The sequence below is a fragment of the Vombatus ursinus genome, unplaced genomic scaffold (assembly GCF_900497805.2).
Source record: "Vombatus ursinus unplaced genomic scaffold, bare-nosed wombat genome assembly UNPS02014848.1, whole genome shotgun sequence".
Lineage (NCBI taxonomy): Eukaryota > Metazoa > Chordata > Mammalia > Diprotodontia > Vombatidae > Vombatus > Vombatus ursinus.
Genome location: NW_020954626.1, coordinates 7259440 through 7486877, shown reverse-complemented (window position 1 = coordinate 7486877; position 227438 = coordinate 7259440). Strand labels below are relative to the sequence as shown.

Below are 227438 nucleotides of genomic sequence, written 5' to 3'. Positions count from 1 at the left end.
ATAGATAGATAGATAGATAGATAGATAGATAGATAGATAGATAGATACGGAGGATACATGTGTCTTTCTGAATCCTAACATCATCAAGGAACACAAAGGGAGTCTAATTAGACAAGGCCTGAGAGTGGCTCATAACAGAGCCACTTGATGTCTTGATGATCTTTAGAGTTGAATGGCAAGAGAGGAGTACACAAAAGGGAAAGGAAGATTAGAAAAAAAAATTATCTCACAGAATCAGGGTGCTCAGGTAGAAATCTGTGCAAACAAGGAATAGGAAGTGGAAGGAGTGGCTGAAGCTTGAAGCTCACCATCTGAACTGGTCAAAGGAAGGAAGAGAATACACACAAATTAGTAAATAAGAGGGGGAATTAAGAGGAGGATAGATTAGATGAGAGCTTAGTCCTAAGCAGGGTGTACAAAAATATATGTAGCTCTTTTAGAGATGGCAAAGAATGGAAATCTGAAGGCGTGCCCATCAATTGGAAAAATGGCTGATCAAGTTATGGTATATAAATGTGATGATTTGAGTACTGTTGTGTTATAAGAAATAATGAAGGAGGTAGTTTCATAGAAACCTAAGAAGACTTCAGTAACAGATGGGAGAGTCAAGTGAGCAGAACCAGGGGAACAGTTTATAAATGAGGACGCTATGGTAGACAAGCAACTTTGTAATCATTAGGAATCCTGATCAGTGCAATGGCCAGCCATGGATTCAAGAGGACTGATGAAGAAAAACAGTTCCCACCTCCTGATAAAGACATGAAGAGCTCAGTATGCAGAATGAGACATTTTTTTTTTCACATGGGTAATATAGACATTGGTTTTGCTTGACTATACATATTTATAACAGCTTTTTTTTCTTTTGTTTTCAATTAATGGGGGGGTAGGGAGAAAAGGTAGTTGTTTGCTGATTAAAAATATGTAATTTTTAATGTAAAAAATAAAATTAAATGGAATAGAATTTAATATTTAAAGCTGCAGTTATTTGTAAAGCACCAGAAATACAATATAGAGGACTGAAGATGATGTTGGAAAGAGAAAATGGAAATAACAAAGCAATCTAAAAAATGGTTGTTAAATTAACTGAGTTAAGTGTAATACAAGATTGAGATCCTCCATTGTAAAAATTCAAGACCAGTACTTAATATCGAAGTGAAAAATCTATAGAGGCTGTGTAGCTGAAGCTGGATTAACCTCTAATCAGTGATCATTCTTGACATCTTTTTTTCCAAAGGTGGTGTACATCATACATTGTATTGTGTGATATCTTCACATTTATCAGTGGTCCAGAGAAATTCAAAGCTGAAGCTAGAATATACAGCCAGGCTTGATGCATGGATTGCAGTGAGCAACCTCTCTCCCCACCCCTGTGGTTCTAATGGGCTGTTATAGCTGCCCCTCAGTTCTTCCAGTTCAGACCCTGGATACACTTCTCTGGGCTTCTGAACCTCTGTGTGAGGGAAGAGAAGAATTAAGGTAAGTTTTAGGAGGTCAGGAAGATTTCCTTACCTGTCTACTAGATCTGGGCCACTGGTTTCTAATAGCTAGTATATTTTATGCTGATTCCTAATAGCCAGGTGCATTTTGTTTAATATTGAAGGAAGACTCAACAAGTTATGGTTTTTTTTGAGAGCAAGTACATATTTCGTTTGGCTCCTATTGATATTGATCATCTACAATAATAATGCAAGTAATATAGCAGTCTGAGGAGGAGCATAGAGACCTACCACAACAATACCTACCATAATAAAGAATGCCTTTATCCTTCTTTCCTTTTATCCCTCACCTGAAGGTGAAATCTGCGGGTTCTACAGATGACATACTTCCATAGTTTATGAAGTCAAAATAATTAATTTCTTTTTAACTCCAGGACTGTCACTGGTACCAGATCTGTCTGTGTCTTAGGCAGTCTGCAAACCAATTCAATATACATAACTTCCCTCTTGTTTGCCGTAAAACATATTTTCCATTGATTTAGTCTAGTTCAGTTTTCATATAGATGAGAATTTCCTTAAGTACCATCTCCTCTCTCTTTTCAAATACTTGCAACAATTGGAGAGAGCAGAGATCATAGTTTTATTTTTGACTTGACCACTTATCCTTCCCAAACAAACAAATCATGAGATGCAGCTGCAACTCATAAGACCTCATTAGCATCTCTGCTGTCTTTGGTAGAAGAGCTAATGGTTAAATGCCTAGAGCTGGTCTTAGTGACCAATCACTGACTCAGCTTTGTCAGTCCAGAGTGGTTCAATAGTTGTCATCGCCCTACCATTTGCAGCTTTTTTCAAGACTTGATAGCTGTAAGTACTGGTTTTACCTCTGAGAGAGAGCCCTCCTGGATTGTTTAAAAATGGTCCCAATCTACTGGGCATTGTACTTGAACCTTAAGTAATTTGGCTATTAGGATTCAAATATATTTATATATATATATATACATATATATACATACATACATATATATATATATATATATATTTAGGTCATCTAGGTGGTGCAGTGGATAGAGTGCTGGTTCTGGAGTCAGAAAGATTCATCTTCTTGTTCAAATCTGGCCTCAGTCACTTACTAGCTGTGTGACCCAGGTCAAGTCACTTAACCCTGTTTGTCTTAGTTTCATCATCTGTAAAGTGAACTAGAGAAGGAAATGCCAAACCATTCCAGTATCTTTGCCAAGAAAACCCCAAATGATCACAGAGAGTCAGGACATGACTGAAAAATGACAATAACAACAAAATGTATATTGCAGTCATGTCATAGCTTTTAATTCATGTCCCTCTTCCTCCTTAACCCCCCCCTTTCCCACTAAACCTTCCAATGAAACTAAACATCAATAAAGTACAGCTCTACATGTGATGGTAATCATAGACCAAGTTTGAGCATCAAGTTTGTAACCCACAAATAAGTGTCTTCCCTAAATTTAATTAGATTAAACTCTGTTCAAGCCCTCCATATATTTATATTAATTTTAATATTTTTCTCTACTTATTACACTATAGAAATTGTCTACACAATACTGCCTTTAAAACAAGCAAAGCAAACGTTATGTACTTAATTCAGGAGTATAATTCTTTGGATCAGACTTGTAAGCATCCATTGTCTAATGTATCTGTCTTAGTGCTCTTGTAGCATTCTTTTAACAACTTACTCTAATGCTATTCATATACAAAGTTTATGATTAGAAACACTGACTTTTATATCTCATTCTCCTTAATTTGGAGTCACTACCCTCCCAGGCTTGTGTGTACTTAGCTCAGTGAGCTTTTTAGCATACCAAGCTTTACTTATCTCTCCATTGGCTATGACTATGCCTTCACTCATAAGACTCTTTATGACAGGCTTTTTTACTCAGTCAGCAGTTTTGTAGCATTCTTGCTTTCTCTCTTTTCAGATTCCAAGCACTCCTTCTTCACAAGAGAGAAGAATGAGATGTGATTATGACTATTAACTAAGATGCTTAAAAACCTAGATTACATTCAATCCCTCCAATTTTTATAGGCTTGTCTTCCACTTCATTTTTTCCTAAAGAGTTGCTCTTTGATTCTGTAATATTTAACTTAAATCAACTTATGTCCTCCCTACCAACTAATTTCTTTGTACATTGCCAAAAAGTTTACATATTTTATCCTTTACCATTAAACAGAGCATTTTGAAGGAGGAATTACATGTTTCTGTATACATCTTACTCATCAAGTTTCTAAAAGAAAATAAAAAGCTGGGAATTCATGATAATCATATCAACTCCCTAAAGCAGGGGTGGGGAACTTGTGGCCTTGAGGCCACATGTGACCCTCTAGGTCCTCAAGTGTGGCCCTTTGACTGAATCCAAACTCCACTTCAGTCAGAGGGCCACATTTGAGAACCTAAAGGGCCACATGTGGCCTTGAGGCCACAGGTTCCCCACCTTCACACCTAAAGTATTTCCAACCCCCCCCTCCAACAGGTGTTAGATAATTTTATCCTAACTGATATCTAGCAGGTAATACAATACAGCCTTCTTTAAAACAACCACAGCAAACATTAGACACTTAATTCAAGAGTGTGATTCTTTAGGTCACAGTCTTCAGTCATCCAGTGCTTTGCGCTGCGAATCTTACAGGATCGTTATCTCCACATTTTAGAAAAATTACAGTACCAGGCAACCACCACAGAAAAACAGTCTCTCAATACTAGAGAATCAAGTAAAAAACTACTTGAAATAATAAACAACTTTAGCAAAGTTGCACATAAATCATCAGCATTTCTATATATTAACCAACAAAGCCCAACAGCAACAGATAGAAAGAGAAATTCCATTCAAACTTACTGTAGACATTATAAAATATTTAGGAGTCTACCTCCTGAAATAAACCCAGGAACTCTATGAACACAATTACAAAACACTTTTCACACAAATCAAGTCAGATCTAAATAATTGGAAAAACATCAGTTGCTAATGGGTAGATCGAGCTAATACAATAAAAATGACAATTCTACCTAAGCTAATTTGCTTGTTCAGTGCCATACCAATCAAACTACCAAAAGATTATTTTATAGAGTTAGAAAAAATAATAACAAGATTCATTTGGAAGAACAAAAGGTCCAGAATATCAAGGGAACTAATGAAAAGAAATGCAGGGGAAGGTGGCCTAGCCATTCCAGATCTTAAATTGTATTATAAAGCAGCAATCATCAAAGCTGCTTGGTACTGGCTAAGAAATAGAGTGGTGAATCCGTGGAATAGGTTAAGTATGCAAGACACAGTAGTCAATGACTGTAGTAATCTATTATTTGATAAACCCAAAGACCCCAGCTTCTAGGATAAGAACCCAATCTTTGAAAAAAACTGCTTGGAAAGCTAGAGAAGAGTATGGCAAACACTAGGCATTGATCAAAATCTCATACTATATACCAAAATAAAGTTAAAATGGGTTTGTAATTTAAATATAAAGGCTGATACTGTAAGCAGACTGGGAGAGCAAAGAATAATTTACCTATCAGATTTATGGAGAACAGAAGAATTCATGACCAAACAGGAGATAAAAAGCAAAATGGATAACTTTGATTACATTAGATTGAAAAGTTTTTGCACAAACAAAGCCAATGCAACTAAAATTAGAAGGAAGGTAGAAAATTTGGAAAGAATTTTTACAACCAGTCTCTCTGATAAGGGCCTCATTTCTAAAATATATTGAGAATTAAGTCAAATTTATAAAGATACAAGTCATTCCCCAATTGATAAATGGTGAAAGGATATGAACAGGCAGTTCTCAGATGAAGAAATTAAAGCCATCTATAGTCATATGAAAAAATGCTCTCAATCACTATTGATTAGAGAAATGTAAATCAAAACAACTCTGAGGTACTCAGATTGACCAAGATGACAAAACAGGAAAATGATAAATGTTGGAGAAGATGTGGGGAAATTGAAACATTAATGCATTGTTGGTGGAGTTGTGAAATGATCCAACCATTTTGGAGAGTAATTTGGAACTATGCCCAAAGGGCTATAAAAATGTGCATACCTTTTGACCCAACAATAGCACTTTTAGGGCTATATCCCAAAGAGATCGTACAAATGGGAAAAGGACCCACGTGTACAAAAATATTTATAGCAGCCCTTTTTGTGGTGGCAAAAAATTGGAAATTGAGAGGATGCCCATCAATTGGGGAATGGTTGAACAAGTTGTGGTATATGAATGTAATGGAATACTATTGTGCTATAAGAAATGATGAACAGGCTGACTTCAGAAAAACCTGGAAAGACTTGTATGGTCTGATGCTGAGTAAAGTGAACAGAACCAAGAGAACTTTGTTCACAATAACAGCCCCGTTGTATGATGACTAATATTGATAAACTTAACCCTTCCCAGAATACAAGGCTCTAAGACATCTCCAAAGCCTTGTGATGGAAAATGCTATCCACATTCAAAGAAAGAACTGTGGAGTTTGAATGCAGATCGAAGCATACTATTTGCTATTTTGTTTCCTCTTTCTGGTGGTTCCTCCTATTGGTTCTGATTCTTACTTACAACATCACTAATGTGAAAATATGTTTAATAGGAATGTGTATGTATAGCCTGTATCAGATTGTGTGCCGTCTTGGGGAGGATGGTGGAGAGGAAGGGAGAAGGAAGGTTTTTAAACTCAAAAGCATATGGAAGTGATTGTTGATAAATCACAATAAATAAATAAAAAACAAAACAGTCTCTCGAGTCTTTACTGTCTTCTCTTCCTTCTCTATCCAATCCTTTGGAGAACAGTTATGAGATGTATTAATTGTCAACATAAAGAAGACAAAACTCCTTTTTGGGAAAGTCTCCACTTTTCCTGCCCTTTTGTAACCCTTTCCATGGCTCTGGTTTCTTTACAAATTGTACCAGAAAATGTATCACAGAACAAAGCATTGTGAATTTGAACACAAAATTCAATTGATTCCATTATACTTGGAATACAGGAAACTTGTGACAGAGAGGCACATATATGCAACTATTCCTGTACCTAAGCAGAGTTTTTTTCACCTTCTGGACATGGTGTTCGTGTGACCTTGGATTTGATTTGAAGAGCAAAGCCATATGTAAAACTTCCTTATCTAAATTCTTGATGAACCTAGAACCATTAACCCTGACCTTTTGTTAACCTTTTTGTCAGCTCTGTTTGTAGAAACTTCTTCCCTAACAAAACAAAACAAACAACAACAACAACAACAAAACAACCCACCTTTTTGATAAAGAATGATTCCTTCATAGAAAAGCTCCATTAGGTAGTAAAGGTGATTTGAGAGGCTGTCAGAGTCCCTACATAAACAGGACAAATCACTACCTATCAGCATGCTGGAATTTAGTAAATATGGCCATTCAAACCAGGAATGTGTCACTCCATTCAGACCAGGTTATTCTGTAATATGGCTGCAAACAAGGGGAGCATGCTCTCCCCTCCCCCCATCCCCCTTTTAAACTACATCAAGGCCTCCATGATATTTCTGTGAGGTATTCAGAATGACACCAGATTCTCTGCATTCCTTCTGATAGGGGAAGAGTTCAGTGATAGATACAGAGAACAGTTTCTGAGCTTGAGCAAATGACATCTCGACCCGAAGTTCATCTGATGAGTATAGCAAATGGGTATTCTCTCAGTAGATCTTTGTCACTTAAGACATTTCAGAGTCATAGCGTTTTGTCCTGGCATCAGCTTGGGCAATATCCACGTCTAAACCATTCTGGTTGAATATTTGTTGAATTGAATTAAACTTGTCCTAGAGAAAGCCAGGAATCTTGTTACTGTTTTTTATCAGGAGTAATATGGCAGACATTTGCCATAGGAAGATTATTTTGGAAGCTGTGTAAAGGATGGATTGGAAGATGGAGAATCAGGAAGGGAGTATCATTTAGGAGGCTATTAAACTATAATAGTCTAGGTGAGAGATGATGTGGATATGTGAGATGTGAGAGATGAGTGGTAGCAGTGTGAGACAAAAGAAGGGGACAAGTACTAGAGATGTAGAAGTAGAATTAGCAAAATTTAATAGCAAATTGGAAATAGTCAAGGATGACTCTGAAGTTTCTAGTCTGGTGGACTTCTAGGAACGTGATGACATTAGCAAAAATAAGGAAGTTTTGAGGAGGCCTACACTTTAGAGAAGACAGAAATATGAATTGAGGCCTGTTTTCTGAAGCACTTAATGAACAGGATGCTGGCTTTTGAATCTGAGAAATCTGGGTTCAGATTCTACTTTCAAAACGTACCAGCTGTGGAACCATGTGCAAGTAATTTAATTTCACTGAGACTCCATTTACTTACCTGTGAAATGGGAATGATAATACTTGCACTACCTGCCAGTCAGCCAGTCTGTAAACATTTATTAAGCACATACTGTTTGCTAGGCACTGTGCTAAGTGCCAATTAACCTCATACAAGATTGTAGTGAAACTCAAATAAGCTAAGATAAATAAAATATTTTGCAAATTTTCAAGCGTTACTTAAGTGTTTATTCTTATTTGGACATATTGAGTTTGACATGCAATGAAATACCCAGGTGGAGATACGTAACAAGAATTTGGAGTTTGAGTCTGGAGTTCAAAAATGTAGACTTGGGAAGGAGTCGTCTACATAGTGATGATACTTGAACCCGTGGGAGGAAATGCAATAGAGCAGACAAGAGAAAAGTAGATTCCAGTATTAAACTTTAGGAAATACTCATACAAATGAATCTTGAATTATAAAGCATTACCTACTACCCTTCCAATCTAATATTTAGTTACATCCTTCTATTGTCATAAGTCAGGACCCTGTTCTATGCCCTCATCTCTATCTCTGTCTCTGTCTCTGTCTCTCTCTCTCTCTCTCTCTCCCTGCCTCTCTATCTGTATGTCTCTCTCTCTGTCTCCTCACTGACTTCATCAGTTTGCATATGATAACTATCTCTATACCGATAACCTCTAGATCTATAGAGTTCTAGTTTTCTTTCCTGAAGTCCAGCCCAGCATCACCAACTTGGTTATTTAAAATTGAATTTTCCATTGGCACTTCAAACTCAGCATACCTAGAACAGAACTCATTATCTTTCCCTTGAAACTCTCTACTTTTTGCAATTTTTCTATTTCTGTTGAAGGTACCACCAGTCATTCCATTAACCCAGATTTGCAACCTCAGAGTCATCTCTTGTTTTCCATTACTCACTATATCTAAACAGTTGCAAATATAGTAACCTTTGGGATAAGAATTCATTATTTGGTAACAATTGACAAATCTTTTCAACCTCCATGATATCTTTTTCTTTCTCTTCTCTCTTTTTATATAGTCACCACCCTAATTCAAGCCTTCATCATAACTAGCAAGGACTATTACAATGGCTTCCTAATTGTTCTTTTTGCCTTAAGTCTCTCTCCCTTCTCCAGTCCATCCTCCACAGAGCTTCCAAAGTGATTTTCCAAAATACATTCTAACAACGTTATTCTCCTGTTTAGTAAACTCCACTGGCTCCCTCTTGCCTTTAAAATCAAGTATAAACTTTTCTGTTGAGTTATTTAAAGCCCTTCCCAATCTCATTTCAACCTATCTTTTGAGCTTATTCCCCTTCCTGGACTCTGCCATCTAAACTGACCTTGTTTCTGTTTCTCACACAGAACACTCTTATCTCCCCGCTCTGTGCCTTTGTACCAGTTCTTCTCCATACTCGAGTTGTATTCTCTCCTTTCCTCCACCTCTTAGAATCTTTAATTTCCTTCACAAATCTCAGGCCAAATGCCCCCTAGACGAAACTTTTTTTATTAGTGCCTTTCCCCTTTACACCATCTGCCAATTTTTTTAACCATATATATGTTTTACACATACTTGTTACACATACATGTCTCCCCGATAGAATGTAAGTTTCTTGAAAGCCAGGATTGTTTCATTTTTGCCTTTGTATCCTCTGTGCCAAAGAAGTAGTAGTCACTCTTGGTAAAGCTGTGAATTCTGAAAAACGGTTTGGAACAATGGCCTAAAAGTTACTCAGCTGTGCATACCCTCTGCCCCAGTAATATCCCTACTAGTCCTATACCCAAAAAGGTCAAAGAAGGAAGACATATAGGTGCAAAAATATTTATAGCAGCTCTTTTTGTAGCGGCAAAGAACTGGAAGCTAATGGAATGCTCGTCAGTTGAGGAATGGCTGAACAAATTATGGTATATGAATTATAATGGTATATTATTGTACTATAAGAAATAATGAGAGGGATGGTTTCTGAGAACCCTAGGGAGACTTGTATGAACTGATTCAGAGCCAGTCGAACAACTTGTAAAATAATAATCATATTTTAAAGACAAACTTTAAACGATTTAAGAACTTTAATCACTACATACTTCCAGAGGATCATTGAAGAAGCATGCTACACAGCTCCTGACAGAGAGGTGATATATTCAGGATGGAGAATGAGACATATATTTTTATACATAGACAATGCAGGAATTTCTTTTCCTTGATTGTGTATTTATTATGGGAGTGTAGTTTTTCTTTTTCATTTTTTTTAATTAGTGGGGGAGGAGAGAAGAGAGACAATGATGGTTAAAAATTAAAATAAAAGTTTAAAAAATGCCTACTATATAAATAGCATTGTGTTAAATGCTGGAGACACAACTTCAAATTAAAAGAGTGGTTTACAAATACTGTAGTTAAAGGGAAATTAAAGTAGAGGAAAGAAGACACAACTGGGAGGCTGGAGGCAAGAGAAGATAGAGAAAACCAGAAGGCAAGAAGAAGCATTTGAATTGAACCTCAAAAGGAGACAAAGCTTTTGAGAAGTAAAAGTGAAGTAGAGTGGGAAGTGACTTGTGAAAATCCATGGGGGCCAGAGATAGAATATTGAGTTCAAGGGACAGCTAGTATACTGGTTTGACTTACTTATGTAGAATTCACAAAGGGGGATATTATAAAATAAGGCGAGAAAGGTAGGTGGGAGCCAAATTGTGGGGTACATTAAATTCCTGGAAGGGGTAAACTGGTCAGACCTGTGTCTTAGGGAGCGTATTTGAGCAGCAATGTGGAGCATGAATTAGAAGGGGGAGAGACTAGCAGCTGGAAGGAAGCTATTACAATAGTTCCAACGAGTTGATAAGGGCCTGAACTATAGTGATAACTATGTGAATAGAGAGAAAACAGGTAGATGGAAGAGATGTTTTGAAGATAAAATTGAGGATACCAGGCACCTGATTGAGAGTCAAAGGTGACTTCAAAGTTATGAACCTGGGTGACTGGTGCCCTCATCAGAGCCTAATAGGGAAGATTGGAGGGGAGAGGTGAGTTTAGTGGGAAAAGTAAATTCTGTTTTAATTAAATTGCATGTGAAGTGCCTACAGAGTGTTCACGTAGTCAGTAAGGAGCTGAGGAAGCATGACAATTTTAGAAGAGAGATTGGAGTAATAGAAAGTCCACAGGCATTTACTAAGTTTCTGTTGTATACCAGTCACTGTGTTAAATGCTGAGGAAGCAAAAAAAAAAAAAAAAAAAAGACAAAAAACAACCCAAACTTCTAGAGTCAGGGGTGTGGAACCTGAGGCCTCAAGGTCATATGTGGCCCTCTGGGTCCTGAAATGTAGCCCTTTGACTGAATCCAAACTTCATAGAACAAATTCCCTTAATAAAAGGATTTGTTCTGTAAAACTTACATTCAATCAAAAGGTTACACCCAAGGCCACATGTGGCCTCAAGGCCGTAGGTTCCCCATCCCTGTTCTAGACTGACAGATGTATATAAATTTGGGAATCATCTGCATACATATGATACGGGAACTCATGTTAGTTATCCAATTTGTATTCACAAGAGACTTCCCAAAATAGAACTCTAGAACACTCATGCTAATGAGGCAAAAAATAGATAATGTTTCAGCAAAAGAGTATGAGGAGGAGCAACCAAAGGAGTAGGAGAACCAAGAAAGAGCAAGAGTATAGAGGCCAAAGGAGGAAACTGTATCTAGTCAGTTAACAATCATTGATTAAGTACCTACTGTGTGCCAGGTACTGCACTAAGCATTGGGGATACAAAGAAAGGTAAGGAACTTCTGGTGTAATAGAGGAGACAACATTCAAACAACTATGTACATACGGGATATATAGGATAAATTGGAAATAATCAATACAGGGAAGCCACTAGCATTAAGGCAGAATCAGGGAAGCCTTCTTGTAGAAAATGAGATTTTAACTGGAACTTGAAGGAAGCCAGGCAAGTCAGGAAGCAGAGATGAGGAGGGAGAGCTTTCCAGGCACAAGAGACGGCCAGTAAGTGAAAATGCTTGGAGTCTGGCTATGGATAAAGTATCACTGGACTGCAGAAGAGTAAGGTGCTAAGGGAAATTCCCTGATGCCTGTAGAAAAATAGGAGGGGGTGAAGTGGTGAGAGTTTTTGAGTGCTAAACAGAGGACTTCATATATGATTGTTGAGGAAATAGGGAGCCACTGGAGTTTATTGAATGGGGGTGTGTGACATGGTCAGATCTGTGCTTTAGGAAGAATAAATTGACAGCTGAATGGAAGGCAGACTGGAGTGAGGAGAGACTCGAGGCAGAGAGACCAAAGAGAAGACTATTGCAGTAAGTCCAGGTGTGAGGTGATGAGAATCTGGAGAAGGGTGCTGGCCATGTCAGATGAGAGAGAAAGGGGCATATAGGAGAGAGGTTAGAAAGGTGAAACTGACAGATGTTGGCAACAGACCGGATGTGAACAGTGAGAGGAAATGAGAAACTGAGGAGGACACCTAATTGTGAGCCTAGGTGACTGGGAGGATGGTGGTGCCCTTGACAATATTAAGAAAGTTCAGAAGGGGGAAGGGTTTGGGGGAAGAAATGAGTTCCATTTTTGACATGTTGAGTCTAAGATGTCTATCCAGTTTGAGATGTCTGTTAGGCAGTTGGAGATGCAAGTGGAGGAGTTAGGAGAGAGCTTACAGCTAGATAAATACATCTGAGAATCAACTTGGAGATGATAATTGAATCTATGGGAGCTGTTGAGATCACCAAATGAAAGAGTATAGAAGAAGAGGGCTTAGGATAGAATAGCAGGCATGACTTGAAAGAAGATTCAGCAAAGGAAACTGAGAAGGAATTGTCAGGAAGAAGGAGAACCAGGAAAGAGTAGTATCTTGGAAACCTAGAGAGAAGAAGGTGGTCTACAGAGTCAGAAGCTGCAGAGAGATTTAAAAAAAAAAAAAAAAAGAGGACTGAAGGCCATTAGAGATATGGGACAGTAGTTAATAGGGATTGATGGATCCAGTGAGGACTTTTGAGGATGGGGGATACAGGTATGTTTGTAGGGAGTAGGAAAGCAAACAGTAGACAAGTAGAGACTAAATATAAGTGAGAAGGTGGAGATGATAGAAGAATTAATTTTCTGGAGAAGATGGCATGGAATGGGATCACTTTTGCATGTGTAGTGATTAAACTTCAGGAAAAGGACCTCTTCATGTGAGATAGCAGTGAAAGAGGATACTGGCAGAAGATATCTGGGTCATGACAGGAGATGAGGAAGAGAAAGAGGAGAGGGAGCTATAATTATGAGCTGCTATTATTATTATGAATAGGCACCTTATGCTCTATCCCTTAAAATCTTATAATCAGAGAAAGATGACAACTACTCTAGTATAATAGAAACAAGAGACTGGAGTCCTAACCTGGACCTTCCTTCTGCTCAGGGCATTACCTGGGATAAGTTATTTGACATTTATGGACTTAAGTGATTATTGCTTCCAGTTCCAAGTGATAGAACCTTCGACGTAGTTCTAATTCTTAAAATTCTTCAATTATAAGGTTTAGTTTTTAGGAACCCTGCTCAGCCTGGATTATGCATGGCATCCTCTTGGTCCTCCCTACAGAGATTCATAAAACACTTAGCTTCCCAAGAGTACCATCATGTTGGCCTTAGAATGCCTTTTCTTAGTTTATTCTTCCTAGTTGACTATCTACCATAAAAACTAATAGCAGCAGTCTTTTTATCTTTATACCAAGTTATTTGACATTAAATATTGTTTCTCCAGAGAATATAAATGTCCCTGGCAGCTATTTTAAGTTGCTCCTCACTTGTAAAACCTAGATCTCTTCTAAAGTCAATTGGACTTGGATGGTAGAATAATAATGCTAATTAATATTATAAAAATGCTAGTTAATAATAGCTAGCCATTTATATGGTGCTTTAAGCATTTTACAAATGTTATTTCAGAAGACTTCAGTTTGAATCTAGACTATTCTGCTTACCATCTGTCACTTGACCTCTCTGAGCCTCAAGTCTCATCTGTAAAATAAAGAGTTGGGCTGGATCTTCTTTAAGATCACTTTAAGCTTTGTATCTTATGATCTTGAGATTTTATATCCCCTGTTCAGTCTTCATGGGTGGGACTGGAAAAAAAAAAACAAACCAAAGGTCTTACATGGACATTTTTAATATAGCCCATATATGGGGTTGCTGGCCCTTTCCAACAGGTCATGTTAAATTCGGACACCCAGAGTAGAGTGCCTTCTAGAACAAACAGCCTTCTAATAGTATGATCAGCCTAAAAATACTTGTATCCAGTAATAGGAATGATAATTTTTAGAGAAAAAAACTGGCAAGTGATTGGAGTTTCTTCCTTGCTAAAAGAAGTTTAACCAAATCCATAAACATTTCTTTTTGAGCATAGCACTGCTCAAGTTTAATTTTGTTGATATTTCTAGGGATGGGTCTCATTGCAAAAGTAATGAGTAATAAAATATTACCAAAATGTAATATTCAGTGAAGAATATTCACTACAAGCCTACTACATGCAGACGACCATTCTAGCCACTGTACAAATAAAATGAAATCTGTATCCTTTCCATAAGGAGCTTATAGTCTAGTTCAGAAGGCTATATCCCTAGATGTGAAACAACCAAAGAATGCATTTGCAAACTCTATACCAAAATTAATCAATCAAGTATTTATTGTATACCTACTGTGTTTTCGGCATTGCCTTGGATTCTGGAGTTCCAAATACAAAAAATAAAATAGTCTTTGTTCAACAAAGAGGGTTTATGTTCTATTGGAGAAGACAAGTCCATGTATAAATATATACAGCATAAGTATAAGTGGAATAAATATAAATTTATACAAAATAGTTTTAAAAAGCTAGTTGGGGATAAAGGGCACCAGTAAAGAGAAAACAGAATTATATGGATGGTGTCTATTGTGGAAGGTTTCCCAGGCTTGAGATTTGAGCTATCTTTGAAAAAGTAAAAGATGCTGATGGGAATGGTGGAGGGGAAAGGGAATTTTTTTTAAGAGGGAAATATTCCGTATTAAATAGAGGCTCACAGTAGGGATTGAGAAAGTTGTATAAAATTCATCAAATTATAAATTTGATTTGAGTGGAGGGTTTGTGTGAGAAATCAAGAGACGACACAGGACATCCATCTAGAGGATCTTGAATGTTAGGTCGCAGTTGAGTTCAATAAATAGTTTTTAAGTACCTACTAAGTTACTAAGTACCTACTTAAATACAAGGCTGTATTCTAGGCCCTGGGAATACAAGGGAAAAATGGAATCTAGTCTCTGATCTTGCATTCTGGCAGTTTGCAGTTAATATGATAGACACTAGAAGCCACTCACTGTTTTTTAATGAGAGCTTTATAAAAGTTGGGTTTGAAAAATAGCCTTCTACAAGCCATGTGAACAGATTGAAAAATTTGAAAAGCTGAGCTAGTCTTGTACCTCTAGAAGGCAACCCATAAAATCAGAGTGAAACGGGATTTCACAGGCCATCTATCCAACCCATGCATGAACAAGAATCCCTTCTATGACTTTTCTCTACTGAGGAGTAGCCCACTGCATCCCAAGTCTACACATTAAACTTTTTGATAGATCCCTACCCTGGAAAGTATAGTAAGTGCTGAATTGTTGGGAACAGACACACAGGATCCTAAAATTAAGACAAGAAGTATCCTTCCGGTCATCTAAGCTAACCTTTCATTTTACAGATGGGAAAACTGAGACCTAGAGAGGTTAAGTAACTTCCACAAGGTTATATAAAATAGGTGGCAGTCATAGGATTTGAATTCAGACCTTCTAACTTCAAATCCACGATTCTGTCCACTGTTCCATCTCTAATTGCTAGGGATTTTTTTCCCTTACATCAGACATAAATCTGTCTTTTTGCAGATCTATCCATTGTTCCTAATTCTGTTTGCTAAGGTAAATTAAATGTACCTAACCTCTTTCTCACATGATAGCCTTTCAAATACTTGAAAACAGATATCATGTTCTACTCTCCAGGCTAAACATCCCCAGTTCCTTTAACCCAACCCTCATATAACATGTTCTTGAAAAGGTTAACATGGCAAAGTTGGTAGAATACAAGAGTTGAAGTTAAGAAGACCTAGCTAGGTTCAAATCTTACCTTTGAAACTAGTTTTATGACAAGGGGGAAGATACTGAGAGCCTCAGTTTCCCCAGTAGTAGAATGGAGATAATAATACTTGTACTTAGCTTTACTGGGTTGTTACGGATATGTGTAATGTACTTTGCAACTCTCAAAGTACTATATAAATAAGTTATTCATTTTTTTAATAATGAATACCTTCATTATCCTGGTAACCCTATGAATACTCTTCAGCTTATCAGTGGCCTCCCTAAAATGTGCTCTTCAGAATTATACTTAGTATTCCTGATATTGTATATCCAGGGTGGCTTACCGTGGAATTATCACCTTCCTTCTCTTGGATACTGATCTTCTTTTAATGTAGCTTAAAAGTACATTGGGTTTTTAGGTTGTCATGTCACAATGTTGATTGATGTTAATCTGGCGTTCTCACTTTTTGAAAAAATTATCCAGGCATAGCTGTCACAAGTAAGAATTATAAATGCCCTTGGAGAGGAAGATGAATATCCAATAGACAAAAATAGGGAAAGTGTTGTTAGGATTTGGTAATGTACTTTTGAAAGGATTACAAGAAAAGCAAAAGGCTTAAGAAACAATGCAGTTGTTTAGGGGATATGTACAACTAATTATCTCAATGGATAGCTTGCTAGATTTGGAGTCAGTAAGATCTAAGTTCAAATCCAGCCTCAGGCAAGCTTACTAGCTCAGTGACTCTGGGCAAGGCTTCTAACTCTGTAAACCTCAGTTTTCTTATCTATAATAATAATAGCACCTACTTCCAGGGATGTTGTGAGGATAAAATGAGATAATATTTATCAAGAGCTTTGTAAACCTTAAAGCACTATATAAATTCTAACTATTATTATCTGTGATTGTAGTATAATCAGAAAATTACGAACGGTAACTGCTTTTTAATTTTTGAAAGTAGATGCAAAGAGTGTAGTTTCAACATATTTGTTAACTTTGAGATATTGATATAACATTCAAATGGAAATCTTAGAGTCAAGTTAAGTGAGTAATGGGGCATAGTCACATATGTATACTACACTTTAGTGAAGTATATTTCCCTTGACTAGAGTCTGTAAAAGAGAAGACAGTGGATTAAGAGACTCTAAAAAAGGAAATTTTTACAATAACAATTACAAATTATCCCAGTGATGAGGAAATGGGCAGAGTATCAGGAAATAAGTGTAGCTACCCCAGGTTTTCTCCACTGAGGTTGGATTTTAAAACAATATGTTTAAAAGATGGAAAAAAGGTCACATAAGAACAAAGGCAAAAAATGTCATTGGACTGCAAACTCATCAAAGCAAAAAAAGAACTGAGGCTTTTGAAAAATACTATAGACAATTTAAAAGGGCTTATTAACTCTAGAGAAACAGAAAAGGAATCACCCCACTACCCTTCCTCACCTGCATCCAGTTTTCTACCTATTTTCTTTATTATAATAACTGCAATGAAATCAATGCTACCCTTACAGGAGGAAAAGATATGTAAATGGGATCCTCTTTTGTTCTGTTCACTATCTCTGTGATTTTCCAGACCAAAAAACCCTTCCCAAGACTCTCTTCCTCTCTATGTGTTTCTCTCCCCCCCCCCACTTTCCTTAAAATATTAGCTTCTGGAGAGTAGTGAAACCACTTGCTTTTGTATGTGTATTCCTAGTGCTTAGCATGTGATAAATGGTTCATCAATACTTTTTCATTCATTCAAAACATAACTACTCCTCATTTTATTTCCATAGTCTGAGAAAAATCTACAAACCAAAAAGGGTAAAACAAACACTAATCAAGAAAGTGTTAAAGGTGCCAAGTTAGTAAGAAAACAATTGGCTTCTTTATGTGAGTTCTAGTCTTTTGGGCTAAAGAATTATATCCCAAAGTGCTGACAGAACATATAGAGACATAATCACTGAGACTGTCAGCATTCTTTAAGGAATTATGGATTATGGGAGAAGTGCCAAAGATTGAAGATTGACTAGAAACTGACCAGTAAGATGGTCTGGCAAACTTCTAGAATAAGTTATTAAACAGATCATTTGTGAACATCTAGAAAGTGAAACTGTGATCACTAGGATATGATATAGGTTAATTTTTAAAAAGTCTTGGCAAACTAACCTTTTTTTCCCCTTTTCTCATAATGTTATTGGATTGATCATTTAGATTGTAAGCTCGTTAGATTTTAAGCTCCTTGAGGGCAGGAACTGTCCTTTGCTTCTTTTTGTATCCCCAGTGCTTAGCCCAGTGGCTGGTATATAGTAGGCACTTAATGAATATTTATTAAATTGATTGATTGAGTAAATGCAGTTACCTGGATTTCAGCAAGTTTACTTGTCAGCCTTTTCTGTAGTTAGAGCAATGGTGGAAAGATGTGGGCTTGATGGGAGTATAACTAGGGGGAATTCATAACTGGTTCAATAATAGGAAAATTGTGGTTCTGTGGAAATAGCATTGTATACAACTTTCTCAATAGCACTGTAATTAGAGGACTTGGGTTCAAATCTTGTCTCTGTCATTTACTACCTGTGTGGTAAATTACTTCTCATTTTCTATATCTTGAAAATGGGGTGAGGAGAGGAATTAGATGTTCTCTTAAGATTGCTTCCGGGTCTAAATGTATGGTCCTGAGAACTGAAGATTGTTAATTAATAGCAACTTGTCGAGCTGAAAGGACAGTTCTGATTGTGACCTTATGCTGTACAACAGTTGTATCAGTGTTTTGAATGATAGAAACTATACTTAATCAGATGTGCATATGGTATACTGCTGGCAATTATTCCAACAGAATCAGGATCCAGAAATTTCTTCATGGGATGGAACAGTGGACCCAAGCTAAGATAATAACATTCTGTAGGGATAGAGGTAAAGTTAAACTTAGGTTTAGGCTCAGGTATCAGTAAAGAAGTGTCAGGTGTTGTTACAGCATTTATTGGGAGGAGAAGGGTAAGGTTTTAGTTGACTACAAGCTTAATGTGAGTTAATAATGAGGGGCAAATGCCAAAGCAACTTCAATTTAGATTGAATTAAGAGATTAAATTAAAGTATCTAGAACTAGGAGGTAGTGATTCTATGAGCTGATTGGACCACACCTGGAGTATTATGACCAGTGCTAAGTACCATATTTTTAGATGACTATTTATTAACTGGAGCATGCCCAGAAGAGGATGATCAGTATAGTAGAAGGAGTTAGTTAAACCATATCATTTGAAAAGTAATTGAAGAGTTAGAGATATTTAGCCTGTAGAAGAGATGTAGGGGGAACGCGATATAGCTGTCTTTGTTTTAAGGGCTGTCATGGGGAGAAAATTTTGTCTTATCCCATGCATCTTCAGAAAACAAACCAAGATTAGTAGGTAGAAGTTAGATGGAGGCAGATTTTGATCAAGTAATCAAAGATTATTCCAAATACTTAAAGCAAACTAAAACTGGAATGGGCTGCTATATGAGGTGGTTAATTTTCTGTTAAAGAAAAGCAGAAGTTGGATGATCTGTCAGGAATGTTGAACGGAGTATCACTAGAATGTAGAAAATCAGACCAAGGAACCCATCAGAACCCTTCTAATGCCCTGTGGATAACTAAAACTATAGTACTGATAAAGGATGAGTAGTCAGGAATGGAAATGTTTTGAGAATCAAAAGCAGCAATAGTTTAAAACCTCTGGGTGGATGTATTCTTCAGGAGAATTAGTTCAGTCTTTGACATATTTTTCTATCTTGAATACCTCATTAATTGGATGTGCTTTTTTTATGGAGGTATAAGAGGTGGTATAATCTCAAGGATTAGTGGACTGGCCTTGGTGTCAGGAAGACCTGAGTTCAAATCCTTCCTCTGTCACACTATCTGTATGATCATAGGCAGATTCTTTAACCTTTCAATTAGTGCGTGTTTCCTCATCTATAGAATGAGGGGCTTGGACTTGATTGCTAAAACTATAAACTACAGGTGAGTGGCTGATAAGCATCAGGGAAAGGAATTTCCTCTGTAGAAGTTCCTTACATTGACAAAAACCGTTTTGGACACCTTCTGTCCTCCAACAACAACAACAAAATCCTACAACCATGAACTCCATTAAATTATTCAAATTCATTAATTGTATTATAATTGAATATTGCCAAGAGTGGGTTACCATATTTTTTAATATTTGATTGTTCTTATTTTATTGTCACTTATTAGCTAGAATTTGAACTGTAATTGATGCTGTTTGATAATATTATGAACTAGGGAAGGTCCAAATAATGAGGGCAAAAGAAGTGTCTTAAAAGAAGAATGCTATTTAATTAATTTTCAGTCAAGGTAGTTTAACTGTAGACTGTTGGGAAGCAATAGCAAATAACCTATCAGATTGCCATGTGTAGGATAGCTCTAAGGCCAACTGCAAGTCTTAAGCAGGCGCCATAAATAGTCATTACAGCTGTGAATTTAAGAACACTCTTTAAATCTTCGTAGAGTCAAAATAATTGTTGGTCTCCCTTAATCTTTTCAGCTATCACAGGTATCATACAGCCTTGAAAATGTTATCTAACAGAATTTTAAAGTTAGAAGGGACATTAGTCTAAAAGATTTACTTCAACCCTCCTCATTTTACATATGAAATGTGTCCAGGTTCATACAACTACTTAGTGGCAGAATCAAGACTCCAATCTCAGGCTCCTATCTCCCAATCCAGTGCTTTTTTTTCCCACTACACCATACACATGGCCTCTTTTTGAATACAATGAAAAATAAATTATAGGAAATAGTGTTGTCTAAAGCTTTGATCTATCATAGTATTTATTCTGGTAACAGAAGCAGTAATAACAAAGTTTCTGCTTGATTTGACCTTTTCTACAATTACTCAGTGAAGCAATTTAGTTTTGCTATTGAACAAATAAAGAGAAAAGAAAGAGAAAAGAAAAACTCCAAGGCGTTTTTTGTTTGGAGTAATTTCAGTTGCTAATTGTTTTAGGGGATTGGTTAGCTTGTTTAGAAATGTATTGTTTTTTAAAAATATTTTCCTCTTTAATCCTTTGTAACTAGCAAGAAGTTGAGAAGTTTACAGACCTAGAGAAACTCTACCTCTACCTTCAGCTGCCTTCTGGTCTCAGCAATGGAGAGAAAAGGTATATATATTTTCTTGGTCTCTGACATTAGTGAAAAAAGCATACAGACAGTCCTCCATTTTTGCCATAATATATTTCTGAAAACTGTCTCAGAAAATACTTGGGGATAAAGATCATTTTTAACAATTTTTCCTTTAGTAAAAACCAGTAGTCTTCTCCATCAAATGGTGTTTGTACATAGGTAAAGCTGAATGCTTACTTTGACTTTATTAAAAAGATAATATACTGCACATTTGGTCATTTTTGAAAATTAGAAACCACAAATAAACAGATTACTGTGATAAGGAATGAAATATAGAAGGATTTTTTTTTTTAGGTTGCTCATTGAAATGAGAAGTTGCAGAATACAAATACTATCATAGGTTCATGATAAATTCCATGTTCTTTCTGATTTTCTGTTTGGGACCTACTCCCTAAATACTTTAATGGATTTATGGTCTTGCCGATGTCCTTCAGTCAGCTAGATTATCCATGTCTTCAGAGTGCTGGGTAACTCTCATTCATTCTCCCCCAATGTAACATATTAATATGTTGTCTTATTTTATCTTTCAAAGTTTTGGCCAGAAAATTTTGGAGGGAGTGTGCTAGCAACTGCTGTGGTAATTTGCCAAAAATTATGTTTTAGGATCAGAAATAAAAAGGGTTTTCTACTGCTTTTGTTTGGACTCAGAAATCTTGGTTGCAGCCATAGCCAGTCTGCTTCTAACATTCAGATTCAGGCTGTATCTTCATCTGACCCTACTGTAACTACGAATCATTAGATTAGCCTCATCAAGGTAGTGCCATTGCTAAGATTCTTGCTATTATCTAAGTCTGGTTGTGGAGTCTGTAGCTGGTCTATTCTGTGCCTTTTTCAGAAATCTAGAAATGGAGGCAAAAGGCTCTTAAAAATACTATGCTATGAAAGTGGAAATTGGATAGGAATGGAGAAATTGTGCTATGAGCCCAGGTGATTTTAGCAGGTAAAGCATATAGATATTGTGGCATAGGTGACAAAGTTGGTCCTTGTGCAGCTCACAGATGAGTGGGACAAAACCGGATTAAAATGTAATTGGAAAATGTTTAACAAAATAAATAAAAATACAGTACAACACAGATAATGTTTATTTATGGATTTCTAACTATTCGAGTTTGATACCACTGCTGTGTAACATATCCAATTTTCACCCAAGTATAGTCTTACCAGGATACCTGGACCAAAATAGATGTTTCCTTTCATGAAAGACACTTGTTCATCAAAGGAGTTAAGAACATTCAGGATAAGAAAGGGCTAATTGTCTCTCTGCCTCTTCATTCAAGTCCTCTCATGCTTTACTTTGGTGTATAGATGACTCTGGGTTCTTGAAGATTATGCCAGCTTCCCAGGTTGGAAAGTTTTTGAGACTAGATCTAATGAAAGGCTTTATGTTTTTTATTCAACTAACAGCCTAGCCAAGATGTAGAAGTATACCAGTTTAGATGGAAGATGATGATATTTTCTGCCACCACACTCTTAAAAGTATCCACTGAGTCTTAAGTTCCATATGTGTTGGTAAATGAAGTACCCACAGCAACAGAGTTACAAATCCTTAGAGTACAGATCCTCGAAGTACCACTATGGTCAAATTTCTGACCTTTACAATTGTTGTTCTGGAAAAGGTCGCCTTTCAAGAGAAGCTGAATATCCCTTCAACTTGGGATACTAGAAATAAGGCAGCTGTGATCAAAGGGGCCCAGGAATGTAAGGCTTCCCATCACTCAAATTCCAAATCTCTTCAAGGTCAACAGAATTCCTAGCCATCGTAGGCCCTATATCTGAAGAGACTTAGCCTTTTGCTTCTATTAATATGTGTCATTTTCTAGGAATGAGGGCAAACAGATCTTAAAGAAATCTAAATATCCTAAGGCATAAAGGAATTTTCTAAAATGATATTCTATTTCAGACCTAATTTCTAATGAAGAAAGGAGATTGGTTTATGACATCCTGAAGTTAACATATTTTATTCATATAAACCTGAGCATTCATATTACATCACATCTCCAACTTCTAAAGGAAGTGTAATCTAGAGGAAAGGTTGTAAGATAACAAGCAGGGAGATCTGGGTTCCAGTATTTATTCCTATACTAGATAAGTATGTAACCTTGAGCGAATGACTTTAGTCTGTCTGCCTTAATTTTCTCATCTATAATATGAGAATATTACTATTTGCCCAACCAGTATCATAGGAATATAGGAATTTGTTAAGATGATAATGAGAAAGTACTTTAAAAAGCACAATGCTGTACCTACAAATATAGCATAATATTCAGAATAGAAGACTAGCACTTCCTCTAGATCTCTCCTTGTCAGACTAAATAAGACTTTTATGAAATCCCTTTGTTATGGTCTTACTTATTTATCATGTTCTGCGTTGTTTTTACCTGCCTAGATTGTTGCCTCATCATAATCAAGTTATGAGATCTTACTGCTACCACCTTCAACCTGGTATTTTCAGCACCCCACCTACCTTTCCATGCCCTTACCCAGCTTCTTTCAGTACTCAGAAAACACTTTGCCTAGCTAGTTCTTACCCCAAAATGGAATCTTTTGTGAGAAAGCTTAATCTCAAAGGAAATAATGAACTTCCTCTATACCACTGGAGTCTTACCCTTCTTGTGAAAGATAATTCTGAAGAAGCAACACCATTCTGTGCTCCACAGATCCTTAGAGGAATTCATACACATCAGTCTGTCAGTGTACTTGATGACTGACTTCACAGGAATAGAGGTGGCTCTATGGCAGACTTGCCATGGTAAATTGGGAGATATACTATATTCTAGGAACATATATTTAAGCTGTGACAGAGAGCTTACTGAAAATCATAAATCCACCAGTTGCTGCTGACTTTTGGGTACAAGTTATATAGTTAGAAGATGTATGGAATGCATCTATGGAGACTTCAAGTTCTGGGTAGGATACTGAAAGAAGTAGGAGCACAGGTAGTGTTTTCATGTCTTCTTTCCATTGATGGTGGTAACTTTGAAAGAGAAAAGAAAACCTAAGAAGTTGATGTTGTCAAAGAGAAGAGTTTAATTTTCTGGGCTATGGTCTGTGATTCCCATAATGATGAGATTCTGGAAAGGACTTGATAGCTTAGGAAGAATGTATTTGATAAATTTGCCAGCCTGAGCAAAAGGGCTTTACATTTAATTTTTGAGGAGAGAGGGGCAAAAGCCCAGATAAAACAGTAAAGGCAAATATGAAGACCAACATATATTAAAGAAACAACATAGTAAAAGTGATGCCAGTAATTATCAGGTGAAAAGGAACAAGAGCCTTGTCAGGAATGAAATTTTATGACCTCATGTCTATTCTTTCATTGCACAATAATAAAGTAGGTGACAGACTTGGATTTATCTCTGCTCAAAATTGTTTCTGACCAAATGAAACAGAACCCTGTGTTTCTGTGCTGAACTTGCTGCTTATCTGTGTTGAACGTTGTCCTTCTGGCTTCGGCCTCGTATTACAAAATTTCAGAATTTCAGAGTTAGAAGGGAGTCTCAATGATTAGCTAGTCCAACTTATACTTGAGCAAGAAGCCCTTCAGCAGCATAGATGACATGCGGACATCTAGCACTCTTCTAGGGCAGCATTTCCACCTTTAAACAGTGCTAGTTGTTAGGGAGTTACTTCTTTATCAAGCCCATTGGAGTTTGTGAGAAAAAGCCTAATCTTTCTTATACAAGACAGCTTTTCAAATAAATTTGAAGATACCTGTCATATCCCCTAAGCCTTCTTTTGGCCAAACGTTCTTACTTCCTGCCTCCAGTTATCATGTGGCATGACCTTGTGTCCTTTCATGGTTCTGGTTGCCTTTCTCTAGGTATTCCAGTTTATTGGTGTCCTTCCTAAAATATAGTGTCCGACACAGAGCACGTTACTTTAGATATTATCTCACCAGACAGAGAACAACACAACTGCTATGTCCTTACTCTTGGGAATTGTGTTTCTCTCAGTACAGCCTAACATCATATTAACTTTCCTGAATGAATGAATTAATGAATGAGCATTAAGTGCTTACTTTGTGTGAAGCCCTATGTTAAGTGCTAGGGATACAAATAGAAAAGTACAACAGTCCTGGGCTTTTGAGGAGCTTGTACTCGTATGGGGGAGACAGCAGATGTAAATCAGATCAAAGGTTTCATATTCCATAGGGTAGAGTGGCAATTCATTTTCTTTAATATCATTTCTGCTGATAAGATCATATCAGTTTATGATGTTGAACAATTTGACAGTGCCATGGAATCTGGTGGCAAGAACTGTTTTTTTCTGAGTCTTGAGTAGCTGCTGAGGAGACAGGAAGGACTACAGCACCCTTAGAAGCAGTTGCCAAGTTTCTTTTCTATAGGGTTTATTTCTCTGGATGCTAGCTGTCCTATCGCATATTGAACTCGAAGTTCACCAAAACCCCCAGATTCTTTTTCTTACAAACTGCCGTATGACCACTCCTCCCCAGTTTTGTCCCTATGAAGTTGATATTTTGAATCTAGATTCTATGTGAGTCACTTATTTAATGTGGCCATTTAAAAAGCTAACAGAATCTTGAGCTGCATTAATAAGAAGTATAATTCTTCATGGGACTTCTTTATGGAACTCTACTTGTCACAAATCATTCTGGAGTATTGTATTCAGTTCCAAATGCTACATTTTAAGAGGGATATAGAACTCAGAGTGGGTCCAGAGTGTGGTGACTCAAATGTGGAGGCTGAAAACCATGTCAGATGGATAAAAATTAAAAGGAATATTTAGCCTATGAAAGAGTAGACTAAGGAGAGAGATATGATAGTCATTTAAATGACTATCTTGTGATTTAAAAAATTTAAGTGGTTATATGTCATTTCAGAGAATTTAACTGAGACCAGTGGGTAGAAAATATAAGCAGGTTTTAATTTAATATAAAGAACGTTTTAACAGCTATAGGGCACTAAAACAGGTTGCTTTGTGAAGTAATTTATTTGCCTGGTTAGTTTTATTATCTACGAAAATTTCAGTACAATGCTACTACTGATTTCAGGCATTATGGCATTCTGAGTTGATGTTATTCAGTCTTATCAGATTAAACTGGGATTATGAAGTCCTAAAACATTGATCAGTTGGAAACTCACACAGAGAAGGATGATGAGTTTGGTAAAGGACATTTAGACTGGGAGAAGAAAAGAAGACTGAAGGAGAACATGATGATTACTATCTTCAGATATTTTAAGGTTATCATGTAGAAGAAAGATTAGACTTATATTGTTTAGCTCCAGAAGACACAGATACTATATATTGGTAGAAATAATAAAGGTAAATTTCTAAGCAAAATAAGGAAAAGCTTACTGACAATTAGGGGCTATCCACTGTCTCAAAGAAGCAATGAGTTCATCATCTCTACAAGTCTTCAAGAAAAAAACTGATGACAGAAAAAATTCTTTTTTTCCAAATGAACATTTGGGTGTAGGGTTGAACTGGATAATTTCTGAAGTCCCTTGCAACCCTTAATTTTCAAAACTAATATTAGCCATTATTAATTATAAGTCATCTTTGCATTTTCTCCCTCACTGCCTTTCTTTTTTTCTATCTTATATACTATACGCTTATTGCAATATTCTTTCATATTCCTATTCTTTAGCAGTCCACTTTTTCTTTTCAAATATTTCTTCAGTTCATTTTATCTGCAATAGTTTTCAGTGGTGATAGTGTTTCACTTTGTTCTGGGGTAATGTGAAAGAAAATACAATTCATTTAAGATCAAGTATTATGGTTTACTTAGTGTTTTTTTTTAATTAATTGAATAAGAAGTTTTCCTTATATAGAACTCAAAATGATAGCTCCAAGTTAATGTTATTTTATTGTATTGCTTCTGCCCATTTCATAACATTTTTAAGGAAATTACTATGTAACAAAGATCTACTTAATGTTGAATTTTGCTCCCTATCATATATTATATTTTCAGCTAGATTTCTAGTGCAGTTACTCTATGTTGTATATTTTTCTAAGTGCTAGGAAACTAAAAACTAATTGAGTTCTTTTTGTCAGTTTATCAAAAATTTGACAGTTTAGCAAATTCAGGCAAAACAGATTGTCACCAAAACTTCCAGTTGCTTATTTTTTACTGAATCATATGTGTGTACTGTCTGTTCTGCATCTCTTGGCCAGTTTAGGGAAGCACTGGTACGAATTTTTAATTGAAAAAAATAAACATAATCTTTGGAGAACATTTGGCCCTGACTATTAGAGGTAGAAAAGAGAGGTGGAAATGGTGGAGTACTGTTAGTTCAATTGAAGAATCCTTCCTTGCTACATGTTATTAGGAATTGACCAATTATCATAAGTTTGTTTTTTTCTCATTTTCAGGCTGTCCTGTAGAAGAAAGTTTAGGTTTGTCTAAAAAAGTCACAAAGTAAGGCACTATTTCAGCTAAAATATATCTTTGTTTTGTGACCAGTGATCAGAGTTCCGTGTCATCAAGCCGTGCCCAGCAAATGCATGCCTTTTCCTGGATTCGAAATACATTGGAGGAACATCCTGAGACTTCACTACCTAAGCAGGAAGTCTATGATGAATATAAGTAAGTACTATATGCAGGTGTCGGGTCTTCTGATACATAAAGGGATTTGAGTATGATACAGTTCTCACATACTATTATCTGCTTCATTATCAGTGAATACCAAGCTGAAGTCTTTAAAATCATGAATGGTATGGATGAATATGGACTTATTCAGCAATTCACAGAATTTGAGGGCACCCTTTGAAGCTTTAAAGAGAAAAATTTGGGACAAATAAATGGAAGTGCACAGCAGGTAGTAAACTTGAGGAACCTAGTTACTGGCAAAAAAAAAATCTTCAAAAAAGGTTTGGATAAAGTAATAAATGACAGATTTGTAATAGATTATGAAGGGAAACTAGTTTGGGTTTTGGGTTTTTTTGTTTGTTTGTTTTTTGGTGGAGGGAGAGGTACATTCCTAATGATCTGAAGCTACTATCACAGAGAACAACTTTGCTTTCCTATAGCACATCGCTTTGTGCTACTGTAGCATAACTGGACCTTTTATAGCACTTCATTACGAATTTCTTCCTTGTGCTCAATCCTGTAATAGGCACTAAAGGTAATGACTCTTGAGATTTTTAAGTTCACAAACTTATTTAGGATCCCTACAAATCTTTATAAACTTCTTTCAAACAAGTGGAAATTTTACCAAACAGGAAGGTAGCAGAGATGATCATAAGAAAGGAAATAGAGAATACAGTTCTAGAAAGAAGCAAGTTAGGAAACCTGTGATAGTATAGATGAGGTGGGCAGTATATGACAGAAACTAGGAAAAGAGGAAACCAGTGCCACTACTGTTGATGTAGTTTGGGGAGAGTAGTTATATAGTTCCATAAATAATTAGCAAATTTTAATTAAATGCTTGCTGTGTGTAAGTTGCTTTAGTTAATACAAATAACTGTTGTATCTGTGATCCTGCCAATTCCCCCAGATATATAACCTAGATATCCTACATGTCCCCACCTGATTTAAAGGAACAAGGAACCTAAGAGAAGTTATTTAACATATTGGTGTGGGTTGTAACAGAATCATAGAATTTGTGTTTGGGAGGGACTTTCACGATTAACTCATCCAGTTCATATTGCATAAGAGGAAACTGAGTCCTTCAGAGAATAATTAACCTGGCCATCTTTACACTGGTGGTAGCAGAGGTAGTATTAGAACCTAGTCTTCTTATTTAACCCCAAATACTTTACCCTACACTACCTTTCAAGGGACTTTAGGGGCTTCTGCAGAAGTTCCTTAATTTCTTTTAATATCATGAAAATCATTAATTTTAACTTTATCAGTGATTTAAATGAAAATGGATCCTTGTTAAAAATTATTGACATAAAACTTGAGTGGCATAGCTCATATTGTCATAAGATAGAGATGAGTTAGAGAAATGATTAGAAACAAAGTCCAACGTGCACTAGTGAAGAACAGTTCACTTAATGTAGAAAAACAAACTTCAAATAAAGGCTAAGTGATTTATGAAATATTAAAATGTATGCATCAAAGTGGACATGTATTAATGACTCTTGCTAAGAAAAAACATGCTGTTGCGTTGCTGATGTAGAAATATGGCAGGTACGTCTCTAGTCAAGTCCTACCCCAATGCTTCATTGTGTTGTAGAGGTGACCCTAAGGTTCTTAAAGGCTATGCCAATGGAGTATAAGTTTTAGTTAGTTCCACCAATACAGAAAGGTTTTGACTACCGACTAAATACCTCATCTGGGGATCAGCATAGCACTTTGGAGAGATGCACAACACCAAGGTTTGCTGCCAAGTGAGGCATTTCTACCACTACCACAATTCAAAAAGCAGTCTGGCAAGGCACAATTTCAGTCTGCATAAGTGGAGAAGATTTCCACATTAGTGAAATTGTAGCTTTTTGCTATTTTGAAATGATAGCACATAGATATACTGCCTAGTTTGGGCCTATACAACTTGACTAATGTGAAAGTTTTGGAAGATTACGGTGGATAGATAGAAAGACATAAAAGTGTTAGAAAATAGACTGAAAAAACTGCCTGATAAAAAAAGTTTTCATCTATCTAAGTGGGATAGTATAGTGACAAAGTTTTCAAATTCCACTTGAAAAATATCAGGAGGTTTAAATCACAGCAAAAAGGATTTAGTTTAAATATACAAAAAAACTTCTTGACAATAAGGTATGTTCCTTATGGAGGTTTGAGTTTTTACATTAGATGATTTCTAAAGTTAATTTTTAAAATTGAAGCTTGTATTAATTAAGATTAACACAGATTTTAATTAAAAAACAGACTTCTTCCTATTAAAATGATAATGGAATCTTCTGAAGCTCAAAATCAGCCTTCCCACAATTCACTGAGTAGAAGCAATTTTTGTGTTAATATCCTTTTGAAGCTGTTCATGTTGTTAGAATGAAAACTCCTTGAGAGTGGATATGGTTTCATTCTTTCTATTTGTATCTCCAACACCTAGTATGGTGCCTGGTGCTTAGTAGGCACTTAATCAATGCAGATTGATTGATAAGAGTTGTCAAGTTATTTTGTCAATTGAGAGAGCTAAAACGAAAGAAATCATAGCTATTACTGATCTCCCTTTGAAAAATAATGTAACAGAAACAACCTCCTTCACTTAACTTTATTTTGGCTAACCTTTTGATATTGTCTTTAGCTGTTTTATTATCTTTAATCAATACATTTATTTCACTAGATGTTATATATAATTAAGATGTTTAGTTTTAAATTTTGTGAATCCTAAAATATGAGCTATGTATTTTAAAGTTCATACATCAATTGCAAGAAATTGCTGCACCCCCCAAGTGGCCCACTACCCCCTGCCTGATATTTGTTGTATACTTTCTACCTCTTCAGACAATCTTGTATTTACTTATTTGGTTATTTGTTTGTCATCTTCGTGTATAATCTTTAAGGGCAGAGACTGTTTTCCTGTTTTTTGGGTGTCCATCAGTGCCTTGCACGTAGCAAGTAGTCATTAAATAAATGCTTGTTAAATTGTAATCAAATCATCTTTAAACATCTATGAGTATATTTCCAAACTTTACTAAAGAAATATCTGTGATCTTCAAATATGAACCAATAGGGAAAGCTAATAGAATGAACCAATCCTAAATCTCTGATGTATGTAAATGCTCAGCAAAAAATTAAAGACAGTAACTATTATTTCTCTTGTTATCACACAAGAAAGAAGTATACAAATGATTTGTAGATGAATTTCTTGTTAAATAATTAATTTCTTGATTTAGCAACCCAAAAAATCAGTTTAACTGCCAGTCTGTGAAATTACAAATGCTCAATGGAAAACTGTTATATTTACTTATTGAAAATTTAATTATATTATGACTACATGATACTCATTCACTCATGCATTTCTTTTTCTATAATCATTTTATTTGTTGATAATTTCTTAATTGCTCAAAGGAATAAGAAATGTTTGAGTCTTTTCATGTGTATGTGTAACTTCCACTAACATCCTTATTCTCACTTATCAACCAAGTCAGGTATCTGTATATTTCTCAAGGTAAAATAAATCCTGAGAAGTTTAATGATATAATTAATCATATTAATATACTCTTTCTTTACTTAGGAAGATTAAGATATCAAATGTATAATGAGTGATTGATAGATAAATGTTATTTAGAACTATATAAACATCAGAATGATGTCCAGTATTTATTTGCAATAACTGCTGTATGTAGAAATAGAATGTTTAAATATGTGAGCATCTGCAAGGTGTTCTGCCTCAATTTTAAGACATAATTTCTGTAATTAGAAATATACATTGCAACCAGAAATCAGTTTTTATTCACAAATGATAGGTAAATATAAGGAACGTAGCATTTAGATGTAATTGCAACATGTCTCTGAGAGTTTTCTTTTAATACGAAAATTCACATTTATATTATCAATAATATGATAAAATATATTCTTTGCATTGTTAACTAAAAGCTGCTGTGCATTCTCCAAAGGTACAGTGGGAGAGATCACAGGATTATAGGTTTAGAGTGGGAAGGGACTTGAGGTCATCTTGTCCAACCTTTCACTTTACAGATAAGGAAACTAAGGTTGCTAGAGATTAAAAGACTTCTTTCCTCACAGAGGTGGAAAAAGGATTTCAGTTCAGGTCCTTTGACCCTGAAGTCACTGTTCTTTGCATAGTACCATGCTGCATTTCATGCCAGGTGTTGGCATATGATGTGTTTCTTTTCACCCCTTTTTGCTCAAAAGCTAAAGCCTTCGATGTTATTTTATGAGGTAGATTAGTATGTCATTTTCTGGTGGCACATTTTAGTCACATTCTCTCATGGTCTGTCTCCTAGTTTTGTCCTGCCTTCTAAAGGACAAATAGCTTCCTCCTATAGTAACTTTTTTTCTTCCCCTCTTCCCCACCAAACACATAATTAAATAATTTTGACTGGAAGGAATAAATCTAATGCCTTTTTCTATATTTCTTTTATGTAAAGACTCCAGAAATGCATATAATCTAGTATCCTATAGCAGACATGACCTGACCTAGGAAGGAAAATTTCTTTTTCCCCTTTCTCTATACATATTCTTCTGTATCCATCCTTTCATTGCCTCAGAGGAAAGGAGAGTAGGTTCATGGAGTTTGAGAGCCAAAGGGTCCCTAGAGATATTATAGATCAATTCCCTCCCTTTTTACAGATGAGGAAACAGGCCTGCAATTTTAATAACCAAGGTCTTAGTCAGTTGGATCTAGAACCCAAAATTCTTGATTCCTTGTCCAGTATTTTTTTCCCATTGTGCTATAAGATATAGCACATAAATATGCCCATGCAGCCTACAACTTGCTTTCCAAATGTCAGTATACCTCTAGTCTTTTCATGGTCAAACTGTGAGTGGTTATTGTGTATCTACTTCCTTACCACATATTCCTCAATCCAGTGCAGTGTTCAATTTCTATTTTTACCACTTTTCCAAGTTACCTAAGGGAACCAGATATTAGTCACATACCACACTCATTCCTGTGAAATACCAGCAGATACAAGTGAATGTGTTTCCTACATGTCTCACTTTACCACTGTCTCCATATTTTCCAGGACATACCTGGGACATATATCCTTCCTGGATAAATTTAGCACTTGGTTCTAAGTTTTTCTTTCCACTTCAGTCCTTACAGCCCGTGATGATGATCCATCCAACTCATTGCCCTCATAGTCTTCTCCTTCTGCTCTTTCCACAGTTCCTTTTCCACTCCACTGAATACGATACTCACTCCAGATCATCACAACAGTACTGTGGTCTTCATGATCACTTAGGACCCTAATAATCCTGAGATATTAGACTCACTGCTTCCTCTCTCTGACTGCAGTCTTCTTATCGGTTACGTCATGCGATGTTCTCTGTAGTTGTTAAACACATTTTCCGTTCTCACTGGGGGCCCACAACCACACTGTCCTTCCTATTCCCTACCTCTTCTTTTGTGCCTTAAATAATTTGTGAAGTGCAGCATTGATTACTGGGGCCCTTACGTGCATTAATGTGGAAATATAATGCCCATTATAAAGTGAATTATCTTTAGTAGGGTGAAATGAACCAGGTTAAGAAATTTTTAGGTTTAGTTTAAAAACTAGATCATGAAACATATCCTTTAAAAAAGCAAATGATCTAATTTTAAGAATAACAGTATGTTATACTGTGAACATATTGTTTCTCACTCTGAATATACTGCATAAATATAAGGTAACACTGAGTTAGGTGTTGTGACACCATTTCTTGTTCAATCCACATGCAATCTAAGTTGTAAAGCATGAAAATAAAAGATCTCTAGGTATCCTGAAATGACCCTGTGCTTTATAGCACTGCTTTAAAAATGATAGTAAGTGATTAAATTGAGTTAGCTGAATTAGGCTTTTTTTTTTTTGAAATACAAAATGAGGATTTAGCAGAAGTTTCAGGGGAACATTTTGGTTCAGTAATAAAGAAGAACATTCCTTAAATTGGCTACGTGGGGAAGCAATGTATTCCATGACCTTGCACTGGTTCAATCAAAGGCTTAATGACCATATACCTTATATTGGAAGAATTTTGGAGCTGGAAGAGACCTCAGAGATCATCTGGTCATAGAATCATAGAATGTTGGAGCTTGAAGGCACCTTACAGATTATGGAGTTGAAGCTTTTTATTTTACAGATGAGCAGACTGAGGTCGATGGATGTTAACAAACTAAGCTGTGGCCACATACCTAACTAGTGGCGCAGCTAAAATTAGAACTTAATGCCCAGAGGGTTGATTGGGCTTTTTGGAAGGAACTTTTTATTATCAGATGGGAACTTAGAGGATCTTGAAAGCTACTTTTAGCTTCTTAAGATTCTGTAAAATGCACAGGCAATGAAAATCTTTGTGATTTTTTCAAAATAAAGATCCTTTTGTTATCTCTTTTTACCTAGTTTGTTTATACTGGATATATATAAAATGCTGTATGCTTTGCTTATTAATGTAGGATGTTGAGTCATAATTGTTGTTTTCTTCTTGGCATTGTCTACTCTTTGACCTTGTTGTTCAGTTATTTTCAGTCGTGTCTGACGCTTTGTGACCTCATTTGGGGTTTTCTTGGCTGAGATACTGGAGTGGTTTGTCATTTCCTTCTTCAGCTATTTTACAGATGAGGAAACTGAGGCAAACAGGATTAAGAGACACCCAGGATGACACAGATAGTGTCTGAGGCCCAATTTGAACTCATGAAGATGAGTCTTCCTGACTCCAGGCCTGGCACTCTGTGCCACCTAGCTTAATTACTTGGTGTCTTTACATACTTAAAAAATGGCATGTTAATATCTTCTTCCTAGAAAATACTTTCCTTCAAAATATAAAACCATTGTCTTTATCAAAATAATAATGGCATTTGGTAGTCTATAACTTATTTTTCTAGTGGGAGCCAAAGTAAAAAATAACAGAATTCTGCCCTTCATAGAGTTTTGTTTTTTTATTTTTTGAGACTGGCTCTCCATATTTCATCTAGATTGGAAGTGCAAGGGCAATTCCTCGGCATTGTCTCTCTTTGATCAGCATGGAAGCTTTCACCTGCTATGTTTTTGTCCTGCACCAATTCTCCTGTCGGGCAATCTAGTGACCTCCTTACTCCTGGTGACTCATCATGTGACTTAGTATGGACATCTGATCAATTTATCCCATTGCCTCTCCTAATTTGTAAGCTCAAAAGATCTATTAGACTCTCTAGTAGGTGGGATTATAGGCATCTGCCACCATGTCAAGCTGTAGTTTTCTAAAATCACTAGGTTTCATGAGTTCTTCCTTACTGAGAAAATTTGAATCTACCTTGCTCACATCTAACTTTCCTCCTTTTGCTTCCCATATAACTATATTAAGAAACTAGAAATGTATTACCTGAAGAAAATTATAGTTGATATATTACCACAGAGTCTTACCAAATCCAGAGAATGAAAAGAAGAGAGCAAGTATTTTAAACTTCTTATTGGGATAATTGCCTGGTCTTTTTTTTTGCCTTGATTTCCTTGAAGCCTCCTTTTGTTTTCCTCAGTTCAGATAACTTTTATCTTGTATTTGTTTCTTTGAGTCTAGTGTAATTTTATTTACATTTGCTTCTAAATTTCTTTGGCATAGTTCTTATGTGCTATTCCCTTTTTCTTTTTAACTAGTTCGTATTTTCTTTCTGGGTTATTTAAACCATAAAGGTGATTAATGACATTGGCAACTGAATTTGTAGTGATTTGATGCAATTTGCTTTGGTCAGCACGCTGAATGAACAGTGTTAAATCATACAGTCATATTTTCTGCATATGTATTGGAGAAGAGACATTTGGAGTGAAAATGGAAAGCTCTGCAACAACACTACTTTTCACCAAATTCTTTAGGTTTCATGAGTAATGTTTGAAAGCCATATTTTAACCCTGTGGAGATAATCAGCTGCCTACCCAAAGATGACTTAGTGTTGTAGGTAGTAATAATAAATAAAATCAAAGTCATTTAAAAGTGGAGATAATTTACTTTTACTAATCAGTTTAGCTCTTTAAAGAAAAAAAAAAGATAAGAATGGTATTCAAGGCAACTCCATGCTATATAGTACTAAGTTATGGTGTTATTTAAACCACCCCTCCCTCTTTTGCAGAAGCTATTGCGACAATCTTGGTTACCATCCATTAAGTGCTGCTGACTTTGGAAAGATCATGAAAAACGTCTTTCCAAATATGAAGGCACGCCGCCTGGGCACAAGAGGCAAATCAAAATATCCTTTACTAGAACAGTTTTCAGTAATCTCTTCAACACTTGCTTACAGAACATCTGTTGTTGTAGTTCAATCACTAACTAAATTTAGAAACAAAATTAAATCAACAAATGTGAACAACTAAAAAAAAGTAAATTTTGTTTTTCTAGCTATCATCAGACTTCAAGAGGAACAGCTTTAAAAAAAAGATTAGTTCATCTGTGTATCAGGATAGTGAGATAGCTTTGCCTGACTTCTTAACACTGTATTTATATTACTTAGTGGTCTGATCTCATGTTCTTAGAAGTAAATATATTTGAGATACTTCATAGTTCAATAAGTAATCTAGCATATTAACAAAATGAAAGAGAAATGCTGATCTTTATACTCTTATCCTCTTGTTCCTTCATAGCTTTAGAAACTTAAAGCATCTTGCTACAAAAACATAAATGCTGTAGCAAAATGTGCTACTAACTGAAAGACTGGCATCAAAAAATGTTCAGCCTGGCAGTTAAAACATACACTGATAAAAAGTAAAAGTCAAGTCAGAAGAAAACCTTACCTTGTAATGCGGAATAAAATGTGTAAAGAAGGAAAAACAAATATAAGTAAAACTTGGGGAAACATTAAAAATGTATGATAAGGTTTCTGAAGGAGGTGTTGTACCATTTGGAAAATACATAGCTAAGTCTTTGATGACATAATAACAAGAAAATTAGCTAATATGGGACAAATGGGAAGAAAGGAAAAATGAGATTGCTCATGTGCTATTTTTAAAAATCAGTCCAGTTTTTTATTAACCATTTATTGTTTTCTGGACCTATTAAGGATTTCACCTCCTGGGCTCCTGAACATAATCAAGTGTGCTCAGATGTGTCTTTATCGTCATAAAGATGAGAATTTTATGTGTTCTGGTGGAAGAAGCATCAGGGGAGAGAGAAGGTTAGAGGCCTTGTGACACTCTAAAGGGATGTTTTGGCTAACTGCCCCAGCAAGAGTTTTCCCTTCTTTGTGCCAGGTTTCCATTTGGCTATTCCTCCCTTGCTGACCAGTTTCTCTGAATTAGCACAACTTCACAGGGCAGTTTATCCATAAATTTATAGCTAGTGACAGTTGTTTAGCTTCATTTCAGATGAGTAAAATTTTACCATGTCCATTTCAGTTTAAGAGGATTCACATTATACTGAAAATTTGATTTTATTAATGGTTTTAGTAAAGTAGACATTACTTTGTACTGAATAATGTTTTGATTTCTACATGATTACCTGGAAAATATTGAAAGTAATCCATTTTTGTTGAAGAGTATTTTAGCACTTAACTCTTTATTACATATTGCTACAGTGGACTAAGGAAAAAAGCTTTTGTTCATATGCCAACACTGCCCAACCTTGACTTTCATAAAAGTGGAGATGGGGTAAGACATCTGTTTTGTTTACTTTTTGACTTTTTACTAGAAATGGACAATTTAACATCAGCATTGACTCATGTAGTGTGGTCAGATTTAAGCAAAAATAGCACCAAAAATTGCCTTTAAGAAACTAAAATAAACACTCCACAGAGACAAAATGCACCATAGCCTATAACAAATTATTTGTAATTAACAGTAAAATAGAACATGATAGTTTTAGTGGTTTTAGAAAATATTAGCAGAGTATGTAAATGTTTTCACAAACCCCTTTTCATAATTTATAACCTCAGTCATATTATTTCTGATGCTTGTGACCATGTTCTTACCATTTTCATGGCTATAGTAATCAGCTAATTTCATTCTTTTTATACAGTAATCTTAGGTTTTGATTTATTGCTTATATATTGAGGATGCATGTTCTCTAAATGTACTTGAATAGAATTTTTCTTTGAGCTTTCTGAAAGTTAACTTTTCCTTTTTCCTTTGATTAGTTGGAAGGAGCCGAACCTTCCGGGCAACTCCAAACTGTTGATGAGGAAGTTATCTCTGCTGCCTGCCGCCTTGTGTGTGAGTGGGCCCAGAAAGTATTAAGCCAGCCATTTGATTCAGTCTTGGAATTAGCTCGCTTCCTTGTAAAAAGTCACTACATAGGCACCAAATCGATGGCAGCTCTAACTGTAATGGCAGCAGCACCAGCAGGTACTAAATTAACTACTGTTAGAAAGCTAAAACTAACCCAGGGGTCTTGACTAGCTGTTATATTTATAATAGCTGTTATATTTAGAATTGATATAAAGAAGGTTTTAGCCAGAAGGGGCTGGCTCATCTCCTTAGTGTTAAGATAATTTGATGAGAGCTCTTTTGTCATGATTAACCAATGTATTCAAGAAGTTTGGTAAGCCTCAAAAATGGATAGTGGGATAAAATGTAGCTCTTAGTATGCAAAGCTATCTCTGTGTATGTGTGCTGCTGTGCTGCTTTATGAAAAAATTTAAGGTTAACCTGATAGAACTTTTATTAATTCCTATTATCATTGCTATTTAAAAATTTAAAGAATTTTTTTCAAATAAATTTCTCCCTAAGAAAGTATTGTTGTTAATTACAATGACTTTCACTTTCCTTGAGAGAGGAACCTTTTATTTTCAATAGGATACAAACACATATGATGTGACAGGCACGATGAGACTGATTTTTAAACTTACTAATACCAGAATTTTTGCATTCAAAAATTTCCTCTTTAAGTCTGTTGAGGAGGCTATACACTACTCTAAAAATACAAAGTATTTTTGGAGTTTTTGGAGTTGCCTTCAGAGCTGTTTTGCAAGCCATATGATAAAATTAGTGTAATTACTTTATAATCACACCTTATTTTAATCTAAGAACTATGTTAGCCAGTTTGAGCATTCACTTTATTAGACTTGTTTCTGACTTTTAGCCAGTTTAAAAAAATGCACCCTTAGCAGATGAAAATCACCACTTTTGAAGATAATCAGAAAAATGTGTGGTGAGCATAAAGGCAATTTCAGATATGTTATGAACAATGACAGCATCATTGCAATGATTGTATAGCCTCCCAGTGTCATTATTTTGAAATGGACTGCACCCATTTACATATCTAAATTCTGGTGTGTTTATTTTAACCCATTACTTTATAGTTTATACTTTGCATACTAATGGAAGGTAGCTTCCATTTTTTAACCAGTTTATTGTTGGAAATAAAAAAAATACACTTTACATGAAAAGTTTATTAACATACAAGCTAAGTCCATCCTAATTCTATAGAATATTATTATGAAATTATATCTCAAATGGAAATGTAGACTTAAGAAATACCTCATATATTTCTGGTGGCTTATCTAGTCTCTAATGAATTCTGAATCACTTTCTCTGTCAAAATACATCTACCAAAAATTTTAAATGTCTCTGTTCTGTTCTTATTGCTCTTATTTTAAGATTATTTTAGGACCCATATTTTTGCAAGGTCTTCTTTGTTTATAATTTGAGTCCTTTCTCTGCATTTCAACTGTATAACATGAATCTGAATTAGAACTAATACACATGCATGTGCAAACACATGCAAAATACATTCTTTAAAGGGCTCAGCTTCGGAGGCTCTTACGTTATAGTTACTGAAAACAATTTTGTCTACTTGATTTTTAGAATTATCTTTGTGAGGGCTAGTAACTGTATATGTGAGAGATGGATAGATACACAGATGCATGTACATATACATATGCACATTATATATACATATATACACACATGAAATGTGATGACACAGTAATTATAGGGTTTTTTTTTTTCCCCAACAAAATTTAATTAAAAGACAGTGTGATTGAGAAGATAGTGAGCTAGCTAGCTTCAGAGTCAGGAAGACATGGTTTTGGGTCTCACTCTGACATCTCCTGGCCATGTGACTCAGGGTATTTGCTTTCACTTCATCACCTCTTTGGGTACTTGAGGTGCTCTGAGCAGCAGAGAAGATGTTGCTCTGCATTGTTAGAGGACCTTCCAAACCATCAGTCCCTCCATTGATGAAATCATGGGCTCAGTCAAACATAAAACAAAAGATGAAAATTACAATTGACACCTATTGTCTCCAGAGCCTATGAATATTCTCAGAGGTGGCAGCACTCTTTTTGTCTTTTGAGTGTAGATTTGATTTGAGGAAATTTTCCACTGCCTTCTGTTTGACCTGTGCAAGTGGCTTAAACTCTGGGCCACAGCTTCCTCATCTCTAATTGGACAAGCCGACCCATAAAACTTCTTTTAGTTCTTACCTTCTATAAGTTGGTCATTTAGATCTCAGAGCACAATTTTCCCCATGGGACCAGTATTGTACATGGAGATTAAGTTCTCATACCTTCCCACAAAAGCCTGTTTAATAATTTTTTTAACGTAAAATATGGCACCAGTAGTGATAATATAAAATCTAACCACTGTTTGTAACAATGTATTATGAGGAAATCCATTCAGAAATATAGCTTGTGAAACCAGAAATACATTTCTGTTTTTTTCTTCTTATCCCTGTTCAACCTGCCAGTCACTGTGAGTAGGGCTTTCCCCAGTTGCAAGCCTCTAGTGGTATTTCCTGTGGCCTAGGGCAGGAGTGCCAAGTAAGTAGGGATTAAAGAGAATAAGGTCAAAGGTTTCAGATTTTAAAGGAACAAGGAGTTAAATAGAGTAGGGGGAGGAATAAAGATCTAGTACAGGGGCAGCAAGGAATGGAGATAAAAGGTCTGGGCAGGAGTTGTAGCAGAAAGGGGGCTTTCTCTTTTTTTCTCCTTTATGGTACACTAATTGTCTTTGGACGGGGGATGGTGGGTAATATTTAAAATTGGGGCATGGGAATATGAGTAGTATGAGGAGCAGTTTGTAAAAGGGATATTCCTGAAACCCCCTTTATGTAAGGAACTTAAATAATTTGGACATATCTAAATTAGGAACCTGTAACTAAAGGTCAGCCTCATTTCTGTTGAATAGGGTAGTAATATTGTTTTGGTTCAAAATGAGGAGTGAGTATAATGGGATGAAACTGATTTTCATGTGGTTCTCAAGCCACAAAGTAGATGTTACAAACATTTTTGATTGTTGTTAGAATAAATGTATAACCTCTCTAGGAGAAATTCATTGAAACTTTATGGCCATGCTTAATAGTTCTAAAACACATTTCTCGTGGTCTTTCTTAGCTCTACATGTCATAGTATCTTTTACACATGCCATTTTAATCAAGGAATTTCCTTTATGTGTTGAAATATGTACAAATGTATCCAAGGTGTGTGTCTGTGTGTGTGTGTGTGTGTGTATTTCTTTCCTATTCCCATTCTCCCAAATAAACAATTTTTTAAAAGATTAAGTCAAATTTCCTGCCAAAAAATGCTAGTCTCATTCAGATAGGAATAAGAATTCAAATGATTTATTAACCCCTACAACTTTATTACCTCTCACCTTTAGTTTTTCTTGAAATGAAGTGATTTCAGCTTTATGCTGATACTGTAGCCATATTCCAAATTTCAAATCAACATTTTAAGACAGTATCTTTAAAAATATGTTAACTAATGTAGTTTATAATGAACTATTTCTCTTCCCTGTCTTTTCATTCTGTCCTCCTTCCAGCATTTTTCTTATTATTGCTGAATGAAAAAGACCTTTGTTCATTCACTGACACTTTTTAAACCTGCTTTCACACCTGATGATCCCTGATCTATCATGTGGAGATTCTCTGCTTTGCTTCTTGTTTCGATCTATTCACCATTCATATACAGCCCTCTGTGCTCTGCAACAGTAGTAGTAACAGGCCTAGAAATATTTTTAAGGGACATGTGACAGGATATGTACCATAGACTCAAAGGCACATTTTCATAAAATTGCTTTATTTTTTTCCTTAATAGTATTTGATTTTTTCCAATTATATTTTTTATAAATTTATAAAATTTCATAAAATTGCATTTTTATAAGTTTTAAGTTCCAAATTTTTCTCCTTCCCTCTCTCCCACCCATCTTCCCCAAGACGACAAGCAATCTGATATAGGTTATATGTTTGCAATAGTGCTAAGCATAAAATTGCTTTATTTTTAAAGAGAAGATTGTTAGCAAGCATTTTATTGAGTACAATTTGCATACTTCGTTTTCCTTATGTTAGAATGTGTTTATTGGAGAAATGGATTGAATTTTCTTTCTTGTAAAACATTCTTCATCACTTCTTGTCCCCACTTGCTTCGAAGAAAACACTTGGTAGAATCTGAAGCCCCACAGAAAGATGAGCCACCACTGTGGCTATCGAAGGCCGCTTGACTGCTGCCTGCTGATGGGCTTGTAGAACACGGGCAGTAGAGTTTGTCCCTCTGCTTCTAACAGTTCTGAATGTGACTGTTCTTCCTTGAAAAGATGTCATTTCTTTCAGAGAAAGTTTGACTTGAGTGAAAGATATTTTGTTGTTTTGATATTGAACTTTGACACAAATCCTATATGTCCTTTAAATTGGAAGTATAAGAATTGCTGAAGGGAATAATTCTAGATATGATGCTTTGGTTGTAACACTGCTCTGCACACATTAGGGACTTTATTTGTTGAGTTGCTTTATTTACCTTTTGTTGAGTTGCAGATTACAGATTTCTCAGGCTGCAGCAGTTATCAGAGTAAAGGAGGTTTCATTTAGTTTCTACTTTTTTATTTTTTTATTTTCAGGAATTAAAGGAATCACCCAGCCCTCTGCTTTTATACCCACTGCTGAAAGCAATTCCTTTCAGCCTCAAGTAAAGACTCTGCCATCTCCTGTTGATGCAAAGCAGCAGTTGCAGCGGAAAATTCAAAAGAAACAACAGGAACAGAAACTACAATCTCCTTTGCCAGGAGAGTCTCCGGGAAAGAAACTAGAAGGAGTTACAACCAATGGAGTAACTAGTATTTCTAATGGAAATCCTCCAATCCTTTCTCCACAGCCTATTGGTATTGTGGTGGCAGCTGTTCCCAGTCCTATTCCGGTAACGTTATCAAGCCACTTTTTAACCCTTTCAGTAAAATGTTTCCAGAAAATACAAAATTTAAATAAACAACATAGAATCATACTTCCTATAACTGGCAAGTTAGCATACTCTATCAGTAATATTATCTTCAGTAGTTTTCTCATTTTACTTATTCAATATTTTAATTATTTTGTCAATTGATAATGCATTATAATACCATATAATATAGCTAATCTTTGGGCCTTTCCTCCCCACCCCCCTTAACTACATTTATGATTTCATCAGTATAGTATCCTCCCTATGAAGAACTTTTTCTCCCATTGCAGTTCATCACTCTCTCTACAGTGTTAAGTCTTACAAAGTACTGAAGCATTGAGAGGCTAAGTGACTTGCCCACTGTCATGTTGCCAATAGATACAAGACGTTAGATTTGAACCCAGGTCTTCCTGACTCTGTGATCCATTCTCTGTCCACTCTACCAGGCTGCTTCTTATTGCCACGTTATACAGTACAAAATCAACTGCTTTTGTATTCTCTTTTGTAAAAATATAAGATGATTTCTAAAAGAATAAATGTTAAAATTTCCAGTGAGATATCCTACTAAATAGTTGTTGCATTTAGTAGTTTATAATTTTATTTGAACAATCTGGATTGGTTATTTTTGGTTAGAGTGTGACCACGGTGAAAGATTTGATAATCATGAAGGCCACAGTTTTTGCATTGGAAAAAAAAGTTCCATTCAAAGCCACAAACATCATAGTTAGAGCCAGTCTTTAAAAACGCATGATGTTATAGCAAATGTGTGCAGTTTTTTTTTCCTTATGCTTATTTGTTAGGAAAAAAAAGTATGTTGTTAGTTTAGAAGAGAGGCAGGTGAGAAAATGTAGCTCTCAACATAGTAAAATAGTATGGTGTTATAGGTGGAGTACTAGAGATAAAGTTAGTAAAACCTGGGTCCAAATTCTGCTATTGATTCTTATTAAGCTGTGGGACTGCAGTCAAATCACTTCATCTGAGTCTCAGATTCTTCATCTATAAAATGTGGATATTTAGGCAGTACCTATCTCACAGGCTTGTCGTGAAGATTAAATAGTATAATTGTGTAAAGTGCTTTGTTTACCTTAAAATGCTATAGAAATGTAAGCTATTATTATTATTACTATTATTATTATTATTATAGTGATTAACCAGTTACCATTCATCAATTAAAGTTCTTGTCCTTTTGAGAGTGAGATATAATATCATCTTCTGATGCATAGGAAATATATCAGTCTATTTGAATGTATACATTAAGTCAAATGTATGCATTCAATTCTGGACCTGACTCATTGTCCATTGGCAATATCTGTCAGAATTATATACATTGATAGACAAGACTTTAGGTTGACCATCTAACTGCAAATTATAATCTAGACAATAGATATTCTATACACATTCTGTGTGTATAATTGGGGCAACCTCTCTCAAGTGATTATGGGTATTATGTAGGAGGCTTTGCAGCATTCCATGGTTTGATGACATCAGCACAATGTTGTATGTGGACAGTACCATTTGGTGGACCTCCCCATCTCTAAAGAATCCTTCTTCACCTTGGATTATGTGCAGAATCTTCTTCATAACAATGGAGGGCACCTTGACCAAGTGTATGTTTTCCCTCTCTTATTTTTCTTGATGTGAATGATCACAAGGTGAAAGAAGGTTACCTTTGTTCTATCTTTACCATAATGTTGTACAGTTTTGATATGGACAGAAGATGCTTTGGCAGTGTTTTGCTTTTATTAATCAAATGTTCTTTTATCATCAACAAACAGTAAGTTCAGTAGGATCTTATATTTCCAATGGTTTTCAGTCAGTTTTATGACGGTAAAATATTTATTATCTCATGTGCAATATTGCTTGTCAGTGCCTGTCTGTTCTCTTCCAGTGCCCTCGTGAAGCATACCCTCGATGTGTGTGTAGATTATTCTTAGGAGTTTTTGTATGGATAGGAAAAGTAGGCGGGTGCTCTAGTAATAACTGTTATTTTCTTTGTTGCCTTTTTTGGGGGGGGGTGGTTCAACTAAGTTCAAGATTTTTTTTTCCATACCTTTGGTCTCTTCCCCTCCTTCAGATCCCTGGAGAATTGATTTCTCAATGCCTTTTAGCACTAGTTTCCTTCCAATATGCCTGGTCTTGTCCACATGCTTTTTCATCTTTATTTTCTTAAATGTTATTTCAACTTCCTTTAGAAACCTGTCAGGGACTGTGATGTTACAGTCCAGATGTAATGGTTCTATTGTCTTTGATGATTTTTTTTTAAAGTTCTTTGTAAAAATCTTTGTAGATTTTTTACATATTTCATGTGTACACATATAATTGTGGAATAACTCTCTTGAATAATGAAACATTAACTATCCATTAAAATATAACACATTTCTGATTCAGAGATATTTTGTGGTGCTCACCATATCTTCCCCTTTTCAATTCATTTCTCAATGAAAATATTTATGCCAGGCATGCAATACCTAGGTAGGCTACAAGTCTTTGGCCTCTTTCATTACTATTTCATTATTCTTGAACTGTATTTTTGAGCACATTTTAAGTCTTGCTTTTCATCCACTTTTGCAGTAGGGTCACTGAGTAGCAAAATATATATTGATTTAACTTGGAGGATCTTATTGAGTACTTTATAGAATTCTCTACCTGCTCATCTTATGCAGCAAATGTCAGTGCATAAGCTGCAGTCAGTTTCACAGTGGTCTTCTTGAAGTTATTCATCATGAAAAATAAGAATTGACCAGATGTCCTATGAAATGAAATTTATTACCTTTGAACTCATTTGAAAACTGTTTTTGTCAACTCATTTATTTGCCTCTTCAAGGAGCTTTCCATTTAGCTATAACCTCCTTTTTGTCTTCTGGTTTTGCTTGTAGGGGAATGAAGATTGCTAAGATTCACTTACAAAGTGAAAAGGAAAAAGATCTTACATTTAGAATACCAGCAACTAAGTTAATGTTTATAGTCTAAAAACTGGTTTTTAGCACTTTCTTCCCTTTCCCCCCATTTTTTTCCACCTATACTGAAGAAAGGAGAACTCATACTGTTTTTTTCATTATTTTATGTGTGGCAATAGTCAAATAATTCATTACTAAGTAGCCAGCCCATTGGCAATAAACTTTTCCACACTTAGGTTGGCTGTTTCCTGGAAAGCAGACATAGTAAGTTCTGGAAAATTATTAACTTTTCAGCTATACAAATTCTCTTCAGAAATCCATTTGGATAACTTCATAAGTATCCATTTAAAGTAAGCAACCGTTTTGAACTCTTTAACACTTTTATATTGCGCAGTATAATATCAGTCACAAAATTTCATTGTTTGAAAGGTACCCGAAAGGCCATCTAGTTCAAATTGTACTTGACCAACAATCCCTTAGACATCCTACCCAAGAAAAGACCATCCATCCTCTGCTTGAAAACTTCTGATTAGAAGAAACTCACTATCTTCCAAGGCAGACCCATTCCACTTTTCAATGGCTCTGATTGTTAAGAAGTTTTCCCTTTTGTAAAGTCTGAGTCTCCTTCTTAATAGCTTCCACCCTTCGTTCTCAGTTCTACTCTCAGAGCAAAGTAAGTATAATCCCTTTTCCATATGACAGCCCTTCATATACTTAGACATGCCTATCCCATTCCCAGTGTCATTATCTCTGTGCTAAACATACGGATATTTTGATCTCAATTATTCCATGTTCTCTGTTAGAAGGATACTTTGTAATCTTACAAAAAATAAAGATAAAAAAAACTTCCCTTCATGTTCATAATAGGATGGTAGAGACAGGACCAGCAAGTATCTATATGGAGTACAGAAACAATAGAAATATATTCATATATAGATGAGCATAAGATTACAGAGATTTGAATGGAAAGGGATCAGCTAGTTCAAATCCCTTATTTTATATATGAAGAAATGGGTTCAGAGAAGGTCTCTTGCTTAAGATTATACAGGTAGGAAGTAGCAGTCAAAGTTATATACCTTAGCCAAGAAATTTCTGAAAGGCATTCCATTCTAGTATGGATATAATTTCTTTTATTATTAGAACTGAACAATTTGTCAAACATACTTAGACTCAAAGTGACATACAATGTATAAGTTCTAGTCCTGGTTCTACCACTTCTAGTTGTAAGATTTGGGCAAGTCACTTGAGCTTTCTGAGGTTCAATTTTCTCATTTCTGAAAGGGATGATATTTCCTACTTCAAAATATTTTTCTAAAAGCACTTTGAAAACTAAAGTGCTATGTGAACACTGGGATTATGATAAGTTCCAAAAAGACTTAGCTGCAACGCAGACTCACCTAAGTTGTAATTTCATACCACAGACATCCTCTCCTGACCCTCACAAGCCCGCCTGCCAAAAACCTGATGGAACTTCAGTATATCTTAAACCCAATTTTTGTGATTGCCTTAAAATCACTAATTCAGCAAACTTTTTTTTAATCTATATGTATCTAGAACTCTATTGGATTCTTCTTTTATAAAGCATCTCTATCCTTTCACCCCCAACCAAGTGTCTGACAGTACTCTACACAAAATGGGAATACAGTATTTGCCAAAACATTGTTATCATGTCAACTTCCAAGTTGTAATGATCGAAAGCCAGAAATCAGGTTAAAAGTAGAAAAGATCATACCTGTGATGTACAAATCACCTAAAGAATGAATTGTGAATGCCCAGTATCAGGTAGATAGAAACAGCATGTGATTTATTAACCTGTCTTAAGCACATGGCATTTTACCTGATATACTTCCTTCCTTCAATATTTCAAAAGATCTGTGATTTCGGCATATAACTAAAGCAAAATACAATCCCTCCATTCTTAGTAAATGGTTTCATGTTGTTTTTGGCCAAAAGAGTTTGTGATCATATGGCCAGTCCTCTGGTGAAGAGGCTTTTTTTCTCTTTGATCTATGGAATCCATTTTCATGGAAGCTAATAATTTTGAAGCATTTCCTGCTTAGTTGGACCCACCAGCACTTCATCTTCACACCATGATGTAGCTTATGAGTGGAACTCTGGGGCAATAATTGAGAATCATAATTAAAATTTAATTTATATATTTCATGAAACTTTAGAACTTACCTTAATATTCTTGATTGGCACGAACGGTGTTGCATTAATTACATGGAACAGAACCAAATCCAGTAAATCTCGTAACATTATCCTATAGCTCCACATGTTGTGAATTACCCTTTCTGTCCTAAACACTTTAATCTGATTTTGTTTTCCTCCTTCCAATAGGTACCAAGAACTAGACAGTTGGTGACTTCTCCAAGTCCAATGGGTTCTTCGGATGGCAAAGTCCTTCCCCTCAATGTACAGGTGGTCACCCAGCACATGCAGTCTGTGAAACAGGCACCAAAGACTCCTCAGAATGTTCCAGCCAGTCCTGGTGGTGATCGTTCTGCTCGGCACCGGTACCCTCAGATCTTACCCAAGCCAGCTAACACCAGTGCACTCACCATCCGCTCCCCAACTACTGTCCTCTTTACAAGCAGTCCTATCAAAACTGTTGTACCAGCTCCACATATGAGTTCTCTAAATGTGGTAAAAATGACAGCAATATCACTCACACCCAGCAACAGTAGTGCCCCTCTTAAACATTCTCCCTCTATGAACAGTGCAACTGGAACAATAGAAGAATCTAGGGCTATTCCCCATATCAAAAATGGTTCTGTTGTTTCACTTCAGTCTCCTGGATCCAAGACTAATGCTGTGGGAACTTCCTCTGTAGAAATAAAAATGGAACCAGAGATATTATTAGATGAAAGTTCTATACAGTGCCAAGAGAACTCCGATGTGTCTAAAGCTGCTAAAGTGACCCCGCGTGGATCTTTGGGGCAGAGAAGTAATTCAGAGGGCACAGGACTGAAACCCTCAAATGAAGGTGTAATTGAAACAAAAGCAACTAAGGCCTGTGACCAGAGGACCAAATGTAAAAGTCGCTACAGTGAAACGCCACCAGTCACTTCAGGCAATAATCACAGCACTCTCACTCTCTCAGTTGCCACTCAGAACTTACCCTTCACCAGCACCAATTCACCCTCTAACGGTAACTCCACTAATAAAGACACAAAATTATTCACTAAAAGTCCAAGGAAGAGACTGTCTTCTACATTACAAGAGTCCCAGGTGCCTCCTGTAAAGAAGCCCCTTGTGGAACAGCTCTCTGCAGGTAACATGGACGCTCAGAAGGGAAGCAGCAGTGCTAAGAAAGATCAGAAAGCTCTCCCTGCAGTAAAAACAGAGAGCTCAGCAGCTGATGCTCAGGTTCCTAGCAAGGTAACTATAAATGTGGCAAATCAGTCCTTAAATTCTAATGTTGTAAATGCCAGTGATTCAGCTTTAGAACAGCCAATGACATCATCATCTCCAGATATAAAAGTTAAATTAGAAGAAAATGTGTTTCTTTTAGAAAATGACTCAAAAGCAGACAGCAGCTTTAATTCCGATGCCTGGCAGCAGCAGATCACTCAGGAGTCTGAATTTTCATCTGCTGGCTGTGAACCACAGCAAATCAGTGTTATGAATATTACTGGTCACTCTGACATTAATGACTTAGAGAAGTCTGTTTGGGAACCATTGCACTTAGAAGGAATGCAGCAGGAAACCTACAGCCAGCAGCTGCACAGCCAGATGCAAGAATCTTCTCTGAGTCAAATACAAGCACAGTCTTCAAATCAGTTACCTCTACAGTCTGACCTAAAGGAATTTGAGCCCACTGTTTCCCAGACAAATGAAAACTATTTTCCATTTGATGACGAACTTACACAGGACAGTATTGTGGAAGAGCTAGTGCTCATGGAACAACAAATGTCAATGAACAATTCACATTCTTATGGTAGCTGTTTAGGAATGACACTTCAGAGTCAAGCAGTAGCTGCAGGAACTCCATTATCTTCTCACCCCAACAATACACACTTCTACCATTCAATCCATAGCAATGGCACTCCAATTCACACACCTACACCAACTCCAACCCCCACCCCAACACCAACTCCAACACCAACTCCAACTTCTGAAATGATTGCTAGTTCTCAGAGTTTATCAAGAGAAAGCCCCTGCTCTAGATTAGCCCAGACTACCCCAGTAGATAGTGCTTTGGGAAGTAGTAGGCACACACCTATTGGTACTCCTCACTCTAACTGCAGTAGCAGTGTCCCTCCTAGTCCTGTTGAATGCAGGAACCCTTTTGCATTTACCCCAATAAGCTCCAGCATGGCGTACCATGATGCAAGCATTGTCTCAAGTAGTCCTGTGAAACCAATGCAAAGACCTATGGCTACTCACCCTGATAAAACTAAACTTGAATGGATGAATAATGGGTATAGTGGTGTCAGTAATTCGTCAGTTTCAAGCCATGGTATTCTCCCAAGCTATCAGGAACTAGTGGAAGATCGTTTCAGGAAACCTCATGCTTTTGCTGTGCCTGGCCAGTCATATCAGTCTCAGTCCAGGCATCATGACACTCATTTTGGTCGATTGACTCCTGTCTCACCCGTACAGCATCAGGGCACTGTTGTAAATAATACGAACAAGCAAGAAGGCTTTGCAGTCCCTGCTCCCCTTGATAACAAAGGGAATAATTCTTCCCTCAACAATAGCTTGAGATGCCGGAGTGTGAGTCCTGCAGTCCACCGCCAACGTAACCTTAGTGGAAGCACCCTCTATCCAGTTTCTAATATACCACGATCTAATTTGACTCCCTTTGGAAGCCCAGTAACTCCAGAAGTCCATAATGTTTTCACAAATGTACACACAGACACTAGTGCCAACAATATAGCTCAAAGAAGTCAGTCAGTCCCATTGACTGTTATGATGCAGACAGCCTTCCCCACTCTTCAGAAACAAGCAAACAGTAAAAAAATAACCAATGTTTTGTTGAATAAACTTGATTCTGACAATGATGATGCAGTAAGAGGTTTGGGAATAAACAACCTGCCCTCCAATTACACAGCAAGGATGAATCTCACTCAGATATTGGAAACTTCCACTGCTTTTCCTAGTGCCAATCCACAGAATATGATCAATTCCAGCACTTCAGTTTATGAATTCCAGACACCAACTTACCTCACAAAAAATAACAGCACGGATCAGATTAATTTTTCTCCTGGAGATAACCAAGCACAATCAGAAATTGGAGAGCAGCAGTTAGATTTCAGTAGCACTGTTAAAGACCTGTTGGGTGGGGACAACCTGCAGGCCAATCCGCAGCTGGTGGGTCAGGTAGCATCAGATCTCAGTAATGTTGCATCTGATTTCTCTAGCGATATCAGATTGTCTTCTGAACTCTCAGGCAGCATCAATGATTTGAACACTTTAGACACAAATCTGCTGTTTGATCCAGGTCGCCAGCAGGGACAAGATGATGACGCTACACTGGAGGAATTAAAGAACGATCCATTATTTCAGCAAATCTGCAGTGAATCCATGAGCGCCATGACTTCATCAGGTTTTGAGTGGATGGAAAGCAAGGACCATCCCACTGTTGAAATGCTGGGTTAAATTGTGTTTTATAATATGTAGCACACTGTATCTAATGACAGATGTATTGTATTTGTCTTAATGGAAGTGCCTCCCGCAGCAGAAACACTTGCTATTTATTAATTGTGACATTTTGAAAGGGTTTGCTGCATTAAGTGGTTCATTCTTCACTAGGGAATAGATGAGACTTGCTTCTGTTCTAAATAAGTTTCTGAAGACAATGGGTCTATCCATAAACCAGTATTAGGATTTAAATTTTATGATGTTCCCCATTTAATCACATTTTTTTTTTATTAGTCGACAGTTAACCAGCTTTCACAACAGTGGTCCAGATGATTATTTTTTAAAATCTGTTTTATTCCATTAGTTGATCTGCACAGAATCCCATTGGTTTTAGGCATAAGGTTGTTTTTGTTTTTGTTTTCCCTTTTGGCACTTTTAGATAAGAAATCACAGCTGTGATGAACTATAGATAAGGCCATTCTTAAACTAAGGATAGTATTCAGATAATAACAAGTGTGTAGTCTTGAAGCATAGGGCTATGGTATAGTGAGAAATTTCTGTAGGGCTTTCTCTTGCTTCAATAGCATTTACACCTAAAATGAAGGGCTTAAATAGGAGAAAATAATGAAAATTTTAATACTAGTTTAAGGAAAGAAAGCTGCACTAAATTTTTTTTAAAGAAATAAACCTAGTGTTAGCCATTTATATTTGTGACCTCATGTTTAGTCTTTTAAGTATCATTTTAAAATGTTGTTTTTTTTTTTTTCAACATGAAACAAATAATTCTGGGCACTGAAACTTTTAAGCACGTTTCACATGTTTCATGTTTTATTGATAATTTAGGATAGGGAAGTGGAAATAAAAATAATTGTTTTTAAATAGAATGGCTACATGAAAATATTAAAATGTTATTATTTGAGATTTATTTTTAAACCCTTATCATATGTTCTGGTAATCAGGAAGGAATTTTTTTCCCTCCTCTCAATTTAGTCAGCCAATACTTTTTGATCCTCCTGAATACAAAAATGCAGTTTGATCATGAGAATCTTCTGAAAAACACACAGGCAAGCAGGAGAAATAGAAAAAAAAAAACTGGACTGAAAATGGTTACCATCTAAGGCCTGACTTCACAAATCCTTTATTCTCTTGTAAAAGTGCTGATATAAGTAATACTTAACAAAAGAAGAAATTTTTATTACTCGGTTGCTTATTTATTGTAGCAACCAAAACTGCAAGAGAAACACTCAGGATTTATTTTAAAATTGCTTTTTCTGCATGCCTCCTGTTTTGTTTTAATGAATGTTTATAAATTTCACATCAGTATATGCAATCTGCTATCCATTTAAGAGTTCAGTTTTTTAAGTGAACTTTTCAAGTTTATTGCAAAATTGATTAAGACATTACTATTAAGTTTTTAAAGTGACATTAAAACCATTTTAAATACAAATGCAATGTTTTAACTAAACTTTCCTTTAACTTAATTAGTAAGCCAGTCAGAATATTACAATCAATGAATATTTAAAAAATGCGATAAAGAGTTTAATTTAAAAAGGGTTCATTGTTCAGTAAAACTGCAAGGTAGGGGGATCAATACATTTCAATAAATGGTGCTAGGGTTGGCTCAGAGCTTGTATATTGTACTAGTTATTGGCATTTGTGTGTGTTTGCTGTTATGATTTAAAAATTGGTTAGATACCTGTTCTTAATGCTAGTTATTTCTTTACTGTACATTGAGACACAGCACTACTGCACACCAAAGTATGCGATACCCAAAGGAAAACTATGTGATTTCTCTAACAAATGATGGGAGCCTTTCTGTGTGAGAAATTTGGAAGAGGAGAATTTGAGGCCATTCTGATCCCTTGTTTACATTATTAGCTTCCTACTAACAAAACAAAATAATGGAAATGTTTTTTGATAAAATATTAAGACTAGTGAATTTTTACCCCCTGTACAGTATTGCAGCAAACACTTTAAATTTGGTTGATTAGTCCAGCAAACTTTTCTGGGGTTCATATATTGCACTAAATTTCTGTTGAACCTGTGGTAGGCACATCTCTTAGGATAAATGCAACCAATACAGTCCACAGATAACTTTTTAAATGTGTTTCATTATGAAAAGACAAATGTCATCAAAGTGACAGATAAAATTGTCTTATGTAGCAATGTGCATTGATCTCAATGAGATATTTCTATTTCTTATTCTCTTAAATGAGAATATTACAGCAGGAAAAAATTAAGTTTAGTTTGCTTCACCATGTTAATACATGATCACAAAGCGTGCATGAGTGTTATTGACTTATCTTGTACAGTACTAGGTATATTCCTGTAACCACTTTTTTTTGGCTATATTGAAACTGGTTCAGTGTTAACCAGGTAAGCATAGTTATTCACAAGTTATTTCCTCTTTTATGTTGACTAATTCTGCTTAGTTATTGTTGAATATGTTCTTTTCTCGGATTATTTTCATTGTTCCCGTGTTTAAAATATTTTGCATCATTTTATCATGATAATACTTCATGAAATAAGTAATTTTGCATATAATTGCAATAAGCACTGACTTTTGAACTGAAAAGAAGGAAAGTGTTTTTTGTGCAGTGCATCTGAGGTTCATATAACAGTCTTGTACTATACTGTGCTTTACTGCACCATAAGGAAAAAAAAAATCCCTGTTCCACATTTTCATTTAGTGCAAAAAGTCAGATTTCCCCCAGTGTTTTGTTGTCTGTTGTACCTGCTGAAACTACAGTAGTTGACTATTGCAGTAGCATTTCAGTTCTCTTTTTTTATTGGAAGTGCTCAAGAATTGTTTTTTAAATGTTTTCAAAAACAATAAAAACATTTTATATTAAGATAACTGAATTTTGAAAGTTATTTACAGGCTGTCTGTTAACATAGACATGTAAATCTTTTTTTTTTTTTCATTCTGGCATTTAACTCCTTTCTCTTCAACAAAAGGTTAAAAATCTACTCAGAGAACACATAGAGGGTAAAACCACAAGTCAACTATTTACTGCATGTTTAACTTGAGGCAAATCGTGTGCCTTCTTTGAGATTCAATTTCTTCATCTTTAACATAAGGGAATCAGATGAGAGGAACTCTGAGGTCACTTCTAATTATAAATCTATGATCCTGTGTTACATAGTTCATTTTTTCAATTGTGTATTAGACCTAATCCAGCTATTCCTTTCTGTTATTGTTAAAAAATTTGTATCCCTCAAAACTTTGTTGAGCACTGACTTATAACTTGTACCTCAAATTGGTTGCCAGTAGAGAAGTTTAACTCATTAACTATATGAAATTCTATATAGCTATTTGAGATTGAAGCAAATTCAACAGGTAGACTTCGTTTTTTGTGTAGGTGAGAATCCTGGAAAATGCACTCTTAAGTCAAATCTGGTTTTCCCACAGAAACAGTAACAGGTAACCAAGTATCTGACGTCCAGTTTTTAATTTTTTTACATAAAACATTTCCATATTATTCATTTTGTACAAGAAGACTCCAACTGGGGCTGCAAGGTGGCGCAGTGGATAGAGCATCAGCCCTGAAGTTAGGAGGACCTGAGTTCAAATCTGGCCTCAAACCAACTCTTGACACTTAATAGCCGTGTGACCCTGGGCAAGTCACTTAACCCCAATTGCCTTTAAAAAAAAAAAGACTCCAACAAAAAAAAGTGAAAAAATAATTGCTTCAGTTTGTATTCAGAAAACATCAGTTCTTTATCGGGAGGCAGATAGCATGTTTCATCATGAGTCCTTTGGGATTGTCTTGGGTTATTTTATGGCTAAAAATAGCTAAGTTGTTCACAAGTCTTCATCTTACAATATTACTGTTGCTGTGTACAACATTCTCCTGGTTCTGCTCACTTCACTGTGCATCAATTCGTGTAAGTCTTTCCAGGTTTTTCTGAAATCATCCTGCTTGTCATTTCTTACAGCACAATAATGTTCCATCACAATCATATTCCACAGCTTGTTCAACCATTTCCTAATTGATGAACTTCCCCTCAGTTTCCAGTTTCTTTGCCACCACAAAAAGAGTTGCTATAAATATTTTGATACAAATAGGTCCTTTTCCCTTTTTTGGGATATCTTTGGGATATAGACTTGGCAGTGGTATTGCTGGAGCAAAGGGTATGCATGGTTTTATAGCCCATTGGGCATAGTTTCAAATTGCTCTCCAGAATAGTTGGATCAACTCACAATTCTACCCACAATGCCTTAGTGTACTGGTTTTCCCACATGCCCTCCGTTTATCATTTTCCTTTTTTGTCACATTAGCCAATCTGATAGGTGTGAGTTACCTCAGAGTTGTTTTAATTTGTATTCCTCTAATCAATAGTGATTCAGAGTGTTTTTTTCATGATTATAGATAGCTTTGATTTCTTTGTCTGAAAACTGCCTGTTTTGTATCCTTAGTGATGTCCAGCTTTTTAAAGAAAAGAGATTCCATATTTAATTGTAGCTTTCCCTCTGGGGCTAACCCTTCCCTTTACTCATACTTGTAGGTTGCATTCTTAAGGGATGACTCCCTAGCTTTCTCTTTTCTTAACTGCCAGAGATGGCTCCTAGACTACAGAGCTTCTCCTATCTTCATTGACTCCAGAGCTAGCAAGCTTACTTTTTAAAGGTCATCAATAACATGGATGATCCTTCAGCCAGCCAATGGCTAGCCACTCTATAATTCCATCAGGTTTGATTTAGCAACTTTATACATCCTAAAGAAGCAAAGAGGAATAAGCATTTATTTATACTTCCTGTATGCCTCCTTTACATAATCCATTATAAAGGTTATATTTTTATAATGTGAGGGTCTTTAGGGGACTCCAAAACCCTCATGTGCCATCTAATGTGAATGTAAAAGCCCTATAATGACTTTAAGCCAAGATGGGTCTTACAGGTCTACTTTAGCAAAACTTCATATCCTAGCAAAGTGCCAAAGCCTCCCCAGAGCAAAAATTAGGAGTATATTTCTGCCTGGTAGTATGTTACTGGAATATACTGGGAAAGGAAACTTTGTGTAGTATAAAATAAATTTTCATTAAAATCCGTGCACATTTTTAGTAATAAAATTATTCACAATGGCCCCGTTACTTAAAGAAAGAAGACAAAAATCAATATAATTTATTTTTCTTAATATGTCTCATTGGCCTTCACTTTCATTTTCTCTATTAAGGAATAGTAAGTATTGTTGAGAGAACCAAGGAATAAGAATGTTGAAGCTAGAAAGACCCCCTTCATTTTACAGATGAGAACACCAGCCAGGGAAGTTAGTGATGTGCTTAGATGTGATTAGATAGATAACAAGTGGCACAGTCAAGACTTGAAACCAGGTGGTCTAGGAAGAACAGAGTAAGAATTCTTAGAGAATTTAAGTGAGTTAAGTCTTCAAATGCCACCCCCCCAAAAAAGTATGAAGTGATACAGAGTGAAGTGAACAGAATCATAACAATTTATACAGTATACAGTAACTACATTATAAAAACAACTCTGAAAGACTTAAGAACTCTGTGCTACCCAACTCTTGCCATGTTTCTGTAATTTGTTTATGATGTAACTTTTTATATTTAGGTTATATACCCATTTGGAGCTTATCTTTTCATAAGCTATTAAGTGTTGGTCTAAATTTAATTACTTTAATACTGCTGTCCAATTTTTCCTGCAGTTTTTGCAAATATTGAGTCTTGTCAGTGATAGTCCCGGGAATTTTAATTTAGGGGTTCCTGTTAGTAGATTCTATTTTAACATTGCTTTTTTTTATGACTGGGCAGTTTCTCTAATGATTTCTTGAAATATGATATGTAGGTTCTTTTTAGTGTATATTTCAAATCTATGATTCTTTAGTTATCTCTCCTTGATCTGTTTTCCAGGTCACTTTTTATTTGCATTTTCCTCCATTTTTTTTCATTCTTTTGACTTTTTTGGGGGGGGGGTTATCTCTTGGGTTAATTAATTTCTATTTGTTCCATTCTGAGAGGTTGTTCTTTAGGGTGAGGTTTTGTACTTCTTCTATTAAGCTATTGACTCCTTTTTTCCACTTCCCTATAGCTTTCGTTTCTTTTATATCTTTTTTTGAACTTTTGCATCATTTCTTTGAAGCATTCTAACTATTCCTGTGAGAATTTTTTTTTCTTTGATGTCTTAATATAAGTGTTTTGGAGTCAGACTTTTCTGGATTTGTGCCTTGGTCATCTCTGGCATCATAAAATCCTTTATTTTTGTTGTTGCTCATTTATTTTTGTTGCTGAGGACTCAGGAGTAGACATTTCCCCTACTCTGGGGACCAAATCAAATTGAAAACATTTACTTTCCCCTGGTTGCAGTCCATCTCCAGGCCTTTCCTTCACAAAGGACACCAAGGTTCTCCTCTTGTGATCAACCTTAGTTGAAACTCTTTCCTTTAAATGAGAGAGAAGGAGAGGCCTTTTCTTTCTTTAATCCTCAACTAAATCTACAGATGCACTTTGGTATGAGACCTAGTTGAGACTTTTTCCTTGATGCGGAGAACAATTAAGGTCCCTCTCTTCACCAACCTTTTTTTTTTTTTAATTAACTGTCAGCTTATGCAGCCCCCCCCCCTCCAAACTGTGGTGTTTTGTGGTGGTTTTTTTTTTTTTTTGGTGCATAGTTTTTGTTTCGTTTTGAATTTTTTTTAACCTTAGGGAGGCAGTTAAGGAGCTTTTTTTTTAATCTTTTAAATCAATTGTCAGCCTCTTTATACTGAGGTATTTTTGGTTTTTTTTCTTCAGCCCTGAACTCTGTCAGTTTCACTTCAAGTCCCTCAATAGATTTCCTCCTGCTGATGCAGTTAAGGCCTTTAGTCTTTCACTTTCATTTTTACTTTCCTCCTGAAGGAAGATTTCTTACCACTGAGGTCCGAAACCCTTTGCCTTCTCTTCTAAGTGGACCTGAGTCATATTTACTTTTTGTCTAAGAGGTGAATTGTTTAATGATCAGATTGTTTAATGGTATGATAGAATTGACCCTTATAGTTTCCTTGTCTCTTCCTTTCACTCTAAAATATTTGTTGAAACTAAGGTCCTCTAGTTTACTGCAATCTTTGCCTCATCTTAAGAATTCATCTGTTTCAATGATAACAGATTTGTGAATTGGAACATATTTTATGTTCGCTAGTTGGGATCCATCCTCAAATAATATGTTATTTACATATACAATGAGAATTTCCCAGATGGTGGCAAGATCTTACTTAAGGTAACAAATTATTATCCTTTACAATAGAAAAAAATTTTTAAACCCAATAAATTAATTTGCTAATAGCTATTGCCTTTTTTATAGTTGCTGGGTATTCACTGATCCCAATTTCTAAATATTAACCCTAAATTGCACTTTGTGATTGAGATCATTGTCTTATATCTAGAGAATCTAGATCTGAAATATCATTTCTTTCCCAGTTTTATAGTGTGACCCTGCAGTTTGTTAATATCTAGAAATATGTAAATCTGTTTGCCAGCCATAGCAGATGGCCAATCCTTACTGCTGAGAACAGAAATTTAACTGATTTGACAGTAGCCTTATGGTCATTTTGGTGGAAAGCCAAATATTTGCATTGAGCCAAACTTTTGATAAATCATTATTGTATTGTTGGTCTGCAAGGAAAAATAGTCTTCATAATCAGAGTACTTGACATCAGTGTACAGCCTTTCTAGCATGGCTTGAACTGGCTACGTTGCAGTGATTGAGGGAAAGGAAGCAAGAGTAAAGACCCCGGGTGTTGTATTTTTTTTAAACCCTTTTTAAAGAAAAATACTTCTCTAGAAGAAAACACCCTCTGGTCCTTTTTTTGGAAGGGGGGAAGGTGATTGATGGTTTTTAATATTTGCTTATTTATACCATGAAGCATGGTTACATAAATCATTACTTTTGTCAAAGTGACTTCTTATGAGATGAATAAAAGAATTTATTAAAATTGAATTTTAATATTGGTTTAAGTGAAATACTGGACATTTGTACCTCCAAGACAGTTTGAAAAGAAAATTAATTCTTTTAGTTTCTTTAGAGCAGGGACTATATAAAAACACTATTTTTTTAAAATTGTAAACTCTGCTGAAGGATAGTAATGTCCAATATAGCACCTAATACATTGTATACATATAAATAAATTCATTCATCACATAAGTAGTCACTGTGGCAACAATAACAATTAATGGCATTATGATTTACTTTTGCCCTTCTCTATATCCCTACATCCTAGCCTAGTACTGTGCTTGGTACATAATAGGCATCAAATAAATGTTTCTTGACTTGATTTAGCATGACATTATATCAGATTTTTCTTTTTTACAGAATTCACTTTAAAGAGCTGTGTTTTGTGGCTCACTCTTTCCAGGCACCCCTCTAAGACTGTAAATTTCAGAATAATTGTTTACTCATTAGTTGTTTTCCTCATTGTGAGTTCCTCATGACAATAAATTACAGGTCCACTCCCCCCCCCAAAGTTAGAAAAACTATATGATACTAAAGTATATATTCATTTTATGACCTGTCCTTTTTGATTATGCAACCACCCTAAGAGCATTTTAATTATTACAAAAGAAAATACTCCTTACTTGTTCCCTAAAATGTCTATTCAAATACTAGTTTTGACTGTTACTGAACTATCCCAATTTGCTATCTTAAAAAAAGTAAGTATAGTGTTCTCCCACTTTCTTTATTATCCTGAGTTATATCTGGCACTAAGGAATATCTCCCATGTTTGTTCCTGGAACATGGCAGACACTTAATAAATACTTGTTCTTTGATGTTCATTTCAATTCGATTAGTATTACATGCTATCCCTCTTGGCTACACCCCAGGATCTCAGTGTTCTTGTGTTTTTCTCTGATCCTCAGAAGTTTCCAAGTTTCCCCTCCCTTGAAGTGCCTCACATTTTGAAATTACCTGTCACTCATTCTCTCCCCTAGATTCACATGGAAGCAATTACTGTGATTATTTCTTTAGTGAATATCAATTAGGTATCTAGGGAGGTTGAACTAGATGGGCTCTAAAGACCCTTTAAGATTTTTAAAAAATAAATGTGATTAAACATATCCATGCACAGATGTGAATGACTGATAACCACAGCTACAACCACCCCTTAACTAGGTGAAGTAGGGGTGGGGGATTGCTTATTAACCAAAGCAAGTCTAACTAATGAAATTTCAGCCTGTGAAGAAATCCCCTTTAAGATTCATACTCTTTAGTAATTCTCGCCTTGGTGAGAAGTTTAACTTGGGTTTTCAAAGATTTTGTGGCCAGTGCTAGGAAGGTTCTGGCAAGTTCTACCGCTCTGAGAAGGTACCAAATATGAACCCACTGACAAAATGTCTGCTGTCCGTGACAAGACAGCTCAGGCACGAAGTCACAGAAGGTTGAACAAGTGGGGAATTTTTTTGACCATGGTAAACCATGGAACATAAGAGAAATTGTCCTCAATGTTGTGTAGTTCCCTTTTCTTAAGTAGTAATGGTGAAAGGTGTTGGGAAAGGGTTACTGAGATCACACAGCTGTTAGATTACCTATAAGCATTATTCTAATGTATTATTATTATAAAGTATTGTTAATAACACAAACTTTTGTAATTGTCAGCAAGCTGATAAAACTACTAGATTAACTAGATAACCACATCCATATTAACATTACAAAGTGTATGGGGTGTTCAAAGAGGATTGACACCTCCAGTATGAGGACTTGCTGAGCCCTTTTCTGGGCTGCTCATCCACCTTTGGTGTCTCCCTGGAACTCAACTCTTACCTGTGGCTCCGAGAAGCTGTAGCGTGCGCAGTAGCCACACCCCAGTAAACCTTCTCAGCTAGCAGGCTAAAGCAGATTGAGGGTAACTGCTGGGCTCCAAACCCACTGGCGAGTCAGGGGGATGTCCACCCCAAACATGTGAAGACTTCCCTCAGTGGAATGAGCGGATGACAACAATTTGTTCCAGTAGCCATGAAAGTGGCTGAAGCAGATGCCGTAGAGCACTTAGAGCTTGGTCAGATATTAAAGACATCAAGGTCATCCGCTGTATCCTGGGCCATTGCCAGTCGTCATGACTTTCATCTTGCCACTGGACTTTGATGATTCTGGAAGAGAAAGTGAGGCTGATGACTTTGTCCATCTGTGCCTCACTTAAATCTAATTCACATATGAGTCAAGACATAACCCTGTGATGTCACTGGTCCTCTTTGGAAATAAAGAACAAACAACAGCTGCAACTACAAATGAAACCAGAAGACAAAGAAGTTGTGACTAGATGGAAGGACAGCACATAGGCTTTCCTCAGAGAGGTGAATAAAGGAATTGGCAGAAATGGTTTCACTGTCTACCCAAAAGCAACAAGAATGTACTCACAATGACTGAGCAAAAATGTCACCACACAAAAAAATAACAAGTTAATAACAAGTTCCTTAAAACTACTTAAATACAATACAATAAATAAATCCTTAAATACAAACATTGAGACAATTACATCAATGTGAAGATGGAGGACAGTGAAAAATATCTTGGAAAATGTGGTTTGGGATGAATATAATAAATGTAACTTCTTTAAAAACAATATTGAAAACCATATGATCATATCACCAGATTCTGAAAAAGTCTTTGACAAAGCACAATACTCATGTTAAAAAAAAAAACAACCTTACAAAGCATAAGCATAGAAGGACCTTCAAATTATGATTCTACAGTATATATCCAAATCCAACAGCTAGTATTATATGTAATGGGGAAATAATAGAAGCTTTCCCAGTAAATGCAAGAATAAAGTAAGGATGCCACCCCCTCATTCCTCGCTATTGTTTGACATAGTTCCAGAAGTGCTACCGATAGTAAGAAGACGAAATAATCCCTATTTGTTAATGACTTGATGGTTTACTTAGGAAATCCTAAAGAATGAGCAAAGAAAATAATTGAAACAATAGCTTCAGCAAGATAAAAATGTTTCTATATATTAACAATAAAAAATACTAATCCCATAAAGCAATCATAGGGATGCCTCCACATTTAAAAAAGCACAAATGTATATAAAGTTTCTAGGATTCAATCTTGAGCAGACTTGAGACCTGCATAAGTGAAATTACTAATTTCCTTAGAGAAATTAAGAATGACAACTAACTAGAGATATTCAGTGCCCATGGCTGAGCCACACCAATATATCAAGATGATACTACACAATTTGTAGATTTAACAAATGAAGCAATCACACTGACAAGAAGATACTTTATGCAGCATAAAGAAAATAATTTTTAAACCATTTATTATAAGATAAAGACATTTGCAGAAGCAAAATATCTAGAATCTCAAGGGAACTATTTTTAAAGTAATGCTAAAAAGGGAATAACTTTTACAGCTTTATGCTATAAAGCAGTAATTATCAAAGCTTTGGTACTGGTTAGAAATGGAAAAGTAGAAGAATTGGACAAACGATAAGGAAAAATCAAAACTATTGACTGTTATTTAGTAATTAAGTATCTGATAACCCAAATTGTATAAATTCCTTGAGGAAGAACTCATAATTTGAAAGGAATTGCTCTGGAAAGTGGTTTGTCAGAGATTAGGTTTAGAACAGCTATACTTCTGTCACTGTGCTCCCTGTGATGGGTGCTTGGAAGTACAAAGACAAAAATGAATCTACCATTTCTTCATTTTCAACTGGGAATTAAGTCAGGACTTGTTAAAACTAGTTTTTGGCTTCCTTGAAGCCAATGAGGACATATCATTTGAAGCATATGTCCTGCCACAGCGAGCCTGAATCTGACTTTGTGCTGCCTCTTTTGTTCTTTCCTAATTTTAGATAAGTATGTATCTATGTTCAGATATTGTTGAAAAAATTAACTACTGGGTCAAGACTGGGAGGGTAAGAAAGTGAGGCAAGAGCAGGGGAGGGAAAAGTTGGGAAAGTAGGATGGAATGGAGTGACTGGAGATCATGGTAAGGATAAAGATTGAATTTAGAAGAGTGAGACAGAAGAATAGGAAGATAAAAGATTGGTTCAAGAAAGTGATTTCAGGCTCCTGGATGATGGTTAAGTGAACAATTGTGTTATAGCAAAGTCGAGGATATGACTATCCCTTTGTGTAGTCAAGGTGGACTGTAGTTGCTTATCATGGAAGTGGAGGAAGTTAATGAACTTGGAGGCAGGCTGAAAATGGGATGTTGACATGTTTAATAATAATAAATTTTAAAATATTAGTATTTATTTAGCACCTACTATGTACCAGGCACTGTGCTAAGCACTTTATAAATATCTCATTTGATCCTCACAACAACCCTGGAAAGTAGGTATTACAGTCTTACCACCATTTTATAGTTGAGGAAGTTGAGGCAAACAGAGCCCAAGAAAGAAAGACCATGAGTCAGGTGCTAAATTCCTTAAGAAAGAAGAGAAAATTACTTAGGGACTGAGGGATAACATCAATAAGCATCTGGATATAATGATATAGGTATATGTATTGAACCTTGTAGGAAGAGTGGTTGCTGAGTTATTGAATGAGAGAAAGAGTCTGGAAGTGATAGTGAAGAGCAAAAATAAGCTGCTTTCTCTTAATCCAGTGGGTCAGCATACATGAGAGAAAAAATGTCCAATATATGTTGAGAGGGTAGCTAAGGAAGCAGTGTTCCTAAGTCAGGTCTCCAAGACTTAGAAGACAGAAAGATCTTGAAAGGAGTAGATCCATTGTGTCAGTTAACAACAGAACTCATGTTCTAGGAAGGAAACATCCCAGGGGCTAGACACTTCCTCTTCCAGTAAAGTTTGTGGTCTTGAGTTTCCGTCTTCCCAAGGAGATTTTCCAATACTGTTGCTGGGATAGACTATCTTTTCCCCAACCCTAAAGTGCTAAGGTGGTGCAGGGGCTTAACTTACCTTTCCCTGGAAGATATTCTTCCTAGTAGAGACTCCTCACACTTGTCATCCAGTAAGGCTCAGGTACCTGAGTAGATCTCTGCTTCTCCAGACTATTGCCTAAAATGGGCATCTGTAGTCCTAACCCTACTTTGGGTGGGCACCATGACAAATGTCTGGCCTCTTGAGAGATGGGGTAGGATCAGAGCAGTTGGGCTGTCAGGACTGGCTTTGGACAAAATTGTGAAGTAGGGGAAAGTTGTCTTCAAGTCATTTCTTTTATCTTTTATGTATAATTGCCATGCATCATAATACTGACTATATGTTATCATAAATGTGTCAAGTGAAATTTAGTGTAAGTTTTATTTCATTATGACACTAAACCCACATGTGCTGTCTTCACAAGTTGTTGCTGATAGACCATGATGGTTTCTTCACATGGTTATCTGCAACTCTTAAAATTTAGAGAACTTTGTTTCATGTCATTGCTGATGTTATCTCTCTATTATCACTACCATTTGTAATATCTTCCCGCTCTATGTTAGCTATAGAAATCTCTACCTTCCAAACCTCAGGTGAAATATTTCATTCATACTGCCTTCCCAGATTACTCCAACCACAATAACCTCCCTTCTTCTGACACTTTGAATTTCACTGCTGAATTTCACACACTTCACCAATGCAAGTCCAACTACTGCCATGCCTTCTCATCCTATGCAATTCTTGTCCATATTTTTTTCTACTATCAAAACTGCTAAACGCCTTCCTTTTATTTTCTTCATATTTCATGCACACCATTCTAGAATTTGATACTTTCAGCATCTCAAGATAATATCTTATTTACTCTGATACTTCAATGAATTTATGATTTCACTGGTGAGAGTACTTTCTTCAACAATGCAGATTATGCATCATCTCGTGATCTACAATTTTAGTCAATATTTTACCATAAACACTCCACTGAAGATCTACCCAACATGATACAGGTTTTCCTCTGGTTCTTTTTAATATTTTATGGATACCAGTCCAGGACTTAGGCTTAATCAGGATGACTTCTGCCTTCTTTATAATCTGATAAATTGACAGCATTTATCAAGCATCTTATTAAGTACTTAACTGTGCTGAGTTCCATGGACACAAAGAAAGGCAAAAACATGGTCCCTGTTCTCAAGAAACTCACATTCTAGTGAAGAAGAAAACAAGCAAATAGCTGTGTATATGTAAGATATATACAGTGTAAACAGAATGAAGATAATCTCAGAGGAAAGGGACTTGGTCAGTGGTGGTGTGGGACCAGGAAAAACTTCCTCCAGAAAGTGGAGTATGAGCTGAGTTTTGAAGGAATCCAGGGAAACTAGCAGTCAGAGGTGAGGAAGAAAAAGCATTCCAGGCATGGGCAACAGTCAATACAAAAGAATAGTAGAGGAAAAGGGTGTCTTGAATAAGCAGACCTGTGTAGCTGGATGATAGTGTGCTTGGAGGGGGATAAGGAAAGAAAAGTAGGGGCCAGGTTGTAAACAGCTTTAATTGCTAAAGAAAGAATTTTACATTTGATCCTAAAAGTAATAGGGAGCCATTGGAGTTTGTTGCATAATGGGGTGATGTGGTCAGACTTGTGCTTTGTCAGAATAACATATTCTGGCATTTTGACCATATATTGTCTTACATTATTCTTGAATGAATTATTTCATGTGTGTTAGATTTGTCTCCTCAATGACATTGTTAATTTCTTGAAGGCAAGAAGTATATTGTACTTTCCTTTTGCATCCCCAAAATTCTAAAAATACAGTAAACATTCAATGAGCAGTTGTTGGATAGAACAGTACGGACAGTATTTTTTTCATTCTCTTTCAGCATGTAATCATGGTGACTTCAATATATACAGCTCATTAAGACACATAATATTTAGAATATGTGTGTGCCCCAATTTATAGTGGTTCATTTACTTGAAATGTATGTCAATTATTTCACATTCTTAAAATCTCATATGAATTAGAATATGCCAGCAGAAAAGCAGCTTCTAAGAATTATCATCCGAGCCAGAGAAGAGTGGCAGGAGACAGGAGAAACCGTCAGCATGAGACAGGCACGCATTGCTGCAAACTCCCATTCTGTTTGCTTTTTGCCCAGTGTCGTCAAAGAACAGATTCTTAGTGCATCAGGTGCCTGACTTGAGTCCCAATTCAAGAAAAATTGGCAATGCTTATAAGCACTTCTGCTTTTCCCATCTCCATGCCTTAAACTGAAATAAACAGAAGGGAGAACAGCAGGAGATGTAGAAATATGTCTCTAAAATTATAATAGAAGTCAATGAGAAAATGCTTTGTAGGCAAAGTTCCAGAAGTGGATCTGTACCCTGAAGGTCTATTACAGACAAAATACAAAATCTGTATAAGCTCTAGATTACCTGCTTAAAGAAGATATTAAAAATGAGGCTTAGATGACATCCAAAAACCCTTAAAGTAGATAAAATCTGTTCCCAAAAAGGAGCAGGAAAGGTGCAGATGTTGAAAAATTAGCTTAGTCTTACAGAGAAAACTTAATCCATTTACACCTATTCCTCAGTTCTCAATCAGTCAACATCTAAATTATATTTTACTTCTCCATGGAAAGTAGTGGTGATAGTCTTCAGATCTGAGTTCTATGCTAGATAAAGTTTCACCATCTAAGGTTAAATTCCAATCTATCTTTGATATCTATCCTAAAAATTGCATATTGTATAGTATTAGATTGTGTAGAAACTTTTTTTTTCCTGGAACTGTTCTTAGTGAATACTAATTAAAATTAACCACAAAAATTTCTGGCCATAATTCCAGGTGCATAAGGTCATATGCTAGTCAAAGGTAATCATTAGTATCAAGGAGAAGACTCAGTACATTATCCTAGGTGATGAACAAGTCACTGTAGATGGTGAGGTCCCACTGATGCTCGTTTACAGATGACAGTGTAATAATAAACTAGCACTTATATTGCATTGTATGGTTTCCAAAGCACTTTACATGTTGTCTCATTTAATCTTCTTAGCAAGTCTGTGAGGTAGATACTATTATTTTCTTCATTTTACAGATAAGGAAACTGAGGCTGAGAAAAGCTAAGTGATTCGCCCAGGATTACACAATTAAGTAAGTATCTGGGGCAGGACTTAAATTCAGGTTTTACTGATGTTGCTATGTAATAACAGGACCTGGAACACCATTGTTTGCAAAGGACTAAAGATGAGTATTATAGAAAGTGGCTATCGGTGGACTGAAAAACTTAAACTCTAAAGAAGAATTGGAGTAAAGAGCATCATCAAGGAATTGTTGGACAGGAAGAAAAGTGGGGATGAAGGATGGAGTAAGGGGTTATGGATGGAAAGCAAGAGTGTTTCACTGGGATCCCTGTGATGACAAAGCAAGGAAAAATCTCTGACACATTAGGAGGATGCCTCTGGTGAACTTCTGTCTGTGGAGAACAAGGATGTGGATGTGTTACAGTCTTCATGGCTGGAGAGAAATCCCAAACTCATGAGGTGGCAGTTCTATCCGAGCATTGGAGAAGTAAGGAAAGGCCTTTAATTCAGCACAAATACACGTAAGCTGGTAGACTAAGAGACCAGTGGTATCTACGTTTGATCATGGCTGTGGGTATGGTCTGGAAAAGGATTGCCAAGAACGTATAAAAGATATATGTGTTGTTCAGAGTAGCACTTGCTTATATAGGTACTAAGGAATGGTGACTACATGTTATTCAGGGGGCAATATTTTGCCTACTACCTAGTGGCAATTCAAGGTTGAACTGCCCATGTAGGTCTCACTTTATTTCCTACCAATATAGCATGCACTGAACCCAGTATCCCCCTAAGTGCTTCAACCAAGGTTTCTATATAGTTCATAGAATAATTTAACCCTATCAAAATTATTAATCTTCATGGCTTGTGTTTGCTCCTTTCCCACAAAATCTTTCATCTTTCCCCCAACTTCCCTTGTTACCTAAAAAGAGTATTCACTCATATAATTTAGAGCAGTGCTTCTTAAACTGTGAGTCATAGCCCCATATAGGGTTGCATAACTGAATGTGAGGGCTGCGAAAAATTTGGCATCAGTAAAAGGTTTCTTAATGTGCAATGACCAAAAATTAATGAAAAATCAAACGTGTAATGAATCTGAGGTGTTTGTGGCAGCGCTTGCCTGCGACTTCATGGCAGCTGTGGTTATGAACACATAACATGCGCACTTTGTACTGCCCATGCTGTCACACGCCCACAGTGACAACGGGTGCTGCCACGAACACTATGGCTCAGATTCGAGACTACTGGATGTTAGAAATTGCTGTGTTTTTACTATACATACAAAGTTTTCTGCTCTTACTGAAACATAATAGCCTAATTATAGAAAATAAAGACTTTTAATATTTTCCTACCATCATTCCTCAGCATGTATTAAATCAGTGTATCTTTGGATTGTATTGTGTTAGAATGTTTGACTTTAAAAACTGCTGTTTATCTCCTTCTTTTGCAGAAACATAAATGTTTAATTGTAGCAAGTAAAGACAAAAAACCCTTTAATGATATTTCTCCACCATCACCACAGTGTGTGTATGTAAGTGTGAACATCAGTTTTTTAAATTAAGCACAAACAAAAGTAATTTCATACACTAAAGTTATTATTTATTTGAGCAATTATTAGCAATATTTATTTATATTTTAGGAAAAATATTTTTTTGTTATGGATAAGTGGCTACATTTAGACAGAAGAGATAAAAATACTGATGACAATGCAGCAGAGTCTTTGCTACCAGGTTGTAGTACACCTAAATGGACAAGAAAAAGAAAATATGTCGAATCATTTTTGCAATATGGATTTACTTCTAATAATGATGATGGTGTGGAAAAACCTCTTTGCTTACTTTGTGATGATGTTTTGGCTGTAGAGAGCATGAAACCAGCTAAACCAACCAAAATGACATCTTAATACCAAGAGTGTGGCATACTGCAATAAACCAAAGGAGTATTTTGAACAATTTTTAAAATTTTCAAGTAAAGAAAAACAATGTTTTGAGAAATTTGTTACTGTCAATGAAAAGTATTTACTTGCATCTTATGAAATGTCTTATTTAGTTGCAAAAACTAAAAAGCCCTACATAATAGAAGAAGATCTAGTGTTACCTGCTGCTATTAAAATGTCAGAAATACTTCATGGGAAAAAAGTATGGGGATGAAATTAGTAAAATTCCTTTACTGAATGATACTGTTTCCAAAAGGATTTCTGAAATTAGTAATGACCGATTCCAGCAGCTTATTACTAGGCTTAAGGGCAGCTCAAAGTTTGCAATTCAGTTAGATGAAACAACTGACATTTCTAACATGGCACAGTTGTTATTTTATGTAACATATATTTATGAAAGAAGCATACATGAGGAATTATTGTTTTGTCATCCTTTGGAAGAGCACACAAGAGGGGAAGATCTTAAAGAGTAAGATTAAGATTCATCTTAAAGTTGATGAATTTTTCACAAATGAAGGTTTACAGTGAAAAATTGCACTGTAGTCTGTACAGACAGTGTTGGAGCAATGATGGTCAAGAATGTTGGATTTGTAGCAAAAGTTAAACATGGTAGCAATGAACATATCACTTTTACACACCGCATGATCCATTGGCAGGCATTCGTAGCCCAAAACAAAAATCACCAGAGTTAGATGTTGTGCTTCTCAATACTATCAAAATCATTAACTTCATTAAAAGCTGTGGCTTTAACAGTCATTTGTTTTCAAACCTTTGGAAAGACATGGACTCCCATTACAAAAGATTATTACTACCTGCAAAGGTAAGGTGGCTCTCAAGAGGGTGAAGTATAAGCAGATTATCAAAATTGAAAGATAAAGTTGTTATATTTTTGATTGAGCAGAAATCTGATTTTGTTAATTTTTTCCATAATGACTTATGGCTTTCAAAACTATGTTATTTGCCAGGTATTTTTGAAAAAACTCAATGTTTTAAACATGTCACTTCAAGGAAAAAAATTGTACCATTTATGTTAAAAGATAAAATAGATAGTTACTAGCTATGTGACCCTGGGCAGGTCACTTAATCCCAATTGCCTCACCAAAAAAAAAAAAAGCAAAAAAAAAAATTCTTGGGCAAAAAAGGGTTGTGAGTGGAAAAAGTTTAAGAAGGCCTGATTTAGGGTACATTTATGAAATGAAATAAAAAATGTAGCATTAAAATCATCTTAGCTTAAGTCAGTCACAGTCACTTGTAATTAACCTTTCAGTGCCCCCAGGCAACTCCAATTGCAGAGAAGCTGAAGATCTGCTTTAGGAGAATGAGTTTCCTCAATGGAGAGCTCCCTACAAGGATGAAACCACAAGTTGGGAACCTCCCCCCACCAAAAACAACAGCATCAACAGCAACAATCCCAAAACCTGATTGTAGTAATCTGTTCTACCTAACAAATTAATTGGATTTAACATAAATTCAAATTTCTAGCTGTGTGACCCTGGGTAAGTCACTCAACTTCTGTGCCTCATAGGATCATAGTATCAAATCAAAGACTTAAAACTATAAGAAACTTTATCAATGATTTCTCCCAACCCTTCCATTTTATAGATGTCAAGAGACTAAAGCCCAAAGAGTTTAAGTGATGGATCCAAGGTCACACAAGTAGGAAGAAGCAGAGCTAGAATTCTAACCTAGGTTTTCTCATTCCAAATTTATTGCTTATCTGTAAAATGGAGAATTGATGGTAATAGATTTATAGCTAGGAGGGACCTTGGACATTGGTTTTAAAACTTTATTTTACTGATGAAGAAACTTATTAAATGATTTGCCCAGGGTCACACAGGTAGTAAATTTTGAACCCAAGCCCTCTAACTCCAAAATCCAATGATTTTCCTCCTGTATTATTAAGTTATTTTCTCTCTCTCTCTCTCTCTCTCCCTCCGTGCCTCCCTCTCCCTCTCCCTCTCTCCCTCCCTCCCTCCCTCTCCCTCTCCCTCTGCAGTTGGAAAGGGTTTATACTTGCATACTTCTTGTAGGTCAGTGATTTCAGATGTGTCTGACCCTTCATAACTCCATTTGGGATTTTCTTGGCAAAGATACTAGAGTAGTTTGCCATTTCCTTCTCCAGTGGATCCATTTTGTTAGGCAATCAGAGAAAAAGTGATTTGCCCAGGGTCACACAGCAAGAAAGTATCTGAGGCTGGATTTGAACTCAGGTCTTTCTGACACCAGGCCCAGTGCTCTATCCAATAAGCCACCAGCTGCCTCATACTTGTATACTAGGTACAAGGAATTCCTCACCTTCTGAAAACAACTTCATTTGTTGTGGGCTGGAGTAGCTGAACATATAGAAGCTTAAGTGACCTTTAAGTTCTTTGGTAAAATATTCCAATAATAAATAATAGCTCACATTTATTATGCAAACTAAGATGGCCACTGATATGAAGAAAGTCCCTATAGGTACCAAAATATTTATAGTAGCAGTTTTTCTGAGAATAAATAATTATAAATAAAGTAGAGCTAAGTACTAAACTAAAGAATTAAACTAACAAAGAACTAAACAAAATTGTGGTACATGAATGAATGGGATAGTATTGTGCCATAAGAAATGATGTATATGATGAATACGGAGAAGTACTCAACGATCTACATGAACTGATACAGAATGAAGTAAGCATGGCCAAGATAATATACATGAGGGCTACGATAATGGAAAGAGCAAACACACACACAACAAATAAAACCACAAGTGAATGTTGCACATGGCTAATATGGAAATGTTTTGTTTAACTTTGCAGGTGTAATCGATATCATGTTGCTTGCCTTCCCAACTGAGGGAAGAGCAGGAGGGGGCAAAAGAATTTAGAACTCAAAATTTAAAAAAATGAATTTTAAAATAAAGTATATTTTTACAAAGTGAATGTTGCAAAATTATAAAGCAGATGCATGTCTCCAAAAGAAGAGATCAGTGACGACACTCATTCAGCCCCCTACTTTGCCAAGGTGGGAAATCCAAAACTGTGATACATAGAACATATTTTCAGACTTCTGATGTATTGATCAATTTTGCTGATTTTTTCCTCTTCTCTCTCTCTCTCTCTCTCTCTCTCTCTCTCTCTGTCGTTAAAAATATTATTTGTTATATAGGATGATTCTTCGGAAGGAGAATTCAGGGATACTGAGAGAAGTTTTGATGATGTAAAAAGACATGAATGGAAACTTTAAAAAATATTTTTTAGACTTGTTCTTCACATTAACATTGTATGTATTATCCATATCTTGCTTAGGAAAAAACTGAGGCTCAGAAAAATTACATGACCTGTACATCATCACAAAGCTCTTATGTGCTAAGGCAAAATTTGAACCCAAATCTTTCTGACTCCAAGGCCAGTATTCTAGACAGAAAGAGAATGACTGACATTATCTACCTCACAGAATTGTTGTAAGAAAAGAGCTCTGCACATCTCAACATATGACTACGAATAGTTGTTACCAATTATTGCTTGTCTTTTTAAAAATTATTCCTTAAATAGTTGCAATTTTTAAAGTATACACTAAATGGAAAACTGGTACAATGACCACCTTTTGCCACTAGATGGCGAGCGTACACCTCTCAAATCTACTTGCACAGTATTTTCTTAGGCAAGTAGGATTAAATTTCCATGTAAAATTCCACTTACTAATTCTAGTTACCCAACCTGATGCCAAATAGAACAAAACTAATACCTCCTCCACAGAATATCCCTTCAAATATTTGGAAGCAGCTACTATGTCGCATTAAGGGATTCCCAGAGGTCGGCTATTCCAGTCTCCTCATTATGCAATGAAGCAACTGAGGTCCAACGTCACACAGCTATGCCTGCCCCTTCCATCACACCTTCTATACCTGGTTTGTCTTTAAACAAACTTCCCTTTATCTTAGTCCTCTTCCTATCATACTTCTTTCACCTTTTTTTTTCTCACAAAAAGCTGTCTCTCTCCCCATCCCAACTGAATATATTGATCAATACATTGAATATATTTACCTTCTAGTTTTGAATGCCCCTTCTCTAGTACTGGATGCTCCCTTACTTTACACATACATACACTGGGCCAGGGAGGAAGAAATAGGAACATTCCGAGCTTTGTACTTGTTCAGTTATTTTCAGTTATTGTCTGACTCTTTGTGACCCATTTGGGGTTTTTTTTGGCAGAGATACTACAGAGGTTTGCCATTTCTTTCTCCAGCTCATTTTACAGATGAGGAAACGGAGACAACAGGGTTAAGTGACTTGCCCAGGGTCACAAAGGTAGGAAGTATCTGACGCCAGATTTGAACTCTGGGAAATGAGTCTTCCTGACTCCAGGCCTGGCACTCTATCTACTGTACCACTTAGCTTCCCCTTACAAAACTTCCCTCCACTGTCATTACTCAACAGTCTGTCTTTGGAAGTTCACTCCATTTGTCTATATCACTGAGTTGGATACAACTGAAACGACCAAACAACATTATTGCAGGCCTCCTGATCCATCCCCTGGCTGATGTCCTCCACTCCAGTCCATCCTTCACCCAGCTGCCAAAGTGATTTTCCTTAAGCATAGTGTCACTATGGCCATGCCACTCCTCTGCTCAATGAACTCCTGTGGTTCTCAGTTGTCTCTAGGATAAAACACAAACTCCTCTCGTTGACTTTTTAAAGCCCTTCACAATTTGGACCCAATCTATATTGGGTCCATTTCCAGTCTGTGCCTTTGCAGTGACTGTCCTCCCTCCTCCATATTGTTTTGTTCTTTGTATTTGTATAGGTGCTTACTAAATGCTTGTTGATTGATCAGTCATCCCTCTCATCTCTCATCTTCAATCTCTCCTTTCCCCCTATTATCTTCAAACATTAGACAGCTGAGATAAAAAAAAAATTGTAAAGAGCTTAGCACAGTGCCTGGCATATAGTAGGAGCTACATAAATGCTATCTATTATTATGGTTATTATTAGCAGCTAGGTGGTGCAGTGGATAGAGCATAAGACTTGTAGTCAGGAACCTCTGAATTCAAATTCAGTTTCATACATTCAGTAGCTGTGCTGGGCAAATCACTTAACCTCTATTTGTCTCAGTTTCCTCAACTATAAAATGGAAATAATAATAGCACCTATCTGTCAAGGTTGTTGTGAGGATAAAGGGAGATGATATTTGTAAAGTGCCTTGTATTGTTACTATCTTCCCAGGTTTCTTCATTCTTTAAAAATCTTCATTTGGACCTGCCAGCTCCCATAAGCTACATTCTATCTACCTTCTCCCTCTCATAAACAAATTCATAAAGAGCAAAATCTACACTTGCTGTTTTTACTTCTTCACCTCCCAACTCACTTCTCAACCCCTTGCAATCAGTTTTCAGACACCACAACTCAACTGAAAGGAATCTCTCCAAGGTTATTAGTGATCTATCTCTAATGACTAAATTCTGTGGCTTTTCCTCAGTCCTCATCCTTTTTGGCCCCTCTGCATCTTTTGATACCACTTGCCACCTGCCCTCCTAAATACTTGTTCCTCCTTTAGGGTCCACAACACTGCACTCTCTTGGTTCCTGCTTGAGTGCTTCTCAGTCTCCTTTGTGGGATATTCATCTATGTACTGATCCTTAAATACACATATGCCCCCAAGGCATTATCCTGGTACTTCTCTTAGGTTTCAATTACTGTCTATAAACAGCTGATTCCCAAATCAATCTTCATCTTTCTCCTAAACTACAGTCTCCTATCACAAACTACCTGCTAGTCAACTCCACCATGATATGTAAGCATCTCAAACTGCATAAATGCAAAATAGAATTAATTATAACTCTCCTCCAAATTTTCCAATTTTTGTTGAGGGCACCACTCACTGCTCCTGACTTACAACTTCAAATCTCCTTCACTTCCCATATTATAATCAATTGCCAATTGGCAAATTTCATTTCTATATCTAGATGTCTCATATCCATCTCCTTCTCTCCACTCACATAGATACCACCCTAGTTCAAGACCCTCATCAGTTATAGGCTGGATTATTGTTGTTCAATTGTTTCAGTCTTGTCTGACTCTTCATGACCCCATTTGAAGTTTTTTTTTTTTCACAAAGATACTGGAATGGTTTGCCATTTCCTTCTCCAGCTTATTTTATAGGTGTGGCAAACAGGGTCACAGAGTTGGAAAGTGGACATCTCTATTCAATCAAAGCATTTCAACTAGGTGCAATGAGAAATCTGTTCAGAGAAGGGTGAAGCCAAGATGGTGGAGTAAAAGTGACTTGCTTGAGCTCTCCCCCAAACCTCTCCAAATACCTGTAAAAATGACTCTAAACAAATGCTACAGCAGAAGAACCCACAAAAAGACAGAGTAAAACAAATTTCTAGCCCAAGACAACCTGGATGGTTGATAGGAAAGGTCTGCTGTGCCAGGCTGGGAGAGAAGTGCAGTTCAGCATGAGCTGAGCAGGCAAACCCTAGGCCTCAGTAGACTGAATCACAGGCACCTGTGGTTTCCAAACTACAAACGCCAAAGACAACTTACAAGGTCAGTGGGAAAGTCTGTTGGACCTGAGTGAGAGAGGAGCTTGGTCCAGCCCTGGGCCCAGCACAGCCCTGGAGCAGTGGCTACAGTGGCAGCAGCTGCTTCTGGAGCTCTCTGCCCACCGACGGTGGGGGGATTAAGCAGCTAATTAGAGGGGGATTGCAGGGATCTCTTTCCTGGAGCTGAGGTAGGATTCTCTTACTTTGTCTGGGCTTGGATCTGAGTTGTAGTTCTGGGTGGCGGTCCTAGGGTGAAGAGGAGCACTGATGTGGTGGGGCTTGTTGCAGTGGTAGACAGAGAATCCTCCTCACAGTTCCAAGGCAGAAGACAGTGCTTGTGGTCATTCATAGATCAGAGCACAGGCAAGGAAAGCAGTTGGAAGAACTGAAAATTTACAGATCCCTAGAAGTATGTCTGAAAACAGCTGTACAAACCCCTGAAGCTTGGGACAGTATATTCTCCACATTGGAAGCAGACCTCTACCTTAACAAAGAGTTTATAACTCAGGTAATTGCCTGGGATCATGAGCAAACCTCGAAAAAAGTGTCAGACCATAGAATCTTTTTTTGGTAACAAAGAAGATCAAAACATACAACCAGAAGAAGACAACAAAGTCAAAGCTCCTACATTGAAAGCCTCCAAGAAAAATATGAATCACTCCCAGCCTTGGAAGAGCTCAAAAAGGATTCTGAGAAGCAAGTAAGAGAATTAGAGGAAAAACTGGGAAGAGAAATGAGAGTGATGCAAGAAAATCGTGAAAAACAAGTCAGCAGCTTGCTAAAGGAGACCCAAAAAAATACTGAAGAAAATAATACCTTAAAAAATAGCCTAACCCAAATGGCAAAAGAGGTCCAAAAAGCCAATAAGGAAAAGAATGCCCTAAAAAGCAAAATTGGTCAAATGGAAAAGGAAGTCCAAAAGCTTACTGAAGAAAATACTTCCTTAAAAATTAGAATAGAGCAGTTGGAATCTAGTGATTGTATGAGAAATCAAGACACTGTAAAACAAATCCAAAAGAATGAAAAATTTGAAAACAATGTGAAACATCTCATTGGAAAAACAACTGACCTGGAAAATAGGTCCAGGAGAGAGAATTTAAAAATTATTGGACTATCTGAAAGACATGATCAAAAAAAGAGCCTAGACATCATCTTTCAAGAAATTATCAAGGAAACCTGCCCTGATATTTGAGAACCAGAGGGCAAAACAGAAATTGAAAGAATCCACCGATCTCCTCCTGAAAGAGATTCCCAAAGGAAAACTCCTAGGAATATTGTAGCCAAATTCCAGAGTTCCCAGGGTCAAGGAGAAAATATTGTAAGCAGCCAGAAAGAAACAATTCAAGTATTGTGGAAACACAATCAGGATAACACAAGATTTAGCAGCTTCTACATTAAGGGACCGCAGGGCATGGAATATAATATTCCATAGGGCAAAGGAGACAGAATTAGAACCAAGAATCACATACCCAGTAAAACTGAGTATAATCCTTCAGGGGAAAAAATGGTCATTAAGTAAAATAGGGGACTTTCAAGCATTCTTGATGAAAAGACCAGAGCTGTATGGAAAATTTGACTTTCCAATACAAGACTCAAGTGAAACATGAACAGGTAAACAGGAAAGAGAAATCATAAGAGACTTATTAAGGTTGAATCGTTTACATTCCTACATGGAAGGATGATATTTGTAACTCATGAGACCTTTGTCAATATTAGGGTAGTTGGAGGGAATACATACATACATACATACATACAGATATATATATACATATATGTATATATATATGTGTGTGCATGTATATGTGTGTATGCATCTAGACAGAGGGCACAGGGTGAGTTTAATATGAAGGGATGATATCTAAAAAATAAAATGAAGGGGTGAGAGAGGATTATACTGGGAGAAGGAAAAAGGGAGAGGTAGAATGGGGTAAATTATCTCACATAAAAGAGGCAAGAAAAAGCTTTTACAGTGGAGGGAAAGAGGGGGAGGTGGCAGTGAATGAGTCAATCTTACTCTCATCAGATTTGGCTTAAGGAAAGAATAACACACACATTCAATTGAGTATAGAAATCTATCTTACCCTACAGGAAGGGGGACTGGGATAAGAGAGGAGGGGACGATAGAAAAGAGGGCAGATTAGGGGAGGGGGTAATCAGAAACAAACACTTTTGAGGAAGGACAGGATAAAAGGAGAGAACAGAATAAACAGCGGGGCAGGATAGGATGGAAGGAAATAGTCCTTCACAACATGACTATTATGGAAGTGTTTTGCATGACTACACATGTAAAACCTATATTGAATTGCCTGCCTTCTCAATGAGGGTGGACGAGAAGAGAGGAAGAGAGAGAATTTGGAACTCAAAATTTTAAAAACTAATGTTAAAAATTGTTTTTACATGCAATTGAGAAATAAGACATATAGGCAAAAGGGTATAGAAATCTATCCTGCCCTACAGAAAAATAGAAGGGGAAGGAGAAAAGAGAAGAGAGGGGTGATAGAAGGGAGGGCACATTTGGGAGAAGGGATATTCTGAATGCACTCCTTTTTGGAGTGGGGGAGATGAGAGATGGGGAGAAAATTTGGAACTCAAAATCTTGTGGAAGTGAATGTTGAAAACTAAAAATAAATTAATTAATAAAAAAGAAAAAAAGTCATAAAATCTAGCAAAAGAAAGAAAGAAAAAAAAATCTGTTCAGATAGGTTGAACAGTGGTCATGCCCTGTGGGGCTTACATAAAACCAGAAGGCTAGTTTAGAGTCAGGTATTTGAGTACATAGAAACTTAGGGTAAAAGCCTTCCAGTAAAGCCCTTTAAAAACAATCACTTGTTGGGGTACAGATGGGGAAGAGAAAAACCCCGGCCTCAGCTGACGAGCTACAGCATTTGAAAACCACCATCCAGCCCCTCTAGGGCCATGAGGGGAAATGGAGAAGCCTTGCTCTCAGGATCCAGTTTTCCAGTGAGAGTAGGGTTCAGCTAAGTAGAGTGTCTGTCTTTTTTTGTTATGTATGACTTTAGCAGTCTGATGAAGCTTATGGACCCCTTCTCAGAACTTTTAAATGCATAAAATAATACATAGGCTTCAAAGGAAACTAGAGGTTAATAAAAATATAGAAGTAATTTTTTTTTCCCATCCAAGTTTACAAAATCTCCTGAAATCTATAAGGGTCTATGGACCGCAGGTCCCTAGTCTAAAGGGTATTTAAGCCAACTCAAAGTTAAAATCTCATACTCAAGAGCATATGCTACATACTGTCATGTTATGTATGTGTGCCCTGGTGAGGAGCACCCATTTCCAGGCCCTGCCTCTTTGCTAGTTTGCACTGCCCTCTAGTCATTTTGGCCTGCCTGGCCTAGGCTGGGTACTGCAAAATGCTGGGCCCAAGGTAATTGTCCTAATTTGACATACTCTAAAGTTGGCCTCACTGGTAAGTCATTCTGATTTCAACACCAGAAAGAAGCAGGAATGGTGAGATGGGTAGGTGATATGACCATTATCACTATAACTTAATGACTTTATTATATGTTAACTTTTCAAAAGCTTAGCTATAATTTGATTACTAAATGAATGAAAAAGCATTTATTAAGTGCTTACTACAGTAGTATCAAGCTCTGTGCTAAGTGTTGGGGATACGAATTAAAAACATCAAAGTCCCCCAGCATCTGTGGCCTTCTCACCCTGAACTTCTCTCTTCTATTCCCTCTATTTGGAAGAAAGGCCCAAGCCAGTCGACTTTTATTCCTCTCCCGGAGGAATTCTTCTGACTCTATGGGCTTTGATACCCTGCCCCTCACTGAGTACTACCCCAACACCTTTCAGACACCTTTTACATGTCTCTTTCCCCTTAGAAAGTACGCTCCTTGAAGGTAGGGACTATTTCTTTTTTGCTTGTATTTGTATTTCCAGCACTTAACACAATGCATGGAACATAGTAAGCACTTAATAAATGCTTTTAGCCTTGACTTCAAATATCTTAAATTCTAATAGAGGAAACAATGTACATAGAGGAGTGGTGGCCACAGGACACTTTAGTCTTAGAAAGTTATGTTAGTGAATGAAACCATAATGGAGTAGAGTGACACACTCTACAAGCAATGACAGAATTTAATTGATCAGGGTTTATGGTTCCAGATATGGAGGCGGGATGAGGATGAGGAAAGGGAAGCTTATGAGGCAAGGCCATGATAGATGGCTTTTTATTTTTTGATGTGTGTAGTTTTCTTCCACTTACTACTTTTTAAGTTGGAGTAACGGATCTATCATTTTAAATCACATTTATTAATTTGTCCAGACGTGTTATGAAGTCAACTAAAGAATTTACTCTTACCTGTAACGGATACAGTAATGGGACTGCACTGCTTGCAGCTGATGGGGAATATCTACAATGGTCGGCTAGTTCCTGGTCTTTTAAAATCCAACATTTTGTTTTAGAATGACCAAGTATGGAAAATTTGAAAATAAATCTAACCAAAAAATGGCATTATCTCTCCCCCCTTGACTCAAAACGATATGACTGGGAACCTTATAGAAGTGTTTCTTTACAAACCACCAGACGCACAGAAATGTAAGTGAATTCAATGAGGCAATACTACTGTTATTTGTGGAAGTGAAGTCACACAACCTATGGGAATTAGGAAACCTGAGTTTAAATCCCAACTCAGTGGTATCCTCAAGGGCCCTCTCGGTAGGCATATGGATAAAAGGCTAAAAAAAAAAAAATAATAACAATTACTGAAGAGGAGCTTGGGATAACGCCAGGAAATAACGGGCGTGAAGAGCGAGTTTGCAAAGCTTGGCGAACACAGGGGACACCTCCCTCGCACCCCTCAAGGTCGCCCCTGCCCCGAAACGCCCGCACAACGCGCAGCACGCCAGCATGAGTCGCAGCGACCCGCCCTCGGACGGCGCCCCGGGATCCGCGGCCGAGCCCCGCCGTCCTTTACTCCGCCCGGGCTCGGTGGGCGGAGCTTCGAGCGACTCCCACCCCCGCCTCCTCCCGCCCAGGCCAATCGCACCCCGCCTCGCCCAGCCCTTCCGCAGACTTTTCCGCTGCTTGATTCCAGCCTGACTTCGGTCTCGGGGAAGGAAGCGCCGCAGACCTCACTGCCCTCCTCTTGAACCTTCCCAGTCCGTCTTCCCAGCCCCTTCTTCGAGGCCCGAGGCCGGCCCGCTTCAGGCGCGCGCTCCGCTCCAGCCCAGCGCGTGCACGGGGAGTCGAGGAGCCCGAGGAGCCGAGAAGCGGCCCCTTCTTTTTCGTCTTCTTCCCCGCGGCAGGTGGCGCTGCTGCGGCTTGTCCGCTTTCTCCCCTCCCCTTTCTCTCGCTCCTCCTCCTCCCGTCTTCTGCCTCCTCTCCCTTTCCCGCTACGATTCCGGGCGGGGGTGAGGGAGACTCGAACGAGTCCAGAAGCTGTTCAGCCCCGCCGGGACATGGCAACTTCTCCGGTGGAGGTGTTCGGACTTCTGGAGGATGAGGTGAGGGGATCCGCTGGTCCCTGCCGTCCCCCCACCCCCCGCTCCCGAGGGAGGTCGAGGCCCCGGCTCGTGGATCACTCACCTCTGGGTTCCTGGGCTCGGCTGCTCTGCCGGGTTGGAGAGGGGGCGGGGCCCGCGGAGGGCCGGTTCTTGAGAGTTAAAGTGGACAGCTGGGAACCGTGCCACAGCCAGCCTAATCTGCACCCCGCCCGGCCCCCACTCCAGCCCCTTTTTAGCCGCGAAATGTGGGCCCCGGGCGAGTGCGGGACGCCTCGCGCGCCCCTCCCCCCGCCGGGCCTGGGCAGTTCTCCCGCGTGCCGGCGGGGGCAGGGGAAGGTACGCTGGGGAGTTCTAGGATGCATCATTGCACATCACCTGGAGCATCCCGTGTAACCGGGCCCCGCCCGAGGCCGGCCAGGCTTGCTCCGTACCGCCTGGGCACTCGGGCGGTGGATTGTTGGACTTTAAACCTGAGTGAGACTCTTGAGGTCTCAATATCCCGAGACGTCTTCGTTCTTTGTTTTCTTTATCTGAAGCCTTTCTTTTTCCCTTGTTTGGGTTTCGGGGTGGTAGTGATTACTTACTCATATAGAGGATTTAATAAGCAGGGCAAACGTGGAAAAACTGTTTCGGTCCTTTATTTTTTAGCCTTTACTGAAATTAAACTCACTGAAACTTAATTTACTGAAATTAAACTTACTGAAATGAAACCCTTTATTCCGAATGTCGTTATAGTTTAAGCTGATCTTTGTGCTTCTTCATCTCTATTTAAAAAAGTAAAATATGTTTTGTCAGTTTTGTGTGACCTGAATGCTGTTGTTATATATTTCCGCTGCTGTTATGTTATATTATGTTAAGGCCATTTAGGTTTTACCCTCCTGCAAAAAGCCAATGGAAAAAAAAAAGTTGTAAAATTTTATAAGAAGTAGTATGACTCCTAAGGTAATTCAATCTCGGGAGTGTAAATGCTCAACTGCCAATATTGAGAGGCTATATTTGCTATGTGATAGATTCACATGTAGCCCGAGATTAATAATTATTTGTCTGTGTTAACAGCTACCAACACATATCTTTCAGTAATTTTTAAATAGAGGACATATTTTGTAGAATGAGACGTTGCTTTCATCTCAGCTTAGTTTCTTGCTATGTCCCTCCTGTCTTTTCCTATGTAGAGCCTTTATAAAAACAATAGTTACTAGCATACTGGCTACAGAGTAAGCCTTGGAACCAGGCTTGGAACCAGGAAGATCTGACACTTATTGACTGTGTGACTTTGGGCAAATCACTTAAACTCAAAGTACCCTAAGCAAACTCTCTAAGACTAGAAATTGGAGGGAAGGTACACACCTGCCTTGGCAGGAGTTTGTAATTGGAAGTTCCCTATACCAATAAAATCACAGATCCAGTCCCTATCCTTAGTGATATTAGTTTGGTGTGTCCTGATATAAACAACAATGCTTTTAATTCCTTTTAAGTACAATTTGATTAAAGGAGAATTATTTATTGGGAGTGATTGAAGGCAAAAGGAGAAGGGGATGGCAGAGAGTAAGAAGGATAGATGGTGTCATGGAAGCAACAAAGGTGAGCTTGGACAGACTTCAGGAAATAGTGGAGGGTAGAAGGGACTGGCTGTGCTGTGGTAGGTGGAGTCAAAGAGCTGACACTGCTGAACAACAAAATTTTTTTTCATCTGATAGTTGTATATGCTGATAGAAGATAATTTCTGGTGGAAATATATTTGCTGTTATATTATACTGTAATGTACTAAAAGTGTAATATGTGTGTGTACATGTATATGTATATTAAGTGCTAGATAATAGCTACATTATTTTTTGGCTAATAGTTCAACAGGAGGAGAACACTATGCCTTTGATCATTTTGTCTTTCTGACTCTGAAGATCACAAGAAAGACTGTCCCGCTTCTAGTTCTGTAGGATGGATACTTGCTTTAGACAATTCTGAGGTAGACATACACTGCATCTAGACAGGATTGGGACTCTCTGTGTTGTTCAAAAGCCAAATTCTCATGCTCTGAATTTTCTTACTTTCTCCCTCTCTCTTACTATGTTCTAGATCTCTAAAGGGAAATCTCAGAAACAGAATAAGTCCTTGGCAAAATGTTTGAAAAGCTTAACTCTTCTTTTCTAGTGCTCCTTGCCTTTTGTGCTGACTCCTGGTATCTCATTAGTGAGGTTTACTTTTTTTCTGGTTGTTTCCTCCCTAGAGCAATTAAAAAACTTCAAACTTGGAATATCTTGTCTTATGTTCAGGTGCCTGCCACTGCATACCTCACTGGGTTAGCCAAGGCTAATTTAGTTTGTTCCCCATGCCAGTTACTCCTTTGTAGTATGGTTCAGCAGAATTGTCACAAGCAATGGGCCAAGACCAGAAGTCTCAGTTCTTGAATTTAAGACTTCCAGACCCCACAACAGATTTCATGGTATAGACAACCACCTACATGTAGAGATCACTCTGATTGGTCAGGTGGAGGTCTGGCTTTTGCCTTGCCAAGATTCCAAATGCCTCTATTTCCTTTATAACCCTAAATTACTATATCATAGAGGAGGAGAGAGGTCTGGCTGTGAACCTGCTCCTCTTTCCATTCTGCCAAGAGTAAGAGCAAGAGATTAAGATTGAGAAAGGGGAGCTGCTTGCTTCTCTCATTATGTAGTGATGAAATAACAGAACCATGTGAGGAGCTTCTTTTCTCCAGTGCTGTTGACAGCTAGTGATTCTTTGCTTTAGTAGTACTAACACTTTAGCCTCCTCTTGTGTGATTGTCTTAAAATGGCTTTGAAGTTTGTTTTTCTTTTCTTTTTTAAATGAACCAGCACACTCAACTCTTCTTATTCAATGTGATTTTAAAAAATTATTTCAGTTCAAAATGTTGATGATGAGGTTGTAGTTAGGTTGCTACAACTGTCTAGTTGAACTCTAGGAGTGATGGGGTAGGAGGGACTGATCTACAAAGGGAAAAGGAGGGCTGCAGCTGACTCACTCTTGACCCTAGAAACTTTTCCAAGGTTTCTGTAGGCCTGTTTAGAGGAGGCTGTGTATTCATTGTAGAAAAATGAAGTAACAAGAGTGGATAAACATCAGTTATTAGACATAATTAAAAATCAGTTTTAAAATATTTTAAAGACATTTTGTTTTAAAAATAGAAAAAAAAATTTAAGATATGTTAACAAAAATATTAGAAATAGACCTGATTTCTAATTATATAGGTTTGAAAATAATATATTCAGTTAGAAAAGTTTTATAAATAGATCACAGTAAGCTATTGGCTAATTTTTTTAGGGGCCTAGTTTTGTGGGGCTCTCAGAATTTCCTTTCCAGATGATTTTGAAATATAAAAGAAAATCACTTCACAATAAGAGTACCAGTGTTTAGTAAGGGTAAAATAATCTGTTTAGTATGAAAGAGATGATTAATTTAATTTCTCAACTGTACATCTGTGTCCATGGGTATAATGCTTAAAGAAGTACCTGGATATTAGATAAGCTCTATTAATTCTAGTCTCTTTTAGCAAGTTTTTGTACAGGAGGAAAAGAGGATTGTTTGGAGCTGGAATAGTCTAGAAATAAATAATAAGAAAGAAGAAGTAGAACAGTTAAATAAAGTTCTTGAGCAGATTATTCCCTAAACTTAAAATATTTTTAAATATATATCTCAAATCTACAGAAGTAATAGAATGGCAGAAGAGGGGAAAATAACCTGAGGGAAGATAATTAGAGCCTCTTTTGGGTAAGAAGTTTTTATTTTGTTTTGTTTTGTTTTGTTTTTCTGGGTAAAAACAGGCAACCTGAAAAGTACAGAGAGTATAACAAAGAAATTTAAGAAGTGGTTTTAAAAATAGACGTTTACCTTCACAAATGGTTGCTGCTAAACATTTTGAGATGCAGGATATGATTTGCAAATTTCCTTATTTCTTATTTCTGTAAGAATTATCAATTTTCCCTGGTCATTGTTTTGGGTTAGTCTTCTGAACTATTTAAAATTTTCATAAAAGTATTTGAGCTAAAATAAAGTTTTCAGAACTTTCTGCTAAATATTCAAGTGTAACATAAAGTAGTGACTGAGATGTAAACATATTTTCCTAGAATCAGGAAATTTAAAGTAATACAGATTATATGCATGGAATAGCTAGGTACTGTAGTAATGTAATTACATTAATTGAAATGCTTTTGCTAGGAGATTCTATCAATGACAGTATTCCTTCAAAATGGTTGTAACTGTTGTTTGAGTATTAGTTTATGAGAGCAGTATCAGGTACTCATACATGTCACATACTATTTTGTAGGAAAAAGAAAAAATATCACAAAACAACCATAGGTATGTTTGTGCCAAGAAACAGATTATATTGGGAGGAAATTGATGAAAAAAAAATTGCTTGGTTTGTTCACAAGTCATAATTGTAATCAATCTGCATAGCCAAGTAAATAGGTCAAATAAATTGCCAAAGAGAAAAATTGTCTACGTTAATTTAGTAAAGTGTGCTTGTGTGGCAGAAGTGATTGTCTTCAGATTAGAAACTAAGTCATTAAAATTTTTGTAAGCAGAAGAAATAAACCAAGAAACAACAAAGATGAAGAATTAGAAAGGAATATATGTATAATATCAACAGGTTCAGAGTAAAATAAACAGTAGGGAAACACTATACAGATTGACGCAGCATTGTAAATGGAAAGAACGATAAAATGACACTGATAGTTATGTAATTAAAGACTAAGTTTGGCCCCAGAGAATAATTTTAAAATACTCTACTTTCTTTGGAGAGTTAATAGGCAGGGAATATGAAGTGTTGCATATACCCTCAGACATCATCCTTGTGTCAGTTGGTTTGCTAAACTTTTTAAAAAATTGTTTTGGAGGGCTCCACATAGAGAAAGGAAGAAGAGAAAGGTATGTTTGGAAATGATTGTGATGTAAAAGCAAAAGGAATCAATAACATTGGGGGAAAAATCACAGAGGAGGATGGAATATTAGTGAAAAGAAGTTGAGGATAATAAAATGAGCCTGCAAAAAGCTCACAGGTGAAACTTGCAGGAGGATAATGAATAGATGTGAAATGGAATAAATCTTTGTGTTTCTGTTGTAATCTATTTTCATGGCATAGTCAAAAGAGTGCCAGATTTAGCGACACTAGATATCTAGTTTGAACACTGCTGTGAAATACCGTACTCTAAAAAATAACTGTGAGCAAACCACTTAACCTTTCTGAGGCTCAGTTTCCTCCTTTGTAAAATGGCAATGATACTTCCAGTAGTACCATGGAATTGTGAGAATAAAGTGAAATAATATATCTAAAGCACTTTAAAAACCTTAAAGTGTAGTAGAAATGTTAGATATTATTAGGTATTACTGGTGACCACCACAGTCAAGTTCTGCCACGTCAGAACTCAGTGTGCTACATAAGGCACAGGAACTTTGGACCTGTGTGGGAAACTCCCAGAGTAGGGAACTTCTCCCATTGCAGGCGCCTTTTCTGCCACATATCCACTTAGAGAGTTTCCTAGGGTGCTCAGAGCTGAAGTAATTTGTCCAAGGAAACACAGCAAGTTATGTGTGAAAGGTGAAACATGAGCCCAACCAGATGTTCTTGAATCTGAGGCCAGCTCTATCCACTATATCTAGGTGGTAGGATGTCTCCCATATATATATTAAAATAATATGAAATTTTGTGATATAACCACAAAAATAAATTTTGTTCAGTGATCTTCTTAGTATCATTATACAGGTAGACGAATGCCTTCCAGGAGTGTTTGTTGGTGTCATGGCAAACATTCTGTGCTTAGTGTAAATATAAGAGAGATTCCTTGATCATTGTGAGGTTCTCCACATAGTGCTATTTGAAGATGAAAATGTGATAACATTCTGCCATGGAACATTATAAGGCCCCTGCAGTAAGATACAGTCAAGACATTAACCAGGCATTTTACATAGGAAAAACCAGGTGTTTAAGGTAGGAATATTGCTTAATTTATGTTTCACACTTGATGGCTAACCCTCAGTACTTTTGAAAAGGCATTGTAGATGGTCAGTGAGCTGGACCTAGAATTGAATAGGAGGTGGTAAATAGGCAGGGTTGCATTCAAGAATTTGAATAGGACTTTTTTTTTTTTTTTAAACAATTCCAGATTGTTCCTTGGCACATAAATCCATCTTTTTAATACCAGTAATCTCCTAATGATGTTGTATGGCTGTGAATTATGGGGTAACACAGTCTCTAAAGAATCAAAATTATGAATTACCCTTAGGGCAAAAGAGAGACCAGTGTTGTATGTGAGTAGATTGCAGCATATCACCAAGTATAACTTATATGCCAGAAGGTATGTGAAAAATCATCAAGGAAATGTACAGTGGGTAAGTGCAAGAGATAATAGATAATCTGTGTGCTGTGGTATTAGCCAGGAAATATTAAAATATCTGTAGCAGGAGTTCTTAACCGTTTTTTGTGTGTCTGTCTGGTTAAACCTTGGATTTAATTGTCGCCTCCGTAATTATTCTCAAATCTACCTATACAGCCCTAACTTCAGTCTCAAATCTCCACCTGTCTTTCAGACATCTCAAACATGTCGCATAGACATCTTAAACTCAGCATGTCCAAAACTGAACTCATTATCTTTTCCCCTAAATCCTTCCCTTTTCTAAACTTCTCTATTGCTGTTGAGGGCGCCAGCATCTTTCCAGTCTCCCAAGCTCAAAACCTAGGTGTCATCCTTGATTCTTCCCTATCTCTTAACCATATCCAAATTGTTGCCAAGGTCTGTTGATTTCATTTTTGCAAACTCTCTTAAATACTAGCTATTTTCGCTTCTGATAGTGCTACCCCCCTGGTGCAGGTCTTCATCACCTCCTGCCTGGCCTTGTTGGTCTGCCTACCACAAGGCTCTCCTCACTCTGGTCCATGCTGTATTCAGTCATCAAAGAGATTTTTATAAAGAATAGGGCCAACCATGTCACCTCTGTGTTCAGTAAACTCCAGTGACTCCCTATCATCTTTAGGATCAAATACAAAATCCTCATTATGGAGTTCAAAGCCCTTCAACGCTCCCCCCGCCCCCACTGGCCTCCTTGCTGTTCCACGAACAGAGCATCCTATATCATGCTGAAAGTCCCCCATGCCTGGAACTCTCCCTTAACCACAGCCTACTAACTTCCCTGGTTTCCTTTAAGTCCCAACTAAAATCCTAGGTTTTATAGGAAGTCTTTTCCAAACTTCTTAATTCTGGTGTCTTCCCTCTGGCATTTTATTTATCTTGTATATAACTTATTTGTATATATTTGTCTCCTTTTTGTCTTCTCCATTAAATTGTGAGTTTCTTGAAGGCAGCCACTGTCTTTTCCTTTCTCTGTATCCCCAATGCTTAGCACAGTGCCTGACAGAGTAGGCAATTCATAAATGCTCTTTGACCTTTACTTAGAATAATGTTTTTAAATGAGTAAAATTACAAAGGAAACCAATTATATTGAAATATAGTTACCAGCATATTTCTTTTAAAAAGTAGTTCCGGGCAGCTAGGTGTCTCAGTGGATAAAGCACCAGCCTTGGAGTCAGGAGGACCTGAGTTCAAATCCAGCCTCAGACACTTGACACTTACTAGCCGTGTGACCCAGGGCAAATCATTTAACCTCAGTTGTCCCACCAAAAAAAAAAAAAAAAGCTGCCAGGTTAAGAACCCCTGATCTAGAGGAAATTGTACAGATTTTTGGAGGATGAGGCCAGAAATCACACAGAAAACGTGTAAATGGTTTGTGATCTGCCCCGCTATGAGAATGACCACTTTGATGAAATCATACGCACACCAAAATACTTAATACTAACACAAAGTATTAGGCATTAGGAAACTGAATTTCACAACATGATTTTTATATGTTACGTAACTAACATTATTATTAACTAACATTAGCTCCCTCTCTTTGATCTCTAATTTTCACTCTTAAAATGTGGACCAGTGTAGAACAGGAGAAGAATTTTGCTAGTATATGAGCTAGTATCAAAGCTCATTTTAGAATGAAAATCTTTTAAGTTCTCTTTGCATGGGAGTAATTAGAGTCTATGTGTCAGCATTAGTGAAATAGACAAAACAGGAAGTAAATGTAAAATAGTGATTAGTCCTTAGATATCTTTTTGAATTTTAGATTGGAGTTTTAAGTGCCTTTTTATCCTGTAGGAAAAGGACCAAAAAACATCCCTAAAAGATTTAGAGGTGGCTTTGTTCTCTTGTCATGTCTATGGCAGTTTCTGGAAATCTTTGCATTTAAGTTACTGTAGCCCAGTTGAAGGTGGAAAAAAAAAACAGGTGTTGAAGAGGGGCTGGGGTTGGAGAAGCAGCTGAGAAAGCTGCTGAATAGAGGTAATAAATGCTAACTTGTACTGGGCACCATCCTTCCCCACAAACAAGCAAACAAAAAACCGTAAAACAACAATGGTCTGGAAAATGGTTGAACCATCTGCCAAAGACAGAGAACTTTCGTTTTGAAGTAACAAAGGCAATAGTCATATTAGGTTTGTAATTAATTGATATAACTTGGAAGTTGGATATATCCTAGATGCCAAACTAAAACATTTGTTCACTTAAAACTGATTTATGCAGTTATGATGCCTTTCCAAATTGGTGCTTTTTTCTCTTGTTTTTATAAACTGTCTCCCCACAAATCATTAGCCATATTAATTGTCATTTAGCCTTAATTTTGTGATCTCTGCTATGATCTTTTGTTATTTTAGGTGATTGGAATTTTATCTGGGCTGAGAAAAGAAAGAAAAAGGAAAACGAAGAGAAAGGGAAATTAAGGAAAGGAATTGGGGTCTAATGAACAGCAAATGGTATTAGTAGGGCTAGTTAACAGAAATATGAGGAGCCAAGATGAAATTTAGATCTCTCTGGCATATAATACTAATATAATTGACAAATTAGATTTCATACTATAGAGGGCTATTCAGTTTGGGATTCAAATCTGTTAACAGTGGTTGTTCTTTGTGTAATTTGGACATTTCCTTGCTAGTTGTCTGATTCTGTTCAGTGATCTTTTGGCTGTTTTTGTTTTGGTTTGCTTTTGGAAGAGGGATTGAAACTGAACCTGTGATGTCACTGGTATAATGAATAGCATGAGGAAACTCCCTCTACCAATGCAGCTCAGCGCCTTCTCTGAAATTTTTAGTTTCACAGAGTTTCCTAGAAGACAAGAGGAGTAAATGACTTGTGTGCCCATGTTTACACAGCTATTATGTCTGTGGTGGCACTTGAACCCAGATCTTCCTGATTTTGAGCCTGGTTCTCTACCTACTATATAGCATGCTGCCTCTTTTTGTGAATAAGATGTGTATTTCAATTAATAGATTATTATAGGGGACATGTAAAGTTTGCAGACAGTAATAGTTTCATTTGATTTGCTGAGGTAAAAATTTGAAAAATTGTAATAGTTACAAAATTACTGCATCAATAACCTCCTTTTAGTCAAAGTAATTCTATAAAACTTCTGACTAGTTTTAATTTAATTATTTTATTAAATATATTTGACAAACATACTATTCAATTTTTTTAAAAGTCCATATAGAATAATTAAATTTTAACTTTACCTTAGGAAAATTCACGAATTGTTCGAGTGAAAGTTATAGCTGGAATAGGCCTGGCGAAGAAGGATCTCTTGGGAGCTAGGTAAGTGTACAGAAATTTCGGTGATTTTTTCAAAGATTTTATGTGTTAACTTTTTGTAAATTACTGTTAATGATATGATTACAAAATATTGGTGCTGATTAGAATTCAGTAAGTCAATGTTTATTAAAGACCTCCACTTAAGTCCCACTCTTAGACCTGTGACAAGAAAGGAACTTTGGTTTCTCAAAGGCATAATACAAGCTATTTCAGGACAAAGGCTATGTAGTAGAAGGCAATTTTTATTTACCATTTTGAGTTAAGCCATTATTAGCTCTTCTTTACCAGCAGAGCCTACCAGGTTGAAAAGGCTTTGAGTATGGAAAGGCTGGAAAGTGTTCAAGCCCAGTGATGGTCTGTATGTCTGTTGCCTAAGGACAAACGTAGCTAAATTTGGAGAAGTTTATCATTAGGTCAGACTTAAAGTGATAATTTTTTTTTATTATAGCAAGTCTTGAAGACTATCTACTAATATATGCAAGGGTTACCATTTGTATCAATAGAGAGAATATCCATGCTGATGAAAATACTCTTTGAAGTAGTGAAGTATTATTTAGTACCTAACTCTTTGCAAGACAGTGTGAGCAACTGGGAAATCAAAGATGAAAAACAGTCTTTGCCTTCAAGGAGCTAATAGTCTAACAGAAGGAATGATATAGATAGAGATATGAGATATAGACATGATATATAATGATATAGATACAGGCAATATGGATATAAGTATATAATATCCATATCTCATATGACATATACATGTATATCATATACATGATATGTATATCATGTCCATGTTTCCTATATCTGTGTCATTCCTTCTGTTAGACACACACATTATACTTATATATGTAAACAAATAATTGTGACATCAGGTCGACAACGATAGGGGTTTAGAAAAAGATCCAGACAAAGTGCTTTAGGAAAATTCAAGTAGGGAGAGAGATCACTTGTGTGGCAATGTGGTGCTATGGAAAGAATGCTAAATAAAAGTAGAAGAAAAGAGGCCCAAGTCTCAATAATCAGGTTTGTGATGAATGATGCCAAATCTTTGCAATTCACAGTGGGCTACTCAGTATAAAACAGATGACCATAAATAGAAACAGCCCTGGGAATATCAAGGCTATAGCAAAGATGACATCACCCACCAACTACTTAAGTGAGAGGGCCATGGGGAGGAGAGTACACTATCTTCATCTCATGAAATGTCTCTGAGAGGCTACTGCCTTTTTGTGGGAGGTGGCTGAGCACTTTGGCTTTCCCCTGGTTGCCAGAAAGCAAGGTCCCACCCAACAATGCCACCCCATTGGTCCTCCAAACCCTGGATGAGTTGTAAAAGGATGTTGTACTGGCAGCTATGTAGTGGGCTAGTCTGTTCTAGATCATAGTAAGCAGTAGGCTACAGTGGACATGCTTTGTGCCTTTGTACATGCTAGAGCCCCATCTTCTGTTCCTAGGCTACCACTGTTACTGGTAGCTGCTCCACTCTGCTGCTGTCTTCTCTCCTCCTGGTGCCATCTCTGGTATCTGTTGCTCATGAAATTAAAACAATTACATGCCAATAAATTTAACAATTTAAGTGAAATGCTGATGGAGTGTTCATCTTTGCCCTCTAATCACAGATATTGGTGTGTATCTTTGCCCACTGGCCACCGCCTCTAAGGGCCACATTTCTGCCAACTGGCTAGTGCCACTTGAGTTAAGCAAATTGCTAGGAAAATACTTGAATGACTTGTCAGCTCAAATGTTGTACACAAATTGAGAGAATCTTTACTTGTGGATTTTATTTAAAATCTTATTTATAATCATTTAATCAGAGTTCATTTAATGAGTAACCTGCTTGTGTTGTGAGAGTAAAAGAACTGTTAAGTTAAAAAATAGAAACTTATATAAGTTGGAGGAGATTTGGGAAAAGAGATAAACTAGCATACCATTAGTAGTGCTATGCATTGGTCCAGCCATTCTGGAGAGCTGTTTGGAACAATAGCTAGAGAGTTTCTGAACTGTGTATACCCTTTTATTCAACTCCAGTACTTTTAGACCAGTAGCCCAAAGAAATCAATGAAGAAAAGTATCTATATGTACAGAAATATTGATACCAGCTCTTTTCATGATAGTCAAAAAATGGAAAATAAAGGAGGTATCTTCCTGTTGGAGAATGGGTAAACAAATTATAGTATGTGAATATAATGTAATATTGTGCCACAAGAAATGATAAAGTGGACAATTTCAGAGGAAAGTGGGAAGAACTTTATGAACTGAAGTGAAGAATGCACAGTTTATACTATGATAATATTAAAGGGGAAGAAAACTTTGAAAGACTCTTTAACTATGAGTCTGAAAGAATGAAGATGAAAAATGGCACTCACTAGACACAAGTGGTGAACTTAAAATGCAAAAAAAAATACTTTTGGACAGTTTTAATGTGTGTATTTATTTTACTAGATTATGTAGATGTGCATTGAGGGATTTGTTTTTTGTTTTCCAATTTTCCCAATGCAGGGATAATGAGGACAAATTAATAAATACTTGTTACTTGAAAATAAAAGTAAAAGAAGAAAAATTTCAAATTATGTTGTCACTAATTATAAAAATCACTAAAATAGTAAAATGACTTTTTTGTGGCAAATTAGTCAAATGGTATTATGTTTCCTTACTATACCATAGTACTTTTGAATTAGTAATTTATGCATTTTAGGTACTAGAAGGAATACATAAATTAGGGAAATTATGGTTCAGTGGATAGAGCATTAGACGGAGTCAACAATACCAGGTTCTGATACTTAATAGCTGGGGGACTCTCAACCACTCACTGAACCTCTTTGAGAAGCCTCAGTTTTCTCCTCTGTTAAAGGGGAATAATAATACCTATAGTGGCTACCTAGCAATGTTGCTCTAGGATTCAAAGGAGATAACGTAAGTTATTTCCACATTTAAAGCATGATATAAATGCCTTGTATTAATTCATTATTATTTTTTTCTTAGATACTTGAAAGTTATAGGTTATGTTGACAGCCTTGACTTGACACATCAGTAGATTGCTGTCTATTCTTATTTGAGTGAGAGTATTCGGTACTGTATTCTTTTGACAAGTAGTTTTTTTTTTTTTCTCCTCACAGTTTGGCAAAATAAGGAAATAATGAGAGTTAAGCTAGCTAGTTCCGTGATTCCTAATCTTGGATTTCAGATGATCCTGACTTTTTAGTTAAATACTTCAGTATTTTAAAGAATCTGTGATCTAATCATTGAATTGGGTATTTTCTACAGTGCAACTTTTATCCCTTTCTTGTCCTATGAGATTCTTACCCGTGTTCTCTCGTAAATCTTTAATAGGAGCCTCCCAGTATTTTGGGGGTCTTCCTCTAGTCTTTTACTATTACATGGGTATTGGGGCAGCACAGGAACTGTCATGTCATCTTTTACTATAAGACTGACCCACTTACTTTTCCAGGAATATTTTTCTTTAGTAATATATTTTATATAATTTCTACAAATAATCATTGGTACCATGTTGCCTCTTATTTACATCCACTATACATCTCTCCATTGTTCTTTGAGTAACTCACAGTTTTTGTTTTCTTGAGTTTGTGATATCCCATGATTGACAGCTATATAACATCACCAGAAGAATGTTATTTTAAAAAATATATTTTTAGAGAATAGTTTGGGGAAAATCATTGAAAGCACTACATATATAGTACTTTTTACAACAACTTTCCAACTCTTACAAACAGTGATGGTCACGTTCCAGGAGTGGGGAACCTGTAACCTTCTAGGTCCTTGGATGTGACCTTTTGACTGAGTCCAAGTTTTACAGAAGAAATCCTTTTATTAAGGGGATTTGTTCTGTGAAGTTTGAATTTGATTCAGTCAAAGGGCTGCACTTAAGGACCTAGAGGGCCACATGTGGCCTCGAGGCCACCAGCTTTCCCCTCCTCCCACCTGATCTTGCCATCATCCACAACTGTTCAACTTTTATGTTTGTGAACTTTGAAGTTCCTGTAGCTTATTATAATCTTCTGTCATTCTCTTTTTTCCCATACCTTATGACCACTAACTGTCCTTTGTCCTCATTGTGACTTCCATTTCTTTGACCCTTTAGTTCTTTTTCAGGCCATTGCTTCTGCTTTAACTACACTCTTCTCACTTTCATTTTTGACCATTTTATGAACCAGCTCAACTTGATGTTATCTTCCATAGTTGATTCCCTTGCCCCCTTCTCTAATTATGAATCATGCTTTGCCAAACCCCAACCCTGGATTACACTCACTATCCATTTCCTATACTTATATTCATGTGTAGCTGCACAAATCTGGAGAAAATGATGAAACTACACTGATTGGGCCAATACAGATTTTCCATCTGTTCTCAATGGGGCCTTCATTGCAGCTAGGCAGACATTCTATTCCTCCTTAATTGATTCACCATTTCATTCTCCTGCTTTTTCCTTCTCAAGTATCCCTGTTACCTTTGAGTAAACTACCATCTTTATAGTCATCAGAACTGTAACTGGTGTCATCCTTTTTTTCCTCAATCTCACTCACCCCACATATTTAATGTCATTTCTACCTTTACGATATGTCTTATACATGTTGCTTTCCAGTAGCCACGACCCTAGTTCTGGTGCTCTTCACTTCTTACCAGGGGTACTGCAGTAACCTCTTAACTGTCTTCCTGTGTCAAATCTCTCTCCATTCCTTTCCATCCTCTGCCCAGCTCCCAGAGTGATTTTTCAAAATCATAGATCTGATCATATCATCCTACTAGTAAGTGAATTCTTCTGGCTCCCTGTTAACTCTCGGATCTAATATGAAATCTGTTGCCATGTAAACCTCTTCGTTACACGGCACCTTTCTATCTTTCCAGTGTTCTTAACACCTTATTCGTCTCTACTCATTCTGTGATCTAGTTATACTGGATTGTTTTCATGCCTTTGTACTGGCTGTCACCAATGTCTGGTATACTCTGTCTCCATACCTCTGCCTCTTAATTTTCCTGACTTGCTTCAAGATTAAACTTAAATTTCATTTTCGGGAGGCTTGTCTCAGTCCTCCTTCCCCAATCCAGCTATTAATGTTTTCCCCTTTCACATAACTTCATCTATTCTGTTCTCAAACTAAACTGCCAAATATTCAAACTCTACTGCAGAGAGCGCAACTCCAATAGGCTGGCCATATTTGTTGTTTGAATACCAAACATAACGCTCGACAGGAAGACTATTTTATGGGGAACTCACATAGGGCAAGCACTCACATGGTGATCTGAAAAAGCAATACAAGGACATTCTCAAGATCTCTCTTACAAACTTTGGAATTGATTGTGTGACATGGGAGACGCTGGCACAGGACTGCCTAACATGTTATGCCGTCATAAGAGAAGGTGCTGTACAATATGAGCAAAGCAGAATTGAAGTAGCTCAAAAGAAATATAGAATGCACAAATGTAAAGAAACCTCCTCATATTTGTGCCTGACCTGTGGTAGAGCATTCTGAGATTGTATTGGTCTGATCAGCCACAGATGGACACTGTCACTTGACTTTAACATAATGATGTCATTTTGGTCCTTTTTGAGAATGAAGGACAGCAGCTAATCTTGAACATACCTAGTTATTTATACATCTTCCTTACTACAATGTACACTTTTGCCTTTCTTTATATCCATAGTGCTTAGCACAGTGCCTGGTACATGTTAAAGCCCCTAATAAATGTTTGTTGACTTTCTGACTAATAATTACAAGCTTCTGCCTGAAGCAAAGCCCATACTGTCAATTTAATAGTCTTATGACAAGCAATAGCATGGTATAGTGGATAGATAGGGATCCTTAGAATCAGGGAGAACTTAGTTCAAGGCCTACCTCTGACTATGAGACCCTGAGCAATTTACTTAACCTCTTATTGTTCTCAGACTACTCTAAGTAGGTAAATTGCATAACAATTGCTAGTCTGCATGGGAGTACTCCTCCTTTCCTCCTTACCTCCTTACCAGGAATTCTCTACACCAGTGAAATCACAGATACAGCTTAAAAAGTTATGTTCTGGTGCTCCTAAGTAGCTTTGAGTCATGGAACAGGACAATTTCTGAAGAACTAAAATTGAAAATCACCCAAAGGTCAATGGAGAGTTGCGTTGTGGGTGTGAGCAGGTAGCAATGCATTAAAAACATAGAGTTTAGGAGAGAAGCAATGTAAAAGATGTCATCAAAGAAATACATGAATGAAAAAGATAATAACCTGGTCATATGACAAGAGCAGAGGGTAACCAATGGACAGTCTGAGTGCTTCATCCTTGAGATATCAAGAGAACACGAAAAAAGTCCCAGCATGGTGAGGGAATTCTGTGTTGAACTTAGCACAGGTATCATAAAGTTGGGCAGGAATGGTGGGATTGCAATGTGTATGATTGGAGAGAATACCCTTAATGGTGAGATCACATATCCATTAGAATATTGGTGTATCTTCTTTCCCTTCTAATTTGGTGTTGATTTTGATCTTTTCACTAACAAGTTGAACACTTGGATAGAGAGCTAGGTCAGAAATTGGTAACCAGCCATCACTTGTCAAGATACAGTCGGTTTCATTTTGTGATAACAGTTTGATACTGCCCATGGGTCCAGTGCTTTCCAACCTTCTTTTTGAAGAAAATATTTGTGCTATATATTCATGAAGCTACTGTATATTCTGTGAGCCTTTGGCTTCTTTGAATTCTTGATTCTGAGACATTTTCTTTTTTTTTCAATATCAATACTTTATTTATAAATATATGGTTTCAGTGACTTAGTAAAAATGTTTCTTGAAGAACACGATGCTATAATGAAGTGATTTGGTTGGCTGAATGCTGATTACTCATCAGAAAATCTGTGGCCATTGGGAGTATCACATAGAAATCCAAAATCATTCAGAGGCCAAATCTTTAAGCAAATACGTCCTCTGATTAGTCCATATGGAATAGGCCCATAGTACCCAGAATCTGTAGAATTCTAGAGATTATCACCCTCCAGCTAAACATGACCTCTTGGTACATAACTATGGCTTTTAAGGTAATTTGATGGGCTGTGCGTGAAAACTTTTATCTCCTTCCAAACCAATTACTCTTTTACAAATATTTGATTTAGGATCACTTGGACATTTGGCAATTATAATGTCGCCTCTTTGGATAGCATAAATATGTTGGCTAAGATTTTCTGCGAAGACAATGTCAGAGTTCTATAATGTAGGCTCCATTGATGGTCCCGAACACATGACAACACCACCAACGTATTCAAAGGCACAATGAGCCATACAGCCATACTGAAGAGTATAGCCAAGAGGTTGAAAGGTTTTTCCCAGAATACTTCGAAGCATAGTTCTATGCAGACTCGGACACCACTGGCCTTCCTACCCCTAACGCCAGCTCTGTAATACTTTCAGTTCTTGTTGTAGTAACTCCAGAAAACCACATGCTAAAGTTTTCTCAAAACACAGATGGGCAATCCATAATTTCAGGGAATCTGGGCCCAGTGGGCCCACAAGTCCACGAGCCAATCCCACCCTGAGACATATTTTCCCAGCATATTTTTCACTATTTTCCCTTCTGCACACCTTTGCATTGAAGTCAGTGAGTTGTAATATATATGTAAATTTGATTTGAAGAATCTTATGATTTCTTCATATAATTTCTCTCCCTCTTCATCCTCTGCAACAGATGTTGGAACTTAAACTGAGTATATTTATATTTTTCATGGCTGTGGGAACGTAAGATAACCAAATTTCTTAGGAAATGATGTTCCTTCTTGCCTTTGGATGGAAAATATTCTGCCATTTCTTTATTTGCTTTTCCCAGAAGTATCTGTACCATCTTTCTATTTAGGTGCAACTTCTGTATATATTCTGGTTTCTTTTCTTTTTTTTATAGCAAGAATGTTAATATTAATGTGATTTAGTTTCTACAATAATATATTGACTAAATGGTTTTTGGAGAAGGATATCAGGTTTCAAGTGCCAATAATTTAAAATATTTATAAACAACTCAAAAACTTAGTGATTCTTAATACTCAACCGTTTTTTCCCATCATTCTTGTCATTATTACAGGAGTCATGTGGAAATGAGAACTATTTTGTATTTTATGTTTGTTTGATGGGTGATGTTGTAAAATATTTTATCCCCTTTCATCAGTGGTAGTTTATTTTAATGGATGGACTGATGACTTAGAGTCCAGAAAGCATGTATTTGGACCTTCCCTCTAACTCTTAATAACTATGTGAGCATAGGTCAATCACTTAACCTCTTTGAGCCTCAGTTCTCTCATTGTTAAAATGTGAATAATGAAAGGTAGTAGTTATCTCCCAAAGTTGTCTTAAGGCTCAAATGAGATAATATATATATATCATCCATGGGCCCTCTTCTCCTGAAGATTATGAGCTCACAAGAACCATGTTCAATCTGGGGACTTGTTGCCCCCACCTACAGTTGAAACATTTTGGATTGCTCCAAAATGAACCTAGATGTGAATTATGTTTAGGTTTCTCCAAATATAACAGAGTCTTCAATTCTCATGTATGTGGTAGCCTTTATGTTACCCATCATAGAAAATGCATAGGACACCAAGGACCATGAACAAAAACAGTTGTATAAAGTGTTCAGGTAGAAGCCCATTAGAATCCCTGCACCCTTCTTCAAAAGTAAAGACACTTAGTGGGGTGACTGATGAACAAACATATCCCATTCACCATGAACCTTTACCATCTGAACAGTGAATAGTGAAGAAGGAGACTCCCGTGGTCTTACTTCTTCAGCTACATTGAATTTTTTTTTTGTTGGTGCTTTTTTCCTCCTTGAAGGAGCCTTCTGTATGCCAACGCATTGTGTTAAGTGTTATAGAGATATCTCATTATTGTACTTATAACAGCCCTGAAAGGTAGTTGCTATTATTATCTCTATTTTATAGTTGAGGAAACTGAGGCAAACTGAACCAGTGGCTTGCCCGAGGTACCCTTTACTTCATTTTTTTTTTCATTTTAAAAAATCAGCTTCTATTTTTTTTTCTTCTGTTGTGTTTTGTTTCCTCTTTTTGGTGGTTCCTCCTTTTGGTTCTAATTCTTACTTACAACATCACTAATGTGAAAATAAGTTAAATAGGAATGTATATGTATAACCAATATCAGATTGCGTGCCATCTCGGGGAGGGAGGGAGAGAAAAACTTAAAACTCAGCTTATGGAAGTGATTGTTGATAATTAAAAATAAATTAATTTTAAAAAATCAGCTTCTAAAACATGTCCCAGGATCACTATATATTCAGCTGAAAATGTGATGAATGTGATATTTTCTGCAGAGTTCTACAAAGAAAAGAGCTTCAAAAAGATGACTGAGTCACTACAATAGACTCAACTGTAGAAGATTTTATTTATACGTACTATACTATATTTAATAAGGCAGGAAAATGGACTAATACATTTTATAATACATTTTTTCAGCAAGGGTCAAAACTGAAAGGATTTTATATTCAATTCAATGTTAACCCTGAATTAGCTTCAAAAATTCTACTAACCAGCATTTATTCCTCTAACACTCTGATTAGTAGTTTTGTGGTTTTCAGCCTGAAGGTTAGAAATTTGAAAGATGATTTAACACCACAAAAGACAGATATGTCTCTTTACATACAGGGACTGGTACCCTTTACTTTCATAATACTTTTGTAAGCTATAAAACTTACACAAATGTCAGCTGTTATCACCTAGAGGCCTGCCTACTGGTGATGAGCTTCATGGTTAGTTCTCAGACAGCAGATGCAATATGTTACCAAAGCCTTTCTAATATAGTAGATTAAAAAAAATTGTAATGCAGCCCTTTTTGGAAAAGGTAGAACACCTGAAAAGGTGTCAGGAAATCATACAAATAATTGTTAGGAATCAGAACTACAAAAATGTTGGGAAAAGCGTACCAAATAAACAATAGTACAGATTTCAACAAAGTCCAAAACTCAGTATAATTTTTTTGGGAATTCTTTTTGTCATAAGAAACTATGACTTCAAGCATAAGAAGTAAAAATTGACAGTTGGATATTGAGTGAAATATTTTAAATAATATATGAAGTTCGACATGTTATCTGTGAAGTAGAATATGCTTTATTGATAGAGAACAGTAGTTAAAGCAGTATCTTTTTTTTTAACAGTGATCCTTATGTGAAAGTAACGCTGTATGACCCCACGAATGGAATTCTAAATACTGTTCAAACAAAAACTGCTAAAAAGGTTTGCCTTAAAAGTATTTAATGAGTCTGAAACAAACTTTGTTTTTCTGATGACAATATGTGAAAAATTTCACACTGTTTTATTATCTTTTAGACTTTGAATCCAAAGTGGAATGAAGAGATATTATTCAGAGTAAGTATAAATGAATTTTATTTCCTTAGAATTAGAAAATTACAGAGGTTTTCTTAACCTTGACAGGCCAATATTGTAATCTTCAATTCCCAAAGTAATTTTTTTTTGTTTTGTTTTTTGGTCAGGCAATCGGGGTTAAGTGACTTGCCCGGGCTTACACAGCTAGTAAGTGTTAGGTGTCTGAGGCTGGATTTGAATTCAGGTCCTCCTGACTCCAAGGCCAGAGCTCTATTTACTGTGCCACCTAGCTACCCCCCAAAGTAATATTTTTAATAGGTATTACTGGGGATTCTAATTTTAAAGAATTCTAAACAATTTTGCAAGTGTCTCTTGAAAATGATTCATTTGGTGGTTTGCAGTTTAATATGACCATAGAAAGTCTGAATGTGTCATTAGTGAAAATTTGCTTATCTTCAGAAAACTGGAACTTTCTTACTTTTATTTTAAATAAACCATTTTAAAGATAAATACTCCTTATTCATTATGAAAAATTTTATTGTCTTCCTGTGTTTATCAGATTGGTATTTGGTCCATCTTATCAAAAGCTAGTAGATAGAAATGAAGAAAAAAATTGACCAGTTTGTTAATTATCACAGTGTTTTAGATAAGTTTATTTAAAAAAAAAACTGAATATTCATTTTTTTCAAATACTGAGGAGATGTGAGTTTCAGAATTGATTTCATTTTGTAGAATGATGAAATTTTTGGAGATCATGAAATCTAAGAGATCAGAAGTAGGAAAATGCTGTTTTCATATCACAATTTGTACAAGAATACGGGCAAAATAGGAAGTGATGTTTTCATCATCACAATATGTGCAAGAATGCGGGTGTGAATGATGGAATGTGGCACATACGGGACATCTTATCAGACTATTTTGATTGTAGTGGACAGAGTGTAAAAGAGATTATGAGTAAACAACTGGAGGGATCCTGATTATAGAAGACTAAGTAGATCTGGCTTCAAAGAGGCACCCAGTTTTGAGGCAGGGTGACCTGCCTTAACTTTATTGCAGTGCCTTCTATATGCCAGATACTGTGCTAAGCACTGAGTATACAATTTTTAAAAAAAGATAGTACCTCTCCTCAGGGAGCTTACAATCTAATGGAAGAAGACAGCACACAAAATAAAGTTGAAATGAAAAGTGGAGTACTCTTCCTAGAGGAGGTGTCTGGCATAGGGACATGGTGGGAAAGCCAAAGAAGACCAAAATGAGTGTTGCCAGAGAAATTAAAGAAATAAAAAGTCAACATAGGCAGGTGGGAAATGAGAGAAATGAGGAATGTCTGTCTCTATCCCTCTCCTTAAAATTGAGATGTTCTTGGTTCCATCCTCTATTCGGAGAGAAAGAAGCTATTTAGATCCTTCAAGATAGTGCAATTTCTCAAGTAGCCTTCCTTTAGACCAGCTACTTCCCTAGAATTATTGTGTATTTATGTATATTTACATAATATACTGTATATTTATGTAACCTGCTTTTGAACAATACTTTTGCTATTCCCTTGCCAACTCCTTATTATATTCTCTACATTGACTTTTCAAAACCTTTCCTTCTCTCTCTCTCTCTCTCTCTCTGTTCTCTCTCTCTCTCTCTCTCTCTCTCTCTCTTTACTGAGGCAATCAGGGTTAAGTCATTTACCCAGGGTCACACAGCTAGTAAGTGTCAAGTGTCCGAGGCCGGATTTAAACTCACGTCCTCCAAGGCTGGAGCTCTATCCACTGAGCCACCTACCTGCCCCTTCTTTTCTCTTCTTGCCCCCAATAAATACACTGCCCCCATGCTAACAACTAGCATCCTACTTCACTGAGAAAATTGAGGCCACCCAATGTGAATTCCCTCAGCTCCCCTCCCCTAGTCCTAAGACTTTCCAAGCATCATTATCCCTTTATCCTTCCACTCAGGAAGGGTCATCCTTTTATTTTGATTCTACCCTTACTCAACTCTTCTATGACTTTGGATTAGGAATTTTCTCTTTTCTCTTTTGCATCTTCCGTTACTCCGTCACTAGAAGCTCCTTCCCTTCTGCCTATAAATATATTCAGTTCTTTATAGTCATCTTTATCCTTTCCAGCTACCATTCCAACTCTTTCCTTGTGTTTCCACTTTCTTACTACCTATGCTATCTTCAGAGCCTTGTAATCAAGTTTTTAATACATTGTTCTATTAGAACTGCTGTCTTTTAAGGTACCCTCATTGTCAAATCCAATAGACTTTTTTTAGTCTTCAACTTCATAGACTTTTTTTACTCTTCAACTTCATTTAACTTTTGTTACATTTCTGACCGTCTCTTCTGATAGATACTCTGATCTCCCTCTTTTTCAAACATACCATACTCTTTAGGTTCTCCTCATGCCTGACTGGAAAACTTTTGAGACAGAAACACTGCCTTTAAATATTTGCAGGGCTATCATAAAATGTTCAGGTAGAGACTTAGGTGATGTCTTGTTGAGAATGTGAAGGAGAGGATTTTTGCTTCACTAAGGGATTTTACTAGATCAGTGGTATCAAACTCAAACCAAAATGGATCCCTATAGGCTGCATACTGACAAAGTCACAAATTATCTGTGTGGTATAATATTTTAATTATCTTGTTAAACATTTCTCAATTACATCTCAGTCTGGTTCTGTGGAGTTTCTCTATGTGTGACACCTCTGGACTAGATGACCTTGCAACTAAATGATTATATTATTCTGTGATTCTATGAGAATTCATAGGCCACACACATAGAAAGATACTACATAGACTGGCTTCCTTCACTCTTCTGGTCAATTTAATTTATTTTTCCACCCATTTATTGTGAACATGTAGACGCTGGCTATGTTGCTATGTAATATCCTCATGTATTTCACCAGCTTACCTGACTGTTTATTGGTGCAGTAGCAAGTGGGAAGAACTCAGGATTTGGAGTTAGAGGACCTGGACTTTGATATTACCTGGTCATTTAATAGCCTTGTGTCCTTAGTTGCTTTGCTCTTTGAGCGTCAGTATCCTTTTTTGTAAAATGTTGAGGGGCTCGGCTGCATGACGCATAAGGTGCCATTCCATTCTGCATCTATAATCTTTGCAGACTTTGCTTGGTAAAAGAAGATGTTTCTTAAACACAAAAGTATTGTTACCATCTCCATATTTTAGCATATTCTATGATATTTTGAGTTCATTAATCACTTTTTTCCAACTTGTATATAGCACACTGCTACACCTTTAAAAACATCTTATTTTTAGCTATTCTTGCAGACTTTTGTGATGGTGCTCCTTTAGGGAATGATGTGATCAATATTTATTAATGTTCCTGGTGTCTAGTTTCTATTATCCTCTGTCTCTCTTTTTAAAAATATTGTTACTACCGCTTCTTTCATTGGTAGTGTAATAGTGTCTAGAACGGGAAGGGATCTTGGAAATCATCTAGTCTAAATTCCTCATTTTACAGATAGAAAAACTGAGACCTAGAAAAGTTAAGTGACTTGCCTAGGGTCACTTATGACCCTAAATAAATGTCTGAGCTATATACAGGATAAATTATAAGTACTCTCAAAGGGAAGACACTGAAAATGAGGACTGGGAAAGGCTTCTTGCAAAAGGTTGGACTTTAGCTGAGACTTGAAGAAAGACAGGGAAACCACGAAACAGAAATGAGAAGGAAAAGAGTTGAAGAGGAAGTGCAGGACAAGCAGTGAAAATGCTAGGAATTGGTCAATGCAGTGTCATGTACAAGGAACAGGAAAGAGACCAGTGTTACTGGATTACAGAGTATGTAGAAGGCAGGGAGTATGGTGTGAGAAGACTGGAAAAGTTTGGAGGGAGCCAGGTTGTGAAAGGTTTTGAATGCCAAACAGAGGATTTTATATTTGATCCTGTCATAGGGAGCCGCTAGAGTCCGTTGAATATGAGGGTGACATGTTCAGACTTAAGCTTTATGAAGATCATTTCATTTTTCCCCTTGATATTCTAGATCTTTTATTTCTCCAAATGACTTTTGTAATTTTTTTATCGAGTTTGGCAGAGTATATACCTTTGATACTTTGATTGGCATAGCATTAAAACCATAAATTAATTTCAGTTGTATTGTCCTTTTTTATTCTGTTCATAAAACTTTTTATTCTACTTATGTCTTAATACTTAATACTTAATATACATTTTCTTAAAAAACTTGCTTGGATTGTTCATGAAAATTTCATAAGACATTAAACAAAGCTAGCTACCATCTCAGGTTATTTCTGTTAACTGTTCTTACAGCACATGCATCTTTGGCAAGTGTAAAAAAAACACCTCAAAAAAAGTTAATACTTGGATTTTTTTATTTTATTGCTATTCTTTTTTTTTTCTTTTTAGGCAATTGGGGTTAAGTGACTTGCCCAGGGTCACACAGCTAGTAAGTGTCAAGTGTTTGGTCTGAGGCCAAATTTGAATTCGGGTCCTCCTGACTTCAGGTCTGGTGCTTTATCCACTGTGCCACCTAGCTGCCCCGTTTTATTGCTATTGTTATTATACTTGTGACCTTATGAATATCAAATTCATTTTTACTTCATGATTACTTGTACATTTATACTTAGTTTGCCTAAACCATTTAAATATAAATAAAATGAGTATAGTAAAAATAAAAGTAAACAACAGGTAATTTTTACAAATAATGGAATGTGAACTATTTCTAATCTTCTCCAGAGTAAAGGAACTGGGTTAAAACTTCATCTAAAGGTTAAACTTTGCAACAGCAATTGTATAAGTGTACATGATGAGGTTATGTAGACCACAGAGTTACATGATACACATATAGGATGCTATGTAATACCTGACAGATATGTTTCTACCATAGTCATGAATGCTCCAACTCTGAAGTACCCACAATAACTACACTTGTGGTTAGAAAAAGTTATTCCCTTTTCCTCTCACCATGATAGGCCAAAATGTAGACAGTTTTCTTTCCTTAGATGTAGAAGCTGTTTTACCACTGGCTTTGTGAAAATACAATATAAAATTTAAGTACTAAACCAAACATGCAAATTGTGTATAAAAATTATCTTCAAATTGGCCGCCTCAGATGGAAATAGATAACTCCCTAGATGTCAACTGTCCCTATTCCCCTAAAATTAAGTGTAAAAACTACATGAGAAATACAGAAATCCAAATAGAAGTAATAAATGTTATAAATCTTAAACAAAATCTATTTGTGGGACAACAAAAATGATAAATGGTCTACTGTGTAATTTTAGAATGAGGCAGATAGGGATTGGAAAATTGGTTAATACTCCCCTCTTCCTGTTTCAACTTCCATTTCCTTGGGTTTCTAATGTCCACAATGTCAAGTTGTCTCTTGTATTATTAATGTAAGAATCTTCATTTAGTGCATCAATTTCAGCAGTGGCTTCTTCAAAAGCTGTCTTTTGATGGGGAGTAAGCTTGTTGAGAACTCTGATGAATTCAGGACCTCATAAGAGAACACCCAAGCTCAGGGCCAGGCAGTCTTACAGGATGTGCTGGTTGCAGTTCCTTTTTGCTGATTTCAAATGCTTCTTAATTTGCTCTTTGAGGTTGATTTATTATTCCTTTATTATAATCACAAGCAGCAACCTCAGCCAAATAACCATATTAGTCTCCTCTCAGTTTCAAATAAAAAGCTTGTTTTCTGCTTGTGAGACATTAAGAATCTATTAATAACTTTTTCGATAGAAGGAGTATGTCACTGCAGATATCTTAGCTCAGTCTCAGTTTTCTTTCTGTCTTCTTAGGCCATTTATTATTCTTACTCAGCACCCTCTATCTTTTACTCAAAACTTAAAATGAGCCTCCAGGATGACCTCCAGACTCCTATAACATTTTTGCTCTATTGCAGATTTCATACAGACTTCCATGTCATCATTTCTCTCAGCTTGCTTAGCCAGTTGGCCTTTTGCACCAGTTCATTTTGACCCATGACTGAATATTTTGTGCCCTCAAGTCATGAGTTCAGCTATTTAAGTTTTTTTGTTTTAAGGAGCATTTTGTAATTTAATCCATACAAGTATTGAGGGTGCTTTGGGAGTTTGACTCCCAAATATTTTATGTGTTTTACTGTTATTTGGAAAGGGATTTACCTTTTTGTTATTGCCTTTTGCATTTTGTTATTATTATGTAAAAATGCTATTATTTGTGTGTTTATTTTGTAGCCTACAACTTTGCCTAAGCTAATAATTGTCTCAGTTAGCATCTTTGGTGATGGCTTGTGATTTTCCAAGTAAACCATGATATCATCAGCAAATAGAATTAGTTTTGTTTCCTTTTTACCTGTCTTTATTCCTTTAATTTCTTTCTTCTATCTTATTACTATTGTTAGCATTTTCAGAACTATATCAAATCATAGTGAGGACAATGGGCATCCTTGTTTTACTATTGTATTTCTATGACATTTGTCTAGCATGTCCCTATTATATATGGTGCTTTCTGGTTTTAGGTAGATTTTTTTTTTTTTTTTTTGCTTTTTGGTGAGGTAATCGGGGTTAAGTGACTTGCCCAGGGTTGCATAGCTAGAAGTGTCAAGTGTCTGAGGCAGAATTTGAACTCAGGTTCCTCCTGACTCCAAGGCCAGAGCTGTATCCACTGTGCCACCTTGCTGCCCCTAGATACTTTTTATGATGTTAAAAAAATATCCTTCTCTGCCTATACTTTGTAGAGTTTTTAGCATAAATGAGTGTTGTACTTTGTCAAAGGCTTTTTCTGCATCTATTGAGATAATTGTGGTTTTGCTTTTTTATTTTTAATGTTTAATTATGTTGATTATTGTCATAATGTTGAGGCATTCTTTCATCCTTGATTTAAATCCACCTTTCTCACTGAATTTAGGTTTTGCCCTTTTAAGTTTTTGGCTTTACTCCTTCCTTTGAACACTTTCTTTATATAATTTTAAAACTATATCTCACCAATTTTTGGCATCTTGAAAGATGAGTAGTTTCCCAACCTTCCATTGTCCTTCTTTGTATTTTTAATTTCTTCTCTCCTTTAATTTTCTTGTCTTTCATATGTCTCTGTCAAATTTCTGAGCTTTTGGGAAATTTTTTTTGACTATTACCCTAGTGTCACTAGAAAACATGGTATATTTCATTTTATATGTCATAACCTCTAGTCTTTGTATATAGAACCATAAAATCTTAGAATTAAAGGGACGTGCCTTTTTCCCCAAGATGGTGCCAAAGGCAAAGAAGGAAGCGATTGCCCACCCCAAGACAGAAGCTAAGTCCAAGGCCTTGAAGGCCAAGAAGGCAGTGTTGAAGGGTGTTCACAGCCACAAAAAAGAAGAAGATCCGAACGTCTCCCACATTCCGGTGACCTAAGACACTAAGACTTCGACGGCAGCCCAAATACCCACGGAAAAGTGCCCCTCAGCGGAACAAGCTTGACCACTATGCCATCACTAAGTTTCCCTTGACCACAGAGTCAGCTATGAAGAAGATTGAGGACAGCAACACCCTGGTCTTCATTGTGGACGTCAAGGCCAACAAGCTTCAGATCAAGCAGGTGGTCAAGAAGCTCTATGACATTGACATGGCCACGGTCAACACACTGATCCGGCCTGATGGAGAGAAGAAGGCCTATGTCCGACTTGCTCCAGACTATGATGCTTTAGATGTTGCCAACAAAATTGGAATCATCTAAACTGTGTCCAGCTATCCCACTCCACTTACAATAAAAAGTTTTCCAGTGGGGAAAAAAAAAAAGAATTAAAGGGACATAAGGGACAACCCTTAGCTGAAGCATAAATGCAGTCTACAACTTCCCTGACCAGTGGTTTGTATGGAAGATATACCAGGAAGTCTCCATTCAAGGGCTTACCTTTGAGAAAATTAGATAGGAAGGAAGATTTTCTTTTATAAAACTTGCTAGGGGTTTGTGGAAACACAGGAGCAGTAGTAATAAAGCATATAAAGAAGAAGCTTCTAAAATTTGACCAGCTAGAAAGGAAATAAGACATCAAGTACATTTGGTAATTGGATTATCTCGAGAACTCTACACCTAACAGCTATATTCAGCTTCTGTTTTACTTGGGATTTTGCCAGTAAGCTGCTAATTACTAGGGACTACAGAGCAAGTTGGTTTCAACTCTAGATAAAAAGAGGTAAGACTACCATAAATAAATAAATAATCTTCCTCCAGAGCCCCAACAAGCAGTTTGCCTGAGCAGTTCAATGTCAAACTGCTTTTAAGAACAACAAAGGATAGAGAAACTTGCTACTAACAAGAAAGATTTTAAAGGGATCTGCAGAATGTACACTGTTTTTGTCAGTGCTAAGTAATTGCTGTGTGTTGTGTGTGTGTGTGTATGTATATGTATGTAATGAGGTAATGAAATTGTGGTAGACCATACTTACCCTTCAGAAGCTACCTTTGATTCCTTCTCATATTTAATCTTATCACACCAACATCCTGAGTAATCGAGGGGCATATTTGAGTATTTTCTTATTAATTATTAAAGTTGCAGATTCTTTTTAATTAATCAGTTAGCTAGAGCTCCCACCTTAGTATTATTTAACTTGAGAAACCTCCTTTCCTAATAGTAGTTATTCATGTTTCTATACATACAATTCCTTAATCTTCTAGTATTAAATAAGGTTTAAAGTTACTGAATATGCAGTTTATTAACAATGAAATCAATAATGCAGACAATCATTTATAGTAGTTTAGCTCTGATAATAGTCATGGCCAGAGTCACTTCAAATTTTGACCAAAATGGCAAATAGCTGATTTTTACTTGTCAGAAAAAAAAAACAAAAACAAAAAACAGTTCCATGCCACTTTGTTCACTCATGATAACGAAGTCTCTTTACAAGAATTCTATTCATCTTCATGGGACAAAAGGTTACAATCTTGCATAAACAAAGAAGATATGTTCTTCTTTCTCTCTTTTCAGTTTTTGTCCAGATGTGACAGGAAAACATTATTTTTGTCTTCTCTCAAGCCCTTATTCTTAATAGTCTGTCTTCACCCATAAAATTCTCTTTATAATATTTCTTCATAAAATAACAATTGAGGGGCAGCTAGGTGGTGCAGTGGATAGAGCACCGGCCCTGGATTCAGGAGGACCTGAGTTCAAATGCGGCCTCAGACACATAACACTTACTAGCTGTGTGACCCTGGGCAAGTCACTTAACCCCATTGCCTAGCCAAAACAAAAAAACAAAAAATAAATAAAAAAATAAAATAAAATAACAATTAAGACAATTCTAATAAAAAAAAGTTTGTCCTTCTTTTCACCCATAAAATGGAGATAACAATAGTATCTACTTCCTAGGGTTGTTGTGAGGCTCAAATGTGATGTGTGCAGTAGTTATTTGCAAACTTTAAAGCTCTGTAGCTAGCTTATCGTTATCTGTCGTCTTCACAAATTTCTCAGAGCGTTGTTAAACTCGAAGCTACCTTGAGTCCATAGGGAAAAGAATTTCAAAGAATGAAAGTTACAACTCTTAGTTCTTAGCTTCTGTGACTTTAAAGAGACAGTAACAGTTTTTATAGTATTTCTAGAAGAGGCTTTTGAACCAGGTTTTATATGTACAAAATGCAGAGTAATCTACTGCCTAGAGAAGAAGGTGAAAGGCCTAGAGGAATGCCTCTTTGTTCTCCACCTTGTCAGAAAGAATCAAGTTCTCTTCCTTTAAAGAAGAGAAATGAGTTAGTATTGAATATACTTTGGAAAGATAAATATACTATGTCACTCCCCTATTCAATAAATTCCAGAGGCTCCCTATGACTTTTAGGATCAATGCAAAATCCTCTTTTTCTCAAGGCCTTTCATGACCTTATGCCCACATACCTTTTCAGTCTTCTTGCACCTTACACAGTCTTCGATCCAGTGACACTCGTCTCCTTCTTATTCCCAAACAAGACACTCTGTCTCTTGGCTGTGGGCATTTTCTCTTTCTGACCTCCACTCTTGGAATGTTCTCCCTCCTCACTTCTACCTCCAGGCATCCCTGGCTTCCTTCATGTCCCAGTAAAAGTCCCACTTTGTACAGGAAGCCATTCCCCATACCTCTTAATGCTACATGCCTTTCCTCTGTTCATTATTTCCCATTTATCCTGTATATAGTTTGTTTATACATAGTTGTTTACATGTTGTCTTCCTCGTTAGATTCTGAATTCCTTGAGGGCTGGGACTGTCTTTTTGCCTTTTGTATTCCCAGTATTTAGCTCATATAGTACTTATGTAATAATTGCTTAGTGATTGATTGACTAATAAACTATTGGTTTGGCTGTGAATTTGTCCATCCATTCCTGAAAAGCAATTCAGAATTATGCTAAAAATCTGTGGCATCTATCCACACTCTGACTCAGACCTCCTGCTTTTAGACATATACTCCGAGGAGATCAAAGATAGGAAGAGTAATCCAATATAGACAAAATGTTTGTGGCAGCCCTTTTTGTGGTAGCAAACAAGTGGAAACAGAGTAGATGTACATCATTTGGGGAATGCCTTAACGTAATTTTTGTGCCATAAGAAATGATGAACATGAAGAATTCAAATGCATAGGAAGATATATATAGTTTTATCTCTCTCTCTCCTTCCCCTGATCTTCAATCTTAACTCTCTTACCTACCCCTCTTAACATTTTTCTCTCTTTGTCTGTTTTCTCTCTCTTTAAAAATAATTTTGGAAAGAAGACATTATCAGCTTGGGAATGGGGGAGAACAAATAAACCAAAACTTCATGAGTAGGTGGTGCTTGAGCTAAGCCTTGAAGGAAACTCGGAATAGGAGTTGAGCAGGGAATGACCTCCAGGCTTGGGAGACAGCTGGTGCAAAGGCATGGAGAGTGTAGATGTAAGTAAGAAGGTCAATTTAATTGGACAGTTGTTTTGAGAAGTGGAGAAATAGGTGCTAAAGTTGAAAAATGAAGATTGGGGCCTAATTGTGAAGAGTTTTAAATGAAAGAGGAGTTTGTATTTTATTCTAGAGCTATAGTAGAGAAGTAACAAAGTCAGATTTGTACTTAAGGAAAATCATTTTGGCGGGTAGGTGGAGGCTGAATTAGAAAAAGAAGAGACTTGAGGCAGGAAGACCAATTAAAAGATTATTCCATTAGTCTCCATGAGAAGTAATGATGACATAAACTGAGGTTGTGGCCATGTGAGGAGCACGAATGGGGTAGAAACAAGATGTTGTGGAGGCAGAAAGGACAAGAATTTTCAATTGATTGAATATGTGGATGAGGGAGAGTGAGGAGTCAGGGATTACTCTGAGGTTGTGAACCTGGCTGACTGGAAGAATGGTAGTACCATCAAGAGAAAAAAGTAAAGTTTAGAGGAAGGGTGTGTTTGAGAGTGAAAGATGAGAAATTCTGTTTTGGACATGTTGAATTTGAGATGTCCGTGGGACATCCATTTCAAAATATGAGTGGCATAGGACCAGAGTTCAGGAGAGAGGTTAGAACTGAATATAGATAGTGATCTAAGAGTGATCTTTATAAAGATATTAAATCCATAAATGCAGATCACATTAACCCAGTGGGAGGATATAGAGAGAGAAAACAGACCAGGATGGAAATGTAGGGGCACTCCTATGGATATGAATATGTGATATGTATAAATATCCATTGATGGAGCCTGAGGAGTGGTCAGACCAGAACCAAGAAAGGAGTGTCACAAAAAGCCAGAGAGGAGAGTATATTCTGAAGGACAGAATGGTCAGTAGTGTCAAATGCTACAGAGAAAGAAATGGAATGATTATAGGGGATAATCTCCTAGAGAATGTAGAAGGAGATGTGATCAAGGGTACATGTAAAGGAATTGATCTTGGCGAGAAGGCTGTCTTATCATTTGAAACTAGAATAAAGGACTAGAGAATTGATGATCTGAAGATGTAGAAAAGAGGGAATTGGCCTCTATTGTCTTGGTAAAATATGAAATTGGGTCCTTTGCTGTGAGGGTAAGGAAGAGGTAATATTTGGAGGCTTGAAAAAAGAAGGAATGTTTTGGAGCAATCTCTGTGGTGAGGGAGTGGTATATAGAATCAATGAGGGGGGAATAAAAGTATTACTGTTGTGATGTCCCAGTAGAGATCAAATTACATAAAATTGTAGGAAACTGAGTCATCACAGTTTTGTAACTTTGTCCAGCTTCGTTTATTAGTGTGAGTAGTAGTGGAGATGGCAGATGGTTTGAGTTTGGCAAAGGGCAAACTGATAATACAGGGGAGCAAATGATTTCAGGATAGAGAGTATCATAGTTGAATTGGTTAACTATAAGGACCACATTGGAAATGAAGGACAGTAAAATTAGAATAGGATTGATGGCCCAGAAAAGTATTCATCAGGATAGGAGGATTGAAGGTCAATTAGGAATAGGTTTATGTGGAGTAGAGTGACATCAGCTGATAGGAGGGTATAATTGAAAAAGGAATTTTAGAGTTCTTGATTGTGGAAATGGAAGAGTGAGGTGATGGAAAAGTCCAAGACTATCCCTGTGTAGTTAATGTAGAGGGTAGTTGATCAGATTGAAGGAATCTACTATTTCTACAGACTGCACTTTGCGCTTAGGTGCTGTTAGGAAGTTTTCTCTGACATCAGGCCTGAATTTAATTCTCCACCTTCCACACCCTGTTACTGATTGTATCCTCTAGGGTAAAGCAGAACTGGTATAATCTTTCTTCCACATGGCAAACCTTCAAATATTTAAAGAATGTTTTATCACTTGAATGATCCCATTAAGTATTCATGCCCCCCCCCAAGTATTCTCTTCTCCAGGCTAAACATCTCCTGTTTATGTGAACATCAGTTGATGTTCACATAAAATAAATTAAAGGTCCATTAACATTTTAGTTACCCTCCCCTGGATGCTCTCCAACTTAATAATATACTTTTTAAACTGTGGTTTTTAGAATTTTTAAGTTTGATTTGACAGAAATTGCTGGGGAAACCGGAATGCAGTTTGTGAAAAACTAGGTGTAGACCAAAATCTCACACTGTAAATACCAAGATAAGGTCAAAATGGGTACCTGATTTAGATATAAAATATGATAATGTAAGCACATTAGGGGAGCATGGAATATTTTGCCTGTCAGGTCTTTGAATAAGGGAAGAATTTATGACCAAACAAGAGATAAAGAGCATTATGAGTTGTAAAATGGATACTTTTGATTCTATTAAATTAAAAAGATTTTTCCACAAGCAAAACGAATGCAGTCAAGATCAAAAGGAAAGCAGAAAACTATGGAAAAAATGTTACAGCAACTTTCTCTGATAAAGGTCTCATTTCTCAGAGAGAGAAGAGTCAAATTTATGTGAATACAAGTCATTCCCCAGTTGATAAATAGGCAAAGGATATGAACAGACAGTTTTCAGATGAAGAAATCAAAGCTATCTACAGTCATATGAAAAAATGCTCTAAATCACTGTTGATTAGATAAATGAAAATTAAAACAACCCTGAGATACCACTTCATACCTCTTAGTTTGGCTAATATGACAGAGAAAGAAAATAACAAATGTTGGAGGGGATATGGAAAAATTGGAACACTAAATTCACTGTTGGTAGAGTTGTGAAATGACCCAACCATTACGGAGGACAATTTGGAACTATACCCAAAGGGCCATAAAGCAGTGCCCCTTTGACCTAGAAATACCACTGCTAAGTCTGCATGCCAAAGATCTGAAAAAAGGGAAAAATACATATATGTACAAAAATATTTATAGCAGCTCTTTTTGTGGTGGCAGGAATTGGAAAGTGAGGAGATGCCCACCAATTGGGAAGGATTGAACAAGTTGTGGTGTATGATTTTGATGGAATGCTATTGTGCTATCAGAAATGAAAAGCAGGATGCTTTCAGAAAAACCTGGAAAAACTTACTGATGAGAAGTAAAGTAAGCAGAACCAGGAGGACATTGTACACAGTAACAGCAGTATTGTATGATGATCAACTGTGAATAACTTAACCATTCTCAGCATTGCTATACAAATGTCCAAGGCAGTGCAGAAGGACTTAACGATGAAAAATGCTATTCACCTCCAGAGAATGAACGAATGGAATTTGAATGCAGATTACTTTTTAAAACTTTATTTTTCTTGGGGTTTTTTTTTTTTGGTCTGTGTTTTCTTTTGCAACCTGGTTAATATGGAAATAGGTTTTGCGTGACTGAACATGTATAATTGATATCTGATTGCCATCTCAAGGAGGATTGAGGGGAAGAAAGAGGGGAAAATTTGAACTCAAAATATTAAAAAAGATAAAAGTTAAAAATATTTTTGCATCTGATTTGAAAAATAAAATATAGACTGCCCAAAAAAAAGGTTTCTCATAGAAGATGGGATTTTAGTTGAGACATGGAGGAATCCAGGGAATCCAAGAGGCAGATATTAGAAGGTAAAATATTCCAGGCATGGGGAAAAGCCAGTGAAAATGCCCAAAGTCTAGAGATGGGGAGTCTTGTTTGAGAAACCACAAGGAAGCCAATGTTACTGGATCACAGATTATGTTGAGGGGAATAAAGTATGAAAAAAAAAAAAACCACAAAGGGGAAGGAGACCAGGTTGTGAAGGGCTTTGAATACTGAAGAAAATATTTTATATTTAATCCTTGAGGTGACAGAGAGCTACTTAAATGGGTGTGTGTGTGTGTGTGTAAGTAAGTAAGTAATTTGACAGCCAGAAGGAGGATGGGCAGGACTGGGAATAGGGATAGACCTGAGGCAAGATCAGTGAACAGGCTATTGCAGTAATCCAGATGTGAGCTAATGAGGGCTTGTACCTGGACCAGGATGGTGGCAGTTTTGGATGAGAGAAGGGACATTTATAAGAAATGTTTCTGAGATAGAATCAGAAGAGATTTGACAACAGATTGAATGTAGGGGAAAGGGAAAGAGAAAAGTCAGATGACACTAAGGTTTCAAGCCTGGGTGACTGGGAGGATGGTGATACCTTTAATAGGAATAGTGTTGTTTGAAAGAACACAGGATTCATGTTTTGGACATGTTGAGTTTCAGATGTCTACAGGACATCCAATTTGAGATGTCAGATAATGAGAGATAAATGAGTCTAGAGTTTAGGAGAGAGGTTAGGGCTGGACAAGTGAGTTAAAAAATCATCATCAGCTCAGAGATAGTAATTGAATCCGTGGAAAGTGGTAGATAATCAAGAGAAATCTTACAGAGGAAGAAGAGAAGAAGGTCCTTGATAAAGTCCTAGGGGACCTTTATTGGGCATGACCTGGACAAAGATCCAGCAAAGGAGACAGAAGAAATGGAGGAGACAGGAAGGAAGAGAACAGGTGGAAGAGGTCTTGTTAGTTGATCAGTAAGCATTTAAGTGCCTACTTTGTGCCAGGCACTGCTCTAAGTGCTAGGGATACAAAGAAAGGTTATAAGAAAACAGCCCTAGCTTTCAGGGAGCTTACAGCCTAAAGGGAGAGACATTGTGCAAGCAACTATATATGAAAAAGATGTATACAGGATAAATCGGAGATTGTCTCAGAGGGAAGGCAGTGAGATTAAGGAGAACTGAGGAAGACAATACTTGTCTGATGCTACTCTGGAGTTTCTTTTGGGGCAAGATCCAACGAGGGTGGGAGGTGGGCTGCATCTTCCTGCTCCCCTCATTGTGGTGCAGGGGGACAACTGGCAGAAGGATTGGGGCCTTAGTGAAGTTGGTTAAGGGAGAATCAAGAAGTGACAGTGGGGAGCAAGGAGAATTCTAATTTATGAGTTTAATCCCAGTATGTCTTAGTGATGTCAAATTTCCCTCCTTGTATTAGCAATTATATGCATTTGTGTAGAGACATTCGAGGACATAGATTTTCCTTATGACTCTTTTATTGAATTTTTATCTTCTAAAACTTCTTAGTATCCCAACTGTTGGTTCCCCCCCCCCACTTTATTGTGGCAACTCTTTCTCTATCCTTTTTAATTTAAAGCCCTTTTGATTAGTTTTACAAGATATCCTGCAAATACATTCTTACTAGCCCTTGTTAGGTGCTGATCAAGAGTATTTCTTCCCTGTATTTTAAGAATTGGTCCAGAAGTCTGAGTTCTCAAACACCACCTTCTTTAGCCTTCTTACAATTCAATATTTGTCTTCTGAATTCCTTACTTTTAGTAGGCAATGGTAAGGAAAACAAATCCTGTGCCCTGAAGACCATCAGTTTTAGGCTTGACTTTGTAATCTTTTAAAGTTCCTTCTTTCATTTGTACTCACGTGAGTCAGTAGAGGCTAGTAGTAATCACTTCTTTTGATCAATCTTAGGAGTCTTAGATACATTCATTGCAAAGATGACTGACTTTGTTATTACTATCATTTTGACAAATAGTTTCTTTAGTATTCCTTAGTCCAAGCCATCCCACTCCTTTGGGTGTCAGTTGTCCCCAAGAGCTCAGTTTCCCCTTCTGAGACAGTATGAGTGATCTCTTCAAGCACTAAATCCCTACAGATTATACCCATTGAAAGGTTCTCATCTCACTGTATAGAGTATCTTGCTTTTTTCACGGGAGCATTCATCATTGGTACCTTCTCTTACCACTAAAACACAGTTTTACCTTTTCTTTACCTCTTTGTAAATCTCTGTTTGTTTCCTCACCCATTTTCCTGTAGGCTGTCTTCTGCTAAGAGACTACAAGACTATTTTAGCCTTTGACTTGATTAGAGTGTGTCAAATATATTCCCCATCTTCTTCCTCCCCTGCTTCCTTTATCCACTTGTCCCACAACACGCATTGGTTCACTTGTAGACAATGTGTTACATTTTACTGATGTTTCAGGCCTGTGTTTTCACCATTACTTCTTTGACTTCTGCTTTCATTCTTGTCTCCTCTTATGCCTTTGGAATTAAATCTCTTTTATGGTCTATCAGATAGACTTTGTCTTGTTATTTTGTTGTTTTTGTCTTGGTTACTGTATTTCTTTGCCTTTCTTGTATTTATTCTATTTTCTTGGGTGTGTGATAATTAAGCAAACAAATTCTTTAGGTCTGGTTTGCTTTTTAGGCATGTTTTGAATGTCTCTTTTATTGAATATCCACCTTTTTATTAATGCTCAGATTTGCAGATTTGCACCTTGGACTGTATCTTGAGCTTCTTTGCTCTTTGGAACACCTTATTTCGTTCCCTCATGAGGTATATGATGGGTATAGAACAGTTTATTTGAATTTTCTTTTCTCGGTACTTGATGGTCTTTCCCTGTTTACTTACAGAATTTGTTGTCATTGGAATTATTAAATTTAACTGCTGTGTGACTTGGAATTGGCTGCATAGCTTTTTTATCTGTGAATTCTTTTGATTGGCACTTTATTTTCTGTGTTCAGAAGTTCTGGGCAGTTTTCTTGTATTTGTTTCTTGGATTATGATGTTCAGGCTTTTTTTTTTTATTGGTTTGTTTTTTACTTATGTTCTTCTGGGAGAACTATAATCCTCAACTTGTAATTTTCTTTTAATGTTATTTTTTTTCCTTCTCTTCTTCTAGCTTGTCCTTCACTTCCAAGTATTTAAGTTCCTAACTAATTATTCTCTCTTTTGTTTCTTTGGTGAATTTTTCCACCACAGATTCAAATTTTTCTATTCTGCCAATTATTTATGCTATTAAAGTCCATAAATTCTACTTTCACAATTTTCATTTTATTTCTCTTTTAAACCATTCAGAAACATCCAGCTGTGGTTCCATGCTCCTTTTCTTGAAAATCCACATAGTTCTTTGTCTCATAAAATATTGATTAATTTTCCTTTGTCTTACAATATTTATTTATAGATACCTGGATTCTTTTACCTGATTTGGAAGCCAGTTCCCTTTTTATTACTAATATCTTCCCTGTTGATTTATCTGGTTGTATTCAAGATCTTTAATAATTGAATTTTCTTCCTCCTGAAATTTTTGGTAAGTTTAGTCTTTTTTATTTTTTATAGTATACTCTCACTCACTTTCTGATTCCTTCCCCTTCATAGCAGCTTCCTGGGGAGTTTAACCTTAAACTGTCTCTTCCTCTTCCCACATTGGGCAAATCATGGATTCACCAGCCTTGGTCTCCCAAGCGACTCCTGGGGAAAAAAAACTGGTCCCTGCTGGATGCCACCCCCTTTGTTTCAGACCTTATGGACACACATACACACGTACTGGCATCCTGCTCGTTTCTCTGGCTGAGGCCAATACAGAGTGCTGCCACATTGAAATACCTCCCAGATGAAGCTTCTGTCTTTTGATTTTCCATGGTGGGGAGTTGGAGGGCGGGGAGAAAGGTGATAGAACTTCTGTTGCAACCTGTGGATTGGTTTGTGTAACTGATTGTGGTGGCTGGTAGAGAATGGGTTGCTTAGTGAGTGAGTTAGGGAGTAAGGATTAGTTCTCTTTGCCATTAGTTCAGTTATTTCTTGGTGTCTTAGGCTGGCAGCTGAAGTTGCTTTATCTCTTCCACCTAATTCTTATTGTTGTTCAGTCATTTTCAGTCATGTCCAACTCTTTGTAACCCCATTTGGGATTTTCTTGGCAAAGATACTAGAGTGGTTTGCCATTTCCATCTCCAGCTCATTTTATAGATGAGGAAACTGAGGTAAAGGGGATTGAGTGACTTGCCCAGGGTCACATAGCTCGGAGGTGTCTAAAGCCAGATTTGAACTCACCAAGATAAGTCTTCCTGACTTCAAGACCAGCACTCTATTCACTGTGCCACCAACCTGCTCCATGGAGAGAGTTGATAGGTTGTGAAGTTAGAGAAAGTGACTTGTCCTCCGTCCATATGGTCTTATCAAAAACATTTGGCCAATAGATCACATTTTGGGTTATTTATCCTTCTTTTCCCCCAAGATGTTATTGAAGTTCTTATATTTGATCAGTCACCAATTCCTTACTTTTTAGCTTCAAAATTTTTCTTTTGTTCATTTTTTCTTTTTGCAGTCCTATTGTTACCATCTTGGGCTCTGTCATCAGTCTCATATGTTTGGATTACTGCTACAGCAGTAATGACTCCAGACTTTCTTACCCACAGTGTATCCAGCATAATATTCCTAAATACATTTTCATAAGTGCTTTGTTTCCAGTGAATAAAGGGCTTCCCTGGCTCCATGTTTCCAAAAAATCAAATAAACCTAAGGTTTGCGAGGCACTTATATTTCTTTTCTCGTTTGATCCTCACAAAACCCTTACAGGGCTGGTGCTCTTTATACGTGAGAGGACTGAGGCTGACAATAGTGTCTGGGACAGGATTTGAACTGAGGTTCTTCTTGATTCCATCCACTGTGCCGCTTAGCAGCCTCAACTTTGAACAACTTTTTCTAGACTTCAAGGTTCTCAGAGATATGACTTTAACTCACCTTATTATACTCCAGTCTTGTAAGTTCCTTAAAGGTTTTTGTTGCTGTTTTCGAGCCCTTTGTGGCCCTGGGGTTTTGAACTGTGTCTTGCAAATAATAAATGTTTATTGAATTGAATTGAGTATAAGTTCCATATTGTTTTCTGGAACAGCAAATTCTTATTCCACCTCTATATTTTAGTTTAGATTTTTACCATCATCTCTTCTTCCTTTATAGAAATCTTACTAATCTTTAAATGACTTCACTCAAGGACTCAAAGGATATTTTAAAGTGATCAAATCTTAATCTTTTATATCCTGTACCCAAGAAAATAAATATTTAATAAGAAAGCATTCTTGTGCTTGCCCTACAGTGTCATTGTCATTTAGAATTTTTTCTCGTGGGGAAATGATTGGGATACCCTTCATGAAGGGATTTACCCTGAGTGACTTCCCTGTCCTCACTTTATTATTTTATTTTTATTGTTGTTATTATTTAGTCCTTTTGGATAGTTAATTTGCTCAGGAAAGCAAGTTTAAAAATTTAAACTTCATGACCCAGCTAGGAAATATTGGCTATACTCTTTAAAAAGCATGTGCTACCAAATATGAACACTTAAAATCACAGTCAGCAATTCAAGGTAAAAGTTTACCATATTTTTTGAACAATTTGCTTGACATTTTTTTAGAAGAGGCTTTATGAAGCCTGTTATAGAAGAAGTTGGTTCTTAAAACAGGCTTTATGAAGCTGTACTACCAGTAAGCTAGTGGATATTTTCATAATATTTATTTTAACTTTTATATCTGTTTTTATCTGAAAAAAGAAAATTGAGGCCATGGAAATTTAAAATAAGTAATCATAGTAGGTAAGTTATTTATTTAAAAATATAAACCCTAAACTACATTATGAATTTTGCTTTGATGTGGCAGTTAAAACAATTACCTTTTATCGTATGACTCTCTTCTGGCAAAGAAGAGCCAGTTTTCAGTATCGCTGCTAGTGATAAGTGAATAAAGATTTGGCAGCTCTCTTTGAAAAACAGGTGAAAAATTGAACCAAATTATTATTTTAATGTAATTTATTGATATGTGAGTGTAAATACAGTATCCTAGTTTTGAATTTTCAATGTGCTTATGAAAACAGTGTCTTAATTAGGATGTTATAAAATGTTTAATATTTTAAAGCATTGATTTGTCAGATATCTTTGAGCAAAAGAGTTTTTTTTGATTTTCTGGATTTTTTTTCTTATTTAGGTCCATCCTCATCATCACTGGCTTCTTTTTGAAGTATTTGATGAAAATCGTTTGGTAAGTTATTTTCTGTTAGAGTAAGGGAAGTGTGAAACATGAATGAAAATAGATAGCAATGAAGAAAAAGGCAGTGATTATTTAGAAAATTGAGGTAAAGGACTTGATCACTTATGACATGAGAGACAATTTTGCATGTTGATGGCATTGTTCTTATTGTTATTAATTGTTCTTATTATTGTTATCCCCTAGAGCCATTTCCTTCTTCCAGCACACTTAACTCTTGGGTGTGATTCTTTCTCTTATCTAATTGTTAACTGATAAGACCTAAAATAGTAATTGAGATACTAACTTAGGTGTATTCAGTTCTGTTGATTAAACATCTAATAGGGTTTATGACAGTATTTCCACGAGTATTCATATTATAGAAGGGCTGGGGATACTGCTGGAGAAAGAGTTTCTTTGAGTCTCATTTTCTTCCTTTGAAAAATAAGCAGTTTGGACTACATTCCTAGTTCACCATCCTTCCAGTCATTTATTCAGCATGCTTTCAGGAGCCCAAGGCTCAGGGGAAACACTTCTTTAGTTTCTCTGAAGAGGTTTAATTTAATGGACAACCACAATTCTTTTCCTGTTTGATTTCCTTATTTCTTCTGGCCAAGATGAGCCAGCTGTCAGTATCACTGCTGGTGATATGTGAATAAAGATTTGGTAGCTATCTTTAAAAGACAGGTGAAAAATTGAACCAAAATATGATTTTAATGTAATGAAAACTATGATTCCTGAATACTTAAAATGGTATATTAAAATCCTTCTCTTGTCCAGAGTTTGTCATTTTGTAAGCCTATTTCAGACTGTTCTTGGTTATTTCTTTTTGTATTTGTAGGAGACATGGACAAATTTAATATATACTTAAAAACAACTGTTCATAATAAAGAATCAGTTTCTTATATAATCCTCTTTTTCTGTTCTTTGTAGTACTGTTCATATTTGTCAAGATTAAAATTTTTTTAAAAGAACAGGCATGGGACTAGAAGTTAGTTTTCCTTTTCAAGAAATGGTAACTAACTTCTAAGTGTTTACTTTCAAGCAAAACTCTAACTGGATCTAATCAGTTCTAGACCATGAAATCCTTGTAACTATAGATATACTTAGGCTTGAAGGTATATATTCATCCTCTAATATCCTAGTCAACCTGAAGAAGCAAGGAACTTAACTTTGTAATGCTCCTTTCTGGATGAGACACATATGATTCTCCACAGTGTTATGAGTCCACAGTGTAACAAATGCCTCCTTTCCAATGCAGCTAATTCATCTTTACCATTTTCTATGCATGAAAACTTATGTATGCTGTTCTCTGATAACTAAGGGTAGTAATATAATCATTCAAATAAATTGATCTTGCTAGTGTATTATTTAGTATATTGCCCCATACAAGGTACAGATTAGATTGGTCCATGTTTACTTAAGAATACCAAAATAGAATTTACTGTCTTTCTTCCTAATTCTAGTCCTCTTTCTCTTTTTTTTTTTTTTCCTGAAGATGACACCACCATTCACCCATTCTCCTGTTTTTGAAACATTGGTCTTAAATTTGACTCTTTGCTCTCGCTTGCCTCTCATATTTGAATCCATTACTAAATTCTGTCATTCCACCTCCAGACCATCTCTTGCATTTATCTTCTCCTCTTGCTTCCTATTGCCACCACCCTAACATAGACTGACACTATCACTTACTTGGAATGTTATAATAGCCTTATAATAGACCTTCCCTTTCTGCTGTCTTTCTCCTGTAATTCAGCCTTCACTTTTCTGCCAGACTAATCTTCTTTACATGGATCTGCTTATGTTACTTCTCTGCTCAAAAACTTAGTGACACCCTGTAGTCCACTACATAAAATTCTAATTCCTTTACGTTATTTTCAGTAATTAATTAAACTTAGTCTGGAGCCACTTTTTCCTCAATATTCCATTCCATGTACTCTACATTACAGCCAAACTGGATTACTCTCTATCCCTCAAAAATGTTATACCTTTATCTGCCTCTATTGATTTCTTTACTTTTTATTCTTCTATATGAATTTCATTTATCATTTTTCTAGTCCTATAAAATATTCACTTGGTAGTTTGATTGGTACAACACAAAATAAGTCAACTAATTTAGATAGTATTGTCATTTGTATTAGGTTGATTTGACCTATCCATGAGCAATTAATGTTTCTCCCATTATTTAGGTCTGTCTTTATTTCTCCAAAAAGCATTTTGTAGTTGGATTGTTAGAGTTCCTGAATGTTTCTTGATAAATATAGTCCTAAATATTTTATATCTTCTCTAGTTATTTTAAATGGAATTTCTCTCTCTAGCTGTTTTTGCTGGATTTTGTTTGTAACAAACAGGAATGCTGATGATTTATGTGGATATATTTTATATCCTGTACCTTTACTGAACTTATTATTTCACTGAATTTTTGGTTGACTGTAGAGTTCTCTTCAGTATGCCATCATATATACAAAAAATGATAATTTTATTTTCTTGTTTATTCTCTTGTTTATTTCCATAGCTAACATTTCTAGAACTGTGTTAAATAATAGTGGTAATATTGGGCATCCTTATTTTACACTAGATCTTTTTGGATAGACCTTTAACTTCAATACATATAATGTTAGCTTTTGGTTATAGATACAGTCATCCCTCAAAATTTGTGGGGTTAAGGACACACAATCCCCACGAATGTGAAAAACTGCAAATAACTCTAGGCCTCACCCTAAAATTTTATTTTTAATAATTCTCACCATATTTTTTAAACATACAAAACAAGTAAAACAGTACAGTGCACCTATTAAAAAAAAGTTGCAGTTTCTATGTGATAGATTAGTATCTCACATGCTATGCAGAATCTCTGTAGTGTCAGGTGTTTCACAGATTTCCTTCTCTTAGGAGCAAGATACGATGATCACAGAAAAATCACGTGACTGAGTGTGGGTAGTAGAGACACAAAGCGGAAGTGTTCCCAGAGAAAGTGTGTAGCCCGCAGCTCTTCGGTGCCCTGAAATTTTTAACAAAATTAACTGTATAATAAATTTGTGTATGTATGCTATGGTAGTAAATTATAAAATAGATTAATAATATATAGTATTTATGCATTTATTATGTACTAAAATTTTTTAAAGTTTTCTTTACGTGCAAGTGTCATCTGTGATTTTCTGCATTATGCCACAAATTTTCAAAAATTCATTTAATTATCAATGGGCAGAAAACCAAAACTGTCAATGTGAAACCCCCATATGTTGAGGGATGACTATATTTGTTATTGACTATATTAAGGGAAGGTTCATTTATTCCTATGAATCCTATCACTTTTAATAGAAACATACATTGGATTTTGTCAAAAGCCTTTTTTAACACCTATTGATAAAATTATGTAGTTTTATTTAAATTGATATATAAATGTCAGTTTTTATTAGCAGTAAGACTGGCCCTTTTTCTTTAGAGCATGATGCCACCCCAGTCTTTTTAACTCAGGACCAGGGTCACATGCTGTACAAAGTTATCAATACTTTTACTCAACAGGTTGCTTCCTTAAAAGATAGATTTTTAGACTTGAATTACCTTTCCTCCCCACCCAAACCCAAAAAGGAAAGGTGACTTGGTAACCAATGGAAATATCTGTCTATGCCCAGAATTGGAAACATTTTGCCTTTTGTTGGAGTCAAACTGATTTGAACCTGTACAAATTTTCCATCATTTACATACTTACTACCTTCAGTCTCTGAGGTAAGTAAGAACCTTATTACCAATAAACATTCCATATAAACACTTAAAAAAAACTTTTGAGCCTTTGTCCCAGATTTCCTGCTTTCTAAAGTGTTTTTGTACACCAGAGAACCAAGCCTGCTGGATAATTATCCCTGGCTTCTTCACTTTTGAGAAAGTGAACTGCTTTAGAATTTTGATATTGATTTGGGGTCCACATTCAAAAGGTAGTTTACTCAGACATTACACTTTTGTTAGGGGTAATAATATGTTAATCTTACACTTTTTCTTTAACTCGTATTTGTAAATCATTTCTACAGATTGCTATAATAAAAGATGATGTAAATATGAATGTAGAAGAAAAGTAAAAATAAAAATATGTAGCTATTAACTTCTAGTTTTGACTTAAGCACTTAAGTAGCCTTATTTATGATGGTGTTTTCCTGCTTTGTCAATTTATATTCAAAGTATGCAAATAAGAAATCCTGCACTTGAGTGCACAAGACCTTAACAGTAAATAATCACATTTAATAAAAGCAACTTGTGATTCTAGATTGAGTTGCTTATCTAAAGCAAAATCATAATGTAATAGTTATCTGTACTATTTTTACCTTTACCAGTTCTCTGTTACTATATTATTATAGTAGAAATACGACTTTAAAATATTCCTTTATCTGTTTTCTGTGATTCATTTGATTAAAAATGCTATTTAAAAACTCTCGGATGTTTTATGTAGTTTTTGAAACAAAATATGTTGGAGTTTTATGTATTTGCTTAAAATAGGCCACTAAGATATGAGATGGGTTTAGTAGTCTGTAATTTTAAAAACTGAACTGTTTTACTTGTTTGTTTCTTATAAAGGAATTAGTATATTTTTATTTACTGTAGTTCTGACTGTAAAAGTCAGGCACGGATTTTAAAAGCATTGTAGAGTATTGTTTGAAAATGAATTTTTTTTTCTTTTGAGTAAAATACCAAACTTCATCCATGACTTTTTAGGAAGAAAGTAATTTTAAACTTTTATTACTACTAGGCTCATAATATAATAAAGATTAAACAAACAACTGAAAATAATATATTACAGCTTCTGAAAGGATAAATGGTCTAATGTTTTTGGCTGTTGAGTTTTATCAGCAGCAGCAATTAATTTTATATTACTGTAGTAGACTACTTAGTACTCTGATGTAAACAAATGTATCCATTGTTCCTGAAAATAAACATGCAGCATAATGTATATTTATGTATGTTGTACTGCAAAATCTGCTGATTCCATATGCCACTAGAGGCCAGCAAAGAGCTCTTTACAGGCCATTTGGCCTTCAGATATGTTTGTTTAAAGTGTTAAGTTCTTTTTCAACTTCTTAACTCAGTACAACACTCTTAACTGGGTGGATTGGAGAAATAATGGAATAAAATATTGTGAGGTGAAACTGTTGGAGGTATAAATGCTTTTTTTGGGAGGGAGGGTCAAATATGACTTTTTTTATGGAATATTTACTTTTTGACCTCTTCTTGGCAGTTTTGATATTCAGAATATAAGTGGCATAATTTTAATACTGTGCCACTTGGCTGAAATGGGCATTCCAATTGCAGGAGAAAATAACTAGTGGTACCCTTTTAAAAATATCTTTATCAGGATGACCTTAATTTTTATGATAAAGAAAATTTACTAGACTAATTTACCTTAAATTTCCCTTTTTATAAGATTATTTAGAAGAGAAAACCTTACCAGTTTGAATCAATAACAGACATTTATTTTCCCCCACTGTTTTGGCATTCATGACTTAATAAAACTTTGCAATTTGGGATCTAAAAATTATAATCGGTAAATATTTCTCTGTCCAACTTAACTGGGTTCCTAGTATGGTTACTGTTTGGAAATTCAGCCCTTGATTTGATACTCAATTACATGGGACTTCATTCCTACCAACTTCCTGTAATTCTATACCTTCGGGTAAAAATATTAGTGGTTAAACTCCTCTCGAGAAAGTTTCGGCACATTGATTCAAATAGTTAAATAGTTCACCTAGTGTAGCCAGAGAGAAAAATACTGTTTAAACTTGAAATGCTAGTGGATTGTTGTTCTTGTGTTACTCATTCATGCAAATGGGAGAAGGTATAATTGAAACAAGGTTGGCCTGTTTGAAGCAGAGGACTGCGGCTGCAGCTGAGCTCAGCTTAAAGGTTGCTGGAATTCAAGTGCTTTGTAAGTGAAGGCGTTTTGGCTACTAGCAATGCAAGACTTTTTTGAAACCCCAAGCTCTCAAATGAGTTGTTTGCTTCTTTACAGAATAACTATTTTCTACTCTTTTATTTCGGGTAAAAGCTACAATTCAAAAGTTCTTTTAAATGGACTGTCATTGATTTTGTCTTCAAATGTGGTACAGCTGCTTCTAGCCTGTCTTCCGAGATCTTTGTTTTGACTTTGACTTGCTAACATGTTTAGAAACGAGAACAAATGGCACAAAGGTTACAATTGCATTTAGCAGCCAGAAGAAGCAATGCTTGCCTGCTTTCGGAAACTTCTGGAGTTGAATTGGATAATAACGTTCACATGTCCTTTAAAAGATCACCAGAAATTTCAGCATCTAATCTTATTCACATGAAGCTGACTCGTAGTTTACTTCCTCAAACACAGGAAAATACTAAGTCTCAGGAAAAAACATCTGAGCCTTCATTTCAAAATATTAGCAAAAAGAGCACCTTTCTACGAATTTCACTACAGCCTACAAAGTATAGTAGATGTCCGAAGTCTGACAGTGTTGTAACTACTGTTGAAGATGCAACATCTACCTGTGTCTTAAGGGAAGGAATTTATAATGGAGCCACAGAGGGTGATAAATTGAGTACTCTAAATGATGGCAACCAGTTAAGAATCTCTTCTACCAGTGACAGCCCATGCAGTATTTTGACCAGGGATAATGGATCTTTTAGCAGCAGTTGTAGTGATTATGGATCATGTACAAGTACAAGTGTTGATGACTCACATAACTGTATCATCACTGATAGTAGTACCTTTCCTCCAAGTGATGCTTCTTTTTCCTATGGGAATTTATCCTGTAAAGGTACAACCAAGAAAAGTTTGACAAATATGAATTCTATCCCACGTGAAGTTATTTCAACAAATAGAAGTATAATTCCTTTTGACCAGGATGGCTTGGAGCAAGGATTGGAGATGGTGAAATTGCCACAGAGAAAGAAACCTAAAATTCCACTAAAATTTTGCTCATCTTTGCTAATTTTCCCCAGGAACCCTTCTAGTATCTCACCAGCTTCTCCACCAAGCTCAGGTATTTTACCAAGGAAAGAATCCTATCAAACTTCACACCAGTTCATTATTTCTTCCAGTGAGCTTGCAGAAATTGAAGGTGGTGCTGCTTCTAAAGGATTTCTTTCTACAGCAGTCAGAGGACTTCGGCTATCTAAATCCATTTGTGCTCCAGGGGAAATTAGACACATTAGGCCACTTCATGCTAATGGTTCATTTGAGGAAAACATTTTTACTTCAAATAATAGTTGTAATCAGTTGGTTTGTGAAAAATCATCTGACAGCTGTTCTTGTGTTTCACTGCATTTCAGCCAGCAAAGAGCATCTTTATTAAAGAGTGAAACAGTAATTGGTCTCTGTAAACCAGAAATGTCAGCAGTGGAGTTTAAACTTAATTCTAGTTCAAAGCATATTAAACTGATCCGTAGCACATCTGCATGCCTGCCATCTCCCTCAAATGTGGACTGTCAGATAAATATTGAAAGAGAATTGGAAAGATTAAATTTACAAACAAGCAAACCTCATCACACTTTACAAAGAAGTATTTCATTGGAAGGAACTTATCCAAAACTTTCTTGTTGTTTATCCAGCCTTAAGCACAGTTCCATGGCAGGGCCATCTCAATTACACATTCAGTTCACATCTGGAAATGAAGGCAAAGTTAGTAATTTTCCAAAAGAAAGCAAGAGCTATTTCAAAAGAGAATTGTCTAATACTTTGAAACACTGTTGTAAGGTAAGTTTCCTTTGGTTACTGAAGTAAATTTTAAAATGTTGACAATGAATATTTATGTGGGAGTTTCTTGTTTCTTGTATCTTGTATCTAATGTATAATAAAGCAATGTTAGAATTTCAATAAAGTTTTCATAGTCTTTATGCTTAGCAAATTTCCATGATCAAGAAGTTTATATTCAGAAGTATATATTCTGAACAATTTTAAGTAGTTTTACATGCTATTTTATGTTATTTGAAAGGAGAAATATATTTTTTGAAAACTTCTTGACATTTTAAGTAATAAAGAGTTTTTATGACTTAAATGAAAGAAGTTTAAATTAGAATTGACAAGTTTAATCTTATTTCAGTGAATTTTTTTCATTGAATAGTGTTATAATAATTCCTGTGGTCTCAGGTTTAACTTTGCTTTGCAAAGCATAAATACTAACTTGATGATTTTTCACTTCAGTTATGTAATGCAAAATTATCTAGATGCATAAAAATAGTGACTTAAATATTTCAAGATTAGAGGACCTACTTTTTTGCATGATATGCTCTTAGTAGATGGCAGAAATGATAGATTAAATAAGTACCGCACTGCATATTTATAACAGAGAAATAATAAAATGGTATTTACATTTGCACATAGCTGGAACCACAGAAATTTTAAGTTTCCACCCTTTTCATTAGCTACTAGTTCAACCTCACTTTTATTTTACACCGTAATTCAGTCTTTCAACAATATTGCTTTTTAAATTATAATTTTTTGGATCTGATTTTGAATAGCAGGCATTTTCCATGATGTCCTAATTCTCTTATTAATAAATTTCTTTTGGTGTTTTGTTCTGTCCTAACTTATTTAACAGCAAAAAAGTGTTAAAGTTTATTTGACTTTTCTATACTACTTGGTGTGAATGTTTTAAGATTAAGAGAATGAAAGTAGATTAAACAATACTGTGCACTTGGAAGACATTGAAACCCTGGAAAATTTTATACATCTTTTTTTAAATCTGTAAGAAGCAATTCTGGATGATAAAGTATAAGTTTTCCAAAGTTTTTTTTTTTTTCTGTCTATGGTATGGGCATGTGATTCCCAATAACTATATGGAAAGGGAAAAATAAATTTATTTATCTGAACAATTAGGTAAACCATTAGGTTATTACAGAATTTTTCCCCTTCCGTTTTGATATCTTGTAGTCAGTTTTTGTTACTACCCTTTATCTTATGCATATTTTTTCATTCTTTCCCCATATTAAAAATAGTGTTACTTAGTACCTGTAGACGACTAGGATGAGAAAGAGAAAAGATAAGTATTTTGGACTTAGTGACTCTTTGGTAGACCGCTATGATTTAGTTCTATTTCTATTTGAAATCTTTTTTTAACTAACTCTTTGGAGACAAAGAAGAGATTAAGTGATAATTCAGCCAAATTTGTACTCTGTGTGTGTGTGTGTGTGTGTGTGTGTGTGTGAGTGTGTGTGTGTGTGTGTGTATTTTTCCCCCCAAAGGAAAGCAATTAAAGTGGTAAAGTGAGATCAATACATGAAGTTTCTTAACCACATTATGTTTTTATTTTATCTCATTTTCTGTATTTCTAGGTGATCTACAGGGGAAAGTTAACTTAGAAATATTTCTAGGAATTACTGTCTTAAAATACCTGATTTAGTAGTAGCCACATGATTGTTCAAATTTTTTTGTATTTTTTTTTAATAATTCTTACACTGTCTTCTGAAATGTACCTCCCATTGTTGTAAGGATTGTTTGAGGAACCAAAATACAGAAATATTAGTCGGATGTTGATTATTTGTTTTCATTTAAACAATACACAAATCTTTGTAACCTCAAACGTTTCCATTTTGTTTTCAGAGTAACACATTTGATTTTAGAATACTTTAAGATTGTAAAGCCCACCAGAGTTTTATATTATACAGTATCTCCATTTAAATATTAAATGGATTTTATTGTTTTTTTTTAATCAAAAATTATAAATAACATTGTGATAATTAAGGGCAATTTATACTGAATCTTTTGAAGTGTTGGGACACGTACTTGTTATAAAAGTAAAATATCAATATTCTTATGAATATAGCAGTGGCATAAAAGATAAAATAAGTTTCACATATCTTTTGTTTGTCAGTAATTTTATTTTAATCTAATTATAGATATATATCTTCTCTCATTTAAAAATTAGCAGAGCCCAAAATATTTCTTGTGACTCATTAGTCACCTAAGTATTCTGATATACTAAATCTTTGTTCACTTTTAACAAATTCATATTAAAATAGGATTTAGTAATGTCAGCCATCTGCACAAAGAAGCCATGAAATTAAATCAGTGCTTAAATGAAAAGACCATAGTGTTTAAAGCAGTGAAAAGTGTATATACGTTCATTTCTTATGTGGTTAGCTAATAAGTTACCAGTCTACAGCAGCATAGTACCAAGTTTCTAATTCTCCGTAATCAACATCTTGTTAATGGGTTAGTTTTTAAAATTCAGTGAGAAATTTAACATGTATGTGTGAATAATCTATTCTATAGTATTTTTATGATAGAATTGTATATGGGACAATCTGACATTTTACAAGATAATGTTTATCTTTGGCAACCTAAATGTTAACTTGGATACAATAGATTTCATATGCTTTTGGCTTTTTAACACTTTACGTTCATAATTCTTATTTAAAAAGTACATATGGGGTAGGATGTATTAAGAAAAGTCAGGCATTAGATATTTCGGCATCATGAGCCATTTTTTTTCAGCATTTTCCAGAATTGTGTACTTTTTTTTTTTTTGAAGAAAAAAGAAAGTCCTAAAATTCCTAATCAGTTGACAGAAGTCAGTCTTCAGTTTTCCAGATTCTATTCTTTCAGTTTTAGCTTGGCCCTCTACTTTCTGATCCCTTTTTCTGTCTTTCTCCATAGAATAGGGAAGGCCAGATGGATACTTAAAAATGTAATTTTCATGTTGTTTAAAGATATCAACATTTTGCTTCAGCTTCATGAACTTTTTCATTTATTTATTCATGTGCACATTGTTATTTGAAAACTTGCTTTAAAATGTCTGTTTTTGTGAGTTAAACCAGTTATAAAAAACTTTGTTTTTATCCCTTTGTTGATCTGGTTTATGTGAACTTTTTATTTCATTGTACTGCAATTTTCCAAAAGATTTTGCCTTCATTAATGATAACAGTGTTCATATAGCATAGTAGGGTTTGCAAAGTGTTTTCTTTACAAAACCCCTAATAAATAAGTAATACATATATCGTTATCATTTTAAAGATAAGGAAACTGAGACTTGGGTGAAGTGAATTGACCAGTGTTCTAAGAACACAATTTATAACATATTGAGTACAATGCAGATACAATGATCAGGTATAAACTTTGGAATTGAAATGTTTAGTCAAGTGACATTAATTACTATTTCTGTGATAATTTGTTTTAAAATCCTTTGTATTTCTATGTAGGAAAATATTATAACAGTATAAAACTATCAGTGGTCTTTGCATTAAACCTGCATGTAAAGCAGGAAAAAGAAGTAATGATTTACATATGTTTATTACTTTGAGGTTTTGTAAGTTTGGTTATGGGCCTAAGGTCATAAAACTAATAAGTGTAAGAACTTGGATTCAAAAACAGTGTTCTTTCCACCACACTGGCTCTTCCCTACTCCCTTATTTTACTTTGTCTTTAACCTTCTGTACTGTCTAAGCACAGCCTTCTGCTCCAATCAAAGTATTGTGTTAGTTTTTCTTGGCATAAATAGCTATCTAATCTCTCACAATCTGTATGACTCTCCTCTCTTGTTGGTAAGCAGACTGCTTGTTGAATTCCAACTGATCATTTTCCAAGACCTGTCTAAAATTGATGAATTAATGCATTGAAGATTAAAATATAAATAACTCTTTTAAGGCAAAGTAGGAAAATCTGTGAAGAAAAAAGTGATAAAAAGGAAAGATTCCCTGTATGAGAAATCTTGTTTCTCTGTTGCACAAAGGAGATTGTTTAAATTGGTAAATCAGTAGGTGTTTATTATGCATTATGTGCCTAGTGCTGTGGTTGGTACTCTTGGGAAGAGTGAAAAAGTAATCACATGGTTCTTGCCCTCTAGGAACTTACAGTTTAATAGGAAGACAAGATACATGAAGCAGTACTCATATAGAAAGAATATTTGGCCAGGAGTTAGGAGACTTGTATTCTATTTTTTTATTACAAAAACTTTTATTAACATCTGTTGTTTTATATCACAGCCATTTCCAGATACCTCTCCCCCCAATGAAACTTCAGTTATAACAAAGAAAAATAGTTAAGCAAAACTAATCAGCACAATGACCATGTTTTATTGTATGTGCATTTTTTTTTTTTTTTTTTTTTTTTTTTTTTTTTGGCTAGTCAGTGGGGTTAAGTGACTTGCCCAGGGTCACACAGCTAGTAAGTGTTATGTGTCTGAGGCCGGATTTGAACTCAGGTCCTCCTGAATCCAGGGCTGGTACTCTATCCACTGCGCCACCTAGCTTCCCCTGTGCAGTATTCTGTATACCTAATTTACCACCTTTCTACTGAAAGGACATTAGTTCATCTCTTTAATTTCTTTTTTTATATATTCTATTTGTTTTAATCAGCCAAATTCTGTCTTCTCTCCTTTTTGTATCCTATATCATCCAACTGAGAACACCAGAAAAATAAAACCCATCACAAACGTGTGTAGTAAGTCAAAACAAATTTCCTCATTGGCCATGTCCAGAAAAATATTTGTTTCATTCTGTATTCTGTACTTCACTTGTCAGGAAATAGGTAGCATGTATTATTAGTCCTCTGAAATCGTGGTTGGTCATTACATTGATAAGAGATCAGCATAATAGTATTCCATCACACTTATGTATCATAATTTGTTCATCCATCCCCCAATTTATGAGTACCCTCGCGAATTACCATTCTCCATCACTTCAAAAATCTATAAATATTTTTGTTCATTCTTAGACTTTGTTTTGTACGGACTTATCTCTCTCTTAATCTTCCCTTCCTCAAGTTCCCTCTCCCTCCTTCTCCCCTTTCTCTAAGTGAAATGTGTTTCTGTACCCAACTCTGTGTGTATTCTTCCTTATTTTGACCAGTTCTAATGAGAATGAGGTTCAAGTTTCAGCCACTCCTCCCATGCCCCACTCCTTGTTTGTATAGATGACTGTCGCCTGTGCACCCTGAGTGTATGAGAAAAATTTCCCTAATTTTCCTTTCCCTTCTCCCTAGTGTATTTCTTTTTCCTTCTTTTTCCATTCTTTTCTTAAGAACATCAAGACATAACAACCACTTCCAGGGCTTGTCTAAATGAACTCCTTCTGTGATTCTCGATGATAGAGATCCAAGGGGACGCATTTGTCATCTCCACATATTTGAATGTAAACAGTTCATCCTTGTTTAATCATTTATCGTTGTTCATTCATGTTTTTTTTTTATGTTTCTTTTCACTCCTGTGTTTAAACTTTACAGATTCTATGCAGTTCTGCTCTTTTCATCAGGAATGCTTAGAAGTCCTCTATTTCATTATAGGTCAATTTTTTCCATTGTAATATTATGCTAAGTTTTTCTGGGTAAGTTATTCTTGGCTGTAAGCCTATATCCTTTGCCTTCTGGAATGTCGTATTCCAAGTTCTCTGCTTCCTTATATTGATGGCTGCAAAATCATCTGTGATCCTACCTGGTTTCTCAGTGATTGGATTCTTTCTGGCAACTTACAGTATTTTTTTTTTTTTTTAACTTGGGAAACTCTGGATTTTGGTTATTATGTTACTAGGAGTTTGCATTTTGAGGTTTCTTCCAGAAGGTGACTGATAGATTTCTATTTCCACCAAGCCTTCTGGTTCTAAGCAAACTGGGCAGTTTTCTTATAAGCTTTCTTAGGATGTCTAGGTTCTTTTTTTTTATTTTTTATTTTTTGGCTATGACATTCAGATAGTCCAATGATTCTTAAATGATTCTTCTTGATCTGTTCTCCAGGTAGGTTGTTTTTGCTATGAGATACCTTAAATTTTCTTTTTTTCCCGGACTTCTGACTTTGTTTTAATATTTCTTATTGCTATATCAAGTCATTGGCTTCTATTTGGTCCAGTCTCTTTTCAAGGAGTTTGTTACTTAGGCAGAGTTTTATACCTCTTGTGCTAAGCTGTGTGTTGATCTCTTTCCAATTATTTCTTTTTTCCATAGTTTTTACGTCTTTCCAATTTTTCCTCAATTTCATTCTATTTAAACCCCTCTTTGCGGTTTGGCTCTCGATCTTCCCTGCCACCACACTAATTCTTTATGATAGAGTTCTTTTTTTGTTTATGCATTCTTAGAGTTTATGTTAGGGCTAAGCTCTACGGTATTTCTGAAGGGAAGGTCTGGGCTGGTCCTGTTGCTGCTTTCCTGGAGTCCTGAGTGTTATGTTCTTCCAAGATCTTAGGAACAGGCTGGGGACCTGAAAGCTCCCAGTGTTCCCAGAGTGATATGATTCAGGGCAAAGTCTGATTGGTGACCCCGTTATCTGAACTCTGCAAGTTCCTGTCCTGAGTTTGGGTCTGGGCAAGAGTAGACTGCTGTTGGATTCAGCTCCTACCAGCCAGCTGGAAAGGTGTGTTGGTTCAGAGGGACAGTATTGTAGGCTCCCTGCTCCTTGCTTCTGAGCTGAATTTCCTCCTTTCTCAATACACTGCCTAGGGCTTCCCTACCTGGGAATGCCACTCCAGTGTTCATGCTGGGTCTGTGACCTAAAACTGGGTAGTGGATGACAAACTGCCAGTTTGCATCTGCCCTCATAAGTGCCCTAGGATGAGTCTGGTAGAGCCCTGGTATATGGCTGGGAACTCATCTTGCTCTGGTGCACAGCCTCTCCCTGGGCACCAGAGTGCTTGGCATGCTTCTGGCTCAATACTATTTGTACCCCCAATATCTTTAGATTTCCCTGTATCTTTTCCTCTGCTAACCTGGGTTGGAGAAATGACACAGGAGAGGGAAAAAGTAAGCATTTATATAGTATTTAACTATGTGCCAGGTATTGTGCTAAATGCTTTTTACAAATACCATCTCATTTCATTCTCACCACAGTCCTACAAGGTCGATGCTAAATTTCACTCACTGTGACTTTTTCTGAATTTCTTCAGAATTTGGTCTGATACATTTCTAGATCTGTTTAAAGATTTGTGTATGGAATTCAGGGCGATCCCAGTCCTACCACTGTGGCTCCCCCTTGGAGACCCTTAGATCTCCTCCTGCCAGTAACTAGCTAGTACAGTAAATTACTTATCTCTCTGAGCATCAGTTTCCTCCTTAAGCAAATGAGGGAATTGGATTATATGATCTTTAAGATCCTTCCAAGTCATAATACTCTATGACTCTGGGTGCTGTAGTCCCAAAGTGGAGATTAAGGAAAACCTGGGGTAGACTGAGGGACTCATCATAGAGCTGATAAGACATCATAGAAGAAGTGAGACTTGGTCTGTTCCCAGAAGGATTTACAGGATTTGGATATGCTTAAAGAAAGCATTAGAAGCTAGGGAAACAAAAAGTCTATTAGAAGTAAAAGTGAAGTAAGTCTTTTTACACTTCCAAATTCTTTGGCTTATTTCTTATAGATTTGTACTCCTGTTTAAGCAACTATCCCACATGCCTGTACATGATGATCTCTGATCATTACTCAAGGCCTCAATACTGTCACTTTCCATCTCACTTTCAGCAGGTGACCTTGATGAGGTCTAGAGGTTAGAGGTGCTGGAATCCCAAAATCACGACACGTGGTCCTGCCCAAAAGAATTTGACCCAAGCCTTCTTTCAGCCAAAAACAAGGTTTAATGAAGATTTGCCATATTAGCTAGACTCTTAAGGAATCTGAGCGTCTATGAGCTATTGGCTAGATTGTGAAAAATCTGATCGTGGCTAGATTATAAGAATCCTAGCAGTGGCTAGATTTTAGGAATCCCAGCATCTTAATATATACAGCACCTTATATACAGAAAGACTATGGGAGAGATCTAGAAGTGGCCAAGTAGTCTATGAGGTAATAGAACTCCAGGGGTGGCCAAGGGAGAATGGAGCCTAGATAGGATTAAGGGTGGGAAGTGGCCTGGGGACATAGGGAGGTCTAGGCTAGGTTAAGGGTAACAGATTGGGTTTTGCCACAATGAAAGGCCAGTTGATGGGATTATAGCCTCAGGGACCATCAGAGATTTGGCCATGTGGGATTTAATAAAGAAAATCTTCCCTTGGTCTCCCCATCTGTTCAGGATGTTGTCCTATCACTCTTCTACTCAGTGGAAGGCATTGAGGCCTCCACTTTCTCATTACCCATTCATCCTTCAGCCTATTAATCTTAATCACAGCCTCACAGAATTTTAGTGCCCACCTGGGCTTTTTAGTCCAGCTCATACCTGAATAAGAATACTTTCTACAAAGGTACCTGAAAATGTAAGCAGACCATTACTTAAAGGGGGGGTGCTATCTACTGAGGTAGCCCATTTTGCTTTTGAGTAGATCTAATAAGTAGGATATTCTTCCTTCCATTCATACAGAATTTGTCTCTTTGTAACTTAAATTTGTTATTTTCACTTCTGTCTTCTGGAGGCCAGGCCAAACAAATCAGATCCCTTTTCTATATAACAAACCTTCATGTACTTGAATACAGCTATCTTTGTCATTTCCCACTCCACCCACAGCCTTCTTTGCCCCGGCTTTAAAATTCCAGTTTCTTTCAACTGATCACTCAACTTTGATCACAAAACCTTTTACCATACTGATTGCCCTCTTTTAAACACTCATCACTATCTACCAAAATTCAGCTCACATTTTTCCCACCTCCTCTTCCTTTGCCATGCTTCCCTTCACTGAGCTCAAAATTCCAGTGTTCTGCTGTCTCCTTTCCACCACCATGCTGCTAGGACCTCATCAACGATTATGAGATGTTCTCCAACATCTACAAGATCTTGGAGATTGCTGTGCTAGGAGATGGAAAGAAAGATGGTCATTAGGACAAAGGGTATTATGAATGATTCACTCATTGATAGAAATATCTCTGCTCAGGGTGTTGAGGATGAAGGACAAAATGTCATTCTGATCATTGGAATTGACATCATAATGAATCATCATCTGCAAGAAACTAGTTTCACAAAAGAATCCTATTAAAAAAGGCAAAGATGGACTAGAAGATAGAGTAAAACCTTTTATTATAGGAGCTGCAGATGATAAATCAAACATATCTGTACCCATTTAAAAAATTATCAGTTCTTGATAGGCATGGTGGCTCTATTGAACTCATATGAAGATGGTATGACCCTTTTTATTTTCCTTAAGGATGGTTTAGAAATAGAAAACATTAATAAGTTTGGCTGATTACTTTGGATTGTATGTCATTATAACTGACCATTGCTCATTTGTTATCTACACAATGATGGAACTTGAAGGGGTAAACTTAAGCTGATATCATCTTGAGCTTTACCCATTTATTTTTACATTGGTTTACTTGGAGTGGAGGAATTGGTTTTTTTTTTTTAAATGTGTGCTATATATTGTCTAAAACACATTTAACTTGAAAAATAAAATCAAATACAATAAAATTCAGCTCACAGAACTCTAAAGTTGATCTTACCAGGACAGAATACAATGGGACTTTGACCTCCTTTGAAATTTCTACTATACCTCTCTCAGTATAATTTTGCTTTTTAGAAGTTACATCATGATGTTGACTACAAAAACTCCCAGTCCTTTTCCATATGAATTACTACCTAAACATACCTTTCCCATTTAGAACTTAGGAAGTTGAATTTTTCATCAACACAAGTATAAGACTTTAAATGAAAATTCTTCTTATTAGATTGTCAATCATTCTAGTCTGTTGAGACCTTTTGGGGTCCTTATTTTTTCATCCAGTGTACTAACTATTCCTCTAAGTTTTATGCCATCCGCCAATTTAATAAGCATGTCCTCTCTGTTTTAATCCAAATTATTGATAAAATGCAAATTATTTCATTAAATATTTCCTAGTTACACTAAAAAATTTAACATTAATTTTTTAAAATTTTTGAGTTCAAAATTCTCTCCTCTCTTGCCCCTCCCTCACCTGTGGAAGAGGCAAGCAATATGATATCAATTATATCAGTTCATGTAAGTCATACTGTGCTTATCTGTATTCATCCTATATGTCCTTTCTTTTTTCTTCAGTATTTTTTTTGGGGGGGTCTCCTTTACCAAGCTGTTGACTTGTTTTCCATGATTTTCTTGCATCACTCTCATTTCTCTTCCCAGTTTTTCCTCCACTTCTCTTACTTGTTTCTCAAACGCCTTTTTGAGCTCTTCCATGGCCTGGGACTGATTCATATTTTTCTTGGAGGCTTTGGATGGATGTAGGAGCTTTGACTTTGTTGTCTTCTTCTAGTTGTATGTTTTGATCTTCCTTGTTACCTAAGAAAGATTCTATGGTCTGACTTTTTTTTGGACCTTTTTTTGTTCATGATCCCTGCCAGTTACTTGAGTTTTAAACTCTTGATTAAGGTAGGGGTCTGCTTCCAGTGTGGAGAATGTATTGTTCCCTCATTCAGCCCAGAGGGGTCCGACTCTGTGCAGGGAGGAAAAACAGGTGCAAACTTGCAGCTCTGTCACCCATACGCCAGAGTTGAGTCACAGATTCAGTTAAGACTGAAGAGGGGACCTTTTCTTAAGGGTAGTAGTCAATGTCAAGGAGAGGTTGCAGGCCAGAGGCTATATACTGGTTAAGAAACAGGAACAGAAGCAAGCATAAGCTGTGTGGCTCTGATCCCAGGAGCAGAGCTGGGTCTCAAATCCAGCCTTGCCCCAGGCCAATCTGAAGTCTGTAGTGGCTTTGGGGCAGGAAGCTCATTCCAAGGGGAGTCTTAGCTCAATTGCTTCAAGTCTGCTGGAACTTTAACCTGGAGCAAGCCCACAATTTTGTTGCTTTGACCCACACTCAGATCAGGAGCTTACAAATCTCTGACTAGTAAGATGAGTATCAGGTTCCTTTCTAGGTTAGACCATTTTGGTCATACTTAAACCTTGCAGGTCCCCAGCCTGAGCTGTCACTGAGATCCTTGAATAATAATTCTCACTACCCAGAGAAAGCAGTAGCAGGATTCAAGAACACAGAACAAGCACACCCAGTGCTTAGCACAGAGCCTGGTGCATAGTAAGGTCTTAATCAATGCTTACTCCATTTCTCTTCTTCCTTCCTATCCGAAGGTCCAAAGTCAAAAAGTAGGGCTGGAAAAATAATCAAAAAGAAGAATCCCACTGTAAAGAGCTATTTTGATGGTAGGGATGCCTAAGACATAAGCCCAGAAGATGAAAAAAAAAATCTGTAAGCCATGTCTCAAGGAAAAATAGAGCTTGGTCATAAGTTCTACTAGAATTCCTAGAAGAAATGAAGCAAGAATTTTAAAAAGAGTTTTTAAAATGATTTTATAAATGAAGTGAGGAAATGAGGAAAGAATAAGAAAAGAAATACACTATTAATAGTTTAGCACCAGAGATACATAACCTTATGCAAGCAAGAGACGCCTTGAAAATTAGAATAGGCTTAAATAGAAGTTAAAGACTTTAACAACAAGAAATTTCAAAACAAAATCAACAGATTGAATTAAAAAAAAAAGTAACTCATAACAAAAACAACTGACCTGGAAAACATGTCAAAGAAAGTTTATGGAATGATCATTGGACTACCTGAATGCCATGACCAGAAAAAAGAGCCTAGACATCATATTTCCAGAAATTATAAAATAAAACTTCATAGAACTCTTAGAACCAAAGGGCAATGTGAAAATTGAAAAAAATCTGCTAGTTACTTCCTGAAAGAGACCACAAATTGAAAACTTATAGGAATGTAAGCCATAATCCAGAGCTTTCAGGTCAAAAAAAAAAAAATTCCAAGCAGTCAGAAAGAAAAAATTCAAGTACCAAAGAGCCACAGTCATTGTAACACACAGAGCCACCAACATAAAGGAGTAGATAGCTTAGAATATGATATTCCAGAAGGCAAAACAGTAGAGTTGCTTATAACCAAGAATAACTTAGCAAAACTGAGTATGATCTTGTAAGGGGAAAAATAAATTATCCTATAATGAAGTAGGAGACTTCCAATCATTCCTGATAGAAAGACCAGATCTGAGTAGAAACATTAAAATATAAACACAGAAGTCAAGAGAAACATAAAAAAGTGAATATAAGCAGGCAATCATAAGGGACATTTGACAAACACAAGGATACTGTAATCATTTACAACTGTATATTGTGTGTCTACTCTGTTCCACTGATCCAACTTTTTCTTTCTTAGCCAGTAGCATATGATTTTGATAATTATCACCTTATAATACAGCTTAAGATCTGGTAGTGCTAAATCTCCTTCCTTTACATTTTTTCATTAATTCCTTTGAGGGGGGTGGAGCTAAGATGGCAGAGTGAAAGCAGTGACTTGCTTGAGCTCTCCCCCCAAACCCCTCTAAATACCTATAAAAAATGGCTCTAAACAAGTTCTAAAGCAGCAGAACCCACAAAAAGTCAGAGTGAAACACATTTCCAGCCCAAGACAACCTGGATGGTTGATTGGGAAGGTATATCGTGCCGGGTGGGGAAAGGAGCGCAGTTCAGCATGGGCGTGCAGGTTGCAGCAAACCTGGAGAAGGCCTCAGAGGACTGAATCGAAGGCAGCTATGGTGGTTTCCAGACCTCTCAACCCCTGAACGCCAAAGACAACTTGGAAGGTCAGTGGGAAAAGTCTGTGACTGTGGTGAGAGAGAAGCTAGGTCGCAGCTGCAAGTCCCAAGCACAGCCCAGGGCAGTGGCTGCTTCCTGAGCTTCCAGCCCACAGACTGAGTAGGAATCCAGTGGCTGATCAGAGGGGGATTGCAGGGATCTCTTTGCCAGTGCTGAGGCAGGAATCTCTTGCTTTGCCTGTGCTTGGATCTGGGTCACAGTTCTGAGGGGCAGTCCTGGGGCGAGGAGGAGTGCTGACCTAGTGGAGCTTGTTGTGGCTGTGGAGAGGAAACACCTAGCCCCTTATCATACCACCTGGGAAGAACTGAAAATTTACAGGTCCCTAGAAGTACCTCTGAAAACAGCTGTACAAACCCCCGAAGCTTGGGACAGTACATTCTCCACATTGGAAGTAGACTCTTACCTTAACAAAGAGTTTAAAACTCAAGTAATTGGCTGGGATCATGAGTAAGCAGCGCAAAAAGAGTCAGACTATATATTATCTCACTTTGGTGACAAAGAAGATCAAAACATACAACCAGAAGAAGACAACAAAGTCAAAGCTCCTACATCCAAAGCCTCCAAGAAAAATGTGAATCAGTCCCAGGCCTTGGAAGAGCTCAAAAGGGATTTTGAGAAGCAAATAAGAGAAGTAGAGGAAACACTGGAAAGAGAAATGAGAGTGACGCAAGAAAATCATGAAAAACAAGTCAACAGCTTGCTAAAGGAGACCCCAAAAAATACTGAAGAAAATAACACCTTAAAAAACAGCCATTAGGCTATTTTGCCAAATGGCAAAAGAGGTCCAAAAAGCCAACGAGGAGAAGAATGCCCTAAAAAGCAAAATTGACCAAATGGAAAAGGAAGTCCAAAAGATTACTGAAGAAAATACTTCCTTAAAAATTAGAATAGAGCAATTGGAAGCTAGTGACTTTATGAGAAATCAAGACACTGTAAAATCCAAAAGAATTAATTCCTTTGAAATTCTTGACCTTTTGTTTTTCTAAATGAATTCTGTTATTAGTTTTTCTAGCTAAATAAATAATTTTAGGTAATTTATTTGGGATGGCATTGAATAAGTAGATTAATTTAGCTAGAATTGTCATTTTTATTATATTGGATCTGCCCTCCCATGAGCAATGAATATTTCTCCAGTTATTTAAATCTGACTTTATTTGTATAAAAAGTGTTGTATAGTTATGTTTATGTAGTGTCTGGGTTTGTCTCGGCAGGTATACTCCCAGGTATTTGTTGTTATTTAAATGAGGCATCTCTTACTGTCTTTTTTCTTTAGATTAATTTATTTTTAGTTTTCAGCATTCACTTCTATAAGATATTGAGTTCTAAATTTCCCCCCTCCCTTTCCTGTCCCCTCCCCAAGACAGCATACAGTCTGATATATAATCTGTTGTATGATCATATTAAATGTATTTCCACATTAGTCATGCTGTGAAAGAAGAATAAGAACAAAAGGGAAAAACAAAAAAAGAGAAAAAATAGTATGCTTCAATCTGCATTCAGACTTCATAGTTCTTTCTCTAGATGTGGATAGCATTTTCCATCATGAATCTTTTGGGATTGCCTTAGATCATTGCATTACTGAGAAGAGCTAAGTCTATTAAAGTTGGTCATCACATTATGTTATTTTTACTGTGTACAATGTTCTGGTTCTGCTCACTTCACTCAGCATCAGTTCATGTAGGTCTTTACAAGGTTTTTCTGAGAGCATCCTGCTCATCGTTTCTTATGGAACAATAGTATTCCATTACATTCATATACCATAACTTGTTCAACCATTCCTCAGTTGATAGGCATCCCCTCAATTCCCAATTCTTTGCCACCACAAAAAGAGATGCTATAAATATTTTTGTACATGTAGGTCCTTTTCTCTTTTTTATGATCTCTGGGATATAGACCGAGTAGTGGTATTGCTGGATCAGTGGGTATGTACAGTTTATAGCCCTTTGGGTGTAGTTCCAAATTGCTCTCTAGAATGGTTAGATCAATTCACAACTCCACCAATAATGCATTAGTGTTTGAATTTCCCCACATCTTCTCTAACATTTATCATTTTCCTGTTTTGTCATGTTAGCCAATCTGATAGGTGTGATGTGGTACCTCAGAGTTATTTTCATTTATGGTTCTCTAATCAATAGTGATTTAGAGCATTTTTTCATATGACTATATGTAGCTTTAATTTACACATCTGAAAACTACCTGTTCGTACATATCCTTTGACAATTTATCAGTTGGAGAATGATTTGTATTATAAATTTGACTCAGTTGTCTAAATATTTTAGAAATGAGGTCTTTATCAGAGACATTGGTTATAAAAATTGTTTCTCAACTTTCTGCTTCCCCTCTAATCTGGGTTGCATTGGCTTTGTGCAAAAACTTTTTAATTTAGTGTAATTAAAATTATCCATTTTGCATTTCATAATATTCTCTATTTCTTGTTTGGTCATAAATTCTTCCCTTCTCCGTAGATCTAACTGCTAAACTATTCCTTGCTCTCCTAATTTGCTTATAGTCTCACCCTTTATGTATAAATCATGTACCCAGTTTGACCGTATCTTGGTATATGGTGTAAGATGTTGGTCTGTGCCTAGTTTCTGTCATACTATTTTCCAGTTTTCCCCACAGTTTTTGTCAAATAATGAGTTCTTATCCCAGAAGCTAAAGTGTTTGGGTTTATAGTATAGGTTACTATAGTCATTGATTACTGTCTTATGTACCTAACCTATTCCACTGATCCACCACTCTTAGCCAGTACCAAGTAGTTTTGATGATTGCTGCTTTATAATACAGTTTTAGATTTGGTATGACTTGACCACCTTCCCTTGCATTTCTTTTAATTATTTCTCTTGATATTCTAGACCTTTTGTTCTCCCATTTTTTCTGCTATGTTATTTTTCCTAGCTTTATAAAATAATTTTGGGTAGTTTGAATGGCATGGCACTAAATAAGTAAATTAATTTAAGTAGAATTGTTGTTCCTATTATATTAGCTTGGCCTACCCATCAGCAACTGATAGTTTTCTAATTATTTAGATCTGACTCTGTTTGTGTGAAAAGTGTTTTGTAATTGTGTTCATATAGTTCCTGGGTTTGTCTTGGCAAGAAGACTCCCAAATATTTTATGTTGTCTACTGTTACTTAAATGGAATTTCTCTTTCTGTCTCATGCTGCTGGGCTTTGTTAGTAATATATAGAAATGCTGATGATTTATGTGGGTTTATTTTATATCCTGCAACTCTGCTAAAATTGTTAATCATTTCAAGGAGTTTTTAGTTGATTCTTCAGAATTCTGTAAGTATACCATCAGTGATAGCTTTGTTTCTTCATTGCCTACTCTAGTTCCTTCAATTTCATTTTTTTCTCTTATTGCTAAAACTAGCATTTCTAGTACAATATTGAATCATAGTGGTAATAATGGACATCCTTGTTTCACCCCTGATCTTACTGGAAATGCTTCTGGCTTATTCCCATTACATATGATGCCTGCTAATGGTTTTACATAGATGCTACTTATCATTTTAAGGAAAACTCCGTTTATTCCTGTGTTCTCTAGTGTTTTTAATAGGAATGGGTGCTGTATTTTGTCAAAAGCCTTTTCTGCATCTATTGAGATAATCATGATTTCTGTTAATTTTGTCATAGATATGGTCAATTATGCTGATAGTTTTCCTAATATTGAACCAGCCCTGCATTCTTGGTATAAAGCCCACCTGGTCATAGTGTATTATCCTTGTGATAAGTTATTGTAATCTCTTTGCTAATATTTTCTTTCTTACTGTCTCTTCTTGCAGGGTTTTGTTGGTGATATATAGAAATGCTGATGATTTTTGTGGGTTTATTTTATATCCTGCTGCTTTACTAAAATTATTCATTGTTTCACCTAACTTTTTAGTTGAATCTTTAGAATTTTCCAAGTATACCATTATATCATCTTCAAAAAGAGAGTTTTATTACCTCACTGCCCATTCTAATTCTTTCTGTTTCTTTTTCTTCTTTTAGTGCTATTGTTAGCATTTCTTTTTTGTTTGTTTTTTGGTTTTTGTTAGGCAATGAGGTTAAGTGTCACACAGCTACTAAGTGTCAAGTGAAGTGTCTGAGGCCAGATTTGAACTCAGGTCCTCCTGACTCCAGAATAGGTGCTCTATCCACTGCATCACCTAACTGCCTCATATTGTTAGCATTTCTAATGTAATATTGAATAATATTGGGAGATTTATTTTTTAAATAAAATTTTATTTGTATTTTGTTTTTTTACATCACCAAAATTTTCCCCCATATTCTTTCCCCCTACTCTGAGAGCCCATTTTATGTAGCAAATAATGTTTTTAAAGAAAAAATTTAAAAATCAGCAAAATTGTCCATTTGAAAAGTCTGAAAATAGGTATAATTTGCTATATTTGTGGACCTCCCACCTCTACAAATACCATCTTGCATTTATTTTACATATATTACACATATACATATATGTTATTCTCCTGTAAAAATTTAAGCTCCTTGTGAACAGGAACCATTTCACTTTTCTTTGTATCCCCAGTGTCTGTGATGATATGTGTTGCAGACAGACTGACCTATTAATCATTTTACACACAAGAAGTTCCATCTCCTCCTATGCCTTGCACAAGCAAGTGCCTTCTCATGTTTTCTTTAGAGCTATGCTTGCTTTTGTGATTTTGTAACATTTGCTTTTGATTATTTTATGGTTGTGTGGTGAAATGTAAATGCCAATATTGGAGTTTATATTTGATCTTAGGTATAAATAGGAAGCCACTGGAGCTTACTGAGTGCTGTGTACCTTAAGAAAATTGCTTTGTATGTTGAATGGAGCATAGATTGGAGAAGGAACTTTTTAAAATTCAATTTTATATTATTTTTAGTTCTAAATTCTCTACCTTCCACCCATTTCTTACATTGAGAAAGTAAGAGAAACAGAACCCTTTAAAACATGTATAGCCAAGCAAAACAAATCCCTCCATTAGCCATGTCCACAAAAAAAAAAAATGACTTAATCTGTTCTCCATGACCCATCACCTCTCTGGAGGTGATGTGTATGATATATGGAGGTGGGTAGCATATTTCATCATGACTTTTTGGGAATTATGGTTCATCATTTTGTGGGAATTCCTAAGTCTCTCAAAGTTTGGGGTTTTTTTGTTTTTTTTTTGTTTTTTGGTTTTTTTTTTGTCTTTACAATCTCATCTTCCTCAGGATGCCTTTCACAGTCCATCTGCAACATCCCCTTCTTGACGTTCCCACTTCTCTCTGATACTACCTTCTATACACCATATCTTGTATGTACAAATATATTATTTCCCTCATTAGAATGTAAACTCCTTAAAGAGAGGCGTGTTTTCCTTTTATATCTCTGTAGCTGAACACAGTGCTTGTCACATAGTAAACCTTTAATAGATGCTTGTTGACTGACTGACCTAAAACCTCTGGGATGTATTTAGGGTCCTCATTTACAGGGGATTGATGACTGGGTTCCCCTGTTCCATAAATGAATGAATAGAAAAGCAATTACTAAGTCCAACTTATGATGTGCCAAGTACTATGTTAAGCATCGGTGATACAAATACAAAAGCAAAGACAGTCCCTGCTGTCAAGAAGCATGCATTCTAATAGGAGCATATAATACGTATAGTAGGGGAGTATTGGCCATAAAAGATGGATATTTTAGTTTGGAAATTTGAATTGACGAATCCTTGCCAAGACCAATGACAGAGCTGATTTGATCATAACTCTACAACTGAAGTAGGAGAGGGGAAGAACAGTACACAGGTGATGGTAGTGTGACTATTGTTGATGTTTGGAGCTGGACTGCACAAAACAACTGTCATTTTTACTTTTCACTTTAGCAGCTGTGTACATTCTATGCATAGTAGAGAAAAAATTGAGAGGGACGATACGTACAGATTTGTGGAGTGCCTCATATCCTGCTAGGTGCTCAACTTGTCTTTTTCTTGTAAAGACATTTGTGCATTTGTTATAGTTTAGTCATTTGTCTTTAAAACCTAAGTTTTGTGTTGCAGTTATGCTCTCCCAAGCATAGCGCAAATTCTTTGGACTCTAAACCCAAGTGTGCAAAGTCTGTAATGTAGCTTGGTGAGAAAATAAAAGTGTTGGCTAAACTTCATGTCAGAATATCTGGAGCCCCCTCAGCCGAAAGACCCTTAAGGATCTCAATGGCGCATGAAGCAGATGTCACTGATGGACTTTTTCAAGTTGGTGTGCCCAATCTCCAATGCCATCTTCCAGCCATGAAGGACAGAGTGTCAGGTGATGTTGAAACCTCGCCAGTCTCAGTGTCTTCCCACAGCAGTGACTAAGGCCCAGCAACCTCTCCCTTGGTTTTCAGAGGGTGTCCAAGGTGGAGAGGTTTACAGCAATATAGTTTATATAGTAACAATGTCCTCACACCATCATCTGACACAGTGTAAGGTAAGAGTCAGATTAGAAAATGTTTTAGCTTTAAGAATTTTTTTTGCAGTTTGTATTTATGGTACTGTAGATTTCATGTATTATGAAAAGTGAATATTGTCTGAAATCAGTGTTTTTTGGTTTGTTTTTTTTTGAGATGTTTGCACAGAAGGTCACAGAATTCTAGGAAATTACCAGTGAGAAAAATGTTTTGCATGTTGCCTATTTTATTTTGTGTTCTACATTTTATGGGTTATTTCTTGTGTTAGGAAAAGTACATATTATCAAAATTAATGTTTTATTATAAAGAATTATATGCAGAAAAGTGTATTTTCAGCAATCTCTAGCAAAAGATTAGTTTTTGGTAGTAGCAGAAACCTAACCCCTTATTTTCTACAAGTTCAGTATATCAATATTTGTATTTTTTACTTTCTCGCTGTTTTCTAGGAATGTTACCCTTGCAAAAGTTGAGGGTTGGCTGTAAATGTTAGTTATTATTATCATTATTGTTATTATTACTATTATTTTGGTCTTTCAGGATAAATATGCTCATAAATAATTACATACAAAATACATACAAGGTAATTTTAATGAGGAAGAAGGCATTAGCAGAAGAATCAGGAAGTACATTAAGTAGAAAATACTGCTTAATTTGAACTTTGAAGGAAATTAGAAATTCTGAGAGAGGAAGTATATTAAAGGCATGGAGGACAGCCCAGACACAGGCACAGAGATAGGAAATAGAATGTTGCTTGTGGTCCAGTCAAACTGGCCAGTTCTGGTAAGTTTACAGTGGATTTGAGAAACAAAACATACACTTAACCCCCCATTTCCTTCTCCTCCCTTGTTTCTGTGTTATGTAATAATAATAATTACTATAATAATAATAGCATTTATATAGCACAGTTTACAAATATTATTTCATTTGATCCTTTCAACAACCCTGGGAGGTAGGTGCCATTATTGTTCCCGTTTTAAAGTAGAATTAACTAAAGCGTACAGAGGTTAAGTGACTTGCCCAAGCTTGCACAACTAGTAAATATCTGAGGCCAAATATAACTCGGGTCTTCCTGACTCCAGACATAGTGCTATATTACCATGCAACATAGTTGCTTGCTGATGTATTTCTAACAACAAACTGTGTGTGTGTGTGTGTGTCCAACCCTCCTTTGTCCATCTCAGATGTGAATGAGATTTATCTGATTCCCACACCCCGTACACCTCCATGTTTGTGCTGTTTTCTCACAAGCCCAGTTATGAGAAATAGCAAGTTCTATCCCTTTTCTTCCTTTTCTCCAAAATAGTGCAATCCTTTTGCCCTCCTTTTTGTTCCCCCCCTTAAAAATCATCAGAATGGAATCATTCCATCCCCAGGTCCTGTTTCGCTTAAGTTTTTCAGTACCCTTTGAAGACATTAAGGTTTTGAAGAGACACTCATTTCTCCCCATTAGAATGTTGGCATTGCATCATCATACATTCTCTTCCAATTGCTCAAATAAATTTACCTTTCTAAATTTATTTTTTGTTGTTTTTGGTTTTTTATTTAGTAATGTTTTATTTTTTTCCAATTACATGTAAAGACAATTTTCAGCATTCATTTTTTGAAAGATTTTGATGGAAAAGATTCTGAGAAGATGGCAGAATAGGTCAGAAAACTTTCATTTTTTTAAGGCGACAAAAAAGTTAGCCTTTATTTCTTTACTCTGACAATCTTCTAGCACATAGAATATGATAAGCCTGTTCAGAATATTGGCTGCCCTTTTTAAAGGAAGTCAGTATTCAGAACAGGCTTATTATATTCTATTCCTTTTTCTTGGATCTTTAATATTTAAAAATGGGGGCAGTTCACAGTTTTTACACTTTAGGGCCATCAGAGTCTTTGGGTGATGTCATCCCCTTACTTTCTCTGAGTCTGCTCCCTTCTTGGTGCTTCTCCATACTTGGTCCTGAATCTGTCAGTGTCACGTTGTCTTGTTATTTCCTTTTGGTTGCTGCGCTTGTTTTGCACCCTGTATCTCTGTAGACCTTTCTGTTCTTCAGTTGGCACATCACTCCACTGATGTTATGATTGCTACTAAGAATTTATCTCTGCTGCCATTGGTAGCTTTATCTCTTCAGGACTAACTGTAGACCATCTCTTTTGTCTACTAGGATGCTATGACTATAAAACCTGTCCTTGATGAAGGCTGGCACTTTATTTGTAACTAGAGGCTATGAGGTACTACAGCCAGCTAAAAGGCTTCCAGGACAAAAACTAGGCAAATTACCTCCAGGCTTACAGTTAGAAACTGCCAAACACCTCTCCAGTTTTGTACGGAAATGACTTTGAACCAGGACAAAAGGAAGCAAAGTTATATGCCACTCACCTGGCTTACATTCCTACTTTGATTATGTGTATAGGCCAACAGCAAAACTCTCTAAAATAGGTATGTATTTTGGCAAGTGAAAAGCCACTATCCCTACATTTGAAAATTTTCATTTTAGAAGTCTTTACAAGCAGAAAATTTCCATTTCTTTTCAAGTAATATAAGTAGTTCATTTAAATTAATGAAGTTCAGCATAGTTTATTTTTTCCGTTTTAAAAAAAAGTTTATACATGTATTTATAACCCATCCTTCCCACTGTCCTGCGTGTTGAACAACAACAAAATAAATAAAACTCATCATAATAAGCATAGTCCAACAAAACAGATTCTCACATTGGTCTTGCCCAAAAACGTTAGTCTCTTTCTTCATTTTAATTTCATCATCTTTGTGGCATGAGGTGAGTGGTGTATTTCATCTGCGTTATTCTGAATTCATGCTTTGTCATTGCCTTGATTAAAGTTCTAAAGTCTTTCAAAATTGTTTTTCTCTGTAATGTTATCATTTATATATAAATTATTCTCCTAGTTTTGTTCACTTTGCTCTGCATCTGTTCATAAAGGTCTTGACAGTTTCTTCTGAAACTATGGTGTTAATAGCTTAGATTTTTTCCTTTGAAAACTGCCTATTCATATCCTTTGACCATTATTCCATTGGAAAATGGCTCTTAATTTTTCCTCTCCCATTTTTCCTTTTAAACAGGTACGAATACCTTACTATATTTCTCTTGATCCCTGAATTTACATTTCAAAATGTCTATTCAATTCTAGACTTTTCATCTGGAATACTTGGAAATCCTCTATTCCATTAGGTTCTCTTCTCTCCCTCTCCCCTTCCCCCCACCCCCACCCAGTTGTCATTGGTTGTAAAACTTTATCTTTTGTCTCTTGGAATCTTGTATTCTAGGCTCTCCTCTTCTTTAGAATGGCAACTGCCAAGTTTTATGTGATCTATGCTGTGGCTCCTTGATATTTGAACTCTTAATTTATAACTTCTTATAGTATTTTTTTCTTTGACCTGGAAGCTTTGGATTTAGGTTATGATGTTCTTGGGAGTTTTCCATTGGTTGTTTCTTTCAGGAAGTGGCTGGTGGATTCTTTCTATTTTCACTTTTTCTAGGGCCTTTCTTCAAGCTGTGGACTTGAGACACTAATGTGTCCCAGTCCCTGGGAACTACCCAGCCCTACCCTGTGTGTTGGGCTCCTGTGATATCCCAGATTTTGGGGATGACTAGGTCTTGGCCCAAGACCTTTCTCCCACTTCTGGGCATCAGTTGCCAGACCTATTCCAGTTCTACCCCTTCCTCTTTCCGCCTGTCCTGGTTTACCTAACTTAGAGGTCTCCATTCTGAGCATCCTTCTCTGGATCTCAGGACTGGATAGAGAATTCTTCAGAGAATTCTTATTTGTTTTAGAATGGTATATTTCTGAGCCTGAAGGGGTATTTGTGAAGAGATCGATGTGGGCCTCTTTACATGTTATTTTCCTTCCCCCAGTTACCTCACTTACTTTTCTCAAATGTTCTCGTGTAACCTAAATTGTGCTTTCAGCCAAAGTAGCTACCTCTCATGTGTTCAGAATTCTGTTGTGTATTTAAGTTCTTCACTTATAAAATAGTACAGCAAATAAGAACTTAATTCCACCCTTTAAATAAGTAGTGTCTTGTACAGTTTCTCGTTGAACATTAATAACTGAAAATATTTAAGTTCATTTTGGTTTCATTTGATACAGTCTCTGCAGTAGCTTTTTATTAAATCCAAATTACTCTCTTATAATTGATCTGAATATTTTTAAAAATTACTTTTTTGCTAAATTACTCAGTTTCCTATTTCGTTTCAGTTCTTGCCTCTTTTCTTCTTTCTAATATAGGTTACTACGGAGTAACTTCAAAAATAAAGTTGCTTTATTATTCTCTTTTAGAAATATGTGACCTATATAGATGAATCAATAAATGATCTCTGAGTTCCATTTTAGCTTAATTCAACGATTTAACATTTGGAGAGATAATATATTGTCATAGTCCTATGGACGTGAAGTACTTACTAGTAGCCTATTTATGCATTATGACACCAACACATACATAACCTACCTTTTAATTTTATGATGGACAGAAGCATTTTGGACAGATAGATTGGACACTATAATGTTTTTTTCTTCTTTACTATATTGTTTCATCATTAAGAGCTTTGCTGTGTTTCCATATGAAACTAATCTGAGGTCTTTATTGCCACAGTAAAATAGAAATCAGCTGAATCAGGAAATAAGAGAAAAGAATTGGAAAATAATTCTAAAAGTTGAAAAACAGAACAATATTGTACTAGTATTCATTTTTATGTTCTGTATTTTAAATTAGATGTTTTTTCCAAGCATTAAGAAACACAATTTAAATAAAAGGTTTGGCATTCCTACTGAAAATTCTGGATATGCCTTTAGTTTTTTGTTTCAAAGATATAAATCTTCTAAAAGTGCTTATATCCTTATTCATAAGAAAGTGAATATGAATCAAACTGTTATAAAATGAATAATTTAAAAATACAAGAGGAACTTAATATTCAGAAAAATCTTTTTATAGAGTCCAAGAACCCAGTAATGTGAGTAGTCATCCCTTAACTTGTTTTAAGTAAATATATGTGTGTATATATGTGTATGTATATGTGTGTGTGTATTTAGAATCTCATAGGGTTTTTTTTAAAAGCAAAGCTTTCCTTTAGAGCTTTCCCTGAAATAGCAAGAAAGTTTCCACCTCATTAAGTTAGAGATATTAACATCTGTAGTAAAGATTTTGTAAAATCTGGCAATATTTTAACAATTGTTTTCACATATCTTTTTGTTGTTGTTGTTCTGTAAGCAATTTTGAAGAAATTTAACTCCTCCCTCCTCCTTTGAAAAAAGCACTTATTGACCAAAATATTTATCTCAAAAAGGACAATTTTTAAATTGCCTAACCTTTTGAATTCTTTTTTTTTTTTTTTTAGGAGAGTTCCTAAGGGGTTGAGCTTTACCAAATACAGATTTGCTTTTACAGTAGGAATTCATGTAGTTCTAATATATAACTCTTGCTAAGTAATGCTTGATTTACTGAATATGAAATAATTAGTTGGCTAGAGAAGCTATAATGAGCATTACAGGCTGACTGGCATTGATTGTTAGGAATGAATTTAAGGCTTTCTTCTTCCTTTTTTTGTAAATGGAAAGGTGCCTTTACTAGTGAATGCAGCTAGGCAACACCTGACTTCAAATTAGCCTCAAACACTTGCTAGCTATTTGAGTGTAGATGAGTCAGTTGAATATCTATCTGCCTTCTCAGTTTCCTTATTTGTAAAATGGGGTAATAATAGTACCTCCCAAGATAGGTTGACAGTATAAAATGAGATAATATTTGTAAAACACTTTGCAAACCTTAAAGTGCTCTGTAACTGCATTATTATTGTAATAACTGTATTATTATTATTATTGAGCATTTTATTACATAGACTTGCTTATCTCATTTCCTAAATGTGAGTTATTATTGATGATGGTCATGGTAATAATAGTAGTATTATTTTAGTAGCTTACTTTAAAAAATGAAATGTGGAACATGAAATCTAGATTTTACACACACACACACACACACACACACACACACACACACTTATATACTAGTCAAATATACTAGTCAACCAGTCAGTCAAAAAGACTTCAAACTCTCCTCCAACTCTGCCCCAGAATTTTTTCTCCTCACATAGGCATCACCTCCAACCCTTGGGCCTTTTCCTCCAATTGGTGAGTTTTGCCCTGAACCTCCATTTGAGAAAGCTTAGCCTATGACTCCTCCAACCCCTTATTCATGTCAACTCTCTCTCCTTTCCCCTTTTTCAGCTCCTTTTTATGCTTTGTCTTCCCCCTACTCTAATGCAAGTTCTTTGAGGGCAGACTGTTTTTCTTTTTTCAGGTATTTGTATTCCCAGGGCTTAGCACAATATCTGACATATAGTAGGTGCTTAATAAATGCTCTATCTGTCTATCTAGAACATTTATTAAACATTTACTATGTGCCAGCCCTATTAACAGAGGGACTGGGAAGTGAAAGAAGTTTGAATCTCTAGATCAACTAAAAGCAAAATCATTAAGTGACTATAATCATGTTAAGGACTATGGTAGATACAAAGGAAATACAACATAAGGTAATAAGAATTTGAAATTCTGTTGAGGAAATGATGCTAATATGTTTGTTGTTAAATCATTTTTGAATTTTGTCCAACGCTCCATGACCCCATTTGGGATTTTCTTGGCAGAAACACTGGAGTGGTTTGCTATTTCCTTCTCCTGCTCATTTTACCGATGAGGAAACTGAGGCAAACAGGGTTAAATGACTTGCCCAGGATCATACAACAATTAAGTGTCAGAGGTCAGATTTGAACTAAAAAAATGAGTCTTCCTGACTCCAGACCCAGCACTCTATCCAGTGTGCCACCTAGCTGCCCTCTAATATAGACAACTCATTGTCCTGTGGCCTTACTCTAGATGCAGTAAATACTCTAGAGTCTAGACCTCTTGACTTAGTGTGGACCCCAAGGAAGCTCTTGGGCTTTCTATCAGTTATCTCTCATGGTTGCTACACAACCGGCTGTCTTCTGTTCTGGTCACACATCTCTGGTGATATCCTTTATGCTCTTCTTCTACAGACCTTTCATCTAGCAGGACCTGAAGTCTCATTTAACCAGAATATTTTTCAGTCTCCAAATTTTAGGTGAAAGAGACAGTTTTTTTTTTAAAGGGGATGTGTATTTCTTTAAAAACACACACACATACACCCCCTTTTGGGGCAGTATAGCCTGAGGTGGGCATGCAGTCAAACCGGTTTTTGGTATCCTCCCCCTTCTTGACCTTCATCTTGCCCTAGGCTGCTGTGCAGTTCCATCTCCACAGGCCTTTCATTGCTATGTCATAGAAACCTCTTCACTCTGGAAGCCCATTCTGACTCTGGATTACTTCTCACACCTGAAGTACTCTGGCCTTTGAGGCTTCATTTAGATCTGATTAGCTGGTTCCTCCCAGAACCTCTAATTTAAAGAGGCAACCCAAACCAACAGTTTTCATCCCTCTCCACAATGTCACTTCTCCACAGGACTTTCTCTACCATACCCCTTCTTGAGTATGTTCTCTTCCCCATCCACCTCTCCCCAACCTCCCCACCCCAAATTTTCTATCTCTTTTATGTGTTGCTTCCTGTATGAATGTAAGCTCCTTGTGGCCAGGGACTATCCTCTTTTCTGCTTTTAGTTCCATTCCCAGCACTTAGCACAGTACCTGAGTAAGTGCTTAATAAATGCTGGTTCAATCAGTAACTGACTTCATTGCTCTATTATGGTAACAAATTAACATTTGGAATTTAAGTTATTAAAAGTTAAGGCCCCAGGCTAACTTATTTTCGCCTGTTGATTTAGCCATTATGACAGGGTTTGTTTTTGTTTTTTTCATTTTTAAGTAAAAATTAAACATATAACTCAAATCAATCCTACTTGCCTATGATCCCTTTGGCCTTTCTTTTATTCTCTTCTCATGTAGGGGGAGGAGAAATGCTATCCCTAACTCCTCTCTTTCCCTCAACATTGGGATTAATAAACAAAACAAAACCTTGTAACAAATACTCAAAGTCAAGCAAAACAAACTTTCACATTGGTCAGGTCCAAAAATGTTTGTCTCATTCTCTATCTTAGTCTACTACCTTCTCGCTTGTCAGGAGGTAGGTATCATCAGTTTTCTGGGATTGGGATTGGTCATTTCATTGATCAGTGAAGTCTCTCAAAGTTGTTTTTCCTTACAGTGTTTTTATTGTATTAATTGTTTTGGTTCTGCTCATTTTACTTTGCATCAATTCATATGTGTCTCCCTAGGTTTCTCTGAAACTGCCTTTTTCATCATTTCTTACAGGTCAAGAATATTTCATTACATTTGTATACCATAATTGTTCAGCCGTTCCCTAATTGATGATTACCCCCTAAGTTGTTACTTAACTTTGTCACTACAAAAACAACCGTGATGGGGTTTTTATGTATGGGTCCTTTTCTTTTTGTTTTGATCTCGTTGGGGGGTAGGCCTAGTTGTGGTAGCTATTCACGGTGATAAATTTTAGGTCGGCTTTATTTACGTGTAGAACTGGCCCTCCATAGGATTGTGCTGATAAAAACAGATCTCTGTAATTTAGCTGTATAACAGTTCTAATGCCAAGCTATGGTAGTAGAATTAAATTGCCCTAAGCATTTTTCTAGGCCCATGAACTCTCAGGACACCTGTAGTATGTGTTGTGAACAGTAAATAAGGCCACAACAAGTGTGGCTCCCTAAATTCCTGAGCTTCCTGAGCCTAACATAGTAAGTCTTTCCAAGGTTAAGGAGGCCTTCAATGTGCCCTAGTTCACACACTTGCACTAAGGCAATGTCCCTTCCTTTCCTCTCGTCCATCCCTCTTCCCCTTTTCTTCACTCAGATAATGAGGTCTTTACCTAGTGAAGACTATGAGTGAAAAATTGGGGAAAAGGGATGGTCCACAACATGGATAATAGGAAGACAGCAACCTATATACATAACTTTTAACTATTATTTTGTCATCATTGTTCCATGGTACAGAAACTTTAGAGTTTTTTGTGAAAAAAATTAATTCAGTTGACTCTGAAATTGCTAAAGGATTTGGGCATATTTCTTGTCTCATTTTTTTTTTCTTATCTTCCTTCCAGACAAGAGATAATTTCCTAGGTCAGGTAGATGTACCTCTTTACCAGTTACCGGTTAGTACAAACTTTGATTTTTATTTCTTGCGCTTAAAATTTTTAATTTAACAAATACATGTATGTCAGTAATATCATCTATATAAATTTATGCCTTATTGAATATCTTGCCACTTAAGAACTTCAAAACTCTTATTTATTTAAAAATTAGCCCAACCTGCCTCCTCAATTTTATCTAAATATATGATCAGGAAAATGATGTCTCTGATCATGAAAACAGTGTTTGAGAAAAATTATTAGTTTAATAGCAAGATGCAGTATTAAAATAAATGGGGAGAGCCTGGAATCAGGTAGTACAGCAAGGAGTCTTTTATAATTAAATAGTGTGAGGTTCTATGTTAGAGTAGTGGCCACGGAAATTAAGGAGGGACAGATTTAAGAGACAAAGAGATGGAAACATTCATAGCATTTGATGACTATATATGGAAAATGAAAATAGATAGGGAGTCAAAAAAATTTTGAGCCAATGTAAGAAAAAGGTCACTAATATTATCACAAACAAGGAATGACCACTGGTTTCAGATAAGTTTGTAATTGTATATACTGAATTTAATTGGTAACAAGACACCCAAGTGAACATTTCTGATAGGCAGAAGATTTGAATGTGGGTGAGAAGTAGAGATTTGGAAGTTACCAAAGTAAAAATGGGGCAGCTAGGTGGCACAGCGGTTAGAATGCTACGCCTGGAATCAGGAAGATTCATCTTCATGAGTTTAAATCTTGCTTCAGCACTTAACTAGCTGTATGACTGCGACAGGTAATTTAACCCTGTTTGTCTCAGTTCCTCATCAGTAAAATGAGCTGGAAGAAGGAAATGATGAACCACTCCAGTGTCTTTGCCAAGAAAACCTGAAATGGGGTCATGAAGAGTCAGACACAGCTGAAATAACTGAACAACAAAGATAGAAATGGTTTTCAAAACTGTGAAAATGGGTGACTTCTCTAGGGGAGAGAGTGGAGAGAAAAGTAAAGAGGCGAGGACTGCATTTAGAAAAAGAACTATAAGGAATAGGGAGAAAGAAGGGACAGAATGGGAAGGTGAGAGAAAAGAAACTGTAGTGATGTAGAAATTCAGGAATTTTAAAACCAAGGAAATAGTACCCCCAAACCATGGATGTTTGAAAGGATGAAGTAGCAGAAACCATTTGGATTTGACAAATCTATAATAACCTCATACACTATTTCCCCTAAATCATGCCCCTGTGATCCTAAAGTGACTCCCTGTAGTCTGTGTTATTAACTTCATAAAATTCTGCTTAACTTGCCCTTCTGGGCTCCTTGCCATCTAACCATGTCTCTTCCTTTACCTACAGAGCCAATGTCTCTCTGGTATAGGCTCTTTGCTTCAGATCAGTCAACCTACGTCTACTTGCTTTGAGGTTTTCTTTATTCTTTCAATTTCAAAAATAACTATTTTATTAGTTTGTCTGTTAACCAATATCTTACCTGACATACAACCTGGCTATTCCATGTTCATCCTTCCATAACTTTCCCAGCCCAGGCCAGATGGTTTTTTATTTAACTGGGGTACCAGCCAAGATTATGGAAGTAGAATACTAGGTATAACCTAGTGTAGCCAATTTCTCACCTTACCAGGTGATTTGTTATGGCTTATCAATTGGACTTGAAGCAAACATCCCCTTCCCTTGTCCTCGTCTTTAATTCCCAACTCCCAACAATTATGTTTTTTAATTTAATTTAATTTTTAGGCAGTTGGGCTAAGTGACTTGCGCAGGGTCACACAGCTAGTAAGTATTAAGTGTTTGGTCTGAGGCTGGATTTGAACTCAGGTCCTCCTGACTCCAGGGCTGGTGCTCTATCCACTGCGCGACCTAGCTGGTGTTTCCACACGTACACACCCCCCCCCCCCCCGATATTCTTAAGCACAGATTTAATTGAGATGCATAAGGGGTTAGTTCAGTTTGTTGTAGGGGAGTGGGAGTGGTGATCTGCTCATAAAAATCTATAGTTGTACTTTTGATTATAGTTCACAAAATTTTAAGTACATTTTTATATTACAACTGTATATTTAAAACCCACTGTTTTATTCTAGACAGAAAATCCAAATATGGAAAGACCGTATACATTTAAGGATTTTCTTCTTCACCCAAGAAGGTCAGTAAATATCAAATAGGAAAATGTTACTAAGTCTTTCATGTCTTCTTTGTAGCTTACAGTTCAGTTCAGTATAACTTCAGGGTTTATACCTGTGCAAAAAAAGCTGTTTCAAAAATAATTTAATTTTTAATTGTTGATTTTGGAAAAGTTTTTTTTAATTATACAAAAAGAAGTTATTCTGGAGTAAGACAAGAAGATTGTTCTTTATACTTACATATTTGACATTTAAATTTTATTTAATGAAACGTGTCATATTTAAAAAATCACATTTACCAATTTGTCTACAAACCAATAAATGATATGATACAAAACCAGTCTTCTAGAATAAATATGTACTTTTACTTGACTACATTATAAATAATGGAAGGCAACATAAGCAAAGAGATAAATTTAAAACCCAGACAGCATATTTAATAACTACACTGCTGAATCAAATGTCTTGAATTTCATCTAAGAGGCTATATTTAAACCCCCCAAAAAGTACTTTCAGTATTCTATACCACATAGACAAATATGGCCATATGGCCAAGATACGTACTGATTTACTGTTGAAAATATTTGTGTAGCAGGAAAATCATTTCTAAGAAAATAACATTTTCCTACTATTTTTCCTTTTCTGAATATTATAGAATAATTTTATTGGAACCCATGAAGAATTTTCATATGAAAGTAAAATTTAGAGAAATATGAAATTTTTTTCATATGTAGCTAACAGTACTTCTAAACTGTCATTGTGCTGAGTACTGAGAATGTACAAAGTTTACATAAAATACTTGTTAATTTGCAGATTAGTCATCATTATTTTTTTGTGAACCTAAAAAAAATTATCTCATTTAGCATAAAAATTAAATGCATTTATTGAAACAAAATAAAAATAAACAAAGCACAGCACTGGAAAAGAGCTCCAAGGTAGCAGTGCCCCACAGAACACCACTGATTGTCTTCTGTGGACTTATCTTTTTGCTGTTGGGGAAAGGGGAGCCATCTGCCCAGAAGTGCTTGGAGATGAGAATTTTCAGTTACATCTCCAAAATACTCCCCTCCCAAAAACAAGGGAGAAGAGAGAAAAAAGGAAATATATATTACACTTCAGGTTCCTCTCCTTAAGTAGTTTTAGGCTGAAATTTATATTTTAATTTTTTTAGGAAAGGTAATATAAATAAAATTTTGAGAAAAATGTGTTTACTTAAGTGACAAGAAGTAATTTGTTCCCTTTGGAAGTATCTGCATATATTTAGCTAATGTAACTGAATGTATGCATAAACTAGCATGGATGTGTGTGTGTGTATGTATGTGTTTGAAATATTTTTGTCTATTTAAGTCACTTAATGTCCCAGTGCCTTAGTTTCTTCAGCTGTAAAATGTGGAGATCATACCTACATTACCTACCTCATAGCTTTGTTGTGAGGAAAACACTTTTCACACCTAAAAAAGCTAAATAAATATGAGGTATTACTATTCAGTAAAGCAAATGCTCTTCTAAGCATCATTGACTTTCAGTTATAAGATATACAAATGAATAATAAGACCATTTTTGTTGTTATTACTCTTATTAGATATTCACTAATTCACATAGACTTTCTCTCAGTCTGAACCGAACTAGTGAGGTTTTATTATATTTACGTTTACGAGAAAAGGAAAAACTAATAATCCTCATGAAGCCATGAAATTTTAGTTAGATTTTCCAAGTCATTCCAACTCTCTTAATGTATAACATAAAGTTATAATAAGTGTGACCTTTACAATATTTTAGTCTAATTGTGTGTTTTTCTTTTTTTACAGTCACAAATCAAGAGTTAAAGGTTATCTTAGATTAAAAATTACTTATATACCTAAAGCCAGTGGATCTGAGGATGAAAATACAGAACAGGTTGAAGAGTTAGAGGTGGTGAGAAGTTTTTAATTTGTTAAAATATATGATTTCTTATTCTTTTGCATAATCAGGAGAGAAAAACTATAGTAATTTATTTTGTTTGAAAGAAAATTGGTTCATCTGCAAAATACATTGACTTTTTCCAGATATGCATAAGAAGTTCCATTTGTTTTAAATACTTATGCATACCACTTGGAAGTGGTATGAATGGCCATTGCAGATTAAATTTTTTTAATGCAGTGATGAGGAAAAGTCTGGTAGGTATAAATGAAGATACTTACGGAAATTAAGTTATAAAAATAAAGTTACATTCTATTTTCTGGTTTTTATAAAAGGTTTTCTATAATTCAGCCATGTTCTCTTACATTAAAACAGTATCAAATCCTAATTTTTTAGTTGCATTTTTTTTAAAGAACATCAGCAAATTGTGAGTTACTTCCTAAGATTCCTTCCTTTTTCTCAAACTTATTTAAGGCTATTTTTAAAAATAGTATATTAACTTATTAAAATGCCTTCTTTTTATGTTAATAGTAAGAATTAAATGGATAAGTGGTACAGTGGATGGAGTAGTGGGCTTCAGAGTCAGGAAACTTGAGTTCATATCTTGCCTTAGACATTTACTAACTATGTGACCCTGGGCAAGTCACTTAACCTCTATTTCAGTTTCCTCATCTGTAAAATAGAAATAATAATAGCACCTACCTCTCAAGGTTATTTCCAGGGTCAAATGAAAGTGTAAAGTGCTTTGCAAACCTTAAAGCATTATGTAAATGCTAGCTGCTAGTAGTAGTGGTGGTGGTGGTGGGTGGTGGTGGTGGTGGTAGTGGTAGTGTTTCTATTTAAGGATTTTATATAAAACCATTTAGGGGGACATTGTTTATGGGTATTTTCCTTGATTTTGTCAGTAGACAAGGACAGTCTTTTAATGGATTGAATGCTGCTTTATATGACTAAAGTGAGAGAACAGGAGGCACAATATAATAGAAAGATCTCTGGGGTTAAGAGATTCTTTAAGCAAATACATAATGAGCATCCAGTTTGTAAAAGACTTTATCCTAGTTACTGAGGGAGATATAAAGACATATGAGACATGATCTCTGACTTCAAGAAGCATACCACATACAAGGGAATTATAATAAATATTTTAGTGGATATTTTAGTAGTAGATTTATAATAATACAATTGATTATAGTAATTATTATCATTGTATTAATTAAATATTAAATTATTATAATTTAGTAACAAATAGAGGCTTGACCTCTGAGTCAGGACAACATGGACTTTGGGTGATTGAATTCAAGGTCGGCTTTTGACACATACTGAATGTGCCATGATAGGTAAGTTACTTCACTGTCCTGTGTCCCAGTCGGGATAGTTATGTGACTCTGAATTGCAGAACAGTTGCCAGTCTGCAGGGTAGAGGGAACTTCCTCGTGGGGAATTTCCTGTGCCAGGAAGTTGCAGGTCTCTCTCTCCCCACCAAAAAATAGAATATAATAATTAAAGAAGATAAGGACAAACATGGTATGGAGGTTGAAAGAGAGGAGGAATAGCTTTCATCTAGGAGAATTAGGCAAGGCTTTGTGGACAAGATAAGCTAGACCATAAAGGATGGCTAGATTCATTGAATGGAGGAAGATGGAAGAAATGTTACACAAGTAACATTGTGAGTAAACAAAAGGAAGCAGGAAAACATGAGATTAATTTGGAGAATGGCAAATAGTGCAATGTGGTTGGAGCCTAGAGTGCAGCATGTGGTATAAGTTGAATCCAAGTTGTGGAGAGCCTTGAGTGCCAAAGTAGGAAGTCTGAGTAGGTGACGGGTAGTTTTTAAGGTTTTTGAGCAATGGAGTGATATGAGAGTTATGTTGATATTGTTAAGGAATATTAAGGGGTCCCCTGAACTTGTCTTTTTGAGTTGCCATATTTGCCAGAAACACTGGACCCAGAGTGTGCAGGATGTGTCAAGGATGAAGCTCCCCCTGAGCTGATATAACTTGTTGCAAACTGGACTCCCTGTGTGTCCTTGGGAGGCAAGACAGGCACCAGCCAGTCTGTGCCAAGCTGGGATAGTGCTTGTGGAGCTGAATCCTTTGCAGATAAGCAAATCCTCTTATCTTCATAGTCTAGTATTTCCCAAGGGAAAAGAATGAGGCTTTTGCCATCACCTTGCTCTTTCCTGTGGGAAGTGGTATTGTCTTTTTACCACCTTTGCTGCATCATTCCCCCTCCCATGTCACAGCCCTTCCTGGTATCCCTTCCTCCCTTTGTCCTGTTATTATAAAAATGTAAATTTCTGTAAAGACTGGGAATCCTTTGAGTTCTACCTGCTTGTTCATTTCTCTTGTAATAAACTTGGTTTTCACATAAGTTTCATGACATGATTACCTGTTGACAGTATTAAGATTAATCTGACAGCATTATATAGGGTGCACTTAAAGACAAGAATAAGTTAGGAAGTTGTAGCAATAGGCTAGGTAAGAGTGAATAAGACCTAAATGAGAATTCTGACAGTGAGAATAGAAAAGGAGATACAAATGGAAAGATTATGTAGAAATAGAATCAACTGATTGAATGGGTGGGAGGAGAGAGAGGCAAAGAAGACTCAAGTATGATTGATTAAATATTAATAGAAATTTGAAAACGAGGAGGAATCCAGTTTTGGACATGTTAACTTGGAGATGGTAAGAGAACATTCAGTTACAGATATATAGTAGACTAACTCAGAAAACAATTTAAATCTGGAAATAAAGATTTGGTACTGATGTGCATCAAAGGTGATAATTAAAACTTTGAGGTTTTGTCCCTCTTCTGAGGCTCTGTGTGACCATAGCTCATTTTCAAGTGAGAAAAGGGTTTTGGAATCAGATGACCCCACAAGTCTCTTCTGGCTTTAAAATTTTGATTCTGAGTAGTGGACATGGCAGAAAACATTTTACTTGGGCACCATCTATAGGAGCACTGTCTCAGAGACATGTTCATTCAACAAATATTTGAGTGCCTATTATGTGCAAGTATAAATCCCTATAAAAGGGAATCCCTGAATCCCTGTAAAGGTTCCTTTTAGGGATATTTCTTTCCAGCAATCTTTTATTTTCACAAGATTTAGCTGTCCAATGCTATGCCAATCAAACTACCAAAAATTATTTTGTAGAGCTAGAAAAAATAATAAAACTCAATCTGGGAGAACAAAAGTTAAGACTATCAAGGGAATTAATGAAAAAAATATGAAAGAAGGTGGCCTAGTAGTACCAGATGTCAAATTATATTATAAAGTGGTAATTTCAAAACAGTTTGATACTGGCTAAGAAATATAGTAATGGATCTGTGGAATAGATTAAATACACAATACATAGTAGTAAATGACCATAGTAATCTAGTGGTTGATAAACCCAAAGATCCAAGCTTTTGGGTCAAGAACTCACTATTTGACAAAAACTGCTTGGAAGCCCAGGTTACGAAAGCTATTTCTATAGACCTACATCTCTCACTGTATACCAAGATGAAGTCAAAATGGATACACGATTTAGACATAAAGGGTGATAGCATAAGCAGATTAGGAGAGCATGGAGTAGTTTATCTGTTAGATCTATGGATAAGGGAAGAATTTATGAATAAACAAGAGATAGAGACCATCATGATATGTAAAATGTATGATTTTGATTATATTAAATTAAAAAGGTCTTGCACAAACAATGCAGCGAGAATTAGAAGGAGAGCAAAAACCTGGGGGAAATTTTTTACAGCAGGTTTGTCTGGCAAAGACCTCATTTCTTAACTGTATAGACAATTGAGTCAAATTTATAAGAATATAAAAGTCATCACCCAATTAATAAATGGTCAAAGGATATGAACAGGAAGTTTTCAGAAGAAAAAAATCAGACCTATCCATACTCATATGAAAAAAAATGCTCTAAAACTGTTGATTAGAGAAATGCAAATTAAAACAACTTACACCTATCAGATTGAATGATATAATAGAAAAGGAAAACAATACCACTGCTATGTCTGTATTCCAAAGAGATTTTTATAAAAGGAAAAGTACCTACTTGTACAAAAATATCTCTAGCAACTCTTTTTGTGGTGGCAAAGAATTGGAAATTAAGAGGATGCCCATCAATTGGGGAATGGCTGAACAAGCTATAGTACATGATTGTAATAGAATACTATTATGCTGTAAGAAATGACCAACAGGGTTGCTAGAAAAAAACCTGGCAAGACTTACATGAGCTGATGTAGAATGATGTGAGCAGAACCAGGAGAACATTGTACATAGTAACAGCAATATTGTGTGATGATCAACTGTGAATAACTTCTTAGCAATCCAGTCATCTAAGACAGTTCCAAAGGATTCATGATGAAAAATACTGTATCTCCAGAGAAAGAATTGATGGAGTCTGAATGCAAATCAAAGAATACTATTTTTCACCTTTTTTTTCTTTTTTTTTTCCTTTGGTGAGGCAGTTGGGGTTAAGTGACTTGCCCAGGGTCACACAGCTATTAAGTCTCAAGTGTCTGAGGCTGCATTTGAACTCAGGTCCTCCTGACTCCAAGGTCAGAGCTTTATCTACTGCACAATCTAGCTGCCCTCACTTTGTTTTTAAAAAGAATTTTCGGTCTGTTTTCTTTCACAACTTGACTAATATGTTATGTTTTGCATATTTGATTGCATATGTATAAACTATATAAAATTATTTGCTGTCTTAGGGAGGGAGGGAGAGAATTTGGAACTCATTTTTTTAAAGTTAGAAATTGTTTTTATGTATAATTAGAAAAATATAATTTAAAACAAAAAAAGATAAAGCAGTTTAAGGTTTAAAAATATATTCTAGCTGCCAGTCTCCCTAATAATTGTAGAGTTGTGGGTCTATATCCTTGTTTTAGAAATATATATGAGCATATACTCTCTTCTCCAGATTATAATGTAAAAATTAGCCTTCCTTCTACAGTAGAAAGACCTGTTACTATGGCAAGTATATGTTGCCTTATTTAATCCATATTCACATCTCCACATTTTTTTATTTCTGCCCGTATTTTCAATGAAGTCATTTTTGAAAGATATTCATATAATGTACGTTTATCATGAGGTTGTGGTTTCTCTATTTATATAGAGAGTGTCTTGAATAATGGAATCTTGTCTGAAATGACTCCACTGTAAAGAAAGAAAACTGTTTATTTAGGTAACTTTTAAAATTATTCCTAATAGCTCTTAATTATTTAGTAAACTGCTCCAAGTTTTGCCCACATCCAGATTTTTTCATAGGTATGTTCCTCATAATCCAGGCGTGTGGATAGATTTGCTTCACTTCTTTTTGTGGTCTGAGGGTTGACATCTCATCTTCTTTAGAAAGCACCTTATAATTTCAGCACATGTAAACATATAGGCAATTATTTATGAGAGGCCTCAGGAATTCCAGCACACATATCTGCTTATATTCATTCCTTGTGTAATCAAAATAGCATTTGCCAATTCCTCTGGTGTCAGTTTGTGACTGTAAATATAATACTTTAGTGTAGAAAAATAAAATAGTTACAGGTTATAAAAGAGGCTCATGTTATCCTGGTGTACAGTTTACGTTGCATATAGAGAAAAGAGTAGCAATTTTAAAGAGTGGACAATTTGAACTTTATTTTATTTTATTTGTAAATCTATGTTAGATATCATAGTATAGTTGATAAAGAGCCTGTCTTTTAGTCAAGAAGACCTGGGTTCAGATTCTGCCACTAACAACTATTGGTTGTGTGACCTGGGCAAATCACTTAATTTCTCAGGGCCTCAAGTAAATTATAAATTACAGAAGAATTGGGAAGTATAACGCTATTCCTGGGGTCCGCTTTAAGAGTAAATTTCCCTCCATAGACCCTCAAGCAGTGTGTTACAGCCCTTCAGCATTCAGTTGACTTGAAAGGAGAATTACCCGAAAAATGTATACAAAGTTAGTTTGAATCTAATTTCTTTTAGCCTTAACCAGTGCTTTTCCTTTTTCCAGGCATGTTTGGTAGAATCTCCTTTTTTAAGCACAGAAAACAATTTCATCCAATTTACTTTTTGTGTTCTCTTAGTTTCGTTAAGGAAATACAATTTTCTTCTCTTCCTTATCCAAAACTGTTCTATAAAAATACATTAAGATCTTCTGCTATAGATAGCAAATTTCTTTAGACAGATTCTGGAAGTTTTTTTTTTTTTTATACTTAAAAACTCTGAAAGAACAGTAAATTTGAAGTCAGATAATTTGGATTTGAATCCTGCTCTCACTTACTGCCTGTGTGACCTTGGGCATCTTAGTAGATAGTACACTGGATTTGGAGTCACAAAGAACTGAATTCATATTCTTCCTAAAACTAATCTGCTAGCTGTTTGACCCTGGGCATATCACTTAACCTTTCTGAGCCTCAACTTACTCATCTGTAAAATAGTAAAAATGGCATCTATCTGGCAGGGTTGTTGTGAGAATAAAATGAGCTCATGTTTGTAGAGTGCTTTGCAAACCTTAAAGCCTATATAATTTATGTCCCTTATTTTTATCATCATCGTCCTCACCTATAAAATGTAGAGTTGAACTAGATGACCTTTAAAGTACCTTTCAGTTCTAAATTTATGATCTTATAATTCCACTGCTATTATTTAATAGGGTTAGATTTTAGCCAGTGCTATAGAGGCCACTTATTTATTCATAGCCACTATGCCTACAGTTCTGGTTCTGTCACCAGGGGAAGTGTTACTATATATTATCCTTTTTGTTAGGTTCTCCCCTGGCATGAATAAACAAGAGACTTATAAAGTTCACACTTATGTATGCTTTTCCACAAACACAGAGCTCTTGATTAAAATAGTTTAAATAATCAAATACTAAGATTCATTATTGAACAATTGTTAAATACAAATATCTAAGTATATTATATTTTCTTTAACTAGGCACAACTACTTAACTAAACCCAGACTTTATTTTCTGTTTTCAGGAATGTCTTTGCTTTAAAATTTCTTCCCAAATCTGTTTGCCATTTCACTCTATTTCTCTTGGTTGTAAATAGCTCTAGTATCTAAACTTCTTTCTGCTACTGCAGTTGCTTGAAGGGCTCTAGTATAGAAACTGCTACCCTAGTTAATTTCTTGCCTATTACGATTATGATTATCCTAGCTTGGATTTTATCCTCTCCTACTAGGCCCCAGTACCTGAAGGGCAGAGAAAACTATGTTTTGCCATATAATTTTTTCTCTGCTTCAGGGCTTAACCAAACTTCTATAACCTCTGTGTCTCTTGTATCCAAAGGATAGAGAGCTCAAAATAAACATGTACTTGGACAGGAAATCCAAAAAGTTTCTTCTAAATCAGAATATTTTTATTCTGGCAATTATATTTAAATCACTTACTACTTTCCTACCTGTGTCTATACGTTTGCAAAAATCTCCACTAAAAAGTTAGAGATTATACTTTAAATAGACTCTAGACTTCTATAGATTTTCTAACTTGTTTAAAGATCTTTGGCATTTTTGTACAGGCACCAACCCTTTTTCCTTTTGAATATGATTTCATTATTTTGAAGTAGTTATATAAAAGTTTCTATATATATATAGTAATCTCTCATTTTGTAAAAATATCTTAAGTTAAATACCAAAAAATCACTCACGGTTTTATAGGTCATATTGCAAAACTTTTTGTTCAATGAGTAGCTTCTAGTTCTAAATACTATATACACAATGCAGTTTTTAATTTCCCTTTCCCATTTAATGTGTAATGTTTGAATTTTTTTTTAAAAATCTACTTTCATCACTTAAATTAAACATTTATATTTTTCAGCCTGGCTGGATTATTGTGGACCGACCAGATGCTGCTTCTCATTTGCAGCAACAACAGGATTGCTCTCCTCTGCCTCCAGGCTGGGAAGAAAGGCAAGATGTCCTTGGAAGGGCCTATTATGTAAATCATGAGTCTAGAAGAACACAATGGAGAAGACCGACCCCTCAGTATGTGGCGATAGCATCCTTGTTTGTACTGTAGATAATTAAAAACAGAAATTGGCGTTCTGATGTTGTTTACTACTGAATCAAAATAATTTGGAGACTGATAACTAGGCTTATTGAAATTTTTACATGTGCTGTTGGGAGGAACATTGATATTCTGGAGAGAATACAGAAGAGGGTGACAGCTTATTGAAAGGAAACTATGTAATGTGAAAATCAGTTGAAGAGGGGCGGCTAGGTGGCGCAGTGGATAGAGCACCAACCCTGAAGTTAGGGGGACCAGAGTTCAAATCTGGCCTCAGACTGAACACTTGGCACTTACTAGCTGTGTGACCCTAGGTGAGTCACTTAACCTCAACTGCCTCAAAATTAAAAAAAAAAAATGAAAATCAGTTGAAGGAAATGAAGAAGAGGATATTTGGGGATGGGGATCAGAAGAACTTTAGACCTAGTATAGAAACTGCTACCCTAGTTAATTTCTTGCCTATTATGATTATCTATTATATTATGAAAGAATCTCAGAGGTCACCTTGTCCATCACAGCCTCCTTTCACAGAGGAGGAACCTGAGGACTAGAGAGGTTAAGTAGTGCTTTGCCCTTCTCCATACAGCTAATCAGTAGCAGAGCCAGGATTTGAACCTGAATCTTGACACCAAATCCAGTTATTTATTCCAACAAATATGATAAAAATATTGTCCTTTCACACATTTAATAGCCGTGTGGAAGGCAGATTCTCTTTGTTCTGCTTGGCTTCAGATGGCAGAACTCTGCAAAATGGGTGGAAATTGAAGAATGAAACATTTCAACTTAAGAAAAAGAAAAGCTTCCTAACAGAGCTGTCCAAAAGCAAAATGGACTGCCTCATGATGTAATGATATTATTAAAGGTCTACAAGGGAAAAAAGGTAGACCTTTGTCAAGGATGAAGTAGTTCAACCCATATCTTGTTCCCATATATAGTTTAACCCAAACCCTATTTATATATGAGTTCAAATTGATGACTTCTGATTACCCTTTTCAGCACTGAGTTTCTATAATTTTGTGATTTTTATTCATTTTCTTATTTTTAATGTTACTTGATTCATAAACCTCTCATAATTGATGCCAATTAAAATATACTTTGCCTTTCATTGATGATATATAAAATTACATATTTTGCTGCTCCTGATAGCCTAAAACTATACTTTTAATTAGCTGTTTTAGTAATTCTTTAAGTTTAAATTATATGTATATACAATATGGTATATTTTTCAGTTTTTATTCCAACTTAATAAAATATACATTTCTGTACAACATTTTATATAAATAAAAACTCAAATAAATACCTATTTATAGTGAATTATCCACTCTGATACTGTTGAGCCAGAGTCAGAATTGTTTGTTTGTCTTTTTAATAAGCAAGTACTTCCAGGGTCATATTGATGAAAAGATAGGGCTTTATACTTTTCTACGTAACTTTTTTTAAAAAAAGTTTTTGTTCTTTTCTTAAAGAAAAGCACCATTACCTTTTCTTTTAATTCCCTGTCTCATCACTAAACAGAAAGAAAGGAAAAATAGAACAATTTTCCTTTAGGTAGAAAAGATACTCACATAACATACATTATTTTTAATTGAATTTTCATTAGTGTAGAAACACCCTTTGACTTTCTCAACAGAGAATGAAAATGGTCCTATAACATATTTATTTTACTGAGACTTTCCCTTTATCATTAGCAACATTTCCATATGTTTACAAAGTTTTCCATTCATTATTCACATTGATTATGAAAACACGTTCAGTCGGTTCAGTCATGTCTGACTCTTCATGACCCCATTTGGGGTTTTCTTGGTAAAGATACCGGAGTGGTTTGCCATTTCCTTCTCCAGTGTGTCCTCATTTTACAGATAAGGAACTGAAGCAAATAGGGTAAAAGTGACTCACCCAGGGGCAGACAGCTAGTAAATGTCTGAGACTGGATTTGAACTCTGGAAGATGAGCCTTCCTGACGTCAGGCCTGGCACTCTATCTACTGCGTCCCCTTGCTGCCCCTGATGAAAATATTATACTGGTCTTTTCTGACAGGTTTTTAGTGTTATGGAGTCTTCAATTGCTGGTTCTGTCATTCTACAAATTGCCATTAATTCCTGATCAAAATATTTGGTAAAATAGGCTGGCAATATCCTATAAACGCTTTTTGTGTAGTAGAAGGTAATTAAAAGCAGTCACAACAAAATTTTCTAGAATGATGGTTCTTACCTGTTTTTATATATTTGGCTTATTTTGCAGCCTCATTAAATTTATAGAGACCTTCTTAGAATGTATATTTTTAATTCATAATTGAAGGAAATACCAAATTTCAATTAGAGGTTAGTGAAAATAATAATGTCATTATGTTTTTGCAGTTAAAAGCCACAGATCCCTTGAGGGTCCATGGGACCTCAGGTTAAAAACTCCCATTCTCTTAAGGTCAATCTTAACTTTCCCAAAACCCAGCCAAACTTTTGTGATAGTCTTTTTATAGTGCCATAGAACTTTAAAGTTAGAATAAACTTTAGAGATTGTCCAGTCTTCACATTTTACAATGGGAAAAGTAAGATCTAGAATTTCAGAGATGGAAATATATTCAGAGGACATTTAATTCAACCCATAGCTACATCACTGAAAAAATGGTCTTTTAGCCATTTCTTGAAGACCTGTTGTAAGTTGGAGCCCACCTCCAAAGATAGCACATTTCATTTTAAGATACATAGGAAATTTTAAGAGATTAGGTGATTTGCCTAAGGCCACACCACTGGCTAGGGGTAGAATCAGAGCCAGGATCCAACTGTCTCAAATCTTGATTCTTTTGTTTCTTGAAGTCAAGAAGGTGCTCCCTCACTGCCTCCTTTTTCTTTTTTGAAATTTCTTAAAAATCAGTTTTAAATTTTCAGTTAACAAAAATATATTTATCTCTCCATGTCCTCCTTCCCCCATTAGGAAAACAAAAACAAATCTCTTATAACAGGTAGTCAAGAAAAACAAATTCCCACGATGGCCATATCCAAAAAATATATGTGTCATTCTGCTGTCTTGAGTCCTTCGACTCTCTGTTAGGAAGTGGGGAGCGTGCGTCATTGTTGACCTTCTGCCGTCTCCCTTTTTAAACCATGCCCATTAGAGTTTTCAGATCCGATGCTGTCGTTTCTCCCCTGTGTGACCTCGAGTCGCTGCCTGGCCTGGGTCTCAGTTTGGACCTGATAGCCTCTGCCATCCTTCCAGCACTACACATTCAATACAAGACAGAGGGCCTTCTAGATCGCCTTTAATTCTTCTCTCTCTCTGAGCCCCTGTCAAAGTCCATGTCCTTAGGTGATTGTAGTAATTCAAGATCAATTCTAGTAAATAAGAGTCTGATAATGAAGAGATTTAGATAAACTTTTAGAATCTCTATTTTTTATTTGTCTTTTTAGAACATCAGAGCTAACGTTATTTTAGATAGTACAGCATAAATCGTTTCAACATATATTACTCTGAGAATACAAAGACAAAATGAAAAGTCTCTGCCTTGAGGGCCTTATATTTTCCTGGATAGACCCAGCCTACACAGATAAATAAATACAATGTGATTTAAGGAGGGAAAACATATTAACAACAAAGGGTTAAATTGACATGGTGAGGTATTAGATTTTTTTAAAAAATGAAACTGCTTATTTTTTTACCATCTGGATTGTTCCGTAGCCTTTGAACAAAGGTAATAAAGTTCAATATTTTCTGATTATGAAATGCTATATAAATATTAGCTATAATTATTAGTATAATCTGAAATCTACTTTAAAATGCTCACTGTAGTTTTGTCTAAGTAGTGGAAAGAGTACTAGACTTGGAGTCAAGATTTGTATTTGATAAGAGGAAAGGCTTCCTTCTGACTGATTGGAACTGTCCAGAATTGGAAAGAGTTGCCTTGGGAGGGAGTGGGTTCCCCTAATACCTCCATCCTGAGGTATTCAAACAAAGGCTGGATGATCACCTGTCAGGTGTGTTGTAAAGGGAATTCTTGTCCAGGTGCGGATTGGTGGCTAAGATCGCCTCCAGAGTTCCTTTTTACTCTCTGAATCCTACTTCCAGCGTTGAGCTGTGTGAACATGGAAAAGGTATTTAATCCCTCTCAGCTTCAGTTTCCTCATTTTTAAAACAAGTATAATGGCATCTATACCTACCTATTTCAGAGTGTTATTAGTATCAAATAAGATAATACAAGTAAAGTACTTTATAAATCATAAAGCACTACATAAAATTAAACTATTATAATTATTTTTATATCCAGTGTTTTAAAATATAGATTTTGACTCATATTTTGCTACAGGAACAACACAGCAGATGCTGAGAATGCTAACATTCACCAGCAAGGGCAACATGCATTTACTTCACGGAGGCAAATATCTGAAGAAACAGAAAATTCTGAAAACAGAGATGCTACAGAGGTGTAAAAGAATTCCCTTTTTTTTTTTTCTGTTGTCATATGCACATTTTCCATATTGACTAACGAAGCACTTATTGCTCGTGAATTGATTAAAATAGTTGTAGTTTAAGCTAATTCTCTTTGTTTCAGAGCTGGGAAATTGTAACAGAAGATGAAAGTACCATATATAGCAACCAAAATCTCCAGTCATTTCTGCCACAAAGTAACTTTGATATTGAGACTTACTTTGTAAGAGAATTGAATGCAAGACCCTCTACTTCTGGAAGTTCAGCTACAGGCCAACAAATACCTAGCTGTGTAAGAAAGTTAGATTTTTGTTTGGTAAATTATTAATATTTGAATATAAGTGCATCCTCTTTAATTCAATTTAGAATTCATATAATTCTTCACTTTGTTCTTCATACTACACTAAGAGAGGATTAAGACTGAGGGAGGGTAGTGTAAAGGGGAGACTTAGATTGCCTTTCAGACACTTGAGGAATGACTGAAGAAACTGTGATTTGTGAATGTCATGGAATGTTATTGCTCTGTAAGAAATAATAGAGACCATTTCAGAGAATCCTGGGTGGTATGAATAGGTAAAGTGAGCAGAACCAGGAGAATACTTTATACATGGACAGCAACATAGTAAAGAAAAACCATTTTGAAAGACTAAAAATTCTAATCAATGGAATGACCAATCATGTCTCAAAAAGACCTGTAATGAAGCATGTTACCCACCTGTTTACCTTATGTTTTTCTTAACTTGTGTTTGAACTCTGGTCTTTTCATTGGGAAGACTTAGAAGTCCTCTATTTCATTAAAGATCCATTGTTTCCTCTAGCTTTAGACTCAGTTTTGCTGGGTTGATAATGTTGTAAGAAGTCTTGTTTCTGGAAATAGCCAATCAGAAGGAGAAGATGAAAGAGAGAGCAATTGCTAAACAGGGTTATGATAAAACCAGAAGACAATACCCTTGAGGTACAAAACTGACAGTCAAGATCTAAAACCATGAAGAACACTAGTAAAGTGTGCAAAGACAAGACCCCCAGCAGTGCTTATATGTGACTAATGACTAGAGAAAGATAATACTTGAAAATTTAGAGATTTGTCCAGATTATTAGTGTAAAAAAAGAAGACAGTAATATCAGTTCATTAAGCTCCCAAAGGCCACAAAGTTGTTGCCCACTGCGTTCTTGGTTCACAATTAAATATATATACCCACGAGGCATTTGAGAGCAATCTCTTTTATCTAGAGAAACCAAGTGAGGTAATATAGAGCTGTTTAAAAAGAAACAGAAAATTTGGATTTTGATCTCTGATCTTTCAAACAGAGAAGAAGATGGAGAAAAAGAAAGTAGGAGAAAGATACGTTCTCTCAGCCTAGTAGACTCTCCAGATTAGAGGCAGGAAGTTGACCAAACCCAGGCTTATGTTTCAATATAGTTGCTGATGTCTCATCTACTTAGAGTAGATGAAGAACCTGGCTGCTCTGGGAGCCTGGGTATGCTTGACTCCATTCCATCTTTGCTGCAGACTGCATGTCCCTGTGCTTCTTTCTGACTCTCTGCTGCTATCCCCCCAGAGTCATTCAGGCTACCCTTTGAGTGCTGTCACTGTACTGTTTAAAATTTGGGATAATCCTGGTGAAACATCCTCCCTTTCCCAGAGTACTCAGTTAGTATCAAGGTCACTCCCTCTGCTTTAAGGAAAGAATCTATCCAAACAGCTGTTACACTAGGCAAATAGCCAGCTAGAAGAAGGGCAACCCCTATGTGGAAGATGGTGAAAGAGGGAGGGATCTAAATCAAGAGCCAAGTAAGCATAAACTAGTTTTCTAAGCATTATATTTTAATGGATATTATCTTATAAATGTAACTATAAATTCTGGTTACATACTGAAAATAAAGCCAAAGATTTGTCAGAAATCTCAAGTTATTTTGTGTTTTTGTTTACTTTAAGAACCATTTCAAAAGAAGAGGGAGTCTGCAAACATATACTTTAGAGGAACAACCCACACTTCCTGTGGTAAGTTTGACTTCTCTTTAGTCATTAAAAAACAGTATGTTATTCAGATCCCTGGGCCTGAAAGGTTGTGTTATTACTCTGACCCTGTCAGCTAAGTACCTCTAACTCTAAGCCATATATCTTCAGTGGCCATGTTGGCTTTAGGATAGCCTGAATGAATGAAAAAGTGTTTATTAAGCCTTTATTATGTGTCAAGCACTGTGATAGAAAAACAAAGATAGTCTTTGACGTCAAGGAGCTTACATTCTTATAGGGGTAGTGGTGGCCAGGAAGGAGTGTTTTGGTTTAGAAATTCGCAATGATTGGAGCCTTAGGGAAATAAATTGACATACCCTTTCCAGTAACATTGGCAATATTAATTAGATTATGGTTCCAGAACTGAAAAGCCATGGAGATGAGAAAGGAATGCAAAGAATAAGCAGTTAACCAACTGCAAGATGGTTAGTGAGAAGATGAGAGGGAAATAAAGAAAAATGATGTCTTGGGCCACTGGGTGGCCTCACTCACCAGTTAGGATCCAGATTTAATATGCTAACTCTACTGGTTTCTTAATGATTACACATTCACATAAATGCATATGGATTTATAGAGATTTTTTTTGTTAAAACCTAGTTCTAGTCTGTGCATATACCTTATTTCATTTTGCTTTTAACAGATCTGTGATTTCATTGGAGTAGGAAGCTCCAAGTTGAGAGACTTTCTCCAAAAAAGTAGATCAGCACCTGCTCTGCCACATAGAGACATGGATGTGTATGGTTAGGTGACTTGCCTAGGGGCCTAAGGGCCAGTATGTGTCAGAGAGAAGACTTAAGTTGTCCTGTCTCCGAGACCAGCACTTTATTCACTATGCCAGGAAATCTCTGAATGCTATGTTTGCTGTGTATACTGTATAATGTTTGTCGCTTTATTTTTATATTTTTGATATTTCTTTATACAACTTATCTTTGTCAATCCTTAGCACTATGTAGTACTCCATTGCATTGATGTACCAGTCTCTTTAGCTGTTCTGTAACTGTTTAGCATTTAGATTTTTTGCAATTTTAAAAATTACATAAGACATAGTTATTATTTTTTCTATATTTCTTGTCCTAAGTAATAAATTACTATTTCAAAGAGCATGGTTAGTTTTGTGACTCTTGCTATGTATTGGCAGATTGCCCTTAAGAAAGATTGTACCAGGAACAGCTAGGTGGAGCAGTGGATAGAGCACTGGTTCTGAAGTCAAGAGATCCTGGGTTCAAATCCAGCCTCAGACACTTGACACTTACTAGCTGTGTGACTGTGGGCAAGTCACTTAACCCCAATTGTCTCACCAAAAAAACAAAGCAAAAAAAAAAGAAAGATTGTACCAACTTGCAATGTATAAGTGCTCTTTTCCCCCAGTAGTCCTACTCACATTATTTTATTTATTTATATTGCAAAGTTGGTAGTCCTGAGTTAGTACCTCTTTGTTTTTATAACTTGCATTTCTTTAACTATTAATGACATCATTTTTCAAGTGTTTATGTGCTGTTTATGTTTACTCTTTTGTGAATTGTCTGTTTATATTATTTTACCATCCATATATTGGAGATGAAGTACTATACAGTGGTGGTGTCAAACTTAAATAGAAACATACCTATGCATAAGGATCCCTCTGGGTCATATATATTGACATAGAAAACTATACACTAACTTGTTACATTTTATTTTTGTTTATTTTGTTATATATTTCCTAATAATATTTTAATCTGGTTCAGGCTGCACTTGGGAGTATTGTGAGCCACATGTGGCCTGCCGGCCATGTGTTTGGCACCTCTCTTTTATCTATTGTACCAGTGCCTGTTTTACAGAAGACCTAGAAAGAACCTGGTTTCCATGTAACTCTGAATATAGTAGACCTGGGTCTTCCCCAGCCTTTAGCAAAAAGAAACAGCTTTTGTCTAAAGGTGTGCTCTGCTTATCTACTCTGACCTATATTATTTGAACCCTGTAATCTGCATGTTGGCTGGCCTGTACCTAGATGTTAACTCATAGGTTATCTGCCTGGCTCAATATGATAGTACATTAGTGAATTTTATTACTGTTTTATTTGGTGCACTACTTCAAGTACTTAAAATATTTCTTGTGTTCCTTTTAAAGAAAACTATCAGTAAAATAAATATTTCTTCTAGTTAATGATAGCTTTAAACTTTTTTTATATTTTTTTCACTCATTAATGTTTTGTTTTTTATTTGTTTGTTTTAGTTTTTGCCTACTTCATCTGGATTACCACCAGGCTGGGAAGAAAAACAAGATGATAAAGGAAGATCATATTATATAGATCACAATTCCAGAACTACAACATGGATGAAACCTGTTACACAGGTACCCTCTAGCACATGTATAAGATTGTTTTCTAATTGAATTACCTTTGAAGAAGACACTTCATATTTCCTTTGTATTTTATTTATATGCTGGCACTGGTGCTAAGCTGATGCTACTTAGGACAATCACAGGTGGTGCATAAATCGTTCAGCAGTTATTTACTAAATACCCACTGTGTTTTTAACACTGCATTAGGAATTTGGGAAAACAAAAAAAAATGGTTTTTTCCCTCAAGGAACTTCACAGTCTGTTAAGGGATACAACACGTGTATATATGTATAAAAGCATATGTAAAATAAATCAGCCAACAAGCAATTATTAGGTTCTTACTTATGTATCAGCTCCATACCAAGCTCTGGGGGTAGAAAAACAAGGAAAAAGACAGTTCCTGCCATCAAGGAGATTAAATTCTAATTGGGAAGACAACACATAAAGGGAAGCTTACAGAGGTGGGATGGAGAGAAAGGTACGCAGCTTGAATTGTTGAGTGTTTTTTTTCCCCTATAGGCCTACTCACATTCTGTTACTGGCTTGCTTTTTTTTTCTGGTTGGTTGGTTGGTTTCATTTACCAAGTTGATGGACCTGAATTAATACCTCTTTTTTGAGACACAGTAGCAAAGATTGAAAAGTCCAAAGCAAGTGTGGGAGAAGAAGGAGTTCCTCAAATTGGAACTCATCAATGGCAGAAGCAGGCCATGGTCAGAAGGATGTTCCACAGTAATAAAGCCACAGGGTTGGAGGACAGTTCCAGAGTGAGGAGGCCATAGGCATTGAGAGAACTTCCAGGGGGAAATGCAAACTGAGTCATGGTGACAAATTCAAGGGAGTCAGAATCAGAGCAAAGAGAGAAAAAACACATAAGTGTCAGATAATTTGGGAAGGGAAGCACTAGCAACAGTGGGAAGGGGGGGTATATGATCAGCTTACATTCTCTGCAAGTTAATTTTTGAGAAATAGAATAAAGATATTAGTATTAGTGAATTTTTTTTAGAACTTCATTGGGTGAGATTTTTCCTCTGCTAAAACCTTACTTTGGTATTTCATCATTCACTGAAGGTGACTTTGGATTCCTAAAAATGGTGCCAGTTCTCATACAGACCATATTAAGTTAGAGAGACTTCAAGTGTGTGACAGTGATGGATTTTTATGTCTGTAATCCAAAAATTAACCTAAGTTTGAAGAGATTCATCAGAAGATTGGCCACAGCACTTTATGAAATTGTCTACTAATGTATGGAGGATATTGCTTTTACATGAGTGAAAGGAAGAGTATAATCATCAGGGGGACTTATGACAATTTAAGACACCAGAGATGTTTGTAATACTTTGTCTTTCTCTTTTGCATTCCGTGATATTTTTCCACTATTTACTGCTCAGATAATTTAAACTCTTTTAAAATAGCTCTTTGCAAACCTTAAAGTACTATATAAATGTCAGCTATTAATATTATTATTATTTTAGTCCTTTTAATTCCATCACTAGTGCTTTAAAAGCTTTTAGCATTCTCTAATAGCATGATTTCAGCTCCTGCTTTTTTGGATTCACCTGATGTGCACTAAATTTTGTTCCAGCCTCTCAATTTTATTGTGTATTTCTTTTCAAAATTTCAAAGAACAATTAATATCAATGTGACATACATTTTTCTCAAAAACTAAGAAACCACTGCCAGACAGTCAGTAGGTCAACTAGCATTTATTAAGGAGTTATAACATGTTAAGTACTGTGCTAAGTGCTGGGGATAAAACAATGGCAAAAAACAGTACCTACTCTGAAGGAGCTCGAAGTGTAATCAGGAAGACAACAGGCAAAGAACTAAATACAAACGAGATACATAAAAGATAAATTGGGAGTAGTCTCATAGGCAGGCACTAAAATTAAGGAAGATGGGGAAAGGCTTTTTGCAGAGAGTAGAACTTTAGCTAAGACTTGAAAGAAGCCAGGGAATGGAGAAAAGGAAGGACAGACTTTCAGGCATGGGGGACAGCCAAGAAAAAAAGCCTAGAGTCAGGAGAGAACAAGTCCACTCTCCCCTCCAGGGTGCTTCCTCTTCCTCACACCAGCATGCATTTTTTTTTTTTGGTGACGGGAGGAAAGGCCAGAGTAGAATACGCTGACAGAAACCATAGGAGGAGAGAAATTCTGAGCAGGTCTAGAAGCTGGTGGTTTGGTTCAGAATCCCTGCCAGAGTGGGGAGACTTATGAGAGACAGGTACTGAGTGTGTTCATTAAGGATTAGCATTCTGCACTGGAATGCATAAGGCTAGGGCTTTGTTAGATTTCTTGCTCTCTGGAAACAGCTCTAATTGCTCCACTTCAGGTGCATAATTAGTCTTTTGGAGTTTCATTGAGAATTAGTAAGGATTAGAAAAAATGGTCTAGTCCTTGATTCTGTTCCATTTGTGACCCTGAAGTCACCCATACTGAGATTAAGTCTTTTTTTTAACTGAATATTCTCATTCTCTAGCTCTGTTATATATTTTTTCAAAAATTTTCCTAATATTTTTCCTGAAAAGACTTGGCATTTTGTTTGCCTTTGTGGCTATAAACATATACTACACTGATTTTTGAACCTCAACTCCAAAATCTGATTCTTTAAGGAAAACTGCAAACATGAGCATAATGTCCATTCATTTCATACCTTGAGTGCTTCTTAAATGCCAAGGGTCCCAGTTGTCTCACTTAGGTTCAAGTAATTAAGCTGATAATAAGAATTATAAACTTTCATGTGGGCCACTGATTAGACATCAGATAACAACTTCTTAACGATTAGAAGTATTCAGACATGGAATGGGCTTTCTTGGGTTTCCCCCTCATTAAAGATATTAAAGTAGAAGCTGAATGATCATTTCTGGAGTATGTTGTGTAGGGTATTCTTCTGGGATAGTTTGATCTAACTGGACTTTGAAATTCCTTAGGCCCTTGAGATTCTATAATATACATAAATAACTATAGTACAAGTAAGACTATAAGTAAAAAGGAGAGATTCAAGCAAAGTGCTCTGATAAGTTTGGGGAAAAGCTAGACTACTTCTAGCTAGAGAATCAGCAAAAAAGTTTCATGGAGGAGGTAGTACCTAAGATGGGCCTTGAAAATGAAGGATATTCTGGGGCAGCTAGGTGGCGCAGTGAATAGAGCATTGGCCCTGGAGTCAGGAGGTCCTGAGTTCAAATCTCTACCTCAGACATATAACACTTACTAGCTGTGTGACCCTGGGCAAGTCACTTAACCCCACTGCCTAGCCAAAAAAAAGAAAAGAAAAGAAAATGAAGGATATTCCAACAGAGAAGAGAAAGGAATGCTTTATCTTTTAAAAAGTCACATTTTCTGGTTAGTAGACATTCATGATTATTTCTCATCTACTTGGTTATCTGCTTTCCAAACAAAATAAGAATTAGAATACAAAGCTGAAATTCACAGAAACATACTTCCTTACCACTTTCATTAGTACATTACTTTCAACTCTTGTGCATCCTAATGCTGAGTATTCCAACTTGCATAGGTAAACAGTATCTTAGCTGGAAATTGATTATGAAATTATGTCATTAAAAGAGTAAAGATTAAGAGAAAAAGATCTGTTGGAAAAAAAACACTGATTCAAAGAGACAAGAACATTTTCAAAAACAATTGGGAAAAATAATGTATCATTATATCTTCTAAAATGATTCTTATGTTAGGATACAAACCCAATTTGTAAATCCTTACTTTGTTTTCTACTTAATAAACATACCTTTGGGAGGGCAGAGCTACAATGGCAGAGAAAAGGCAGAGACTCCCCTGAGTTCTCCCCAAAACCCCTCCTAACAACTTTAAATAATGCCTCAAAAGAAATTCTGAAGTGGCAGAACCCACAAAAGACTGGGGTGAAAGTTTTCCAGCCCAAGACAGGTTGGAAGGTCAGCAGGAAAGGTCTGTTGTATCTGAGTGAGAGTGGAGCACAGTCCAGTGCAGGCTGCACCACAGCAAATCAACAATAGGCCTTGGGAGTTAATTGATGGGGCCAGTGGTGGTTTCTTGACCTCTCAGCCCACAGATGGCAAAGGGATCAGACAACTAGTCAGAAGGAGATAATAGGAGTCCCTTTGCTGGCACCAGAGGCAGGATTTTATTGCATTGCCCATACTTCGATCTGCGTCACAGTTCTGGGTGTCAGTCCCAAGGTAAAGAGCAGTAGTAGTAGCACACAAGAGCTTGCAGAGAAGCAGGGACCCTGGTCACAGTTGCAGAACAGAAAAGAGTACTTGTGGTCACTCAAGAGCACAGGCCAGGAGAGTAGTACACACAGCTCGTCTTAGATTTTACCATCTTAGAAGAATTGAAAACTTTTGTGTTCCCTGAATTATCTCTGAAAACAACTGCATGAAAAAATCTGAAGCTTGAGATAATGCCCCTCCACTCTGGAAGCAGAATCTGGCTTTAGAATAGAGTAAAAAGTCAAGAAACAGGCTGAGAAAAACTGAGCTAACAGCGGGGAAAGATCCTGACTATAGAAAGTTACTATGGTGACAGGGAAGAGCAAAACACAAACTGAGAAGAAGACAGCTGTGTCAAAACTGCTACATCTAAAGCCTCATAGAAAAATATGAATTTATCTCAGGCCATAGAAGAGCTCAAAAAGGATTTTAAAAATCAAGTAAGAGAGGTAGAGGAAAAATTGTGAAGAGAAATGAGAATGATACAAGAAAATCATGAAAAAAGAGTTAACAGCTTGGAAAAGGAAGCACAAAAAATACTGATGAAAATAACACCTTAAAAAACAGACTAGGCTAAATGGTAAAAGTGGCACAAAAATACAATGAGGAGAAGAATGCTTTGAAAAACAAAAAAAGTAGAATTGGCCAAATGAAAAAGGAGATGCAAAAGCTCACCAAAGAACTTAATTTCTTAAAAAAAGTAGAATTGGGCAAGTGGAAGTTAATGACTTTATGAAACATCAACAATAAAACAAAATCAAAAGTATGAAAAATAGAAGAAAATGTGAAATAGTTCATTGGAAAAACAACTGACCTGGAAAACAGTTCAAGAGGAGATAGCTTAAGAATTATTGGGCTGCATAAAAGCCATGTTCAAAAAAAGAAACTAGATTAATTTTTCAAGAAATTATCAAGACTGCCTTGATGTTCTGGAACTAGAGGGTAAAATAGAAATTGAAAGAATTTACTGATAACTTCCTGAAAGAGATCCCAAAATGAAAACTCCCAGGAATATTATAGCCAAATTCCAGCTCTCCCAGGTCAAGGAGAAAATATTGCAAGCAGCCAAAAAACAATTCAGATATCATGGTCATGATTACACAGAATTTGGCAGTTTCTACATTAAAGGATCAAAGGGCTTGAATATGATATTCTGGAGGACAGAAGAGCTAGGATTACAACCAAGAAACACCCACACCAGCAAAACTGAGTATAATCCTTCAAGGGAAAAAATGGACATTCAATGAATTGAGGGCTTTCAAGCATTCCTGATGAAAAGATCAGAGCTGAATAGAAAATTTGACTTTCGAATAAAAGACTCAAGAGAAACATAAAGAGCTTAGTAGGAAAGAAAAATCATAAGGGATTCAAATAAGGTTAAACTGTTTACATTCCTATGTGAGAAAATGATACTCCTAACTCCTAAAACTTTTTCATTATTAAGGCAGTTAGGAGTATACATAGACAAATGGCATAAGTGGGAGTTGAATATGATGGAATAATTATCTAAGAAAATAAAATTAAGGGATGAGAAAGAGGAATGCATTGGGAGAAGGGGAAAGGGAGAGGTAGAATGGGGCTGAATTATCTGACCTAAGAGACATGAAAGAGCTTTAACAGCAGAAGGGAAAATGGAGGAGGTGGGGAGGGGAAGCACCTTACCTTACTCTTATCAGAATTAGCTCAAAGAGGGAATAACATACACACTCCTTTGGGTATGGAAAGTTGTTTTACCATACAGGAAAGTAGGGGGAAGGTGAAAGAGAGAAGGGGAAATTTTCATAGAAGGGAGAGTGGATTGGGGAAGGTAAAAGTCAGAAGCGAAACACTTTTGAGAATAGACAAGGTGAAAATGAGAGAAAGAGAGAGAAGGATAAACGGGGAAAATAAGATTGAGAGAAATACATAGTAATCATAATTGTGATAAAAATTTATTGCAAGTTTCTCTGATAAAGACATCATTTCTCAAATATATAAAGAACTTAGTCAAATTTATAGAAATGAGCCATTCCTCAATTGATAAATGGTCAAAGGATATGATCAGGCAGTTTTCAGATGAAGTAATCTGAGTTATCTATAATCACGTGTAAAAATGCTCTAAATCACTATTGATTGAAGAAATGCAAATTAAAACCACCCCACACCTGCCAGATTGGCTAGTATGACAGAAAAAGAAAATGATAAATGTTGGAGGGGATGTGGGAAAATTGAGACACTAATGCACCTGTTGGTGAAGTTGTTGATTCAGCCATTCTGTAGAGCAATTTAGAACTATGGCCTAAGGGCTATAAAACCTTGAAAACCCTTTGACCAAGAAATACCACCATGAAGTCTGTATCCCAAAGAGATAAAAAATAAAAAGGAAAAGGATGCAAAAGTATTTATAGTAGATCTTTAATGATGGCAAAGAATTGGAAATTGAGGGGATGCCTATCATTTGAGGAATGGCTGAACAAGTTGTATATAAATGTAATGGAGTACTATTATGGTATGAGAAATGATGAACAGGCAGATTTTAGAAAAATCTGGAAAGACTTAAATGAACTGATGTTGAAATGAGCAGAACCAGGAGGATATTGTACACAGTTAACAGCAACATTGTGCGATGACTCACTTAGCTCTTCTCAGCAATACAGTGATCCAAGATAGTTCTTCAGCACTTATGATGAAAAATGCTATACATCGCCAGTGAAAGGACCAATGGATTCTGAATGCAGATCAAAGCATACCTTTTCTTTACTTACTTTCTTTTTCTTTTTTTTTTTTGTCTTCGTTTTCTTTTACAACATGACCAACATGGAAATATGCTTTGCATAACTGCACATATATAACCTATATCAAATTTCTTGCCTTCTCAATGAGGGAAAGGAGAGACAGAGAATTTGGAACTCAAAAACATTTTTTAAATGAATGTTAAAAATTGTTTTTACATGTAATTGGGAAAAATAAAATATTAAATTAAAAAAATGAACTCACCTTTGTTCCACAGCAGTGTGAGTAACCCACAAAATCTTTTTTTTTCAATTTAATACATTATAGGCAACAATAGAGAACATTCAGTTATCATCACACCAAAGTCCTTCTACATCTACTCAGCAACACACAACTCCAAGTGATTCATCACAACTCTCTTTGAATCAACAATCTGAATTTGAGCAGAAATTTCTTCCTAAAGGTTGGGAAGTCCGACATGCACCAAATGGGAGACCTTTCTTCATTGATCACAATACCAAAACTACCACCTGGGTAATTTTAATAACTTTTGATTTATTTAATAAACCTATATTAACCAATTGCATTCTATGTACTGAATGTTTGAGATGTTTTAAATTAATAATAATGATAATACAGTTATACTTTTAAAAGTGTTCATGTTCTATTTTATATTATCATCATTTTAAAGTCACTAAACCTTTTAGGATATTGTCTTTATGGCACTTAATACTAATTGTTATATATAATCCTAATTTTTAAATAATAATTAGTTCTTTCACACACTAGTTAAACATGATTAAGAAGATGAAAATGGATAATTTTAATGGAAACCCTGTTCCAAAAGAAAACAATAAAATTATTAGTCTCAAAAAATTGAGACCAACATTATTGCCCCCAAAAGCAGGCTTTTCAAAAGAATATAAAAATTCACCACAGTCCTAGTTATGTTATTGAGAAAGCATTCTATTTTATTTAAGTGATGAGGAGAAAGGGATGCCAGTATTCTTTCTTTTCCCTGTGATAAATCTTAATGCACCAAAGACATAACAAAAATTAAAAGTTTCTGAACATCGTTTAAATCTTTTTTCCATTGTACAAAAAAGGCATTTCTTTTAAAATGGTATTATATAAAACTTAGATTTTCCTTTAATCATCCTTATACTATCTTCCTAGCCAATTATGGACTGTTTTAAGAAACTAAAAAGAAATTATAACTTTTTCTCATCCATTCAAAATCTATGGAATAAATCAACAAACATTTTGTAATTACCAAGCAACAAGCATTATTTATGTGTTAGGCACTATGGATAGAAATTCAAAAGCACAGTGATTCCTGCTTTCAAGATGCTGCTTCGTCTAGGGCAATACAACATGTTCACAGATGGGTAAATATAGTATATGCACAAAATGAATACAAACTTATTTCAGGAGTTGGGGGCATTCTAATTGTGACTGATAATAAAGAAGGGGTACTTGAAGGAGGTGACACTTGAAGCTTGAAGGGAGAACAGTCTTTGCAAAGACACAGAAGCAGGAGAGAGCATTGGAAAATGATTAATCTTCTGTTTACTTCACCAGGCTGATTCTCTGTTAGTGGAAGGAAATCTTCAACAGGATTATTTTTAGTGCAACATTGGAATGTTATCTCTAGTATTTTTTAGTTTCAGATGTGATAATATACACACATTAGGGAGAATTAAAATATTATTGTAATATATTTCACATAAAATAAATTTATGTAAATAAATATATCAAGTAACATAAAGGGGACAAATTGATGATTTTTTAAACTCTTCTAAAATACATCTTTTTGATAAAGAGGATTCCATTTAATACCAGATAAACTTGACAGTGCTGATAAATTGAGACAGTATGACATAGTGGAAAAAATACTGGACTCAGAACAAGAAGATCTGGGCTTGAGTTCTGACTCCATTATAATGAAGCTATGGGTCACTTATCCTCTCAGAGCCACAGTTTCATCATTTTAAAATGGGGATAATAATACACATACTACCGGGAAAAGCAGCATGGGATGGCTTAGCCTTAGGCTTGGAGGCAGGAGACCTAGATTTAAATCCTAGCTCTGACCTCACTGGACTTCGTTTTTCTCATCTGGAAAGTGGGGATTTTGGATGAGATGACCTTTAAATTCCTTCCAACCCTTAATTCTATGTGGGGACTCAGACGGTATTCTGTGACATATTGTCATATAAATATCAGTATCAGTAAGCTAGAATGATACTGCTATTTAACCTTCTTTCAAAAAGAATTTACACTTTATGGAATTCTCCAGAAAATGGCATTTTATTTTATCTATTAATTATGAGAATTAATTTTCCTCTGGAAAAATTCTGGAAGAAAACCTCCTTGGTGTGTTTTGTAGCAAGAACCTACTTAGGAAAATCAGTTTAACAGCTGAGACCAGTACAGATGGATTTATATTTCTTGTTAGTTATGTGGTATGGCAACTCACCCCCACCATATATGTGCCTCTCCATTGCCCTCAGAGTGATATTTGTTTTAGTCCTTTGTAAATTATACTGTTCTGTGACTTAGAACCATATAACAACATTAGTAGAATGTTAGTATTAAAAACATGGTTCTTTGTTTCACAGGATAGTCTGGCATCATTCAAGGAGACCTGCAGTTTTCCAAAGGCAATCCAACCTGTTTTCCTCTTTAATTCTGGGTCCATTGTTCACTTGCAGTGTCTGTCCAAGGTATATATGCTGATGGACAAGCTCTGTAAGTTGTCCTCACAACTGCATTTTATAATTCAATCAGTAAACATTGTCCAGCTACTTGTTTTTTCTAATGTAGATGATTATGCCAGAGACTGGCTTATAGTCACATAGCTAATGAATGTCATGTGCAAACTCAAACCTAAAACTTTTGACATCAAACCCAGTATTTTTTCCACTACTTATTCAGATTTGAGACTTGAAATTTCAGTCTTATTCTTAAACTCTCCATGTACTAATATGTAGAAGAAAATCCTGTATAGCCAAAAACAAAACAAAACAAAACCCATATTTGGAAAACAGTAACTAAATCTTCCAGATAATTTCTGTAAAAGAGATGACAGTTAATGCTGATCTCACTCAGAAAAAAATTGGTCTTCAGCCCTTTGGATAGTGTAGACTTGACTAGAGTAGTACAAAAAGAAATAATCATCCCTAGCCCCCAAATTATATAGAACTATAATTACTAATGGACTTTTTGTTTAAAGGACGGAATTCGAGATGTTCTTAAGTATGGTAAAATAAGATACCATTTGCATCATGCTTAAATGTGATTTTTGGTTTTGTTCTTTCTATTGCTATACCAAAAAAGGAAGATCCAAGATTCAAAATTACAGCTCATGTGAGAAGAAAGACATCCCTCGATACTGCTGATCTAGGGCCTTTACCTGTAAGTTTTTGGAACTCTTGCAGTTACAACTTGACTCCATGAAACGTTTTCAATTTTGATGTATGGTAATATATCAACTTGAATTTTTTTAATGTTTTAAAAATATGCTCTCAAATCCTGATTCCTGATTCCAACTTATTGCTCCAAAAAATGTAACTTGCCATATCAGATGAACTTTAGAACCACTGACGTTTTCTCATCTAAGCAGTTAAAAGGTCCCCCAAATAATATTGAGATTCTTTCTCTATTATAGCCAGGATGGGAAGAGAGAATTCACACAGATGGAAGAGTCTTCTACATAAATCACAGTATGTGCATTATGATCTTCAATTATTACATTTTTGTTATATTTAATTTTATGCATGAGAAAGGAAAAGAATACATTTTTCCCCTCAGATATAAAAAGAACACAATGGGAAGATCCTCGATTGCAGAATGTAGCAACAACTAGACCAGTAAGTGTCTCTTTATGTATCTGTACTTTTATAGATACAATTAACCCTGAGTCATTCTCCCATAAATTATCAGTTTACAGCTTAGTAGGCATTGGAAGAGGAAAAAAATTGAGATTGATTCTACCTTCAATCTCAGCTACCTGGCAAGGCAACCAAAATACTTAATTATCCTCACCCTTCCCTACCAGGGAAGGTATGAAGCAAACAGACGCTAAGAAAGAACAGCTAATCTCAGGCCAGTGCTTTGTATTAGTTTGAGTGGAAATACTCTACCATAGGGAGAAGTTCAGCAGAGGCCAAGATGGGGGAAGTAGGCAACTTTCTAGCTCCTCCTGAGTCATGTCTTGATTATTTTGGTTTAAATACTGTGAATTCTCATGTTAAATACAACCATATTGAAATTTAAATATGAAAATGTATAATGACTGTTGGATTGTCCTCTGTTTAGTTTTATCAATACCTCTGTCTCATTCATTGTATATTCAAATTGATTATAAGATGTAATTAGTTGTAAATAGTTACTTTTTAAGTTGTAATTCTTATGATTTTAACTGCTCAAATGAGCAGTTAAATTTTATATTTACTTCTTTCAAATAATGTTTTTAAAAGGGCAGTTATTTCAGCTCAGAAGAATAAAATTTTAAAATGTTTTTCTGTTAATAGAAAAAATAGTTTTGAAAGTTTGTTTAAAAATGGAAATGTTAATTTCTAAGACTTCTCTCCCATGAAAGTCCTTAGATCAAGCAGTTCTATTTCAAGAATGTTACATGATTAAATTTATAATGTGATAAGAATTACTGGAAGCAATTGTATCTTAAGCAGAGAAATACTAATTTTTAAAACCAGTGTTTTACATTTGGTTTTCTTAAAGTTCAATTGCGACATGTAATGTGTAGAATTTATGTACAGAAAATATAGGGGAAAAGTAAAATTCTAAGTTATTTCAAAGGAGAGCATTATGAAACTTATTTTAATTTCCCAAATTTTTCAACCAAAGGCTGTGCCCTATTCCAGAGATTACAAACGAAAGTATGAGTTCTTCAGAAAGAAGATAAAGAAGCAGGTTAGTAACATATATAATAAATATTTGTATTTGTTAGAATGCTCATTGTAAGAACTAACAGTACTGGCAGTGCATAAGAAAAAAACAATGAAATTTTAGTTGTTGCATTTTAAAGAGCTTTTTTTTTTAAGGAGGAAGAAGAAAAAGTAAAAGAAAAGAAGCAATAAGATGGCAGTGTTGTGGAGAGGATACTTTTATTCCTTTGAGTTTTCCCATTTGTTAGATAACTTAAAGTTTGGGTACTTTTTCTTCCTGAATCACCGATGCTAATGGTTTCTTGGGAAGAGCTTGGTAACCCAAGGAATTAATTGGCTACCATGTTCTTTCATTTTCAAGTCCCTGCCCAGGAGAAAACCATAAAGTTGTCCTGACCCATTGAATTCAGTAAATACTTATTAAATGCTTGCTGTGTGCAAGGCACTTTGCTCCATACTGTATACAGAGATAATGAGGAAACAGTTCCTGCTCACAAAAAGCTTACCTTTTATTGGGGGAGAAAAGAAGTACACAGATAAGTAAATACAAAATAATTTCAAGAGGGAAAAATGGGGAGATAGCATGGGAAGTGGAATGAAATGATGGATCAGAGAAAAGCCTTGTTTAGAAAGTGGTACCTGAGTTGTGCTTTGAAGAAAACTAGGTATTGCAGGAAGCAGGGTTAAGAATGAAGACCATTCCAGACATGAAGAACTGCTGTGCAATTTGTTGTGAGGCAGGAAGAGATGGAATGTCATGTATAGGGCAGCAGCCAGCAGGCCAATTTGTTGGGAATTAAGAGTGAATAGAGTAGAATAATATGAAATAAGAAAAGACCAGTAGGTGAAAATCTGATTGTGGAAAGACTTAAACAACAGACTGAAAATTTTGTATTTTATCCTAGAACCAGTAGGGAACTACTAAAGATTTTTGAGTAATGAGTTGACATGATATAATTTATATTTTGGAAATATCAGTTTGGCAAATGTGTGGATAATGGATTGATGATTAGAGAGACTGAAAGCAAGGAGACCAGTTAGGTAAATTGCAGTAGTCCAGGTGAGAGATGATAAGAGCCTGAATTGTAGAGTCTATGTGAATGGAGAGGAGGGAGTAGTTGTGAAAAATGTTGTGAAAATACAATCAACCAGACTTGTCAACTGTCCGAATATAGTTAAGTGAGAGAGTAAAAATTCAAACATGACTAAGGATGCAAATCTACATAACTGGGAGATGTGGTGCCCTCAACAGAAATAGTGGCATTTAAAAGACTAATGCATCTGGAAGAACAATATAATGGCTTCCGTTTTGGATTTGTTAAGTCCAAGATGCCTAAGGGACATCCTTGGGAGAGACAACCAATAGATAGTTGGAAAAGTGGGACTAGAGGTTAAGAGAAAGATTATAGCTGGGTATATAGGTACCTGGATATATAGATTTATTTTTTTTCTTTTATTTTTTTATTAATTTATTTATTTTTAGTTTATAACAATTACTTCCATAAGCTTTTGAGTTTTAAATTTCTCTGTGTCTCCCTCCCCACGATGGCTTGCAATCTGATATAGGTTCTACGCTGGATATATAGATTTAGGACATATAGATTTCTATATATAAAGATGATAATTGAATGTATGAGAATTGATGAGATCACCGGGGAGAAAGGGGAGAAGAGAAGAAGGCCTAGGACAGTCTTAAAAACTAACGCACTGCTGAGCAGGAGAAGGATAATGATTAAAGAAAAGAGATGAGAAGTATTGTTCAGATAATAGGGATCAAGAGAATGTAGTCAAAGAAACTCTGGGGAAATGAACATGCGAGTAGAGGGGATATCCATTCCTTTCCATTCTTAACCATACCTAACAATTATAGAGACATACAGAAACCAGAAGACCCAAAATTAGTATTAGGGTTAGAGATTGAGTTAGGGTTAGGGTTTAACTGCAGAACTTCAAAGAGGTCATTCATTCAATCAGTAAACACTTATTAAACACCTACTATGTGCCAACCATTGTGTATCCCAAATGGAGATTAAAAAAAAGGCTAACAGACAGTTCCTGCCATCAGAGAGCTCACAGTCAAATGGGAGAGACCACAAGTAAACAAATATATACAAACAAATTACATACAAGATAAATAGGAAATAAATAAGAGACGCACCAGAATTAATAGGGGCTGAGAAAGGCTTCCTGCAGAAAGTGGGATTTTAGTTGGAATTTAATGGAAGTCAGGGAAGCCAGGAGGTAGAGATGAGGAGGAAGAGCATTCCAGGTATGTGGGACAGCAAGAGAAAATGCCCTGGACTAAGACATAGTGTATCTTGTTTGTGGAATGGCAAGGAGGCCAATGTCCCTGGAACAAAGAGTATGTGACAGAAAGTAGGTTATAAGAAAACTGGAAAAGTAGGAAAGGACTAGGTTATGAAAGGCTTTCAACACCAAACACTGGATTCTGTATTTGATCCTAGAGATGATAGGGAGCCAATGGAGTTTATTGGGTAGGAATTGTGCCATTGTCAGACTCTCTTAGGAAAATCACTTTGGTAGTTGAATAGATGATAGATTTGAGTGGAGAGACATTTGAGGCAGGCAGACCCACCAACAGGCTGTTGAAATAGTCCATATGTGAGGTAATGAGGCCCTGCACCAAAGTGGTGTCAGAAGAAAGAAGAGGGCATATACTAGAGATATTGCAATGGTGGCATCAACAAACCTGGACAACAGATTGCATATGGGAGGTGAGAGATAATGAGGAGTTGAGAAAGACGCCTAGGTTGTGAGCTTTGAGGGCCTGGTAGGATGGTGTTTCCCTCTACAGTGATAGGGAAGGTAGGATATGGGAAGAGTTTAAGGGGAAAGATAATGAGTTTGATTTTGGAAATGTTGTGTGTTAGATGTCTCCTGGGCATCCAGTTTGAGATGTCTGAAAGGCAGTTAGAGATACAAAATCGGAGGTCAGTAGAGAGGTTAGTAGGATAGGTAGATCAGAGCATCATCAGCATAGAGATGGTAATTAAATCCATGGGAAATGAAAAGATCAACAAGTGAAGTAGTATAAATAGAGAAGAGAAGAGGGCCCAGGACAAAAGCTTTAGAAACGTCTATGGTTAGAGGGTGTGATCTGGACGAAGAGCTAACAAAGGAGCCTGAGAAGGAATCAGATAAGTAAGAGGAGAATGAGGAGAGAGTGGAGTCCCAGAAACCTAGAAAGAAAAGAATGTCAGGGAGGGGGTGATCCATAGTGTCAGAGGCTCCAGAGAGGTTGAAGAGAATGAGGTTTGAGAAAAGACCATTGGATTTGGCACCAAGCATCATTAGTAACATTGGAGAGAGTGTTTTCAGTGGAATGATGAGAGTCAGAAGTTGCATTGTAAGGTGTTAAGAAGAGTAAGAGGAGAGAAATTGGAGGCACCAATCGTAGATGGCTTTTTCTGGAGGTTTAGCCACAAAGGGCAGAAGAGATACAGGACGAAAGTTAGCTTGGGATTGAAGGATCAAGTAAGTTTTTTTTTTTCCAGGATGGGGGAGATATGGACGTGTCTGTAGACGGAGACGAAGCCAATAAATAGGGAGAGATTGTAAATAAGCAACCAAATAGGGATGACAGAGGTAGTCATCTTTTGGAGGAAATACACTGGAATGGAATTGCTTGAGCAGGTAGAGGGGCTAGCCCTGTTAAGGAGTAAGGCTACCTCATCACATGAGACAGGGGTGAAGGGAGATAGTGATGGAAGGAATATGAGTGATATGAGATGAGGAGCAGGTCAGATAGATTGAGTAGTGAGAAAAACTTTTGCATTTAGCTGTTAAGAAGCAGTCTCAGTTTACTGCTGAGATATAAAGCCAGATTGCCAGAAAATGAGAAGTGAGTAGGGGGTAAGGAAATGAAGGCAACAGATAGTAGGCTACCCTTCTAGAAGTCTCACTGTGACAGAGAGAAGAGATATGGAAAAATAGTTTGAGGGATTGTCGGAGCCAAGTGAAAGTTTTTAAGGATGAGGAGACTTGAGTATGTTTATTAACTATGAAGGAACCAGAAAATTTGAAGAGTAATGAAAGAAAAGGAATGATCAAGGGGGCAACCTCCTAGAGAAAATGAGATAGATGGACTCAAGAGTACACATAGAAGGGTTGGCCTTTGGAAGGAGAAGGGCCACCTCTTTATGAGATACCAGAGCAAAGGAGGAGATAGAGGGGTGATAAAGATAGGGTATGAATTAAGGAAAAAGACTTTGTACACTTGAAATGGCCTCTCTTTTCTTAAAAAGGTAGGAGGCAAGGTCCTCTGCTGAGAGTAAGAAGAGAGAAGGTGTCATCAGGTCATAGATTAGACTTTGACAGTACCTGAAAGGTCATCTAATCCAACCCTCTCATTTTGCAGATAAGGAATAGTTTGGAAAGTCTGAAGAAAGATTTGGATTAGCTGCTATGGTAAATATGGTGGGAAGTCAGAAGCAAGAATTACTGTGCAGCAGTGAGGGCCTGATTGAGATTAATTGTAATTTTGTAATGAACTCAATTGTTGCCTCTAAGCAGCATTCAAAAGCACACGAGTAACAGCAGTTGAGAAGGCTGATAGTGCAAGTAACCCTGGGCTGAAGTTTGAGATGATGAAGGCAAGGGACTGAAGGAAGCTGATAGTGAATGTTTGAATTTGTCAAGAATGTGAAGAGAAAGAAGTAAAATCAGGGCAATGGTGATAGACTGAGAGATGAACTGATAGGCAAGGAGTTTAGAAGGAACAAGACAGAGGGAAAAATTAAAGGTAAGGAAGATGTCAGGATTTTAAGAATTCTGGTCTATGAAGGTAAAACCATTGTTAAGCTAAGATGGAATAAAGATAGAGATCAAGGAAGTTTGGGAATTTGGTGAACAGAGAGACTAAGTTGTTTTCAGAGACCTTATCATGTAGATTGAAGTCTCTAAGTAGCAGGAGAAGGTCCAAGTGGAGAGGAATACTGAACTTCTCGAGAAAGGAAGTAGATGATTGTGATGAGTTTCACAGGTGATGAAGATGAATGGAGCAAACCTCAGATGGAAAGGGGTTGGTGAATGATGGTGGCAAAGAAACAACCTGGAAGAGTTAGGGACAGGGATATGCCTGTTTTTCCTCCTGCCAGTGCTTAAGGGGCTATGAAAGAAGGAACACTTAGTGCTGGAAAAGTAGCTTAAAATGGATCACATCTCATAGAATCCTAGTTTTGGAGCTGTAAGGGATCTTAAAGGTTATTTAATCCAGCCCCTACATTTTACAGATGAGGAAACCAAGGCCCAGGGGGTCAAACTAATTTGCTCAAAGTCAAAGAAGTAGTGTTATGGTAGTGATTTGAACACAAGTCCTTCAGATATAGAGCTCTTTTTATCATACCACACTCTTCCTTGTTTTCTGGGGAAGAACATAAAGTGAAGAGATTTTAGACAAAGGAGAGTTGTGAATAATAGAGTGCTCATTTGGGGGGACACAATGGAATGGGAGGGCAAAGGAGGTTGTTGGAGCCGGGGGTAGGAGTAGGGTTAGATGGATATGGATGAATTATAAGAAAAGATAGGAGGGTAATTCTTACCTCAGCAGGGATAAGGAGAGAAAAGGAGAAGGGAATTTGGCCACTCCCACATGGAGGAATGACCAATTGATAGGGGCTTCTCTAAGGTACTGAGATGACTAAGGACATAGTTTCAGGCCTCACTACCTCAGGTTCCCTTCTGAGAGCTTTATCCTAAGATAATAGTGATGAGGCTTGCCCAGAAAATACCTTAAAAATTGCAAAGGTACTCAGTTCCCAATCTGTGAGTCCCTGGAAGCAGTGGTTCTCCTTAATACTTTTAGTGCACTGAGGCTGGGGATTTATGACTCAAAGCTTTCCCTTAGACCAGGCCCTCTGTTACCCCCCTGTGCCTGTGGGTAGGATAGAAGGAGAAGAAAGTGGGGCTCTACTTTGGTCAGGAGACAGGGGAGAGGGGAAGGCTCATGAGAGCTTTAGGTCTGAGCACTGTTCTCCTTCCAGACTAGATACTATAAAACCTATTAACACATTAATGAGTAAGTCAACCTAGGTACAAATTTATTCACTTATTTTGGTTAAACAGCTGTTTGTGACTTGCAGCTCTTGATTCATAGCAAATCAGATTTAGAACTGGAAGAGACTCCACCGGTGAGGAAATTGAGGCTCAGAGAGGTTTAGTGATTGGCCAAAGGTTCTTAACCCCTTTCCTGAGCATGTGACATATGCATCTTTCACTAATCCTTAATTAAAAGCAATGCACCTCAGGCATTTAGAGCTGTGTATTAATTTACATCTAAAGCTGTTTTAATTACTTCACTGGTTTTCTTGTTGCCTTTAACAATTTTAACAACTGCCTTCTATAGAAATTTAATGTGGTCGCATAATTCAAAGCAAAATTATCACTTACAACAAGATAAATTAAAAATAAAATAAAATTATTTTAATCTAGGTTACAACATATAATAGCACCCTATATACACGTACACACATATGACACAGAAACAATGGAGTGAAAACATTAAACTTAATTGAACAGTATGATTGCACACAGTAAACACAAAATAAATTCTTGTTAAAGTGCATAGGAAGAGGAGGAGGAGGAGTAAGAGTAGGAGAAGAAATAATCTATCTTAACTTTTTCTCTTTCTGGTGATCTGGTCAATTCATTGTCTCCTATACATGGCATCCTATTTTGCCACTATACTTTTACTCATGCTGCTATAATTAAAATTAATTCATATCCTTTCTCACTTTTTAAAAATTCCTCTTAAAAGAACCATGTCAAGTCCTATTTTCTCCATGAAGTACATGACAGTACATTTATTATAATTAATTTAGCACATCATTGTTTATTATCTTAAATTGTGCTCTATTTTATGTTATTTTTTAGCTCCCTGATTAACTGTAGCCTAACTGAGCAGCAGCAGATAGACTGTATTTTAAATACTGTTGTCATTTGTCCAGTAATAGGATTTTTATGAACAGTGAAACAGTGTTATAGAAGATAGCCATCTTAACCCATAAGTGGAATAGATAGTTATTCTCTTGGTATGATTTGAAATGATCAAATTTGAAATTGTATCAAATCCAATGATCAAAAATAACTTTATAACTATCTTACTAAACAATGCCTTAGTAGAAAACTATGTCTCAAACTACTTGCTTGAGGTAAAATACTGTATTTCAAGTATCCCTTATTAAAAATGAAATGCTTTTGGACAGCATTACATCATTATTAGTCATTAGCACAGTGGCCTAGATTAGCTTATAATAAAAATCAGTTACGTAAAATTCACATAGTGATTTACATTTTTATATATGATCTCATTTGAACCCCCAACAATACTATGGTAATTGTTTTTCCCATTTTGCAGATGAGGGTGAATATAAGTGACTTGTTCATGTGTAAGTTCATTTATGAGTAAGTGTAAGAAGGGGTATATGAACCCAGGTCTTCCTGACTCTTAAATCTAACACTGGCAATCAGGGCTCTATTTTGCAATATAAATAAGACACGGGATAGGCATGTTTTCATTAAAAGGAGAAGGGACATCTGGCCAAGATGGCTACCCAAGGCCAGATCAGACAGCCCAGCTCCCTTATGCCCTGTACCTACTCCAGCAAAACCTGAAATTCAAAACAGAACAAATAATGATCAAGAAATCCAGTGAGAAATTCTTCAGCCAGAACCTCAGGAAAAGGTACCACTGGAGAAGCTAGAGCCAGCACAGACAAACGAGGCCACAGGCTTCTAGCATAACATCTCAGGGATACTTGTAGCCTTCAAGGTTCTGAGTCTGGGGCAACAAGAACAGAATCTTCCCACCCTCCATAAAGCACTGGGGAGATCAAAAAGCCTCAGGGTGGAGAACTTGGAAGTCCAGAAGGATCAGTATCAATCTAAAGATCATTCTAGTGCTGTCAGATCTGCCCCATTCCCTAGCTTTCTGTCCTAGGATGCCATGAAATATCCTGAAGATTCAACATTCTGATTCTCAGAGACCCAAAGGGGCTTAACCCTATGAGAGGAAGTTCAGCTCAGCAACCCAGGTGCCCCAGAGTTGGCCACCCAACCCAAAAGCACAGCAAGGGTAGAGTCTGGTCCTGGCATAAAGCCTCAATTCAGGAGCTAATGTTGGAGAGTTGAGTAAGTTAAAGAAAACACTGGCCAAAATAAATACTATTGTAGATCTAGAGATCTCCAAAAAGAAGGTTCAGGTGATTCCATAAGAACTCTAATCAGTAACTCAGAGAAAAATTGGATGTTCCATGAGGATTACATGAACACCTAGAAGAAATGAAGCAAGCTATAAAAAGTAAAATGAAAGCTCTTGAGGAAAGAATTGCAAGAAAAACAGCTTAGAAGGGAAAGTGGTAGACCTGACTCAAGTAATGGAGTCCTTGAAAACTAGAATAAACCAAACAGAAATCAGTGATTCCATGAGATAACAAGATATATTAGAACAAAATCAAAACATTGAAAAAATACAAGAAAATATAAGGTGTTTTCTATCAAAAACAACTAACCTTGGAAGCAAAGGTCAAGGAGAGAAAATTTAAGACTCATTGATTAGACTCTGCAAAAATCATGATTTTTTAAAAAGCCTAGTCATTATATTTCAAGAAGTCATAAATGAAAATTTCTTATCTGTTAGAATCAGAGGGCAAAGTGAAGATAGAATTCACCCATTACCTTCTGGAAGAAACCCCAAAGAGAAAAATCCCAAAATTCAAAGCTCCCCCATCAAAGAATTATTGCAAGGAGCCACAAGGAACCATAACCTAGGTTGCATAGAACTGGCAGCTTCTGCTAAAAATAAGAAGATAATGTTGGAATACGGTATTCCAAGAGATAAAAGACATAGGCTTACAACTAAATTGCCATGCAAAACTGACCTTCAGTGTGGACTTTGAAACTTTTCTGATGACTAGGGACTTTGAAATGCAAATACAGGAGTCAAGAGAAACTTAGAAAGGTAAATTTATTTTAGCAATTGGAAGGAGCTCTATGATAGATAATGTAATGCTAACTTTTAGTGGGGGAGGTGGGGAATAAGTGTCTCTTCAGAACCTTAATGTCTTCAGGGAGTATTGAGGGACTTAAATAAGGAAAAGAGGGCCTGGGATGGATTGGTTCAGTTCTTAGGGTTTAAGACAGGAAAGAGAAGGAAGAATAAAAAAGGAATGAATTATTGTAGAGAGAGGAAGAAAAAACTAGAGGAACTTGTTCTTCTTTTTTTTTTTTTTTGGTAAGGTAGTTGGGGTTCAGTGACTTGCCCAAGGTCATACAGCTAATACGTGTCAAGTGTTTGGTCTGAGGCCGGATTTGAACTCAGGTCCTCCTGACTTCAGGGCCGGTGCTCTATCCACTGTGCCACCTAGCTGCCCCAAACTTGTTCTTTTTCATAATTTGGGTTGTAAGAAGAGTATAACAACATAGAGGGAAAGGGATAAGGTGAACTGGCATCAAAAGAAGTTTACTCTTCTGAGCAAGACAAATTAGGTTTCAAAGCGCTCACAGTTTGGGGGCAAAAATACATCAAACTCAAGAGGCATGTAAGAGAGATGATATAGTTTCAAGCAAAACCATCTGCATCATCCTGAAGAAAGTATTAAAAGGAAGAAAGAAATGTACTAGAAGGTAAGTGAATACCCATCATTTGAGGAGTAGCTAGCTGAGCAAATTATGGTGTGTGAACATAATGGAATATTATTTTGCCATAAGAAATAGATAATTTCAGAGGAAACTGGATAGTATGAAGTGATGTAGAGTGAAGTGGGGAGACCCAGGACACCAATTTATACAAAGACAGCAGTATAAAGAAAATCATCTTTGAAAGACTTAATTTTGATCAATTAAATGACAACTCTATTTCCAGAGGACCTATGGATGATAGACATGATGAAATCAATGGGCAAAAAAAGACATACATTCTTTTGGACATGACTACAGTATAGATTCGTTTTGCTTGACTGTGATTATTTGTTACAGTGTTTTTTCCTCCTTTCTCTTGGTTTTTAATTGAATGGAGGGTGGGAGGGAAATAAGGGAGTTTAGCCATAGTGATGCCAAAAAAAGGGGCCATTGAAACGTTTCTTAAAAATGCACAGAAGAAAGAAGTTCAGAAGGAAGCACAAATAAGCAGGACAATTTTGAAAGTAACATGTGGAATTTGTTATATACTTTCTAAGAAAGCAAGAGGTATAAAATGGAAATTCCTGGTTTTGTCTAAAATCCTCTTTTGTGTTCTGTATATATAAAAAGTGTGTGTGTGTGTGTGTGTGTAAGTTCTGAACTTAAAAAGTGAAGGGGTACAAGTTTGGAACGTTAGGCATTATTGGGGAGAGTGAACTAAAACTAAAAACAAAAAATTATTCCTACTTCACAATGAGTCATTCTTTGTGGACGTTTTCAGTATTTTCTACCCCTAGTTAGAGCATATGAATTATTTGAATTGTAATTTTAGGGTTTAAAGAGGTGTTAGCTGACTCGGTAGAACTTTTCCAGTTTTTATGTGTTGTTAAACTGTAATTTGGGAATTCTTAAAAAAAACAAATTGCGTCAGTCATATGAATCAATATAAATATGAGTCAGTCATAGAGGAATCATGTGAATAAACTGATGGAGTAGAAGTTATGATAGCATAGAAAACAGATTGACCATGGCCAGATTCAAATTGCTTAAAGATGACTGTGCTTGTTTCATTTGTTCCAGCCTCCGTTTCTTTTTTTTTAATTTCCCCTCTCATCTCCTCTGCTACACTCCCCCTAAAAAATGTGAAAGCAAAGAAAGAAAAACAAAATCCTCATAAATATACCTAGTTAAACAAAACGAATTTCCATGTTGGTCACGTCCAAAAATGTATGTCTCATTTTGTTTCTTGAATCCATCAGTTCTCTTTCCATTTCCCCATCCACATAATGGGATGGAGACGAACTCAAATATTTTATGAAAAGTAGCATTTCAAAACTTGTAAGAGATAAAAACCTATTGCATGCATCCACACTGTGCCACCTAGTGTCCAGTATACTTAGATACAGTTTTCGTTACCATTACCATTTCTAAGATATTATATTGCAGATGTGACGGGAAAATATTTGCATTTCCTCTACTTGTAATATTTTTGTCATGTCTTTCTTACTTGTATAGTAAATTTGGCCCTGCCAGAAGCCTAATCATCTTTTTCATGAGGTGGCATGATTTTGATTGCATATTTTTTACAATATTGATATCTCCTAGAAAGTTGCAGAGGGAATATTCACGTTTAAAATATTGTTAGGCAGTGTGTGAATTTATTTTACTTGACGATATATGTTTGTAACCAAGGTTTCTTTTTTCTTACTTTTTGAAGGTGGGTGGGGGGAGAGGGCAGAGACTTAGGAGAGAGACAGGGCAGATCTTTCTTTTTAAAAAAACAAAGTAAAAATAAATAAAACAAAATATTGCTATGAAGCCTTTAAATATATTTGTGTAAAATTTTAATTCCAGTCTTTGTAAAATTATAGAGAACTTTAATTTTCTAAAGTTTTGTGATAAGCAATGAAAGAGAAATTCCAGAGATAGTAGAGAAAGCCAGAATAATAGAATTATAATAATTCACATTTATATAGCACTTTACATTTTACAATTTACTTTCCTCATAACAGCTCTATGAGGTAGATAGTGCAGATATTATCCCGAGTTACAGATGAAGAAACTGAAACTAGCAAAAAGTTTAGGTGACTTGTCCAAAACATAGCTAGTAAGAGTTGGAGCCAGGACCCAATATCCTCTCGGTTCATGGCTCTTTCAACCACATAACTCAAGAAAGCACAGGAAGATGAGAGCTAGAAGTGAGAGGAACCTTGTCAAGAAAGGCAGGTGAGAAGAAACCCAAACCTGAGGGCGTGTTGACAGGCTTTCGTAGAGAGGTGCCAAGAGAAGAATAATGCTTCACCCTGGAGGAATTGCTCGAGCAAATGCAGTAGGCATAATAAAGGATGGAGAGAGAGACTGGGCCTGTGAATTCACTGGTACAGAGAATTTCCAGATGAGGAAGCCATCCGTCCACTAATGCAGATTGACCCTTTCTCTGCCATTTATAATACTAGAACATTGTCTAAACATTAGCACTGAGAGGTTAAGTTACTTGCCTTATGTCACCTAGTTTGTGAGGCAGTGCTGGAACCTAGGACTTCTTGGCTCCAAGGCCAGCTCTTTGTCCACTATGCCATGCTCCCTCTCAACAGACAGATATAACTGACAACAGATTTTGAAGTTCACAGAGTAATGTATATTGTCACACTTGAGCTTCACTGCAATTCTGTTGAGATAAGTACTGCGGTACTTATTCCCTCATTCCCAAATAAATAAGTTGAAGTTTGGAGAGTCACACATGGTCACACAGCCAGCAACTGTCAGAGGAGGGATATGAACCAACAGTTTGCACATTCTGAGTTTGGTATTCTGTCCATTGCACTGTGCTTCTTCTCAGGAAGAGAAAAGTGGGATGAAAAGGAATTAAAAGTATTTGAAGAGATGGTCTTTCTGACTTCTTTTATAATAACAGAGTTCCCGTGGCCACTCTGAAAGAGGTGTACAAAAGTGAAGTCCTGCCACCAAACTTAGAACCACCTCTTCATTTTTCAGTGTATTAGTTGGAAATTGCCACTAATTATATCAAGTTACTATTCCTTTCTCTCTCTCTCTCTCTCTCTCTCTCTCTCTCTCTCTCTCTCTCTCTCTCTCTCTCTCTCTCTCTCTCTCTTTCTCTCTTTCTCTCTTTCTCTCTCTCCCCCTCTCCCCCTCTCCCTTCTTCCCTCCCCCCTTTCCTGGCTTTTCTTCCTTCTCCTCTTAACTATACGTGTCTTCCAAGATTTTTCTTGATATTCTATTCCTTTTTTCCTCTACATTTATTCCCTCAAATAACTTATCTGCTTTTATGACTTCAATTATTCTTCTTCTGAAGATGCCCAAATCTCCTGACTTCTCCGCTATATTTAAGTCCTTTATTTAAAATCTTTTCAAATTTGATAATATTAGTAACGTGCTTTGCAAACCTTGAAGTGCCATATAAATGTTAGCTCTTTTTATTTACAACAGGATATCTCAGCATATAAAACCCATCACCTCAAACTCAAATGGCTGTAATTTAATTCATTATTTTCCCCTCCTGACTTTTCCTCTCTACTTCCTCTCAAAAAAAAAAACAAAACAAAACAAAACAAAACCAAACAAACAACAGCAACAAAAACCCAGCTTCCCTTGCCAGATTCCCTATTTTATAACAATAATGTACTACTATTCTCCTTTTCACCTAGAATTGAAACTTTTAGCAAAGTTTGACTTATCTCTCTCTCTCTCCTTTATATAGCTAAACTCACCAGGACCATTTTCTTTTATATCATTTCTCCCTTCAAAATCGCTTTCAAATTTTCTGTTTATTCTCCCTTCCTATTGCCAACATCCTAATAAGGCCCTCATTACTTTATACACATATTATTGCACTACTCTTATTGACTCCAGGGTTACCCATCTCTAAACTATTTTGAATAGTGGTTTCAATGGTTTCAGACTGTCTTCCTAGAATAACATTTTGATCAAGCTTATGAAATCACAGGAGTCTGTCTACAAAATGATTAATTTAAAAATAAAGGACATCAATAAAACATTTAAAAAGAAAGAACAAAGCATAGTCCCACCCTTTGTGGATTTGAGAATATTGTCCATTTCATGAAGTCTAAACTCATCTGAGAATTCGAGGTCCTTCTAAATCTAGACCCACTTTACTTATCCAACCTTCTTCTTACCAGTGCCTGTTTTATGACCTCAGCTCAAATCATTTTGATCCTCTCTTTTTCTTTTGCACTCAGCGTTTATTCCCTACTTTGTATCTTTATTAATGCTAATTTCCCTGCATAGAATGACCTCTTTTGTTCCAACAATCCATATTCTACCCATTCTTCAATGTCCTTTTTAAGAACTGTTTCCCCATAAAGCCTTTTCTGACTACTCCTACCCAAAGTAATCTTCTCTGAAGTCATAGTTTTTAATGTCAGATTGACCCAGTTTAACATTCAACTACTCACTCTTACATGTTGTTCTGTAATTTTATCATGCTTTTGTCATTCTTTTCTTTCTCCCAACTATATTGTAAGCTCCTTGAGAACTGAAAGCTTGTATTATATATATTTTTAATCTTCCAGAGTGCCTTTTAAAATATTGAGTATATAGTAAATAATTATGACAAGTTGCAACATGTCCAGAGAAGAACATCCAAGATGTGGAGATAAAACATGTGATTTAAATATTGCTTGATGAATTGGGAATGTTTGCCCTGTGGAAGATGAGATTTAAAGACTAGAAAGGAAAGTGATCACTTTCTTCATGTTATATGAAGGATTATCACATAGAAGAGTAGTATTATGCTAAGTCCTTTTGGTCTCTAGTGGAACACAGAACAATGGGTAGGCATATTTTAGTTTAGTGCAAGGAAGAGTATAATAACTATTAAAAATGTCCAAAATGAACTTCTTGGCAAGGTAGTAAGTTCCCTATCACTGGACTTGTTGAAGAAGGTACTGGTTAATTCCTTGTAATGTTTTTTAATGGTGGGATTAGATGACTTAAGGTCTCTCCCATTTCTAAGATTCTCAGATTCTCTATAGGGAATACTGGAAAACAACAGACAGACCAACATTATATGCAGCTCAGAATGAATAATTCATTTTGGGTTGAAGCCACCATTTAACCAAGTGTTTTAAAGGCAGGGTCAAAAACAAGTGAGTCAACATAGAATGACTTAGAGACATCTATGTGCGTAATATTTAAAGGACTGTTGCTCATCTGTTCTTTTTAACTACATTCCTACATTCTCATGTTCCTGAGAACATGCTGTATAGTTCTTACCATCAGTAGCTTCATCATCATACATAAGGAACAGTAATCTATAGATTTATATGCATTTTGAGGGGCATAGTAGATAGAGTACCAGGCTTGGAGTCAGAAGGCTCATTTCCTTGAGTTCAAATCTGGCATCAGACACTTCCTGGCTGTGTGACCCTGGGCAGCTTAACCCTATTTGCCTCAGTTTCCACATCTGTAAAATGAGCTGGAGAAGAAAATGGCAAACCGCTCCAGTGTCTTTTCCAAGAAAACCTCAAATGGGGTCATGAAAAGTTGAACACAACTGAACAATAGATATGCATTTTGGGGGTTTTGTTGCTGACACTGTCTTCCTATCTGCTAACTTAACATTAGCATTATGACTTATGCACCGGGTAGAACAGAACCCTAAATTGTTAAGAGATTCCATGGGTAGCAATTTTATTTTCACATTTATTTTAGTTTAAGCCAAAATTGCTCTCTTTTCTGGATTTTCAGAATGACCTTCCAAATCGATTTGAAATGAAACTTCGCCGCGATGCAGTTCTTGAAGATTCTTACAGAAGAATCATAGCTGTGAAGAGAGCAGACTTCCTCAAAGCTAGGCTGTGGATTGAGTTTGATGGTGAAAAAGGATTAGATTATGGAGGAGTGGCCAGAGAATGGTTCTTCCTAATATCAAAAGAAATGTTTAACCCTTATTATGGGCTGTTTGAATATTCTGCTACGTAAGTGTCATTATAATAAATGAACAGGATAAAAATCACTATTATAGTACCTTAGAGAAGAAATATAAATCTCCAGATTAATAATGTTATCATAAAGGAATTATTTTACTGTAAAATACATATACACAGTCACCAATTACCACTGTCTTTTAAGGAACAGTGGTTTGAATTTCTAAGATTGATCACAATGGAAGCTTCATTTTATTGGAACTTGAAAATTTGTTGATTACATTTACTGTTAAACATTTGGCCATTATTTCTTAAGTAGGACTACTGGTAGTCTTATTCTGCATGAAAGTCTTATATCCTTTTTGATCCAAGGAAAGAATGTATCACAGTAGGCCAGGAAAGAAGAAATATTCAATAAAAACAATTTTAGAATTGGTCGATGCTTAAAAAAAGACTTTCTAAACCTAACTGTGGTTCTAATAGAGATAAAAATTTCTATAAAAAACTTCCAGCATTATTTGTCATTGTACCATTAATTTTTTTAAAATAGGGGAGTATGTAAAATATGATTTCCTTTACAGGGATAACTATACCTTACAGATAAATCCAAATTCTGGATTGTGTAATGAAGATCACCTATCCTACTTCAAGTTCATAGGTCGGGTAGCTGGAATGGCAGTTTATCATGGAAAACTTTTAGATGGTTAGTATAATTGATAACACCCAAGTATTGAGAAAATGTGTGATTCTTTCCATTTTAGTAATTATTTTAAATCTCTTATTTGAAAGGTTTTTTCATTCGTCCATTTTACAAAATGATGTTGCATAAGCCAATAACACTTCGTGATATGGAATCTGTGGTAAGTCTGTTTTAATTATTTTTGTCATTTGTGATTTAGGAACAGTAGTTTCAAAATAATTACTAATTTGAAATGGAACATTATGAAGAATACTAGGGTTCTTTGTTTTTAGGGATTATTGGAGTTTAAAGTTCCAAATATATATTTGTTAACACATTTCTTATTATGAATGGTATGCATCTTTAAGATAGAAAATTAGGTTGTGGTCCTTAAATTCATTTCAACAAACCTTTGTTAAGAGCTTGCTATGTACAAAGCATGCCGCTAGGCACTGGACTGTGAAAGTGAGAAACAGTATAGTTTCTGGCCCTCAAGGAGGTTGAACTCTGAAAAGAGGGATATTACAGACCTACAAATAAGTATGACCTAAAGTAGAATTGTTATCAAGGCCGTGGAAGAGTCAAACAATTGTATGAGAAAATTTGAGGAGAAATTTCAACTGGGGGGAACCAGAGTGGGGATGGGATGGATCAAGAAAGCCTTTGTAGTTCAAGTGGCATTTGACCTGAGATTTGAAAAAAGAGGAATATTTCAACAAATAGGTGTGAAGAATGTGCATTCCAGGCTAGGGAGATAACCTGCATAGATGTACCGAGTTGGGAGAGTGAAAGACAAAGTCAGGGAATGAATGGCTAACAGTCAAGTTTGACTAAAAAGTAGAGTTAATTTAAGGGGAACAGTGTAAAGTAAGATTAAAAAGGTTGGAACTTGTGCGGTTAAAATAAAATCATAAACCAGTTGTATATGTTTTTGGCTGAGATGGGGTAGAAATCATTAAGATCCACAGAAATCTGAATTTTCCCAGTAGCCATAATTTATTCCAAATAGTAGAGAACCTTGATTGCTGAGTTAAGAGTTTGTATTTTGTCCAAAGAACAATAGGTAACCACTAAATGTTTCTGAGCAAGGGATGTGTATATTAAGTTAATTTGATAGATGAGAGAATGATTGATTGAAGAGGTGAGAGACTGGAGGCATAAATAGAAAAAAATCCCATAAGAATAAAATTCTTGTCTTTAATATAATTGAAACCAGGTGAGCTAACAGTCATTTAAGAAAAAAATGCGTGTGTGTGTGTGTGTGTTTGTGTGTGTGTGTAAATACAAGACCTTTGTAGTCAATGAAGTGCACTTATTGTTACTTTCATGTTATATATAAGTGAAAAAAAAAGTTCACCAAAAGTAAAAGATCATATAGTGATTTGTGAGGCTAAGATGAAATTTTATTTTTACTTGGGGCATTTGGCTTAGGGCAGGGCAGAAATCCTTAGGCAACAACCTGAATTTTTACAATAGCTACTATATATAGGAAATCTTTTTAGAGCTAATAGCACATATCCAATGCTGTTTATCCCAATAACTGGCTAATGAGGTTTCTAATGTTGTTTTGCCAGTTCTGAAAGCCCTTATTACCACTGCCACCCTAGGTTTAGCCTGAAGACTTCTTTAATAAGATGTTTTAAGTTTTAATAATCTTCAACTTATATATGTATGTATTTTATATTCAAAAAGCATTATATTCAAAAAGAACCATTTATGTTCAAAGAGCAGAAAGACACTGAATCCTCATTTTCTACTACCCTACAGCACCCTGTCACCCAGCTTTATAAGTATGTATATGTATAGATATGTATATGTATAGATATGTATACATCTACATGTGGATTCCAGTAGTCTTATGCAATATTATTTCAGGTAAGCTCTTTCTTAAATATACAGCTTTTAAATATTTAGTCATTTGTCTTTAAGGACAGCGAATATTATAATTCACTAAGATGGATTCTTGAGAATGATCCAGCAGAATTGGACCTGAGGTTTACAGTTGATGAAGAACTCTTTGGACAGGTTTGTAAATATTAATTAAATGAAACAATATGAATTGTAAAATAAATATATAGAGGGTAAAAGATACACATGCTATGCACTTCTGTGTTCTCCTTCCCCTTTACTTGATGATATCCTTTTCTTAGGTGAAAAAAAGAGCTTTCTAGGACAAAATATTTTCTTACCTAAGTTCTTTAACCTAATATCTTAAGTTTCTTTAGCTTTGACTTTTAAAAATTAATTTAAAGCACTTTAATATAGCTTAAAATGCATATTTTGTGATGTTTTCTCACAAAATTAAATATATTTAGATATACTGTGTTTATTTTTAGACCCATCAACATGAATTAAAAAATGGTGGATCTGAAATAGTTGTCACCAATAAAAACAAAAAAGAATATATTCAGTAAGTATTTTACTATTACAAATTATGTCCTTTTAAAATACCCAAACTAGAAAAATAAGACCTTTCTATTCCTAGTTTCCCATCCTTGTGGGTAGGATTCTCCTTATCTCTAACAGTTTCTGTGTTGTTTTTATGCTTCAGTGATTTGCAGTAATCATAAACTATTATTTCCTTTCTGTATTTCATCAGTATTCCTAAGTTTGAATGAAGCTCTCCAAAGAACAGCTTCAAGTAACTGTATAATTAATTTTTGGGGGATTGTCCTATTTCTCCTTTTCATGATCCTAACTATTAACTTTCTTCTCTGACAAAATCTCCTGGGAAGTTTGAGGATCTGAGAGCTAGCTCAGAAGGATTCAAGATGTCATCTAATCCGTCCCTTTGGCTCCAGTAGTTCATTAACTAAACCAAGGGTTCTTAACCTGAGTTTCATGATCCAATAGATTTTAGGGGATCCATGAATTTGTAACTTCTAGTATTTTGATAACTATTTCAATATAATTGCTTTCCTTTGCAAGCTTATGTATTTTGTTTTATGCATTTAAATTGATTGTGAGAAAGGTCCCAGGGGCTTCACCAGAACCCCTGATCTAAACCATTCTGTTTGTAGAGGTCTTCAGGGATAAGGATGCCCCAATCTTTGTGAGTAGTTGCTATAATGTTTACTTATGTTCATTGTAAAAAGTTTTCTCCCATTGGATTGAACCACTCTACTACTATAATGTAAGGCCCATTTCTTCTTATTTAATCCTTTGTTCCCATGGGGTATATCTGGTAGGTAACTTTGTAATAATTTTTCATATACTTAAAGGTAAGTTTTCAATCACCCCTAACCTTCCTTTCTCTAGACTTAACAACCAAATTCTTTTAATCTTTCTGCATAGTTTCTGAATTATTTTAATTATTCTACTTTGAACCCTCTCCAGTTTTTCCACAAAATGTAGAAAGAGAAATTTGACACAATATTCTAGACTGAGCAGTGCCTACTGTAGGGCATAATAGCGCTACACTCTGTACTAGTCAGATATTTTGACATATTATAATCAGTTTAGGGTACCGCATTTTAAGAGGAATGTTGACAAATTGGAGCATGTCCAAAGGAGGGGGATGAAGTGAAGGGTCTATAAACAGAATCATTTGAAGATTTATTGAGAAAATTGTTAACAAAAAGAAAATCATACATGGGAGGTGTGGGAATCAAGGGAGAGAGGTGATGGTGTGATGGTAGCTGTCTTAAAATATATGAAAGACTGTCACATAGAACAATTAGATTTAGTCTGTAAAATCCAGAGAGTTAGGGCAGCTAGGTGGCACAGGGGAGAGAGTGCCGGGTCTGGAGTCAGGAAGACTCCTCTTTGTGATTTCAAATTTGACCTCAGACACTTACTAGCTGTGTGACCCCAAGCAATTCACTTTACCCTGTTTACCTCATTGAGGCAAAAGGAGTTGAAGAAGGAAATGACAAACCACTCTGGTATCTTTGCCAAGAATAGCCCAAATGAGGTCACAAAGAGTTGGACACAACTGAAAAACAACTGAACAACAACAAAAAATCCAGATTTAGAAATAGAAAAATGGGTAGGAATTATAGAGAGGCAAATTTTGGTTCAGTCAAAGGAAGAACTTTATAACTATTTTTAATTACCTGCTCAGACTTGTTTCACATTAATTTTTACACAATTTCAACTGAATTTTCCCAGTTTCTCATTCTCCAAACCTGACATTGTCACTTCACTTTTCCTCTTAGAACCTTTAGCTAAGCATCCTTTAAGGCTTAGCTCAGGCACCACCTCCTCTCCCTGATCCCTTTAGTTTTTAGTCTTCTCTGCCTTCTCTGTTTTTATTTGTTCCCAGTATGGTATAGCTTTATAACAATAGTACTATATTACTTATCCATGATAAGTTTACAGCCTGCTGAGATAATCATGCATTTTCTTCTTGCTGTGTCTGTGCTTGCCATTCTTTACTGTGTTAATTGACTTTTCGTTGTAAAATATTGACATTTTACATTTTCATTTAGTCTTGTCATACAATGGCGATTTGTAAACCGAATCCAGAAGCAAATGTCTGCTTTTAAAGAGGTATTCATTTTACTTTCACATACTCTTCTAAAATTTCAAAATGCATCTTAAGTTTTAGTAATATTGGTCCTGAACACACCTACAAGAATCAAGTAAATGTCCAGTTTTTTAATGTTTTATTTTTTTATGTGTGAAATTTGCATTTTAGTTTAGGGGAAAATATGCTATATCATTGGCAGAGAACAATGGGATAATGGTTTTTAAATGATGAGCATATACTTTGTTTCCAGTTCTTTGCTACCATAAAAAGTGCCACTATAAATATTTTGGTGTATATGGAATCTGTCTTTTTGTCAGTGACCTTCTTGGAGTATATACCTAGAAGTGACCTCTTGGTCAGATGGTATGAACATTTTAGTAATTTTATTTTGTAATTCCAAATTACTTTTCAGGCTGGTTATATCAATTCACAGTTCCACCAGCATTGCATTTATACATGTCATAGATTATCAGACTCTTGTCAGAATTATTTTATATAAAGACTTTTTTCCAGTTGAGCATTTCCCTTAGCTATGATAATTAAGTTTGTGAAAAAGCTTTTTGTAATTGCCTTTATCCCTTATTTGTCTAACTTAATTTTAAATGTCTTCTATTTGCAAGGGTTTTTTTGAACTTATACCACAAGATCTCATCAAGATTTTTGATGAAAACGAACTAGAGGTAAAATAGGTTATCTTTTCATTTTAAGTAGAAATTCCATACATATTATTTTGGTCTTTATTTACAGTTTAACATTTCTTATTTATATAGTTACTTATGTGTGGGCTGGGAGATGTGGATGTGAATGACTGGAGGGAACACACAAAATACAAAAATGGCTACAGTGTCAATCATCAGGTTATCCAGTGGTTCTGGAAGGCAAGTAAAAACTCTGATTTTTGTAAGATGATATGGAGTATAACTACTATAATGGTAATCAGTTAGAGTTCATTTTATATATGCTGAGAAGTTCTAGCTAAAACAACATTGTTTGTATTTTTATTTTAGGATGCAGAAAGGAATATTCCAGACCTCAACCTTCAGACCCTTAATTCTTTCCCCCAAGCTTGACCCTACTTTGTCTCTGTGGCCTAGAACCAAAATGGGTGTTATCAGGGAGGAAATTCTTTCACATAATCAAGGGTTTTTTTAATACAAATTTGTAAAGAAAGAAGAAAGTTTGAAGTATGGTGAAAGGCCAGTATTTAGATATTCAATTGCTTAATTTTTCTTTACTAGTGAAAGAACAATAATTACAATACCTCACATTTATATATTACTTTATAGTTTTCAAAACACCTTCATGTATGTCATGTCATTTAACCCTCACACTAGCCCTAATGGGCTAGAAAGACATTATTATCTCCAGTTTACAAATAGAGAAACTAAGACTCAGTGTGGTTCAGTAGAAAGCAGCCAAGCTGAGACTAAGCTTAATCACTCAATTCCTGCTGTGGTACTCTTTGTCCTACATCATCCAGTTCCATCTTTTCACAAGGAACCAAAGTTTGTATTGTATTCAGGAATTACATTAAATTACATTAAGTTACATTAAAGAAAGTAGAAGACAAATATATAAGAAGTTTTTTTCAGCCGTATATTATAACCCAATTTCTAGGAGTTACTACATCACTTGAACATCTGAGAGACAAGTATTTAACTAAGAAAAAAAAGAGAAATCCAAGCACCCAACCTCAACTAGCATAATGTGCAAATATAAGAAACCTATACATACATATGGAAAAAGTGACTATAGCAACTACTGACAGTATGCTTCGAAATCTTGAGGTTTTTTTCAAGTGTTTGTAAAACAAGGTGTTTTTTAATCTTGTTCAGGCTATTTTAATGATGGATTCAGAGAAAAGAATAAGATTACTTCAGTTTGTCACTGGCACATCACGTGTACCCATGAACGGATTTGCTGAACTATATGGTAAGGGTTTTCTTTTCATCAAATAAGCAAAAGAAAACTTAAGTGATATCAGTAATAAGAAAAGGAATTGTGTAAAATGTATGGACTTTTTCACTGCTTGGATTAAGTTTCAAGTTTGCAGTGTTAAGTGTACACACTTATAAAATGAAATAGTTATTTTTCCTGATGTAATTTAAGTAAGACAGGGGTAAGCCAAAATACATTTCTGTGTATACGTCTTAGTATTGAAAATAAGAGTGGAAAAATCCTGAAAACATTGAAATTCCATAAATCATTTACCATTCTTTAAATTTTCATTATAAATTCTGTTGCAAAAAGAATACACCAAAATTTTAGAGGAAAAGTTTACAGGTATCCTTGAAAGTTTGAAGTAGATCTATAAATGAAAAAGTGGCTCTAGAATATGAAATTTTACAGGTCAAAACCTATTTTCTCATTTATTATTATCAAGGGTTGGCAAACTGTAGCCTGAGGACCAACTCCGACCCACCACCTATTTTTGTATGGCTGAGAGCTAAGAATGGTCTTTACATTTTAGCTTTGCTTAAAAAATATAAAAACTATTCCTAACTTATGATCACACAAAAACAGGGGCATAGTTTGCCAACCCCTGATTTATAGTATAAAATTGGAGATTTGTTTCTGTGAGAAAGAGGAAAAGAAATCACTTTGATACATTCTATCTATGAGAGGTTAGTTTGCTCACATTGCTCCTTCTGTTCCTTGGAAGAAGTATGACATTTGGTTTACATTAACAGATAAAAAGAAGAAAAAAAATATCTTCACCAAAAATCCATAGCTAGGATTAGAACCCACTCTCAGTAATGGCAAACAGAAGGATTATAATTTGTTCCAGGGCTGGCAGTCATAACTAGATATGGACAAGACAGGCTTTAGGTGTCAAAGTAGTACTGTGTGGTGAAGTTACTGTCTTCTTTCCCCCTCTCCCAGGAAGCTTAGCATCCTTATTCAGTCTTCATGTACATTTGTAGAAAGCTTACAGGGAAACAGCTGCTTCAGTAACCAGACAGTGACTATTCAGAATAAGAAAAATAAGATAAGGAAATTAGTAAAAGATAACCAATGCCCCCAAAAAAGAAAGAAACAGAATTTAAACAAATATATCAAATGATTACAGTTCGCAGACTTTAGGAATAGCTGCTAATAAGGCTTAATGACACACTGTTCAAAAATTTTTTATAAGTTAGGGTTCTCCATTGCAGCTGCTATTTCCTCTTTGTCATTGATTTGCTTATTTATATTTTCTTCTGTGGAACAGGGTTTAATGCTGGTCTTGTGTTTAATATTTGTACCTCTAAGAAGTTTTAAAAAGAGACCACTTTCCCAAACCAGAAGGGTGGGTTTCCAGTTTATGTTTGAAAGGTTAAGACCTCTGAAGTTTTATTCATAAGCAGAGTTGAATAAGAGTTGTCAGAGAGCAATGAGGGTAGGTATTGTTGGTGTGAACGTGATAATAGCCAGATACTTGTTGTCTTCGTGTAGTATCTTAACTTGCACATAACCTTCCAGTTTCTCGAAAGCATTGGACTTCTCTGGGTCCAGGATATTTTAGAATTATCTTGAAAACCTCTGTAGAGTTTTCTTTTCCACAATTCAAGGCTACAGTCAGCTTCCCACTGAGCAGTTCAGGAGCCACAAGACAATTCTCTGTGCTTAGGAGAGAAGCCTGGACACTCACTCCATCCTCCTGCTCTGCCATCCCTGGCGTCTATCCAAAAGTCCCTTAGTATTTTAAAAGTTAAGTAAAAGTTGCTTTAAAACAGCGAATGTTTGTTGAATAACCATGAAAGAGGTAATGCATAGTGTGATCATTTCCAGGCCTCCAGAAAGTTGGAAACTATAAGTGGATATAAATTGTGATTCCCAGAGGTCAGAATCATTGAAATGACAAGAGGAATATAATGGAATGGCACATACAGTGTCTAGCTATTGGAACTACCTTTACAAAACTGAAAAAAAGGCAAGCCTAGGACCAGATCAGAGTAGATTGGTGTGTCTACTGCCCTATGAAGCTCCCTGCATGGTTTCAAAAGACTATAAGCTCTTGTGAGGCTCAGAACATTGTTTTAAGTGGCAAGAAAGGCATTGGTACTTTCCCCATCTCCCCAGTGCATACCCCTGGAGTAAGGCTATCCAGTTATGTCAGATTACTCAGCGTGGTTCACTCACTGCTCTCTCCAGGTTATGGTTTTACTACATCAAACTTCACTACCTGTCTCTATGCACAAAAGCATGGCCAGACATTTTAGTGCAAACTTCCATAAATTTGAACTTACTGAGACATGTAAAATTAGTTCCCTATTAAAATAAGTTGCATGTTTTATAATGAGAGATACTTGTATAGCATGAATGAAATCAAAATTTCTTCTTCCTTATAGGTTCAAATGGACCACAGTTTTTTACAGTGGAACAATGGGGTACCCCTGAAAAACTACCAAGAGCACATACCTGGTAAATATTTTATTATAGTGGTATTTTGATTAACAAATCCCTCAGAAACAAAACTACTTTTAGCAAAATTGGTCTAGACTTCGACTTGACAGACATTTTAGTCTCCGTGGTCTTAGATAACTGGCGAGTGTGGCCAATGAAGAGATCAGTGGTGGTGTCTCATATACAAGCCTCTTGAAAGTGAGCCAGGGCCCATGCCCATCTGTGGAATAGGTTCATATTTCAGGATTCAAATGACGCAGTCATCTAGGCCAGAAGTGTCAACCCGCAACCCATAAGCCACACCCTCAACACCCCTGAGTGTGGCCCAAACAAGATCAAAATGTACTTATACTAATACTAATACTTAACAAAATAAATAACAATTCAATAAAACATAGATAATATTACATTTTAAAACTAAGTCAGTATGCCACCTTCAGGTATCCTTATATACGGATTAGTGGCCCCCATTTCTGTGTGAGATTGATGCCACTGGTTTAGGTAGGCCACTGCACGTATAGCTTCTTTGCCTCTGTTTAAAGGTTAATTGGGACAAGATAGGAACACCCCACCCCATCCCCATTGTAGATGTATTGGGAGAGAACCTTGGAGGTTTAGATTCACTTACCAGGACAAAAGGAAGAAATATCCCACCAAGATGCAGCTGGGAAGAAATCCATGTCATAGCACTCCCTTCTCTTTCTGGTAATGACAGACACTTCTGACCGTAAAGTCTGTCACTGGAACATAGCCTCTGCATTGGATAGAAGTATAACTCTCTCTCTTGTTTTAACTTCTGATCTCAATAAATGTTTGTTGTTGTCTGTTCTTTCAGCTTTAACCGTTTGGATTTGCCTCCATATGAATCATTTGAAGACTTATGGGATAAACTTCAAATAGCAATCGAAAACACTCAGGGTTTTGATGGGGTTGATTAGAGTATAAATACCAATGTACTATATTGTTTTACTGCTGCAATTTTACAAATGAAATCTTGACTTAAAATTCTCCAGGGAACTACTTCAAACTTGGCTGTTGACTTCATAAATATTAAATAAATGATATAAAACCATAAGAAGATATAAATACTGAAACAATTTTACAGTAAAAATTACTTCACTTTTAAAGTAATATCACACACAGTAGTCTTGTATGAATATCTTTATTCACATCTTAAAGATAAGGTATATCTTTTGAGTTGTGATTATAGGATTTAAATCCTCTGTGCCTAGAATAGCTTTTCCCTCTCAACAATTACCTCTTTTACAGTATTCTTCAGGCAGTTCTTAGTCTACTGAAATTGTAACTGTGAAAACATTTATGTAAAGAGTGTCAAGTTTAAAGAAGTTGATGCATTCTAAGAAGGAAAACAAAAAATTGTTGAAAACTTAAATGTTAAGTATTTAAGCAATATATTCATTGCTGCTTTCAGCTATTTATTATTATTAAAGAGGCCTTGCCTATAGCACCTTACTACTCAACATATTTGGAAAACTTTAGAAAATATTACCTATATTTTGTAGTTACCTAGCGGAGTTGTAAACTTTTTGCTTATTCGTCTTAAAAGTTCTTTCAGACATCTGTTTTTAACTTTTGGTAATATATAGTTTATTAAACATAGTATTTTTATAAGTTAGCATTCACAACTGCATTGAATGAAAAATATTAAATTTTTTGTCCTTACAGTTCACCTGAATAGTCAAAACAAGATTTTTAAATTTTGTAAATGCCAATTATAAAAAAAGCTGAAAAACCAGTTTTCCAAAAATCCAAGGAAAGATTAACAAAGTAGTATTTTTCATGTGTTCCCTGGAAAACTAAGTGAAATTTGTTTCACTATTTACTATTTCACTATTCACTCTTTAGTCTTGCACAGTGATATAGTAAATATGTGTTTACAGAGTTTCTTATGTTTACAGATTAAGCTAGTTTCTATCATTGCATTTTTATATTTCTTGTTTCTTCACTGTAGTATACAAACCAAATATTTGTTAAAATACTATATAACCAAAGTCATAGTCAAGAATGTATAATTTGTTTTAGATACGTTATTTACCAAATTTCTTACACTTTTAAAAAACCTATCAAAGTATGCTGATATTTTATTATAAACAAAACATTTTTATATAAGTAGTATCTTATTTTAATGAACCTGAAGAGACATTATGAACTTATTCATTTAATTATCCAGAATGTTTTTTTACCATCTTTTGTGTGTAAGGAACTTGGTGCTGTGGAGTCACAGAGAATATTTGCCTTCTCTGTGGAAGTAGAGTTTTGTATGTATCTGTTCCTTATGTCAAAACTGTATTTGAGTGAACACAAACATACCTAATATATTTTTCAAAATGTTATGTTGCTTATTTTTGAGGAATGGTATAAAATGAGGTCTGCATTGAAAAGTGCTTGTTTCTGTTGGCTTAAGGGGACTGGTAGGATGGCAAAATTGTAGATTACCACTCAGTTCATGAAAGAGATGTTCAAGGACTTAGAGAGCTGCAAATACACTATAAAAAATGACACCAGTTATTTTGAGACTACCCTGTCCTCTCAGTCAGTAGTCAGTGGTCATTCACAGAGCAGTGAAGCTGCTCCCCCAGCATTAACCAACACTATCATTTTATGGTCTATTCTTCACCCTCCTTCTTGACCCCATTTAGGTCAGAAATCAAGGGCTAGCACTCATTACCAAACTGTGCACTCAGTACTAGAGTACTAGAACACCAAAAGGAAAATGTTTTATTTTGTTAAATAAACTGGTTGACAAATGGACAGGACGTTGTGAACACATGTAGTATGTGATTTATCGGTTAATTTCTTACACATCAGCAAAGAGTATTAGTGTGGGCTATAATTTTATTATAAAGACCTGAATGTTGTTGTTATTTTCATTAAAATTATATTCTTTATACATGTGGGGTCATAGTTTAAATGTAAGTTTGGTAAAATTATGGCTGTCAAAAACTGATACTTAAAAAAAAGGAAGTTTATTTATTCAACTGGTTTTTATTTAAAAATTTCTACAGCTCAGTTTGTTAGAGTATGGTATTAATGAGATTGCAGTGGCAGGTTTACAATACCTAAAAAGCAGTTAATTCCTTGAAGACAGGTTTGTTCCATGGTCACAAGTTCTATCTTTAATCCTGGGTAACCATCTCAAAGGTACATATTATTTCATCATAAGGATTGTAGATTGTTTGTAGCTCATCACCTCTAAAAGAAAAATTGGAGCCATCTTTCTGATGTTGGGTGAGCCGGATCATCTTTACATATTTTTTTCCAAGAATTTAAAGAACATAATGTTATCCCTGTATTTTACTGTGTTTTCTCTGTAAAGGTTTTCCAAACCTTTAATACCTAATTATACTACAAATGTAAATGCTGCTTGTGTTTTCGGCTACTGTCATAATGACAGTTCATGTGAATATTATCAAAATAAACACAATAACTGCCACTTTCATTGCATGATATTTGACATGCAACTTTTTTTTAACTTGGGATATGGCAAAGCTCTATCAATTGGTATAGCAGACTTGTGGCATAAAATATTAACAATTTTTTCAATCCAATTGTGACAAATAAAGTTTTATTCTAATAAACTGTAACTTGTTTTTTAATGAAGAACCTATACAAGTTAAAATTATCAAAGAAATCTTGCAACAGCATGTGAAATTATCAAGATGTAATATAGTCAAAATATAAACTAAACTTTTGAGAAAAGTTCTGACAGCATTATCTCTCAACCCATGTATGTTACCATGAATGCACAGAATCAGATAAACAAAGGCATCTTCCAACTTATAAATAGGTTATGTAACAAAAGTTGACATGATAGCAAGCCAACAGATTGAAATGAAGATTAGATTGTATAATTATTAAAAATAATGATAGCGAGCATTTTATTTTGCTTTAAAGTTGCAAAGCACATTACAAATATCCTCTCCTTTTATTCTCACAACAACCATGTGAAGTAGGTGCTGTTATCAGCCGCATTTTGCAGATGAGGAAACTGAGGCAGAGTTTAAGTGACTTGCTCAGGGTCTCATAGCTAGTAAGGTTGAATTCTAACTGATGTCTTCCTGACACCAGGTTCATCCCTCTTTTCCACCTAGGTGCTTTATATGCCTTTAAATATTATAAATGAATACTATTACACATTTGTAATAGCATTATTAAATACATTTTATGTATTGAAATGAGCCTAGGATCTCAACTTTGTGAGTACTGGCTTCTCATCCCATTTGACTTTTGTCTGATCATATCTTCCTACAAATCCTCCATGGTTCCAAACAATATTCTAGAGATCTTCCTCTACATCATGAAAGTACCAGAAAAGATATGAGGAAATGCAGCAGCAGCAGCGTTTTAAGTGCTATGTGCCAGGCACTGTGCTAAGCACAAGGAATGCAAAGAAAGGCAAAAACATGACCCCTGCCCTCAAAAATGCTCACAGTCTGATAGGGGAGAAACATGAAAACAATTATGCACATATTAGATAGATAGTGTAATTGGGAAGTAATTTCAGAGAGAAGGCACTAGTAAGAGTAAGGGAAGGGCTAGGAAAGGCCTATTATGGGAGGAGATTTGAGCTGAGTCTTCAGAGAAACCAAGAGGCCGAGGAGAGGAGGGAAAACATTCCAAGCAAACATGGAGGACAGCCAATGAAAGTACATTGAGTTGTGAGATACAGTGTATGAAGAACAGCTAGGAAGCCAGTGTCACTAGATCATAGAGTACATAGAAAGGAGTAAAGTGTAAGAAGATTGGAAAGATAGCAAGGAGCCAAGCTGTACAGGGCTTTTAAAAGATAAAACAGGATTTTATATTTGATCATTGACATAATAGGCAGTTCCTGGAGTTTGAATAGGGAGAGGAGGGCAGGGAGCTGGCATGGTCACACTTGTCCTGTAGGAATATCATTTTGGCAGCTGAATGGAGGTTGGGGAGTGGGAAAAGACATGAGGCAGGGAGGCCAACCAGCCTACTATTACAATAGTCCAGGAATGATGTGATGAAGTCCTGCACCAGAGCGTTGATTGTGTTAGTGGAGAGAAGGGTGTCCCTTCTCTGTAGTAGAGCTGTAAAGTTAGAAATGACAAGATGTGACAATAGATTGGATATGTGGGGTGAGTGTAAGTGAAGAATTGAAGAGGATTACAATATTGGGGGCATAGATGAATGGGAAGATGGTGATACCGTCATCAGTAATAGGGAAGCTCAGAAGAAAAGAGGGTATGGGGAAAGAGATACTGAGTTCTTTTTTGTATGTTGAGTTTGAGATGTCTATGAGACATACAGTTTGAAATGTCCTGGACTGAATCGGATAATCATCTGCGTAGAGATAATAGTTGAATGCATGGGAGCTGATAAAGATCACTAAGCACAAGAACATAGAGGGAAAAGAGAAAAGGGCCGGGGACAGAGCCTTGGGGGCCTCTTACAGTTAGTGGACACAACCTGGACGAAAATCAAGTGAAGGAGACTTGGAAGAAGTCCAGTAAGTAGGAGAATCAGAGGAGAGCATCATCAAGAAAAAAAAAACCCAGAGAGAAGAGAGTATCCAGAGGGTGATCAAAAGTGTCATAAGCTACAAAGGTCAAGAAGAATGAGGACTGAAAAGAGGCTATGTTATTCATCACATCACCTGGTCCCTGGGTGTTCAATCCAAGCCAAATCTTCCAAGGACCAGGGCCAACTATCTCACCAAGGCATCTAGAAGAGATTACCTCCAACTCTATGGCCATTTATGTAGGGGCTCTTACATAGGCAAGGGCTATTGCATTAAGGAACTTCACTTTCATTTTAGGAATTTGGAAACAATTCCATAGCAAGAGCAAGACAGGACAGGGAATCATTAAGGGTGAGTTCCGAATCTTTTTGACTAATTCCAGTATTCAGAGAGGGTGATAAACAGCCTATACAAATGCTAAAACTAAAACATCTGAATGCCATGTGGTTCTGAGCCTTTGGTAGACTATCCAGACAAAGAACACTGCTGGGGAGCCAGTGCTTTTCCCACTGTCCTACGTTAGAGGAAAGTTGGTTCTGACTTTCTCGTAGTCTGAATGTTTTCTTGCAGCTATAGCTCCAACCCTACAGTAGAACTATAAGTATGCAGTATTGGAGGAGGTGGGGCACACCACAGAGAAAGAGAGTTGTCTTGACCATTTGTGTTCTTGGATGCTGATCCTATAGTATGTCAGATGAAAATTAAGTCTGTCCTATATTAAAAGGCTCATTGGCCCAAGTGCATAGGAATCTTTTCTCTTTTCTATAAAGATCTAGAAATGAGTCAAGTATTGACATTCCTAGGGGAAATCCTGGATAATGCCATAAGTTTAATAAAGTATAAACATTGCTGAGATCTCAAAATTAAACTCAGAGTAAACCCAGGGTTTCAATTCTAAGCTATAGGTTACAAAGATATTTTTTGTTTGGATCAGAAGCATCCAGCCTTGCTTGCATCGAAATTATTTTCCCTGTATAAGACAACTTGAAGTGCAAAGAGTTTTATTTCCCAAGATAGCATTTTCTACTACCCTGAATTGTTTAGTGACTGCAAAGTTAGTGATCATTTTCATACCTTCAGTCTGTATGCACAAATTATCCCACCAAAAGGTATTAACATGACTACTCAGTTTTCTTAAGTCTAACATCTTTCACATCCCTACTATGTGTAAAACACTTTTTATATTCCACTAGGAGTCAACAAAGTAATTTCCAAACCCCTATTTTCTTTTCCTTTCACTCCACCTCTTTCCCCATATTCTCCACTTGCTCTGCCAGTAATGTGGGAACTGGCTTCCTTCCTTGATCTGTTTTCCAGACCATTGTGGGCATGGACATACTTTTAACTAGTGGAATACACATTTCACAACACTTCTTAAAGTGATCTAAGAATGTAGAACTGTGGTCAGACAACAGCTAAGTCTGTCACTAACCAGTCCAAGTAAAAGGATTAAAAAAAAAAAAATCTGGGCCAAATGTAAAATACTTCATGTTATGGAACTGTTTCCTTTCTTCCTAATAACAAGGACAAAAGAAAAGAAAAGAGAAGAGAAGACATTTGTTCTTCTCCAAGATCTTACCTTTTAATGAAGGCAGTATATAAAAAGAAGCTGAATGTCAAGGTCCAGAGAATCAGAATCATAGTGTGGAGGGGGAATGAAGGAAAGCTGCTCTGGTCTTGTTCCCAAAAGAGACTGTGGGAGGCACTCGACAGTGGGAAAAAGGATCTGGAATGGGGGTAGGGATGGAGAAAGGAGTTTCAGGTTGAAAAGGCATCAGAGTTTGGAGAGTTAGAAGCAGAGATGAGAGGGGAAAGACAGCAGTGCTCAAAAACAAGTCTACTTAGCGACACAAGATAAAAAATTTATATTCATAGCATACCTTTTTTAAAATTAAGTTTTTATTGATATCTTTTATTCTTTTTTTAATTAATAAATTTATTTATTTTTAGTTTTCAACATTTACTTCCACAAGATTTTGAGTTCCAAATTTTCACCCCATCTCACTCCTCCCCCCCACCCTAAGATGACATGCGTTCTGAATACTCCTCCCCCTAGTCTGCATTCCCTTCTATTTCTCCCCTCCTTCTCTTATTCCCTTCCCCTTCTATTTTCCTGCAGGGCAGGATAGATTTCTGTACCCCATTTCCTGTATTTCTTATTTCCCAGTTGCATGTGAAAACATTTTTTTTAAACATGTGTTTTTAAAACTTTGGGTTCCAAATTTTCTCCCTTCCTCCCTCCCCACCCACTCTCATCGAAAAGGCAGCAACTCCCATTTAGGTTATACATGTGCCATTATGCAAAACACTTCCATAGCAGACATGCTATGAAAAACTAACTCTACTTAACTTAATCCTATCCCACCCCCCATTTATTCTATTCTTTCTTTTGACCCTGTACCTCCTCAGGAGTATTTGCTTCTGATTCCCCCCTTTCCCTCTCTCCCCCCCTCTCCTCCCCCCCCTCGCTTCCCCTCCTCCCCCCCCCCCCCCGTTTTCCTTTAGGGTAAAACAGATTTCCATACCCAATTGAGTGCGTATGTTATTTCCTCCTTAAGTCAAATCCTGAGAATAAGATTCACTCATTTCCTCTCACCTTCACCCATTTGCCCTCCACTGTAAGAGCCTTTTCTTTTCTGTTTTTGTGAGATAATTTACCTCATTCTACCTCTCCCTTTCTCCTTCTCTTAGTATAATCCTCTCTCACTCCTTAATTTTATTCTCCAGATATGACCCCTTCATCTTCAACTCACCCTGTGCCCTCTATCTATCTATCTATCTATCTATCTATCTATATCTATATATATATATACATATAATTTTTTTCCTCCAACTACCTTAATACTGACAAAGGTCTCATGATTTACAAATATCATCTTTCCATGCAAGAATGTAAACAGTTCAACCTTAATAAGTCCCTTATGATTTCTCCTTCCTATTTATCTCTTCATGTTTCTCTTGAATCTTGTATTTGAAAGTCAAATTTTCTGTTCAGCTCTGGATTTTTTCATCAAGAATGCTTGAAAGTCCTCTATTTCCCTGAATATCCATTTTTCCCCTGAAGAATTATACTTAATTTTGCTGGGTAGGTGATTCTTGGCTGTAATCCTATCTCCTTTGCCCTCTGGAATATCATATTCCAAGCCCTGCAGTCCCTTAATGTAGAAGTTGCTAAATCCTGTGTTATCCTGATTGTGTTTCCACAATACTTGAATTGTTTCTTTCTGGCTGCTTGTAATATTTTCTCCTTGGCCTGGGAACTCTGGAATTTGGCTACATTATTCCTAGGAGTTTTCCTTTGGGGATCTCTTTCAGGAGGAGATCAGTAGATTCTTTCAATTTCTATTTTGCCCTCTGGTTCTAGAATATCAGGGAAGTTTTCCTTGGTAATTTCTTGAAAGGTGATGTCGAGGCTCTTTTTTTTGATCATGGCTTTCAGATAGTCAAATAATTTTTAAATTCTCTCTCCTGGATCTATTTTCCAGGTCAGTTGTTTTTCCAATGAGATATTTCACATTGTTTTCTAATTTTTCATTCTTTTGGATTTGTTTTACAGTGTCTTGATTTCTCATAAAGTCACTAGCTTCCAATTGCTCCATTCTAATTTTTAAGGAAGTATTTTCTTCAGTGAGCTTTTGTACTTCCTTTTCCATTTGACCAATTCTGCTTTTGAAGGCATTCTTCTCCTCATTAGCTTTTTGGACCTCTTTTGCCATTTGGGTTAGGCTATTTTTTAAGGTGTTATTTTCTTCAGTATTTTTTTGGGTCTCCTTTAGCAAGCTATTGACTTGTTTTTCATGATTTTCTCGCATCACTCTCATTTCTCTTCCAAGTTTTTCCTCTACTTCTCTTACTTGCTTCTCAAAATCCCTTTTGAGCTCTTCCCTGGCCTGGGACTGATTCATATTCTTCTTGGAGGCTTTGGATGTAGGAGCTTTGACTTTGTTGTCTTCTGGTTATATGTTTTGATATTCTTTGTCACCAAAGTAAGGTAATATAGTCTGACTCTTCTTGCGAGGTTTGCTCATGATCTCAGCCAATTACTTGAGTTTTAAACTCTTTGTTAAGGTAAGAGTCTGCTTCCAATGTGGAGACTGAGGGACCTGCAAATTTTTAGTTCTTCCAAGGTGCTATGATAAGGGGCAAGGTGTTTCCTCTCCACTGCCACAGCAAGCTCCACTACACCAGCGCTCCTCCTCGCCCTAGGATCGCCCCTCAGAACTGTGACCCAGATCCAAGCACAGGCAAAGCCTGCCTCAGCACTGGCAAACCCTGCAATCCCCCTCTGATCAGCCACTGGATTCCCCCTCAGTCTGTGGGCCAGAAGCTCTGGAGGCAGCCGCTGCCCCAGGCCACACTTCGGACTTGCGGCTGAGACCTAGCTTCTCTCTCACCGCGGTCACAGACTTTTCCCACTGACCTTCCAAGTTGTCTTTGGTGTTCATGGGTTGAGATGTCTGGAAACTGCCACAGCTGTCCGTGATTCAGCCCTCTGAGGCCTGCTCCAGGTTCACTACAGCCTGCGTGCCCACGCCGAACTGTGTTCCTCTCCCCTCCCAGCACGATATACCTTTCTGATCAACCATCCAGGTTGTCTTAGGCTGGAAATTTTTTTCACTCTGCCTTTTTGTGGGTTCTGCTGCTTTAGAATTTGTTTAGAACCATTTTTTTTACAGGTATTTGGAGCGGTTTGGGGAAGAGCTCAAGCAAGTCATTGCTTTTACTCCGCCATCTTGGCTCTGCCCCCAATATCTTTTATTCTTTATGTCATTATAGATAGCCCAAGTATCCCTCCCTCTTCCAGAGAACCATCCCTTAAAACAAATAATTCTAATGGTGGTGCCATTATTAGCTACATAGGAAAGTTTTAATTGTGCTTAAAACTAATATGTTCTGCCAGCAACTGAAATCGCTCTTTGTTTTTGTTTTTTGTTTTGTTTTTTTTTTTGTTTGTTTGTTTTGGTTAGACAATGGGGTTAAGTGACTTGCCCAGGGTCACACAGCTAGTAAGTATTATGTGTCTGAGGCTGGATTTGAACTCAGGTCCTCCTGAATCCAGGGCCGGTGCTCTATCCACTGCACCACCTAGCTGCCCCCTTTTTTTGTTTTTGTTTTTGTTTTTGTTTTTGAAATCGCTCTTTGGTACAAAATTTTATTTTCATCCCCATTTCTTCATCTCTATATTTCTCATTTTGTAAATGTCCCAGAACTCTGAAAATAAAGTTCTCATAAGTATTATGTGAAATTGCATGTAAATTTCCAGTTAGTCTATTACTAAGAGACATACATAGTATTAAAAAGAAAAAAAAATTAGCAAGGGGGAAATATCTCACTGTTACCCACAAGTATTCCATCTCTCTAGTTAGAAACTCAAACTTTCTCCTATCTGACTTCGTATTATTCCATCTTTCGCTATTCCTCATTGCCCCCCAAACCTAGTCTTTGCCCTTATGGAGACCTCAATACTTCTTCTACCCCTTGTTGCTTTCTCTGGCCATTATTATCTTTGTTCTGGCATAACTTTCCTCCCTCTCCAATCTCAATCCAAGAGCCATTTTAGCACTATTCTGTGCTCTGTTCACCACTCCTATCAACATTTAATTTTTTCCAAACTTCAGCATTGGGTTATTCCCACTTTCTGCCTCCTCCACACCTACTCACAAGCTGCTAAACACAAATGGAGATGATTTCACACTCTGCTAACTGGTTACATTATAGGTTTATGTTATCCAACCACTGGGGGCCCTGACTGCATGCAGCAAGTCCTTTTATTCCTCCCTAATTGATTCTCTATCTCATTCCCCACAGAGGCTAACTAGTCTAAGATTTTTTCCTCCTCACATCTCCCTATACCTCAAAGGACTTTGCCTCTAACTTTAGTTAGAAATAAAAAAAAAAATTGAGGACATTTGATGTGAGCTCCTCCTCCTAATCTCAAAACCCTTGATGTTATTTCCAACTCTTCATTTTCCTGATAAGGCCTCTGATAAAGCAATGATCCTTCTCTTCACTACTAACCTTTCTACAGCTACACTTGATCCCCATCTATTCCTGTTGTCCCCAGCAGATTGCATTTTCAGTCATCCTCCCTCTCTCTCAGTCTTCTCCTACGTCTTCCTATCAACTCTTTCCTTCCCTTCTGCCTTCAAATATGCACAGGATTCCCCTATCCTTAAAAAAAACCTTTGATAGACTCTACATTCATCCTGCATCTCTTCACCCTTTCTCAACCAAATTCCTTGAAAAAGCTGTCTATACTCATTGCCTACACAGCCTTTCCTCTTCTTCCCTTGACTCTCTCCTCAGTCCTTTGAAATCTGGCTTCCAATTTCATCACACTGACAGTGCTGTCTCCATAGTAAATAATGATTTGTTAATTGCCAAAGTGATAGTCTTATCAGTCCTCAGGCTTCTTAACATATTAGAAGCAACTAGATTCATAGAGCCCTGGGCCTGAAGTCAGGAAGAAATGGATTCAAATTCAGCCTTATAAACTTATTTTTGTGTGACCCTTGGCACTTAACTGCTGTTAACTGCTATCTCCCTCAGTTTCTCCAACTGTAAAATTGGGGTAAAAATAACACCCCCCTCACAGGGAACTTGTGGGAATCAAAGGAGATGATACTTGTAAAGTGCTTTAGCATAATGCCTGACACATAATGAGTGCTTAATAAATGTTTCTTCCCTTCCCTTCCTCTATCTGCTGCATTTGACTGTTTATCATGCTTTCTTCCTGAAAACTCTGTCTGGATTTTTGTGAAATTGCTTCTTGGTTCTCCTTCACAACTGGCTACTCTTCATTTTCCCTTGCTCATCATCCATATCATACCCCATAACTGTAGGTGTGTTCCCTAAGATTATGTTTTCTCTCTCTCTCTCTCTCTCTCTCTCTCTCTCTCTCTCTCTCTCTCT

General features: G+C 36.1%; 2 protein-coding genes and 1 pseudogene across 13 annotated transcripts in view; 2 read left to right on the top strand and 1 right to left on the bottom strand.

Moving 5' to 3' along the window:
- Positions 1-51796, top strand: part of RFX7 (regulatory factor X7) — a 159019-nt gene extending 107223 nt beyond the window's left edge. Inside the window, exons 3-9 of one of the 2 annotated variants that reach the window (XM_027840844.1) lie at positions 20851-20933; positions 27380-27502; positions 35580-35696; positions 37005-37089; positions 37575-37782; positions 42271-42566; positions 47822-51796. In XM_027840844.1, coding sequence (XP_027696645.1) covers positions 20851-20933; positions 27380-27502; positions 35580-35696; positions 37005-37089; positions 37575-37782; positions 42271-42566; positions 47822-51085 — 4176 coding nt within the window. In that variant the 3' untranslated portion in view covers positions 51086-51796. Of the gene's footprint in view, positions 1-1234; positions 1477-20850; positions 20934-27379; positions 27503-35579; positions 35697-37004; positions 37090-37574; positions 37783-42270; positions 42567-47821 lie in introns of both variants that reach the window. The other variant, XM_027840845.1, reaches the window with a different exon arrangement.
- A 28658-nt stretch (positions 51797-80454) lies between these two features.
- On the top strand, positions 80455-217928 carry NEDD4 (neural precursor cell expressed, developmentally down-regulated 4, E3 ubiquitin protein ligase). 11 transcript variants are annotated; one of them, XM_027840812.1, is made up of 29 exons: positions 80455-80883; positions 90469-90542; positions 100683-100761; positions 100855-100893; positions 121368-121421; positions 157331-157381; positions 159435-159496; positions 161282-161384; positions 169172-169338; positions 173658-173775; positions 173904-174071; positions 175716-175781; positions 178008-178127; positions 185357-185563; positions 188369-188446; positions 188700-188754; positions 188843-188901; positions 189899-189964; positions 205303-205532; positions 206063-206184; positions 206271-206341; positions 208090-208185; positions 208497-208570; positions 210591-210651; positions 211252-211311; positions 211402-211509; positions 212467-212563; positions 214963-215035; positions 215853-217928. In XM_027840812.1, exons 1-29 carry the CDS (start codon positions 80839-80841, stop codon positions 215953-215955), a joined length of 2706 nt encoding a protein of 901 aa, XP_027696613.1. In that variant the 5' UTR covers positions 80455-80838; the 3' UTR covers positions 215956-217928. The 11 variants fall into 11 exon arrangements, with proteins under 11 accessions (XP_027696613.1, XP_027696612.1, XP_027696614.1 ...); XM_027840811.1 differs by having other exon boundaries at positions 161282-161387; XM_027840813.1 differs by lacking the exon at positions 157331-157381 and having other exon boundaries at positions 161282-161387.
- LOC114027010 lies at positions 97354-97911 on the bottom strand (annotated as a pseudogene).
- Positions 217929-227438: the final 9510 nt, after the last annotated feature.

Excerpts from the sequence above, each read along its gene's own strand:
- NEDD4 (XM_027840806.1), top strand. The coding sequence starts at position 127,573 with ATGGCACAAAGGTTACAATTGCATTTAGCAGCCAGAAGAAGCAATGCT. Across the intron at positions 174,072-175,715 it reads GCCAACAAATACCTAGCTGT|AACCATTTCAAAAGAAGAGG; the intron begins GTAAGAAAGTTA and ends GTTTACTTTAAG. Across the intron at positions 206,342-208,089 it reads TTCGTGATATGGAATCTGTG|GACAGCGAATATTATAATTC; the intron begins GTAAGTCTGTTT and ends TTTGTCTTTAAG.